Source organism: Indicator indicator, chromosome 8 (genome assembly GCF_027791375.1).
Source record: "Indicator indicator isolate 239-I01 chromosome 8, UM_Iind_1.1, whole genome shotgun sequence".
Taxonomy (NCBI): Eukaryota; Metazoa; Chordata; class Aves; order Piciformes; family Indicatoridae; genus Indicator; species Indicator indicator.
The window spans coordinates 5,762,223-6,050,580 of NC_072017.1; the positions used below are offsets into that span (position 1 = coordinate 5,762,223).

At 43.5% G+C, this 288,358-nt stretch overlaps 2 protein-coding genes across 2 annotated transcripts; both read right to left on the reverse strand.

The window, feature by feature from the left end:
- Positions 1 to 13,575: 13,575 nt before the first annotated feature.
- LIMCH1 (LIM and calponin homology domains 1) lies at positions 13,576 to 217,049 on the reverse strand. Its single transcript, XM_054382811.1, has 35 exons — positions 216,954 to 217,049; positions 142,503 to 142,573; positions 129,849 to 129,918; positions 97,280 to 97,386; positions 93,180 to 93,210; positions 89,992 to 90,102; positions 85,164 to 85,359; positions 79,731 to 79,980; positions 78,799 to 79,071; positions 72,411 to 72,701; positions 70,844 to 71,098; positions 69,203 to 69,547; positions 68,161 to 68,481; positions 67,367 to 67,600; positions 66,155 to 66,403; positions 64,952 to 64,987; positions 61,437 to 61,563; positions 58,384 to 58,538; positions 57,139 to 57,538; positions 52,216 to 52,437; positions 41,711 to 41,804; positions 38,902 to 39,074; positions 38,137 to 38,242; positions 36,180 to 36,254; positions 35,424 to 35,452; positions 33,969 to 34,052; positions 32,212 to 32,304; positions 31,124 to 31,228; positions 29,592 to 29,728; positions 28,085 to 28,206; positions 26,176 to 26,299; positions 23,779 to 23,865; positions 19,404 to 19,512; positions 18,003 to 18,105; positions 13,576 to 13,628 (listed from the first exon to the last, which is right to left on the reverse strand). Exons 1-35 carry the CDS (start codon positions 217,047 to 217,049, stop codon positions 13,603 to 13,605), a joined length of 5,307 nt encoding a protein of 1,768 aa, XP_054238786.1. The 3' UTR covers positions 13,576 to 13,602.
- A 29,368-nt stretch (positions 217,050 to 246,417) lies between these two features.
- Positions 246,418 to 251,048, reverse strand: UCHL1 (ubiquitin C-terminal hydrolase L1). The gene is made up of 9 exons (XM_054383089.1): positions 251,016 to 251,048; positions 250,875 to 250,886; positions 250,383 to 250,511; positions 249,120 to 249,270; positions 247,733 to 247,818; positions 247,609 to 247,656; positions 247,173 to 247,242; positions 246,791 to 246,849; positions 246,418 to 246,504 (listed from the first exon to the last, which is right to left on the reverse strand). The coding sequence occupies exons 1-9, from the start codon at positions 251,046 to 251,048 to the stop codon at positions 246,418 to 246,420; spliced, it is 675 nt and encodes a 224-aa protein (XP_054239064.1).
- Between the last annotated feature and the right edge of the window lie 37,310 nt (positions 251,049 to 288,358).

The following is a 288,358-nucleotide window of genomic DNA, read 5'->3' on the forward strand; positions in this document are numbered from 1 at the left end:
AGGTGCTGGGGTGCAATCAAGTATTCTTGTAAATCCATCTGTTTCCAAGTCTCTGAAGTTTGGGTGCTCAGGCATTGTGCTACTCCACAAGCTTCAAAGCTTTCTCCAAGCTGTTTTATATTGCTGCAATACACTGGAAGTAATTGATGTATGTATTCAAGCTGCAGCCCAGCACTGTCAAAAGAGATACATCTTGCCTCAAAACTGCAAGCAAATAAAAGGATATTGTAAAATTTATTTCCTTCCCATGATGAAAAGTATTATTGCAGCCTGTAGAGAAATATGTCTCCTTCCATTTGGCCTGCCAGCCATGAGGATTTAATGAAGGCTCTCAGTGCAGCATGCACACAGCTTTGCCCTGCTGGGGATGTTTCATCATCCTCATATTTGCCTGCTTCTGCAAGAGCCCCATCTGCATGCATGTTTCCATAGCCTACTGGGCAGTGATGATGTTTATCTGCAGCCCTTCTTCCTGGCTGCAAATGAGCAGCAAGCAGCTGAGAAATGCTGTATTGATCAACTGAGAAGAATTGCTGGCTAAAAAGCAGAATCCTTGGCTTTAGCCCTAATACCCTGAGAGAGAAAAATGAAATGGCTGTAGATGGGGACAGCAAGCTAAAGCAGAGAGGCAGCAGCCCCTGGCAGTGCTGGGAGGCTGGACAGAGCGGGCTTAATCCAGATGTGGCCTCTGGTGAGCTGGGGTGTGCCACGGGGACACAGCTGGATTGTATTTGTGTGCAGGGCAAGGCTATGCCCTAAGCTGGGAATCAGAGGGGAGAAGTGCTGCAACTTTTGCTTTTTGGTGCCAGCAGCACCCTGGAATATCAGGAATAGTGTGACCAGCAGGGCCAGGGAAGTGATTGTCCTTCTGTCTTCAGCACTGGTGAGGCCTCACCTTGAGTACTGGGTTCAGTTTTGGGCCCCTCACAACAAGAAGGACATTGAGGTGTGGGAGCATGTCCAGAGAAGGGCAACAGGGCTGGGGAAGGGTCTGGAGAACAGGGCTGGTGAGGAGCAGCTGAGGGAACTGGGGGTGTTTAGTCTGGAGTAGAGGAGGCTGAGGAAAAGCCTTCTTGCTCTCTATAACTACCTGAAAGGAGGTTGTAGCCAGGTGGGGGTTGGTCTCTTCTCTCCCTAGTAACATGAGACAGGATGAGAAGAAATGGCCTCAAGCTGCACCAGGGGAGGTTTAGGTTGGATATCAGAAGCAACTTCTTGACTGAAAGGATTTTCAAACACTGGAATAGGCTCCCAAGGTGGGGTGGTTGAATTCTGATGCCCTGTAGGTGTTTAAAAGCACAGAGATGGGGTGTTGAGGGATGTTGTTTGGCATCAGACTTGGTAGAGTCAAAAATGTTTGGACTCGATGATCTTCAAGGTCTTTTCCAACCAAAAATGATTCTGTGAACTAATTTTTCCATCACAGGCACACAGTTCCTGGAAGCTATCACAACTCTTCTTCACCTGATGATTTATTCACCTTCTTCATTTTACCTTGCCTGTAGCTGCAGGAGCTGGAGTTGATTACTTTTTGTGTCGAATCTTACTGAGTACACTGCAAGCCTCGAGCTCCTGGGTTAACAATGTGTGAAGGTTATTGCCACCCAGAAGCCTGTGAAGGTTATTGTCACCCCAAAGTGTGTGAAAACAGCCACAGGTGGCTCTAGGTGTAGAGGACATTTGAAATTAAAGAGGAATGTATTCATGCTGTAAGCAGATCACAAGCATTCAAGATGAAAAAAGAGATTTGAAAAAGCCAAGTACTGAGTGACAACTTTCCACCACAAACTGCTCATCTGCATCTGTCTCTTGCTCAGTTATTTTGTCTACTTAACACACAGCCCCATGTGAAAAAAACCACAGCTCTGAAGTTAATGTCCCAGCTACATCTGTTTGAACAGTATATAAAGAAATGCAGTAGCTGAAATTACCCAGTTGATGTTGGGGCTTTTTCTCCATAGAATTGTTAGGGTTGGAAGGGACCTCAAGGATCAGCCAGTTCCAACCCCCCTGGCAAGGGCAGGGACACCTCACACTAGATCAGGTTGCTCAGAGCCACATCCAGCCTGGCCTTAAACACCTCCAGGGATGAGGCTTCCACCACCTCCCTGGGCAACCTGTTCCAGTGTCTCACCACCCTCATGGGGAAGAATTTCTTCCTAATATCCAATCTGAATCTACCTATTTCTAGTTTTGCTCCATTCTCCCTAGCCCTATCACTCCCTGACACCCTAAAAAGTCCCTCCCCAGATTTCTTGTAGCCCCCTTCAGATACTGGAAGGCCACAAGAAGGTCTCCTTGGAGCCTTCCCTTCTCCAGACTGAAGAGCCCCAACTCTCAATCTGTCTTCACAGGAGTAAACCCAACTACATGGAAGACTTGAGGCTTGTGCAAGTCAAAAGCTTTCTCCTTCTTCTTCACCTCCACTGTGAGGTTTCTCAGAAGTCCATCATCTGCAAAGTTGACCTTGCACATAAAGCCACAAGCAGCATCCTTGTCCATATAAATCCCAGCTGTGACAATTTTGCTTCACTTAGGAAAAGCCTCTGTGTGTTGTTACCAGATGGGAATATGCCTGGCCTCAGTGCTGCAAAATATTGTGGTAGTTGGGCTTTGCCACCACAGTCAAAAGGAAAAAAAAAAGGCAGTTGTCATGACTTTTGTTGGAAGTGACTTCTAGTTTTGAGTACCAAACCACACATAATTGTACTGGACTCTAGCATCCAGTCAGGTGAAATATTGTTTTACACTGCTCAGAGGAAAAGAAACAAAACCAAACCCCCCAAGTTAAAATTGCTTGTTTGCTAAGCTTGAAAGGCTATAAAATTACTAACCAACAGTTCAGAGAATCACAGAGTCATAGAGTGTTAGGGGCTGGAAGACTCCCTGAGAGATCATCCAGTCCAACACCCCTGCCAGAGCAGGATCACCTGTACCAGGTCACACAGGAACTCATCCAGGCAGATCTGGAATATCTCCAGAGAGGGAGACTCCACAACCCCCCTGGGCAGCCTATTCCAGTGTTCTTCTACCTCTCTTCTCTGCCCTGGTGAGACCACAGCTGCAATCCTGTGTCCAGTTTTGGGCTCCCCAGTTCAAGAGAGACAGAGACCTGCTGGAGAGAATCCAACAGAGAGCCAGGAGGATGCTTAGGGGACTTGAGCATCTCCCCTGTGAAGAGAGACTGAGAGCCCTGGGGCTGTTTAGTGTGGAGAAGAGAAGACTGAGAGGGGATCTGATCAATGTCTATCAATAGCTGAGGGGTGGGTGTCAAGTGGAGGGGGCCAGGCTCTTTTGGGTGGTTCAGAGTGATAAGACAAGGAACAGTGGGTTCAAACTAGAACATAGAAGATTTCAGCTCAACATGAGGAGAAACTTCTTTCCAGTGAGGGTGACAGAGCCCTGGAACAGGCTGCCCAGGGGGTTGTGGAGTCTCCTTCTCTGGAGACTTTCAAACCCACCTGGATGCATTCCTGTGCAGACTACCCTAAGTGATGCTGCTCTGGCAGGGGGGTTGGACCTGATGATCTCTGGAGGTCCCTTCCAAACTCTGATACACTGTGAGACTGTGATACTGTTCTGTCACCCAGTTCTAAGAGAAAGATAAGAAGAAAGCTAGCAGCAAAGGTTTCCAAGAAATAAAGACCTCCTTTCCTCTAAAAGGATTTGGAAAATGCAGCTGCTTTTCTGCAGGGCATCTAGAGCTGAATCTGCAGCCATACCTTCCTGTGTCTTCCCACAGTGCTGTGGGCAAAAGCACTTTAGCTGCTGTGTTTAAAAGAGATAATAGCTTTTCAAGTGCTGTGTGCCCACATGTATCCGTGACAAATGCTCTGGGAGATAACAGTTTTGGCAGAGGAAAAATGGGGGGAACGAAACTTGGGACTGGCTGATTTGCTTCTGCTGCTACCCTCCAGCTTCTCTGTCATCAGGTGTTTATAAACAGATAGGTTGCAACCCAAGAGAAGTGTTGGAAAGTGGCTTTGTGAGGCTGCAAACTGATTTGAAATTCAGCTTTGGTCCATTGGAACAGACTTGTCATCCTACCAGCTAGTAGCAATTTTTCTCAGAGTTCTCCTTGCCATGTCACTTGGCTTTTTCCAAACTACTAACAAGATCAGTTCTAACTATGACAAGCTGCACCAGGGGAGGTTTAGGTTGGGTATTAGAAGAAACTTCTTGACTTGAAAGGGTTCTCAAAGATTGGAACAGGCTCCTTCAGGGAGGTGGTTGAATCCCCATCCCTGGAGGTGCTTAAAAGAGGCAGAGATGATGTGCTGAGGGCCATGGTTTAGCACTTGATATGGCAGAGTTAGATAATGGTTGGACTCGATGATCTTAAAGGGCTTTTCCAACCAAAAAGATTCCATGACTCTAAAAGGCACAAAACACACTTGGGACTACTGATGAGAGAAGTTTTCACTGGCTGCTTTATGTAAAGTGCTCTCCTTCTATCTTTATGGTTTAAACTCAGCCTAAGAGCTGTGAATACTTGGAACAAGTATTTCCACAAGCATTTCACAGCTCTAACATTGCTCTTTTCACACTTAATGTTATCTAAAGCCTACTTGGAACACAGCTGAGTAAAGAGGGTTTGCAAGACTTGTGTGGCTTCAGCTCGAGGCTCTGCACTGCTAGGCTCTGTAAGTGGAGCCTCCTGCTCTGCAGGGGATGGGCATACACCAGGAGCACTGCCTTCTGCCCAAGAACAGTTCCAGCATCAACCCATGGGACCAGGAAGGGCACCAAAAAGCTGTATCAAATATAAACCAACCCTCCAGATGGTCAGTTCATTAAACAATTAGTCCCCTGCAGAGGGGTTGGACTAGATGAGCTTCAGAGATCCCTTCCAACCCAGACCATTCTGTGATTCTGTCACTCTATGATCATGCATCTCTACACTCCTTCACAACTGTCTCAAAGGAGGTTGGAGTGAGGAGGGGCTTGATCTCTTCTCTCATGCAACAGGACAAGAGGAAATGGCCTCAAGTTGTGCCAGCATTGGTTGAGGTGGGATATTGGGAAGAATTTCTTCACAGAAAGGGCTATCAGGCATTGGAACAGGTTGCCCAGAGAGGTGGTGGAGTCAGCCACCTGTGGAGGTGTTTAAAAGATGTGTGGATGTGGTGCTTAGGGGCATGGTTTAGTGGCAGTAGTAGCACTGGTGGGATTGTGAGCTCTAGACAAGCAGTTGGACTTGATCTCAGTGTCCCTTCCAAGGTGCTTAGCTTTTGGGGAGAAAAGGTTGGACCTGCCTGAGATGTTTTCTGTCCCACAGGACTTGATGCTCCATTCTGACCCTCCACACAGGAAGCTCTCAGTTAGTCTGCAGAGATATGGATGGCCTATTGCTGTTCCCATGCTTGCCACTGGAGTAGTTTGTGGTCTGTAATCAGAGGTGATAGACAAAAGGAATTTTTAAACTCTTGTTTTCTTCTTTCTGTTTGACAAACCCTGCTGTGTCAAGGAAAGATTTGCCTTTCTGCCACCTTTGGGTTAGTTTCTAGACCCATGTGACTGGCTTCAGCATGTTTGAAGCAGCAGGCTACCTGCTTAGAGAAAACCACATCTGTGAACTATGGATGCTGCAGTAGCTAAAAGAATCTGCAGGGCAATCACATGCAGGGAAGCAGTTGGACTCTATGGATGAGCTAACAGTGACTCATCAGATTGTCTCAAATCATGTTTTGTGGATTTTTTTTCCCCCCTTAAGTGGGAATATGCTCCTCCATATGCTTTGGGGAGGAGAGCTCCAACATCTACTCTTTCAGAGCATGAGGTGCTCAGGAAGGTCTACAGAGCAGCAGCTAGAGTCTTGCAGAGGGGTAAGCATCCCCCCTTGCATCTTTAACTTGTGCAACATTTTATAACAGAGATGAACAAATCAGACATCACCCACCCCAAAGAGCAGCCCCCACCCTGTACCATGAGAAGAGTGACAGCCCATCCTTCAACTTTCTATCTCTGTTTTGGGCTCTTCTTGCTTGCAAAACTTGAGTGGTTTCCAGTGGAGCCATTTCCCCTTATCAGGAAATTCAGATGAAATTACATTCCCGCCGGAGGCTTTTAGAGGTATCCAGGAGTCCTGTTTGCCTCTGCAGAAGAAGTACTTTTCTGACATCTTTTTTTTTTAATTATTTCCCCCCCCCCCCCCCAGCCAAATGGTGGTCATCTGCTCACTTCCAGTGTCCACAACTGCTTCTACTTCTCACTGGAGATCTGTCACTAAGAACGAGCATTTTGTCATCTCATCACCAACCTTTTCTCAGGAGAGCAGAGACATGAAGGAAGAAGAGCAGGGCTGGTCCACTCTCCACAAAGTTTATTAAGTGCTTAACCAGCTTCCCATTATCAGGGAGGAGATCCATCTGAGACCATATCTTTGCTAAAGTGGGCAGCAAGAGCTGTACCTAAAGCTAATTCTCAAAACAAAGCGATAGCTGCCTGCTTTGAACTATCCCCCAGAAGAGCTGTCTGGATAAGGATCAATGCTCATGAGGTGAGCAAACTACTGCTGTTTATTACCTCTGCCCAGAAGCCTCCACAGGCACCAGTGCCTGCCTGTGCTCGCTGGTGCTCTCTGCACCGAAACAACAGCTACAGAGAAAACACAGAGCAAAACAAATGGGGCTGGTTGGATCCCAGAGCAAGGCTGCACAGGAGGAAATGGAGTCCTCATCCCACCTGGCTGTGACAGGGGAAAGGGAGGAATAGAGGCTTTGCACATGGACAGGGCATAGGGGAGGCACAGAGCTCTCCTGGGGGACCTGGCACACATCCTCCTTTGCATGGGGTATCTCCTGGCACATGGCTCCCTTTGCATGGAGCACACATCCCTCTTTGCATGGGTTACCCCTGGCACACATTCCCCTTCACATGGGTTACCCCTGGCACACATCCCCCTTTGCATGGGGTTTCCCCTGGCACACACCCCTCTTTGCATGGGTAACCCCTGGCACCCCCCCCCCCCCACCTTTGCATGGAGTTTCCCGTGGCACACATCCCCTTTTGCATGGGGTTTCCCTTGGCACATATCCTTCTTTGCATGGGTTACCCTTGGCACAAGTTCCCCTTTCCATGGGGCACACATCCCTCTTTGCATGGAGCATCCCCTGGCACACATCCCCCTTTGCCTGGGGTATGCTCTGCCCTGAAGTTTAAGCTTCAGCTCTAACAGCCCCCTCCTTTCCTGCACCACCTCCTGTTTCTTCCATATGCCCAAGACTCCCCCCACTGCTCAGGAAGCCATCGTCCCCTCCCAGGGCATGGCAAGGCCCTGTTAAGCAGAGTGGTTTCCCTCAGGGCCCTCCTGGCAACCTTTGCTACCCAAAGACCAAAGTGCTGGTGAGATGAACAGGTGGCACAATTCCTTTTTATAAGGTTTGCAGAATTATTTTGGCATTAAACCAGTGTTGGTGGCCTGCACCTTCCCCGCCCCATCTGTGCCCTTTCAGTATCATAAATGACTCTCTACAGGTCACCAGAAAACACTAAAAGTGTCATACCAGGATTTCCACCATTTTACTTGGCTCATGAGGGTCCCAAACACAAAATCTGTGCCTGTCTGGGTGCCCAGCAGCCTTGGTGCAGAGCTGCTGAAGCAGAAAGAGCTGCCTGGCTGCTCAAAATCCAGCCTCTGAGCAACCTCCCGTGGCAGTGAGCTGTTCCTGCAGACTTGTGGCACTCTTGCTGGTCTGTGGGAGCTCCAGCACACTTCTGGCACCATAGAGCAATGCTGATCCTTCCATCCAGAGACATATACACAGCAATAATGTAAGAATCACAGAATCACAGAATGTTAGGGGCTGGAAGGGACCTCAAAAGATCATCCAGTCCAACCCTCCTGTCAGAGCAAGATCACCTATACCAAATCACACCAGAACTCATCTAGGTGGGTTTTGAATATCTCCAGAGAGGGAGGCTCCACAACCCCCCTGGGCAGCCTGTTCCAGTGTTCTGTCACCCTCACAGGGAAAACATTTTTCTCCTGTTTCCATGGAACTTCCTATGCCACAACTTCCACCCATTGCCCCTTGTCCTGTCATTGAGCATCACTGAGCAGAGCCTGGCTCCATCCTCTTGGCACTCACCTTCTACATCTTTATAAACATGAATGAGGTCACCCCTTAGTCTCCTCTTCTCCAAGCTGAAGAGCCCCAGCTCCCTCAGTCTCTCCTCATAAAGAAGATGTTCCACTCCCTTATCATTTTTGTGGCTCTGTGCTGGACTCTCTCAAGCAGTTCCCTGAGGTCCTTCTTGAACTGAAGGGCCCAGAACTGGACACAATGTTCCAGGTGTGGCCTCACCAGGGCAGAGTAGAGAAGGAGGAGATCCCCTACCATTTCCATTAAGGCACTGGGATAACAATCTGCTTTCAAAAAATTCAATTGTCAGTACTTGCCCATGACTCATCTAACAGCCAAGATGTGCTTCTGGCACAAAACCAAACTTGTCATCCATTGAAAACACAGTTAAAAAGGAAAAAAAAAAAAAAAAGGGGGGGGGGGCGGGGGGTGAGGGGAGGGGGAACAGACAGTTAGCCACTTAGAATTTTACATGAGCTTTCTGCTAGTTCCTGGTGAAGCCACACACTTGCTGAGATTCAAGAATCATCATAGAATTATTAAGGTTGGAAAAGATCTCTAACATCATCAAGTTGAACTCTCAGCACGCCACCACCATGCCCACCCAACCATGTCTTGAAGTGCCATGTCTACGTGCTGTTTGATGACCTCCAAGGGTGATGCCTCCTCCACCTCCCTGGGCTGCCTGTCCCAACACCTGATGACAGTGAGATACCTTAGCTTATGCAGAACTAAGATCAAACCCAAGGATCTTTGCTACACAGAAATGGAATTAACCAAGCACATCTTCAGCTTTGCAATGCACAAACTGCTTTATTGAGTCAAAGGCTGAACCACAGTCCACCAACATCAGTGCAAGATCCTCTGAGGACTTTGGGTTTGACTCAGGGAAAGGCTCTCTCTGCTCATCTTTTGCCACGACAGCCACACATGCTCTTGTAAATACTCAGCTACAGCTGAGAGTAGCAATCCACAGAGTGTTGTCCTGTATCAGGTCTGACTTTTTTTATTTTCTCATCTCACCTACTGCATTTGGTGGAATATAGCTTGACTGAGCCTCCCCCAGGCAATGAGAAGCTGTTTCCCAATGGGATGGACAGGCTCTGCAGCCTGGTTTCACAGGCATCACATGCAACAGAAGTCAGTTACAATAATTAAAATCCACACCACCAGAGGTTACCAACGTTTTATTTATAAACATACATTGACTAGAAAAGCTGCTGCATTTTAGACAAGTTTTCCTAATTTCCAGAGGCATTTTAGAATAAATAAAATAAAGGGAAAGATTAGCATTTAACTGATATTCACCATTAGCCCCAGCTAGGAGAGCAATCCTTGTCCTCTGAAGGACATGCAAGCAGGGATGGTCCCCTTCTGGTTCACCAACCTCGAGGACAATAACACTACATAGCAAGAGTAGGGGAAAATACACCATGGAAAACAGGGGTTGTGAAATACAGATGGGTTATGACACCTGTTCAGGTTCTCTGAAGTAGGAAGAGAAGAGCTAAATAAACTCTGAAACACCTAAAACTCATTACATACATTGGTTTTTGCTTAGCAATAATAAATCTTCTTTTTTTTCCTTTTTACCATATTTTTTTACCATATTTTTTCTTTTTATCTTATTTTTTCTTTTTACCTTATTTTCCTTTTTACCATATTCTTTCTTTTTACCTTATTTTTCTTTTTACCATATTTTTTCCCTTATTTTTTCTTTTCACCATATTTTTTTCTTTTCACCATATTTGTTCTTTTTATCTTATTTTCCTTTTTACCGTATTCTTTCTTTTTACCTTATTTTTCTTTTTACCATATTTTTCCCTTATTTTTTCTTTTCACCATATTTTTTCTTTTCACCGTATTTTTTCTTTTTACCTTTTCTTTTTACCATTTTTTTCCCCTTATTTTTTCTTTTTACCTTTTCTTTTTACCATATTTTTTCTTTTCCCCTTATTTTTCCTTTTTACCTTATTTTCCTTTCTTCTTTTTACCATATTTTTCTTTTTACCTTATTTTTTCTTTGTACCTTATTTTTATTTTTACCATATTTTTATTTTTACCATATTTTTTTACCTTATTTTTCTTTTTACCTTTTCTTTTTCCCTTAGTTTTCCTTTTTACCTTATTTTTCTTTCTTCTTTTTACCTATTTTTTTTTCTTTTTACCTTATTTTTTTAACCTTATTTTTCTTTCTTTTTTCTTCCTTTTTTCCCCCCCAACCAACACATTTACATTGTTGTTCAAATGTAGCGAAGCCTTATTTTCATCTGTGCTCAAAAGTTCCTGATAAGAAATGTATCATATGTATGTTTAAACTGGGGAAAAATATTAAAAAAGGGGAAAAAATAGAAAAAGGGGAAAAAAAAAACCCAAACAAACCTTAGCTTGAATGAATTTGCCATGTAAAACTCCAGAGGAAATATAAAAATCAAACAGAAGCAGCTGGCGAGTGCAGCCTAGAAAACTGTTGACAATTATTGGGTGGTGGTGAAGAGATGTTCATGAAGGGGAGGGGGGGAACCCCATGGTTGTTTGGGAACAGCATTTTGCTTTCCATACAGCCAAGGTTGCTATAACATGCATACAGGGAACTAACTGCTAGCCACTGGGATCAATTTCTAAGCAGCTTCAGAGCCCCAGCGGTGTGTCCACGATGCGTTACCCCCACCCCACCATTCGCCCATGCATTTCAGTTCCAACCATGCTCCTAAACCCTTTGGGCACTTACCCCTAGGTGAATGAGAAGTGGGATCTAAGCTCTGCTACCTTTGATAACACTTGGGGACCAACTGGCACATCTAAACTCTATCACATGGGTGAAGCAGCGGTAGGGACACATCCCAAACAGATGCACAAGCATGCAAGGTCTTGTTTACAAATTAAGCCCAGGCATCAAATATTCATATCCTGAATGCAGCACATGGAGGCACACAGATGTACAAAGTTGGTTATAAAATCTGCTGCTGCAGTTCATAGATTCATAGAATGGTTTGAGTTGGAAGGGACCTTAAAGATCATCTAGTTCCAACCCCCCTGCCATGGGCAGCAACACCTTCCACTAGCCCAGGTTGCTCAAGGCCTCATACAGCTCCAGGGAGGGGGCAACCCCAGGCTCCCTGGGCAACCTGTTCCAGTGTCTCACTACCACCCTCACTGTCAATTCCAATGTTATACATTATTTGTGGGAAAACATGCTGATGACCACATGCAAAGACTAAGCATTCTGGTTATCAAACCCCATTTAAACAGGAAAGCATGCAGCTGGCTGATCAAAATATTGGACATCATTTTAAATTTCCAAAACATATCTCTGATGATTTTTTTTTTAATTCATGTTTTTTTGTTAAAAATATTCCTTAGGTGAAGTCCACGAAGGACATCAGCTTCTCTCTTTTTTTTTTTCTCCTTTTTTTATTTTTTTTTATTTATTGCATCCATAAGTCATCACTGACTGTGTGCAACAACTCTGCAATATTCTAAGGCACAACATTAAGGAAGGAAAGTGTCACCTTCCAGCAGACAGCCACAATGCCCTCCAATGACAACATGGTAGGTGGGGTTTCCACGTGGGTATGCAGCGCACATGCAGGCAACTCTCTAGTGTTGAAATAAATAGTTGCCAGCTAGAGAACAACTCAGAATTATTGCTTCCTGAATGACCACTTCCATTTGCCAACCCATCAAAGGACAATGGATGCACACCTAGATAAAATCCATCTCTATTCATTTGGTTTTGTCATGGGTTTAAGGCAGAATAAGTAGATTTTTTTTCCCCCTCTCTGTTTTAGAATCACAGAACTGCTTTGGTTGGAGAAGACCCTTTAAAATCACTGAGTCCAACCTTTTAGGTTGCAATGTGAACTGTGAAAATGAGAGTTTGCCACTAACTGTTGACCAAAAAGTGCTACCATATTTTCCAGTTGCAACACTTCCCCTCGTGCACCTTGCCCATGTACTGTAGATGAAGTGACACAGCTCTGAGCTCTGCCTGGATCACTTTAGTAAGAGCTATGTGCTTAATCAAAAAAGCACAATGGAAAACTAGCCCAAACACAGGCAACTTGATTTTTTTTTATTTCCTTTTTTTCCCTCCTCTGTTGCCAGTCTCCTCCCTGCTCACCTTCTGCACTTCTGGGTTTTGCTGACTTTGCCAGAGTAGCAGATGGAGGGACACAGGCTCAGAGCTCTGGAGGGCATCCAAACCACATGTATTTTATACAGTCATAGAATGGCTTGAGACATTAAAGATCATCTAGCTCCAGCCCTCCTGCCACGGGCAGGGACATTTCCCACTAGGCCGGGTTGCTCAAAGCCTCATCCAGCCTGGTCTTGAAGAATTCCAGGGATGAGGTGGCCACAGCTTCTGTGGGCAACCCATTCCAGTGTCTCACCACCCTCACAGCATAGAACTCCCTAACATCCAATTTGAATCCACCCTGCTCTAGTTTAAAACCATTGCTCCTTGGTCCTATCACCACGTTTCTCTGCATGAGATTTCAGCCAACTGTAATGTCTGCAAGTGAATGAGCAGATCTCAAACCAACTCAGACCATCCTTGGGCAAGTTACACAGCAAAGAGAAAAACTTCATCATAGCACCAAACTGCAGCTAGGAGAGAGTCAGGATTCAGCTGTGACCCCCACTCCCCCTTGGCACCTCTCCCCAACATCACCTTTGACTGAGTTTAATGACAACATGGGCTGCTGAACTTAGCCATGAAGGATTGCTCCTGATGGGAATCTTGCCATTGTCAATGGTATACAGTCTTTAGATTCAATGAAGAAATCTTTATTTGAGAGAATATTAGGCTATAGTCATGAACATTACTTGAGGTACACAAACAAACAAACAAAATAATAAATCCTATCACTAAAGGTGCAATAATTTATTTGTATAACTCTTACCCTCCACTGAAGGTGATATAAACACAAAATGCTTCAGAATTACAGGATGTATTATCAAACTAGTCTCTGTATTAAAAAAAAAAAAAACAAAACCAAAACAAAACCAAAACAGTTATAGCTTCAGTTATAACAGAGAAGTCGTGCAGTGATGCTTAGTTTGTTTCAAATGCACTGATTAGAGACTACCTTAAAATTACTTCTCAGCTGAAGTTGGCATATTCTATAAAGGTTCTGTAAACTTAAAATGCTGTAATTCCTAGAAATATTAAAACAAAACAGCTTTATTGCATGTTTCTTTTCTTATTACTTTCAAAGGAACAAGGTAGCAGGCTGGAAATCATAAGCATACCTGAAAGGTGGGTTGTTTATTTTTTTTGTAATACTTAGGCTTTGCCTTCCCAAACATGGGAAATTTCTTAAGAAAGGGGGGGGGGAAAACCCAACCTATTGCCTTTTAAAGGAGCAAGTGCAGTGTTTTTGATGAGTTTTTCCAAATGAGATGAGAGCCATGGTGTCCATGGGTTCAAGCTCTTCCAAGTGATTGTCTGGAGGCAGCCGATACATGTGAGAAGAGAGTTCCTTCTTGAAAATTATTAGGACTGAAAGTCATGTCACAATGTAGTTGGCTGTCCAGCAGCTGGGTGAAACAAAACCAGAAGAAGTCATTAGCTGACAGATTTTCACAAACATTGATAAGCTTTTCCTCATCTGATCTCTACAATTACCAAAAAAAAAAAAAAAATCACATCTGGAAATAGTTGACATTTGTGCTCTGCTTCTCCTTCCTCCTGCAGAGCTGGGGCACTAACTGCAAAGTAGGGTTCAGCTTAACTCCAGTGGAAACAATTTCCATGCCACGTGGGCTAGTGTGTTCTGCATCTGCTCTGATTTCCTTTTACTCCCAAAGTACTCCCAAAGCATCTCCCCTATGAAGAGAGACTGCAAGCCCTGGGGCTGTTTAGTCTTGAGAAGGGAAGACTGAGAGGGGATCTTATCAATGTCTATCAATAGCTGAGGGATGGGTGTCAAGTGGAGGGGGCCAGGCTCTTTTGGGTGGTTCACAGTGATAAGACAAGGAACAATGGGTTCAAGCTTGAACACAGAAGATTTCAGCTCAACATGAGGAGAAACTTCTTTCCAGGGAGGGTGACAGAGCACTGGAACAGGCTGCCCAGGGGGATTGTGGAGTCTCCTTCTCTGGAGACTTTCCAAACCCACCTGGATGCACTCCTGTGTGGACTACCCTAAGTGATCCTGCTCTGGCAGGGGGGTTGGACCTGATGATCTCTGGAGGTCCCTTCCAGCCTCTGATATACTGTGAGACTGTGATACTTGTGAACGTATTTACATTCAGGCTCTGCAGAGACCTCGTGATCTCTTGAGGTCGCTTCCAACCTCTGATATACTGTGATACTGTGATACTGTGAAAATAGTAAAGCAGAGGACTGATGAGTGATCTTTAGCTGTGCTTGGTTTGTGTTACATGGAAATGGTCCTTCTCTGGAGACTGTTAAACCCCATTGGGATGCAATCCTGTGCAACCTGATCCAGGTGAATCTACTTTAGCAGGGCAATTGGACTAGATGATCCCCAGAGGTCCCTTCCAACCCCTACAATCCTGTAGTTCTGTGATACAGAACCTTTGTTCTATCACAGAATCATAGAATTGTTTTGGCTGGAAAAGGCCTTTAAGCTCATCAAACCCAACCATCGTCTAACTCCACCAAGCCTGGTGCTCAGACATGGCCCTCAGCAGCACATCTCTGTGGCTTTTAAAGACCTCTAGGGATGGGGATTCAATCACCTCCCTGGGGAGTCTGTTCCAGTGTTTAATAACCTTTGAATTTACTTCTTGCCTTTGACTTTGACACTCACAAACCTTTAACTATTCCCTGTCTTTGACCCTGAATGCCACCTTCCCTTCCTCTTGAGGTTCTGCTGTACAGAAACAACCTACCAATAAAACCCCATCCACTTCCATTTGGAAAACAGAAACGTTTTGGTCCCTGGAGTGCTACATCATCTTGAATACTCTTCTCTTTCAAGGCTTTTGATAACAGAGTCATCTAGAGTTTCAAATAAGCTTCTGGCAGACAAAAGATTTCATCAAAATGCCCATAAGCATCTCAAAACAGTACTGAGTAATTCTGGGTTGGTCAGAGACAGTCAGTTTGGTGCACTGCTGCACAGCTTTTTGGGTGTAACCACGGGAGCAAGAAGGCACAACCTGTGCAATCAAGCAACTGATTTTCTATGTATTAAGCATCCCACTTGCTAGAACTGAAAGGCAAAACACTGACATTGCACCAGTTTCCTCTTTGTTCCAGGTGTGGACTCTGACAAATTCCAGTTCAAAATGAGCAACTGATTGTGTTTGCAGTTCTATCAAAATCAGTCCCTTTTGAACCCATCAACAAGAGTCAGTGTAGCTTAAATTCAGCCCACTTGTATCGTGAGATTTTGCATGAGGGGTGAACATGGCAGGAAGAGGCATTTGCAGGGAAAAAAAGACAAATCCTTGTCATTATTATTCTTCAGGAACCACACATTCCCTCAAAATCTGCTTCCCTCTCTCATGGACCTGGTTACCACTGTACTAGCTATGTACAAATGCAAAACCTTGCTGCACCTGACACAGCTCTGTACTGCATTTTCTAGCACCACTGCTGTAGAAATGACGAGGGAGGGGGTGACCTTTACAGCATACAGGTTGGTAAATAATGTATTTGAGCCTTCATCTATCCTTAAGGGGCCTAAATGTTTATTTAAGCAAAAAGGAATAAGAATAAAATAAAATAAAAATAAATAAAATAAAAAGAAAAGAAAAGGAAAAAGGAAAGGAAAGGAAAGGAAAGGAAAGGAAAGGAAAGGAAAGGAAAGGAAAGGAAAGGAAAGGAAAGGAAAGGAAAGGAAAGGAAAGGAAAGGAAAGGAAAGGAAAGGAAAGGAAAGGAAAGGAAAGGAAAGGAAAGGAAAGGAAAGGAAAGGAAAGGAAAGGAAGGGAAAGGAAAGGAAAGGAAAGGAGAGGAAAGGAGAGGAAAGGAGAGGAAAGGAAAGGAAAGGAAAGGAAAGGAAAGGAAAGGAAAGGAAAGGAAAGGAAAGGAAAGGAAAGGAAAGGAAAGGAAAGGAAAGGAAAGGAAAGGAAAGGAAAGGAAAGGAAAGGAAAGGAAAGGGAGAGAAAAGAGAGAAAAGAAAAAAAAATAAAGAAAAGAAAAAAGAAAAGAAAAGAAAAGGACAAGAAAAGGAAAAGAAAAGAAAAAAGAAAAGAAAAGAAAAGAAAAGAAGAGAAAAGAAAAGAAAAGAAAAGAAAAGAAAAGAAAAGAAAAGAAAAGAAAAGAAAAGAAAAGAAAAGAAAAGAAAAGAAAAGAAAAGAAAAGAAAAGAAAAGAAAAGAAAAGAAAAGGAAAAGAAAAGAAAAGAAAAGAAAAGAAAAGAGAAGAAAAGAAAAGAGAAGAAAAGAAAAGAAGAGAAAGGAAAGAGAAGGAAAGGAAAAGAGGAGAAGGAAAGGGAAAGGAAAGGGAAAGGAAAGGAAAGGAAAGGAAAGGAAAGGAAAGGAAAGGAAAGGAAAGGAAAGGAAAGGAAAGGAAAGGAAAGGAAAGGAAAGGAAAGGAAAGGAAAGGAAAGGAAAGGAAAGGAAAGGAAAGGAAAGGAAAGGAAAGGAAAGGAAAGGAAAGGAGAGAAAAGAGAAAATAAAGGAAAATAAAATAATAAATAAAATAAAATAAAATAAAATAAAATATTACTTTCATCATCTTCCTCTCTTTTTTTTTTTTTTTTGTGTGTGTAAAGATAGATGTGCAAATGTTCATTTTAAGGGTCAGGACCTCATCCAGATGAGGAAGGTTTATAGTATCATGCCTGAAGGGGAAAAGCTATTTCTAAATGTGTCAGGTTAAATAAATAGCAATAAAAAGTTGCCAGCATTTCTTATTAGAATTAAAAAAAAAAAACAACAACAACAAAAAAAAATAAATGGGCTAAGAAACAGCTATACAACAGCACCCTCTAGCTCTGCTGATGGGGAAAGCTCTCTCTCCTGAAACATCAGAGAAAAAAATATTATCTGCTCTGCTGGCAAAGGTAGGTAGGTACCTTTCCAACTGCTGGATTTCTACAGCTATTGTTCTGGAGAGAGAAGGAAAACAGGAAGTGAAAAGAGGTCTGTCCTTCCACTTCTCAGGAAGGGTTGTAGCAGTAAATAGACTAAACACCACCAGATAACATGAAGGCAACAATTACTCCTGTGGGTTTTTTTTTTCCCTGCATGTTACTGTTTTTCACAAGGTAGAAGCCAGAATGAGCACTGTCCCCAGCATGAGCACTGTCCATCTCCTATCACTGGTGACATCAGGGTGAAGCTGAAATGCTCTGGCAATTTGGTATTTGCTATATAAGGACATTCAAGTGACCTGCTCTAAGGCAGAAAAATGCATCAGTTGTTTGTTTGGGGTTTTTTTCTGACATGTAGTTGTCTGGCAAGCTCTTCAAAACTTGCAGCAAGCAACACTTTAGCAGGTCTGGGGATGCCACCACAAGGATTCATTACAAGTTACAGAATATTTTGCATGACCATTTTGTCTGCAAAGGAAGTTCTGGAGACATAAAACCCCAGGAACTCCTCCAGACAAGACCCAGGGTCTTAAACCTGGAAGTATCTACATGAAGCTACCAAGAGCTATCTACATTGTCTCCTGTGATGTGACAGATTCAAGCCTCCAGGACACACAATATGTGTAGGAGTGCACAGTGCAGGAGTTATTTATGCAGAGAAACAGCCTTTAAGTTTAATACTGCTGAGCAGAGATCTCCTGGAGAAGATTTAATGAGCTTGGAATTTTGTTTTGGCTTTTTTTTGATATAAGAGGCTGATTAAAATGGCATGGGAAGGTTTCTCTTCTCATGGCAAAGCTATGTCTGAGTGGGAAAGCCAGGAGGAGAAAGCCCAGGAGGAGACAGCAGGGCTCTAACAGTGTTGTTAGAGCTCAGAGTCCCTCAGCCAGGATTTGGTACTTACTTCTGGATCGGATATAGCAATCGTTGCAGTTCAGAAGCCCATTTCTAATCCTGACGTCTGTCCCACTTGATGCATCTCCCAGCTGTCCCTTGCAAATGCCACACTGTTGATTGGAAGACAAAGAAAGTTATGTCACAAGTCCACTCACATTTTGATTTTTCTTTCAGTAGTTCCTGGAACAGCGAGGAAAAAATTGTCCCCCTCCCAGAAGCCAGCCCATCACTGAAAGGCTTTTTTTGGGAGCCAGCAGTGTTTAGGGCTGGATTTCAGCAGCCTCCACTCAGACAGAAGTGAAGTCTAGTGATTTTAAGGGACATCTAATCTTAATGTTGCATTCTGGAGCCAGCCCATTTATGATGGACAAACCTGAGGTTTGGGCCATAGGTTTAGTTTGAGTAAATGTCTGTAAACAAAAAAGCTTCACAAACGTCTCACACCAGTTGTGACAGGGGTAATGGAAATGGACACTTTGCTGAGTTCTTTAGAGAACACTATCTTGGGTCATTTCCAGACTGAAATACTCAAGAACAGTCAACAAACATTTCTGTTGAGAGCTCTGGTGAAAGCCACGATACATCAGGCATGCACCAGCCAAAGCTTTCCAAACATGGGTCAGGTTAAATGGACTTCAGAATGGGCTAGGCTTTAAAAAATAAAACCACAAGGTAACTAAAGTTGCATTTGAAAAAGAAATAAATTAGCACAACAGGGAAATGATATGATGCTTCCCTCTGTGGGAAGCTAAGTTTGCTTGCTAAATCCCAGGCTTTACTCCTGTTAACATGTCTGATAGCAAAACATAGAATCACAGAATTGTTAGGGTTGGAAGGGACCCCCAGGGATCATCCAGTTCCAACCCCTCTGCCATGGGCAGGGACACCTCACACTACATCAGGTTGCTCACAGCCACATCCAGCCTGGTCTTAAAAGCTTCCAGGGATGAGGCTTCCACCACCTCCTGGGCAACCTGTTCCAGTGTCTCACCACTCTCATGGTGAAGAATTTCTTCCTAGCAATCAATCTGAATCTACCCATTTCTAGTTTTTCTCCATTCCCCTTAGTCCTATCACTACCTGACACCCTAAAAAGTCCCTCTCCAGTTTTCTGATAGGTCCCTTTCAGATACTGGAATGTCACAATAAGGTCACCTCAGAGCCTTCCCTTCTCCAGACTGAACAGCCCCAACTCTCTCAGTCTGTCCTCGGAGGAGAGGTGCTCCAGCCTTCTGATCATCCTTCTGCTGACCCTTCTCTGGACACCACATTAGCTGCATTACTTCAACTTCTCTACAAACACACAATACAAAGATGCAAACCCCTCTCATTTTCAACTTCACATCTACAGCCCTCTCCTTGCACTCCGCATGACTTGAGATTTTTCTTGATAAAGCCACAGACATACCCTGAAGCACTGGATATGGAAATAAAGACCGAGTGTTTCGATGATCATGGCAGCTCCTTTCCCAAGGGGAAGCCCACAGGTGGAACAAAGCTTCTTTCCACTGACAGACCTAGGAGACAAACATGGCTTTAAGAAAACAGAACAGCAGCTGATGCTAAAATGTACCCAAATGTTTACACAGCTCTGTGGAGAAGGACAGGATAGGAAGAAGGAGCATGGGTGGGGGTTTATAGAATCATAGAACTGTAGAATGGTCTGGGTTGGAAGGGACCTCTGAAGGTCATTAAGTCCAACCCCCTCTGCAGTCAGCAGGAGCATCCTCAACTAGATCAGGTTGCCCAGAGCCCTGTCAAGCCTCACCTTGAATATCTCCAGGGATGGGGCTTCTACTACCTCTCTGGGCAACCTGTTCCAGTGTTCCACCACCCTCTTAGTAAAGACCTTGCTCCTAACATCCAATCTAAGTTTCTTCTTCTCTAATTTCAAACCATTGCCCCTTGTCCTATCACTCCAGGCCTTTGTAAACAGTCTCTCTCCATCATACTTGTAGGTCCCCTTCAGGCATTAGAAGGCTGCTATTTGGTCTCCCCAAAGTCTCCTCCAGGCTGAACAACCCCAGCTCCCAGCAGAGGTGCTCCAACCCCTTGATCATTTTCATGGCCCTCCTCCAGACCCTCTCCATCAGGTCCATATCCTTCCTATAGTGAAGGCTCCAGAGCTGGATGCAGTACTCCAGGTGAGGTCTAACCAGAGCAAAGTGGCAGAATCACCTCTCTGGATCTGCTATAACAAGCAGATAAGGATGTCATTTGCCTTCTGCGCTGCAAGCTCACACTGCCTGCTCATGTCCAGCTTCTTGTCCATCAGCACCCTCAGGTCCTTTTCCACATGGCTGCTTTCTATCACCTCATCCCCCAGTCTGTATTGCTAGTGAGGATTGTTCATATAAACAAACACTGACACTTTAGCCATGTTGCTGAATCAGCCTGCACTGCCTGCCTTGCAGACAAGCAAGAAGACTCTCAGCCTGGAAATCTTTCCATTTGTTTGCAAATGAGTTTGCTCACTGCAAGGCAGGATGCTGCTCTCACACCCAGACAAGCTGGTGAAGCCTACAGCAGCAGTGTAACTGCAGTAGCACAGAGCAGACATCAGGACACTTGCTAACTAATTTTAGCCTAAGCTGCTGCAGCTACATGTCTGTTGGCATTACAACTAATTAAAGCTGAAATCAGATCTCCATCTGCAATGCCAAAATACTTCAGCTCTCTTCTTAAGTTTCAGCCCTGTCTAGACCTTTCCAGTAAAGCAGGTGTTTAATGACAGCTGGGTGAGAGATCAGGGCCCCAGGAGTAAGTGGTACTCTTTTCCATAATGGTTTTAACAGCAGTGCAGGTGCACACTTCTGTGTGTTTCAGCTCTTCCCTTCTCACCTGTCTGCCAGCCTGTCAGAACTGATGCTTGTCTAGTGAGACAAACCTCAGACCAAAAGGGATCCCTTGTCATTAGGTGTCATCCTTGATTCTTTTTCAGCCAGGGCTGAAAGCAGGAGAGAAACTTTGGGATACTTCAGGAGTTTTGAAAAAGATGATGAAATTGTACTGTGATAAGCAAGTTTACTACAGCTTGTTATACAGTTTTGGTGCAACAACATAATAAGCCACCAACTGAGGCAGATCACAGAATCATTAAGGTTGGAAAAGACCTTCAGGATCATGGAGTCCAACCTTTAACCTAACACTAAATCTGGACTGCATCATCATAAAAAAAGAAAAATTATTTGGAAAAAAACCAAACCAAACCAAACCAAAGAAATTAGAATAAATTAGAACAAATAAGGAGAAAGAGGGGGAAAGAAGAAAGAAGGGGGAAAAAGAGGAAAGAGGGGGAAAGAAAGGGAAAGAAGGGGAAAGAAAGAGAAAAAAGGGGAAAGAAGAAGAACGAGGGGGAAAGAAGGGGAAAGAAAGAGAAAAAAAGGGGAAAGAAGAAGAAAGAAAGAAAGAAAGAAAGAAAGAAAGAAAGAAAGAAAGAAAGAAAGAAAGAAAGAAAGAAAGAAAAGAAAGAAAGAAAGAAAAGAAAGAAAGAAAGAAAGAAAGAAAGAAAAGAAAGAAAGAAAGAAAGAAAGAAAGAAGAAAGAAAGAAGAAAGAAAGAAAGAAAGAAGAAAGAAAGAAAAAGAAGTGGAAAGAAGGATAAAGAAGGGGAAAGAAGAAGAATGAAGGGGAAAGAAAGAAAGAAGTGGAAAGAAGGATAAAGAAGGGGAAAGAGGGTGAAAGAAAGGGAATGAGGGGGAAAGAAGGATAAAGAAGGGGAAAGAAGAAGAATGAAGGGGAAAGAAGAAGAATGAAGGGGAAAGAGGGGGAATGAAGTAGAAGGAAGAGGAAAGAAGAAGAATGAAGGGGAAAGAAGGGGAAAGAAAGAGAAAGAAGGGGAAAGAAGGATAAAGAAGGGGAAAGAAGCATAAAGAAGGGGAAAGAGGAGGAAAGAAAGGGAATGAGGGGGAAAGAAGGATGAAGAAGGGGAAAGAAGGATGAAGAAGGGGAAAGAAGGATGAAGAAGTGGAAAGAAGGGGAAAAATGGGGGCAAGAGTGGGAAAGAGGGAAAAGACAGAAAGGGAAAAGAGGGAAAAGAAGGAAAGGGGAAGAAAGGGGAAAAAAGGGGAAAGATGAAGTAAGAAGAAAAGAAATAGCAAAAGAAAAAGCAAAAAGCGACACAAAGATTCATTGCAGCCAGACAATTCTCCTTGCTTCCATCTGAGCTGTCAATCCTGAGCCCATCATTCTTTATCCCACCACATGCACTGACAGCACAGGCGTATCACTCTTCATTCTCATAATTCTTTTTAGGATAGCTTTCCTGGTGTTCTTCTCCTCCCATACAACCTTAAGCCTTCTTCTCACATTCCTCTGTTACTCTTGAGTACAGCTTTGTTTCGGCTTCTTCTCCACTATCAGAGCTGTCAGAAGCACAATTTAAAGTTGCTGGTCCAAAGCACAAAGTGCCTTGGGAGATTTTTGAAGAGAAATTTTCTGATGTGTTAGTGGAACAACAATTTACATCCCATCCATTGTTTCCAAAAGGAGATTTATTTCAGGAAAAGATCTTCACATTATCACAGTATATCAGAGGCTGGAAGGGACCTCCAGAGATCATCAGGTCCAATCCCCCTGCCAGAGCAGCATCACTTAGGGGAGTCTGCACAGGAATGCATCCAGGTGGGTTTGGAAAGTCTCCAGAGAAGGAGACTCCACAACCCCCCTGGGCAGCCTGCTCCAGGGCTCTGTCACCCTCACTGGAAAGAAGTTTCTCCTCATGTTGAGCTGAAATCTTCTGTGTTCTGGTTTGAACCCATTGTTCCTTGTCTCATCACTGTGAACCTCCAAAAAGAGCCTGTCCCCCTCCCCTTGACACCCACCCCTCAGCTATTGATAGACATTGATCAGATCCCCTCTCAGTCTTCTCTTCTCCACACTAAGCAGCCCCAGGGCTCTCAGTCTCTCTTCACAGGGGAGATGTCCAAGTCCCCTAAGCATCCTTGTGGCTCCAATCCTTGGAAAAGGACCTCAGGTCAGAGTGTAGCTGTTCAATAATATAAAGAAGATATCACAACTATCACAACTTGCTACAACATGTAGCAAGAAACCATCTGCAATCCCACCAAAACTGCAGCTACAATCAGAATAGTTTCCTGTCAATACAAGTGGCATCAGAGGGAGGGCTTTGCTATGGAACAGGAAGAAAAATGTTATTCAAGTAGAACAAAACCTTGCTATGTTTTCTGTGCTGTGTTACTGTACCCTATTTAACAAGCCAATTGATTTTTAATACACCCCTAACTAGCAGTGATTCAATCAGGCTACAGCTGAGATTTATTTAGAATTGGCACATATCTCACTGAGAGCTGCACAGCTCATTGCCTAGAGCAATTGCAAATTGTCTCTAGGAGGCAGTTTGCCCCAATGGAAGCAAAAGGTGTTTCAGGTTTGGAAATTAAAGGAAGGGTTTCTTTGTAAATCAGCAAGTTTTGCAATGGGACAATGTCCAGAGGAGACCTTACCCCTGAGCATCCACAATGAAGTGCTCTGAACTCATGCTTGACTGGTTACTTTGACTGGGGCTTATATCATCCATTTCAACTTCATTGAGGTTTTCATGACCAAGTAGAGTCCTAGAGCTGCTTTTTGAACTGTGTTATTTAAAAACATAACAATGCTGCTGAAGCAGGCAAGGAATAGGAGAGGCAGCTTCATGTTTATTCCATGGGGGGTTATGAATTGCAGCATTCAGAAGAATTAATAGTGCATCCACACAACATGGATGGGATTTACACTCTGGCAGTTCACCAGTGACTAGAAGATGCATTTGGTCCTTATGGACCTTTTGTACCTGTTGGGTGACTGACTTGGAGCAGCAGGAGAGCAGGGAGATGATGGTCCAGATCGGAAGTTCTCGTGATAGCCTGCCCTACAATACAGCAGAGAGGATGAATTAGTACAGCTGAGGAACAATTAAACCCAGGTTTTATATGGAGAAATTCCAGCTGGTGGAATTCAGGATTCCCAGCAGTAAAGATTTTATTTAAAGGGAAAAAAGTTATAAATTTGCTGTCACTGCCATTTTGATAAAATGAAAACCAGCACCTTTTTTTTTTTTTTTTTTTTTTTTTTTTTTTTTTTTTTTGGTTCTGAGTCTTGATCTGCTCAATCAGATAACAACTCACAAGGGAATCAGAGATGTGCAGACTCCTACCCACCCATGAAGCTAACACAGGTAGGGCAGATGTAGGCTTGCTGATGGAGGGTTTGTGCCCTTACAAAGCAAAGGGAGACCACACCTGGAATACTGTGTCCAGTTTTGGGCTCCCCAGTTCAAGAGAGACAGAGACCTGCTGGAGAGAATCCAACAGAGAGCCAGGAGGATGCTTAGGGGACTTGAGGATCTCCCCTGTGAAGAGAGACTGAGAGCCCTGGGGCTGTTTAGTGTGGAGAAGAGAAGACTGAGAGGGGATCTGATCAATGTCTATCAATAGCTGAGGGGTGGGTGTCAAGTGGAGGGGGCCAGGCTCTTTTCAGTGGTGCAAACTAATAAGACAAGGAACAACAGGTTCAAACTAGAACATAAAAGATTTCAGCTCAACATGAGGAGAAACTTCTTTCCAGTGAGGGTGACAGAGCACTGGAACAGGCTGCCCAGAGGGGTTGTGGAGTCTCCTTCTCTGGAGACTTTCAAACCCACCTGGATGCATTCCTGTGCAGACTACCCTAACTGATGCTGCTCTGGCAGGGGGGTTGGACCTGATGATCTCTGGAGGTCCCTTCCAGCCTCTGATATGCTGTGAGACTGTGAAAAGAAAGCTACCAACACTGAAAAGTGGTTTATTACTATTTGCATCCATTTTACCCTGCAAGCATTTGCTGAGACCTTTTTTGCTATCACAAATCATAGGACTGATTTGTGCTCTGACTGCTTAAAGCTGTTTAGAGATTAAATCATTTTCTCAAACACACTTGAGGAGTTTGTTAATGAGGAATAGGTAATCAAACCAATTTACATTAGTTTTGACTAGATACAAGCTTCCTAGGGGTAAGAGGTTTTGCATGAGGCTGCTAGTGTATACAAACAGATGTTTCTTTCTCATTACACTTTCTGCAAGCACATCTCCTGTTTACCAGAACAACTGGTGTCATCCTTTAGCATTGCTTACTCAAAAACACAAGGCAAAACATCAGTCAAGAGAAAACCTCACCAAAATTTACAGCAGAAAGAAAATTCTAACCCCTGTGTTTTTTGTGTTAAAAGCTATAATCATTTTTAGAACTAGCAAGTAGCAAGTAGTGTGCGTTTGGAAGTGGGGGAATGAATCATAGTTGAAGTTGGAACAGACCTCCAGATATCATTGAGTCTAAACCCCCTGCCAAAGCAGGATCACCTAGGGCAGGCTGCACAGGAAGCCAGACAGGCAGGTTTTGAAAGCCTGCATAGAAGGGGACTCCACAACGTCTCTGGGCAGCCTGCTCCAGTGCTCCATTATCCTCACCATACAGAAGTGTTTCCTTATGTTGAGGTGCAACCTCCTGTGTTCTAGCTTTCCTTGTCCTATTATTGGGCACCATCAAAAAGAGCCTGGCACCTTCATCTTGACACCCACCCCTCAGATATTTATAGACATTGTTAAAATCCCCTCTCAGCCATCTTCTCTCCAGACTGAACAGCCTCAGGTCTCTCAGTCTTTCTTCATAAGAGAGATGTTCAAGTCCTGCAATCATCTTCGTAGCTCTCCATTGGACTCTCTGCATCAGATCCCTGTCTCTCTTGAACTGGGGAGTCCAAAACTGGACACTATGTTCCAGGTCTGGTCTCACCTGGAAGCTCTTTGACACCAACTTCAAAGAGGCAGACTTCACCTGACATTCCCACTTACTGGCTTATTTAGCCACTTACTAGCTCTAAATGTTTGTCTCAGGCACTTAAAACGAATAAAAACCACATAAACAGTTACACAGATAAACATTTAGAGAGCTAAGGAGAAGGAAGAGAGAGTGGCAAGCAGAGGGTGCCCTCCTTCATGAAACTAGGTACTGGGGTACCCATAATGAGAGATTAAGTGGATAAATGCAAGCAGCCTTGGTGGAAAACCCAGGGATTAAAGGTGTCTTCATGCCGCAGGAATACTATGGAACTTAACCAATAAAGAATGCTGAGCAGGAATATAAGTGAGAACAGAGTGAGTAGAACTTCTCAGTCTCTGCAATAACCTTTATTTTGTGTTCTCACCTCCTCATTTCCCCTGCAGAGCTCAGCTGCTGTCCTGCACTCTGGCTCAGAAACGGTCTTTGCCGAACGTCCTCTGTGCAATGCGGGGACTGCTTTGTCAGCAGCTGCTGATTCCAGGAGATGTCTACAACAGGAGGTGGAAAATCTCAATACTTGAGACAAAATGCTTTTGTCAATACTTATAGACCAGCATGGCTTGTGAGCACACCATAAAGGAGACAAGAGATATACTGCTACTTAAAAATAAGTTCTGAGAATCCCTCACAAAATCAGAGGTAGGCTCCACTACACCAGACTTTTATGGAACAATGTTCTCCTGCATTACCTTCACATCCATGTGAACTACCCTGCTGCTGAATCTCAGTTTCTGAAGGTGGAAAGGGTGAGGTCACTTGGGAAAATTATTAATAGAGTATTTCTGTCATAAGGAAGGAAGCACCAGACAGACTGAAACTTCTGGTGGTGCCTGGTGATCCAAACGTCTGAATGGTGAGAGTGGAAGGTGGTGTAGTCACTGCTCTTCATGAGCCTACTAATAAACAGCAATTCCCTTCCTGTTCCCTTCTGCATTTCAGATGGTTGCACAAGGCTCAGTGACAGTAACACCTGTCCAGCAAGATGCAATGACCCATGTGATGCCCAGGCAGACTGACCATGCTGACCATCATCCAGGCAGAATGCACTACTTGGATCATTCCAGATTAATTTTGTGGCTCACAGGTGGGAGAGAAGCCTTATCCTGCTATGAACCAACCAGCTGGTTTAGAAAAGAAAAGATTTACTGGGGCCTATGAAACACTTTTTATGTATTTTTGGGTATCAAGACACTAAAACTCCAGTCTTGACTACTTAAAGACTTAGGTGATGCTTTGAGGGGCAAGAAAGGAGCTATCAGAATGCTTGCAGGGGATCAAGTTGTTGAAGAGAACCTAGAAAATCCTGATTAGCAGAAGCAGTTAAAAACTGTCCAACCTATGCAGCTTGCTTAATCACTACTACAGACCCACAAGGATGGACTGCTGGTAGTATCTTCTGCTTTCTTTACATGAGCAACCTTTATCAAAGCACTAAGAATACAATTAAAATTGAGAGAGAGAAAACAAACCTACTGAATTGAATAAACAGCATTTGCATTTGGAAAAAATAATAACACTGAAACCTTTTCTATTCATAGATATTTTGGGGTTTGGAATCATCAGTTTTTATGCTAGGACTGAGAAGAAAAAATCTGAAACTCCATTTCAAAAATCTACATTTCTCTTCTGTCTTTAGCCCTACTTATTTACTTTCCACTCTTTGCCTGCATTAGAGAATCATGTTAAATTAGTGGATTTGGCTTTTTTTCTTTTTTAGGGTGACCCTGTTGATAGCTTTGGGGGAAATTCCTTCATTCAAGAAAAACACACTTATGGAAGTAAAAAAAAAAAAAATCTATTAATTTTAAATGTCATCAGACATTTCTAATGACAAAATTGAAATGGGTGTCACTTTAGGCTTGGCTTGAAAAGGTTACACACCAAGAATAGTGATATTAACTGGATTAAAATGGGCATAAAGAACCTAATTAGATATTAAACCAGAAAATAAGTGCTGAGAATGTGCTCTGTGTTTGAAGATAAATCCTATATATATGTAAGGTTATGTAAAAGATAGGAGATAACTGTGTTTAACTACTGCTGTGAACATGCAAGTCTGTAAAGGAGCTTCCTACCTGCAGATGAAATGCTCTGATGAAAACAGGATTTTAAACTTCACCTTAACACATTTATCTTTGCTAACAGAAAATAACTTCTGAGTCTGAGACATTCAGGTTTTGAAGATGCATGGGCACTGTCAACTTCCAAAATTCTTGGAGTTGGATTTCTGCAATATCTCTATCTGCATGCACATGAAGAGTCTGAAGTCTCACCCTGAGTCAATGGCAGATTCAGCCTGGCAGGTGAGAGGCGCTCCATCGTTGGCACCTGGTGCTCTTGCTCTCCTCCTTTCAAGATGCCCAGCTCTGGGTGGCCTGAGAGCACTTTATTTCCACTGCCAATAAAAATAAGCCATATTGCATGAATAAAACCAGGGGAAAATTCCATCTAGAATACAATGGCAAATCAGACTTTTGAAGAGCAGTCTGTTTTGTTTTTTTTTTTTTTTTTTTTTTGCTATTGTGTCAGCAATGAGGGTAACTGGTCATGAATTAATAAATTTGTCTTCAGATATGGCAAGTCTTGCTTGCAAGACCTCACACACTGTCACTTAGGCTAAAGCTCACTCTGGAGTTGTGGAAAATTGTCAGAGAAACAACTTTCCTTGGTGTTCTCTGTAGAGTGCTGAGCATCATCAGATGCTTCTTGTCTTTGGTAACGCTGCTGTTAGCAGGTAGGACTTGGAACACCACCTGGCAAGTTTGGGTATGGCACTTCTGAGACAGCCAGGCAAACTCAGATTCTGAGTCAGAACAGCTACTGCTCCTTTACTCCTCCACATGGCTTGTGAAACTTGTTCACAAGACACAGTGTGGTGCCATACAGAGCTGTTTAAGCTCTGACCTGGCAGACGTGGCAGCCTCTTGGCAAAGCCACAGACTGGAGAGGCAAGCCCTCTGATGTGCACAACTAGCACTGCATGTTGCCGTGTGTGGCAGTTTTAGGCTGATGCCTAGGAAGTTTTCCACAGATCTGGAGTAGAAAGTGGTAGGATGTAAATAAATTACCATTGGATGCAGAAGAAAAATAATGCTAAGGCCTAAATAACCCCACTGGTCTGACAACTAACATCAAGTTAGTTGTACAAACTAACCTTTGCTCCTTCTCAGCTCTTTGCTCTAGCAGATACTAGCTGGTTGCTTCTGCTGGCTTGCTGAGCTTGACTGCACTTCTTGTTGTGGCTAAGTACTAACAAGCTACTCTCTGCTCTTCTCTTTCTCTTTTCAGGGTGGGAGGAAGGGGACAGAGAGAGGGAAGCTATTGATAGACCCCTGGATTTGTCCAGGGGGAGTTCTTGTGTTGTTTAGAAATGGTAAATATATCTAAATGTTGTATATTTTGTACATATTCATTGCATGTCATATTTCTAGATTGTAGTTTTGCTTGTAAATATAGCTTCATTTGCTTCCACTGAGCTAGTCTGGCAAGTTTATTTTGGGGGGGTAATTTCAACCCACCCCACCATGCATGGACAAGCCTGCAGCACGTGAATCATGATCAAGATATATTACACCTATCACCAGGCCATCAAATGCTCAGGCTCCAGCATCAATCACAGGCAGATGTGACATCCCAAAAATCCACAGAATACAATGCACTGCCACAGGGCTAAGGTTCACTTTAGGACATGGTTCAGTGGTCATGGTAGTGTGTTGACTGTTGGACTTGATGATCTTAGAGTTTTTTTCCAACCCAGAAATGCTTAGGCTTGATCCATACCTCCTCTTTTCTTGCCAGAGTTCATTTTCCTTGCTTTTCAGAGATAGCATGCTGTCCTGCTCCCACAGCAGCTTTTTCTGCCTTGTAACTTCTTTTTGTTTGCCTTCCTCTGGAGAGCTGTTTGAAGCAGTTGAGTTCTGGAAGACAGAAGAGGAGGGAACAAGGTGCTTCCCTTGAATTGGGCATCAGCACATGCATTGGTAAAGCACGGGCTGCCCCCAGACATATTATTGTGTTGACACACCTCATTACCATAAAGAAGATCTCATATTATACAGTGGAATAATGTGACCTTGGTGAGGCTAAGTTTGGATCTGACAAAGACTTCAGCTGAAACAATCAATTAATTGGACTAAACTAGCATGGAGAAAAAAAAAAGCTAGGAACAGGCCAATTATGAGATGGTGTTCAGGATGACAAAATTAAACCTCCCACTATATATTTTTGGCAGAAATCCTTGAATCTAGACTCCTTTGGGAGTCTAGACAGTCTCTCAGTGGACTTGGGAGGACTTTGTGAGAGACTTCAGCTTGTTGCCTCTGCTTGGGTGCAAAGCATTACTCATGTACTGGGCATCCTCAAATGGCAACACCAGTACCACTTCCAAAATGGTAGTAGAGTGGGTCATAACTGACTGATGGAGCTTGAGTAAGCCATGGCATGACACCCTTCACTTCTGGGGGCAGGCACTACCCTGCCCATGGCCTATGCAACTCCACCCAGGAAGTTACTGCTCCACAGCCATGTGAGCCATGGCTGATGCCCCTGCACAGGGATGAGTGATAAGAAGGAGCAGAAAGTTTGAAAGCAGGACCAGATGATAGAGGACTCCTAATCCTAGAGTTGAATGGAAAAAGGCAGATGACTTCTTGGGTGTGGGTGCCTTAGGCAGGTGAAAATTACATCTGGGAATCCCACATCTACTCTACTGAGCTCACCTAGGCTGTCATTCTCTGATGTCTGGCAGTCACTTATTTAATTAGATGCTAGATGCATGGAGTTAAACATTTTGTGCTGCACAAGTGAAAAAACACAACAAAAATACACACACACAAAAAAACCCAAAACCCAAAGAGTGAACATTCCTGTGCTTTCTGGGAGGGATGCTGGGAGAGAAAAGGAGGAAGGCAGGATTCAGTTTCATCACAGATATGTTTAAAGCACTGTTTTATAGTCAGGATTTTAGGTGCAGGGAAATGACTTCAGATTTTGTTGGCTTTGAGAAGGTAACTAAAACAACCAGAAAGAGGTGACTCTTTTTTCACAGCACCAGTCAAAGGGAGGCAGCAGCATAGAGAGAAAGAATCACCTTCTGCCCTAGTCCAAAATGGGATGGTAGCAGTTTGCTTGGGAGAGTGGCTCTTCAGCTATAGCAACATACAGGCTACAGCATTCTGAGGTATCCCAGCTATGGAAGGGATTCAGGGAATATTCTTACTGCTCCCAAGCTTTGTTAGCCTGTAGTGAAGAATGAAACTTTGCACTGAAGCTGGCTTAGTCTTTGTGGCTTCACTACTCCAGGAGAAACTCACCACTGTCTTGTTTCCTTCAGTGGTAGAGGAAGAAGAGGAAAGGAGCTCAGCAGAGTTCGAAGAAACAATGAATGGAACTATAGTATCCTCAATTATCTTACGTTCCTAAAAACCACAAGATTAGGAGAGAGGAGGGGTTAAAAATGCAGAATGCCACCTACAAGTCTAAGGAGAAGCATGAAGTTTGGCTAGGTGTCCTATTTAGACAGCTAGGTAAGGATTTGTGGTACCAAGAATAATGGCAAAACCCCAATTTTTACTTCACTTCAAGGTTTTGCACTCCCTTTCCTTTAACCATTGCCATCTTTGGGATGGGATGTCCCAAACTGGAAAGAATATTCCACCACTGTTTCTCACAACACCAATCTGTTAGATTTCAGGAAAAAATAGGAGATTACACTTGGTACCAAAAAAAAGTCATATTCTGAAAGTTGAAAGAAATTTCTTGTTCAGAAGTATGGCCCTCCAACGCAGATAATAAGATATCAATTTGCATAATGCACAACTATTCAAACTGAACACATGAATGTTTTCCAGTTTCCTTCAATAATGACCCACATACAACAGCAGAAAACTACTATCTCCTATATTGCTCATATTCTACAACTGCAGGCTTTGAACATTTCTTGTGGATTTTTTTTTTTTAAAGCAGGTCCAGTTTACAAAACATCTGCATGATCAAGCCCAAGGCAGACATCAATTTCATCTGGAGTTCCACCAAGCCCAGACACCAAGTATATGTCAAAACACACAAGGCTCTGCCTCTGGAGGGAAGCCTGAGCATGCCCAGACACAACCACACACTGACTCACCCAGACTTGCACAGCAATTAGACATATTTAAATATTTAGACAGGTATCCTCAGAACCTCCACTTCCGTGGAGGTTCTGAGGATACCTGTCTAAATATTTAAATATTCTTCCTCAGTGCCTGTGGTAGTGCTTAAGAGAAACAATCCTCCTGAGAATTCAGCCTTGAGAAGGCTTTTCATTAATTAATCTGGGTCTGGGATTTCTTTAAGTTACCTAAGTGGGTGTATTGCAACACAAAAAGAGTCAATAAACAACCTCCTCCTCTGAGCCTTGTACCTCCTCATAGTATCTACGCTCCTCCTCTTCAACTTCTCTCTGGGCCTTTTCCCATTCTTCTTTCAGTTTGTCCTGCTCCTTCTGATACTTCTCCTGCAAGATGATAGGTAAATCCAGAGCAGGTACATGCCATACACATTCTCTATTAAGAGTAAATTACAATACATCACACTGAAAATGAACCTGCTAAAAGTGGTTTAAACAGAAACAGGATGAAATAGGAAGACAAACATTCAAAACGTTCATGGGTGTCATAAAAAGCTTCTTTTCCTCCTCTCCCCACCTGTTTCTAGCACTTATCTTGAACACCTTCATACCACAAGGAACTTTTAACATATCAGAAGCATTTTACTTTTAACATACTAGAAGAATTTTAATTTGAACATGCTGGAAGAATTTTAATTTGAACATACTAGAAGAATTTTAATTTGCAAGAAGTTTTTTTAGATATTTGGTCAGAAATTATATTTATGCTCTACAAGTTCAGTAATTCCTTGTTTATTATTATGCAGTATTAAGAGTTACCAAAAGCTCTCACACCTCCCAAAACACTCAGGCATGGATTCTACATTAAAAAAAAAAAAAACTTCATCAAAGTAGCAAATATACAAGAAAGCTGTGCAGAGACTGGTACTAATTTAAGGGAGATGCCAGTACAATTTAATGAATGATGAATACCTGTCTCAGTTTAAAAGATAAATGGATTTGAAGAGGGTAAGCTTATAATTAGCTAAGTAGCTTATTTTCTTCCTTGATGGAATTATTTCTTGAGAATTGTTTTCACACAGCTTTGCATTAAAAATTATCTCACGCAGATCTTTAAAACTGTTGACAGAAGTGGTTTGAACATGGGGAAGATTGGTGACTTCTATATCCCTTTCACACCAGTTCCAGCTTCTGTTCAGATTAGAAACTGCACCTGCCTAACCTAGAAGAGATGCATTTCCTCTTGAGAGAACACCCAAGTATGCCAAAAGAAATTATGATGAGAACTTCATACAATTTTAAGAGGAAAAAAACCCAACCATACTATCTAAAAAGAAACCATCTCAAGAATGCAGGAGACAAGCAAGTCATGCCTTAAAGATGAAAAAGACTCCATATCATTATTGTCTGTCCTTTGGCATTTTGCTTTCCTGTTTCTTTGGGACCAAACATAATCACAGTTTCAAAAGACACTGCTGACTGATGGTGAAATTCAGACAGAGATCTTCCAACTAGGACACAAACCCAGACCTTTTACAGCTTATTTTGCCACTAGGCAAACCCTTCCTCACAAAAATTAACAAAAACAACCCAATTCCCTTTGTGTCCAATTTAGCTTGGTGTTTTCCAAGAGGAAACTGTGAACAAAGCAGAAGTCCATGAAAATCTCTCAGGACCATCACTTTAAAGAAAAATGGCGTAGATGTCAGTGTCAGCAAAGTGTCAGTCTTGAGAAAGAGGATCCAAGTAATGAGAAGTCTTGCAGCCTGTGCCAAACACACTTTAAATATAGTTGAGGGTCTACATTTGGTTTATCTCCACACTGGAATGCAGAACTAAGTCCTCTGGGTCTTTCCATAGAGTGGGGAGGGAGACGTGCCCACACCCCACAGAAAATGTGTGTGTGCTCGTTTTATTGCTCACCTGCCACAGAGTTCATTCAAGCACCCACAGAGGATGCAGAAAACGTGATAGAAAATGCCCAACTTTTGTCCAAAGGGCCAATTCAACATCTGAACCACACAGTGGAAGACATGGATTTTCTTCCCTACCTGAAGCAAGCGTTCTTGCTCATGCTGCCACCTTTCCTGGCGCTTTCGCTCTTCTTCTGGATCCCAGGACCAAAAATTGAAACGCTTGTGTGAAGGAAAACGAAGCTATCAGACTTTGACACTACACAAGGCTACCAGAGAAAGCTGCACTTCACCTGGCCTACCCTTGGTGATGAGCTTAGAATGGGAAATTGAGAACTAGACAATGGTTCTCTCAGCAAGCAGACAGCAGTCTTAGCTTCACTGACACTTGGGATTGTCCGCAGGTATCCAAATGATAAAATAATCATTTGGTTTGCAAGGAAAGGCTTGAGAAACTTTAACTGGAGGGGAAAAACTATCTGAAAGAAAGCTCTAAGAAGCACTGAACACAGATACTTGCAGGTACTCAAATTTAAAGAAAATACCTACTTTGCTTCTCTGTAATTTTCTGCCCACCATGCAAACCAATTTGTGATTGCACAACATTTCTCATTTCACATGGCTGCCAGCACAACAGCCTGTAGCTTTGTATCCAGTTTTTATTCATAATAAAATAGAATCTCAGGCTTCATCAAGGATCCTGTTACATGAGACATGTTAAAAATCCTTACAGTCAAGGGAAATTTTAGACACCTGATGTCAGGCTCCTTTCCATTAAGAGTTGTATTTGAATCTGATAGGAAGAGGGGAGAGACTGAGGGAGCTGGGGCTCTTCAGCTTGGAGAGAAGGACCTCTCCAAGGGGTGACCTCATTCATGTTGATAAGTAAAGGGTGAGTGCCAAGAGGATAGTGCCAGGCTCTGCTCAGTGGTGCCCAATGACAGGACAAGGGGCAATGGGTGGAAATTAAGGCACAGGAAATTCCATAGGAAACATGAGGGAAATCTATTTCACTGTGAGGGTGACAGAACACTGGAACAGGGGGGTTGTGGAGTCTCCCTCTCTGGAGATATTCAAACCTGCCTGCATGTGTTCCTGTGTGCTCTGCTCTAGGTGATCCTGCTCCGGCAGAGGGGTTGGACTGGATGAGCTTTTGAGGTCCTTTCCAACCCCTAACATTCTGTGAGTCTGTGAGTCTGTGATTCTGTGATGTCTATTTCTTGTGACAAACAGAATATGAAATACTTCATGCTTAAAAGTAGCATTTGCAATGGCATTTTTTTCATTGAGTAGACAGTAGAATTGTGGTCTCCAGGAATTTTAATGTATTTAAAACAAAATGAATAATTATACATTGTTTTGAGATTGTGAAGCTTGAGTGGCTTCAGCAACTAAGTACTGTATAGCTGCCAGTTCCTCCAGGTAAGAGGAGAATGTCTTGATTTGGGTTATATTTTTTCTCTCTTATTTCCATGAGAAAAAAAAAAGTAAATCTCATTCTGATTTGGGGCTATTAAAAGAGAGTTTGCACAGAAACATTCACTTGCTAAACACATCTCTAAACCAAACAACGATGCAAATAAAGGTACTCACATTTGATTTGTCACCACTCTCAGGATCGGCTATCAAAAACGAACAAACAAGAACAAACAGGAAAAGGAAAGACCAAATTTAGCATCACAAGAAGATGGGCTGAGCCTGCAATTAAAGCTACTTTAGATCTGTATAAAAAGGCTTCATGTTAGTTTCCTATTTGCTCCCGCACCCAAACGCAAGGACTGATGGGCAAAGCAAATAACCCACGGAAACAGATCACACCCATCACCAACACAACTACTTTTTATCTGGATATAGAGGAGCACAAGACTAACTAACATTAGCTTCTACTCTACCACTAGCTAATGCCATCTACTTCTGGCCACAGACATTAAGCAGTGTTTGTACACTGTTACCTACCTTGATCTACTTTTTCCCTTTGTGATTCAGTGCAAGGAAGGAAAAAGCACAGCGCAGCTAAAAGGATGGGACTACACTACTCAAGAGCCACAGTTACCAAGAGAACCATTGCCATTTGCTATCCAAACATCTTTGAAAATTAGGCTGATCGAAAGAAAATTAAAAGGGAAAAAAAAAAAATTGCTTGGCAAGTGATTCTGTTTGGGTGCCTGAAACCAGAGCATCGCACCAGTGCGTAACCCAACAGCTCTTTGTCAACTGTGCAGCAGGAAGAGACACTTTCTACGGAAGCGAGAGGTAGAACCGGTCCCCCATGATCATCAGCTTTCACCCCCAGCCCCACGTCCGGAGACACCTGCGGCTGGAGGCAGCAGAGAGGGCCGAAGCATTTACCTGACTGCGAGAAAAACTGTGAGCGCCGCCAGTTGTTGCGAAGCCTGAGCGGAAGCGCGGCCCCGCGGGCCGGCTCTGCAGGCACCGGCACCGAGACAAAATGAGAAACACAGCGTGGTCAAAAGGTGAGGACGGACTCTCCGACTCAACTGCCTTGGCCACGAAAGTGAGCTTTCCCACCACAGTGGCTTTGGCCCATTGCTCCTAGTTTATGATGGGCCTTTCTGGATTCAGATGTGCTCAGGCAGCCCACAAGGTCAACAGCGTCTTAGCTTGGATCAGGAATAGTGTGACCAGCAGGATAGGGAAGTGATCGTGCCCCTGTGCTCGGCACTGGTGAGGTGTCATCGTGAATATTGGGTTCAGTTTTGGGCTTCTCACTTTAAGAAGGACATTGAGGTGCTGGAGCAGGTTCAGGGAAAGGCAACAAAGCTGGTGAAGAGTCTGGGCTGGTGAGGAATGGCTGAAGGAAATGGGATTGTTTAGTCTGGAAAAGAGGAGAGACCTTCTCGCTCCCTGCAGCTCCCTGAAAGAAGGTTGGAGTGAGGTAGAGGTTGGTCTCTTCTCTCTAGCATCAGGTGACAGGACAAGAAGAAATGGCCTGAAATTGTGCCAGGGGAGGTTTAGGTTGGATACTAGGAAAAAATTCTTTACAGAAAGAGTGGTCAGGCATTGGAAGAGGCTGGCCAGGGAGGTGGTGGAGTCACCATCCCTGGAGGTGTTCAAGAAACACGTGGACATGGCACTTCAAAACATGGTTTAATGGCTGTGTTAGGTCGATGGCTGGACTCTTAGAGGTCTTTTCCAACTCAAACAATCCTACGATTCTCTGGCAGCTGATGCTACAGGAGAGCTCGGGCACAGTAATGCCAGTCAAGGGCAGCCACTCCTTCAAGCCTTTGAAGCCTTTGCGTGGTGCTTGCACTCATTCCTGCTGCAGAGAGAGGCTTTAAAGGACTCTGAGATCCTTTCAGCGCCATACATGCTGTAACCGCTAGAGAGCAGCCAAGTGTTTCAGCATCCCTCAGAAAACAGGAGACCAACCATCTGCTACTCGATGTTTGGACTGATTCCTGCCTAACGTAAAACGGGTATCGCTCCTGAAGCCTCTTTGGAAAGCACCTCCCCACTTAAAACGAGTGGGACTTCTACCCCTTCTCAGACAATCCCCTTTTCCAACCACCTTCAGCAGCTCCAGTCTTGAAAACTCTGGGATAATCAGTGTACTGCCTACACAGACACTAACAACCTAATAAAATTCTCAGGGGAAAGAAAACTTCATGATTATTGTTCTCTTTCTTTCACAATACCTTCATATGTGCATCTCTAAATTCAACATAAAATCAAACTAACTACTAAACATTATCAGAAATGCAACATAAAATCAAACTACTAAACATTATCAGAAATTCAACATAAAATCAAACTACTAAACATTATCAGAACTTTGTCATGAGGGCAAAACCCCCAAAACAGTTCTGCTTTGCAAGAACTCGTGGTGGGCACAGGCTAAATACAGGGATGTGGCCAGGCATGTGTACTGTTCATCTACAAGAAGGAGCTCTACAGGAGCAGCCAAGTGCAGAATTTAGCTCCAGAAGTTTTCATTGTGAGATAAAACCAGCTGCTAAGCCATTTTCATCTGTGAGCAGCAGTATTAATAACATATAATAATAACTGACATAATACAGCTTTTATCACTAGGCCAGGTAAGCGCAAGATAGGGCTCTTCCTGCTACCCTCACCCCCTTGTCACAATTCTGCTGCTGTATTTAAGGGGAGCAGCCAAAAGGGTCCTTGCATCACAGAATCCAGACTACCAATACCACTCATACCCAACTAGAAAATAACCAGTTTAGCTCCACAAGCTTCCAGGTCATGGATGAAATGCTTCTCTATGAACACCACATGCACATAGTTACTGTCCCACTGAATTCTCCAAATGCTTTTTGCTCACCTTGTAGACCAGAATACTGCAGAGTAACTTGGCTGGGCTCAGGTAGTTTCTTTAAAAATGGCAACACTACACTCCCCTCTTGTTCCAGGGCTTTTGGTTTCATCCCCTGTTCAGACATTTGGGAGCAGAAAAAAAGATTCAAAAGTCAGCAGGTTCAGTCAAAGGTTGACATAAACCCACTCTACTTATTTTTCTGAATTGACTTTATTAAAGATGAAGCCTCTGTCTCCAGAGTTACAACACGAAGCTGTAGCACTGAAGTCCTGGAAATAACTGGCAGCTCTTTGTTGTTGACATTCAGACTGCTCTGCACACCAAAGCTGACCCTAACCCAGGACCAGCATCTCACTTAACCGACAGTGCAGTACGATCATGGCCATTTGTCACCTCTGCCACCACCTGCACTTGTTCAGCAGTTCAAGAGGACTAAGAGGGCAAACACCACTGTCTGCAGCTTCCAGATACTCTGTCCTCCCAGCACGTGGTGGGACTGGGCTTTGCAGGTCAAGTTCTCATTTCTGCTCCAGCCAGTTTAGAGGTTCAAATGCTACAAGCAGACCCTGGGGAGTTCCTTTGGAGGGGGATCTCTCTGATAACCACAGGATTTCACACAGAAACCATCTTCCCTGACAGATTGTTTTGAATGAACTCCTGAAGTGACATTGTACAGAGAAAAATACCAACTTGCACAACAAATATATTTTTCTGTGTGAGAGCTTGCTTTCTGTTTTGTTTTCTGCTCTTTCTTTTTCTTCCTGTACATACCTCTGGTGTAGCAGGGACCTCTGCTTCCTTCTGCTGCTCCCTTTCGGGTTTCTTCACATCCTTCTCACTTGAAGCTGTTTCCTCTGAAGGGACAGGACTGGGGAGAAATTCTAATCTCTTCACAACAGGGCTGGCACAAGCTGCAGTTGACTTGAATTGCTTTTGATCTGAACCTAATCCACAGAGATGAAAGAGAATGCTGCAAGGTTAAGATAGTTTTTCAAATAAAATGTAGATCTATTTCTTACAATCCAATTTCTTACTGAATATATTGGAAGTTTTGAAAAAAAAAATCTTTTTTCTCCAACAGAGGCAAAATTAATCCCTCAAAGAGGCAAAAAATGTAGGTGCTTATACTTGACTTGGGCATCATGGTCAACAAAGACAGCAAATCAGTTCTTGGGGAGAGTCACCCAAATTACTTCAGATGCTCCTCTTTAGCTGAGATGTGCTGTAGCCTACAACATGACTACTGAGGTACAGATCTCTAAGATGCTACCCAGACTGTATCACAGTTAACATGGTCTCACTGTCATTCCTGGAGGCTGTTTCAGCTTGTCTATTTCCACCAAACCACATCAGCCAAGCATCAGACAGCACGGATTGTGCTAACAGGAAGCCTTGGGCTGGAATAACCTTCTTGTCATTCAGAACTTATAAAAACCCAGCTGGTGAGACCTAATAGCAACCTTCCAGTACCTGAAGGGGGCCTACAGGAAGGATGGAGAAAGACTGTTTGCAAAGGCCTGGAGTGATAGGATGAGGGGCAATGGTTTCAAACTAGAGAAGAGCAGATTTAGATTGGGTGTTAGGAACAAGGTCCTTACTGTGAGGGTGATGGAGCACTGGAACAGGTTGCCCAGGGAGGTAGTTGAGGCTCCATCCCTTGAGATATTCAAGGTGAGTCTCAACAGGGCTCTGGGCAACCTGATCTAGTTGAGGATGTCCCTGCTTGCTGCAGAGGGGGTTGGACTAGATGACCTCTGGACCCCAACCATTCTATGATTCTATGATTCTAAATTCATGTTGGATTACAGAAGAAGGAACAAGGAGTGCAGCAGCCTACGGCTGAGGACTGTGGCAGCTAAAATACTGTCAGCTGGTAGCACCATTGGAAGCAGAGCAGTTGCCAGCATCTTAAGCAGTGCACCAGCACCCAGTCATCTCTCTAACCTCTAAAGCAAAATCTCAGCTTCAGATCCTGTCCCCTTTCCACCCACACAGCAGCAGTGGCAGCTTCTGAATGGACCCCTCTGACAGGCTAGGAGATTGAGCTAAGAAAGAAGAGCACCCCAAGCTCCATTAAGAACCTGCACACAAGCAAAGACAAAAGCTGTTCCTGCTGCCAGGCAGATGCACACTATATTGGAGCACTCTCCACACCACTAGTAGCACAGCAGCCCAGCACAGCGGTATCTGGTTTATACTGAACAGCAGAGGAGGTTGCTTGTTGTACAAGAAGGTCACAGAGTTTGTATTCCATCTACCCCTCCAAAGCAGACAGGACTAAAACCCCTGCTCCTTTACCATTTCAATTTTTGCAATGCTATCTCAGTTTTCCTTGCCAGCCAAGATTAAACTTTGCTTTCAATAATGTTTAGCAGCCGTGACAGCTGTGGAGCCAGACACAAGGTGGCTTTGTAATTTGTAGACAAATATCACTGCTGATTCTTGAAAGGAGAATTTGACTGGTTCACCACAAGACTACAGAATCTACATTACCTGCCAGGTGCAACTGAAGATTGTTAACCTCTGTGTTTTGGCATCTAGGAGCCAAAGTATTAAATCCAACTAAAGGAGGCCTTGTTAACAGCCCGTGTGCTTGCAGCACATCAAGACAAGGCTGGATATGCTTCTAATCTTGGGGAAATGGTACCCCATTGATGTTTGAGGGCAAAGCTCAATTGTTTCAGTCACATTTATCCTCAACAAATAGGAGCATTATGTTTACATACCAATTACAGCCAGAGCTCTCCCTGTAGTGCTTCAAATAGCACCCATAGCACGCTGAAATTTGGTAAACCCATTTGAAAAATGAGTGACAAAGAAAGACATAGAAAGGTAGTGGGCAGTGGACAAAATGTCTTCTCCAAGGTAATGTTTCAGAAACACCCTTTTGAAGACAATCGATTCAGTTTTTACCAGCAAATTCCTTTCCCCAGAGTGGGAACCATGCATAAAGGCTTTACAGCAGAAACTCAGGAGTTTGCACAATAGCATCCATTTTCAGGCTCCTACAAGGACTGAAGGGCCCTTTCTCATTCTCCTTCCCCATTTCATAGTGTCTTGGGGAAAACAAACAAACAAACAAACAAACAAACCCATAAAATGTTAAACAGAAGCTATTACTGACTGATAGTTTCTGCCCTGATTGCTTTCTAGTTACAGTATGCTGTGGCACCAGCTTTTCATTCACACAAAGAACAAAGCAGACAACACGCATCTTGAGCTAGGTGTGCCATTTGAACCACGCAATGACGGGACAATCCAGGTTGGAAGGGACCTCAGAAGATCATCTGGTCCCACCTTTCATGTCAAAAGGGAGTCTGGAAGAGATTGGCTAGCACCCTGTTCAGCTGCACCTTGAGAACCTCCAGCCACAGAGACTCAACCACGCTGTTGTGATGGACAAACATTCTTAGTGTGAAAAACGTCTGTCTCACGTTGAGATTTCTGACCTCTTCTGCATTTTCTAATAAACTACCTTGGTGCTGCTGCTCATGCATTTAGTGATGGGTGGGCCCAAGTCCTAGCCCTAAAACTGGGCAAGGGCAGGGGCAAGTGCAGCAGCAAACAACCAACAACCCACCTGGGGATGGGCACGCCGGGCTCGCAGGTCTCGCACTTCCAGGACTGGCATCGACCTGCTGGCTGGTGGCTGCATCTGCTGCCACCGTGGAGGCCTGCAGAGAATAATACAGTAGAAACACAGTGACTATAGTGGAAATAAAAGGATATGTTAATTCCCCAAGGCAGTACTTGCTGCTTCTTTGTAATGTGTTTGAAGCAGACTGGTTTAGAGCTCCGTAGGGAGCTGGGGAGTACATTTCAGAGCAGTATGCACCGCTTGGGTGTGGAATCGCTGGGTTCTAATCTCCTTTTCCAACCATTCACCAGCAACCATCATGCAGTTGGTTTGGAATACCTCCTCCAAGCTTTTAAAACTGGAGGCTATCTTGGATTGTGTTAGCAGGAGATAAGCATACATTTCACCCCTAGTTTCCTCTTCCAGAATAACACAAAACCCTATGCATTAGCGAATACCCAGCACATACTGGAGCTTGAAAAGTGGCAAAGTAATTAAATACTTCCTTTATTTCACGGTTGTCCAAACAATCTGTTATCTGAAGGGAAAAGCCAGAGTCAGTATTTAAGGTGATGAAATACTTGAAAGACTGTTCAGAGAGGACTGAAAAAATATGGTGAGAGCGTATCAAGCCAATAATCCAAATCCCTTTGAGGAGCCAGCTTCCTGACCCAGGACAAGGCTGCTGGAGAACTAAAACCATGCTGTCAAAACAAGGGGAGCACTTCAGCTGATCTGTTTAGCAGCTTCCACCACACATCCGCTTTCCCAATAGGCAAATCAAGGAAAACCTGCAGCAAACCAATCAGCCACAGCACAGTGCTTCTAATGCATGAAATGCTTAGAAAATGGCCCATTCAACAGAGGAAAACCCAAGCTACAGTCTACTTTTGGAAAAAAAGTAATGTGTTTCAGAAATAGTCTATTGGAGACTCGCTTTCCTGTCCTCCTCCCACTCTTCCATCTTATTAACAGCTGCAAGGGAGGAAATCTGATGAAATTTCCTCTTTCTGGAGGCAGGATTCAGACCTCCAACTCCTGCACGGATCCCATTTCCCATCCCTGCAGACCCTCATGAGCCTATGGCTCATCCATCCATGCCCCCTGAAGAGCAGAGCTGGGCTGTCACAGCTCAATCACAGGGACGTCTGCTGGCAGTGCCAAGAGGAAGCCAATGCCTGCAGACATACTTTGGCTCTACAGAGCTTTCTGTTGGCAGTGCTTGGGAATTCCTGCCCCTCTTCTCCTTCCTGGAGGGAGGCATGCTCTGGGAGGCGCATGGAATGTGTCTGTGAAGATGCCCTTGCGAGGAAATGGTAGGGACTGGTGTGGGGCCATGGTCAGGGGCAGCAAACTGGGCAAGCCCAGCAGGCAGTGAGCAATGCTGGGAACAACAAAGGAGTCTGTGGCTGCCAAGGGCTGTGCCGCCACCTCGCAGCAGGACGGGTGCCAGATCACCACCATGAGCCTCTGGAAGTGGCAGTCTCCCCTCTGGTGCCTGCTGGGGCTGGCTGCTCTCTGTCCTCTCTGCTGCCAGGTGCCTTCCACTGCACCCTCACCTCCACCCATCCAAATCCTCTGTCCCATGGGGACACACAGAATCATTTAGGTTGGAAAAGATCCTCATGACGGAGTCCAACTGTAAGCCTCAGCACTGCCAAGTCCAGCACTAAACCATGCCTACAGGTCTTTTAAATATCTCCAGGGATGGTGACTTAATCACTGCCCTGGGCAGCCTATTCCAATCCTTGATAACCCTTTTAGTGAAGGAATTTTTCATTATATCCAACCTAAACCTCCCTGGTGCAACTTGAGGTCATTTCCTCTCATCCTATCATTTGCTCCTTGGGAAGAAGGAGCAATACCCACCTTGCTACCACCTCCTTTCAGGTCTCCCCTTAGACTCCTTTTCTCCAGGCTAAACAAACCCAGCTCCTTCAGCCACTCCTTCTAAGACTTGTACTCTAGACCCTTCACCAACTTGTTGCTCTTCTTTGGACACACCTCCCTTCTGCCTAAAAGTAGTTCTCAAACTGGATGAGGCAGAGGGTGAACTATGGCAGCACAGAAAGTTTGAGAACTTCCTCTCCACCACATCCACTTGTGAGCACATCTATACCAACAGCAAACAAGGATCAGGGTTCCCCTTCTATGTGTCACAAGCTCCAAGGAGGGACCGTTGCTGGAAGTGAAGCACAGGCTAAGAAACAGGTCCCAGAGAAATGCTCCAAAGAGTGCAAGTCCTGTGTCCCAGCTTTGCTCCATGCTATTCTGTTGCTCTTTTCTCCTTTATAACCCACCTCTCCCTTTTCCAGCCCATCTTGATGCCAGCCTGTGTTTCAGTGAGAGCCTTCTCAATGAAAACTCCAACAGAACATGAAAAATAAAGAAAATACCTCCTTCAGCTTTAGGTCTGTCTCCTGACGTGACAGCAACCAGGGGAGAAGCTACTAGAACCCCTTCCTGACCTTGCTCAATGCAGAAATAAGTATTTCTTTTCTCCATGAAGACAACCAGGCAGTGTAACAGGATGCCGAGACAGGTTGTGCCAGCTTTGTCCTTGGAAGATTTCAAGACTCCCATGAACAAGCCCTTAGCAAGCCACTCTGATCTTGTGCCTGATCCTGCTTTGAGCAGAAGACTCAGCTAGAGTCCTACAACCTGAATTATTCTGTCATTCTGTAGCGTCCATTAAACTTAAAACAAAAACAAAAACAAAAAAAAAAAGAAAAAAAAAAAGGCTGTTATCAAGAGCTCAGGGTTTGTCCTAAACAAGGTAGATTTTTAACTGGAAAAGCAAGAGGAACCTACCCAACAACTATTCACTGCTCCAAAGCATAAGGCCTTCCAAAAAAATGGTTGCAAATTTCAATTATTAATGTTTATATTGTAGGTAGTGGAGGGTTTTGGGTGGTTGGTTGGATGGTTTGGGTTTGGTTGTTTTGGTTTTTTTTTTTTGCCTTTGGTAAAGCAATAGAACTTGCCTTCCACTTTCAAAAAGAAACTGTCCAAACTGGAAAATTCCCCTCCTTTGCCTTCCCCCCCCCCTCCCCCCCCAAAAAAAAAAATCAGCTTTAATTTCAACCCTGGGGGCTTTAAAGCTATACAGTAAGGATGATACAGAAAGCACTAAACAGTGTTCCATATAGCCAGGGAAATCAAGTGCTGACTGGAGCACAGCCCCACTGGCCTCTCAGAGGGTTTAAAAGCTCAGTGACTGCACAGACATGATGCACTTTTATCACCTCTAGGTCTAGAGTGACCTCAGGAACCTAAATATGGTGCTGAGTCCTGTAGCTTTCCTGCACAAGTGCAATAAACTACCTATAACCTACATCCAGGAGGTCAAATCAGGCAATGACATAGATGTTATTTATAGAAATTCTTTCAAAAGAGAGTTAAAAAGAAAAAAAAAAGAAAAAAGAGCCACTACTTGCTGCAGGGAAACTGAATTTTGCAGTTCTGTTCCTGCTCACGAGACTTGACTCTTCCTCCTCCCTCTGCTGAGCAATTAAATGTTTGTGAGATAGAGCTAAAAATAAAAACCTGATTAGTAAGTAATTTATAAAAAATAAATTAAGTCAGCTTCACTGGGGAGCTCTCTCATTCCCAGTATATCTAATCCTATTTCTAAACCCAATATCCACAGGTATATGACACAGGTAGGAAAATTCTTGTACTGACACAGCTGATAAAATGTCTTTTCTGCCACAGCCTCTCATCTTTCCTATGTAGTAAATGTCTTGTAACCAAATGGTGATGTTAGCACTGGAGATGAAAAAGCTGTGCAAGCATTGCACTGGACCCAAGAGGATCATATTTTGATGCAGACACTGAAAAACCAAACAGCTCAGTGAGGGACATTTCTGAGGCATTTCAGAGGAACTCCCATGCTTTGGAATGAAGGACCTCTTGTGCAAAGGTGTCACTCTGCAGGACCACAGAGCCACTCCACATGCTGGCTGAGCTGCAGGTGCTTATGAGGGAATTTCACACAACACCACCGTAGGCAATGAAGCCTTCAAGGGAAGTAGGAATATCCTTGCTGCATAGGTGCTGTGGTTTTCTCTGCCCGCAGGTCCAGGCTGGTGTGAAGATTATCTCATTAACTCTTGAAAACTGAAGAATACTGTCTATATGGTTGGTGTTTTTATTACCCCTACATATTAGCATCATAGAATCATAGAATGGTCCAGGCCAGAAGGGACTTCCAAAGGTTTTCCAGTCCTACCTCCCCGCAGTCAGCAGGGACATCCCCAACTAGATCAGGCTGCCCAGAGCCCTGTTGAGCTTCACCTTGAATATCTCCAGAGATGGAGCCACAACTACCTCCCTGGACAACTTGTTCCAGTGTTCCACTACCCTCATAGGAAAGAACTTGTTCCTTACATCCAATCTAAATCTCCTCTTCTCTAGCTTGAAGCCATTGTCCCTTGTCCTGTCCCTGAAGGCCTTTGTAAACAGACTCTCTGCAGCCTTCAGGTACTGGCAGGCTGCTGTTAGGTCTTCCTGGAGCCTCCTCTTCTCCAGGCTGAACACCCCCAGCTCCTTCAGCCTGTCCTTGTAGGTGCTCCAATCCTCTGATCATTTTCGTGGCCCTCCTCTGGACCCTCTCCATCAGGTCCATGTCCTTAGCTACCCAGGAATTAAAGTGAACTTCCCCATTTAGGATTTAAAAGCTTTAGTGCACGATGGAAAGTTAAATATTGGGACTGCATTTGCAGCTACGAGCACAGCAGCAACAGAGCACAACCCAGCACCTCAGTTCTGCTAACCAAGGTTATCTGTTTAACAAAGACACAAGCACAGCTGACTCTAGTGTTATCACTTATTAGGCATGGAAATAAATTAGTTCAGCTTGTGGCAGATAGAGTTTTTATCCCATAAATGAGGATATCAGTCCAAGTATTTCTTTCATGAAGACCATACAAGCCAGAAATAGCCACACTGCCCCACTGCTGGTGGGCAGAACCTTACATCCTTACAACCCCCTAAAAGTCCAAGAACTAGGAACACCTAAAGCACCGAAAGCGCAACTACTACAAGAATTCAAACTCCAAAGGAAGTTACAGCAGAACTTTATTAACCCTTCTTGTAAATGGTCAGTTAACACTACTTGTACATTAAATCATATGAAATATCATGACTGCATTTTCTATGGAAACATGACAAAACCAGTGAGAAGGCAGAGATATTTGGGAAGAAGCAGGTTAGAACTACAGTTTAAATGCTGTAAAAAAAAAAAAAAAATCCCTCAGGAATGAAATTGGTCACAGTCCCAATGGCTACATGTGGGGATTGCCTTGTGTGGGTGGAATTGTACACGGTCTCATTTGACTTTAAACTCTTCATACAAGGATTTCCTCATCAAAGCTGGCATTTGCTGTTGTTGTGAGTGGTAACACTGGCATGACCTTGGGCTGCCACAGCTAAGTGCCTTGCATGCTATGCCAGTGGAGTGCCACAGCCAGACACTGCCCTGACACGTTAAGTCATCTGCCTCATCTGGCACCTCTACAATGCTATGCTCAGGCCAGCTACAACCAAAGATGGGGGTGGATTGGTAATTGACATAGAAGCCTTCAAAGTATTGCAAGAAATAGCGTTAAGTATTCCTGCTAGGCTTTTTCCTAGAGTTATTACTGCTCAGTTGGGATGTGAAATCAGCTCCTGTCCCTCAGATGCTGAAATCTGCATGGCTATCTGGAGGCCAGGAGACATGGATGCTTGATTGCGAGCACATCCTGAGCAAAGCTCACCTCTAGCTGCTTTGAAGCTTTGCTGCTCTTCGCATCCTAAACCTTTTCCCCTTCGGGTAGTCCAGCTCTCCATGCATCCTCCCATGTGTTGGTTCAAGGCAAAGCTGGCAATATGGAACAGACCTACTTACTCTACAAGTGTTTCTTGTAACAAATCAAAGAACAAAGACTTGTCCTACCAGATATGTACAAATCAGGATTTCAGCTCTGCTCTCCTGTAGCTTGGCCAGCAACCCTCAACCACAAGAAAGCTTAGACTTTAATCTCAGTTCAACCAGTGGATTTTTGAAGATGAAGGAGAGTGTTACTTGGATATGCATATATATATAAAACTTTATTTTGTGCCAAGCATGCAGTGAGTAGAAACGGACAAGTTTAAGCTAGCTAGTGAAAAATTAGAAGAAAGCCAAAATCTCTTCCCACCATCACCACCCTGTCCTGATCTTTTTAAAGTTGCTGTCTACATTTTTTTGTTGTTGTTGTTGATCAGAGCAAAGTTATAATTAGAGCTATAACAAGCCAATAATTTCCAAAGGCTCATACAAAGATTGGTTAAAATAAAGTGATGTTACTCACTGACAAATTAATCCCCCCTACATTAAAACCTACACACATTTTGTTTTAAAACAAAACATTTACGTTGCCAACTTCTGATTCAAAGAGCTACAGGATGTAACTTCTCAGCATAACTCTTCTGTAGCATGGAAAGAAAACAGGACCCAGTGGCTGACAGTTAGCAGGGTGAGGAGATGGAGATGATTCTCAGGTTATTGCTGGCATTTCCACTGTCTGACCACTCAGTCTTTGGGCCTTTGCTCCTGTTTTTCCAGCTGCAGTGGAAAAAAAGTGTGCTTTACCTACTGCCTCTCTTAGCAGCACATTGCTCCACCAGCACCAGAGGGATATTTTCATCTTGCTTATAGGACAAATTTATCCTTCCTAGCCTTAAATCATAGGCAAAACTTGATAAGCTACTTCTTGAGTAAAGGTTAAGTCCCTTGTAAACCCCTCCCCCTCACCTAAAAATAATGAAACAAATCTAAGTACTCTACCTATACACTACAGACACAAGTATAGCATCTTGAAAATACTGTTCTTTACCACCCTTCCCACCTGCTGCAGCTTTTTGCATCTCATTTGACAGCAGATGTAGGCAGCAGATACATGTTGCCCAATCAGTCTCTGACTGCCAATCATGATTTCATTCTCACATAGACAGACTTCTCTGTCAGAAAGACAAGTGACACCGTGGTCTCACACACACAAAACGCTCCCCTGTGCTTCTCTAGCTCCCCCAAACCCTCAATCATATTGATGGTTTAAGTGGTGCAACTTGACTAAATGATTTTCCAAACTCCAGGCCAAAAGGGCTGTTGAAGTGCAGCTGCACAGCATCTTTCTGTACTGCAGACAACGCCCGAGGCCAGCAGGACAGATTTAGAGCAGGGATACAGAGCTTCAAAGGAAAGCCTGCCAGGCAGAGAGAAGACAGGACTGGTCCATTTGACAACTGAACTGAAACAGCAGGAGAGCAGCTCTAAGAGGGATGGAGGAGGAGGAGGAGGAAGCAGAATGCAAAGAACAGGAAGAGAATCAGAAGGGGAAGACAGGAGGGCCACAGGTTTTTTTTAATATATATATATATGTATATGAATATGAATAATTATATATATAATATGAAAAGGAATAATATATATATATTTCATATATATATATATATATATATATATATATATATGAAAAGGTAATATAGATACTCCAAAAAAAGAGACTCACAGCAGAAAATGAGTAAAATACAAACCCAAAATAAGTCTCAGAGCAGCTAGAAAGGAAAGCCATCCTATGAAACAGCAGCTAACAGGCAGAGAAGCTAACCCCTGTGAATCTTATTCAAAGCCTGGGATGGACATAGCTAACAAAAATTATACTAATAAAGGAAAGTATGCAAATCAAGGCACTGGAAACAAGTTTAGAAAAGGCTTTGAAAATATGTTCAATTTATCAAGGATTTCTCAAGGCAAAAGAAATGTTTTCTTCTACTCCAGACAGCTCTTCATCTCAGCTGCTTTTCTATCCCTGTTTCTGCAGTCTTCTCCTCCTCTCCTGAAAATTCAGTAGAGTTAAGCATCAGACAAACACTAGAGCCCTGGTTTCTCCTTGTGGGAGGTGGTAACAGCAGCAGCTTCAAAAGGCTTCCTTGGAAGGCCCATGCTGCTGGGGCAAAAAGTAAACCCCTTCTTCCCCTCTGGAGGGCTCTCAGTGACAGAGTTATTCATCATCCTTGCCCAGTAAGAGGCCACATTTTATGAAGAGTAGCACAAGTCCAGGAGGCTCTTTATTTGGATTCCCAACCTTCCTAGGAGGGGTTACACCTTCAGAGAGGAGTTTAGTATTTCAGAATCTGCAGATGCAGGCTGACATGGCTTAGTTGTCTAGAAACCAAAGTAAAACAGGTACAGGGAAAGGCTGAGTGAAGTGAGTCCAGCATGGCTGGCCATTTCCTGAAGATAAGGCCCCAGACTAATGATATCCCTATTGAGGAGCTGCCTACAGCAGTGCTGCTCTGTGCCCCAACACAAACAGTGAGGAAGCCAAGCATCAGCACCATGCCCCATCTCTGTAACCTGACATCTAAGCCTTTCCCATCCATGAACCACTCCTCTATGCTCAATGGCTAAATTACTGCCCATGGCTTAGCCTCAGGCATTGGGACCCAGAAAATTAAAACAAAGCAGCTGGGTAAAGAGTAACAAACATCTAGAAGGAACAGAACCTGTAATCATATCCTAGTCTGGCAATTCCCTCCCAGCCTCAGGCAAATCTCCTTCTCTTTCCCCTGCCATCATGCTCAGTGCACTGCACTTGTTTCCCCATGTGAGATCCTCCTCAAAGCAGTCTCCTCTCCTTGCTCTGCCCTTGACATGCTTGACACACACACCTTTGCTTGAAGCTGAAGCACATGGGGTAATTACAATGATTTGCACTACCTTGTCATATCATTGACAAAACCATGAAGCTAGTGATATAAAATCCTCAGTTAGAGCACAGAAAGGATCAATAGCACCATTTGGGTACACATTTGTTTACAACATTAAGTGCACCCAAGCTCACAAACCAGGAGGCATTCTGCAAGTGTCAGTCATAAGGAATATGGGAATTCAAAGTTTTCTGCCTCCTTTGCCATTATCACCACAAGGGCTGACACCAGAAGCAGAAAATCTGTGTTCAGCTAGGTACATGATGCTCAAAGCTGCAGAAAGGGAAAGATGAGAGGGCATCAAACAGGTACAAATGTACCCAAGCCTTAACAGTGGTTTCTGTTACAGAACTTCCTTCTTCCTTCCTTTATTCCTCCTACAGCTACAGTGGTCTGGAAATCCTAACAAGGGGACAGTAACCCTCTCATTTGGATTCTTTTCTGATTGCTGTTTTGCTTCTGATCTACAGCAAGCTGAGGCTCTTTATCTTCTAACCACTCCCATTATCAACTCTCCCATTGCAGAAGCAACCCCTTTCCCTTACAGTCAATTCCTTCTGACACGAGCAGCCTCTGCTCTGCCATCCATTCCTTCTGACATGAGCAGCCTCTGCTCTGCCATCCCTTCCTTCTTGCCTGCAAATCACTCACTTCTGATTCTATACCAGTTCCTTCTAAAATGATGGAACACCACAGCTCCCATGACTTGCTGTAAGCTCCATGGCTTGCTTGTCTATGGCCAGAGAGTGGCATGAAGCAGGGGAGTGAGACAAGACACAAGCCTTTTGGCATGAATCAACCATCACTCCCTGGGACAAATCCCTGTCTGCTCCATGTTATCCACCTGGCCAATGCTTGGATGAAATCTGAGATGAAAGCAAAAAATTCTCATACTTCAACTCTCACCCCATCTCCAATTCTCTTTGTTGTTCCCCAGAAAAGAACAGTGAGAACTCCCTTTCCTGCCACTTGTTTGCAACCCTTTTACATGCTTTATTTACAGGCTGGTCCTTATTTATTGTTTTATTTTTACCATTTACTTTTATTACAGTTTTGTAGCATCTAGATCCCTGCTGCGATATGCTCTAATTTTATTCCTGCCTTTTTCTCTGGGGAAGAGGGGGAGAGAAAGATGAAGAGGTAAAATTAATTTGTTTCTTTGATAAAGCAGTTAAGAAGCACATTGGCCCCTCTGAGCATTTCAATAGCTTATCCTCTTTTCTAATATTTCTGAGGCGGGGGGGGGGGGGGGGGGGGGGGGAATGAAAGCTGAATGCTCAAATCTGCCAGCACATCCACATCCTCCTCTTTGAAAACTGAAAACTGAGACTAATTATAATGGCTCAACACAGTCCAATTATGTTGCTGATCTAATCAGCTAACATCAGGAGAAGCACTGAATAAATCTGCACAATAGCTGGGACACAGAGTCGATTTCTCTCTGGCCCAGCACATTTATAGGCTGCTTATCAGCTGCATGACATCTGAAAAAAAAAAAAAAAAAGAGATGCTGGCTGCAAAAAGTTGTTGAATCTTCCTCTCCCATTTCTCTACCCATATCCCAAAGAAAGAAGCTTTTAATTTACAAAGGATTTTGGTTGGGTTTTTTTGTTGTTGTGTTTTGTTTTCTTTTTCCTCTCCTGGTCTGGGCACACCCTCGTGAGATAAAGCAAACACGTAAGTGCTCGGGTTTCATCAGTTAGCCATTAAATACGTTACGAGACAGAAAACTGGCAGAGAAAGTAAGGCTGGTTTGGTCGTGGTGGTCTTACTGTTGGCTCTTTGTGCACACTCTGAGTGGCAGGCCTCTGTAAACTGAGCTCAACACTTGTGGGGTCCTTCTTCAACTCTACTGGGGGCCTGTCCCCTCTGGCTACTCCGTCAAATTTCAGCGATCTGCTCGGCGAAGGAGTAAATATTACTGGGGTACTCTCTTTGTCCTTCTCGTCCACGCCGTTGACATTCTCTCCATTCATGCTGACTTTTCCATCTACCTGTGGAACACAGTTAAATAAACAGGCTGAGGAGGCAACTAGCATTCAAAGGAGTTGTGGCAATTAGGAACACGGTATTACAATTGTTAACACAGCCTGTGCCACCAGGGAAATGCAGAGCCAAGCACACACTTCATTCAACAGGCCAAGAGAGGAGAAAATCCTTATTTCAGGAGGGTGATAAACAAAATACAGACAGAAAGTAATATTTCTTTTTTTCTCTTCATTTCCTGGTTTCTCACATTTGTTCTCCCAGTAATAGAGATATATCCATCACACATCAATGAATTTTAAAAGAACAACAAAGATTTATGTTCAGTTTAGACCAAAACTGTTGGGTTTTGCATTGCCTCATGCAATGCATGACTACCCTGCATGCAAACTACTCTAAGTAATCCTTCTCTGGGGCTGGACCCAATGATCTCTTGAGGTCCCTTTCAACCTCTGATATACTTTGATACTGTGAAAAGGCAAGTTCTCCAAGCCTAATTACACTGATGAACTCCAGGACTAATTATCACAGCATCACAGTATATTAGAGGTTGGAAGGGACCTCAAGAGATCATCAGGTCCAACCCCCCTGCCAAAGTAGGATCACTTAGGGTAGCCTGCACAGGAATGCATCCAGGTGGGGTTTGAAAGTCTCCAGAGAAGGAGACTCCACAATGCCCTGGGCAGCCTGTCCCAGTGCTCTGTCACCCTCACTGGAAAGAAGTTTCTCCTCATGTTGAGGTGAAATCTTCTAATTATCCTGATGACCTCATCACAGTATGAGCAGACTGTGCTTTTGGAAGCACTGGCATGTGAACTTCGAGGGGTCAGGAGCAGCAGAATTCATCCACTTGTTTCCTTACTGTACATAACTGGGAAGCAAGGAACCGATGAGTAAAACTGGGCATTCCACCTTCTCCATGAGGCAACAAAAGAAAAAAAGCTGCTTTCCCAGAAAATTATTTTAGGCAGTCTCCATGAAAAGGAGAGTGCAGAAAACAGTTTAATTACTTTCATAGAATCATAGAATCAACCAGGTTGGAAGAGACCTCCAAGCTCATCCAGTCCAACCTATCACCCAGCCTTATCCAATCAACTAGACCATGGCACTAAGTACCCCATTCTCTTGAACATCTCCAGGGACAGCAACTCCACCACCTCCCTGGACAGCCCATTCCAACGGCAAATTTCTCTCTCTGTGAAGAACTTCCTCCTACTATCCAGCCTATACCTCCCCTGGCACAGCTTGAGACTGTGTCCCCTCATTCTGGTGCTGGTTGCCTGAGAGAAGAGACCAACCCCCACCTCTCTACAACCTCCCTTCAGGTAGTTGTAGACACCAATAAGGTCTGCCCTGAGCCTCCTCTTCTCCAGGCTAAACACCCCCAGCTCCCTCAGCCTCCACTCACAGGGCTGTGTTCCAGACCCCTCACCAGGTTCATTGCCCTTCTCTGGACACATTCCAGTATCTCAACATCTCTCTTGAATTGAGGGGCCCAGAACTGGGGCCCTTGTTCTCGGGCTCAGGCTAGCTTCTTGGTGGGCATAAATTTTCACTAAGGAACCATGAAGCAAGGAAAAAAATAAGCTCCAGCTTCTTCCTCTGCAGCAGCCTCTCAGGACTTTAATACTTTGCAGTTATGTTCTGAATGGAGGTGGCATGTAAAGACTTCCTTCAGTTTGGAGGGCTGTTTGTGGATCTCATGGTAGACATGAAAGGTCTTGCTACAAGGAAGCCACAAGCCATTCACTCAGTCCAGCAGGAGAGAGACCAGGAGGGGACCAACACCCCAGTGCTCCTGCCTAGCTACAGCACAGATGTGTATAGGCTTGTTAGCAGGGGTGAGTTTTAAGCAGAACTTGGAGGAGGGCTTTGCTACTCTGTGCATAGAGATCCCTCCTTGCAAAATGGTCATCAGAGGAGACAACTCAAAGGTGAAGTAGTAAATATGGACAGACTCTTCTCTGCTAATCCTTGGGCTTTGGGGGAATAGTGGGGAATAGATCAGTGATTTCTTTGAGAAGCCTTCTGGGCTATATATGGCAATTAGCAATTTAAATTTTCTCCACAGATATTGCATAAACAAAACCCACACCTAAAACCAAGCTTGGGGTAAGCCAATCCATGGGAACTTTCCCCTTATTTCACTGCTATTGAAAACTGATGCCACAAGTGTCAAAGCTGCTTTATTGAACTGAAACACAGTTTAAGAAGAAAAAGTTCTTCTTATTTCACTGTTTACTTATCTTCAGTACTCCTTGAGTAAACAGGTTGGCTACTTCAACAGTAGCAGTCCAACTTAGTACATACTATCAGTGGTAAGACGAGAGCAAACTCCTCAACTTGTATACATGCACCCAGTGGTCTGTCCTCAGAGTAGCTAAGAGGCCATCTCAGAGGCACTGAGCATACTCAGCTCTGACAGATGCGTGGGGAGGTGAAGGCAGTTAGCACCTCACACAATCAGCCTCCAGACAGAGGAGAAACAATTTGGCTCCCCAGGTGGCTTCACCCCTTCTGACTGCTTTTCAGATGAAAAGGTTCCTTCCCTGTCCTCACTGCCATCTACTCAAACACAGTACCACTCTTAAGGTTTATTTCCAAGCACAAGTGTGAGCAGACACTGAGCCCCAGGTCTTCTGGGACTGTGTGCTGGATTATCTACTAGAGAGACAGGTCATGAAAGATCTCAGAAATAAAAAAGCCAGGAAAACACTGGCAGGCCTCGCCATCCACTTCAGTGTCTCTGTTTAGACTAAGACATTTCTCTGTTTACATTAAGGAGGAAACCCAAATGTTTGAATGATCAGGACAGATGCCCTGGCTGCAGAGTTAAACAAACACACTCCTTTCCTTCTGGTCTGGAGCAAGTCAACATGTTGTCACCAGAGCTGAGAAGCATTGACAGTCTGGTGTTTCAAGAGGAAATAATGCTACAGCTACATGTGCTAGGGAATGATTTCTCCTGAGACTCTTTTCACAGGAAGCAAACAAGATGTAGAAAGACTCTAAGTGATGGTTGGTGGGGGTAAAGAGTCCATGGGCTACTTTCTCCACACAGATGTAGCTGTATGTGCATTATCATGAAGGTGATAGACACATGTATCTTGGTCTTCTGAGGAAAACGGTGGCTTGGATAAGAAAGAAAACAAATCCATGATTCACTGATACATAAAATGTAAACTTTAGGGGAACTCCAATTGAGGCATAGTAGAAATAGGAATTACTAGATCCACATTTCAAGTAGGAAACACAGTGGTGGTGGTGTTTTCACAAGAGCTAGGACAGTCTTTGAGAAATCACAGACATCACAACATGTTTTTTTTTTCCACTATCTGTACAGAACTGACTTATTTTTAAAAAGTTACTAACCTGAATATATGTGGTAGCAATACTACTGGGACATCAGCCAGTAAAGTAGCAGATAGCAAGAGCTGAGAGAAGGGGGCCCGAACTCTATAGACTGGGGGCACCCATGCCCATAGTCTTTTCATTGCTTACAACAAGGCTACAATCAGCATTGGGCAAGCTCCAGTTTTGGTATAGGCATGGAGAGAAGCAGATGACTTAGTCTGACCTGTTTTCTCTAACATTCCAGTTCTTTGCTTTCTCTATCACTGATTCAGTATCTTACTTCCATTCTCTACATCCACTCAGTTCAAAGATATGTTCTTCAAGTTTCATACTTCAGTGTCTTCCCCCACAAAACTCATAGCTAGCTCCTTATTCCAGGCAGCTCTGCTTTCATTCAAGCTCTCTTTGATTCCCATATTCTTTGAGCAGTTTTTCCAACCCAGTGCAGTCTGCCTCTCTTACCAACAATCCAGTTGCACCATTGTCCCAGTACAAATCCATTTCCCTAAACCTGCATGGACAGCCTATCTCACCTCTTTATGCACAAAGCAGTTTTTCCCACTCATTCCTGGTGAGAAGCATGTTTAGGAAACAGAGTATCTTTGACCAAGCTGCCTCTTGACTTTGAAGGTATAGAGGCCTTCCACACTTAATACATGCACACTGCAACGTTTCGAAGTCTTGTGACTTGGCTGAATGGGACAGACTTGTTTGGGTATGACACAAAAACAGAGCCCTGACACGAAAGCCAGTTCAGGTCTTGTTCCAAGTTTCCTGACCCTTTCCTTTGTTTAAAAGCATGAAAACATATCATTTCCTAACTTTTTTCTTTTCTGTCAGAAAATATGTTACTTTTTTATATGCCTCCCTTTCCCTGTCTTTCCTCAAACAAGTCTGGCCTGAGGAAAAATAACCAGCACAAATATTCCAGTCTGAACAATTCAGCTTTCTAAGAACCAAGAAGAGACCACTAGACTGGGCAGCACAGAGCACAAAGCTGAGTTTTATACCATCAGAATGCTGCAACTGCTCTTTGCTTACAGAATCAGAATCACAGAATTAACCAGGCTGGAAAAGACCTTTGAGATCATGAAGTCCAACCTATCACCCAACACCATCTAATCAACTAAACCATGGCATTAAGTGCCTCATCCAGTCTTATTTTAAACACTTCCAGGGACAGTGACTCCACCACCTCCGTGGGCAGCCCATCCCAATGGCCAATCTCTCTTTTTGTGAAGAATTTCTTCCTAACATCCAGCCTAAACCTCCCCTGGCATCTATGCATCCAGGTGATTGTTAGTCAGAGTGTCTTTGCCTCCCGGATTGACTGTGGGGAGTGCAACATGTCCTACCTTAAAGTTCTTTAGAACTTCCTGTGTGTTTTTGGGTTGTGTGTAAGGCTTGGGTGTCAGCATAGGCACAGCCTTGGGGACGCTTTTGCTGGGAGAGGTGCGGCCCGTGGAACTGCTGGGCTCTAGTTCAGCGGTGGGAATGATGGTGGCTTCGATGGTGGCAGTGAATTTTGGAGCAGGCAGCGACTGTTGCCTCAGATATCTCAGAGGATTTGGGTCTTTCAGTGGGGAATTTGGCTCCACTGAATGGCTTCTTTCCAGAATTTTTGGCATCTGCAAACGCTCGAGGACAGCTTCGCTGATAGTGAATCTTTCGATGTACTGCTGGAGGATGCTCTCAGCCTCCTCCTGGGACTTTGCGTTCTTGTATGCCTCATGCAGCTCCCGCTCTCTTCTCTCTCTGCAAAGGAGACAACACAGGAGAGACCACCGTGTTAAAATTAACACTGACAATCATTCCTGTTTCTTTTGTGTCAACAAGATTCATAGAATGGTTTGGGTTGGAAGGGACCTTAATGATCACAGAACCACAGGATGTTAGGGGTTGGAAGGGACCTACAGAGATCATCAAGTCCTTGCCAGAGCAGGACCTTAGAATCTAGCACAGGTCACACAGGAACATATCCAGATGGGTCCTGAAAGTCTCCAAAGGAGCAGACTCCACAGTCCTGCTGGGGAGCCTGTTCCAGTGCTCTGTGACCCTCCCAGTGAAGAAGTTCCTCCTCATGTTGAGGGGGAACCTCCTGTGCTGTAGTTTATATCTACTGCCCTTTGTCCTCTCATAGGGTACAACTAATGATCATCTAGTTCAAATCTCCCTGCCAGGGGCAGGGACACCTTCCACTAGCCCAGGTTGCTCAAGGTCTCATCCAACCTGGCCTGGAACACCTCCAGGAAGAGGTCATCCATGACCTCCCTGGGCAGCCTGTGCCAGTGTCTCACCACCCTCACTGTAAAGAATTTCTTTTCAGCATCCAGTCTAAATCTGCCCTCCTCAAGCTTCAATCCCAATTCTCCTTATGCTATCACAACAAGACCTTGTAAAAAGTCCCTCCACATCTTTCTTGTAGGCCTCTTTCAGGTAGTGGAAGGCTGCTACAAGGTCTGCTCGGAGCCTTCTATTCTCCAGGCTGAACAGTCCCAACTCTTGTAGCCTGTTCCCAGAGTGGATCCCTCCCCCAGGCCTGCAAGCATGGCTGCCCACAGCTGCATATCACCTCTGGAGCATGCAGCAGAACAACTTACTTCTCTTCCACGATTTCTCGGTAGGTTTTGATGCTTTTTCTGCGCTCGTTTGTGCCATCTCCAGCTAACAACCTTTCCATTTTCTTTCTCTCTGCTTCTTTTTTTATTAAGTCCTGTGAAGCGCTCCTTCGACGACTCTTCCAGCGAGCCAGGTCCTGCAAGAGAAGGCAGGCACCTGAATGAAGAATTGCAGAGAGCTAAAAAACAGCCACAGAAACCAATTAACCCAGCCAGCCACTTGCAATGCTTGTTCCAGGCTGTGAACCAGGCTCCCATCACCTGCAGGAAGCAATGTTTTTTTTTGAAGAGAAAAAGAGATTATGCCAGAAAATGAAGATGTTACCTGATTTTTTTTTTCTAGCAGCATGATCCCATAAGGATTTCATAGCTCCACTGCTGTACGTACTTTCTGGGATTGTAAAATGGTGCAGAAACACACTAGGTACTAACACCAGGAAATTCAGCCTAAATGAGTCAGGGCACTCATTGTCACCTGGGCCAGTATTAGGGACAAAGCTCAATTCCCCAGGAGGATGAAGCAGTTTGGTGATGAATTTTAATAACCAGATGTGTAGGAGGCAGGAGTTCATTGAAGGAAGGGACAATGTTTCACTACAAACTATGACTGCACAGATGGTCTGCTCTGGAGAGCTGATAGTCCCAATACTTTGCCCATGATCCATGCTTTTCTCCTTTTTTCTCTCTCTCTTTTTTTTTTTTTTCTTTCTTGTCTTTCTTTTTTTTTTTTAAACAGAAAAATCCAGTGCAGCATCCAAACTTAAATTCTTCCTCATGGGCATCCTCAAATATTCTGGACTCGGATCGGAGCAATACAGGTTAGGGACTAAAGTGGCTCACACGTGGTTAGTGTGAGACATGGCAGAGTAAGAAGCCTATGGTTTATATTCAGCTGTGCAGATATGTCCCTCTTGAAGTAGTGATCCTACTCTTATTGGAATCTGCCTGGCCAAAATTGTCCAGAAGATTCACTAGTTCTGGATCTTTACCCTTCTGGAAAAACCAGCCTGACACAAAACCAGAGAGTCACAGGAGATACCTGTTACAGGTATCTGGCATCCTGCTTGGGTTATGAATTCACAAGTCCTGGAAGGTACAGAGCCAAGATCTTTTTCACTGTAGAAGTACTACAGTAAAGAAGTTTTCTAAGCTGTAAAGTTCCTTTGCAGCCAACTAGTAAAGGAACAAAATCTTACATAAAAAATTACCTCTGCAGAACTTCTGCAAAGAAAAATAACTTCCTAGGGAACTGCAGGAGCACATTTGTCATTAACAACGTCAGGAGATTGGTACAGAGATTGTATTTCATGCATTCTAACAAATTCTGGTTTTAATAAAAACCAGAGGTTCTGTACACATACTCAATTCAAAGGCTATTTCGTTAATTACATGGTTCCTCAAATATTTTAATTGCATTTTTATTGGTAAACAGCAGAAGGTACTGAGCACATAACTTCTTTTATTAAAACCAGGAACAAACCTTGTCACTTTTAATTTGGCTTAAGACCACAAATTATTGACATTACACTCAAGGGAATGCTCATTAAAGTATTTCTTCACATGACCTACATATATCAGCCTATAATCCCCTTCTTGAAGCATAGGCCTTTCATTTTCCTCAGTTACTAATTATTCCCATTGAAGTACCAAAGCATTTCTTTATTCAGCTACTCCCACTATTGCCTATTGTTTGGAAATTAGTTTTTCATTAGCAAATTTCATAACATAAGCCCTCCTCCTCTTTTTGTAATTAAAAACCAGACTTGTTTATCTTTTCCAGGTCTGATACTCTAGAATAACAGTAACTAAAAAAAACAAAAAACAACAGCCCATGAAACTGTTAATTGTTGGCAAATTTACAGCATGGGCATATAAAAAGTATCAGACCACAAATGTGGTGTCGTTTCCATAAAGCCCTCCAAATGCCAAGGACATTCCAGTAAAGGCATTTTTAGTACCTCTTCAAAACTTTCAGTTCAGTGTAGGAGGTGCTGAGAGCCTGAAAAACTTAACACACTTTAGCTCAGAGCATTGCCCATTCAACAGCAAAGAGTTCTCAAACCCCTCCAATGCCTTTGGCCTCATTCTTATCTCTGCTGGGAAATTATGGTTTCCCACACATACAGACCTCTCAGCTTAAATCCTTCCATGTTCTACTACAAAAAGTTATTTCTTACTGTTCTTCTCTGGATGTTTCCTTGAATTTTCTACCAAAACCCAACCTGAGATGTTTTATAGTAGCTGTCCCTTTAAGAGGAAATTACTGTACTAGCTGCTTGAAGAGAAGCAGGGGTTTTGTTGGATTTTTTGTTGTTGTTTTGGTTTTGCTTTTGTTTGTTTGTTTTAAATTAAACAAACATGGCCTCAAATTCCTCATTTAAAAATCAGTCTTCAAGAATGAACAGGATTGATACCAAAAGTCTCAATACTAACTTGCACCTGCACATTATGCTCTTCTGGCCCTACTGATTTGCTGAAGATAATGCCAAATGCCAGGACAGCTTGAAAACCAAACATTGAGGAAAGAGGGTTTGGAAAGGACTTAACCCAAGCACGGTGTAGCTAGCTTGAAGGGTAATTTAATTGCTTGCACAAGATGGAAAATATTTTCATTTTCTGTATCTATGCAAATTTATTCAAGCCAAGTCCACCCTATTTATTTACTGTCTGACCTAGTCTTATATTTTGACACTTTGGGCAATTGCTAATTATAAAAGTTAGAGAAATCAGCAATTAGAAGCTGTTCTGCTTATATTTTTTTCCCTAATCATAGTTTAATTACTTGTTTGGTTTTTTTTAAACAAAATACAGAGCGCACAGGCAGAGGCACCAGAAGACTTTGTATTCTAAAATTTACATCAAGTGATGAACTTCTGTGCTTTTACCAACAACCCACTGGGAAAAAGAAATAAAGGGGGAAAAAAGCTCCTGATTGTTTTAGTGAAAGCAAACAGCTGTAGGTTTAGCAGGTTGCCCTTCTTTTGCCCAGCCTCATGGCCTCAGTGCCATCACTGCAGACAGTGTTGCACACTCACATCTTGCCATCTGGTCTCATCCTCTTTCAGCTGGTTGTGGACGTTCTGTAGTTTCTCGTGGCGAGCTTTGCTGTGAGGCTGAGTCGCAGCTTCTTCTTCACACCTCATGTCAAACATGCTCATACTCCTAAACAACGGGGAAAGAACAACAGTGTTATTTACAGGCTTCTAATCCTTCAGCTTGTTAGAGCTAAAGCCACATGAGGGTGCTACAGCAGAGTCAGACACCTGTAAGCTCCCCAAAGCAGCAGTCCCCTAGAAGGGCCAGTTAGCATCCCCAAGGCTCCCACATTCAGGCATTATACTCCTCAACTTTCTCTTGTTTTTATCAGCTGACTGCAACTTTGCCTCTCACTCAGAAGCACTCCTGACGTTATACCTCCCATCAGTAGCTCTTATTAAAGTCATTGTCTTTAGAGCAGAGTTCAGAACATTTTGCTTTCCAAAGATTTGTTTCCCAGCATGTTTTCAAGACCCCTCCAATGAACACTGCAGACAGAAGTTTCCATTCCAGTGTAAAACAAGAGAGGCTTGAGAAGTATATTATGGGCAGCACGGCTGGCTAAATGCTTTTGCTACAAAACCAAGGAGAAATACAAACCCCAGAAAATTCCAGATAGCACAAACAGCATGGTACTTCCTCCTCTCCTTTCCCTACCTTGAAGAAACTCAATGCTATCAGCACCACCTTATTAATTCAGCTAACTTAACGAGGAAAAGTTGACATTCAGGACAAAACAGTTGCTTTCTACATGTTCTATTTCTGTCCCTGACCTTTGAAGAGTTAAAGGGAAAAAAAGGTCATGGTTTGATATTATGCATCCATTCATATTACAAAAAGATCTTCACATGAAGATAACGGACTGACTACTACCTATTATTAGTAAAACATGATCTCAGTTGTGCCATTAAAAGCAAAAAAAACCCAAAACAAAACAGCAAAGCCATGCAGTTCCACACAAAGTGATTTCACAGCAGTCTTCAAATGATCATCTGGAGCTTTAGGTGAGGCAACCAGCCAACTAGCAGGAGAAGCACCCAATGAAGATAAAACTGTAGGCAATTGTGTCCACAGGAGTCAAAATGAATAGACATGGAGAGCTGTGCATATATATATTTAGCCATCATTTGTATTCAGCAAAGATGTGAATCAATCACTCTCAAGGGAAAACTGAAAGGTCTGGATAGTGGATGGAGAAGGATATGCACAGATCTCATCCTGTTAGTGAGTATTTACTCAGAAATGAAGGTCAGGATACACATCCTACTGCCTTTAAGCATGAACGGTGAGGTTAGCATATTGCTGTGCATCATCCCTTAGAGTGCTGAGGGGTGCACTACTTTGGGCTTCTCTGTGGGTAAATGTAAGGGTTGCCTTGATCAGAATTCGATTGGAGCACTTCTAAATAGTGGAACCTAAAGAGGTGGCAAGTTTTGTTCTTTTTTTAAACAGGTCTGATCAAGTGTTGGACAAAAAAGTCCTCAAGGACTTGAGCATTCAGACTATTTCATTTAGAAGTGAGAAATAAGGTTAAAAAAAATCTTTTTGTGAGAACACATTAAAATCCAAATGCAAGGCATTTATTACTCAGCTGCATTACCATTTTACAGGCATACTAAGAATAAAGAAACCCCAATAACACATAAAAAATGACAGGCTGGCTGGTTAAAGAATCAGAATCTAGTAAATGAATACTCAAAAATCTCTGCTCACTGTAATTTCTTGTCAGGCTTAAACTATAAAGCATAAGCCTAAGCTCACACTGGACTGGTATACTGCCATCTCTTGAGGAGATGAGAATGGGGCTGGTCAGCAGCAATACACCAAGTATTGCCTCTTCTGGACCTTGAGGCAGACCAGGGTTGATGACAGTATCTAGCATTCCCGAGCCAGAGAAGGGAATGTTTTCTGTCTAATAAAAGAGTTTCCACTTCTGTTGCTGGAATAAACAGCATCTAGTCTAAGACTGAATTCAAATTACAAAGTTTTCAAAGGAGACTTCAGAAACATTTTTGAAGCATTTTAAGTGCCAGTTCAATTTATTTTTCCCACTTGAGAGCCAAATTTTATTAAATTCTTCCTAAGTACATTGTCTTCAGAAGGAAAATTTTACGTTTATAAGAACTTAAAAGGCAGTTTAGGAAAACTGTTGCTCTGTAAACTGTAGTACATCTGGAAAGGATGACAACAAGGCTTGAACATTTATTGTTTTGCCTTTTAAACCAAAATCAGAATCAATGTGGAAATAAACATTCATCTTTGCTACTCTCACATTCCATAACCAAACCCACTGCAACGCCTCTTTGAAAGCATCTCTGTGTACCTTCTCTCATGTTTGCATTTAATGCAGACATGCAACAATGTGGGAAAACAAATGAAAAAGTCAATCAGGCAGGTTTTTGTAATGGCAGGAAAGTCCCCATTATTAAATGCAATACTTCTGTGTTATGATGCTCTTTTTATCTCATTTATCTTCATTTGACTTAACAGATCTCTTCTGCTCGTAAATGATCCCATTTACTCTATGGTCAGAGGGCACAGGCTTTGCTCAGCATAAATGCATTGCAGTTCCTGTAAAGGATATTCAATCCATGATTCTAGTCTTTAGCATTTGAGGTAAGGGTGGAAGTTTATCTGTAAGCCTCTGCATATACCCATCCATGCTGCTTCTATTTTGTGATTTAATCTGGGAGACAGAGAAGGTCATGTACATTTCTGTGAACACGAGGAGTTCCCTAAAGACGTTATTAGGTGGGTAGTTCCCAACTGTTTCTTTGCTTCTGAATGCCTGTGCTTTGTAAGAATAGCTAATACTTCAACAGAGCTGCCTGAATCACATTGCACACTACTCTGAACTACAGTTTACAAGCACACACATACATATAATTAAAATGCTTGAGTGCAATAAATGTCACAGCCTTACTCCTTCTGTCAAAAGCACAGCATTGAGGTGAAGAGCTTAAAAAAAAATGAAGTTTAGTAAATCACTAAATGAAACCCAACCTAGAAGGGATTCAAGCGAAAGTTTTTCAAAGACAGTAAAGGAGCAGCTGAAAATGTGTTTTACTGGTAATTAATCTGAAAATCACAACAGATTTTATTTAACTCAGGGATTTCTTTTTTAATTCCTATATAGGTCACACTTCATTTTTTTTTCTCAACACCAAGCCCAGACTCAACCCAATTCTCTTTACCTGTAGCTGATTAGAGGCAACGGAAATTCAGAAGAAAAAAAAAAAAAACAAAACCAAAAAAAGAGGAAACAATACTTTAAGCAACAGCCAGACATTAGTGTTATGCTCAGTTTTTATGAGCTTGTATATAAAAATTGTTTTTAGCTGCAATGTAAAGCCATATTGCATTCCATTTTTCAGTGGTTTTCTGAAAAATTTATTTGCTGGAACGCTGCGAAATAATAATGAGGCATCAACTGCATTTGGAATTAGTAAGAAGAGGGGAAAGCATGCAGTGTAAGTTGTTTAAAACAGAATCTTGTGAACACAAGACAACTTACTCTGCGTCATCAGACACAGCAGTTCTGGGGCCGAATCTACAAGACCAAATATAAAATTAGAGCGTTGATAAAAGACATTCAGTAGCAATTGCAACTGGAACCACACAGTCTGGGTAACTGTCACTTGAACATCCACCCTGTACATCTGACCAAAGATAGAATCATACTGTTCAGGGATCATGTAGTCAGCAAACAAGACTTACCTAATCACCTGGAGGTCAAACTACATAAGAACATCACCCAGCCCTCCCTGTCCCCAAACTAATGTCCCCATGATAACAGTCTGTTGAAATCTGCCTAAAATGGGTGTAGAAAATAGTTATTGCAAATAGGCAATACATTAACATTCACATTAAGTGCCACACATGCGATGAATGGAGACAAAGCTGAACAGTTACATTCCACAGCGGTGCTCAGAATCAGTACCACGCACAGTATCACAGTACATTAGAGGTTGGAAAGGACCTCAAGAGATCATTGAGTCCAACCCCCCTGCCAAAGCAGAATCACTTAAGGTAGTCTGCACAGGAATGCATCCAAGGTGGGGTTTGAAAGTCTCCAGAGAAGGAGACTCCACAACCTCTCTAGGCAGCCTCTTCCAGTGCTCCGTCACCCTCACTGTAAAGAAGTTTCTCCTCCATTACTGAAGCATGGAAGAGACAAATGTTAGAAGCAGAAAAGTGAGCCATGGGATCTCCTTTGTTGCTGTTGGCTTTTTTTTTCCTTTCTTTTTTTTTTTTTTCCAGAGGGGTGTGAATAACTGAAAGAAGGTAGTGGTAATACACAAGTCAGAGTCATTCACTACAGTGAGTCTTGTTTAGAGCCATGCAAACCACGTGTTCATATCAGGGATTTATCATAAAAGACAGTCAAGTACAAAACTCAACACTGCAACATTTTACAACTACCAAGAAGCAAGAAACACATCTCTGGAAAAGCAGAGTCCAATCAAACCTCTGCTGCTCATAAATCTTTTGTATGCAATTCAGCAGGCACACTGTAATCAAATATTTCCTTTCGGTTAGCTTCCATTTCAGTATTTCAAAAGGAAATGCATCACACAACCACGGTGTTTGTTTCTAGGAGGTGCATGACTGACACACAGTGTTTTTTAGTTGGAGCTGAAAACACACCAGGCAATGCACAATCTGAAGTGTGCACACAGGGGTGTACAAGCTGTGTGATTCACACCAGAGAGCTCACGTTTGCGGATGCTCATCCTTGGATGACAATGTTTCCGTTTTGTTTTCCTCAGGAACCTCCTGAAGCTTAGATGTTTGATCCAGGTGGACTTCATTAAGGCTGCCTTCACCCACTCGGGCAGTACAAACAGTCTCATCTTGTCCTGCAGGAGGGAGATTGCATTTTTCCTGCTCTTGCTGCTCTTCTTGTGGAGGTTGTATTACAGGTTTCCCAGAGCTATTAACGCACACTTGTGGACATTTTTCAGGCCTGAGTGAGCCAAAGGCAGCAGTGCAAAGATGTGTTAAGCAACATTTGAAAAATCCCACAAACTAAACAAAAAGCATCACTCCAACCCCCACAGTCCCAAACAGCTGAGAGATGTCAAGCTAGGTGCACAAAATTTCATTTGAGAGTCAAATGCTCATACTCTCATTACTCTAAATCAGAAATACAAACTGTCCTGGGCACTGCCTTAGACTCAAGTACTAAGTAGCTATTTTAACTAAGGTATTCAACTTAAGGTCATCTGAACAGCAAACCACTGCTCATTTCTATAGCAGATGACAATCTTGTTTCTCCTGGTTGAGCTGTATGCTAGTTTTCCATCGCTGTATGCACAGGCACATGCACATACTTCTCCTCATGTACTCTGAAGAGGATGATGAATTAGAACCTTTCCACTCCCACTTGCATGTAGCTCAACCAGTCAACAGTAATTATTCGAAGGCTAAAACCACCAACTACCCTCACACAGCCTCAAATATCCGAACAAAGGTGCTTAGAAAGACACTGAGCATTATTAGGACAGAACTCAGAATCCCTAGATTTCTTGTTTGGAAGTCACTGGCACCGGTTAAGCCACAGACAAGCATCTAATCTACCATATTCAGCACCTCTACGCCTAGCTGGAAATATTTGTAATGATTAGCTCAGATTTAGCCAGAAACCTCTACAAACATAATGCAGTCTTGCTATGTATATCCAATTCCACACACTGTTAGAATTTTCCTTCTGGTGGAACTGTCCTCTGATTGTTTACAGGTCTCTACCAAAAGAGCCAGAAATCCTGCATTGCCACTTTCTGAGCAGAAAGAATTGGCAGAGAATTGAGGACAAGCTTGGAAGAAACTGCTTCTGGGTCAACAGTGACTCTTCTAGATCAAGAGATCTTGACAAACAACAGCCCACAGGGCCAGCTACAAGGAAAAGAGAGAACAACAACTTTCTTACCTCATAGTTTTCTTCTCAAGTTCTCTAGCTGTGCCCTCTTTATTCTGCTGCTTTGAAAATGGCATGGGAAGGAACTGCTTAACAGTGGGCCCAGGTTGTTTTAGAAAAGCTCCAGTTCTTCTGGCCAACATGTCATCTCTTTGTGGGTCTGGAAATTTCACTTTGTTTTCTGTACCACCACTCTGCAGCTGAGAGACTTCAAGCTGCCCTTGGCTCTCTTCTCGTGTGACAGTACTGCTCAGAGAGACAAGTGACACTGTTCCATGATGATGCTCACTTGTGCAGCCTGGAGGCAAGTGGCTGCCCAAGCAATGTGGGGTACTATTACTCAAACCACAGTTGCAGGGTGATGGACAACTAAGCATCTTTAGCTATAGCACAGGGAGTGAGAGCAAGAGGAAACTACACCACACTGACGTAGGTGATTTGTTAGAAGTTGGGGATCGCATAAAAACGCATGTGAGGAATTATTTACTTGGAAGCTGGCATAAAAGTCTGGCAAAGCACCATGGATTGCAAGAGAAATCCCCCCAAAAGATGAAAGACTGTTTTCATGCTGAACAGCAATTAACAACTGGAGTACTAAAATATTATGAAAGAAAACAGGTTGTTTTATGTTCATAGGATACATTCTTGTAAGGAACTTCCTAAAACAGAACACATGCCACAAAGAATGAGCACAGCACATATTTAAAGGCTGTGTGAAGAATGGAACAATATAGCTGAGTGATCCTAGCTAACACCACACACACACCAAGCATGAAGCTCAGAGGGATCTGTTTCTGTTCTCTGACCTTTCTGCTTCCCATGGAGTCTTCAAGTGCTTCTCACGAGCTACTGCCTCCCCTTGCCGCTGCTGCAGCAGACGAGGAGCTACTGACAGAGGAGGACAATGGATGGGAACGGGGCTAGTGGTACGCCTCTGAAAAGTTCCCATCCTTCTAACCAACATATCATCTCTCTCAACATCTGGTACATGCCCATCACACTCTTCCTTGGTGCTTTCTTGCTGTTTGTCCAAACTGCACGAGGGTTTCTCAGAGACGCTGCCAAGAGGTGGGATGGGTGATGGCATTCTCCTGCAAGAGTCACCTGTACCTGACTTGGATACCTCACTAAGAAGGAGATTGAGAGGTTGGTGACACAGACAAAACATTCTCAGGTTAAATGAAAGGTGGGAAGAGGAGCCCTCCAACTCAGTTTGCAGATGTTGTACAAGCACACAAACATAAATGAATGAATTGCTTGCTAAAAGCACTCATGAAAAATTCTTGCTGCAGCCACAGGCTAAGCAACTAAAGAGAAGCCAAAGAAAGGTAAGCTCTGTTAATATGCTAACTTCCACGAGCTGGAATCTTCCTCCAGATAAATGCCAGAAACACAGAGCACCAATACACCTGGGTTTCAGCATTGCATCTTCAAGAAGAAAAGTAAATCCATTAGGTTTGAAGAAAGCTTTTTCTTTTTTTCCTGAACATCACTAAGGCTAGCAAGCTGAACAACAAATTCCTAATGTGCTGAAAGTAGGCAGAGCAAAGCTGCTAGAATTCAGGCAGCAGGAAAAGCTTGAATGACAGCTTAGCCTCTGAGATAGCAGTGATTTCACTGCCTGACAGACATTTTCAGGCAAGTTCTCAGAAGACCTTTGCACAGCATTGTTTTGCACAACCCTAAACACGTTAAGATACTGTGAGGGTGTCAGATGACTCCTGAACAAAGCCGTGCACGTAAACAGCTCTTAGGTCTATGCTGCAGTCCACCCCCATGCAGATCAGCATCTGGCAAGAACAGGTCTGATTTCCAGCTCAGCAGCACATCCTAAGCCACACCAAATACCTGGACTCATTCTGTGGCTTAGCTACTTCATCGCTGTGCTCAGCAAGCTCAAGACTGCCAACAGGGGTTGAAGGAGAGCTTTCAATACCAGAGTGAGTCTCCACACTGTCTTTCTTGATTTCCTCTTCTGCTCCACTCTTGGATGAAGCTCTACCAATAACAAGCTTGTCCCATTTCTGTTGATCAATCTCAGTTACTGGCCCAAAGTGCACAAACTTCTGCTTGGGACTACCAGCCTTTTTGTTTGCTCTGGCTTTGCGGACAGCAAAATCATCCTGGGCTGCAGCTTTCACCGGGACTTCAGCTGGTGGCACAGTGTCATTGGGACATTTGAAATCTTCTTCACTAGTCAGAAGGAGGAATAAAAGAATTCCCCCAACATAAGCAAATGAAATGCTCCTAAAGTTTTAAAGGGATTTGGTGTTAAAATTCAAGGACACACATACTAACAGCTGTGGCACACTGAGGATGTAATGACAGATAAAATCCAAAGATATCACAGACCCCTCGGGGAAAGTCTGGGAGCATATCCTTGAGGGTTCTTCCTCAGGGGAAGGAACATAGCATACGGCCTACTTCAGACTCAGTTCTTCACCCTAACAAAGCCATAGTTCCCTTGACTGCTCACACAGACCTGGGCCATATGCCATGTGGGACTTCATGGCAGCAGTACACTCACCTTGTCATGGGGGAGCTCCAGTGGCATGACAGCACTAGCAAGGGCAATTCACTTATTCTAAACCAAAGGGAATGGACATTGATTTTAATAAATCACCTCAGAAATAAGGGAGAGACTATTAATACCTTAGAGACAAGAGGATGATTTGGTTTTGATAGTTTGTATTGTAACTAAAATTACATGCAGAAACCACATCACCAGAAGAATGCCTGCACAGATGGCTACCTTCAACTGGAAAATTGCATGCATCTGAACAGGAAGATTAGGAGCTGTTATCCTTCCCTACTGGATCCACAAATCACCTGGATATGTTATAGCCCATCTCTACAGGGAAACAGAGTAACTGCTTCATACTGGCTCCTTCTGCACAGGTTTAGTTTACAGTAAGAGCACATCTGCACCATACAACGAGGCTCCTGAAACCCCTGCTGCAGTGACAAACAGTGCTGGTGTATTTACTCAGCACTGGAATACAGTGCCATGCAGATCTATTGGCTCAGGTCTCAAAAGCAGGATAACCATACAACTGCAGAGATGCTGATCCTCAGGTAATAACTCCCAAGGTATAATACCCCAAGTCCTAAAGATACCTTGGTTGCCAGCAGCGTAGTGCTACTGAGACAGGAGTGCCACTTGGATCTTTGTGCTGTTCAACTGCAAGCAGCTTCAAGACAGACTGAGACACAAGACAAGAGGGACCTTTCTTTCATGATACTAAGAGTGTCCCCTGGGGAAGAGACTGTGAAACTACTATGGTCCTGTAAATGATGGGCACATTTTTATTTTGTGATAATTAGCATGCCTGCATAGATTTTTGGACTCCTCCTGAAAACTGAAATAGGTAAGGACTGGTTGTCATCAAGGCATTCTTCAAGCTTAAAACCATGAGCACACACAGCTGATTGTGACAAACTGAACATGCTTCCCAGGGTGGCAATCCTGTTCACAGGCAGAAACCGTACCTGGGCTCCCCTGACAGTTTCAATCTTTTCCAGGTCTCCAGATCTGCTTCTGTTATAGAGGCATTCACAAAAGGCACATCCCCTCGTAGCTGAGGAAGGGTGCTTTGAGATTTCCGTCTAGCCAAGTCATCTCTCTCAGCATCAGGCCCTTTCACCTCCTGTTCCTCCTCTGACTCAGTCTTCTCAGTTTGCTGAAGTGGGTCCTCTTTGCTTGTCACTATTTCCCTTGCTGATGCCATGTGCACTCGTCTTCTTCTAATTTAATGCACATTCCAGTTCAGCAAGAAAAGATATTTCGAGGGAGCAATGATAAATCAGTGTAAATAGAAGAGGTTCAGAGCAGAAGAAGATACAACTGAATTTATAAGATTAGATTTACATTAATTTTAGGAAGTAAACATTCAATGAATCATTTGAAGTTGAAATCTCTTATCTATGCCACCCTGCCCAGGCACTGCTGAGACCACTTCTTAACATGATTTCAATCTCTAGCTCAAGCAAGAAAAATCTTTAAGTTTTTACCCTATTGAGCATTTCTGCAATAAGCTTTCTCTTAAACAGTCACAAATATCTCATTTTCATGTTATAAGCAAAGTGAATTCAAGTTTTGCTTGCAAACATACTGTGGAATTTTCTTTGATCTTGAAGAGTCATGTCAATAACATTAGAAATTAAAATTTGGTGCTGTGCTCTTCAGATGCCCTGCCAAACTAGTAATTAGAAAATGTTAATATAATCAAATTACCAGTAGTTGAAAGGCACATTTTGCATTACTGAAAAAGAGCTACTGAAAATTAAGAGCAGTTTTCTGACTGCATCAGTTATTGCAGTCAAGGTCCACAGTAATGTGTATGGTGTGGTTTTGTCTAGGATCACTTCTCTCTGCACGAGTAAAGCAAATATTCTTATTTCCTGAAGAAGATCTGTGCCTAGCAAATACTTGTGTTCAGCAACTCCTTAAAGGGCTGTATTCACTGAACTGAAGACAGAAGAGATTTTCTGGGCTGAAATCTTGTAGCTCATGCTCCATTTCCTAAAGCAATGCTCTCAATGAGACACATTAGGACTTTGTACAACACAATTCAGTGCAGCATAGCAGGCAAATAAATTAAGTGCCTTAACTTATCTGAGTCTATGTTTTATGTAGGGTATTAAAAGGACATTAGATGGGAAGGGAAAAAAAAGACATCAAAAATGTGCATTGACAATGCTCAGCAAAAGAGCCAAGATGCAAAACATATCTTCTAAGTTTATTCTCCACTGTTGTGGAGTTTATACTCCACTACTCATTCCTCACACCCACGAGTAGTCTCATGGCCTTAGATAACAAGTCTCCAGTTTTTAATGTTATTTACACTTACAGCTCCTGGAACCTGATAGTCTTAACAAAAAAAATTACAGTTGGTAATCTACATCTGGAGGTTTTTGTTCACTTTATGATAAAATATTTACATTTATTTTACCCTGTAAGTATTTTTCTGTAGCCAAGCCAGCTTTAGTTCTTTCTCCACAGCAATAAGCCATGCAAAATGAAGCATTACAACAGAAGACGACCATGAATGCACACCTTGCATGTTCCTGCTTTTCCATCTGCAATGGCTTTTTAACATCTTCCAGTTTACCTTTATCTTTATTTGTATAGGGTCCAATTAAAAAGGAATTAAAAGGAACTATGTGTTTGGGTTGATTCATCCTGGCTCTCCGAGTGGCAAAGTCATCCTTTTCTAAATCAGGAACTCTGGTAGCTGCTTCATCTTCTGATCCAGAATCCTTCCCTTGATAGTATGTCATGAAGGGATTGTCCTTGCGAAGGATGATGTCTGGGGTGCCTCTGTGGTCTTCACATGTTGGCTTTTGACTGACTCTGAGCAAAATTAAATAAAGCTCTTGATGCAGTAGGGGAGGAGAGGGCAAATGGCAGCACTCATCTTCAGGTCATAAAACAAGCACAGTTAATCAAATATGCTCCAGGCTGTTGTTAGATTGGGCAAAACCTTGCTTTAAACAAACCTTAACACACACACACAGACAGACACACACACACAAGTAACAAATACACAAGAACTGTACACAGAAAACAAGCACGTTGGATCTTTACTTAGAAGGACCAGTAAGGACCAGTTTAACATACTAGATGCTTTTAGAACTTTAAATGTTAATATGAAACTTCTTGAACACTTCAAAGAAAAATATTTGCTACAAATACCTGATCCCTGGCCAACACTGTGAACAATCCTGAAATATCAAGACATTAGGGGTTGGAAGGGACCTCTGGAGATCTGGAGGTCCAAACAAAGCAGGATCACCTAGGGCAGGCCACACAGCAATGCATCCAAGTAGGTTTGGAAAGCCTCCAGAGAAGGAGACTCTACAACCTCCCTGGGCAGCTTGTTCCAGTGCTCTGTCACCTCACAGTAAAGAAGTTCCACCTCATGTTGAGGTGGAACTTCCTGTGTTTCAGCTTATACACGTTGTTCTTTGTCCTATTACTGGACACCACCAAATTCCCTGATACCACTGCAGTTAAATTAATACCAATTTAATCAAAGCAATGTTTTACCCCAGATATTACAGTCCATTTCCAGTGTGCACCACTGAAAAGAAACCATCATCTTCATCCTGACACCCACCCCTCAGATATTTATAGACATCAATACGATCCACTCTCAACCTTCTCCTCCTGAGACTAAATATCTCAAGTTCTCTGTCTTTCTTCACACCAGAGATGTTCAAGACCTTTAATTTGGCACTTTTTCTTCTTTCTGGATCTATCTTTTTAAAAGATCTCAGTAATCACTGAGCCTGCTCCTCCTACAATTCTTTCTTCTCACACACATCCACGTTTAATTCTTTTCCTAACTAACCCTCCCTTTCCCCTAGGATAAGTCTTCTACGCCAATGCTGACATACAGTAGCTACAATGATGGCACCAGTATGACAGCATCACTGATACTGGCATGCTGGAACACACTGCCATCTGCCTTGGTCAGAAACACAACTGAGACCAGCACAGCCTTGTTGCTACTGAAGATTACGACAACGAAGACCCTTGACAGCTGGTGCTCAAAAAGATTAAGGTTATTTTAACTTGTAACAGTCAATACTCTTAAGCAAACCGAAAGACAGATGGCAAGAGCTAGGTGACTCTCCCAGCTAAAAATCACATTATATTTATTAATATTTTAGGAAGTTGGGTAGCCAGTTGCAGACTGTTTCCATCCAGTACTTTTGTAGGCTGCAAATATCTTGCATTTCCTCTTTCACACAGCACCTTGCCATGCAAAGGGAAAGACAGAGTATCACAAAGGATTAAACAGACTCACATTAAGAAAGGAAATTAAAACAGCTCAGGGGTTGCTGAGTTTCTCTACTTTAAAACACAGTACTGTTATAATTAGTTGGGCTTTGAAACATGTTAAATCTCTGGAAGGCCACTACATAAGCCACTAATTTTATGGTCCCTTTCAAAACATTGCTCCACAAAGTTGCTGGAGAAAGTTACAGGAAAGCCATAAAGCACCCCTGACAGGTCAGGCCTGGCTCAGGCTTGGAGGACAGAGGAGCAATACAAAACCACCAGCCTTTGCCTTGAGCCAGGGGACCTCCCGTTAGCAATGTGGAGAGCATGCTCTCCAATTAGCCAAAGGCAACTTTTCCCTGAGATCTCTTTGAAGGCTCAAGAATTTCATTTAAGGGCAACAGACTATGCTGCCAAAGGGAACTGCTGACTCCCTTCCTCATGAGCATCTCGATTCACAGCAGCTTCACACAGCTGGAAGAGACAGCTCTGAGGTGCTATATGCTTTGCATACATGCTCCATCAGCAAGGGTGGTCCAAGTCCTTAGCTTCCTCTTGGAATGATACTCTACAACAGTATTCCACTACTCTCTTTTTCTGTAAAAGAATACAGTTAAGAAGTTTATTAAATAAAGACTCTTGTATACACCAAAACCAACAGCCCTACAACGTCATCTTCAGGTCCAAATCTCACTGCTGAACAGGCAATCACTCACTCAATTCTAAACCACAGGTTGTCAATACACAAGCATAATTTGCTCAAATACAATTTGCTTTCTAAACCTGCAATACAGTAAGCATGAGATAACCCACTAGGGAAAGAGTCTGATTTTCCATTTATTGTTTCCCAAGACATGTTTTTTGCCCCCCTCTCCATTACAAGAATATGAACATTTTAGAGAAAATAGTCTGATTTAAAGCAAATAAACTGTGGCTAATATTTCAAGGACTGAAGGAAAATAGTTACCTAGAAATCATATACACTGGCACTTCTCTTCAGAGTCTGTATGGCTAATTTTTTTAATCAGACTTTACTACTGGTACCATTACCCTTTTCTAAAAGTCTGATGATTTGGAAATACTTTTCAGAGCTCTGGACATAAAGCATGTGTTTAAAAAGCCACAAAATACTCCATTAAATCTTGTTTACATTTACTTCTTAAATGGAAATCAATGAAATGAGTATTTAATTCAGCTGGTTAGGTTAGGAGTATTGTTTTATACTTCTAGCTTTTAGATCTAAATATCACCAAGTGATATTCAGTAAAAACTGTGGGATTTTTCAGTCTCAAGGCCAGGAAGGTGGTGGGGTCAATGTCCCTGGAGGTGTTTAAGAAAATACTGGATGAGCCACTTAGTGCCATGGTCTAGTTGATTAGTTAAGGTTGGGTGATCGGTTGGACTTGATGATCTTTGAGGTCTCTTCCAACCTGGTTGATTCTGTGAAGCTTGAGAGCATCAAATCTGGCATTTCTGAGAAGGGTTTTTTTAGGCACAAAGAAATATAGAGCTATAATATTCAAAAGAGCAACTATGAGTCATTGTAATGAAGAATTTAGAGTTCTCAGCATGTAACTAGACTTCAGCAGTCTGATTCTAGGTTAAGAATATTTTTCATTCCTTTACACTTTGTTTTTTAATGAAATTGGAGATGAGCTATGACATTTTGGGGTCCCCTGAATCAGTTTGTGACAGTCTTGAAAGTGTTTTTTTAAGGCCAGTTAATCGTAGAAATATTGAAGACTATAGATTTAAAGCCTGTAACGTGCCAGAATTCCCTGCAGATTTGCAAACTGCTGTTATACAGCCAGCCCCAGCCCTTGCCCTGGGTTTATGCTTGTACAAGAGGCACTTCCAAAGTGTCAGACTCTGGGCACTTGCACTCCCTGAAGCAGGGTCTCATACAGGCTTGAGGATCCTCATATTGCATTTCAGAACAACGAAAGGGTTCTGCATGCTTATGCACTCTTGAGATAAAAGTTCATGTCCCTTTTGCATGGAACATGCCAAAAACATTTGCTCACATTTCTCTCATACATCCTTCTCTCCATTTATTATGGCACACTTAATTCTCCTCTTTTTAAGGAGGGTCCATGAATCTGATCTTTACCTTGCAGATACAATAGTGTAAGTAAGAGACAGATGCAGATAATAAGCAAGCAAGGAGGATCACACATCAATAAAACAAAATGCTATAGAGAGACAATACACTCCTTTGGGAAGGGTGGGGGGGGGGATGCTTTTTGGCATGCATTTGTGTAGCATGTAGCTTAATGAAGTCCTTTCCTAGAACATGCTACAGCAAGGGAGGTAAGAACTTAGATTCCAAGCAAAAACTACATTTGCATACAAGTTCAGATCCTTTCTTTGCTGGACCCATAAAGGTCCCCTACTGAGTTTCAGCTTTAGGAACAATTAGATGTAGAACTCAGTCACATTGAGTGTTCCCCAGAGGTCATTATGTTGAGAGCAGAGCCTGTAAACAGCTCAAGAGGACCTGGAACACAACTGACAACCTAAGTTAAAAAAAAAGAAATAGAGAAACAAGAGGGATTGAGAACTGCTCAGTGCCTTTAGTGTAGGGCAATTTGAATTTGATGCCAAGAAGAAGAGATAAAACTGAGAGCTTCAAAACCAAGAAATAATCGAGACATCAATAAAGAGGATTAAATGCTCTGCTATATCCTTAAGTGTCACTACTAAATTCTTCCCTTCTCACCCACGATTTTTCCACTTACATACACAAATGATTTTCCTTTCAGACTTCTGACCTCAGTGCCTTTTCAGCTGTGTCTTCCTACAAGTCCCAGGAGCAGGATCCTACTTCACTATGGTAAAGCTTGGGTAACAAAGCTCTTCTCTTTGACCCTCAGCTTGGGCTGAAAACCAGCAGCTCCTCCTTCCTCCAGCTGCCAAGTTCCATGAGTTGCTTCCACTGAGAGTAAGGAAAATGGCTTTTTATTTCTCCTTCCATCTCTTTCAGCCTTGTCAGGACAACAGATTGTCCAAGAAAAGAGGAAACCCAATCTCCTGCCAAAGAACCACATATTTGATCCCATGTGCTTCTTTTGTGGAGATCAAGACAGGAGATCAAGCACAGGGTTGGATAATGGACTCTCAATGTGGTGAGTATCCTCCAAATGCAAACAGCATTCTCTGCTGTGCACTGCTCTGCTAAACACAAGCTATTACTATATTTTACCACTACCATTAATGCTACAGCCTTGGACTCAGAACAGAATGATGCTAGCAAGCTACCAGTTTATGGACTGCTGATTGACTAGCACACTAATTACAGAATCACAGAATTGTGAGGGTTGGAAGGCACCCCAAGGATCATCTACTTCCAACCCTGCTGCCGTGGGCAGGGACACCTCCCACTAGATCAGGTTGCCCAGAGCCTCATCCAGCCTGGCCTTAAAAGCTTCCAGGGATGGGGCCACCATCACCTCTTTGGGCAGCCTGTTCTAGTTCCTTCAGACTAATTGAGTCTGAAGATTAATTTATGACAGATAGCTCCTCTTCATTGGCATGTGGATTTAAGTAGTACCCCACAACCATACACAACCAATTGTTCATTACAGCTTGACAACAGTGCAGCAAACCTGAGAAGAGGATACAGGACAGTGTGCAACTGTGACTGGTTTATCTGCACAGGGCACATCTCTGTATGGCTGCAGACAAGCTTCACTGTATCTATAAACAGGTTGTATCACATAAGAGCTGTACCTTTTACTGCTGCATTTTGAAGCCTAGACTGTAGATCAGCATCTGCTAAACTACTCACTGTTAGGATTTCACTCCACAGTCCCAAATAAAATGCTTTGGACAGGAGAACACATGGACGCTTACCCTTTAGCCAAATCATTTTGATCATCTGTAAGAGTCTAGCCTTATGACACGGTGATTAAAACTCTGCCTCACAGACCATTCCCATGAGAAAAAGAGATTTTTCATGAGGATCCAGGATCAGATGATGGAAAGGCACAGGCAGTAAGCCTAGCCATCATTCAGCTCCCAAGTTAAAGAACAGGAAACAACCAAATTGAACAACAGCCAAAAATAAATAACTCAGGTAATAAGTTAATAACTGCTGATACTCCATGCCAAAGTTGGTCACATTCTGATTGCTGAACTATGCCTCCATGCTTTAACTGGTACATGTGTTAACAAGCACTGTACTTTTATAGTTCCTACCATTAAAAATAAATACAACATTTGTTAGCATAGCTAAGGATATTAACCACCTAAAAAGCACGGTTCAGTACACGAAACCATCCCATCAGCAACAAGTTTCTGAAAGTTTTGCCCAAACAAGGCATTGATAATGTACATTTATATGCTTTTTCTTTTTTTTTTTTTAATTAAATGCAAGAAAGCATTAGGTGGAAGGTGAGAAGTAGTAGGTGCAGCAGTTTCCTTGGAGTCTTTTGACATTGGACTTTAAGATGATGCAATTTCTCACGACAAACGCAGTCAGCATCATACAACTCTGCAATCCACAGCTGCCACATCACAAGACCTCCACTAGCAGTTGTGAGTGCTTAGCAAGACGGGGTTTTGTTAGAAGTGAAATCACAGCAGATCAAGGAAACCCACACTTCAGCCAATCCTAAAAAAGGTGAAGCGTGCACAACTCCCCACACTGTCGGCTGACCTGCCGTAGCGCTGAGCTGCTGACATGACCGTAATGCCAGCCTCTTCCAGTCTTCTTAACTTCCTGACCTCTTCTGCATCTTTCCCCTTGGGTGCTGGTGTTTCTTTTGCACCACATGAAGGAGACTGATCTATGGAGTTTCCTTCGTTTTGATTCAAACCTATTTGATTTTTAAGGGAGGTCGCCTCGGGAGCCATGGAGCCCACTTCCTCCTTTCCACAGAGTCCTGATGTTTCATTCTGCTCTTCTTCTATGGTTTCAGGGTGGGGTTTGCTATTGAATTACACAAGGTAGTTTAATGTATGCTGTGCCTGAAATATATACACTTAATAAGCACATTTGGATGATATCAAGATGCCAAAGGATACTCTGATGAATGATCCAGGAAGATAACTACTCTCTTTAATGGAAGCTGCTTCATGGGCCAAATCAAAACTGAAATACCAGTTGACAAAACCAGCATGCAAACAACACAGTCACAGCTATAAAACTGTACTGGTGTATAGAATACAACATAAACTCAACTGAATTTTCATAAACACAGCAAAAGTATTACTTATTTTGATCAAATACAACAAACATTACTTAAAAGTATCATTGGTCAGTAAGTGTTGTTAAAATTAAGGCAGATCACGCAGAACATTTTTGCCCAGCCTTGGGTTTGAGTCCCAACATGAGACCAACATAACATAACCACAGCTTGTCAAGCACAAGCTATACATTGCATTGTAAGGTAAACCCTGACATCAAGACAACGATTTTCCACTCATCACTTTTCCACCACCTTTGCCGATTGCTACAAAAAAATTTATCAGCATCGTCCCGGCAAGAAACTTATTCCAGCTTCATACAACTTGTGAAAAGAATGAAAATGAGGCAAGTGTTAAAGCATCAGCACTGAGAAAGGGAGAAGTTGGTCAGGCTGCTCTTACCTAAAAGGTCTGTCTCCTAGCGGTGAGGTCGCCGTGCTCCAGCTCTTGCGGTACTCTTCCCGTTCAGCTTTCTTCTTCCGAAGTGGAGCAGGTACATAGAAAGTCTGATTGCTCTTGTTTGGGAGGTACTGGTTAAAAGGCACAGCTGATTTAGGTTCACCATGTGAGGTTCGCCTCGCCAACATGTCATCTTTCTTCACATCTGGCATCTTTCTGTGTGGCAGGTCAGTTTCTGAGTCACTTCCTCTCCCTAGTGAGGAAGAAGGGGGGGGCGGGAAATTACTACTTCTTTTCGCTTTCAGCCAGTTCTTTTTTTTAAGTCATAAATCAGAGAAGACACCACACACCAAAAAAAATTACAGTTAGCATGTGAGCACTAAAAAAATGAGGCCATTTTAATCTATATTTAGATTTTAAAATCAGTCCCTGAAAGTATTAGCCATAATACCTACACAAACAATAAACATTTTTTGTTTTGTTTTGTTTTGTTTTGCATCAACCCTTATTTTCTACCCCTGAAAAACTCATCTTCAGCCACAGGTCACATCATAAAACTCAAGGTCAGGTTAAGCCAGACTTGTCAATCACATGGGATAGCCACAGAAGCTTACCTGACTAAAGCCTAGGTGACATATGGATATGTTTGACCTGATTCACACTCTCAGACCTTGACTCACACATATGCAGCACAGGCTCAAACAAAAGAGTGCTGCATTCTAAATATTTACAGAAGAGCAGAAATCTGTGGATGTTTCTACACATAAAAATGGCAGTTTGAAAAATACACACACACACACATACACAGAGCAACAGCTTTGATCAAAATTTGAGAATAAGTATCAACTGCCATAAACCAGAAGACTCAGATGGTTGCCCTCCTTTCTCATCTGTTGCCTGGTCAATCAGTGCAGCACACTGCAAAACAGAAAGACCTGATCCTCAGATGGAAAGGTGCAAGGAGAGAGGGTGGGGATCTCAGGATTTAGAAGTCAGATTAGCACAGCAAAGACTAAAGAATGCTTGCTGGGAAAGAATTAAATTAAGAGAGAAAAACTGAGTTTCAGAGAATAAGATGGGAGATAAGCAGAGCTGACTATTTTGTTCAAACAAACTAAGCTTTTTGATGTTTACAACCCATTTGAAGCACAGAACCTTGGGCAAGACTTTTCCAACTTGAAAACAAAACTCCCAAATGGTAGGACAAATACCTTAAAGACGAGTTGGAGTGAAACTACCCTAGCAGTTATTTTGGAAGCCACTTCATAGACATTCACTAGATTCCCTGCACCATCATGAGCCTTTTAAAGTAATTCACAAAGAAGCTATGTAAATAGACTTCTCCCAGCAGTGTAACATCACTGCAGACCCTTGTTTTGATGGCTGAAATGGAGCATTTTCAGCTATTTCTCCCACCAGCATTCAAATCTTCTCCCAGCTTTGGAGCACTGGATGTCTCTGGCCCTTGATCTCTTTGCAACACATACACAGGCAATAGCTGTTCTTCTTTTTGGGGTGAAGGGAAGCCACCCAGGTTGTGTCCTCTCGCTAATTCACCACACTAGTAGATGAGTAGCTAATTCACTCTGTTCCCCTAGTGAACAACTGAAAACAATGAAGTCATAAAAAATCACAAGTAGCTTGTGTATAATTCAAAGTGGGGGAAGGAAAAGAGGTCTAAATATGCTAGGAATGTTATTTGCAAAGAGCTTTTGTAGCAGACTGAGTTATTCAATGTTTGCTTGGAGAGAGATGAAGAAGAGTGAAAGGGAACAGTAAGACAAGACACAATGGAAATGAGCTAGTGAGACAAAAACCACAATGCACTTTGTGCCAGTAATCTTTTGCTGGAACAATTTTGGTTAAGTAAGAGCGTATGATAAGTAGCACCATGTTTGGTAACCTGAGTCTATGTCTAAAGAAAAATTGGAGATATGACCACAGAATCACAGTGTCTAAGGATAAATGAGGTTTGGAACGTGTCCAGAGAAGGGCCACAAGGATGATCAGAGGGCTGGAGCACCTCTCCTACGAGGACAGGCTTGAGAGAGTTGGGATTGTTCAGTTTAGAGAAGAGGGGGCTCTGAGGAGACCTTAATGTGGCCTTCCGATATCTGAAGGGGGCCTGCAAGAAAGCTGGGGAGGGACTTTGTAGGATGTCAGGGAGTGGAGGGTGGATTTTGATTAGATGTCAGGAAGAAGTTCTTCACCATGAGGGTGGTGAGACACTGGAACAGGTTGCCCAGGGAGGTGGTGGAAGCCTCATCCCTGGAAGTTTTCAATGCCAGGCTGGATGTAGCTCTGGGCAACCTCACCATGGCAGGGAGGTTGTAACTAGATGATCCTTGGGGTCCCTTCCAACCCTGACAAGTCTGTGATTCTGTGATCACTAGACTGAGCAGGGCCACAAGGAGCTAAAAGAAAACGAAAAGATCCCTTGCTGCTATTTGCTATTCTGTTTGCTCTTGGCTTTGTTCTGGTGTTTATTTTTGCATCACATGAAAACCGGTCTTGAACTGGCAGACAGAAATGCTGGAATAGATAACCACAGTAGCAGAGGGATTAGAATAGATTCCCCTCCCTCATTACTGATATGCCTACCAGCAGCCCCAAGCTGAGTACTTCAAAAGACTTATTTAATTATTCATATTTTTACTCATGAAATTATTTTCAGCTCAAAATCAGCTCAAAAAGGCACTTGAAGCCAAAGCACCAAGTGGAAGATGCAGTTGTGCCCTACTTTTATAACCTTGACTTTGTTGTTCTGCATTTCCAAGTAGAAGCAGCAGCAGTTTCCACAAGTCATACACCACAGACACACACAGGTTCTTCGTACAAGGATCCCACACAAATGATGTCCAAGCAGTGGATTTTATTCATTCTTGGGTACATCAGCAACTCTATGGGCAGGTCAGTCTGAAAATCTCCTGTTTAAAATAAATCCTTCTGCTTTACCATTGGTTTTGTTTGCTCTTTGCCATGGTACAGTGTTCACACCAGACATCAGAGCAGATCCTAAGCAGCAGGGTTAATCACAGATGGCATTTGTTAAGGTAGCATTACTGCTTCCACCTAAACCAACCATCACCTCAGGATCACTTACATCATAGAATTATAGAATGGCTTAGCTTGGAAGGGACCTTAGAGATCATCTACTCCAGCCTCCCAGTAGTTGATGCCTCCCAACTAGACTTGGTTGCTCAAGGCCTCATCCAACCTGGTCCTGAACACTTGAACAGAGAGGGCATTCACAGCCTCTATGGACAACTTATTCCGTAGTCTCACCACTCTCATACTGAAGAACTTCTACCTAAGATCAAGTCTAAATCTAATCTGTCCCTCAGCTTAAAACCATTCCTCCTTGTCCACGACAGCCTTATGGAAAGTATCTCTCCAGCCTTTTTGTAGGTTCCCTTCAGCTATTAGAAGGCAGCTATAAGGTCCCCCCAGAGTCTTCTCTTCTCCAGGCTGAAAAACCCCAGCTCCCTCAGCCTATGCTTACAGCAGAGGTGCTCCAGCCCTTGGATCATCTCCATTCATGTTTTTTTTTTACTTTCTAAGAGTGGAAAGAATCCTAGCTTTATTTCACTAGCATATTATTTGTAAAGCTCCTATCTGAATGAAGAGAGAAGTAATGAAAGCAGAACCTTTTCCTCCATCCAGCTTTGCATATGCATTATTTCTATCAAAAACTACACACAGCTGAGTGAAATATCAGCCTGCTGGGGCCACGGCAAGAGGTTTGACAGAAAAGAGGTCAGCCAAGCTACACCTCACCTGCAACTCTTGGAGGAGACAGCTGTGAAGCTATGGCAGCAGCAAGCAGGGGAAAATGGGACATAAGAAAGGGCCAGCTGGACCAATCACACGTGTGCACACAGCATCTGCACGTACCCCAGGTCTGGATGTGGTTAAAGACTAATTTTTAACAACAAGCTTTGTGTGCTTGCATCTTACTTCGTGTTTGTTATGGACTCAAGAATGTGACATGATTATATGCCTTAGCTGTGGCAAACAACCAGCCACAAACCCCTACAAAAATTTGCTTGTACAGCAGAAGTTGATAGGGAGCAGCTACAGGACATAAGTAACTGGCTACCCACCAGGGTCCAAGCAGGCAGACACTGGACCCTCTTTAAGCACCCAGGATGAAGCAACACTTCTTGTCCAGGACGTGTGGGGTGCTCCTCTTTGCCAGCACCACACTTTTGCCTCATATGGGAAGGCAGAAAAATGTTTTGCGATGTGGAGACTGCGGGGGCCTGATCCTGTTTCAAGGAATCAGCAGCTGGTTCTGGATGGTCAACTAGCAACAGCCCCAACACCACAGGCCACTCAAACCAGCCGAGCAGAGCTTAGCCCTGCTTTCCCCACAGCTCTTTCATAATTCAGCTGTGATACCAGCTCTCCCTGCCAGCTCTTCAGTTTTAAGAAGTTCTCCATCACCTCAGGAAATCTCTCATGTGTCCGGTAATGATTAGCACCAGTTTCTTTTTCACTGCCAAAAGCAGTATAAACATCTGGTTCCTACCAAAAAAGTCTTTCTGCCCTTCTATTTTTTTTTTAATAAATAACATTACTAAGGAGCAAGAGATTCATGTGTGGAACATAACTTCATCTGACAATGAAGTTTGACTCAATCATCTATTCATCAGGAAAGCAACCTTGCAGAGGGAGCCTCAACCGAGCATCCTTTTGTTCTGAGCCTGAATCCTGCTCAGGCCAGGTAACCTAAGTGCATGCTCCACACCTACCCCTAGCAAATCCTTCCTCACCCAGCACACTGTGTTTACAAGCCTCTGGAAACCTCAGGGAATCAGACACAAAAGGCAAAGATGCAGCATCCCTTCTGTGTGGCTGGAGTGGCATGTCTTCACTCAAAGGTATACAAAGATGGCCACGGCTCTGATGCTGGGAGCTATTAAATTACCTCACTTTCTAAATACCACGGGAAAAAAATATGCTGTTTGGTAAAATGTGCAGACTTCAAAACTCAGACACGTAGCAGACATTTCCAAGATATTTCTATTCTGTTTATCTGTCCAGGATTTCCTTAGCAAACGTTTTATTCACTTCAGTATTTCCCTTGTGCCTGCGCTTTCATTTCTTGCTCCAGCCTCGTTTAGAAGTTTCAACGAGCCTGCCTAACGTCCCCGTACACCATCACCCAGAAAAGCACACTTCCCATCATAAAATCACACTGCAATGATGTCACTCGTTTTCCAAGGCTACGCTATCCGAACTGAGACAGCCTTCAAGTTGCTGGCAAAGTCATCTAGACCCTCAGGGAGCACAAATCAGCATTCACAGACAAGTTCTCCCAACGGATTAGCACTATCCAGAGGCTGTGTCCAGCTCCTGAATGACAATGCTTGCTCCAGGACCGGTACTGATGTCCCAACGCTCTGCGTGTCCTGCATTGAGACTGGTACTTACCATCACTGCTCCCTCTCAGCACCACATCTGGAGACGGTGTCTGCTGCGAGCGGGAGCCAAAGGAGTCCAGGCTGTCAAAGGAATCATCTCTGCCGTGGCGAGGTGGGGAGAGGGAGTCGCTGCGTTCCGAGTCCCAGCAGTCTATGTAGCCGCTGTCGCGAATGCTGCGCTTCGGGCTCTCGATGTCCTCTGTTTCCTGCATGGGAGCACAGCAGGTACCTCTTCATCAAGAAGCCAGTGACATACTCACGAGATCCATCCCACATCAGACAACAAAGCATCTTCCCAAATACTAAACATCTCCTCCCCAAAAAAGGCTTCTCTTGTTTTCTGCCCTGGCTCCCCTTCAGAACAAAAGTGCAAGCTTGCAGTACAGACCAATTTTGTCCTGATTAAGAGGAAACCCAGCTCACTAGGTTAGTATTGAAAAACAGCTGCAACAGGCAAGTTAATAAACTGGTCAAAACTGAAAGCAACCTGAAACTTGACTTGTCGTCCATAGTCCATAGCACCGGCAAAGGAACTACAGTTTTAACATCGTGCCTGCGTCAGGTTTAAGCCTGCTGCTTTCCCTCCCTCCCCTTGCCCATCTATTGTATCTGGCTGGGACACCAGCAGACAGCATTTGTTGTTGCTGCTTCAGCTCGGCAAAATAATGAAGCAGTGTGCCCCAGCCTCCCTCTACCTTGAAGAGAAATTCCTGTTATGAAAGAGGGATGTCTTTCTGAAGCAATCAGCAATGAAAAATATGCAAAATGCTTTTCCTGATGCCTCAGAAGAATTCAGTTGTGCTCTTTACTCTTTGCCAGCTCCCGGCTCTGGGGGATATGAAAGCACTTGTAGCTGACCCACATGTTCAGAGCAGGGAGAACAATGGTTGTCTTTGACAGCCCTGTGATTATAAATTCTTTCCAGTGCAAGCAGCACATACTAAAACACTGAAACTCCAGCAGAGGAAAAGGTCAATAGAAGCCATCCTCACCCTTGCATTATAATAAATCCCTTGTTTTAGAGGGTGTCTTAACATTAATTACAATCACACAGGCTCAGAAAAAGCAAAAATAACTACATTTACTCAAAGATAAATCTGTGTTTCTTTCTCCTGACAGTAAGTAAAGTCAGAAATATGGGTGTCACGATCAGACTGACATTCTGTGACCCAAAGAGGCTGGAATGTGATTTTCTTTTTTCCTTTTTTTTTTTTTTTTTTCCCAGAAGCATTTGAATATTAATTCCTAATTAAGAATCACCCCCTGCTTACCACTAACTGTAGCACAATGGCTATGTTGAGCATAGCTCCCACTGTCCCTGACTGCTAAAGTGTCCCCCATTACCAGTGGGTACCCATCACTAATGAGAAGATCAATCAAGAGCATCATGGCACTCTCTGGCAGGCCACCTCCACCTAAAAGCAGGTTTGCTGGAGAAGTGATGGAGGCAGCCCTGCATTAACACACAAAAGCTTTCGTGCTGAAAAGGGGGAGGCTGGAAGGGAGACAGGGAGATCAGACCCAATGTCCTGCAGACTTTTCAGGAAGGAGGCTTAATTAGTGCCACTCACTGTGACTCTGCCAAAATACCACATTAAGGGCAGCGGCAAAGGTCGCCTAAGGCCAAGCTAAACTGTGGTAATGTCATTAAGTAACCCCACTGCAAACTGAAGTGAAAGCATTTTCTAAGCCCAAATAAAATACATCTAACAAAGTCAGAATTGGATGCTATGTAACCTCCTTCCCCAGTTCTGCTCAGTGGCCTAAAATACAGACAGAAACACTAGACAACAAGGATCTGCCTCTCTGAAATCTGCATGAGTTACACACATCCGACCCCAAACCTAACAGTCTTATCAAAATCCCGTTTGTGACACGATCCAAAAATCTTTTTAAAAATCCAAATTCCCCAAATCCCCAAATCCCTTCATACCAATGAGATATTCTCAATCCTCAGGCACACTTCCATTTTCCTAAATTACTGCATTTGAATGATACAGAACCGCTCAGCAGCTACAGGGACTTAGACTCGGGCAAAAAGCCCCATCCTGCATTCACTATCTCCCAGAGTTTGAGAAGAGTCCAATGGTGAACTAATGAGTTCTGCAGACCCTGCTTTCACAGGCCTGTTGATGTTAATTTTTGCATGCTGCTCACCAGGAATTAGGAGACAGGCCCCAGGATGGGACCCTAGACTTCTGTAAACATGTTCTTTACAGCCTTCCCCTGCTTGGCAAAGATACTCTCCCAGCCCAGTCCTGCCTCACAGACGGGTACTTGTCCTGCCTTCAACAAACGTCATCTCCCAAGTGTTATCAGTGGGAAAGTGGTTATCTGCAGGACTGATAACACTGTAACATGACACACACCAGCACATTAAGCCTTTTATGTTACTACATTAAAAGCACAGTATGTCACTGAGTATTGGTAAAAGTATGAGTGCCAAATACAAGACATGTTTCTCCAGGAAGTTCCACCCCCTGAACATAATCAAAAAGCCATGGAAGTTCTGTCAGTGGGAAATTTCAGCCTTAAAAGTAAAGAAGAATGCGTACCCAAATAGTTAATGAAATTAAAAACAGAGTAGCAAGAATAAAATTAGAAATGAATAGCCCTTTCAGAATGAGAACTAGAAAAAGATGAGTCCGAGACAACTCACATTTGAGCTGTCTTTTGAATTGCTTATTAAAAAAGGAGGGCAGAGAGGATTTATAACAGAAAAACTAAACCAGGCTGAATTTATGGTTGATTTAATTATTAAATTCTGTGGAAAAAATTGCCTGTAGAGAATGTGATAAAGTGTCTTTTCATCACTTGAACTCAGCTATAAAGAACATCAGAGTGTTGCACAGCATGATTAACATGTTCTATTTTACAACCAAATCCTCTTCAAATGCAGTAACAGACAAACCCACAATTGCCAGTGGGAAGTACTGCAGGGGTACAGAAGCAGGGAGGTGACCTTAAAATAAGTAGCTAGTGGCCCTCATAGCAGCATCACCTAAACTTTTGCAGGCCAGCAAAGTGCTGTCTTTTTACATGAAAAGCTCTCAGCTTTTATGAGATCTCTACTCTGCTCCCAGCTCCAACATCTGCAACAAATCAAGTCCCAGCCTTTAGCTTTTGTCCTTGACCTGCGGCCCTCTGCACAGCCCAGCCAGGAACTTCACAATCATCAGCTCTCTGGAGAACACCACCTTTTGGCCCCAGCCTACTTCATCCCACAAAAGGGCTCAAGATAAGACCTCCAAAATGCTCTGATAATTAATTTGATGGGTAAGGAAAAATAAAAGCCTCGTGCTGTGAGATTAAACATTGAAAAATAAACCATGATAACCATGCAGCACTAGCAGTATAAATAACCTGCACTGCAGCAGTTTTTCCTCTGTTAGTTCCCTTGACCATCTTTGTTTCCTTTCAGACTCTTTGGAGTGGGGACTGCAGCTTCTCCCATCTTCACATGATCACAGGATGTTAGAGGTTGGAAGGGACCTCTGGAGATCATCAAGTCCAACCCCCCTGCCAGAGCAGGACCATGGAATCTAGCACAAGTCACAAAAGAACACATCCAGATGGGTCTTGAAAGTCTCCAGACAAGGAGACTCCACAACCCCTCTGGGGAGCCTGTTCCAGTGCTCTGTGTTAAAAACTCAAGTATTAGCTTTATTTCTTTACTGCTTAGGCTCAATCACATCACTCATGAGTGGCAAGGTCCTGAGCGATTGGTACAGGTCATTTCCAATGAAGACCAACATAAACCTCTACAGAGAAGCAGGACATTCTCTTTTCCTCTCCATTTCCACCTCCTTGTTCTCTTGGTCAGACTAGGAAGCAGGAACTACTCTCAGTAAATCAAGTACTACTTCTTCTCCAGCAGCAATCCAGCGCTGGCCCTCTGAGATCCCAGAACGAAGAGCTGCAGTTGTTGCAGATGCAGTAGCACAGAGGTCAAAGAGTCTCCCATGGTTGCCAAATCCTGCTGCCTGTGGTGACTTGGCCACTACATGAGATGGAGAGGGAGCAGCAGGCACGAAGCTCTCTGTGGGCTAAGAACACATCTGCATGGCCTTTCATGGGCAGTATCTCCAACACATACAATGCTAGCACAGGCTGCTGCCACCTTCTTACATGTCTGCTCCTGCCCCTTCCACCTCCAGTAAATGCAGGCTTGGATATCAACACTAACCCTTCCTGGGGTTAAGGGCATGCTGGAGTGCTCAATCCAAAATCCCCAAACCACCCTACAGCAACCACAACTCTTCCTTCCCCACAAGAGCTCAGCTCATTATAAACCACCAAATATGATTTCTGTCAGAATGTTGAGCTTGGCAAAACACAGATTCATCATAACTATGCTCTTGGTGAAACATAATCTCCTCCTCCTATCCTTCAGCTTTTTTAGATACTTTGGTCTGATGTTTTATGTTGCAACACAAAAACAAAAGAGCTGCCCATGAGACTGGATGTTTTAAAGAAGAAAAATCTCTGCTCCTGCAAGTCCTGCCATCTTCCTTTTGAGCCTCAACTCTTCTAGCCATAACTGTATTTCATGAATGAAAATCTTTCAAACCAAAACATATGGAAACGAAGATGCCAGAGCCATAGGACAATTCTAAAGCCCTCTTTGACATGACATACTGCATCAAAAAGCTGGATGCCAAAGAAAGTTGTGTTCATGGCTTGGTAGAGTCAGAAACATCTTTCTGAAGGAGGCAGGGGTTTATTAAGTAATTTGTACTCCAGCCCCCCACTTTTCTCATGTTTAGCTACAAACAGGTTATTTATGGGAGCAATAATTCGAATGAAATTTCCATTCCCAAGACAGAACAAAAAGATACCTTTCTCATTTGTGCCAGCAAACCTTCAAACTCCTTCAGGTTCAGGGTTGATCCACTATATGATGTGCAGCTGTTTGCTGCTTTTCCTAGCCAATAAATGGTGACTAATACCTGCAGAAGTTAATAACAATTAATTGAAGCTATCTACACAGTCACTTAGCTCAATTTACATCCCTTCAGCATCTCTCATTTATTCAAAACTGCACAGCAGCACAAGATTTTGTTATAAATCAGACTTGAAAGGGAAGTGTCTGTCAGTGGTTAAACATAAATACATCATGTAACTATGAAAATTTAAACAGTCCTAGAGAACATGCAACTTAACACATTATACTCCTGGCATATTCATAGAAACATGAAAGAGTTCATGTCTACCTGGAAAATAAACAGCAAAAGTGAACAGGAAAACCAGGCAAGATGTTTTAAACTGTCTAGAAAACACACTCAGAAATAAATGTTGTAAAACCAATAGGAAAACAACCCTCTAAATTTAGAGTACTAATACTAGTGGTCTTTAATTAAAACAGTTAAGACAATGGAATAAATAAAATCTCTGGAATGTGTGTTTGCCTATTTAAAGGACAGCAAATGTAGTCCCATTTTTAATCATCTTAATGTAATTAACCAGATGACACAGGAATATTTACTTCCAGGCTTCTGCTAGCCTAAGAAATGCTTAGCCCAAGATTAATCAAAAGCCACAAGCATCTGTTTTTTTTCTATCAGACTGAAGTGGAAAGAGTCAGTGGTTTCATTCAAGTTCTGACTTGATGTCTCTCCAGAACTCAGAAGTCACTTCAAAAGTAGCATGGAAGAAAAAAAAAAAAAGCCAAGAGTTGCTCTTGCAAATGTTTATATACCCCCTCAGTCCTTTAGGTAGCAAAGAAGTCTGATCTGTTGCATGTGTTTGGAAAAGGAGAAATGATGATGCTCAGGATGGTCAAATCCAGCACCTCCACAACCAGGTATTTATATCATGCAGGGAAACCAAACAGTCCTCTGCACCCATTTATGCCTCCTCTTAAAGCTATGTCTTTAATGGTACCTATGTGGCAGCAATTTGGACTGAAAACTGATCATGAAAGGCAATTTTTGGACTGGAAACTGATCACAAAAGGCAATTTTTGGACTGGAAACTGATCATGAAAGGCAGTTCAGCTCAGTTAAAAATACCCAAACCATCACCTCAGAACTCAGGGCTTTTTCTCATTTAATGCTCATTATTCTGGCATATTCCGTGACACTGCAAAGTATTTAACAAATGCAGAACGAAGAGGAAATATTTTGATGTGGAAAAGATGTACCACCAATAAGAACTAACAGTTGCCACTGTCTCAAAAAAAGAAGTTAAATAAATGGATATATGGTATTTTGCATATTTTATATTTGGATGGGACAGGGCCATATTATCACTACTATATAGTGAACTAAAGAAAGCAAGAGTAGGAGAAATCCCAAGAGGGTGTTGGGGACAGACATGTCAGACTCTTCTTCCCTAAAACTTACACCCACGTTCCTTCAGTGCCTCCTCCTCATATTCTAGACTCCCAGTTAGCCTTTTGCAATCAGCTTGCTGTAACATCCCCATTTATCATTAAGTGTGCTGAACAAAATCACTCACAACACTCCAGCTGAGGCCTTGCCAGAAAAGGATACAGCATGTACATACAGATCCTCTGTTTAAAATCAACTGCATATATTTTGTAGCTATAAATATAGTTGATATTTCCCTTTTAGTTTATAGATAACATACATGCCATCAAATAACTGAATAATGTGTTTCATCAAGTTCAGCAACTTCCCCCCTTGTTTTTAAAATTGCATCTAAATTGATACTGCCATGCAAGGGAAAGGAGGTGGTTTACCAATACTTATTTTTGCTTTGTCTTGAAATAACCTTTATCTGAGCTGTTTTTCCTTCAGTCAGCACCACTCAACAATTTTGTGTAAAAAAATTCTTACAGTACATGTTCTCAACTTAAGTGAAAACACTTGCAATTTGCAACCAGGAAACCGTCTAATTCATTTTGCCATTCAATTCTCTGACGAAGGTTGTTGTATTTTTATTTCTGCTAGCATCTGGTCACTTTCTCTCTTTTTCTTTTGTTTATCCACCTTCTTTTGTTTGGTTAGTTGGTTTTGTTTTGTTTTTCCCCAAATAATGTCACATTTGCAAGCAATTCTGACTGGCTGCCAGCTGAGGTTGCAGGATGCTGCACCTGGAAAGCGTGTATTGCCTACAAGCACACTGCAGAGGATACTTCTGAAAACATATTTAAAATAAGTTTATTATTAAAAATAACACATCTGTAAACAGGTAGTTAACCAGTGCCCACAAAAGTGCTAAAACACCCAAGCTGAGCTCCTCCCTTCCAACTTTGTGTGCTGGATGCAGAAGATGCTACTCTGATGATGGGAAAGACAAGATGAAATAATTGGGGGGGGGGGGGGAATGGGGTAGTGGTTTTTATTGTTTTTTTACCTGCAGTCATGATTACTGCTTACAAAGTTATTAGGGTAAGGTCCTGGCATTTCCTAGCAGTTTATAGGGATGTTAGCCAGACATAAATCTGAACTTATAGCTGTTTACAGCTGACTAAGGACAGAGAGCTTGCTAGGCTTTAGAAGAACAAGCAGCTCTGAGACCAGCAAAGTTCAGCTGTTTACTTTTCCACTTAACAGTTAAAGGATCCATTGCCATTAGTTTATATTAGCAAGAAGTTGAAGTTGATTTGAATTAGTCTTTCTGGGGCAACATTTATTTGGAAGAACAACAAGAAAGCTGATAGTAAAGCTTTACATCCGGATCTAATGATCCTTTTGCTTCATGTTAAATGCTTTGTGCAAATGTGCTTTATGTCTATATATTCATTAAAGGCTACAGAGCATAGCTCATGGGAGAGTCAGCCTGCTCCTAGTCAAAACCACCATGGACAGCACAGAGACCACATTATCTGCCCTTTATCCAAGAAGAGGCAAACATTCCCTGTTTTATTTCTGTTTTAAGGTTGCTTTGCAATAGCAGCTCTACCTAAATTTTCAGCAGAATCTGGTTAGGTTTGTACTCAGAACTTTGCATCACTACTCATCTGTACTCAGTCTGTACTGACATAATTCTTGCTCAGGTCAAATACAGGATTAACCAGACAGGGAAAAAAAAAAAAAGGTACTCCAAGTGACATACTTACATTTTTCAGCTTCCTACTATAGTCAGTGTTCCTGGGTGCACACATACAGACAAAAAAAAAAAAAAAAAAAAAAGAAGGGAAAAAAAAATAATCAGAAAGCAGCCACACTTTCCAAGAGCATGTATGCATCAGATCACATTTTCCCTAACAAAAGCCTGCAGAATGCTTCTGCTGGCTGGAAACACATGAAAGCTAAGAAGATGTAGTTCACACATTCATTTATTCATGACATGGGAGTATTTTGTCACCATTACTTCAATCATTAAATTAGAATTCTAGAAGTACAAAAAGAAAATGTGTTTATAATGGTCCCACAGCAAAGTAGAATGGTGCCAAAAATATTTCCTTTAAACAGAGTTGCTGATCTCTTAAAAAAAAAGACCAAAGTCCTCTCACTGCTAAAATGTGTTCTGCAGGAAGCCAACAGCCAGATTCTTCTCTGTGATAAATCATGCAACTCATATAGATTCTGGAAGCAACTGAACATGCATGCACAGGAGACTAACCAAATCATCACCAAACATTAGAGAAATGGAGTAGGTGCTTCTGGGGAAACAAGCATCACAAAGAACCAAATATATGGGGGAAGCAATAAAGATCTTGAAACTTGCAACAGAACCTGCTGGGGAAAATATTTAGTTTTTGAATGTATACTCAAGCAGTCGTTGGCATTCTTCTCAATTTCATTTCTCACCAACGTTCAAAGGATGGAAGCTTTATGTTAGAAAGAACAAAGGACAAAGTTTGCACAAACTGAAACAGTATTTCAAAATTCAGCAAACAAGCCATTAAAAAAAAACAACCACAAAAGGAATGGAGAAAATGTGTATCACACTTAGGTGCTGAAAAATATGTAAGGCTACTTCAGATTCAGTAAAGATTTTCTCCTGATTTAGAATGGAATTGCCTTCTACTATGACAGTAATGTTGGAGTGGATTTAAAGGTTACCTGACAAAAATGGAATATATTTAAATCTGTGAGAACAACAAAACCCTAAATATAGGCAATGCTCAAAAAAAGACTTTTTGATACCATCTTTTTGGAGTCAAAATTTTATTTGCCAATGCCCACATACTAAGAAAAATAAAACAGTCCTTTTTTTTTCCTTAATAAAATAGCAGTAGAAAAGAATCTTGTTTAACAAGTCAGAAAGAAATTCTTTACAGCATTAGCTCATAACTTTTATAAGCTGAAGGAGCCAAGAAGAAAAGACCTAATGCATATCTCAATGAACATGTATATGAAAAAAATGGTTAAAAATACAATTTTCTTAGTCATGTGTGAATTTCATTTCCATCCTTTGCCACAGAACAAGTGCCATTTTTGCCATGTTTTAAAAAAAATAAATCAGAAGTCTTTAAAAAGGGGCTAAGAAAAACATCACCTTTGTGCTTTGGGAACTAGCTAGCAGAAGACAGTCTTGAACATATTTCTCTACAACAGTCATGGGCTTGGCTTGTATACTCAACTCAGTCACTCAGTATGAACTTGGACAGTGCTAGGAAATCATTTGGCTCATTTCCACAGCTACTTTCTCTGAAGAGTTGATGGGGAGAAAAAAAAATCCATGCCAATGAGACAGTGCATGTCTACCTAGCAGCATATTTGGTGGAGGGTCAAGTCAGCTCTGTCGAGTCTATTGCTCCTGGTTTAACTTGCTCATGTGCTGGACAGCTCTCCTTGGAGCTCCATGCTAGTCCCAGCCTCTCAACCTGCCTCCTCCAAGGTACTCCATCATCCTCAATCCCAAAAGATCAAGCTTCTTATGGAAAAGACCCTTTCTCTCAGGTTTCACATGGAGATGAGGGTTTTATAAGGAGATGAGGGCTTGTTTTGTGACTCTCTCCAGCCGCTCATTGTCATGATGACAGGACAATGTCACAGGACATCGTGAAGAATCTTCTTCCATTGCAATATTCATAGAATCATAGAATTGTTAGGGTTGGAAGGGACCTCGAGGATCATCTAGTTCCAATCCCTAAGTGTCAAGTATTTCTTCTAAATATTACTAGATTTAGAAGAAATACTTGACATAATTCTCTCTTGCTGGCATGTACAGGTGAGGAGAACCACGTATTAGAGGCAGAAACTTAGAAAGGAGCTGAGAGTGGGACGTTATCACTTAAAACAAGGGAAGCAGCCAAGTCAACTTTCAGAACCTTTGAATTTTCCCAGACAGTGCTTGAACACCATGAAAACATGCCCAGCTTCCACTGCCAGAGGGAAAAAAAAATAAAATGCTGCTGAAATGTAGTAAATTGCTTCCATATACTTCTCTAAAATGGCCATGTCTGACCAGGATTTCATTAGTGATGTGTTTGGCCAAATGAAACAAAGCCATTAAATCAACTCAGCAGTGTTTGCTTGTCTGTAGAGCAGTAACTTTTTTATGTCAGGCAGGATAGTCACAAAAATGTCATGAAAAATTCTAAATAACACCAATTACACATTTTGTTGATTCTATCAAAGTGTGAGGTGCTCTTGCTTTTGGGGTTTGGAGAGCCTGAATGCTGCTAAAATAAACAAGAGAAAAATACAGTTTGACTGCTTCTGTTCCTCTAGTCCATGATGACAAAGTCTGCCCTGAAAAGGGACAAGAGTTCCAACTTAAGACCTCGGTTTATGACTATATGGACTTTAATTCAAGCTTGTTCTGTGTGACTTTAGGCAAATCAGTAATTTTTATAGTGGCAGTTTACACAACGGTATTTCTGTTCTACATTTTAAACCACTTTGTGGGGTGAAATAGCGAAAATAAAAGCATTGGAGTCTAAGCACTGTTGCAGTGAGGGATGTGGACACACCATGACTAAAAAGCTGTTGATTAAAGGATTAAATATATATACAGATATAGATAGATAGATAGATAGATAGATAGATAGATAGACTGATAGATAGATAGATAGATAAAAGAAAGAGAGAAAGAAAGAGAGAAAGAAAGAAAGAAAGAAAGAAAGAAAGAAAGAAAGAAAGAAAGAAAGAAAGAAAGAGAAAGAAAGAAAGAGAAAGAAAGAAAGAAAGAAAAGAAAGAAAAAGAAAGAGAAAGAAAGAAAGAGAAAGAAAGAAAGAAAGAAAGAAAGAAAGAAAGAAAGAAAGAAAGAAAGAAAGAAAGAAAGAAAGAAAGAAAGAAAAGAAAGAAAGAAAGAAAGAAAAAGAAAGAAAGAAAGAAAGAAAGAAAGAAAGAAAGAAAGAAAGAAAGAAAGAAAGAAAGAAAGAAAAGAAAGAAAGAAAGAAAGAAAGAAAGAAAGAAAGAAAGAAAAGAAAGAAAGAAAGAAAGAAAAAGAAAGAAAGAAAGAAAGAAAGAAAGAAAGAAAGAAAGAAAGAAAGAAAGAAAGAAAGAAAGAAAGAAAGAAAGAAAGAAAGAAAGAAAGAAAGAAAGAAAGAAAGAAAGAAAGAAAGAAAGAAAGAAAGAAAGAAAGAAAGAAAGAAAGAAAGAAAGAAAGATAAAATCACCTTCTAAACCCCATGGTTTTCCCATGAGGAAGGAGAACCTCTTAATATGCACATGGTAAATTGTGTGGTAGGTATGTGGCTTCAGTGAAGTAGCTAAACTCTGGCATTTCCAGCCCACACAGTTCACAGTGACATCTTCAACCCAAATATGTCCTAATCTATAGCTGTTATTAAAAAATAAACACCCTGTGATCATGTCTGCACCTTGCAGAGTCTGACAGGCCTATGAACGTCCTATAATGCACCTTCACAACAGTTTAATCTGAAATAACAGAGACATGATATTATTTTCCTTTTCCCCAGCCCACATATTTTATTAGTTGGACAGACAAAAAAGAATGCCATCAATTTAGACTCAGGAAAACCCCTAAGTCCCACAGAATCTCATTGCTTAACTAAAACAGTATTTTAAAAGAGCTGTGGTTTCTCTCTCTGGGAAAAATAACAGCCCTTACAGAAAGCCTGTTGAAGGGAACCATGTAGTCTTGCCACTGCTAAAGGTTTCCCAAAGCTCATCTTCCAATTTGCTTCATACAAATGACAGTTCTACAGCCTTTTTTTTTCCCCCTCATCCTTAAATATTTACTATTGCATCACATGCATCTGAGGTAGTCATATGCTAATCACAAACTTCTGTTGTACTTACTTGATGGTTACTCTGTTGGATGTGTCTTGCAGATCACCAGGATCAAAAAGCTGAGATTCTTTAAGTCCCAACTCTTTACAGCCTCTTAAGAATAAGATGATATTATCCTGAAAAGAGACAAAAAAACCCAGAAACAACTCAGAAAATCCTTTAGCTCTTTCTCATTGGAAAAAAACAACCAAACCAACTACTATAACAACCCTGGAAATGTTCAAAACCAGGCTGGATGGGACCTTGAACAATCTGGTCTATCAGGTGTCCCTGCCCACAGCAGAGGGGTTGGACCCAGATCTTTAAGGCCCCCTCCAACTCAAACTATTCTAAGATTCTATAATCTGCCCCTAACTCAGTAACAGCTCATGAACAGTTGTATCATTTGCTAAATGAAGAACCAAAGACATTTCCAGTCACATAACTTAAGAAGTCTGTTTATATTTTGTTTGAAAACCAGAAAAATAGGATTAAAAAAAAACTAAAGATACATAATTGCAGCAAGCTTGTTGACTTTTCTTTCCAAACCCAGATGCTGGCAACTCCTTTAACTGAAAAAACCCTGCTAAATTCCCCACCTCCTGCTGTAGGCTGCCAACACAACTTCAGCATGTTATGAGGCAGAAAAGAGAAGGCTGGATTTCTGCAGGGAGCAGGAAGGGTAGATATCAAGCAGTGCACTACCAAACAAGCAGTTTGTTCAGAAAACATATTGATACAAACAAGCCAGTCACTCCTAGTTAACACAACAAGGTCTCTTGCCTCTCCCATCTTAATCAGTCAGAAGCCACTGGGAAAAGAGGTAGGTGCCTTCATAGGAGGTGGTGGAAGCCTCATCCCTGGAGGTTTTTAAGGTCTGTGTGGATGTGGCTCTGAGCAACCTGATCTAATGTGAAGTGTCCCTGCCTGTGGCAGGAGGGTTGGAACTAGGTGATCTTTGGGGTCCCTTCCAACCCTGACAATTCTGTGATGTGCGCCTTTTATAGGACCTCGTATAGGACCAGAGAATCTTTCTTGGGTAGATAAAACTTGAAAGTCGGTAGAGAACAAATTTTTTAGGTACAGACATTGCTAGATCAGCGAACTGCAATGGTAGATGTGAGGACAAGCAAAGACACGATGTAGAGCTTGATATACTCTCAAGCCTCAAAGCTCCCACTGGAAGTAAGCTGCCATATGAAGAGTTTTGAGAGGAGTGGAGTCCCAGCGTGTTGCAGAGACCTCCATTTTGGTCAAAACTGGGAAGAAGAGAAGCCTGGGCAGCATTCAACTCTTTGCCCACCCTGAGAGCAAGGGCTCTCCCCACATCTGCTCCCAGGCTTTTGTTTGGGTGGCACAGCCCTGTCTCAGTGAGAGCAGCCCTGTGTATTCTGTCGGGGCGCAGCAATCAGCATGCTAATCGCTGCGGCTCCCTGCATGCCAACACTCTCGCACACAAAGCTCGCTGTCACCAGCCACACTGCAACCAAACAAAACAAAAAAAGACTTGGAAATTTAGAGGAGTCCAAATCTCTCTTTCTTCCTTGGTTCAATCTTAACAGCTTTGGAGGGGAGCCAGGGGGAAAGGAACAGTAGTGGAGGGAGCAGAGGGCCCATAACCCCGAGAGACAGCATCATTCATGATATGAAAAGATGCTTGTAAAATTCCCCATCTGGCCTACTGTTTGCATTATCATTTCTGCAACTGCAAGATGAATAACTCTTGTGTTTAGCCTTTGATGAAGGACAGCTCTGGTCACTTCCAAATGGTGAGTGGAGCGATATGTAAATCTAATAAAAATGCAAAAGCATAAAAAAAAAAAAAAGGTTCCTAACAATATTTCCTAACAAAAATACACAAGGCACAGAGGACACAGTAACCTAATAGGTTTAGAAAACAATCAAAGGAAGGGGAACTCCAGGGATAACTAGGTCCTGCATCTGGGTCGAGGCAATCCCAAGCACAAATATAGGCTGGGCAGGGACTGGCTGGAGAACAGCCCTGAGGAGAGGGACTTGGGGGTGCTGGTGGATGAGAAGCTCAACATGAGCTGTCAATGTGCACTTGCAGCCCAGAAAGCCAACCAGAGCCTGGGCTGCATCAGGAGAAGTGTGGCCAGCAGGGCGAGGGAGGTGATTCTCCCCCTCTGCTCAGCTCTGCTGAGACCCCACCTGGAGTACTGTGTCCAGTTCTGGAGCCTCTATTACAAGAGGGATCTGGACATGCTGGAAGGTGTCCAGAGAAGGGCCACCAGGATGAGCAGAGGGCTGGAGCTCCTCTCCTATGAGGACAGACTGAAAGAGCTGAGGCTGTTCAGTCTGGAGAAGAGAAGGCTCTGAGGTGACCTTCTTGTGGCCTTCCAGTATCTGAAGGGGGCTACAAGAAAGCTGGGGAGGGACTTTTTGGGATATCAGGGAGTGACAGGACTAGGGGGAATGGAATAAAGCTGGAAGTGGGGAGATTCAGACTGGACGTGAGGAAGAAGTTCTTCCCCATGAGAGTGGTGAGAGCCTGGAATGGGTTGTCCAGGGAGGTGGTTGAGGCCCCATCCCTGGAGGTGTTTGCAGCCAGGCTGGATGAGGCTCTGGCCAGTCTGATGTAGTGTGAGGTGTCCCTGCCCATGGCAGGGGGGTTGGAACTGGATGATCCTTGTGGTCCGTTCCAACTCTGACTGATTCTATGATTCTATGATCTTTCTGCCAAAATTTCACATCCAAGTTATGATAAGCAGTCACAAAAATACCAGCTATTTGGCAACCAGGGATGTTAGAAACTTGTTTCTTCTGTTGATGAACTTCCCAAAATAAGCAGTGTCACAACCCTCTGCCTGTTTTTCTACATACTTTTACTTTGATGGTCACCATAAAAAGAACATTTGCAACAGTCACTAATGCCATCACCCAAACAATTCCTCATGAAGCTGGCATCTTGTTTGGGTGCAAAAAACTAGATGCAATCTGTGAGCAATGACAGAATTTTTTTGCTTTTGTTAACAGTCTCATGGTTTTCATGTCCCAACAGTCCTGAAAGTGGCAATTTGTTTAAAAGGATTAAAAAAACCCAAGCCAACAAAGACACTGAATTCAAGTGACAGATAATTCAGGGAAACCTGCCAGGGCTGCCTATCCTTCAGTCAAAAATGTATCTCATACTACTACAAAAGTAAGTTTCTTCTAGTTTGCTCCAGAACAGTTGAAATTCTTATTTGTTAGTTTTATTGAGACACTGAACAAGAACACTCCTAAGCTAGTAAAAGGAGAAAGGAGTCTTATCATTTAGATCCAGCTCCCAAGCAAAGCTTTCTCTCAGTATTATTACACCTTGCATTGGCCATGTCCTGTTTCTTCAGTTTTCTGAACATTTTGCTTACTTTTTTTTGAGAGAAATAATAGTTCCATATCTGTAAACTGTAAGCATGCTTTCATTTTTCTTGTAGGCACGCATTCTGAAGCGCCACTCTTTGTTGCTGTTGAAGAAACTAAAAAAGAGAGGTTCACAACCACCAACATACACACTCAAAAAAATCCTTGCTTTAAATAAGTGCTTGTAAAAAAACACACCCAGTGTGGATATCCAGCTCCTTACAACTTGGCAGCGTTAAATAGGTCATGCAAATGGGTCACCCTGCAATGGCAAGGATCGCAGTGTGGGCCAGCTGCTGTGCCTCAGCTAACAGGGCAGTTTCTTTTACCATGGTCTCAGAAGACAGACAGCCAGAACTGAGTCCCTCTGGCAGCCCCTACAAGGCATTAAGACACAACTTCCCCAACACATTACGTGGAGATGATTATTGCCTTTCTCTGAGTGGGGGCTTGCTGCAGGTGCAGCTGGACTAGGCAGAGACTGGGTCACTTGGTCAGCACATCATTTCCTACAGCCTCTTTCCTGCTGGCCTTTGAACAAACTTAGAGGTTACAATCTGCATTTCCTTTGCTGATTTCATCCCTTTGTTGATCTATAATATTTTGTATCTATAGATGTAGATATTTATAGATACCAGGAGTTGGAAGGGACCCATATGGATCAATAAGTATAGAACTAAATATCTATAGGTATCTGTAAATCTCAAATCTATAGATATCTATATTTCACCTATGCATGAACTCTAACAGGTTGGTTATAGAAGACAAATGCTTCAGTGTGGTGACAGACAGGACACAAGCAGAGGATACAGCCCAACCCTTTTCTGCTGGCCTAAGCAAAGTCCTGACAGTTACTGTAAGCACTCTAACCAATGCCTTTGACTTAAAAGTATTAGAAATGTAAAAATTATTAATATAAATAGTTTACTGTAGCAAACTGAAGAAACAAAGAATTAAAAGAAAAACATTAAAAACTGGGAAAAGCCAATGAACCAGCAAGGAAGGGCAGGAAGGGGCAGGGATGACTCACATAGGATTACAGTTAGGGGTTAGAAGGGACCTCTTCGAGTCCACCCCCCCGGCCAGAGCAGGATCATAGCATCTAGCAGGAGTACATCCAGATGGGTCTTGAAAGTCTCCAGAGAAGGAGACTCTACAACCTCTCTGGGGAGCCTGTTCCAGTGCTCTGTGACCCTCCCAGTGAAGAATCTTCTCCTCATGTTGAGGTGGAACCTCCTGTGCTGTAGTTTATATCCACTGACTCCCTAAGAACTGCGTCAGAAGGATGTATGGGAAGGAAGGGAAAGAGGTGCTCTCACAGCTGCGTTCCAACACTGTCACCTTTTCATCCTTCTTGGTGTGTAAACTGACGGGCTCACCTCTACAAAATCACTTTGCCAGGACAATTGCCTGCAGGTAATGCAAAGAGCAGAGGCAGGGGGATTACACCTCCATGAAGGGGGAGGTCACTTGTCATTTGGGTGTTTGGTTTTTGTTGGTTTTTTTTTTAATTCTGTTTTTTAAAAGACTCATAGCCTGTGGTTTATAAATACGTGTTCACTGTATAGCATTAATTTTCCTCAGGGAAAGTGAAGCACAAAATCCTGAACGCTGTAAAAAAAAAAAAAAAAAAACAACCACAAAAGCTGGCAGCTGTGCAGGACAGACACCCTGGAAAGCCACTGCAAATTCACACAGTAGCACTGCCAACACAACGAGATAGTTCAAGCTAGCGAGAATCAAATATTCACAGCAGGCAAATTCTCCTCATAGGATCTGCTGATCAGATGCAACGGCAAACAGCTTGAATTTGGCCCACTTCCATTCCTTTCATCTGCCACAATACTGCACAAAATATTCTCACTGTATCCACGTCGCAAATGGGACCTGCGGCTTACGGCTGGGGAACCGGCGCTTGTCAGATGTGCCACTGCATGGCCTGGGTGAGATACAGAGATAAACTTGGGGCAAACAAAAGCAAGCCAAGCTGTATGCCTGCTCACAGCACTGCATAAAATGCCAAGGGTATGCCACTTCTGTGAGCTGGAGATATTATTAGCTGTTGGTAGCACTGCGCTGCTTTGCAGGACAGCTGCAGACAAACAGATGGCCTTTGCCAGTTCTGGCATGCTGAAATTTTCCCTGCTCCAGAAGAAATGGGAAGATTTCAAAAATAAAATAAAATAAAATGAAACACAGTAAAATAAAATTAAAATACATTTGTTAAAAAGGAAAAGCAAAAAAGAAAAAAAGGAAAAAAAAGAGAAAAAGAAAAGGAAAGAAAAGGAAAGGAAAGAAAAGAAAAGGAAAGAAAAGAAAAGAAAAGAAAAGGAAAGGAAAGGAAAGGAAAGGAAAAGGAAAAGGAAAGGAAAGGAAAGGAAAGAGAAAAGGAAAGGAAAGGAAAGGAAAGGAAAGGAAAAGGAAAGGAAAGGAAAGGAAAGGAAAGGAAAGGAAAGGAAAGGAAAGGAAAGGAAAGGAAAGGAAAGGAAAGGAAAGGAAAGGAAAGGAAAGGAAAGAAAAGAAAAGAAAAGAAAAGAAAAGAAAAGAAAAGAAAAGAAAAGAAAAGAAAAGAAAAGAAAAGGAAGAAAAGAAATTAAGAAAATAAAAGAAAATTTAAAATAAAATAATAAAATAAAATAAAAATTAAATTAAATTAAAAATAAGAAAATTATAAAATAAAATAAAAATATATTTCCAAACTGCTTTTCTAAGCAATTTCCAATACCAACTCTTAAAAGCCCTTTTGCTCACTCCCCAAAATGTCTTCCTAATTCCCTCAGTTTTCCATTTCAAATAAAATAATTAGTAGGGATAACTTATTTCTGGCAAAGCAATGGATCTTGACTGATTCACAAGCAGATGGAAAGGAAACATTGAAAAACCCAGTTCAAGCCCACTAGGAAAGAAGTTGTATGAGAGAAGTTGGAAACTTTGGACACATTTTTACACACACACACATATATGTTTTACTCTTTAGGCTTGGCTGTATATATTTTACTCTTTAGGCTTTCCTGTGTGTGTTTTAATACATATGGTTTAGTAGATATATGTTTTAATGCATATGCTTCACTATATATATTTTGTTACTGTTTATACAGTATGCTATACTGTATAGACAGTAATTTACTGTCTATAATTTACACAAAACATTTTTTTTCCCGTGGCAGATTCCAAACGAGTAGATTTGGAAAGAACTCAGCTGTAGTCATGGCACATTTAGAAACTTAGGATGCTAAATCTCCAGAACACAAAGGATGACAGCACAGCAGAACTGAAGGCAAGATCCACCAGAATGGTGAAGACAAGGCTGCATGCACACCAAAAAGATCCTGGTAATAGCCTCAGGCTCCACGGGAATAAACAGGAGAGTGACCCCGGGAGCCTAGAGGGAAAGCAGGACTTACCAGCCCATTAGCCTGACCCGATCCTGGCCTCCCAAAGTGCAATAACCCTGCGGAGCAGCAGGACTGACAGCCGGCTGGGAGCTGCACAGCTGCGGCTGGTGGGGGCTGAACACCACCCCCCAGCCCCCAAACTCCACCTCCCGCCACCCTCAGGGCAGCAGCATGGCCCCGACACCCTAAAACCATGTGAGGTGCTGGCTGGCACACTGCAGCAGCTCCCCTCCTGGCACCTCCCCCCTCCCTGGCACCTGCAGAGGCAGTGAGCAGCAAGAGAGGAAAATTATCAGCGTGGGGGGGAGCTCTGTGAGCCCCAAGGGCAAGAAATAGGTCCAGAGAATAAATAGGGAGGTGATCAGATGAAACCAGCAGGAGTAAGACACCCTGGCAGGAGATGAAACTGTACCACTGTGAAGGTGGGGCTGCAGGAAGAGCAGGGAGAAGGGCCGGGCTTGCCAGGAGCACCAGCAAGCCAGGCAGCCTGGCAAGCAGTGTCTTTAAGAGCTCAGCAGAGAAGATTGTCTTTGCAAAGAAAGCCAAGCCTTTTCCTGCTTCTTTTAGGGCAATCAACATGGAAGCAATGTGCCTCCTCGGAAAACAACTTCAACACCTTAAAAATTCAGTGAAGAAAAGGGGTCTGTTGGGAGCATAGTGCAGCTACACAAAACATGGGAAGAAACAGCCTCAAGTTGCACCAAGGGAGGTTGAGGTTGGATATCAGAAGAAATTTCACCACTCAAAGGCTTCTCAAACACTGGAACAGACTCCCAGGAAGGTGGCTAAATCTCCATCCCTGGAGGTGTTTAAAAGCCACAGAGATACAGTGCTGAGAAGACTTGGCTTAGCACCAGTCTTGGTAGAGTTAGATAATGCTTGGACTCGACGATCTTAAAGGTCTTTTCTAACCAAAACAATTCTATGGTTCTATGATACCAGAAACTCCAAAGATGGCTCTAAGCAATCTAAGACTGCCAGGTCTGAAGATCAAGATGGAAATGCCAAATTCTTAGCAAGGCACTTAGATCCTGCTGCTTCCAACCAGGCTTGCTAGATTGGAAAACTGCCAGTACCTAGAGGAAGAAGATAGTGCACAACTCTGATACCACTACTTTGGTAGTATAAAACTTACTCTCCTCTGATAGTGCAAAGGGAAAATTGGGCAAAGGAAATAACATTTCATTTATTTTTTCAGCATTCAGCAAAATCTTTTGCTAATAGAGTCATAGAACAGCTTGGATCGAGAGGGATCATCTCATTTCATCCCCCTCTGCCTTGGGCAAGGATACCTCCTACTAGACCAGGTTGTTCAAGACCTCATCCAGCCTGGTTTTGAACACTTCCAGCCTTGGAGCTACCACAGCTTCTCTGGGCAACCAGTTCAGCGCCTTACCACCCTCAAGGGGAAGAATTTTTTCCTGATGTCTAATACAAATCAAGCTTCTTCCAGTTTGAAGCCATTACACCTTGTCCTGTCACTGCATGCCTTTGTTCAAAGTCCTTCTCCAGGTCCCCTTCAAATACTGGAAGGCAGCTAGAAGGTCTCCACAGAGCCTTCTCTTTCCCAGGCTGAACCCCAACTCTCTCAGCCTGTCTTCATCAGAGAGGTGCTGCAGCCCTCGGATCATATTTGTGGCCCCCTTTGGATCCAAAATTTGAGACAGTTCTCTTTATTCCAGATTTAAGCAATGATTCAATATCCTTCTTGTACTCCAGGTGACATTTCACCAGAGCAGGAGAATCCCCTCCCTATGCTTCTTTTGATGCGTTTTTGAGAAAATCTGAAATACAGCAGCAATGCTGAATCTTAAGAAACTGTCTGATGTTCTCCAGAATCTGCCCTTCACCATCAGATTATTTATTTTCAAAGAACAAATTTCATCCACATTTGTAAGCTTCTTATGGGATGCAGTGTATTACTATCATTTGTATGATGCCTGTAACTAAAATCTCCAACCAGGAATGTCCATACTGTGTATAATGAAAGGCAAATGCAAAGAGTTCAGAATATAAAATGGTACTGCAGGTCCTGGGCAGGTAGTGAAAATTTCATGCTGGGTACAGAACGGATGATTTATCTTATTTCTACAAATTTTAAACGTGACCTTAAAATCCCTGTAGCGTGGTATGATGTAAAAGGAGGGCAGAGACATTGTGAGCAGGAAAGGAGAAGGATGACAGGGGAAGTGAGAAGAAACTAATGGGAGGGGACCACATAAAAGAACATGAGCAATAGCAGCCTCCCACTCAACAGGCAAAAGCAAACCACGGAGGGTTGGGAGGGGTACACACAGTATGAGCACAAGGCTGAGCCTATGACTTCACTAGATAAGTAGGTCCTGATTATTTCTCCTTGCTACATCAGCTCATTATCCCTGAAGGCAGCAATAAGACACTTAAACAAATGGGAGCTCAGCTGACATCTTTGACTTTGGGGGACAGAGCAATCAGATGATGTGCATTCCATCAGATCTGCCAAAGCCAAGATACACCCTGAGTGAGATGGCTTTGTTTACAGCAATGAAGATGGAACATAGGCAGGCAAGGAAAAGAGCCCAAAGCATTTCCAGGCTATTCATGATCTCTAATGCTGATGAAATCACAGCCAGATGTCAGATTTCAGAGGAGCTGCCTATTTAATGCCACATTCTCTCCTAACAACCATGCTATGGTCAAGGAAGAGGACATTTCCCTTCCATCCCCTCTCTGCAACACCAGATGATTGCACTTGGCTTCCAAGCATTTGGGCCTCAGTTTCATGAGTTCTTCTGTTACCTACTTTTCACATTTTTGATGAATAAAGCTCACCATGAAGGAGGTTTAAAAACAAGCTGATGTACAGTGAAGTGCAACCAAGCACTCCCAGAAACTGCTGGGAGTGCACCTTGCAAATCCAGAGTCAGATGGGTAAAAAACGTGAGGCTAGGTGAAACACCACCCAAAGAAGCAAAGCCTGCTTCCTTCTGCTGTGGTGGAAAAGGCTGTTGTTTACCTCCCTCTGCCTTGTTAGTTGGGCTATGAAGTGGGTCAACACAAAATTTAGTGCAGAGTGTGTTGGGGAAAGAGCTATTTAAAAGGTGAGAAAGTTCTCACGTTCTCAGTGCAACTGGAGCTCGGTGTTGGGTGTGGCTATCCCTTCTTACCCATCCTTCTGGCAATAGTTGTGCTTTGTACCTGAAGGAGGGGGAAAAAAAAGGTCATGAAGACAAATTTGATCTTTACTTGCACGAACATTATGTGTGCTGGGATTATGACTAACCTAAACACAGGTTTCAAGGAACCCTAGAACCATGTTTAGTGCCACAACATTTCCCTCAAGACATCCTGTTGAGGAAACTGGATGCTCTCCATCCTCAGCACATCCCTGTGGCTGCTGCCCCCACAACTGAGCTCTCCAGCAAGACATAAAAATAGGCACAACGTTCACCACTAAGGAGAGCATGCTGTTTTCTACATTTGGTTTATTTGTGTGCAATTATCAGGACATAGTAAAGTGTTAAGGAAAGCACACGGTCTGATCATGGCTTTAGGAGATCTCAAAAGCTGCCCTCTCAAACAAACTGTTTCAAGTAAACAAAAAATACAAATACATGAACTTCAAATCTAGAGTTACAAAATCATAATAACTTCTACTTCAGACACTGAAAACAAAAAAGAGTCTCTAAGTCACTGGGGTTCAAACAACAGGACCACCAAAGAAACTAACTTCAGCATTAAAAATGGGAGAGTCCAGTTTTCACTAGATGTACTGTTAGAGCTTATCACAGAATGACAGGGGTTGGAAGTGACCCCTGGAGAGCAAGTCCAACCCCTCTGCCAAAGCAGATTCACCTAGGGCAGGCCACACAGGAACGTATCCAAGTGGGTTTTGAAAGTCTCCAGAGAAGGAGACTCCACAACCTCTCTGGGCAGCCTGTTTCAGTCCTCCAGCACCCTTACAGTAAAAAAGGTTTTCCTCATGCTGAGTTCCTGTGTTCCAATTTGTATCCACTGTCCCTCATCCTATCACAGAGCACTACTGAAAAGAGACTGGCCCCTTCTTAACACCCACCCTGCAGATAGTCATAGACATCAATAAGAGCTCCTCTCAGCCCTCTTTTCTCCAGACTGAACAGCCCCAGGTCTCTCCTCAGACAGATGCTCCAGTCCCTTCATCACCCTTGTAGCATCCATTGGGCTCTCCAGTAGTTCCCTATCCCTCTTCAACAGGAGAGCCAGAACTGGACACAGCACTTCAGATATACTCTCACCAGGGCAGAGTAGCAGGGGGAGGAGAACCTCCCTTGACCTGCTGGCCACACTCTTCCTAATGCACTCCAGGAGATAATTTCTTTTTTTGCCAGAAGGGCACATTGCTGTCCCATGGATAACTTATTGTCCCCCAGGACTCCAAGATCCTTCTCCATGGAGCTGCTTTCCAGCAAGTCAACCCCTAATCTGTACTGGTGCATGGGGCTGTTCCTCCCCCGGACTCTATACTTATTCTTGTTGAACCTTATTAGACTCCCCTTTGCTCAGCTCTCTCATCTGTCCAGATCCCACTGAAACTGAGGGAGTGTCAGCCACTCCTCCCAGCTTTGAACTAGCCATGAACAAAGCTTATCCCAAATATGAAGCACAACAGAACGCAGGACACCCATATCTCCTTGCATTGCCACAGGAAGAAAGTTTCCATGAGTGCAGAGGGAGCTTGCAGCTCCAAACACCAAAAAAATATTTGTGTTTTAAAAAAACCCAACCAAACAACCTCCAACACCACCAAAAATAACAACAAACCCAACAAATTAATAGATTAAGACAGTGGAATTACTTCCTGAGTGACATACCCAGAAAGCACACCCCGGGGGTAATTCAAAGGAACTCTGCAAATAGCTTAAGCTCCAACACAAACAAAGCCTTTTATAAATTGAGTACAGCCATCAACTACAACCAAACACTGCAGCACGAACCTTTGCCTTTCCTGACTGCCGTGGAGGGAACTGTGTGTTAAGCCATGGACCCACAGATGCTTCTTAAAAGCTATTTATGAGTTGCTGCTAAGATACTGTAAGACAGTGGCAATGAAGATTACCTATGCAAAGCAAATCTATGTGCTGAGATTTCCTCAATGTCTTCCTGAATTAACAAGTCTACTAAAAGCTGCTAACCTTTTCCACATGCCCTACCTTCCTTTCTCTGCCTACAGATTCCAAGCTTCACGGGATCCCTTTGATCACATCTGATATCTCAGGGCACTGTTACCCAGCGCCTGCTTTCTATATTTTGACTTGGCTGTTGTGAAAATAATCTCCTTTTCCAGGAAGAGCAATGTTGACTATTCCAGGGAGCCAGCTGCAGGGAACCATCAGACGCGACTTGCCACAGGACCTTTGGGGTGGAGTGAAGCTAGTAGAGGAGGGAAAACCACAAAAATTTGTGCATCTCCACCTAAAGGTCATTAATTACCTGACCAGTATAACCATTATGAACCAATATAGGTAAGTTGAAGCCTGAACATTCAGAGATGACTATTTGAGAATCTGACCATTGCAGGCTGTTTCTAGTTTTCCTCTCTAACTACATCCAAAGCAGATGTCAAAGACAAGAAAAAAAAAAAACATAACTGGAAATAAGCAATAGTGAGATTTACACCTGGTGCTTTTCTGATACACCATGACCTAATTAATCATAGATGTGAAGCTGTATTGGAGTTACAGCCTCAATCCCTATTTTGCCCTGCTCATTTATCAGATGTCTTCCTACTCAGCCACTTGACTTCATTCAGTGCGTGCAATCCAGGAAAAACAAGGGTTTTATGAAAATATGCGCATGATAAATCTTATTTGGAAAGTTTTGCTCCATGCAGCTGTATTGAACAACCTGAGCACAAAACTTTGACCAGCCAAGGCCAGGAAACAGCTGAAAAGTTGTATAATGCACTTGTAAGGTTTCAAACTGTACAGGTACAAAAGAAACTGGTACCTAAAGCTGAAATCAGTTTGAAATGAAACTTTTAGAAATGACTCATAAAATGGTTTGGGTTGGAAGGGACCACAAAGATCACCTAGTTGCAACCCTTCTGCCATGGGTGGGGACACCTTCCACTAGACCAGGTTGCTCAAATCCCCATCCAACCTGGCCTTGAATATTTCCAGGGAGGGGGCGTCCATGATGTCCCTGGGCAACCTGTTCCAGTGTCTCACCACCCTCAGTGTAAAAAATATGATTATAATACCCAGTCTCAATCTCTCCTCTTCCATATCAAAGCCCTTGCCCCTCGTCCTATCACTACAAGCCCTTGTGAAAATTATGAGCACTGCCTGGCAGAGTCATTACACTTCTAATGGCAGCAGCTGCTATTAATATGTCTTCACTTTCTTGCCTCTTTCTTTTATGTACTGTGTTTTGGCTGGTATGTTAAGAAAAGCTACCTTGCATTTTAAGCCAACAAACAGTAACAGTTGGTCAATACTCAAGACTTTTCTCATCAAAGACGGCAACCTGCTATGCAAAGAGCAGGATACTACACAGCCAGAGCTGTTGGAGGGCCTCTGCATCCCAGTGTCCAAGTACAACTGCTGTAGGTGGGCCTCAAAAGATGCAAGAAAGCTGCCTGTGGAGGCCAGGGCCCTGGCAGTAGCTGCTAAAGTCAGACCAAATCTCTACTCCCCAAGGCAAACAGCAAAACAGTGAAACCGCCAAGGAGGACTCATTCCTGCTCAGTTCATGACCTCTGCAAAAAAAAAAAAAAAAAAAAAAAGGCAACAAATTCCACTTCTCCTTTCAAATTAAACATCTACTCTTTATTGCCAGGGAATATGTTTTAATAATCTGTGGTGTTCAAGGTTTGATAAACATCAGAAATCTCTTTACTGCTGTTACATGATACCTGACATACATTTTCCCCCCACTCATAGCTTTGCCTTTTCATGTCAACATTATATAAACCACACTGAACTTCTTCAAGGTACAGGTTAGGGTTTCCTTGCAAATACATCTAAAAGAAGCAGTTCAAGTCCAAAAAACCTTGTGTTTCTGTTTTGTTTTGTTTTGTTTTGTTTTTAATTAGCTTTTTGTACTTAATGACTTTCCAGCACATTCCAGTTGAAAAACCTACATAACTGCTTTTACTTCCAGTAATAAAATTAAAAAAAAAAAAAAAAGGCAGAAAGCTTGCACATTTAGAAGTCTAGAATGATTTCAGTAAGAAAAATGAAGGGGGAGAAAAATCAACAATCTTCAATTTGTTGCAAGTGTATTTTACTTATGGCACCCAAAATATCTGGCCAAAAAGATGCTAAGTGAATCAGTGCCTGTTCTTAACTTTGACTAATGGAGCTGTCTCAATGACTAAACACCACAACACTCAATCTATGTACCTGTTGTTTCTTTTCCAGGTTTGAAAACATACATTTGCTGTCTTGGTTGTGTGGTTATAACCATCAGTCATCTTGAATCAGCCAGAAATGCGTCTTAGTGGCTCAAGAAGGCCAATGGTATCCTGAGGGGAGTGGTCAGTAGGTCGAGAGAGGTTCTCCTCTCCCTCTGCTCCACTCTGGTGAGGCTGCATCTAGAATGTTGTGTCCAGTTCTGGGCCCCTCAGTTCAAGAAGGACCTCATGGAACTTCTTGAAAAAGTCCAGCGCAGAGCCACAAAGATGATGAAGGAACATTTCCATTATGAGGACAGGCTGAGGGAGCTGAGGCTCTTGAGCTTGGAGGAGAGGAGCCTGAGAGGTGACCTCATTCAGGTTTATAAACATGTGAAGGGTGAGTGTCAGGAGGACAGAGCCAGGCTCTGCTCAGAGATGCCCAATGATAGGACAAGGGGCAATGGGTGCAAGTTGGAGCAGAGGAGGTTCCATATAAACATAAGGAAAAACGTTTTCACTGTGAGGGTGACAAAACCATGGAAAAGGCTTCCCATAGAGGTTGTGGAGTCTCCTTCACTGGAGATATTCAAAACTCAACCTGGATGCATTCCTGTGTGACCTATTCTAGGTGATCCTGCTCTGGCAGAGGGGTTGGACTCAATGATCTTTTGAGGTCCTTTCCAACCCCTAATGTTCTGTGATTCTGTGTAAATATCTCCAGTTCATTCAAGGTATAATAATAGTTTAGCAGTTATTGATTTTCCATCCCTTCTCAAGCATCAGGAAAGCATACCCCAAATATAATTCAAGAACTGGGATAATTTATTCATGAAGCTATGGTAGCTGCAAGCTTACATATGAGTATCCAGAATAGCCAACTTAAACTGTTGGTGAAGTCTATAGAGGTTGTGCAAATATGCCTTTGAAGGACCATTTGAAAAGCACAACCCATTGATTATGTCTGGATGCCATAATTGTTTACAGTTGTGAAGGCTGAGCTCTCAGGAGGAAAAAGAAAAGTAATGTAATAATATATAATAGAGTATATTTAAGAAGCAGAAATTCCTGAAGTTTATGGGCATAAAATCAACAACTAAAACAAGAAGGAAATAAAGGAACTCTTCTTTCATACAGGGTATTTCCACTGCAAGGCTTTCTTGCAGCTCTTCCACAGTGTCTTGGTTCTGGTTCCTCTGAGCAGCAGAGTACAAAGGGTCTCTCCTCCTTCAGGACATAAAGTCCTGTTCTTCCATTTGCTGTCAACACACTAGAGGTGTGTTTGAGGCACACTTCTGCTATATCCTCTCTCCCCTGGGAATGCACAAAGCAGCAAGGGTAGGAAGATGAAAACATGCATCACACCAAGTCTTAGGAACCAGAACTAAGGAGTGGAGATGGCAGAAACAGTTCATCACATTTGTTGGCAGAGGGGAAATAAAGGAGCAACAAATCACTTATCAGTGACCCTAATTATTCCTAAAATCTCAGTTTATACTCCACCTTCTGTCCTAACCAGACCTGAGATCCTTTGTAAAGGAAAACAGCCAAACTGTGCTGATAATTCAGCTTACCTAGGTATAAGCAGTGGCTCCTGCTCAGAAGAGTCACAAGTAAGGCTAGCAGAGACGTTCATGCACCCTCAAGCAACAAGCTTCCAGCTCCTCACCTGCTGCTTCTGAAAACTTTGTCACTTTAAAAACACATTATATAGACTGGTGTAAAACTTAGATGATGAGAATGTATAAAGGAAAAGGGTAAATTTAAAGCAAATATGATTTTTTTTCTCTCTCCTCAACAGAGTTCAGTTTGTTGATCGGCAAGAGGTGTCTCTAGACAGCAGAACCAGTGGAGTCCAGCAAGATTATTAAACCAGGCTTCACAGGCCATGAAAGCAGCTGTACTAGGTCCAGAGCCAAAAAGAGGCTGCCAGCAACTTAGCTGATTTAAAGCACTGCAGAGCCCAGTCCCCAGCCAGCTCACACATCTCCAAACCACTCCTGCAGACACAGATTCCTGGAGAATGCAAATGTTACACATGGCTACCCAAAATCAGCTCAAGGCCAGCAGGACTTACTGGCTTTGGCAAACACCTCTTGATTGCCCTAGCAACTGGGGAATATTCTTCAGACCCAGCACTGCCTTGCTTGAATGCATGAACCCAGCTGAGGCTCAGCACTATGCTGAAACTTGTCAGCTCTTTTATCTGGAAGCCCTGCTAAGAGCTACCCTGGGGTTTACAAGGTCAACAGATGTCCAAAAACAAGGGCTACAGAGCTGTGCAACCACCTTAGGTGATGTGAGAACACTGCCCAGACTGCAGCACAGGGAACCCAACCACTCAGCAGGTACCAGAGCTTGGGCATGTGTGCTCTTTGTACCTGTGCATGTACGTGCCAGCCAGCCTGGAGCTGCAAAGGGGCTTCAGCAAGCCTCATGGACTATGATGGCAGAGAATCTGGAAAGTCAGCTAGCACATGAGCAGCACCCACTTTCTGGGGCTTTTTGGCTACCTGGAAATCCCTACCTGTGCTACAATGCACTGCTAAACTGATTTCATGCCTTTGGACCATTTGTCTCTGAATGGGAAAGGTGCTGGCATGGAGCAGCTCTCCTGCAAGAATCATCCTGTGGCTGTGCCGATCCAGGATGATAGATGTTGCTGCCAAACCCCAGCAGGCTGTTCAGTGAGTTGCCCACACCCACAACACAGAGGTTATCCAGGATTTTTCCATTCTCTGGCCTATCCTAAACTCCACCTTCCATTATCCTGAACAGAGCAGTTGACTGTTTTTCCTCTTATTTACTTCCTACCCGCTTCCTAACCTCAGTCTGGCACTTTTATTGCTGCAGCTATTATTCTAAAGTTATAAAAGGACAAGACTATTTGTACAGTCATAAAAAAGAGAGTAAATCATACTGGAAGCTGTGATGGAGAACACTGACCACGGTCTTTGAAGGCCTTGGTCTGAAATTTGCTTACATCATGGTTTGCATGCAGGCTTGAATGCTGGACTTAAGTGTGTGGCTCATCAAATCTCAGCCAAACAAAACAGAACAAGCAAGGTGAACTGCTCTTGGGAAGATGTAAACTAGCTGCAGGAATTTTTCATGCAAGTATGAGAACACCAAGACCCCATCATAAGAAAAGACATGGAACTGCTGGAGAAGGTCCAGGCAAGGGTCACAAAGATGATCAGAGGGATGAAGAACATCCCCTGTGGGGACAGGCTGAGAGAGTAGAGGCTCTTCAGCCTGCAAAAGGCTCTAGGGAGACCTTATAGTGGCCTTACAGTACCTGAAGGGGGTCTACAATAAAGCCAAGAAGTGACTTGACAAGAGCTTGTAGTGATAGGACACGGAGTAATGGATTGAAGCTTGAGGAGGGCAGGTTTAGACTGGAGATTAAAAAGAAATTATTTCCAGTGAGGGTGGTGAGACACTGGAACAGGTTTCCCAGGGAGACTGTGGATGCCCCCTCCCTGGAGGTGTTCAAGGCCAGGTTGGACAAGGCCTTGAGCAACCTGGGCTATGTGGAAGTGTTCCTGCCCATGGCATGGTGCGTGGAACTAGATGATCTTTAAGAACCCTTTCAACCCAAATCATTCTATGAATCAGTTCTTTAAAAAAAAATCTGGAATCCAAAGAGTTTCAGTTCTCTAAGATCATATTTTAGAAAGTAAATTATTATCAGGATTGGGTGGCTCAATAGATTGGGTAACAGTATTTTAAAAAAGCAAGTGATTAATCTCTGATCAACCACAGAGTGAGGACTAAAGAGCACTTAAGGTCTCAAACACCCCTGGGAACTCACCAGCAGTCTAATACTGCAGGTTCTGACTCTAGGCAGATTTTGGGTTTGTGCTTTCTCACACATAGTCCTCATGCTTATGAGTAGCCTCCTCTCAATTTCACTAGAACTGCTCCCCAGCATTCTGCATTACAGTTATGTCCATGAAGACCCAAAGGCAGTTAGATCCCAAGTGTGCTGACAAATACTTTTCAGAATCATAGAATCATTTCAGCTGGAAAAGACTGAATCCAATCATTAGCTAACTTGACCAAATCTGGCACAAAACCACAACTCTTATTTCTGTTTCCTTTCTAACTGCATCTGTGTGTTACGACATAATCATGAACTTCTGAAGGCTGAGTTTTCAGATACCATGCACCTAGCATAAAAGGGATGAGGAGACTCATACCATTAATACTTACTTTGCAGGGAAACAGATTTTGACCACTGCTGACTGCATCAGTCAACAATCTGAGGCACTCAGAAACTGAGGCCAGGCATATCTGAAGATCAAGCTCCTAAATTCCCTTCAAACTCATCACAATATGGGTTTGACTTTCCCTCTTTTGGTTGTTTTAAGACAGACTGAAAGAAGAAGTAATAGCTGATGTCATATTGCTGATGATAAAGTATCACCTGCTCCAATATAATTCTGCTAATACCTTGCTTACTTGAATTTTTGTTTGATTGCAACACTTCTCTGAGAGGATATAATCATCTTGCTTCTTCCTTGTCTACAGTTCTAGTTCACTGCCATATCAGATTCCACCCAGTCACTATTCAGCGCTGTAAAAATAAAACACAGGCATGCACACTGAGAAGGAAAATCAAACTAGACTGGCTCTGTTCCTCTAGCAAACCCCAAAACAAAACTCAGTCTCCTATGACAAACTTCATGTCATGGTTCCTTTTTACATAAGTTTGTTACTAAACACTGACTTTAGTGATGTATTTTAAGTGTTCTTTGGTGCACATTTATTTACTCATCTCTCTTTGCCTCTCTATAGGCTTTTATAAAATCTCTGACAGGGCTCCCTCAGGACCATTCTGTTTGATTTACCAGTTTCATAGAATCATAGGGTTGGAAGGGACCTCAAGGATCATCTGGTTTCAAACTCCCTGCCATGGGCAGAGACACCTCACACTAGAGCAGGTTGCTCAGAACCATGTCCAGCCTTGCCTTAAAAATCTCCAGGGATGAGGTTTCCACCATCTCCCTGGGCAACCTGTTCCAGTGTCTCACCACCCTAACATCTTCCTAACATATAATCTGAATCCACCCATTTCTAGTTTATTTCCACTCCCCCTAGTCCTATCACTACTTAACACCCTAAAAAGTCCCTCCCCAGCTTTCCTGTAGGCCCCTTTCAGATACTAGAAGGCCACAATAAGTTCTCCTTGGAGCCTTCTCTTCTCCAGACTGAATAGTCCCAACTCTCTCAGCCTGTCCTCACAGGAGAGGAGCTCCAGCCTTCTTCATGGCCCTTCTCTGGACATGTTCCAGTTTGCAACTGGTTTTACTTAAGACTGATACACTTCCAACATTTGTTCATAATCAGTTCTATGAGGCTAGATTTAGACTGGACATTAAAAAGAAATTCTTTACAGTAAGGGTGGTGAGACACTGGTTGCCCAGGGAGGTCATGGATGCTCCCTCCCTGGAAGTGTTCAAGGCCAGGTTGGATAAGGCCTTGAACAAGCTGGTCTAGTGTGGAAGGTGTCTTTGCCCATGGAAGGGGGGTTGGAACTAGATGATCTTTAAGGTCCCTTCCAACCCAAATCATCCTATAAACATATGAAAAATCAGAACATGCATTATTTCTAATACATAGCACCAAAGCCTGCAGTAGTAATTCTTTTCTTTTTAAAAATTTGCTTGTGTTCCCATTGAAAACAAACAGCACAGCAAAACAGCCTGGCTGTGTCTGATGCACTCTCAGGACATTTCACATCACACTTTTCATGCAGTTGTTATGGTTTAAGAAGGAACTACTATCTGAATTATTTAGAGGTGACAGGAGGAACTTAAAGAAAACATCCGAGAATTGTACTAAAATAAAAGGGGTTTCTACTTCAGGGTATGTCATGTAAAAGCTGCACACATTATTTTTTCTAGATCAGAAGTTAAGACATTTTATTAGCTTGTGCTACTGACCTGTGCAGGCAGTTTTCTGGCACCATTTCCCCAACCTGTTTACAGTATCACCTCAGTTATCCAGAACTTCTTGTTATCCCCACAAGGGTCAAATTCCTGACATGTATTAATTACACTGAAAATTGCCCTGGATTACTTGAAACCTCAAATAACTGAACCTATTCATCATCCTCCCTTTTAAATAACAGAGGACACACTGTACAGTGGTGCTAATTCTTTGGGGCTGATCCCTGTAACTCCAGAAATTAATACACAGACGTCCCACTTCTTATCTACCAGGTCTGTCAGCTTTGGTCTGAAAACCAGGCTCGGGATGCAGGGAGTGTTTATAGCATGGTCCTACTCACTGCTGTAGGCTGCAGAGCAGGAGGAAATAGGAAGGACAGGAAGGTTAAAACCAAAAAACCACTGACCAGCATTCCTAATCCACGCACTGTTGGCCAAGGAGACAGAGCTGCTTCATAGTTCAGTCCTTCCTAATCAGCAAAATTACCTTGGAACCCCTTCTGTAGCCAGCCAAAGACTAGCTGCTCCCTGCACAGTAAGCTTTTACAATTGTAGCTACTGGGCTCCATCTCCACATACCTGCCACCGAGCAATCAGGCCTGAAGCTTCTTCCTGAGGGTGCTCACTAAGCAGCTCCGCAGGAACCTCTATGACTGCCTTATTGGGGCTTGAAGGCAGAGGTGAGGATGTAAAGACCTACTGTCAACTCATATGGTTAGCATTAGCTCTGAGGGGTTGCTAGGCAGGACTGGTAAAGTTGGGATTGGTCTTGGAAAATGAAGCAAGCCTCCTTCTAACCAAACTAGAAATGGTATTGAAAGGACAATAGTGACGAGGCAGCTTTCGTCAAGTGAAGGTATTGGAAAGATCCAGGAATGCTTGGTAACACCCATGGGATTTGCTAGCTGTGCAGCCAAGCACCCAACTAACCCAACAGTTATAAAAGGCAAGAAGCAGGAACACCAGCAGCCCAGGCTATCAGCTGAAGTTTGTTGCCCCAGAACAGGTGCAAGGATGAGACTCACATCAGGCACTGAGTCCAACGTGCCTCGCAACACACCAATATGACTGTGCGACACAGTGTGTCAAGAACATCTCTCTTGCTGTTGCAGTAAAAATAGAGCAAATATCAACACTACCCCTGAGAAGGAAGGGGAAGGGGGGAAAAGCATGATGTTTACCATCTGCCTTAGGAGGAAACACAAGCTTGATTCCAAACTCTGCGTGAGAACTAGTACAATTCACAAGAGAAAAGCTGAAGTGATGAAGGAGCGTACAGAATGGGCTGGAACAAAAAAAAGCTGTGTTGAACTCAGCACATACTTGGATGCATGCACACATTTAGCAAGGTCAGTCCTCTCTCTTGAAAGGTCTGAAAAGAGGAGTCCTTTTCACACGTTTCACAGTAATCAATCAGTGCACACTATTGCCCCAAACAGAAACAGACATTTGCCACCTAAGTAACAGTGCTTCCTGCATGAAGATGAGGAGCCAGAAGCAAACAAAGAAGTGGCAATAGAAAGAACTTTCACAGAAGGACACCACTTCAAGTAGCTGGGGATTGTCTCTGTACTGCAATATTAATTTTCTAGACCATTAGTTATACTGCTTGTCCAGAAATGAATGTGTGATTCTCCTGCTAAGCTGTGGGACAGATTTCCACATAGTACCACAAGGCTATTCAGCTTTCAAAAGGTTAATACTTAATGGCTTTGATGTCCCCCAGTCAGATAGCTCAGCCTAGCACAGTATTGTTGCACAAGCAATTAACTGAGCTCCTTCCTCTGCAGCATTAATTTTAACAGGTTTACAATAGTATCATTAGACCTTTGGACATGTAGGAGGAAGCACATTACAATTGGAAAATACTGTGCCAAGCAGGAAGCGAGTGGCTCTAATCCAGGAGCACTGAGGAATGCAGAAGACAAGGAGACATGAGTGTCAGATACTTCAGCCTCTGTGAACTCTTGACCACAGCACCAGACTGCAGAATTTTTACTGGGCTCTTCAACCAAAGAAATCACTGTGCATGGATCGTTAAGGCGCTGTTTTTCCCCTAGTCTGGCTTTTTGCTTGTTTGCTTTAAGCCAGGGAAACAACTGCAATGTGATCTTCGGAGTGAGACACGTTCTATCATCTGCATTCAGCACGTAGGCTCCTGCTAGCGACAGGCACATCATCTGACAGAAATCCACTTACAGTGCCCAGAGAGGTTTGCAGCATAGAAACACTACCAACAGTTGCTAGCAGACGTAAACTGCAACAGACTTCACCAAGTTGGTTCACAGCCAGGAGGGGGATTAGAGGCAGCATTCTTCTGCCACCATCTTCAGCCTAAGAGTCAGGGTGATGATAGACCTGTTGCTAGCTCATGCTTATTCCCTTTTCACAGGAGAAGAAGGTAATAGGAAGCTTGAGCAGCCCTGGCTCGTTTTGAGATAGCAGATCTGTTGATATAACCACTTCTTTCTACTCAGCTTCTGGGGACTGGACAAGTTGAGAACTACTGGGAAGGCACTCTCCTCCTTCAGCACCTGTGCTACTATTGTCCAGTTATCAACATTCTCCAGATCATATCACGTGGATTTTACAGGCAGCAGCACCTGCTGCAAGAAGGCAGGGTAGCAGCAAACACTGAAAATGTTCTTACTATGGTTACAGAATCATAGGATCGTTCAGGTTAGAAGAGACCTTCAAGACCATCAAGCCCAACCATTAACCCTCCTCTACCAAGTCCACCACAACCTCATTTACACTGAATTTAGCTCTCACTCTTTCAAATACTGGCATCGAGCTGTTCCCTGCAGCAGAGGATACATGTCACTGAAAGAGACAGTTGAGGATCACAGACAGTATTTATAGCACAGACCTACAGACTCCAACCTGTGAGAGACTTTCCAGAATTAGGGAGTGAGAGTACTACTAAGTATAGTTTTCAACACAGGCAACCTTTAACCCGGGATTCTGGGATGAGACATTCTTGAGTTTGCACTTAAGGATTGTGACTAACTTCAGGATTGCACCTAGGTTTAAATTCCCTAGCTGCAGTTTTGGAACTGCTTTAAACTGATTGAATGGCACCTGCTTCCCCAATTTGTTGAGCCTCTTCATTCCCTTCTGCCCACACCCCTACTCTTGCAGTTAGTTACATGCTGCAAAATGAAGGAGAAGGGTGGTTTTCAGCCAGATCAGTTGCCTGCTCCAGCTCTAGCATTGTAGAAGGTGTAGAAAAGTAAAATTCAGAGCACCCGAAAGCAACCAGAGCCTCAGGTCTTGTTTTTCTTGTTAAAGACATAAGATGACAGCCTCAATCCATGAATAGTCACAGCTCTGCTTATTTTATGTGGGCTGGCCTAAAGTATTGTCAAACTAATTGATTTTACAGCAGAAGTCTTTACCCAAAGACTGGAAGGGCCTGAATACAACTCCAGCAGTGCCACATTCATCACAGGGCACAGGCAACGCATTTGCAGACTCAGGGCACCCAACTATTCCACTGGAAACTCTTGAAGATAGTAAACCTCCAGACCACATGGCATCTGCCCAACTATTAAGAAGTCATAAACTTCAAGAGAAGAGTTTAAGTCATTCTAATCAGGAGGCCTTTAGTTTCTAAGACAACAGGCACTGGACTCTTCCCTTCATTTAGTACAGCCCTAAGCTACATAGTGAATGGGATTTTGTTTGTTAGAGTAAATTTTTTTCTGATATTTATAGATGCTTAGAGAGTGCTCTTCAAAAGCTTGCCGTTTCTGAAATAGTCAGTATCAGTAAACCAACATCATGCAAGTCATGGTTGAACTTGCAGAAGGACACTAGGAACTGAAAGCAAATCTAAGAGTTAATCCAGTGGGCAACCTGCATTTTTCACGGGTATAAAATGAGCTCCCCCTGGAAGCCAGCTGCCCTCCCCAGCCTGATGAAAGACTCTGTCATTTATAGTAAAGGTTAATGCCATGATAAGGGCAAGTTCACATTTCAGCTGCCTAGCAGGAGGACTTCAGCAGCAGCAAAGCTTTTCATTTTGCTATTTTCAAATGTTATCCCTGGAATTCTTCACTTTATTAACCTCCTATGCAAAAAAAAAAAAAAAAAAAAAAAAAGAGGGTAAACAATCATTACATCAAGCTTTTACCTAGGTAGCTTTATAAATAACATCTTTATGAAGTTACTTGACAGCTCCAAAACAGGCAGACTCTTTGCTTTTAATCAAGCACGTTTTTTTCTAGAGTGGTACTTGGCTGAGCTGCGTAAAACAACAAACAAAAATGCAGTTCCAAATAGAGACCCTCTGCAGTGGTCACCCACTTTTGGTTTTAGCACAGAAAAGGTTCCCTTTACCTTTGAATTTGCATATAACCATTTAAAATTAGTCTGTATGAACACAGCTAATTCTACAGCTATTGATTTGACCACAGTTGAAGACTCAAGTTGGGAGAGCAGTCTTAAAACAGGCTGTGAATGACACAGGAATGCTTGTGATATTTTTGTAAGTGTTATTTATTATTTGTATTAACATACTGTCCAGGAGTCCTGGCCACGGAGCAGGACTCATGGGGTGAGGTGTTAGACAAAAACAGACTAGCAGATGATCCTTGCCACAAAGAGCTTACACATATTATTAGCATTTGGACAAACCAAGTCGTGACATTCTCAGCAGCAGAGCTCAGCAGGCTCAGGGTACAGCTTAAGCTGACTGTTGAAACTGCTTCACCTTTGAATCCTAACAAGTCTAGCTTGGGAACATGGCAAAGTCTGTATCTGTCCACAGCAGCTACAGTTCACAGCTGTCCTTCACATGTGTCTTACAAATTGGACTCAATCTTAAAGGTCTTTTCCAACCAAAACGATTCTATGATCCTATGATCTTGGCTGGTGCCATTCGGACCCAACAAGGAAACTGTTCAGGGTGGTCTGGGTGCTAAATGAGGGCCTTCAGCTTATAGCAAGGAACAAATTCCTGCACATTGGCAGAAAGGGACAATATCCTTAGCATGACGAGCAGAGGTCGCAGCCAACAAACAGTTTAGATTATTGAGTGCACCAGAAACACTGCAGCCAAGGAAGCATCCAGAGAAAAGAATTTTAAGGCCAGCAGTGAGGTTGGTCTGCAGAAGCTCTGGCCAAGTGCTGGCTGGGACCTGGGAGGGATCAATAACAGCCAGTTCAGAAGCAAACAAGGTGTCACTCACTTCAAGTTTCACCTCCAGCCATCACAAATGCAGCACTCCAGCTCGTAGCAGAGGACAGAAGGGACCACTCCTGGATGTTAAGGACAGCTCATGAGCCAGAGTGGGATGATGAACATGAAGACTACCAGGAGCTGGCTGAACTCACTTCTCTGAGAGTGTGCTTCATAGCTAAACGCAGCTCAGATTATCAAAACCAAATAAACATGGGGGGATCATGTTTTGGTTTGGTTTCTATAGTTCATCTCTTCTATTAATTTCCTATTATTTGATCCTCTCTTATAGCCATGCATCATTCAAGTTCCAACTTGGAAGCCCGGACAACACAGGCTGAATCCAAGAGCAGTGGAATATGTCTCCAGAACATATGCTACTGTCAGATTGATGATTAGTTTCTAGCATCAGAAGTATGAGAGTTTTGGAGCCAAACCCAACACCAGAGCAAGCACATCCATTTCAACCAATAAATTACTAAATCAGATGCCAGTACTGTGGTTTGCATTTCACTAGCTGTTTCTCTAAATGGGAGAAGTGCAAGGCTTTCTGGACAGCATTTGCATGGTTAATTAGAAGCAATAAAGCCTTCAGTCTAGCTGAAAAAAAAAATCAAGCTGAATTTCAATGCAAAGTTTCAGATTTTATTGGTTTGGATCTCTCTCTTTTTTTTTTTTCCCCCACCACTGCTGCTTCTTTATGCTTCTTGCCAAATTTGAACTGATGGCTGTTTTTCTCTGCTGTGATGAATTAACTCCAGCACCACTGCAGATTGTTCCACACACTCTGTTTACAAACAGCTTGGTTAAGAAACACCTGTTAGTTGTATTTTTCATGAAACTCAGAAACACAAGTACAGGAAATAGCTAAACTCCTTCAACAGGAATTTCATAAGGTAGCTCTGTCTGGCTCAGCTGAGACCAAAACAAAAAGGCAGGAAAATATAAATGAAAAATTACTTTGGAGGTGGAGTCTACAAAGCTTGGAGAGGAAAAGAAAACAAACACCACATGCACCCAAAACCACAATGATACAAACTTGTTTTGTTTTTTTTTCAGGATGTTGAGTGTCCCTGCCCACTGCAGGGGGGTTGGACAAGATGACCTTTGAGGATCCCTTCCAACCCAATGCAACCTGCAACTCTGCTGTTGTTCTAGTGAAGGGATTCAATATAGACCTCAGTATATGATGAGCCAAAGCACACAGCGTTGCTCTGAATCACTGGCCAGACCCTCATTATTGTTTCAGTGAAACACTCAGAGATCAGAACTGAAGGCAGACAGAAGAGGAGAAGCCAATTACTGCTTAGCAAAGAAGATCCACAGAAACCAAGGCAGGACAGTTTGCACAGCATTTCACTGTGATGTTGACATTTTGCTTTCCATCAACATTCACAAAAATGCTCTCATGATGCGAGTGCCAAGAAGCTGCTGTTCTTCAGACACTAAGGAAATTTTGCTTCTGTTTACTTCACATGTATCACAACTTACACAGCAAGACTTTTTCATGGACACCATTGTGCTGTCAAATTTATTTGTCAGCAGATACTAAGTACAAAAGATAAGAAGTACAAATAATAAGTACAAAAGATAGTAAGTACAGATAATAAATACAATAATAAGATATAATAAGATAATAAATACAAAATAAAGAAAGAGAAATTATCATGTACTATCAATCTAGAGATCACAACAGGAGCAGGCTCTTTCCAGAAAATACCACAAAGAATTACAGGGAGAGTGAGAAATTAAAGGGAAGAATGAGAAGGTATTTTTTTAAGAAAAAAAATAACAAAACAATAAAACTGAAGTATAAGTGGAAAGATTAAAATAATGCACAGCAGTTAAAGCTCTGTGCAGCTCTCTATCTTTAAAAATAATTCTATGAGACACAACACTGTATCTGGGTCCTGTAATTTTATTTTCAGGTTCATATCTACATGAAACAAACAAAGTTTTCATTTGCTGAACTTACTTAGAAGCAGAGATTCCTGAAAGCTAATAACATGCTGACATTTCTTTGGGACATTGTATGACATATTGGAATTGATGCAACAGCACAGCATTAGAGCAAATTACCAGCACCAGCAGACAGGTACCTATTCTTAATAAGGTTCATTCCAAGTTCCCAGAGAATGCTTTGCCAAGACAAACTTCCTAACAAAATAATCACAGCAAAACACCCCACCTTGTTTTCAAAGGAACCAGCTGGTTTTAAACAGCAGTTTACAGTTCTGTTCAGCAACCCTGCAACCAGGTGACTTTTGCAGAGCTCTTTTCCCCACTGCTAAATCATACAAATGTCACAAAGTTGAGGATGGCACACGAGCTGGAAACTGGATGCCACAGTAAACAGATTTTTATTCAGTGCTGCTGAAACACGAGCCAAGATCCAACCTAAAGTTCAGCCCTCCAACTCTGCCATGACTACTTCCTACTATTATATGTGAGATTCTTTCACACAGCCTCTGAAGTAAGTGTCTGAGCTCCTGGGGGGATTGTTCAAGGAACTGAAGTAATGCTATGAACTCTCCTAAGCCCTGTCAAACAAAAGATAAGGCAAAAACATTTTCTTTTCTCACAGAGTGACATTATTCAGGGACAGGAAGAAAAATCTAGAAGTTGGGGTTGTTTTTTTAAGGGAAAAAGACAGTCAACATGCAGTAGTTAGCATTAAAGAACAAGGCTTAGCCGTAGTTAGCATTAAAGAGCAAGGCTTATCAGCAATGATGATGGATTTTTTTTTCTTTCTCCACATTTAAACAGATAATAAAGCATAGTTGTACAAAACTAACTAGTAGAAGCCTTAAAAAGTAGTTATGCCCACTGTGAATGTCATAAAAATGAAAGAAACCAACAGTAACTGACTGGGGGGGAAAAAAAAAAAAAGATGTAGTTTTGTAAAACTCACACATTAATTACATTCATGGTACTCTAATAATCCATCTTTGTAAGACTTCTGCAGTTTCAGATGGTCTTTTAATTAACTCAGCCAAAACAGTTTTCCAGTTTTGTACAATTAAATACATGAAATGATGCTTTTGGAAAGCTGACAGTCTTCCAAAAAAAAAAAAGAAATGTTCAGTATCAGTTTCTGACAGGAGAAAATTTCTTCTGGCAGCACAGCTCTTTCAGCAAAGCCTCTTACTCCTACCTAGGCTTAATATGGTTTGGGGGTCGTTTTGCCAGTTTGCTTTTTGGTGGCAGCATTACCTCTCTGGATTAATGAATACTGAGGAGGAATGAGAAAGCATTTCATCATATTTAATGCTCAGAACTCCCAGGTCTGAAGAGCAAACCGTTGGCCCTACGTTGGATTTCATTAAAGCAATGTATCATTTCTGCCCTGATAACAGAAGCAGTCGGCACTTCTGGAGATCAAAGCAAACTACAAGCAAGTCTGCCAAGCTGAACATATGTAATGCTGCATACAACCTACATCCTGACTAAGACTTGCAGCTAGACAAAGGTCATCTTTGTGTATTGATATGGCCTGTGCATAGCATTCACAGAATCACTGAATGTCAGGGGCTGGAAGGGACCTCAAAAGATCATCCAGTCCAACCCCCCTGCCAGAGCAGGATCACCTATACCAGATCACACCAGAACACATCCAGGTGGGTCTTGAGTATCTCCAGAGAGGGACATTCTACAGCTCCCTTGGGCAGCCTATTCCAGTGTTCCATCACCCTCACAGTGAAATAATTTTTCCTCCTGTTTCCTTGGAACTTCCTATGCCACGACTTCCACCCATTGCCCCTTGTCCTGTTATTGGGCATCACCGAGCAGAGCCTGGCTCCATCCTCTTGGCACTCACCCTTTATGTATTTATAAACATTAATTAGGTCACCCCTTAGTCTCCTCTTCCCTAAGCTAAACAGCCCCAGATCCTTCAGTCTCTCTTCATAAGGAAGAAGTTCCACTTCCTTCACCATTTTTGTGGTTCTGCGCTGGACTCTTTCAAGCAGCTCTCTGTCCTTCTTGAAGTGAGGGGCCCAGAACTGGACACAATATTCCAGATGTGGCCTCACCAGGGCAGAGAAGAGAGGGAGGAGAACCTCTCTCAACCTACTGACCACACTCCTTCTAACACAACCCAGGATACCATTGGCCTTCTTGGCCACAAGAGCACATTGCTGGCTCATGGTCAACCTTCCATCCACACTGCATTGCAGTGTGCAGATCCTCCAGTCCTTACTTTAACACTATAATCAATAAACTTTGCTTACATGACTGGTTTTCTGGTACATAAAAGGTCTGCAAGTAAGCCATTGCCTCTCAAACCACGTAAGGAAGTCACTGGTAAGAATTTCAGAGTAAATGCAGATTCATCTAGCTCTAAACACTAGGAAAAGTTTGAAGAATTCAGTCTGTCAGCACTAGACCAGTTATATATACACAATACTTCACACAGTGTAATCAGAAGTCACTCAAACATGAAATATAGAAAGTTTTTAACACCTGATAATAATTCCAGTATGTTTCCAATATAGGCTGAAAGTTTGCTGTCACTTTCCTTCGGTAAAGCACCCTTTTTGATTTGTCCTTATAACAAAAAAAAAAAAGGAGAAAAGTAGTCTTGTCTACAGGATTATACTCAAATAGACAGTTTGTAGAGCTACATAATATTCCCTTCCCTGAAAACCCTAGCCATCAGGAATGGAAAACTAGGCTCCAGTCATGTTGGATGTGCTAACAAGTTTCTGGGCTAGCTGTGCTGGATCAGGCTAGGATAGAAAAGAGATCTCATCAGTGGGTGTCAAGTGGAGGGGGCCAGGCTCTTTTCAGTGGTACACAGTAATAAGACAAGAAACAACAGGTTCAAGCTTGAACACAGAAGATTTTACCTCAACACGAGGAGAAACTTCTTTACAGTGAGGGTGACAGAGCACTGGAAGAGGCTGCCCAGGGGGGTTGTGGAGTCTCCTTCTCTGGAGACTTTCCAAACCCACCTGGATGCATTCCTGTGCAGACTCCCCTAAGTGATGCTGCTCTGGCAGGGGGGTTGGACTCTGTTGATCTCTTGAGGTCCCTTCCAACCTCTAATGTACTGTAATAATATATGTCTTTGTGTCTCTGGAATTTAAAGATGAAACCAAAGGCACTTAGAGTACTTCATAATTCCTCACAAGTTTTAGCTCCAACTATGTAAAAAAAAGGCAGCCTACCTATTGTGTCCACTAGTGAACTAAACACTACAGAATCATAATGGTGGAAAAGACCTTTAAGATCATCAAGTCCAACCATAACCCTACTACCATGACTACTAAATTATAGAATCATTAAGGCTGGAAAAACAGCTATTGTGAGGAAATTAATAGATTGTATTAGAACAGTTGAGTTAAACTTTTAAGGCAGAAGCAGTATCACAGAGTCCCAAAGCAGATCTCTTACACAAAGCAGAAAGGGTAGTGAAGTTTTCACAGTGTTTCTAAGTGTAGGGGAGGAAATCACACTCACTGGGGTGAAATAACTGGCAAGAAATAAGTATATACTATGCTAAACAAACCCAAAATAAGATAATAAAGAAAAAATAGCAATAAATAAAGGAATGCCCCTCTTATGTAGTCAATTAACAAGCAGATACAACTGCTTCTGGACTATAGTGTCAGTATCTTTTTTCAAATACAGATGAGGTAGAGGTAAATGAAAAACACTCCTGATGTCTGCACTTGAAAATAATAAACCATCAATATGTATAACAGACTAGAATACTTGATCTTTGAAATTCACATGCAGTCCTTACAACAGCCACTTACTCATCCCTTTAAGCAAAAATGGTAGCAGAAGTAAGCAGATATGGAACTAGACACCTTCAAAAACAAGGGGATGGCTTGGTGGGTTTGGAGCAATTTACTCACAGAAGAGTAGTTAAAAAGACACATTGGTAACGTTCAAGAAGCCAGAAGCACCAGTGAACTTTTTTAACAGCCTAATTACTTATTTTGAAAAATATTCAGAAAAGTAATTACTAAAGGTAAGTAGAGGACACAGGTACAGAGGTAATCATTAATAGCCTGAAAAGTGCTGTTTGGGCAATGCCTTGAAGATCCACACCTTGCAAGAAAGATTTACCTGAAGGAATGAGAAAAGTACACACACATAATGACTTCTATGTCCTCTCTACTACAACCACCTTACCTTTGGGATTTTACATATGAATAAGAAAAAAATCCAACGTAATTCAGTATCATCCTCTTAAAACAGTCATAACAAAAATTGAGTCTTTCCTGAAAGGGAGCCAAGGAAAAGAAAACTGCACTACTGGTATCTTTTGCAGCTGTTTGTATCAATATTCCTTTCAAACAGGACTGTGAAGTAATAGAATTAGATGGGATTTAGAGGCAAAAGAAAGGCACAGAAGGAAATTTTAGAGAAAGGGTGATGGGAATCACAAATTAAGTTCTCCAGCTGAGCAGTACTCATGCAGAAATATGCCTGTCAATCTACAGGTTGAAGGCTCTTACAGTCTCAAAGATTATAGAACCAATTTTACAATGACTGTAACACAGCTTCTAATGCACTAAAGCTTTTAAATGCAGATTCTATAAAGTCCCATTAACCTCAGCTGCCAACAAGTAATATATACTGAATCTTACACAACTACACTACAATGTCAGTAGTGCTAGAACAAGAAGAGAACTAGGTATATATCAGTCTGAATCAAGAATGGCCACCTTCCCCATGCTCAGGGACTCCTTTATTCCCAGCTATATCTCAAGGTAAAATCAATACAACTGTATTTTTATGTGGCTAATTCTTTTAGACCCAACACCCATTCATACCCCAACCTTCTTTCCCAACAGCAGTCACAGGACTGTGCCACCCTTTGAGGTGTCCTGCTGAGCACCCACAGGCTGTCAGCACCTCCTCCGTGGTCTTCCTTGCTTATGGCCAACTTTTACTCTGCCCTTAAAGTCAACATGAAACAGTTCCCTAGACAGTCCCACAGTGAATGTTATCTGCAGACTGTGGTATGTGGGGGAAAGAAAACGAGACAAAATACACAATTACAGTTTGCTTTCTTTCCAAAGAACTATCTTTTTGTGGTGACTGCTTCCAGCTCATAGATTCCAGTCTTTCTAAAGCTAGCACCACAACTGGAAGATGACATATAACCAAGAAGATATTCTTCCTCTAAAAATATACTCTGCCTCTTGAATACTGCCCACTTCAGGAAAAAAAAAATGACTGGAAGGTCCTAAGGTGACCACAGAGAGTTCAGATTTCAGAGGAACTGTATTTAGGAAGCCAGAAGAGTTCATATTACAAAACTAATTGCCATCTGAATCACACAGTCATCAAAGGTGCAAAAAGCAGCACTGACAGCTTTTTCTCCATTTGGTATACTCACCAAACCTGCAATGGGGGTTGGCAGTCTGTTGATCTTTTTTACCAGTCCTGGCTTTATTGCATTCAGCAACCTGTTAGGAGAAAGGAATGTTTATGAGTGGCAAGTCACAGCATCCAAACGATCAAATGCTTGTCCCCAGCACACAAGGATTTCAGTGTGGCTGGAAATGAAGAGCCTTCCCTTTCTGAAAACACATGTGTGCACCCAAAGTTCCATTACTAAAATGAAGAAAGACTAGGAGGAAAAAGTATCTGCTGTACTCAATAGGTTTTATATCCTAAAATGATCTGAATCATATCAGTAAGCTTTGTCACATCCATCTGCCTCCATTGCCTACAGACAGATCATACGTGGAAGGGTCTGACAGCAGAAACCAAGAAGGTATCCACCTATCACCATAGCTTGGGGAGAGCAGTGCAGCAGTTTCTGCACTGCAGGGAAGTGGCAAAAGACATCCACTTTATGGGTGGCCTGTCTATTTTTCTGCATCTGTACTTGAAATTAAACACCATCCTTGCATATGTTGTGGAGAATGGAGGTCCCCATAAAACAAACATGAGAACACAAATAAAAAGAGAGTCCAAAAAAACTCACTTCATCATCAAAACATCATTAAGCCAATGATACCACCACTGAACATCATTCAAAGATTACCAAACCCCCCAAATAATGTTCCCCACCACCCATGAACACATTAAGAAGTGTTGACATGGCTCATTGTTAGAATATTCCAAAAAAATGACCAAGCCTTTAAAAGTGGGCAATTATAATTATAAAATCCTCTTGCAACAAGCACATTCTTTACCACCCTTCTGCCAAGAGAAAACCCTTATGCCTTTTATCCAAAGGAAAACCCAAGTAATCCCATCCATGGGGAAGAAAACCAGTCAGGTCAAGACACTCACTTCAAAGTCAAGATCTCTGAAGAGAAACAAAAGATGTCTATGTTAATTTAAAACTCTCTAAAAATAAGAATAGCCACTATGGAAGAGAGGAAGCTCATTTTGTGCTGACATTGTCTCCATTCAAGAATTGACTCTTCTGGCAGCCTGCTGTGGTTAGCAAAATTATTCATATTTAACATTTGAGAGGTCTGGCTAAGAAGTTGATCCTAACTGAAAGAATATTCCTTTCAACTGAAAACTAACAGTCTGATTATTTCTAACTGCCTGCTTCTGACCTACAATCTCATGGGGTGTGCCACCTCCAATTTGGTATTTTAACTGCTTGGCCCTTTCTGTGGTACTTAGCAAGCTCATTAAAGAATCCATTCCTCCAGGGGTAGATACCTGGCTCTGTTAGCATTGAAACGACTGCTATTCCTCACCTCTTTTTTTTCAGTATATAGGTTGGGTCTCTGCAATCACTTGGAGAAAACAGAGCAGTAGAGGTGGAAGATGCTGTTCTAAATAGCTAAAGGACATGATTTAGCTCCAGACTTGGTACTGTTAGGTAACTGTGGAATTCTACAATCTCAAAGATCTTTTCCAACCTAAACAATTCTATGATTCTCTCTGATCATGGTTAATAAAGCTTCTGTCTGACCTGTCCTAAACCATCCTTGTATATGGAGGTCTCACATCTCCAACACCACCATAATCAGGAGTGGCAACAAACCCAGTATGAATGACATTTTAGAGAGCTGAGGGCATTTTCTTGCAGTTAAAAACTCACTAACCCAAGTTCATATAGATTGCTGTACTATTCCTGTCTTGCTTAAGGTAAGATCCAACAGCATTATCTTCTAAAATCAAATAAGGAAAAAATATACAACATGAAAAATGCACAAAATGAAAAACCACACAAATATGCAAAACTACACAAATATACAAAAATACACAAACAATTCACTTTTTTTCCCCTAGAGGCACAAAATGGCAAGAAAAGAATGGCACATATGCCTTCCTAGAACCATCATTTTATTTCACAGATAGAAACCAAATACACTTTTCCCCCCCAAAAAGCACTAAACTATTTTTCAGCCTTGCACAGTGCAACCTTATGTAACTAATATTTTCCATTTAGGTGCTGCAACAGCCAATTTAATTTTTAATTGTTTTTATATATATATATATATATATGTATATATATATAGGGTCATCAAAGCACTTCCACGTACTGTAGCTCTGTTGTGATTTTAACCATGAACCTCTCTACTCTGTCTCAAAAAAGAAGGATAAATTGACTAAAGCATCCTATTTTCTTTATTACTTAAATGTGAACACATCAGGCACCATAACCAATATTGCAGGTGCAGATCAAAAGCCATAGACAACAACAGAAAGCAAAATAAAAGGTCTCAATGGCAAACCACAAATGCCAAAAGCCCATTCTAAATAAATCTTCCAGATGGCTTGTACAGGTTTCCAGGTGAAATATGGGAGAAGGGTAAAATGAGAGGAAGGAAAAGAGCAGGGAATAAACAACATTTAAGATCACTTTATGGAGTCTGAGAGGGAGGAAATGGGATGGTACAAGATGGAAAAGCCTGAGGAAGAAAGGTCTCCATTATGAAGATGTTTACCTCCTGTTGGAAACGTCTCTAAACAGTCTGGCACCGAAGTCCCCAGGACTTGCTCCTGGCAGAACGTGCCAAAGGGAGATTTCTTCCAGAGCAGACTGGCTGCTTCTGAATTATTGTTTCATCTAAAGCAACAGTCCAGCTGCCAAAAGAATAGAGTGGCTTAAGCTTGCCCTGCCACCAAGCCACTGAAAAGCTGTACTGTTTACGCAGGGTGTCTCAATGGTTGCCTTCATTCAGTTACTATCTGTCCCCGTCTCTCAAAAAAGCCACACCTCTTCCACCAGAGGTGTCCTGGTTTGAGCTAGAACTGAACTAATTCTGTTCAGTGATGTTACTTTTCAGCTTGCCCTCTTCTCAGTAACTGCACTTGCTGATGATTGCTAATGGCAATTTTTCACAGACAGTGTCTGCTTCTGGAAGTGATAATGCTTGGTGTTTGGAGTTACTATTAAGGATTGGTATGCAGAAAGGCTCTGGCTTATTCTTGCTCCTGTAGAAACCAAGGTCACTTCTAAATCTTGTGTACTACATTGGGGTGACGTAAGCAAAGGTCACACCTGCAATGAGGAGCAGACAGGACAAGTCACCCTAAATTGACCAACAATTCATATTCAATATGCCATATTCAATACAAAGCTGAGGAATCACAAAGGTAAAGTATGCCAGGTTAAGGTCAGTATGTAATGGGGTCTCTCACCCTCTCCATTCTTCTGCCTTCAATACTAATCTGTGCATTTCCAAATCCACTTCCATAATCCAGCTCTTGAATTCAGTTCCCATCTAACACTGAGTCCACTCTGGGACTTCCCCAGTACTCCCAGCATCAATGGTAATGGTAACATAATTGCCATCAGGGAGGTTGGGTTTTAAACTAGCTTGGGCTTTAAACTAGAGCAGGGTAGATTTAGATTAGACATAAGGAAGAAGTTCTTTACTACAGGGCTGGTGAGACACTCAAACAGGTTGCCCAGAGAAAAGGATTCAGACAGACATAGTGGCCATTGAGAAGAAAAAAGAAAGAGCATGAGAAGAAAAAGGAAAGAGCAGAAATAGAAAGACTGTCATACTTATGTTGAGGCTTTCTACCTATATGACCAGTGTCAGTTACTCTGCCACGACCAGAAAGAAGACACAATAATGAAGCCACAAGGAACTTTACAAGAGTAAAAGGAGCAAAGATGTGGCAAAAAGAAATAGAATATTCTGAAAATCATTTAAACAAATTATGATGAAGGCAAGAAAATCCCAACAATCCCATCAAACACTCAGAAAAAAACCCAAGCCTCCTCAGGCTCCATCCACAAACCCCAGGTCTCTGCATACACATGACCTATTCTCCAGACCCTTCAGGCTCTCAGTTGGGATTCCTGCCCAGCACCCTATTTATGCACTTGTGCTACGTCAGGACAACCCTCTGTTCTTCACTTCTCAAGGTCCCCCTGTCACTTTCAGTCCAACATCCACACTCCCATCCTCCCTTGGACTTGGACTACTCAGTAGTTAGCTGTTAAACGAAACACAGGCAGACACTGCATAGAAGCTAAAACCTTAGAACCACCTTACCTTATGGAAGCAACAGGGCACGATGAAAGTGGAAAGCTGCTTCAGCCCCTCTCTTATAGAGAGACACTAAGTCATTTCCTTCCCCTGATAAAACCCAGCTCTGATAGGTATGGCAAGAATCAATCACTCTCTTCAGTGGTGTCCCCAAGGCTTGGCATTCCAGGAGATAAGGTATCTCCACAGCATGGCAGACAAGCTGAAATCCCTACTAGCCACTGTGTGACTAACCTATTAGACCTTACTGGAGTTGTTTATCACCAGTGAAGAATTTGAGAAACTTCTGCCAGGAAGAGAAGGCGTTTCAGGCAATGGCTGATAAAAAAATCTAATGGAAAACACCAAGACAACTACCCATTAGATTCTTGCAAGAAAGTGCCAGTTAAGAAAATATTCAGAGGATGGCTGCCAAAATCCAGCCTTTAAAAAGACCTTGTTTCTGAGAGGAAATAGAAGAGAAGCACTTTCAGAGAATGAGCTTCAGGAACTGAAGGGAAAAAGAAAGGTTGAAGTGATGTGTGTTCACAGATCAACCCAGGCTGGAGGGATAGATCTCCAACAGAGTTCTTTGCTCAAATAACAGATCATATTCCTAGAAAGAAAAGCTGACTAATGACCTGATCTTACAGTAAAAGGGCAGCTCACATTGGAGAATTGAGGAAATTCTATCCCCAGTGAACTTTCACAGAGACATTTCTCTTTTATTAAATGAAATTTTACAGATTCACATTCTAACAAGCTGCCTTTCAGCACTTCATAATTATTAGCCCAGGCACCTTCAGTATCCACATAATTTAAACCTATGCTCTGGTGGCAGCTCCAAAATGGCCCCAAATAGTTGGAAAAGAAAAATCCACTATTAAATATGGAAAAAAAAATCACACTGAAACAGCAGACAAAAACAAAAATATTTTGCTGCAAAGGAAGCAGTGAAGAAGTTTCAAAACACAGAGATGTTCTTGAGGTCACAAAAATATATTTGGAAAAACATTCCTGAGTGGTTGCTAATGATGCTCCTAACATGGTTTGTTGAGGATCTGATCAACAAGGTGCTTTCCTTAACAAGCAGGACATAACTGACTCACAGTCCAGTCTGACAAGTAAAAGGTGAATAAAGAAAAAAATCAGGCCTGGAACACTGGAACAGGCTGCCCAGGGCGGGTTGTGGAGTCTCCCTCTCTGGAGATACTCAAAACCCACCTGGATGCGTTCCTGTGTGATCTGGTATGGAAAGCCAACCAGAGCCTGGGCTGCATCAGGAGAAATGTGGCCAGCAGGGCGAGGGAGGTGATTCTCCCCTTCTACTCTGATCTGGTGAGACCCCACCTGCAGTACTGCATCCAGTTCTGGAGCCCCTATTACAAGAAGGATCTGGACATGCTGGAACATGTCCAGAGAAAGGCCACGAGGATGATCAGAGGGCTGGAGCTCCTCTCCTGTGAGGACAGAGTGAGACTGTTGGGGCTGTTCAGTCTGGAGAAGAGAAGGCTCTGAGGTGACCTTCTTGTGGCCTTCCAGTATCTGAAGGGGGCCTACAGGAAAAGCTGAGGAGGGACTCTTAAGGTGTCAGGAGTGATAGGACTAGGGGAAACAGAGCAAAAATAGAAATGGGTAGATTCAGATTGGATTTTAGGAAGAAATCTTCCCCATGAGGGTGGTGAGACACTGGAACAGGTTGCCCAGGGAGGTGGTGGAAGCCTCATCCCTGGAGGTTTTTAAGGCCAGGCTGCATGTGGCTGTGAGCAACCTGATCTAGTGTGAGGTGTCCCTGCCCATGGCAGAGGATTTGGAACTGGATGATCCTTGAGGTCCCTTCCAACCCTAACAATTCTATGATTCCATTATCCTGCTCTGGCAGGGGTTTGGACTGGATGACCTTATGAGGTCCCTTCCAACCCCTAACATTCTGTGATACTCAGGATCAAGAAAGGAAGTATGCCCAGCACAGGACAGCATGCGCCTTGCTCTGCCAAAGACTGAAAACATGGACAAGATAGAGGTCTTGCAAGACAGCTCAAGAAAGGCAAAAAAAGGAAGATTGTGTATAAATAACTTCCCAAGTTATTTATACAGAAACCATCTACCACCACAAGACATGAAGGGTGTCCCACGGACCTACAGATTTACAATTCACACACAAGTTTTACACGGAGTAGCGATGGCCACGGATAATTGCCCAAAGTACATATCCAATATAATTTCTTAAACATACACTCTTGGAAAGCTGAAACCTCTCACAGGATTACCTTGCTTTGCACTTAAGCAACACTCCATTTGAATGGGTCAGTGTTCCACAGTTTCTTGCCCTGTCAATTACCAAGCTCCACTGGAAAAAAAAAAAAACCTTAACCCTCTATTTAGCTGCTGAGATGCATATTTTTTTTTAACAGAAATACAAAAGACAGGCCATTCTGGCTGCAATCAAACATTGCCCTCAATGCCTAATCTCCTCTTCTCCTGCACACAGCTGAGCATTATGGTTTGCATTACCTTTGACCCCTCACCTAAACCGTACTAATAAATAGCTCTTCATTATAACACAGCAATAAAACTTACAAGATTAAATACTGGATTCATATAAAACTCTTTCAAATGTCCTCACATGAACCTAAATCTTAATGCTTAATGAGCCTTGGGGCCTGTGTCTCTAAGCTGGAGAGGTGCCAAATCCATGATGCTGATAATATTTTGGCTTTACAACGCAGTGCCTGAAAACCGCAGCACACCAATCCCTTCTCACCTCAAGGCATGGGTCACATTCAAAACTTCAAGTATGCCTGTGAAACTCAAATACCTTCTTAGTTTCCAGGAATGGGAAATACAAGCAAAACTCTAATTAAGCATAAGGGTTGGGCATCCACCAACTTATCCAGCGAGGCACCTGGCAAGCCAAGAGTCTCTGCACTGTACACTACACAGCCAGCTGCTGAACTGATGCCAGGCCTGTGCCACTGACAGACAAGCAAAATAACAGATCTGCAAAATCCTACAATCTACAAGGATGACTTGAGGTTTTGTTTCCCCCTACCAGGTCTCCATATACACATTTTACATAAGGGACATTAACTTGCAAGAACAACTTGGTTTCTAAGCAGCTAAACAACTGAAACACCATATATGCAGTGAAGGTTCTTCTCCACATCTAATAGCAGCACTGACTCAGAAGACAAAGTTTTACTATTCCATAGCATTACACTTGCAATGATCTGGCACACATCCGGCCATTACTGAAAACAGCATTCATGCCAGCCCAAAGCTTGGTCAGATGCACCAGAAGCATGATGCAAGCCCAGAGAAACTCTGCTTTCTAAAAAGCAGCTCATTCATCACCACTGACATGCAGAACACAAGTTAAGGAGATTTCTTATTAATAGAAGAAAATCATTCTCAGAGTAAATGATAAATATTCCATGAAGTAATTCTTGATAACAATCATTTCCAGCTCACTCAGATTTATAGCCACACTTCACTTTTTCTTTAAATACTATCAAGCTAATCTGTGCATGACTAAGTTCTCTTTTTTTTAATGTATTTCCTGATGTAGGACAACATCTAGGAAAGGCAGCTCCCTTCACAGCTGCTCCTCTTAGGAATACAAACTCCTTTCAATAAAAGCACAAGGAAGTTTTTCAGGTTTACTTTTAAATACTAAAAGTTTAAAATAATAAAATAATTCAAAAGTTTAAAATTTTAAGGTTTAATTTTAAATAATAAAACTTTTCACTTAATTCACTGAACACACCAAATATCACCCAGGTCAATTAAAAGTAATAAAATACCTTCAAATCTGCTATTTGAAGACATAACTAAAAAGGAGTCAAAAAAAGTCCTGGTTTCAAACAATAAGGATAATTTCTGCATATCTTGCTAGGCCACCTAACACCATGTCCTATTACACAAAATAAGTGTCTCTAAGAAACAAAGAGAAGTTTGTGAAAATGCTCTTAAGTTGGTATCCAAAACTGGATATGAAAGTTGAGATCCATCTTTAACCACATACAGTTATCCCTCTTTCACTTTTATGTTTATGCCATGGCTTCTCAAGGTATGCTTGAGGAAAAAAACCCAGAAATTTATTATGCCTACATTTACTGCTAAAAAACTGATTTGCATACACACATAAACCAGACATAGCTAAACTGTTCCACATACAGAACCTAGGGCAATACACACAATTATGATGCTCGTGGGACTCCAATGCAAAGCCAAATCATTTCTGCCAAGTCATCTAAGTTTGAATTCAGTTTCAGTTCATTGTTTAAGGCCCTTTGCCCAGGATCCACGTCCCAACTCTATGGTTTGGTCCTATTCCTGACATTAGAATCTCATTACCACCCATACAAACTGTCAGGGAGGCTACACTCTTAGTACTGTTTGATTGCAGTGAAAGCTTGAGAGAAAATATGAGCCCAGCTGCATGCCAGAATGGTATACTGGATATATATCACCCTTGCAGAGTCACAGAACAGCAAGTAAATAACTTGGATTTTCCAAGTCTCACATCCCCACAAACACTTCTCTAACTGCTGAATGCCCAGTGTGAAAGTTGGAATCCTGCAGTAGCAGGGCTAGGCAAGATGTGGACAGCAAGGAAAATCATAGAATGGCTTAGGTTGGAATGGACCTTAGAGATCATCTATTCCAACCTCCCTGCAGGGATGCCTCACAACTAAACTTGGTTGGTCAAAGCTTCATCCAGCCTGGAACATCCCCAGGAAAGGAACTGTTCGCCTTAAAAACACTTGCAAGAATATTAGAGCAGTAACAACTGGACAAGGCTGCAGGAAGGTGTATGCATTTTTGTCTTCATATAGCAATTTTAAAACTTCTTAGTATCAATTATTGCAGAGTCAGAAATAAAGCAACTTCAACCTCCTTTTCTGCTGTTTCAGAAAAGCAACAGGACTAAGCGAATCAGTGGGGCAAGCAGATGGAGACAGCATGTACTTTTTTTTTTTTTTGCCATCAACCTTCATACAGATGCCTGAATTTGTAGAACAGGAGCACTTAAACACTGCAACAACCAGATCTAATTTGTTGTTGATTAATCCCCTAGCTTCTTATATCTGGGTCAAACCTAAACATTAATAGCTAGCTAAGAAAAACCAAAGAAAAACCAAGAAAAAACAAAACCAAACCTGAACATGTGCTGGAGTGGAAATTTGGGATTTCTAGCAATATTTCCTGCTATTGGTGCTGTGTTCCTGCCTTAAACAGCTTTTCATCATGCTTCCAGAAGGGCACATTTGCCCACCCATGCAGAAGCAGAGCCAGGAAACTTCTCAGACTTGCATATGAGAATTTGATCCACCAAGCAAGAACAGAGCAAGAATTGCTTCCACCTAGCTATGATGTCCCTTGCTGAAATCACCATCTGCACTGATGTCAGCCAGCTATGCTAAAAAGCCATGAACTCATTCCAGACAAACAGAAGTCACAGTCACAGGCTTCCCAGCACAGCTGGGTGAACAATTAAATCCAGCACTATCAGGGCAACTGCACAAGTGGGCTTTGAAATATCCAGAAAGAAGGAAGGGCTTGTGTTACCCTCATCTGTCAGCTTGCTGCTTGATGGCTTCCTGCATCGTTCAAATATGCTCCTCAGCTCCCACGCTGACTGCCTCAAGCTGTAAGTGTCACGATCAGGCCAGATGAAGACGCCTAAACACTACCAGAGAGGCAGGTACAAGGCTTGTGGGTGCCTGTGCCCAGCACACATGCAGGGCTGCTCTGCTAATCAGGCTGGTGGTCCACAGCATGCCCGTGCCGAGCGTTCAAGCTCTTGGCGTCACACAGTTGTGTTCGTTTTCATTGATTAAAATATGTGGATAGTTGCTCAACATGAATGAGTCATTTATAACCAGTGTGGTGATGTCTGCCTGAGTTTGCAGGCTGTGCTGGCCACAAACATCAGCATCAACTGGAGAGAGGCCTGGCATTACTGTGCCAAAGGCTCCAACAGTCCTGCTCTACAGAGACAAAAGATGGCCCCTACACTGTTTTGCACATAGCCAGTCTGACTGTTTGGGGAATGGACTCTTGCATGCTGGCTACCCTCCTTCCCTTCTGCAAAATGCCTGCAAAGTCACAATGTAGGTTGAGACATCTTTGGGACATTCAAGGCACGCTGGCTGCATCCTCCCTCTTGACATCAGTTTTCAGTCGTCTAGCTGCTGGGATCCCTCAGAATCTGAGTTTGCTTTCCATGCTCATCACAAGATACACAACAGGAAAGGAAAACACTGGAGCTGCCAAGTCAAAGTAAGCACCACTCCACACACACACACACATGGACATCACCCACTCAAGTGTATGGCTACAAGCTGCCAGTAAATGACACCAGCAGTAAGTACTGTGGAGATAAAAGCAAGTTTAGCTTTTCCCTAAAATTTCAACAAATCAGATAAACCAAAGGCAATTAATTCTTCCATCTTCAGAAACTTAAGACTGCTGTAATTTCTTTCTTGTCCTCTGAAGTTTATCAGAGACTTTGAGTTCAGGTTTTCATCTACTTGTTTTCATCTACTTGTTTCAGTAAAGATGAAAGCACAGCAAATTGGAAGGAGATTAAGAGAAAGCTTGAATACCACTAGATTTTTTTCATGAAGTACCCAGGTAGGTTGCTGATAAACCAGCAAATTCCTCTCTAGAAAGATGATATAGCCTGTGTCAGCTTTACTAGAACTTCTTCATTGAGCAACAGGTAAAAAATTAATTATGAGTGCTTCACTTGTCAAAGCCTGTACTTTTTGAAGATGCACTAAGAAATCTGTGTTAGATCCCAAATTTCTTTTGAGTTCTTTATTTTGAGTGGACTTGGAACCAGTGAGGAGCACACTTCTATTGCTAGCCTCATAATTTGTTCATCATCAGAAAAGCCAAACTTGAAGGTCAGATTGGTAGCTCTCTAGTTATAGCCAAATAGAGTTTTACCCACCAGCCCCAGATGCCAGGAGCAGGATGCAACACAACCATCACAGCCTGTCAGGCTTAAGGTTGAGGAGACAGATCCCTTCACACTGATTTGTACTGATCCACAGGTGGTAAATGAGGCCAAGCAGTTTGCCCAACATCACAGAACACTTTAGCAGTATAACCAAGTGTTATACTTGAGCTCACAACTGGAGCTCACAACCTGGAGCTCACAACCTCCTAAGAAATACATATTTATTCATTTAATTAGCAAAGCACTAGTTGGCTAAGCTTTCCATCTTGAAGGTTTACAGCATTTAAATCAGACTGCCTCTGCTTACTTCCAGATAAGATTACAATCTAATCTTGAAATACACATCCCTTACTTTTCATGCAACACAGCACTTCCCTTGAGCACAGAGAGAAGAGAGATCTTGTGCAAGAGGCAACCTTTAAATACAAAGAGGTAAGCTACATGCTCCTTCCGAGTTACACAACTTTTGATCAACAATAACAACTACTTCCCTCCTCCCAAAGCCACTCCTCAGCAAAGACATGCAACTACAATCAAACTAGATCAAATCATTTCCTTTATTTATTTTTTTCCCTTTAACAGTTAAAGTTCAAGCTGTCTGATTAATGACACCAGTGAGATACACAACAGTACTCACACAAGTAAGTTTCAAAGCTATTGTCAGCTACCCAGAGTTGAGTTACAGGATATTAGCTCAACTCTACCACTGAAAACAGTGGTAGAGTTTTAAGTTCCAGTACCTTTCATAGTATAAAACTTAATAAACAGCAGCAGTGGTCCATCTAAACATCTCAAAAGATCTCATAAATTTCAATAAGCAGTTAGTTCTGCACTAGCTTTGTCCTCCTGGTGTGCAAAGACAGCTTTTACTGACTTCAGTGACAACTCTGCAGACCCAGGGGAAAGAAATCTCTCTGTACAGGTGATTCAGATCAGTGAATTTTCCCAAACTCCTGACAACCTGCAAGGGATTTTCAAATTGCTACAAGCACTAGGGTACATTCCCAGATTGCTCTTAAAAGTCACCAGATTTGACAATTAAGCCCACAACACGCTTTTGGAATACTCTGCCTAAAAAATAGCCATTAAAACCAGAGAGAGAAACATGCAAAAGTTAACTTGCATCTCTTGTCCAAAAATTACAAAACACATCATTCAAATACACCTTTAGGTAAAATTTAGAGGATGCCTAACCTTTCCAGAAACTATAAAAGCAGCTGAGTATTGATGGTATTCAGATGGCTAACTCCTGACAGTGTTCAGGCCTGGAGTCAGTCCAAAACACCTCACTGTAGCAGAGAGGTCCACAGGCAGGTGTGGAACACCACTTGCCAATCTGTGGTTAACATCTTTAAATAAAAGGAAACCGAAAAAGCAAACAATTTTTACTTTACATAACTCAACTAAAGAGCTGGGGTGGAGTGAGGGAAGCACTTTGCAAAACCTGTTTGCTGGAAGCCACATTTCAATCCTCCCCATAACAATAGGTTTGGCAATGAAATGATGCCGCAGTGAAACACCAGCTCAAAACTCACCAAAGGAAACAGGCAATTGGTCATACGAAAGTTCATTTCAGCTTTAGTCGAGGCTGTATTTGAGGCTCAAAGCTAGAAGTGTTACTTACTCACACAGAAGAATGCCGTTTTCTAATCCAGAACGAAAATCTTTCTCACCAAAACTTCTCCCGGTCACTTGCTGCAAGAGTAGGGGAAAACAAAAAGAAGGACGTCTGTTAGAAGGTGTGCTTCACAACAGCAACTCACAACAGTCAGTTAAACATCTGCTGCATAGGAAACATCTGAGCATTACAGGCCTGGCCAAAGGACTACGTTGTGTTCATCAGCCAGTTTCCTCCTTCCCGTTTCAATGAGCTATTTTACACATAGGACAAAGTATTTGCTCTGGCCAGTCCAATTATAGATCATAACAGAGATGTTTTCTAGGAGCAAACCAAAACCAACCCAAAGCCTACACTGTAATCTTCAAAATAACTTTTGAATTTTGAATTTTGAATTTTGAAACTATTGCATTAAGAAAAATTTTTACTGCTTTGTTTTTGCATCATATTAAAAAAAACTTGTACTGGGTTTGAACTTAAGCCTTCAACTTATCACCTGTACAGAATAAGCAAAGGCAACTTGTGAGGAGAAAGTTCTTCACAGAAAGAGTAACTGGCCAGTGGAATGGGCTGCCCAGGGAGGTGGTGGAGTCACCAGCCCTGGAGGTGTTCAAAAAAAGATTGGATGTGGCAGTTGGAGCCATGGTTTAGCTGTCAGGAGGTGTTAGGTATTAGGTAACAGGTTGGATTTGATGATCTCTGATGTCTTTTCCAACCTGTTTGATTCTGTGATTCTCTGTAACTGAAGTGCTCACATGAGTTGTAGCCCTTTAAAGATACAACACAATGCTCCTGAGTTGTATTAAAGATATTTTACATCATGAAGGCAACTCTGAGTGTGAATAGAAACTCAACAGGTTTAGTCACCTACTCACAGTCCTATCAGGCGTGCTTGGACCAGGAGGTACATTCAGCATTACAAGCTCTCAAGCCAGTCTGTGCTGCTTAGAGTTGGATCATCTAGGAACCATCTAGGACTCCCAATCTTGTCTGAGCATGCCAAATGCTATAAGCATGACTGAACCCAAATTTATGACTCACTACCATGTTGACAATGGCTTGCCATTCATCCTCAAATCATTTTCATCAGATGATGTGTTCAGTTAAAAGAATAATTTTTTTTCTTGCTACCAACAAATACATTTAAAAAGGAAAAAAAAAGCTGCTATGTTTAGAGAGTGCTGAACAGAAACAAGACAAAGTTAAAAAAGCCTGCCTAGTTTTTAATTGTCCTCCAGGAGGTCTTCTCCTCATCCAGCCAAAACATTTACCGGATGCTTATAGAGTTCTCATGGCTTGCATCCAATCTTTCAGCAAGACCTTGCTCTGGGCGTTGCTTCCACCACAGAGAATAGTGACTTGGTGACACATCTCTCCTTACGTCCCAGTTTTCTCCTTGCTGTTCCATTCAGATACAAGACCCTTCCCTCCCAGTTTCCTGTCATAAAGGCAGCAATTTATAAAAAGTGACAAGTTTGGCACTTTCCCACGGGATTAGCAAAGGCACCAGCTTCACAAATGCTGGTTGTAGCTACGCTCAGTTGTAGAGAACAACACTTCTGAGTTGAAGTGCAAATGCAAAACCTAAAAACCTAATCTTCCACTTAAATATAACCCTTTTTTTTTTCTTTTCTTTTCTTTCAAAGTGAAGGAACTTCTTCCAGCAAACTGGTATGACCCCTTGTGCTCTCCACAGTGTCATAAAGGCATCAGTTGACAATTATATTTCATGTAAATGCATAAAGTAGAAAAAGGCACTGTGTTGCCCTCATACCTCAGAAGAAATCAGAAGCAATTTACCAGTAGGAAATGAACTCTAATCGTTTCAGCTATCTCTAATCATAGTAAATCATCTCTAATCTTGATCTGCTGGCACAGAGGGAAATCATGACAACCAAACCGTTAGCATTTGGGGTGAACCACAGATGTGGGATGGACCACATGGAAACTGACTTTTGTTTCATCCATAGAATAAGGCACAGTACAGAAAGGAGCAGGAAGAGCTATTTTGTTAACAGCCTGATTGATAGGGATTTTTTCATCTATGCTGAGAAATAAAAAAATATAGCCATCTTATTTCACTCCTCAACATTAAATGTTCCAGCTTTGGAAATTAATCCTTTTATTTGTTTATTGAACATCCTTATTCACCAGGAGCAGTACTGAAACTGTTAAAGAAACTCAGGTAAGTATCTACCTGCCAAAAGTTGTCACCTGAGTATTGCTGTCATTACTGCTGATGTAAGAAGGCTTCATACATCATTTCTGGCCACAGGAATAAAGTCACGAAATGCAAGTGCACAGCTGGAACAACAATTCACCCAGTGAGAGGTACAACAGAAACTGACAGCAGGTGAGGAAAGACAGGAAGGTGCAGGAACAGTGCATGTCTTGTTTGGAAAGGAACTGGAAGTAAATGAGGCATGGAAAGGTTTATGCCTATCCTAGATAACCCAGCAGCAGAGGGGAAACATTAATCAGCCAGAAATCTCCTGATTTAGCCAATTAAAATAAGAACAGTTCAACAGAGATAGGCTAGAAACTAAAAATACGCAGGAAGATGACATTATAAATGACAAAGATAAACCCAAAAGGGGACTGAGAGGAGCAAGAAGTTGGATCCACCTTTTCCAGAGGAAATTAGAGCTCAGTTTCTTGGCATGTGCACACACATACCCATGTATGAGCACACAAACATACACATACACCTCCCTCTCTGAAGAGGCCACTTGGGGCCATATCCTCCAGAATAACTGCAGCAGGCCCACAGGCCAGCCTTCTACACATTGATGAGAGAACCTCTGCTCAGCATGCTAAGAGCATGGGAGATTTAAAGTGACTTCAAGCAAAAGGATTGGCACTCTCAATTGCAAAGAGATGGCATTTAACAAGTCCAAGTGCCAGGTGCTGCACTTTGGCCACAACAACCTCATGCAGTGCTAACAGGCTGGGGACAGAGTGGCTGGAGAGCAGCCAGGCAGAAAGGGACCTGGAGGTACTGGTTGAGAGTAAGCTGAACATGAGCCAGCAGTGTGCCCAGGTGGCCAAGAGAGCCAATGGCATCCTGGCCTGCATCAGGAATAGTGTGGCCAGCAGGAGCAGGGAAGTCATTCTGCCCTGTACACAGCACTGGTTAGACCACACCTTGAGTGCTGTGTCCAGTTCTGGGCCCCTCAGTTTAAGAAGAATATTGAGATACTTGGACATGTTCAGAGAAGGGCAACGAGGCTGGGGAGAGGCCTTGAGCACAAGCCCTATGAGGAGAGGCTGAGGGAGCTGGGACTGTTTAGCCTGGAGAAGAAGAGGCTCAGGGGAGACCTCATTGCTGTTTACAACTACCTGAAGGGAGGTTGTAGCCAGGAGGGGGTTGGTCTCTTCTCCCAGGCAACCAGCACCAGAACAAGAGGACACAGTCTCAAGCTGTGTCAGGGGAGGTTTAGGCTGGAGGTGAGGAGAAAGTTCTTCACAGAGAGAGTGGTTGGCCATTGGAATGTGCTGCCCAGGGAGGTGGTGGAGTCACCATCCCTGGAGGTGTTCAAGAGGGGATTGGACGTGGCACTTGGTGCCATGGTTTAGATAGGCATGAGGTGTAGGGTGACAGGTTGGACTCGATGATCCTTAGGGTCTCTTCCAGCCTTCTTGATTCTATGATTCTATGATCTCTGGAAAAAGGCCCCAAGTTTGTCTGCTGGATGAAACTCTGAAAACATTACAGAATCACCATGGTTAGAAAAGACCTCTGTGATTACCAAGTCCAACTATTAAACACTGACATACAAGGAATACAGGGTAGAGTTTGCAGTGCTTCTACTGAGCTATACTGGACTAAAAAAAAATGTACCTCTGCAGCCAGGAACAGATCATTGGAAAATAGGGGAATGAATCTTCACCCCATCAGCTCTCATACTGCCAAGAACTGGTGTTCAGAACTGAACCTGCACCAGACAAAGTCATGGACAAACGCAAGGTAGTCTGTATCCTGAACTGCTTACTCCGGGAAAGGGGAAAAAAAGGCAACCACAAAAAACAATGAAAAAGTTAACTGAGAGAACACTGAAACATTGTCACAGAATCATAGAATTGTTAGAGTTGGAAGGGACCTCAAGGATCATCTAGTTCAAATTTCCCTGCCACAGGTAGGGATACCTCACACTAGATCAGGTTGCTCACAGCCACATCCAGCCTGGCCTTAAAAACCTCCAGGGATGAGGCTTCCACCCCTCCCTGGGAAACCTGTTCCAGTGTCTCACCACCCTCATGAGGAAGAATTTCTTTCTCACATCCAGTCTGAATCTATCCAGTTCTAGTTTTGTTCCATTCCCCCCAGTCCTATCACTCCCTGACACCCTAAAAAGTCCCTCCCCAGCTTTCTTGTAGCCCCCTTCAGATACTGGAAGGCCACAAGAAGGTCACCTCAGAGCCTTCTCTTCTCCAGACTGCACATCCCCAACTCTTTCGGTCTCTCCTCATAGGAGAGGAGCTCCAGCCCTCTGATCACCCTCGTGGCCCTTCTCCAGACACATTCCAGCACATACAATCCTTCTTGTATCAGGGGCTCCAGAACTGGATGCAGTACTCCAGGTGGGGTCTCACCAGAGCAGAGTAGAGGGGGAGAATCACCTCCCTCGACCTGCTGGCCACACTTCTCTTGATGCAGTCCAGGATGTGATTGGCTTTCCAGGCTGCAAGTGCATACTGGTGGCTCACATTGAGCTTCTCATCCACCAGCACCCCCAAGTCATTTTCTTCAGCTTTGTTTGCAAGACCACCACATCTTACAACCTTTCAAGACAACTCCATTTGCTACCTAGCATAGCCCCATTTCACCAGCACAGATCAACACACTTAGTACAGGAGGAAGCAGGATACATGGAAGAATTCCCTGTTCACTTTAGCAGTGCCAGCACACTATAATTCTCTGCAGTGCAGGGGTACCTAAGTTAGACTGAAGCACCTTCAAGGCAAAACACAAGCTGTATCCTGCTCATGATTACTACCAAAGCCTGCCTTAAGTGAATTCTATAAAGCTGAGAGGAAAAGAGCTGCCTTTCTGTATCATACTGCAAATGAAAAATAGAGAACAGAAGCAAAACAATATAATTTATTGTTGTGCTTCATTTATGTGAAGAGTTGTTTTCTTAATTCATCATCTGGATGATATTTCCCTCTGGGTAAAAAGCTGTGAGCATCTTCAACCAGGGCAATGATTTGACTGCTGGACGCATTTCGCTGTTTCACTGCCACTTAACAGCCCAGAAAACGAACCTAAAATGAATCATAAAAGTTTTGTTTGATTTATTTTTTTTTTCCAAAAGGAATATTAGGAGGCTAAACCACAGCACACTTGACTCTATCACAAGCTCATGGCAACGAGTTTAATATGTATTTACACACAGTAACACTTCTTACATACAGTATTGTTGCTGATTAACTCCTTTGTTCTTCGCAGTTACGCATGCCACTAAATTTATGTCATCACGGATGGCTGTCATCCAGCCACTAACCAGTGCCATATTACACAACTCTTATTTTCACTGAGCTTCAGCTCACATTGTTTCCCTTGCCATTTTCTATTGCTGCTGGTGCTTCCTGAGACCCAGCTTGCAAAACCTCTGGTGTCAAAACAGCTTAAGGGCACGACAAAGAAAAGGCCATGAATCAGTGAGCAGATGTTGGCCTCAGGTGAAATGTATCCTGGCCAACAAGATATAAGTACTTGAACAAACACTGGGTCATCAGGGACACCACTTTGGAAGTTGTTAGCTTCATTTTGTATGTGCACATCAGCTTGTAAAGCAGTGAACAAAAATATAGACACAGCAGGGAGAGGTCTTTGTTATTTGTTAAGCATTTTGGAGAGTTTGTGAAGCATTGGAATGGGCTGCCCAGGGAGGTGGGTGGGGTCAGCGTCCCTGGAGGTGTTGAGGAAAAGACTGGATGAGGCACTTAGTGCTGTGGTCTAGTTGATTAGATAGGGTTGGGTGATGGGGCAGGCTTGATGATCTTGGAGGTCTCTTCTGACCTAGTTGATTCTGTGAAAGAAAGATCTTCAAAAATGTACCAGTTCTTTGTACATGGGTACACTGCACTTCCATTTTGTACCACCACTACCTTCCTCTGCATCATTTTTTAGTTAAAAAAAAAAAGGGGGGAAAAAAAAAAGCCCACTCTGCTACCTCACTAGCAAACATACTGCTTTTACTTCAGGGAGATGTAAAAGTCTGGTTTAAACCAATAATCCCAGGTGTGCAAATAGAAGGCATAGGGTCATATGAGCAGCAGGGAACACAAACCAGCAAAAGAAGCATGACAGCATTTAGAGCCTTAGGATTTGACACCTTTAGAACAAGGAATTCCCACTTCTCCATTTCTGACATATCATTTGAGCTAGGAACATCAGCAAGGAAGTTACATTTCTTTTACATGCAGCGCAGACAAGAGATTTCTGAACTGAACACTGACAAATCTCATAGAATCGTAGAATGGCTTAGGCTGGAAGGGACCTTAGAGATCACCTACTCCAACCTCCTTGCCATGGGCAGGGACACCTCTCAACTACACTCAAGGCCTCATCGAATCTGGCCTTGAATACCCCCAGGGAGAAGAGTATTTCAGCCAGCTTTACATTTGCAAACCAGAACTGTACTACACTGCCATGGCAGAGCAATGGCAAAGAGAGGCCCTCACTGGCTCCCTGTTCTGCTGTGTATTGTTCCTAAGATGCTTTGGTCTGTCTGCAGAAGTGGACACATCATCTAGGAACAAACTTGCTCTCTCTTGCTCCCCAGTAGAGGGATTTAAATTGCTTAACTCACAGCAATATAAGACCTAAACAGCTTTATTACAAATATTAGGAAGATAGAAGAAATAATATAGACAAACCTGAGAACTGCAGAAACGGAGCTTTCCAAAAGCAACAATCCCTCATCTAGGCATACCTACCTTCCAGGAGAGATGGATGATGACAAGCACTTTGCACAAAGCTTTCCAAGGCATTGCAGTGTTGAGGTGATTTACTAGTGAAATCAATAAAAGGGCAAATAACTTAGAATCACAGAATCATAGAATCAGTCAGGGCTGGAAGGGGCCACAAGGATCATCCAGTTCCTACCCCCCTGCCATGGGCAGGGACACCTCACACTACATCAGGCTGGCCAGAGCCTCATCCAGCCTGGCTGCAAACACCTCCAGGGATGAGGCCTCAACCACCTCCCTGGACAACCCATTCCAGGCTCTCACCACTCTCATGGGGAAAAACTTCTTCCTCATGCCCAGTCTGAATCTCCCCACTTCCAGCTTTGTTCCAATCTCCCTGGTCCTATCACTACCTGATATCCTAAAAAGTCCCTCCCCAGCTTTCTTGGAGCCCCCTTTCTTGGAGGCCACAAGAGGGTCAGCTTGGAGCCTTCTCTTCTCCAGATTGAACAGTCACAAATCTCTCAGTCTCTCCTCATAGGAGTGGAGCTCCAGCCCTCTGATTATCCTGGTGGCCCTTCTCTGGACACATTCCAGCACCTCCAGATCCCTCTTGTAACAGAGGCTCCAGAACTGGATGCAGTACTCCAGGTGGGGTCTCACCAGAGCAGAGTAGAAAGGGGGAATCACCTCCCTTGACCTGCTGGCCACACTTCTCTTGATGCAGCCCAGGCTCTGGTTGGCTTTCTGGGCTGCAAGTGCACATTGACAGCTCATGTTGAGTTTCTCATCCCCCAGCACCCCCAAGTCCCTCTCCTCAGGGCTGCTCTCCAGCCAGTCACTGCCCAGCCTATATTTGTGCTTGGGATTGCCTCGACCCAGATGCAGGACCCTGCACTTGGTCTTGTTGAACCTCCTGAGATTGGCTTGTGCCCACCTCTCCAGCCTGTCCAGGTCCCTCTGGATGGATCCCTTCCCTCCAGCCTCTCTGCTGCACCACACAGCTTGGTGTCATCATCAGACTTGCTGAGGGTGCACTCAATGCCTCTGTCCATGGCACAGACAAAGATGTTGAACAAGCCTGGTCCCAGGACTGAGCCCTGAGGGACTCCGCTTGTCACTGGCCTCCACTGGGACATGAACTTAGGTATCTTTAGTGCAGATTTCGATTCTCAAGGACAAAAGCAGCATGAGCTCAGAATGACTAATGTGGCCAGCAATGAACCACCTGAAATTTTCTGCTAAATCTGAAAATTTAAAGAATGTATGGGAGGAAAGGGGGAGATTCCACACTTGGGTAGCAAGATAAATCTCCAAAGATAGCACTTAGCATTATTTATTTTTAGATCTTCCACTTTCTAAGTGGTCACTAAGTTTAACTGCAATTTGCAAACTTAACTAGCTGTGCTGAAATCCCCTTTGTTCTTTTCCTCTGGTTATTCACCCATACTGTTCTTCAAAGAGCCAGGATTGTTCTCTTTTTCACACTTCATAGGGACTCAAATTTTAATAGAAACAATAGAATAAATTAGAAGGCAGCATATTATCCTCTACTTCCTTTAAATTGCCCTCTGTCAGGTGGGTTAGCTGACAGGTTGGTGTCAATGCACAGCAGTACAGCATATAGAATCATACACAACCCCTTTGCTGGACCCAGCTGTAAGTTCTCACTAAAGGAATGATTTCTTTACTACAGGATGCTAGCCAATGCCTAAAATACCACAACAATTGACTTGATTTTATTTTTTCTGATCCTTTGCATAGTTCAGTGAGGACATGATCCTATGAATGGACATATGCACTTAATGTGCAGAGTACTAGAAGAGGTCCTGTTAGTAATTCATTTAGAGAGGTTGCCCAGAGAGGTTGTGGAGTCTCCTTCTCTACAGACTTTCAAGACCTGTCTGGATGTGTTCCTGTGTGACCTGCCCTAGGTGATCCTGCTTTGGCAGGGGGGTTGGACTTGATTTTCAGAGGTCCTTTCCACCCCCTGACATCCTATGATTTTATGATCTAGGAAACATGACAAAAGAAATACAAAAAGAAGAGAAAAAAAGAAATGCACCACTAGACAGAAACCTCCACCCCAGGCCTTCACCATCCCCATTCTTCCTATTAAACAAGAATTTATGAAGATGAAGACAACAGAGCTCCACTTAGACTCAAGACAAACCACAAGGCAACTCTGAGCTCTTACAGAGCACTAGTACTCCATTGACTCAGGCCTTAAGTTTAGCAAGTCTTTGTCAACACCACCCCCCCCAATGTTTTCATATAGAACAGAGTCATAGAATTTTGAGTTGGAAAAGACCTTTAAGGTCACTGAGTCCAAGAGAAGCCTCTAAGCAGCTGCACTACAATTCTACCTGCTGAAAGGCCAAGACATGATGGGAGAAGACAACTGCAAGCAAATGAGGCTTATTATGGCTGATAAAACACAGACATCACTATATTCCTCCTTTCCCCATTAACATACCAACAGCAGCAGCAGCGATTACCTGCCTAAGGCTTTAGAGCTAAGGCTGGGAAGGTTTTTGTCCTTACTAATCCTGTCCGTCACCAGAGCTTTCCACACCAAAATTCTGCACTACTAACAGTAGTATTATACACACAGGGTTGCCATACGTTGTTTGGATTTATGATCTTGCAGGGCTGCATTCATTTCTGCCAGGACATCTGGTAGTATAATCCCACTTGGCTGGCAAGCTGCTAAGCAGCATTAAAATTTCATGATAGAGTACAACCAGCCTCCTTTTTTTCATCTCCTGTCCCTGATGCTGTTTATACACATTCCCAGGTGTGTTGCTAAACATTGCAGCCCTCCCTTTGGGGTGGGGTGGGGCAGAAAACCTTTCATTGGAGGTTGAATATTTTGTGGTAAAAAGGAGCAAAGAGGAGTAGGAGAACTTAAAAGCCTTTTCCATCAGACTTTTCTTGGCTGCAGCATAAGCCCTGAAAGCTTCACCTAGCAGCAGGTCATCTGTTACATCAGCTTTGTATTTGACAGTCAGAAAATTGGTATTGCATTGTTATTTTACAAGGAACTAGATTCTTATCTCTCTACTTCAAGCAGTTATTGTCAAAATTAGATACCAGATGACAGACATGACAAGAATAACCCAAGATATCTGGTTTTAATCACTGGTTCTGTTCAGTCTTCTTTTTTATAGCTAAAACCAAACCAAACCAAAAGGTTTCTATGATAAAAACTTACATCCTGTACTGTGGAACTCATCATCTGTTTGTTAGTTTTATTGTGAATTAACAAGGAGAGGCGTTGTAGACTCCTGCCACAGATCTATCAGTCAAGCATTCATCCTTCTTCGTGACTGGGAGAAGGAAGAATGAAGGATCACTTCAGGAAAACAACTCATTTGATGGAAGCTACATCTTACCACAATGATATGTTCCTTAGCTCTGTAGTGTTTCCTGCGAGAACAAGATCCCATGCAGACAGTCAGAGGAGCAGAGATCGGGATGAACACACGTGACATGAGCTCAACAAGTACAACAAACCAGGAAAGAAAAATATAGAATGGCCCTCCTCAAACCCAAGCCCTCATTTAGAATCATGGAATCAAAGAATCGGTCAGGGTTGGAAGGGACCTCAAGGTCCAACCCCCCTGCCATGGGCAGGGACACCTCACACTACATCAGGCTGGCCAGAGCCTCATCCAGCCTGGCTGCAAACACCTCCAGGGATGAGGCTTCCACCACCTCCCTGGACAACCCATTCCAGGCTCTCACCACTCTCATGGGGAAGAACTTCTTCCTCACATCCAGCCTGAATCTCCCCACTTTCAGCTTTATTCCATTCCCCCTAGTCCTGTCACTCCCTGACACCCTAAAAAGTCCCTCCCCAGCTTTCTTGTAGCCCCCTTCAGATACTGGAAGGCCACAAGAAGGTCACTTCAGAGCCTTCCCTTCTCCAGACTTAACTGCCCCAACTCTTTCAGTCTGTCCTCATAGGAGAGGAGCTCCAGCCCTCTGATCATCCTGGTGGCCCTTCTCTGGACATGTTCCAGCACCTCCAGATCCTTCTTGTAATAGAGGCTCCAGAACTGGGCACAGTACTCCAGGTGGGGTCCCACCAGAGCTGAGCAGAGGGGGAGAATCACCTCCCTCGCCCTGCTGGCCACACTTCTCTTGATGCAGCCCAGGATCTGGTTGGCTTTCTAGTCCTGGCCACCTGGAAAGCCTAACTCCTGTATACCATGAAGATGATCAGAGAGCTGGAGCACACACCTTGTGGAACAGGCTGAGAGAGTTGGGGCAGTTCAGCCTGGAGAAGAGAGGGCTCCAGGAGGACTTTAGAGTGGCCTTCCAGTACCTGAAGGGGGCCTACAAGAAAGTCAGGAAGGGACTTGTTATAAGGGCTTGTAGTAATAGGAGAAGAGGGAGGGGACTGAAGCTTTAGGAGAGCAGATTTAGACTGGATATTAGAAAGCAATTCTTTAAAGTAAAGGTGGTGAGACACTGGCACAGGTTCCCCTGGGAAATCATGGATGTCCTCTCCCTGAAGATGTTCAAGGCCAGGCTGGAGGAGGCCTTGAGAAACCTGTTTTAGGGGAAGGTGTCCCTGCCCATGGCAGTAGTGTTGGAACAAGATCATCTCTAAGGTCCCTTCCAACCCAAATCATTCTCTGAATCTGGAGAAAGCTCCTTGTGGCCACCCCTTCTAGTACTGCACAGCCAAACTCCATTCAGGGTGAACCACTACTGGATGGTAGTTCCTGCACCTTAGAAGGGAAGAGGAGCAGATGACTTGTAATTACTAGCTATCATGAACAACTTTTCCCAAAGTCTTATTTTCTTACTCAACCAGGTTAAGCAAGCAGACTGCTCAGTGAAAAATGAAAGACTGATTAAACTTGCTAGGAATTTTCCAGCCTCTTTGGTGTGATTCCTTGGGGCTTGCCACAGACAGACAAGCACTGTCCCTCTTTAGCTGCTTGCAGGGAAAAAAAGTGTGTACAGGGAGCTACTCTCAAAAGCAGCAACTATTGATTTAGCCCTCACCTTTGCCTTAATGTGATCCTTCTAGAAGCTGGAATCAGTGCTGATGGAGGGAGAGAGCTCAAACTCCAGCCACTGAACTCTGCATAGCTGTCAGACCAACACATGTCAGCCTCACATTTTATCACCAAACCAAAGATTTTTTAGCAAAGGCCAGAAGAAATTTTTTCCTTTGCTTCAGGTTGATTGCACTAGCAACTATCCAGCAAAACAGGAAACTGGCTTTTTGCTCATCTCCAAAAAAAGCAAAGAATTAGAATGGATATTGTTTTATCCCGTAACTACTTCTAGGTGCAGAATCTCATGGTCTTGTAAAACTGCTCCTTCAAAATGTATGCCACATTGGCATCATCTACACTTTGAAACTGAAGCATCTGCTAATAAAACACTTTTTCTCTCTCTCCTGATTCAGGACAGTGTGAACTTTCTAATGCTGAAGTGTTTAAAGCTGTCAACTAACTGCAGAGGCAGAATAAAAGACAGGCAGCAGACCCCTCATTGAGTCCAGCATCTCATCTCACTCTCCAAGCAATGAAGATATCAACAGCTCGGTAGGAGCTGATGGGATTGCTGCAGTATCTAGATTAGCTAATCCCCACTTCACACTGCCCTCACCTATTTTACACCATCACTGCATTTTGGGGTTACAAGACCACCGTGCCACTCCTTCTTGGATGAGCAAGCTTTTGACACCAGCACTTTTTTTTTGCCAGGAACGTTCATCTTGGCAGACAGCTTTAAAACTGCACACATTTAAAGCTGGACAGTGACAGGAATGCCAACACAGATGAAGCTCCACCTTAGAGAGGCTCAGCACTAGAAGCACTTCAGCCTGTCATTAACCACTGTCAGCAGACACACTACCAAAGCTCAGCACTATTACCAAGCTTTTGGAATGAAAAATGCCTGCTAGGAGACACCAGCTTCCTTTTTTGAAGAAATTAGGTGTTCACTTGAGCAAACCACTACTGAATTTAACCAGCCATTTCAAGATGACACTTAGAGTCTTTAGGTCTCAGTGGAGCCTCTGAAACACCAATGATGAGCATGACTAGGTACCAGTGTACCTTGAAGCTTTTATATTTAATGTCATTAAGTCATACCAAGACAAGTCCATATGTAAACTGCCCCATTTACAGTCTGTACCATTTAAATATATTTATATAAAAGCATAGCTCAGCAAGGGCATTTTAAGACCTGGTTTGCCAGATAATAAGCCTGGAAGCCCAGAGCAAGCAAAGCAGGAAACTGTCTATGGGGAATAAGTTGCTTCATACAGACACTTGTCAATGTAACACTGTAAAATTTTGCCTCTTTAAGTAAAAAGGAAAGAGGGTAAACCCCAAAACTTCTGAAAGGAAAATATCTGAGCTCCTTGCATGTTCCCTCTGAACTCTGCATTGTCACTTGGCATGTTCTCCAGCAGGAAGAGAGATGTGTGCTACAGTTTTGCAGTCACTTGCAAACAAGCCACAAATCTATCAGCATCTAAACTGGAAAAAATGTGCATTTCAAAAATCACAGCAAAAAGAAAAATGATCCATTTTCCTGCAGAAGGCAGGCTAACTTTCATATGTTTTCAAGGCCTTCATGAATAACTCTTTGGAAGTTGATCTGTTTTGTTCCTGCCTCTATAGAGACAAAGTTAAGGAAAAGTATTCACACTCTGAATGCTTTTCCAGTAAAGCCAGTTTTTAAATACTATTTGGCCACCATGCAAGGGTGGAGCTATATTAATGGTGCTGTCAGGGAGCAGCAAGGGCCACCTGCTCCCTCAGGGCAGGCAAGCTAGGAGACAAGGCTGGCCCCAGCGCAGGCTGTGTCCTCGCTGATAGTGCAGTTGCAGAGGGCATGGACTGACAGGTAAAGTTAGGTATTGGTAACCAGGTCCATCTGTAGTTATCAGAGATGGCAAAGCAATGAACTGGGTCTGGGGTCTGTCCAGGAAGTCCAGTAAGGAGCAAAAGCAGACAGAGCCAAATCAAGACTGGAAATAAGGCTACAACATCAGCCCAAAGTTCATCCAGGGGTCAGGACCACAGACAAGGAATGGACACAACCTACAACATATGTGCAAGGGGCCCACCCAGGAGACAAGGTACTTATAGGCTCCCCAGGGAAGTGGTTGAACCCCCATCCCTGGAAATGTTTAAGAGGCACAGATGTAGTGCTGGTTTAGCACCAGACTTGGCAGCGTTAGATCATGATTGGACTTGATGATCTTAAAGGTCTCTTCCAACCAAAATGATTCCATGATTCTACAGCATAATGCTGTGTGCCAACAGCACCAGCTCCAGCAGCACCAGCAACCTGACCAATGAGCAAGAACCAAGGCAACCCAAAGGCTCACCATGCAAATGCCATCTCTGCTGACAGATACTCCAGACACCAACAGAAATGGAAATACCCCTGCAATGCACGACAATTACCTGTTCTCAATGACACTGATTCACTTTGCCCATCTTATGGCAATGGAAAAAAAAAATCCTTTCTTCTCCCCTCACATCTTGGCATGAGAACTGGAGAGGGTAACACATCCACAATGAGAATGCTGCCATAAGGGAAGAAACAAAGAGGAAGGAATGGAGAAGCAGAACAGCTCTTTCTATCCAAATTATATTACAAGCAGATTGAAAGCTTATGGCAGCCTCTACTGGAGTAAACTGGTTTACTGTTCTTCACTCTGCTCCATGCCTCTGTGCTCCCTGTGTCCCAAACCCAAGGAGAGGCAATAGCTCTGCAGAAGGAAACAGTGGCTGCCATTAATGCTCCAGACAAGGGAAACATTAAAGAATAGCTAGAACCAGCTGATGGTTTAGAGCAAGCAGACATGACAGAGTGGTAGATTTGACTGCATTTAAGTAGAAAAGAAAGAACTTCTGGAAGATTTCAAATCACAGTCTACTCTTGGAATGGCTCTTCTAAGAGTGGTCATCAGCTTAAAAACAAACAAATAAACACAAACATGCAAAAATAAAAGCAAATAAAGGACAACAAAACCCAAAAAAAAAAAAAAAAAAAAAAAAACAAACCAACCAAAAAAACCCCCACATCCCAACCAACCCACAAACCTAAGAATCTCCCACTCTTTCTCCCTCACACACACACTTTCTGTACTTTTACTTCTCTTTCCTCCCAACCTCCCAAAATCACATTTTTCCCCAACCAAAGAATGTTTAGACCTATCTCTCAGCAGATTGCTCCCATAAGAGTTACTGATCCTGCAGCACATGATGCAGTGCTAGACCTGAAAGCCGTTTTTCATTCACCTGATTTAGCTGGAATAGGACAGTTACATATAGGTCCTGATGGAGATTTCTGCTAAATGGAATTCATAAATCAGTATTGTTATCCCCCGCAATGACAAACACACCACTTACAAGCCCAGAGCATCAAATCAAGACCTATTTACAAGATTGCCCCCAAGACAGAAAAGGGCAATGTTACACAGGGTAAGTTGTTGCTATTTTCTCCCCTGCTGCTGCAGATACAGGGAGTCTTTGTTTGGAGGACATAGAGAACAGAGGGAGAAAGGGAGGAGGATTGATGATGCTTACAATAACAACAAACACTGCTCTTTTCTGTTGCTAGAGCACCTGCTGCCTCCATCAGTTCAGGCTCATCCATTATGCAGCACACCAGCAGTGACAGCTCCAAAAGCACCACTTCTGAAGCCATGACAGACCTGACCAAAGAGCAAGGCACAGAACCACCTCTCATTATCAAATCATGAGCTGCATCAACACTCACTTCTCTTACCTATTTATTGCTGGGTGAAACTAATACTAGGAACAATTAGATCAAGCACCTGATTCAAATACATTCAGAGGAATAAAAGAAATTTCATTTCAACAAGATTTGTCAGTTGTAGTAAATAAATTCCTGAAGATGAGAAGAAAACTCGACAGCTATTTTAATTGCTGTTACTTTTATTTTTACTGTTAGTGGAAACCATGTAAGGTCTGAAATGGATCGAAAGGAATGCAATTATTTCACTGTAATGCTTTAATAATGGGATAGGAGCCTATTAAGAACATGCTGAACATTTCCAATCTAAACAGTAAGAACTGCAAGTTTCAAAACATTTGCTACATTTCTACAATTCCAAGAAATCTTTAGAGTTGGCCTCTTCCCTGGCAGAATCAGACTGGTCCCATGAACATTTTCATGCTACAAGTCCAGGAGTATCTCACTCAATAGGGCAACTCAAATGCTACATTAAATATGAAGCACTGGCAGGACTCAACACCAACAATTTCATAGATTTCATGGAATGGCTCAAGTTGGAAGGGACCTTAGAGATCAGCTATTCCAATATCCTTGTCATTGGCAGGGATACCTCTCAACTAGACTCAGCTGCTCAAGGTCTCATCCAACCTGGCCTTGAAAAATCCCCAGGGAGGAGGCATCTACAACCTCCCTGGGTAACCTATTCCAGAGTCTCACCACCCTTGTACTGAAGAACTTCTTTCTAAGATCCAGTCTAAACCTACTCTCCCTCAGCTCAAAACCATTCCCCCTTGTCCTATTGCTAGACACCCTCATGAAAAGTCTCTCTGCAGCCTTCCTGTAGGATTCCTTCAGGTATTGGAAAGCAGCAATAAGGTCCCCCCAGAGTCTTCCCTTCTCTAGGTTGAACAACTCCAGCTCCCTCACAGCAGAGGTGCTCCAGCCTTTGTATCAGCTATGTGGTCCTCCTCTGGATTTGCCCCAACAGCTCTGTGTCCTTCTTACGATGGGGACACCAGAACTGGATGCATATCATCAGCACTGGATTACAAAACAATTTTCAGCTGCCAAAATGAGAGGAAAAAAATTGACTGAAATTCTTTATCAGCACATCGGTTTTCCACACTGATGTACAGTGAGTAACCTTCCTCAAATCTGAAATAAGACAAGATCTCCAGAGATCTTGAAACTAGAAGGGAGTTCTTTACACTGAGATTAGTGAAATACTGGAACAGGTTGTCCAGAGAGGTGGTTGAGGCCCCATCTGTGGAGACATTCAAGGTCCAAATTGATGGGGCTCTGAACAACCTGATGTAGTTAAAGATGTCCCTGCCTACTGCATGGGAGCTGGACAAGATGACCCTCAAGGGTTCCCTTCAACTCAGTGCATTCTGTGATTCTAGTCATTATTCCATGACTATATAATAAGAGTTTAATTTACTTTCCTAAAAATGATATTTTCAAATTTCATGTGTTATTCAAACAGTAGATGAAACTAAAGGCAAATAAAAATCAACTTTCTCTGTTCCTATGAAACTACAGATAGAATTGCTATGTGGCACTCCTCAGTAATGCTGTACTTAAAACTGTGGAAGAACAGCAGCATTCTACAAACAGGAAAATGAACCAGAACTGTCAGAACAGGAATATCTGCCTACTCCACAAGCAAATTTACAGAGTGCAAGGAGAAAGAAAATCACAAACAAAAAAATCCAGCAGCACAACACCATCCACCCCCAGCCCTCCCCACGCACACATACACAGAATATCTGAATTTAAATATATTGTCTTTGGGTTGGGTTTTTGTTGTTGTTGTTGTTGTATCAGCCAATGTGTTTCAGACAATACCACACAACATCCTTTTGAGAATACACTCACTTACAGGAAATTGTATTTCTCTTCCCCTCCATTTTTTTCCCTTTTGATGTGAAAAGGTATCTGCATGACAGCAGGAGCTTTGCTGCTGAGTTCACACGCTCACATTACTTCAAGTGCACCAAAGCCATATTAAAACCTAAGATGATAACCCCTGTGATATTTTAAAAGGGAAAGCTCAGGAAGAACCCAAAGCTTCTTTCTCGCTGGCTCAAATTAAAACTGTCTTTTGAAATCAGCTGACTTTAATAAGTGCAAATTCTAAACTGCTCACGCTAAATATTGCCCAGCTTAGGCTGGAGGCAGCAGTCACCTACGGGCAGCCACCAGAACAGCTGTCTGATAACAACCTGTCATCTGGAATTAAGAGCCATTGATTAAGACTTCCCACCAGAGGTGAAAAAGAAAAACACACCAAAAAAAGCAACTGACACAGGTTTGTTTGCTACAAAGGCATCAGGTGATGGTTTCTGGTTCTGAACACGCTTCCTAATTATTCCCTCCATGGCTAGGGGCAGACTGCTCGGCAGAAGATGAGAAGATTTCACACGGGGCAGGAGAGGCTGCTGGAAAAATCAATGTTATTCTGTCAAGACTGACTACATCTGCAACCATCACCTGATTTGGCTATGCCAGTTAATCTGTCTTAAAGCTACTTTTTCTTCTGGTATCAATCCTACCGTTGCTGGGTTTGCCCATAGTGAGAGGTGCCAGGTATCTCAGTACGAGCTGACCTGTTTTAGCCAAAACAAGAATGCCAACACACTTTCCAACCATCTGTTTTTACCATACACTTGCAAAGGGTGGCCAAATAGTTTAAGCCCAGCACTTTTGTGGTGTTTTGCATAGTCTGCATTCTGAGTCTATGTTTTAAGAACTGCTAGAGATTGTCTCCCAATTAGCTTGCAGTGATATTTGCTTACACTCATCACTCTCTGCCTTTCAGAGCACCAGTAATTTTTATCCCTCAGCAATAAAAAGAGATATTTTTACCACAAATCTCACAACACCAGCCAGGTACAAATATTTAGTAGGACAAACACTTATGTGGGAAAAAACTAATTTAATCAAGGGGATGTTAAAAGAGAAAAGTAAATCTTCCTGCTGCCTTGACACATGGTAAATGGTGGAGGTTAAGGGGGCAAGAAGAAGAGAAGGGCAAGCAAAGCTAGATGCCTTGATTGCATAGCATTGCATCCCAGGAATTTGATGCATATTACCTTTCGATGAAGCCTGTGCATGAGTTTTCTCTGCTTGCTCAGTCTGACTTGGTTAAAAATAAGAGAAGACACATGAGGATAGAAATGCAGTTGCAGACAGACAGTACTTTATCCATTAAGGAGTCCTTTCGATGCAGGCTAACTCCTACAGAAAAAAGCACAGCTGCTCTCTCCAAAAATTACAAACCCCAAGTTTGTCCAATCTCTACAAACACAAGAGGCCTCTCAAGGCTCATATTAGTTATTTCACTTTTATCCTGATGAACTGGCACTGTAATGCAAAGGCATTTGAATTAGTACGAAACGATCAACTACATCTCAGGAGTTAATTGTATCTTCTGTCTGTCTGAAGAATCATTATACAATGCAAGGAAATTGGATGTCAATTTCAAAAAAACCCCAAAGATTCAACATCAGGGAAAAAAAAAAAACTACTCTTTTTCTGTATTTTGCATCCAAACCACAAGCCAGCAAGCACTAGAATTTTCTCCAAGACTAATAAAAGTTAAGTTGCTTTGTGGTCTTCGGTTACTGGGTTAAAACCAAATACACATTGTTTTAAAACTGGTTTTATGTAGCAGGGTTTAGAATTTAAACCAGACAGCAAATGCAAATGAACATTTAGACAATTGAATCTGGGTTTTCATTGCTGTTTAGCAACCCTTCACCTAGGTCTGGACTGCTTCTTTGAGCTGCTCTACAAAACCACATCCTCTCCATGTTTCAGCTGTGCCATTCTCTCCTCACTCCCCGCTGGCTTAATGCCTGAAAACAGGACTGATTTTGGCCATTTGTTAGAGGAACTGAAGCAGGATTCTGTAGAGACAAGCTGCAGATTAAATGAACTCATGTATTTTACATTTTAGGGGCATTCTTTCTGGCTTCAGGAATGGTCCCATGTAAAGCCAAAGTTAAAAAGGGACACCAAACAGGAAAATTCAATATGCTGTCCCTTGCTGCATCACCAGACTATGATGTCTTTGGCAGACTTTGCAAGCAAGGTCTACATCCAGATGCTCCAATCTGCCATTTGATTCTTCTGTAACAATTTCAAGATAACCCTTGCAAAGCTGAGCAGAGGTGCTTACTTAGATGAAAGGCAGGGTTTCTTCAAAGACTTGTCCAGGGAAAGCCAGTGACCCTCATGATCACACAGCATCCATAACTCCGGTGATTTAGTCTTACGAAATAAATCACATGTGGATAATGACAAAAAAACCCCAAACCCCAACAAACAGAAACATCCAAGCTGATGCATTCAGATGAGCTGTCCCAATACTGCATGGAGGAGAAGAAAGTGCAAATGCAAAGCCTATTTCAGTCTATTCCTAATGCCAGATCATGAGTCCTTTATCTTCACTGACATTGCCGTGACCCTTTTCAAAGCCCTGTGGTTTCCTATAGCCACCCATGTACCCCCATCCTCTCATTTTTGATGATCTCACTCTGGCTGTTCTAGTCACAGTAGCACATTTCCTTTAGTTTATCTAGTGCCCCTATGTAAAGAGCAAAATAAGTATTTTCACTCAGGAGAGGAAACTCATGTCTAGTTAAATATCCCTTGAGCTTCCAGATTGGTTTCTCATTCATTTTCACTTAGGCATGTGGTATTTGATCCCAAGGTAATAAAAACCATCCCAACTTCTATTAAGACTGGTGAAAACTAAGCCATTCAGTTCTCAACAGGGAACTAACTGTGTCTTGAGCAGTTCAGCTATTTGCAGACCATCCCTGTACAAGAATTAAGGAAGGTGCTACCGTCTGCAGCGAGTAACTCCCACGCAGGGCAGGAAGGTTGAGATCTGCTGCTCGTTTCAAGTGCCCTAAAATAAACAAACCCTTTTGTTCCTTCACCTTGTAGTAACAGAAGAGTGAGCAGATGGGGAAAACAAACCAAAGGTTTTCCTGATTATATCCATTTTATTATAAACAGCTGGTTTTGTCCAAGTCATTCCTAGATCTTACGCAACTTTCTTGATGGCCTTCTGCACAAAACCGATTTTTCATCTCCCTACAATCTGTCATTTTTATCTATTTCTACATAAAAGGCTTTTCAGTTTTCACATTGTTGATTTGCACTCATTCCACAGCTAAACACAACCAACCATTTAACAGACAAGATGATCTCTCCAGCTAACACATTTTACAGGTTTTACAACCTCCCAGGGACCAGCACTTAACATCTCTCACAATCAAAACAAAATCTGCAGTCCTCGGAAGATATTTTGTAAACAAAACAAGCTGTGTGCTGACTGCGTTATTAAAATAATAAATGCCACTAAAATAATTTTCCCATACTTTAAAAGTCAGAGTGATTCCCAAATTCTCAGGAATACAGCACAACCTGAATCTCTGCGTGAAGTCACCTTCATGCTGCTAGATCCATCAGTGCCTTTCAGGGACTCTGAAGTGGTACCTTTCTGAATAAACAACAAAACAGTTTGACATAGTTGCAGAACAAGATGCTAATGAGGCTGTTTGTAATTAGCTCAGGGAAAAAAAAAAAGAAGAAAAGAAAAAGAAAAGAAAAGAAACATCAGCAACAAACCTGCCAGCTCTCAGGCTGACTGCAACCCCAGAGAGTAGGAGGGAGCTGAGAAATATTGGCAGAGCCTCCCAGTGTAAAGACTGAGGGTGTGAGAAAGGAGAGGAAGTGGAAAGTGAAAGGGTGAGGGTTGCCTAGCCTCTTCCAAGATTTTTGTCTGCAAAGTATCAATATGTTAGTGAAACCATTTGGTTATGCTGCTAACAAACTGTTTGCAGCTTGTGTCCGTGCCTGTGATGTGTGTGTGTGACTAAACGGGTCCTGATGCATGATGGCAGGCAGCTGACTCTTCACTCTCATCAGTATCAGTGGTTGCCACATCTAATTAATTACTGGTTAATTAACACCATCACAAATGTCTGATTTTTTTAATAAAAATACGATTTTTAGATTCATTAAATTTTTAAAAATGAAGTAGCAAACTTAAAAATGAAGTATCAAACAAACCAACCAACTAGACAAGAGATCTGAAGAATATAACTGGTTTTGAATCTGACCACAACCTGTACTGAAGACTTTTGAAGGAAGTTGCAAAATAAAAAACAAATTCAAATATTTTCAAATGCTTGGAAACATTTCAGCTGCTTTTCTTTTGAGTAGTTCACATATAACTCTTGTGGGTTAGCTAGAAATATTTTTAATCTTCATTTCCTTCAATGAACAGATGCCAAAGCTCCAACTCAAAACTCTGAAGAGTTTAATTTATTTTTGAAAGGGAGCTAATAGGTCTTAAATATCAAACTCTTCTTCAGGAAAAAGCCCAGAAACAAAACCCAGCCAAAGGTCAGGCTCATTAAACCCGTTTAAACACAAAATTCACATTAAAACAACGTTTCCTGCAATTGAAGTATTTTCTACATTTCCCACTAGGTTCAAAACTCAGTCCTTTTGCTATTGGGACAGAGGGCAACAATGAACTTTCTTCTAAATCAAAAAAGTTTAGAAACATTCATCTGTGCAACTTCTGAACCACCCAGAGCCACACCAAAGATATGTGTGCCTTGGAGAGGTTGTTCCTCCTCCCATGCCCTAGTTACTCAGATGACCAAACAGAGCTATCTGATCCAGAAGTCAGAAACCAGGGAATTCCCTGTTACACTCTAAGCCAAAACCAGATGCCTGCACCTGCATTCCAGCAGCTTCCTCAGCACTGCTGGACCAGCCCAGCACCACCCTGTGCACTGCTGGAGATCTCCTGGGGCCCCTGTCACGCCACCTCCCATCAGATGCTGGGGTAAAAAAAACCAAACCAAACCAAAACAGTAACAAGAACACACAAACAAAAAACACCACCCCAAAACCCAAAGCAAAACAAAACCAACAAAATGAAACAAATAAAGAAACCCAAACAAACAAGCCCACCACAACAAGAATAAAAACCCAAACAAACCAAATTTCCCAGTCACTCCCAGGCTGACAGTGAGGGTCATCAATGAATCCTAAAGAAATCTGGAACTCAGCCAGAGAAGAGGGACAAACATTACTGCCCAAACAAGTTCTCCTGGAGTTACACCACCTATGACACAGTTATCTGAGTGCAGTTTGCAGCTCAGCCGGGAGCTGCTCTCTTTAGACAAAAACCTCAACGTATCAATTGCATTATGCAAACCCAGCCACTTGGCCAGAATCTTCAATCTCTCCTTGCATAGAGCCTTTTTTTTTTTCTTTCTTTTTTTCTTTTAATGTTATCTTTGAGGTTAGCTATTTAATCAGTATATAGTTTTACAAAGCAATGCACCTCTCACCAGCTTTTTAAATCTAATTATGTTTCTGGACCAGTCTCTCACATAATACAGTTACTCTGCACAAACTAGGCCACCCAGTTTGCAGGTATAAGCACTTACATAGTAGAGAGACACACTCCTCAATCAAAAAGCCCTGTTCACAACTCTCAGATTAAGTAGGACACAGAGAAGGGAATGCAAGAGCCTTGGACTAACAGTTCTGTCAAAAACAGATGCTGAACCTTCTCAAACACACTCTTCATTATAAGTAAGTAATTTCTGCAAAGCATTTATCTCAAAGTTCCCTACAACTACAGAAACCAATAGAAAGCTTTCTCCATCAAGAGCTAAATCTTTCCCTGTATAAGATTGCAATGATCATTTTGTTGTAAGAAAATCACTGTGATTCAAATTGAACTACTCTCAATCCCTGAGGCACCCTCTAGTCATGCAGCTACAAAGCAAGGCGTGTAAAGAGCACAAAGCACATTTCATGTCCCAGTTTGCATTTGCCATCTCAGTTACTCTCTCTGGAGATGAGATTTTCTCCACTTCTCAAAAAGACACAGAATCACTGAATGTTAGGGGCTGGAAGGGACCTCGAAAGATCATCCAGTCCAACCCCTCTGCAGAGCAGGATCACCTAAGAGCAGATCACACAGGAACGCATCCAGGCGGGTTCTGAGTATCTCCAGAGAGGGAGACTCCACAACCCCCCTGGGAAGCCTGTTCCAGTGTTCTGTCACCAACAGCCAGCTTCATGTTCTCACACTTTTCTTTTCTCACCTTCTGCAATAACACTTTTCAGTCCCTCACAAAGCTCTCTAGAATTCAGTTCAGCAGACACTTAGGCCAAGTCAAAGTTGACTACAGCATCCTAGTGCACCTGAATACAGAGCATATTCTGTTAACCTGTTACACAAAATGCAGTAAGCAGTCAGCACACCACCTTTTGAACTAAATGCCTTCCCCAAGGAGCAAGAGCATAAATATAAGCATTCCCTTCTCCACTGTAATAGGAATATTACTGCATCTTGCATTATTCCCAGGTGGCCACTAACTTCACATAGAGGCTCTGATGGAAAAATAGACCTGCTGTTCACAAAGATGTTTAGAGGCTACATCATCTCTCTCAAAGTTGATTCAAATACTTCAGACTCAAGGCATTTTAAGTTTTGTTTCAATCAAATTCAATAAAATCCCAGTTATTTTGACATCAACCATTACTAAGAAAACCCCTTGAGAGCAGCAGTTATTCTTCCCTTAGTAAACCCAAAAGGAAAGCACTTTTATTTCTTTATTTTTAAACTGATTTTTAGTTCTGCAAATTTTTCTTTAATTCTTCTCGAAGCTCTAGGATTCTATGATTCTAAGACAGAAGGATGACCCTGAGACAGCAATGTGCCCTTGTGGCCAAGAAGGCCAATGGCATCCTGTGATGTATTAGAAGGGGAGTGGTGAGTACTAGGTGGAAAGGGCTTCTCCTTACCCTCTGTTCTACCTTGGTGAGGCCACATCTGGAATATTGTGGGCCCCTCAGTTCAAGAAGGACCTCACAGAACTGCTTGAAAGAGTCCAGTGCAGAGCCACAAAGATGATTAAGGGAGCAGACAATCTCCCTTTATGAGGAAAGGCTGAGGGAGATGGGGCTCTGTAGCTTGGAGGAGACCAAGGGGTGACCTCATTCACGTTCAGAAATAAGTGAAGGACAGTGTCAGCAGGATGGGGCCAGGCTCTGCTCCAGTGATAGGACAAAGGGCAATGGGTGCAAGCTGGAGCAGAGGAGGTTCCATGTAAACATGAGGAAAAGCTTTTTCACTGTAAAGGTGACAGAGCCCTGGACCAGGCTGCCCAGAAATGTTGTGGAATCTCCTTCACTGGAGACTTTCAAAACTCACCTGGGTGCATTCCTGTGTGACCTACTCTAGGTGATCCTGCTCTGGCAGGGGGGTTGGACTGCATGATTTTTCAAGGTCCCTTCCGACCCCTAACATTCTGTGATTCTGTGAAAGTGTTTTATTTAGAAGGCAACATTGCAAAATGTACTCTAACTGTACTCCTGTACCTGCTTTTCACACTAGAGAGGAACACTAAAAGGATTAGGGGATTTTACCAGGAGGCTGAGATGTTTACTGAGGAATCATCACCACCAGTATAAACTGACTATGCTGGGGGGATGTTTTCATCCTCCTGAGCTTCCTTTATTAGTGAAATTAATCATCCCTAGTAATAAGTTACTAGGGAATGTAAGCTGTCTTGTCAACATGGCAAAAGATAGGATCTTGAGCTTAAAAATCTGTGATCCTCCACACCAAGCAGTTAGTCATTATTGAAAGGGCATCCAACCCTTCCCTTCACCACACAGACTGGGGGTGGAGAGGAATGTGTTGCTCTTTTCTTCTGCATTAGAGGCTGTTCTGCTGGAGGAATGCTAAAGAAACCTTAGCAAGAGCTCAGTCACATCCTTCTCTCGGGCAGAGTCAATTTTCTACCCTTGCCTCAGCTTGCAAAAATCAACACTAACACATCTCAAGTAAGGATGCCACCCAAAATGTAAGTGTCTGAAATGATGGAATTGATTCTGAGTCTGTCAGCTTCAACTTGTGTACATGTTTATGCTAGATGTTTGTTGATGCATATAAAGAACAAGCTGTGTTTCTTACATAAAGAGTTGTCATTTGGCATGTAGCACCAACTGCTTTCCTCAGTTTTCTCCAGTTAGCAGAGTCCTTTCCCATCCAGTTAAAAGCAAAAGCTGTGTTTAGTTATGGACCGTTCTAGCACAGCAAACAGAAGTCTTTTGTCATCAGTGAGCAGATTCTGCAGAGAATGAATACAGCACAACCACTTTGCATTATGTGTGAAATTCCAGATCTTTAACCCCTTAAGAAGCAAGTCTTCCACACAGCTTCCCTGCAAGTAGCTTCAGACAGGTCTTTTTTACCCACTCTAAGAGCAAATTTGCTCATCACCTATGGAAGCAGCCTACCTACTAAAGAATCAAAAGGGAAGAAAGCTCTCTGTTGCCTACCACACATATGAGCATCATGCATTTAACAGACAAAAGCACAGCTGCCAGGCAATAAATACTGGGGGTTTATAATTTACACTGGTTAGCAGTAAACACAGAGATAACTTCACCCCTCAACAGTTCTAAAGCCAGTTCACTGGCTGTTGAAAAGCCTTGCTGTATGAAGAGTCAGGAAACGCAAGGGTTGTGATGCTGTCATCCACAAGCAACATAAACTGAAAAGCAACCCCCCTTGAAATAAATAGTCTCACAAGAAAAGAAGATTATCTTCTGAATTGGGATGCTACATAATCACTTTTTAACATATCCATAACATATCTAGTGTGAAGTGTCCCTGCCTGTGGCAGAGGGGTTGGAACTGGATGATCCTTGTGGTCCCTTCCAACCCTGACTGATTGTATGATTCTATAAAGTCTTCACCAGCAGTCTGTTTTCAGTCACATTTCAGAGATGGCCTATTTCTGGGTTTCCATTACAACCTGTGTTAATCATGCTCCAGGGAGCCTGGGGCTAAGACACCACCTCTTCCTACATTGCATGGCAATAACCTATACACACATTCAGCATCTTTGGTTTGCACTCAGGTTTTTTTCCATTCTTTATCAAAAGATTCCTAACGCAGGGCTAGCTTTCAAAACTACCACCTCACCCAGAGAAATTATTTCCACTCAACTCATTCAACCTCCTGTTGTTGTGACTGCTGAGCTATATGATAGTGTTGAAGATTGAGGTGCAACCTGTGTTAATCATGCTCCAGGGAGCCTGGGGCTAAGACACCACCTCTTCCTACATTGCATGGTAATAACCTATACACACATTCAGCATCTTTGGTTTGCACTCAGGTTTTTTTCCATTCTTTATCAAAAGATTCCTAAGGCAGGGCTAGCTTTCAAAACTACCACCTCACCCAGAGAAATTATTTCCACTCAACTCATTCAACCTCCTGTTGTTGTGACTGCTGAGCTATATGATAGTGTTGAAGAATGAGGTGCATCTGGAATCCAGAGAGTTATTTTAAGTCAAAGGACGACACTGGCACAGGAATAAGCAGTTCAAGATACAATTGTGACTGATACCTGATGAAAATTAGGAGTGTTTCCAGAATCATAGAATTATAGAATCATAGAATGGTCTGGGTTGGAAGGGAACTCAAAGGTCATCTAGCCCAAATCCCTCTGCAGTAATGAGGAACATCCTCAACTAGATCAGGTTGCCCAGAGCTTTGTCAAACCTCACCTCAAATATCTCCATGGATGAGGCCTCAACCACCTCCTTGGGCAACCTGAAAGAACATCCAGTCTGAGTCTCCTCTTCTCTAGTTTGAAGCCATTGCCCCTCATCCTATCACTCCAGGCCTTTCTAAACAGTCTCTCTCCATCCTTCTCATAGGCCTCCTTAGGTACTGGAAGACCCCAGAGCCTTCTCTTCTCCAGGCTGAACATCCCCAGCTCCCTCAGCCTGTCTTTGCAGTAAAGAACTTCCAACCCCCTGATCGTTTTCATGGCCCTCCTCTGGACCTGCTCCATCAGGTCCATGTCCTTCCTGTACTGAGGGCTCCCAACCTGGATGCAGTACTCCAGGTGAGGTCTCACCAGAGCAGAGCAAAGTGTCAGAATCACCTCTCTTGATCTGGGGGCCATGCTCCTTTTGATGCAGCTCAGGATGCCATTGGTCTTCTGGGCTGCAAGCTCACACTGCCTGCTCATGTCCAGCTTCTCATCCATCAGCACTCCCAAATGCTTTCCCACAGGGCTGCTTTCTATCTCCTCATCCCCCGGTCTGTATTCATAGTGAGGATTGCTCCAGCCCAGGGACAATGGATGCAAGCTGTAGCAGAGAAGGTTCCACATGAACATAAGGAAAAACTTTTTCTCTGTGAGGGTGACAGAGCCCTGAGGCAAGCCGCCCCAAGAAGTTGTGGAGCCTTCATCTCTGGAGACATTCAAAACCTGCCTGGACATGTTTCTGTGTGACCTAGTCTAGGTGATCCTGCCCTGATAGAGGTGTTGGTCTAGATGATCTTTTGAGGTCTCTTCCAACCCCTAATATTCTGTTGTTCTGTGGAAGACAATGTTCAAATACAGTCTAGATTGCCACATCTTAATCTAAATTATATAGAACAGGTTGCTCAGAAACACAGCTTCACCATTTGGAACAAAATGAAGTGGCAATAGAAAGATCAGCTGAGCAAGTACATACCTCCAATGCACTTCATGTTCCATTTTGTAACAAAAACTAGTGTGTGGATCATGTATCCATATGAAACCATTTTTATACTTCATAGCATCAGATTACAGTAGACACCACATTTCCTCTGCTTTTAAATGCTTTGGTCCTTTTTCACAGGAGAGAGATGAAGAGTGTGGAGCATCACAGCATCTGGACAATCTTTACATGAAGATGATTAGACAGACCAAAAGCTCCTGACCAAAAAGACCAATGTAGTTGGATGACCCAAAGTCTGTGTTGCAAATCTCCACAATCCATCTCATACAAAGACTCTTGGCTTCATCTCTCAGAAGCTGGAGTTGACAGACTGAAAGCCCTGCTCTGGTGTTTGAAGACTGCCAAGAAAATCTTGAGTCTCTCACTAGTTCAACCTCACGCACTAGTCACCATCCAACACGTGCTGCAGCTGGATAAGCAGAGCTTTGCAATGAACACAAAGACTTCCTTTGATTTGTAATGAAAACCAGCATTGCCCATCACAGCTCACCTGCCATGGAACCAATAATAGTTTTAAATGTCAGGCATCAAAGGGCTATAAGCACGGAATCCAACCTAAGCTTTGGCATTTATGCCTTTTAAGACACATATTGAACACAGGAACACTTCCTGCTTCACATGCAAGACTTCTCATACCTGTGTTGCAGACCTGACTAAAGCACCATCTAAAAATATTAATTCTAAATGGAGAATGTTGGTTGTTTTGTTGTTTTTGTTTTTTTCCATGAGGAAACAATAACTTTCTGTAAAAGGAAAGCATTTTCTTCTTTTCTGGGGTACTATTAAATACCTAACTGACAATTATGGGTACCTGAAATCTTCAGGCAGCACCCTCTCAGTTCCTTCTAAAAGTTGTTTGTAGACAGAAGCCAGAGAACCATGTTCTGGTCTCTGTGGTCCTTCTTATCACTCCCTTCTTCCCTCACAAAAGAGGACCAAGATGTGCAAAGCAGATGTAAAACTGTACAAAGCCCAGCTAATGACAGCGATGCTCAGAGCACAAAGCCAATGACCTAAGCAAGTTAAGATGCAATTCCCTCTGCCTTTCTGTACAACACAGCAGAAGATACCAGACAAACCAAAACCCAACCCCCAAGCCAACCAAATCACACCACACAACCATACTGAGCTCAGCAAAAGGCACTAGGTCCTGTCACTGTAGGAGCTAACACACAATGTAAGTACACTGCAAAGACAAAGGGTTATAGGCACTTGCATGATGCTCTGTAGAGCAGAAAGCAAAATCCAGAGCACTAGCATGGCTCACATAGATGACTGCCAACAGTAGTACCAACTGGATGACTGCCAACAGCAGTACCAAAAGAAGAACAGGCATGAGATCTCAGAAGAAACAGTGTAAGTGTACTTGTGTGTGGCTAGGCAGATCATGATGGATCAGCCTGAAAGCCCTAAAAACTTCCTGACAGGAGGCTACACACAGCTAGAATGTTCTCAGGGAAATACCTACAGTAAGATAAGAAGAATGAAGGGATCAGCCTTGATCACAATATGGATCTCCAGAGGAACACCAAATGGCCACCAGCTGAACTTTGCAATTACTTATCACTGATCCCTGGGTCCAGACTGTTTTCTGCCTGACAGAACCTGACAGTCAACTGCTTTCCAACTTGAACACTATAGGAGACAATGGCAAAATTGAAGACAAGGGACATCCATTGCACTCCTTGCAGCCCCTGAGACAGATATATCACCACAGAAGGCAGTCAAGTTGGTTTGTCATTAATTTGCCCTGAAAAAATTCAGGCTGACTACTCTGAATCACCTTCTTGCTCTCCATATACCTGCCAACAGCTTCCAAGAAAAATTATTTCTGCCATAATCTGGCAGAAATGGACTAAGGCTAGGCCAGAAATGGACTAATCTGGCCGAAGTGGACTAAGGCCAGGCTGAGCCTCCTGGGCTCCTATTGGCCCTTGGTGAAGACAATCTTGATGTTTGCCCAGTTCCAGCCACGATGGAACTCTCCCAATCACAACTACCTTTCAGTGACAAAAAGCAGCACTGCACTGACAGCAGCCATTTTTCTCAGAACGTTGGATGCACCCCATCACATTCCCTGGACCTGGGAGTTTTATTTAAGAAGTACCTTGCATGATCTTCTCCCATCATGGGTAGTATTTCTCTCACTGTCACTAGGCACAGGGAACTGTGACTCCAGGTGTAAGAGAAGACCTTATCTGAAGTAAAGAAGGCAATGAACACCTCAAGTGTTTTCCATGTTCTTGATCTCTACATCCTCTGCTCTATTCAGCAGAAGATCCACATCTTCTTTAGTCTTCCTTTCACTGACAATGTACTGTGGAAAACCCTTCTGTTGCTATTTATATCCCCAGTACATTTCAACTCCAGATTAAATTTGGCCTTCCCAATTTGTGCCCTGCAAGCCAAGGTAAAGTTTCTGGATTCCTCCCAGACAGTCTCCTCCTTCTGGTCTTCACTTTCCATGTAGTCTGTATGCATTCTGAACTCACTGACATCTGCCTGACTTCCTCCACATCAGAGCAGAAAAGAACAAGAAAACAGAGCTGGGATTGTCTTTGGAGACCAGCCAGCTCCCTTGGGTCCCTCTTCTTCAGATCAGCCTCCCATAGGATCCCTCCTACCAGTTCCTTGAGCAAGCTGAAGTCTACTATCCCAAAGTGTAAGGTCACCACCTTAGGTTTCCTTATCACCTTTCTCTTCAGTGCCAATTTTCAGTGTCACCATTTCACAGCTGATGCTGCCAAAGCTGTCACCAACCCCAAATCCACTCTTCTTTATTCATGAAGGTCTGACAGAACTGCTCTGCTAGTCAGATTGCCCAGCACCTGTAGCACAAGACTCAGAAACAACTCCCACAGGGGTGTGGGCAATGAAGAGGTTCATCATACAAGGAACTGTATGATTGCATTTGTTTTACATAAGATTTGGTGAGCTAGCTAACAGTCCAAAAGCAGAGCCAAAACCCAGGACCCTGGCTTTGCTCTTCTCTCATGATGCACAGAAGGACTGCTTGTTTGGAACACAGAGGATCCAGCACAGGGCTTTTCCCAGGCACAACTTCAGGCATGACCTCCAGAGAGGTCCAGCATACCTCCAGTGACCGTCTGACTTCTTCGGAGGCTGGATCAGGAACATGCACTGGTATCAGTCTAGCTTTTCAGTACTCTTAAGAAAATGGCAAAAGAAGAAATGAAAGAGGCAGTCATGGAATTTGACAACATAGTCTTTGTTTATCGCCTTGAGGATCTTGATCTCCGGCATACATGGAATTTTCAGAAGGATTTAACTGTCACAAAGGGAAACAGAGTCCAGATGTCCACTACTCAAATAACAGAGTCAGTGCACAGTTGTTGGGGGAGCCAGAGTCAAAGTCTGTTATGTTTATGTTCCAGTTGAGTATTAAGATATGATTGTCTGATGGGAAAGCTGAATGAATGTCTGGATTCTGACAACAGAAGGAAGGTCTCTGAAAAACTGGAGACTGCTAATAAACTGCACTAGGTTCAGACTAATGTTCAAGTACTTTTTTTTTTTTTTTTTTCTTTGGTAAGGTCAAGCATGGATCAAGGAAGGGTAAAATATGGAGGGAATCTTCCATGAGAGTATTTTTATCAGCAATTCCTTTCTCAGGCTTTTCAAGTGGTGGTTTTAAAACTGCCTAGCTGGCTATCTCCTCTGCTTGGACACTTATTTTGCTATGGGTCACACAGCCATGGCTCAAAAAGACTACAGAGCTGCCTCCCAATACCTGAAAGGATCCTGCAGGAAGGCTGACTTTTCATCAGGGTGTCTAGAGAAAGGACAAGGGGGAATGGTTTGAAGCTGAGGGAGAGGAGGGATGGGCTGGATCCTATGAAGAGGTTGGAATAGAAGATCTCTAACGTCCCTTCCAACTTAAGCCATTCTATGATTCTCCAGAAGACTGCAGCATTTGAAGCCACAGATTTGCCTCCATTTTGGCACTAGTGGAGAACACCTTCCAGCTTCTTCAAGCTCCTGCTCCCTGCAGCACTATGTTGTTCATAACTAGGAGCAGACTCTCAGAAGACATGCACACTACATCCTTTCCCAAAGTGGCTTCATGTCTGCTCTTCTGCCAGTCTACAGTAAAGACTGCTCAGGCGAAGAGAGGCATTTGTTAATACTATTTTTCAATCAAGATCAGACTTGATGTGGCCCTGGGCAGCCTGATCTAGTTGGAAGTGTCCATGCTCACTGCAGGGGTTTGGACAAGAAGACTTTTGAGGGTACCTTCCCACCTGATGCAATCTGTGAGTACCTTTCTCAGCTAAATGCTAGCAACCCTAGTCATACTTCAGAGCTTACTCTTCAAGCAGGAGGGCTGTATGAGGGTCAAAGATGAGAAATGAGACTTCATACCATACTCAGTATGAGACACAGTATGAAAACACTGAATCCTCCATCGTGAAGTAGACTCAACACAAACACACACCTCTCCAAGAAGGCTTCTAGAGGGCTTGTGGTGTCTCCTGTTCTGGAGACTTTCAGAGCCCACCTGGATGCATTCCTGTGTGACCTGGCCTGTGTGATCCTGCTTTGGCAGAGGGGTTGGACTTGATCTCTGGAGGTCCCTTCCAACCCCTAATATTCTGTGACTCTGTGAACTATGCACAGGGACAGTCTCTAGTAGTAAGCAACACATCACTGTTTCCCAAGCTACCTTCCTGCCATTAAATGCCACTCCACCCTTAAGGTTCAACTGGCAGTTCAAAGCAGATTGCACAGATAACAGTGAAAAACACTGAGAATTTCAAGAATGCATAATCTTTACTGACACCTGGAAAAAATAGTTGTTAGAGCTAAGACCTACAAATCCTTGCCAAAGAGGCTTAAAAATAAATAAGGAAGTTTATAGTCATCTGATGTGCATTTGCAGAATTGCTGTGGGAATAACATGACTGTCCCTGCTTTCCATCCTCACAATGCATATTATGGAGTTGGGTCAAACCCACAGAATTGGTGCAGTTTGGGTGCAGCCCAGGAAAAGTGTATCAGGGTAAAAAACAACCCTGGAAGAACAAAATGAAGGGTTGGCAAGTTCCTCATCAGCAAGACGCCCACCAATTCAGCTAGATTCCAGCAGAGCCCTGCAGCAACATTCTTACTGTGCAGAGCAGGCAATTTGTTTTACTGTAGACACTTTATATACCCCTCAGGATGTGATAGCAGTTCTAGATGTCCTTGTTCTTTGTTCTGTGAAACAAATAACACTTCAAGGACAGAGTATGTTTGCAACTCATACCCCTCCTTTCAGTATTGTACACATGGACAGTTGACCATTAAGGTCATGGATTAGAAGAGATAAAGCTCTGTACGTCTATGGAGGTTCATCCAGATTCAGGAGGCCACAATGCTGTTGATGTTACACCCCTCACTTCTCCTCAATAGCACAAGGAGGGATGGAAAGACATGGCCTCACTCTACCCTAGCACCATTTCTTCATCCCTCAGCTCACACAACCACCAAACATAAAGGTGGTGCAACCACAGGGAGAGTTTTTCCAACAGGTCCACAGCTGCTATTACTAATTACTGATAAATAACATTTAATGGTATTTCATTTTGCAGTTGATGTGTTATCCACTCACCTCCCTCTGCATTCACTCTGTAGCATTAAACCAGCTGTACCTTTGGAGCAAAGCAAGCAATCACAACCCAGAGAAAGAAAACCATCTCTCTTTCAGCTACACATGATTGAAAACTCTTTGCTGCTGCTTAAGCTCACTAGAGCTTGAGGAAAAAGAAAAAAAAGGAAACAGCAATGCTGCAGCTTCCTCTCCTAGGTGGAAGGTTTGCTTCTTACATCTGAATGGAACTTTTTGAGAGCATCTTTTCAATTTAGCTACAACTGTAACATTTTCCTGGCTTATGTTGGCTTTCTGATGTCATTACATAGCCAGCTGCCTGCTTCTTTTCATTTAGTTAAATATCAACCAAAAAGGAAAACTCTTGAGTTTGCTACATTACCAAAACACACACACGTGGCACAAGAGAAGGCTTCGTGTGCAGGCATTAAGACTGAAAGAAAATTAAAATTCATAGTTAAGAAATGTATATAATACCAGTCAGAAATGACCAATCTAAACCAGTTTCAGAAGAAAACAACATTAATAATTTCCTAGTCACTAAGCCTTCAGTTTAAGGAACAAAAATAAAACAGTGAGCCTCAAACACAGCACTTTAGGATCATCTGAGCTCTACTCATTAAGTTATGTACAATATCTAAGAGAAAATGTTAAAAATGTTTTGATGGCAATGCAAGCCACATACATCTCATGGCCACAATGGCAGAAACAAACATCTGCCCAACTTCAAACAGTCTCCAAAATCAAATCAATGGAAAATAGAACACAGTCATTTGGGTTTAGGAGGACAAGACTAAAATATCCACTTCATAGTACAGCACAGCTCCCTCTTTTTACTCCCTCTGAAAATATAAGGTGACTCAAAAAAAAAAAAAAAAAAAAAAACCCAAACCAACAAATCAAGAATGCAATCAATGAGATCTTTGCTCCTGTGCCCTCTGTGCTCCCACTATGCCTAAGGCACAAATCTTTCCCAGCAGCATTCAGGCAACCTGATGGATCCCAAAAAAAAAAAAAAAAGCTAACCAACTCTTCACAAAGTTTTTTCCAGGAATGCCAGTGGTACTTGTCTTTTCTAAATGAGCTCTCCCTACACAACAAAAACTCTTGTCTGGCCCACAGCTCCAGAGGGCACCTGCTCTTTTTGCTCCATCCAGCAACCCAAGCTGCACCCAGATGAGAAGAGGGCTGGTCCCTGCTTTTCTTCCACTTCGCTGCAGGTAAAGCACACCAAAGGACCAGCAAGTGTGCACTGAACTTAACATTCAAGAGAAAGGTTCTAATAAACTTCCAAGATCCACAGTGCCCCAATGTCATAGGTTAAGGGAAATCAAGAGTTAATTGCTATAACCACAAAGAAAAGTCCTCCAGAGGCTAGAGAGTCCCAGTTCATCCCAGGATATTTCTATTCTGTCTTCCTGTACTCCTCTATTTAAGGCAGGTGTACAGCCAAAACCTCTCTCTTCTCTCCATCTCAGTGTGGTGGGTTGAAAACTAACCCCCAACATGAAATTGCCAGACCAGCTCAGTTGAAAGCAAATGAAGCTGTATTTACAAGCACAACTACAATCTAGAAATACGGAATGCAATGCAGATATACAAAATATACAATATTTACACACACATACATATATACAGACACAATTTATAAACAACACAAGAACACCCCTGGGCAAAACCAGCGGGTTCTAACAGCTTCTCCCTCCCTGCTCCCTTCCCTCCTGTACAAGGTAAAGGAGAGAGAAGAGCAGAGAGTTGCTGTCAGTACTTAACCACAACAGAGAACACGGCCAAGGTCAGCAGGAGCATCAGTTAGCATCTGCCAGAGAGAAGGAGTCGAAAAGAGTTAGTGTACAAAACTAACTTTCTGTTGGTTTTCAGACCAGTGGCAACAGAAGCCACATACATCTTGTAGCCACAATGGCAACTGAATATGAGCAAGCAGTGTGCCCAGGTGGCCAAGAAAGCCAATGGCATCCTGGCTGGGATTAGCAATGCTGGGTCCAGCAGGAGTAGGGAGGAGATTATCCCCTGGTACTCAGCTCTGCTGAGACCACACTTCAAATATTATGTCCGGTTTTGGGTACCTCAATACAAGAGAGATGTGGAGGTGCTGGAGCCAGTGAAGGAGAGGGCAAGGAAGCTAGGGAAGGGACTGGAGAACAAATCTGATGAAGAGTGACTGAAGGAGCTGGGGATGGTTAGTTTGGAAAAGAGGAGGCTGAGGGGAGACCTCATTGCTCTCTACAACTACCTGAAAGGATGATGTATAAAGGCTGATGCTGGTCTCTTCTCACAGGTAATTAGTGACAGAACAAGAGGGAATGGCCTCAAGATATGACTGGATAGGTTTAGACTGGACATTGAATGTGTCCAGAGAAGGGCAACAAAGCTGGGGAGGGGTCTGGAGCACAGCCCTGTGAGGAGAGGCTGAGGGAGCTGGGGGTGTTCAGCCTGGAGAAGAGGAGGCTCAGGGGTGACCTCATTGCCATCTACAACTACCTGAAGGGAGGCTGTAGCCAGGTGGGGGTTGGTCACTTCTCTCAGGCAACCAGTGACAGAATAAGAGGACACAGGCTCAAGCTGTGCCACGGAGGTTTAGGCTGGATGTTAGGAAGAAATCCTTCCCAGAAAGAGAGATTGGCCATTGGAATGGGCTGCCCCCCCAGGGAGGTAGTGGAGTCACCATCCCTGGAAGTGTTTAAAATAAGACTGGATAAGGCATTTAGTGCCATGTTTTAGTTGATTAGATGGTGTTAGGTGATAGGTTGGACTTGATGATCTTGAAGGTCTTTTCCAACCTGGTTAATTCTGTGATTCTGTGTGATTCTGCTGAGGTTGGCCAGGGAGGTGGTTGAGGCTCCTTCCCTGGAGGTATTCAAGGTGAGGCTGGATGGGGCCCTGGGCAACCTGATCTAGTTGGGGAGGTCAGCCTGGATGACCTTTGCAGGCCCTTTCTGGCCTGGACTATTCTATGATTCTATGATACATTCTATGAAAATATCTTTTCAGTCCTTTTGCCCTGGGCAGCTGGTGGCTCAAACCTAGGACACCCAAAAATGAGATGACCTCCTGAATCCGAAACGAGTACACAGCACACCTGCTGTGTCAACCTTGAAACTTCATTGAAGGACAAGAAACCATTGTCTTTCAAAAAACCATCTGAGACCAAAGCATAGCATTCAACTGTGCACAAGGTTTTACCCTAGCACAAGGCAAAAACTTTTGAACAAATTTCAGGAGGAAATAGGTTTTCATCAGTTCTGTTGTAATCTTTACAAAATTAAATGTTTCAGTTTGGGCAAGACTTCCTAACACCCACATTACAGCCTCAGTTCATGCTAACTCGAAGCTCAGAGACCTGAAGACATGCTACACACCAAGACATGTGCAAACAGAGACTTTCATAAAGTTTTTCATTGTTTATACAGTTGGTAACCATTTACTGCTAAAAGCAATATGCTGTAAAGGGGTTTTTTGTTGGGTTTCTTTTTTTTGTTTCTGGGGTTTTTTTTTCTTCTTCTCTTTATGAGTTGATACCATATGTTTTCACAGACAAAAGGGAAAAAAAAAAAAAAACCCAACTCTTTAAAAGCCAAAGCAGCCAGATTCATTTTGGAAAGAAGCTTGCAAAATCCCAATGAACCACATCTGCAGAGTAACTGCAGCGATGATATAAAATGATTCCCACTAGTTCCTGTGTACTAATGTAAAAGTTTATCCTTTTGTTTTAACACAGCACTGTCTCTGAAAAAACAAGCTCTTCCTGCCTTGGCTACCACCTTAATTAGGTTAGCCCCCACCCTATGAATATTGGTTAAACTTTCCCACTTTATACATCAATTTTGTGTCCTCGTCCCATGAGATTCTCTACTGACACCTCTACAAAATTTAGTAACTCAGATGTGGCTGGGGCAGCCAAACAAAGCAATAACCTGTAACTCTTGCAGTAAATTTCACTGGCTTGGAAAGTTAAATATCTTGGACTAAAGCAGGTCCTGCAGTGACTTCAAGGAGTTGCACAAAAATCTTGACTCCATCTCCCAGCTCCAAGCAGTTAAGCTGTCTCATTTCGAAGCAATTCCACAAGTTGGCTTTAGCTGCAAGCATTCTGTATTTTAAGAAGTGCTGGGGTTTTTTTTTTGTTAACACAAGCCACACATTCAGCAAGTGAATTCTGACAGCAAGTCACAGGCTTCACTTGACCACAGACTAACATGGAAGTTGTGGCAGCAAAGTACAGTCTACCCCTACAAAAGGATGGCTTCAGTGTCTTCACAATGAAACCCCTTGGGAAAGCCAAGAAGCCTGTCTTGGCTCTCACTTCATCTGTTCATGGTAGAGGGGGTAAAACTCCATCTGTGCATAAAAAGTTCCCCAGTTCAGCAGTACAGGCTGCATGCTGTTAAATTAGTGCATTCATTAGTAGGTTGGTTTGGAAATGTGCCTGTGAGCTGTGTGGGGAGGAGGAAGGAGCTTTCAGTTTCAAAAAAGGAGATAAAAAAAATGCCAGGCTGGTCTATCCTAGCATAGGCTCATAGAATGGTTTGGGTTGGAAGAGACATCCAAAGGTTATCTAGTCCAACCTGCACTGCACAGGGACATCCTCCACTAAATCAGGTTGCTCAGAGCCTTGTCCTAAAGTATTTCCATGGATGGAGCCTCAACTACCTCCCTGGGCAACCTGTTCTAGTGTTCCACCACCCTCATGGTAAAGAACTGGTTCCTAACATCTGCTCTAAACCTACTCTTCTCTAATTTCAAACCATTGCCCCTCATCCTATCACTCCAGGCCTTTGTAACAGTCCCTCTCCAGCCTTCCCATAGGTTCCCTTCTGGAAGGCCACTATTAGGTCTTCCCGGAGCCTTCTCTTCTCCAGGCTGAACATCCCCAGCCTGTCCTCATAGGAGAGATGTTCCAGCTCCCTGATCATTTTCATGGCCCTCCTCTGGACCCAATCTGTGAGGTCCATGTCCTTCCTGTGTTGAGTGCTCCTCCAGAGCTGGAGACAATACTCCAGATGAGGTCTTACCAGAGCAAAGTGTCAGAGTCACCTCTCTTGATCCGGTCACGCTTTTTCAGCAACAACTCTCTTCAAACTTCCCAAACCTTTCCATAGAACAGATTACTTCAGAGTAAGTAGTACTGCAATGACAACTTGATCATCTGCAGCATATCTGCTGCATGAAGAGGCTGCATTGTATTTCTTCAGCATATTGTTGACTTGGTTTGCCTCACCCTGGCACCTGTGTGTAGCCCAAGTGCAGACAGCTCTCCCTGCACTCAGTTATGCTTACATCAAAGAAGGAAGCCAAATGTCCCAGCTTCAAAAGAAACAGAAGAAAGCCCCTTTCTCAGCATCCCCAAAGATACCTCCTCCTAACTGCCTTTCCCATTGCATTTCAGCTCCCATCACAAACTTACTTTTTACACCTGTAAAAAGTGTGATCATCTGGCCTGAGAAGTCTTTGTCCCACTTTGGTCATTTTAAAGGGTAATTGCTACTTACTCTGTAGCACAGTCATTTAAAATAATGACTGAACTGGGGTTTTGCCATCCCTGCATCCTCTGACCATGTTCTGACACTTGGCAAGGAATTCCTACCAACCAGCTCTGTCACTTAACTTTAAGTTACAGGAGCTCAATTTATGAGGCTTTATCAGCTGAGGGAGCTGGGATTGTTTAGCCTGAAAAGGAGAAGGCTGAGGGGAGACCTTATGGCTCTCTACCTCTGAAATGAGGTTGTAGTGATGTGGGTGTTGGTCTCCCCCCCTAGTATCAACAAATAGAACAAGAGGGAATGGCCTGAAATTGTGCCAGGGGAGCTTTGGGTTGGATATTAGGGAAAATGTCCTTACTGAAAGAGTGGTCAGGCATTGGAACAGGCTGCTAAGGGTAGCAGTTGAACCCCCATGCCTAGAGATGTTAAAAAAATTGTCTAGACAGGGCCCTTTCAGGACATGGTTTAGTGGCCATGGCAGTGTTGGGTTGATGGCTGGTCTGGATGATCTTAGAGGTCTTTCCAACCTTAATGATTCTATCACTCTATACAAGTCGACCCCCTGAAAATTCCTTCCCTTTCTTGATGCCCCATGTAGCTTAAGGCATCTATCATTACTCAACTTTCATTCTTCTCTCCCCAATTTTAAGACCTGACCACTATTGATAGCCACATTTCTTCATGCATAAATACACTCAAGTTTTATGCTGTGTGTATTTCAGCCTCTGCCTTTCCCATGGCTTCAAAATTCCTACCTACATGTCTTCCATGTGTGGATTCAAGTTTCAAGAACATGAGACTCATCAACAAAATACAACTCAAGCCTGAATCTGCAAGCACTCAAGTGCAGCAGCAGTTTTCTGAGCAGAGATGCAAGTCCTCTGAGTGCAGTAGAACTACTCGGGTGTGTAAAGTTACTTAGGCACTTAAGCACTTAAGGATCTGTCCTTCATTTCAAGCAAGCTTTCTGCCAAAATGGCAAGGAGCTCACAACAATCAGCAGTTATTGGGAGATTTCCTCTTCTTGTTCTAAACAGCTGTTCTGGGGAAAACTTGGCCATATCTCAATGTCCAGACAGGCTCCAAAACCACAGGTGCAGGCTCCGAGCCAGGGATGCACATGTAAGTCTTCCTAAAACTCAATGGGATTCAGGTTTTCTCCTTTCCCTAACTACAAAACCACCACAGAAGGCACAGTGATCAACGGAACATGCTGGAACGTGTCCAGAGAAGGGCCACCAGGATGATCAGAGGGCTGGAGCACCTCTCTTATGAGGACAGATTGAGAAAGTTGGGGCTGTTCAGTCTGGAGAAGAGAAGGCTCTGAGGTGACCTTCTGGTGGCCTTCCAGCATCTGAAGGGGGCTACAAGAAAGCTGGGGAGGGACTTTTTAGGCTATCAGGTAGTGACAGGACTAGGGGGAATGGAATAAAGCTGGAAGTGGAGAGATACAGACTGGACATGAGGAAGAAGTTCTTCCCCATGAGAGTGGTGAGAGCCTGGAATGGGTTGTCCAGGGAGGTGGTTGAGGCCCCATCCCTGGAGGTGTTTGCAGCCAGGCTGGATGAGGCTCTGGCCAGCCTGCTGTAGTGTGAGGTGTCCCTGCCCATGGCAGGGGGGTCAGAACTGGATGATCCTTGTGGTCCCTTCCAACCCTGACTGATTCTATGATTCTGTGATAACGAAGCTTCAGCAATGGACATGGCTGAGGTGTGAGCAGCAAACACAACAATGCTAATGAGATTCAAGATTGAGACAGTTTAGCAAGACCTTTTGCTCTGTTCCCACTACTGACTAGCCCTGTTGTATGAAGCTCAGAGTGGTTTTGGTTTAGTACTGCAGGGCAGTAGAGAGACAAGAGAAACCAGACTGTGCAGTGTGTGGGCAGGGTTCTCAGGGGGCAGAGGGCTACCTTGCTGTATCACTGGGAAAAAAAAAAATTGTTCAAAGCATGATTATAGTATTACACATGCTGTAATCAGCAAAACACTGCCTGTAACAACCCCAAGAGTAATTCCTACTGAAGTTTTTGTTCTTTGCAAGCTTCACCAGTTAGCACTAGACATGAAGCAGACACTGCCCCGAATAACATTAAGGGAATTCAGAAGACCTACTCAGTTTTCTCACATAAAAACACCCAAACAAGTATATTCTCACCTACAGTCATAGCAATTCCTGTATCATTTTCCAGCACACCTGTCTTCTCTCTTCTCCAACAAAATGTTTGCTGCAAGGCAACCTTTCAACAAGCCAGACTTTTATTCCTGCCATTTACCACCGAGAGCAAGTCTGGATGGAGTTCTTTAAGTCTTTCTTAATTTGCTTGTATTCATTTAACAAAATAAAAACAACAAACCACATTCATTTATTCATATTGCACTCCTGATCTACCAGGAGACTTGAAGCCATGTATTTAGCTACCTATCTGAATCTTGTGCACTAGTATCTTCTCCAGAAATCACCACAAATGTATGCGTTTAGGAAGTGGGAAAGGTGAACCAATTTTTAGACACTAAAGTTTATTAAATAACTGGCTTTGTGGCTAAATCATTCATTTAACAGGCCTCAAGACTGAATTTGCATTGGAGGGTGATCTGTATAGGCTTGTGTATTGCTAAAGCCTCTCACCCATGTCCATTGCACCAAACATCACCCATTATGTTTTATTAGAGAGTCTACTTTATTCAATGTGACTAAAGTCTAAGCAAACTTAAATAACAAAGTCTTACCTTGGGAAAAAAAAAAGCATTAAAAATCAAAAGTAAATTGTAAAAAACTGTTTATTCAAAACTTGACACAGACTTAGGTGGCAGGAGGAAAAAACTCCAACTGATCAGAAAAATGCATTAAAATTATTCTCAAGCTCTTATTCCAACAGCCACAGATTGTTTGCTCCTACAAAGCAACCATTTTAAACTTCCAGGTAGCACAAAATAGCACAAAACTCCAGGACTACATCAAGGCTATCTTCATGGTAAGAGAAGCTATTCCTAGAATTTTACAGCTTCTAAAGGTACAGGTGCGTGAACTTCTAAAGTGGTCTCTGATGCTGAAATACTCACCTTAAATTCCTCACCTGTTCTTTAGCTGTTAGAGGACTTCAGTAACATCTACAGAGAGAACTTTGGTAAGGACCAACAGAAACTCAAGTAAAACCTACAACAGCTTTCCATGCTCTTAATTGCAGTTTGTCTCCCTTAGGCTGCAAGTTGAACTGCATAACAAAACTCAGATTAAAAGTCAAGAGAAACCAAACCCTAAACTCTCTAGAGCTAATGGGTTAAAACAAAAGCTCAGGGTTCAGAGACTGCTACAGCAGCAGTAAATGCAATTTACTGATACATCTATCCCTTGATACCCCCTAGTCAGCAGTACTGGACAGCAGCTCTGCAATGAATTTTGCCAGATTTGTCATATGTAAATGCAATGGCTTTCTCCTGCCAGCTTGTGGGTGGGAGTTGGAGAGGGCACCCTACATGGTGTAACTAATTAATTAAAAAGATGTCCAAATAGCCAAACCCTTCATCATGGTCATCACCCACAACAAAGTCCCAAGTCAACTTTCAGTCAGTATTTTCTTGGCTTCCAGTTTCCTTCCTCTACTCATGGATGGTGATGAAAAGTACAAGCTGCACAGGGTGGGAGTAGCATGGATATCATGCTACTTAAACTTGGGAAGGGATCTGAGATGGGAGTGCAGGGGGAAAACCACCTGCTCTCTAAAGGATAGAAGATCCTCAGGGAGGTGTGGGTGTGTGTAACAAAGCCTTGACTATAAAACTGGCATGGACTTGAGAGCACAGGAAGAACTGCAGAAGCAAGTTAGAAAGCACATGCCTTAAAAGTAAAGCAAGAAGCTTAGTTTTCCTCTCCTTGCTCAAGAGGAGAGCATAATTTGCTATCCTGACACCACCAGCAATTATTTTGTCCATAGCAAAAGAATTACATTAGGGATGAACCTGATGGAAATAAACAATAGAAAAAATGATGTCATTTTAAAGCCCTGCTGCTAGGGAAGCTGGGTTTAGTTCCATACAGAACTCTATCACCACTCCTCTCTTTCAGAGCATTAATTCCAGCCACTTCTCTCCTGAAGTTCTCCATGTCAGAAACAAAACAAAGCCACACACCAAAACTTACACACTGGTCTCATTTGATACCACAAGGAAATGCTATGGAAAGGCAATGGTAACAGGAGGGGGGGAAACAGCATCTGTCAGAGTTTTGGAGGAGAAGAACTACGCAAAATCCACAGCCAGCCTTGCTCTAAACTTTCCCTTTTTTTTAATTCACAAAACTAAAGAAGTTTGTTCATACTGGCATTCCCAAGGGTCAGTCTGCTACACCTCTTATTTAAATACAAGCAATAGTGGAGAAGGAGAGCGCAGAGTGGAAAGTGGACATACCATATGCACACATCCACAAGTGGCAGCACTCCCAAACCTGCCATATAGATTTATTGCATCATCTGTGGCTCAGTCAAAATTCATTAGCTCCATGTGCCTGGAAGCAAGTAAGGGAGAGGGTGACTGTGTGCATTCACACATCTGCTTCCAATCCTCACACTGAGGAAATCCTGCACAGTAGACACATGAAATGTCTTTACAACCTGCACTGAAGTGTGAAAGACAGAATTTAAGAGAGGTACAAACTTTCCTCCCCAAAGAAGGGCTGAGCTGCAAAAATGAGTCACTACATACCAAGATTGTTTCGCACTCCCACTGAAGTGTCAGTAAAAGTTTGGTTTAGGGACTGAAACCAGGAAGTTAGTATGAAATATACAAGAGACAGGCGGTCTTTGGAGGAATTACTGACTGGTATTATACCAGCTTCTGAAACTATTTAAAGTAAGCTCAGTTCTGTTAACACCTAGAAAAAGTTCCAAAGTGCTCTCTGCATTCTCCATTCACTGTGTCACGTAATGGGCTGATTCAGGTTCAAGTGCTAGGTACTCTAAGAGAGTTTCCTCCTCCTGCAGTTCACCTGGCAGCACTCTGTGCTCTACACTAAGCTCCAGAGGCACTAAGTCATGATTCAAGGAATTCTTAAACCAGACAAGGCCAAGACAGTGCCTATAAATGTCATCTTTAACACCAGACTGAAAAAGAAAACTATTTTGGTAACAACCAACCTGCAAGTTGGAGATTATCTTTTACTTCATCCCCACCCTGGTGGTGAGAGCCACCCTATCTGCAATACTTACAGAAGAGCTGGGGTAGATGAACTGAAAGACACAGCCAGTTTCATTTATTTATGAACTCTATAAAAATGAGGACTATCAGGCTCTGCATGATGGAATCACACAGTGAGTAGAGGGTCAGAGAGCTCTTTTAGCTCTGTGCATGCTTAGCAGACCTCTGCATCTCAGTCCAAGTTCTGGTTCTGAAGTAACAGCCATGGGGGTGCAAGGAGGGTTTGAACAATGCACACAGTCTCACAGCATATCAGAGGTTGGAAGGGACCTCAAGAGATCATCAGGTCCAACCCCCCTGCCAGAGCAGCATCACTTAGGGGAGTCTGCACAGGAATGCATCCAAACAGGTGGGTTTGGAAAGTCTCCAGAGAAGGAGACTCCACAATCCCCCTGGGCAGCCTGTTCCAGGGCTCTGTCACACCAGTGGTATTTGAAAATACTTGGTGGGCGCGTGGGGGGGAAATTAAAGACAAATAATGGGATTCTACAAACCCAGCACCCCTAATCTATGGACATCTATGCTCTGGCAGGGAGGTTGGACCTGATGATCTCTTGAGGTCCCTTCCCACCTCTGATACACTGTGAGACTGTGATACTATGATTTCTGTTTGAAGTTGCTACTCAATGCTACAAACAGGGAACAGAAGCAAAGTTACTGTACTAAGGGTGAATCAGAGTGATTTTATAGCAAAGAAAAAGAAGTGGGCAATTTTAACCTACCACTTGAAAAGTTCTCACAAAACACTGAAATCAGCTCTGCACAGAAACCATTTCACTCAACTAGTCTAGATGGGATTTCTTGTTCAGGTCCTTTACCACAGCATCATTTAACACAACCCAAAAGCTACCTCTCCATGCTTGGCAATCATGGCCCGTACTGAACTCACACCTTTATCAGCACTGCCATTTTTCCTGTCCACTGTAATTTCCTGTTCCCTAAAAGCCTTGGGACCCTTCCTGCCCATGTGTGCTGTGACCTGCAGAGCTGAGCCAAACTAATACAGCAGTGTAAATTTGATGATGGCATTTCATAGCAGCCACTATGAACTAAAGTGCCCAAGCAGATGAGACCTCCAATTTTCTGTTCCAGAGGATTTAAACCATTTTGTTACATCTGGCCAGAAACACTGGCAAAATACTGATGAGATATGACTTATGGAAAGTCAAAGCTCAGCATCACTCCAGCTGAGAAGAATTATTTTAATATACACTCAGAGAGCAAACATAAATCTATTGTTTGTTGCTTGGCTGCCCTTCCCCTAGTAAGAGATGGCAGAGTACACTGAAAGAGACTGTTGATGGTAGGACCAGATTCAAACAGGAAGAGCAGCTAAGCATTTAAAATATTTACTGTAAAGGTGGTGAGACACTGGAACAGGTTGTCCAGGGAGGTCAAGGAAGTCCTCTCCCTGGAGGTGTTCAAGGCCAGGCTGCAGGGAGGCTTGAGCAACCTGGTCTAGTGGAGGGTGTCCCAGCCCCTGGCAGGGGGGTTGGAACTAGACAACCTTTAAGGACACTTCCAACCCATCCTCTGATTCTATCAATATATAAATAAAATGCAGAAGGATTTACAGGAACCATCTGCAGAACATCCATCCCCAAACCACCATATCTTCTCTCCACGCTTCACAGAGTGCATGTCTCTGAAGAATGGCTGCTTTCCACTGAGTTCCTAAGGTCTCCTTCCTTTGGAGATTAGTGAGCCATCTTTGCTCCAGGTCAAACCTTCCTTTGAGTCAGGACACATCTACTTTTTAAGTGGAACCACCCTCTACATGCTGCTGGCTTACTGCTACATGTAACACAGACTAGAAACCCCAGCCCTGGATGTTTTTAAGGGCAGGCTGGATGCAGCTCTGGGAAACCTGGTCTTGTGGAAAGTGTCCCTGCCTGTGACAGTGGGGTTGGAACTAGATGATCGTTGAGGTCCCTTCCAACCCCAACAGTTGTGTGATTGTGTGAAGTCACCCTGACCAGCATGCAGCAACCAGCAATGCCAGGGACTCAGCACTGCCTGTGGGTGCCATGCAGGATGATCTCACCACTGCCAATGCTGCAACACTGATCTGTACAGCAGGAGTCCACACCAACAGCAAGGTTGCCAGGTAGCATTTATTTAACAAATCCAGCAACCATCAGCTTAAAAATAATTTTAAAAAAATTTAAAAATTAAAAATTAAAGAAAAAGAATCAGCAGCAACAAGGCCATCTCAAAGACCATCCTACCTACATTAATAAAGTAAATACATTAACATAGTTTGAAAGAAAAAAAAAATGATGGTATCAGTTGTTTGCTGGGAATACCCCTTTACTCATAAGCACTGTAAAGCTGAGTGGGAAAATTGTACTTCTGGAATCAGTCTAAAGTTAACTTCTAAATCATTCAGTGGTAATTCTTGTGTGACAGCTGATGCCTGTATTTCCTGTGGCCCTAAGCAAGAAGCACTCTGCCAATACATTGCTAATACTGACCAGCCAGGAAAAAAAGAGGGAAAAATACACAAACCCACGATGACAAAAAACCCAGGCAGACCCCTTACTAAAATGAATTCTTTGGGACAGGAAATCTGAACAGGAGCTTTCACTGCCCCCTTAAGTAACAAGGGTTAGAAAGCAGAAGGCTCACAACATCGGCCATGGAGGGAGAAATTGCATAGCAATGAAAGCTTCCAACATCCCATAAGAAAGCAAGCCAGCATAGTGCAGGAAGGTTTAAGTAACTGCAGTTAAATGGTGGATTTTCACATCAGACTCAACACACATGTCCACTTAGAGTGAAACTTTATTCCAAAAACCTGATTTGTAACCAAACTTTCTGCAATTTTGAAGGACTTGGGTTGGTTGGTTTTGGTTTGGTTTTGTTTTTTGTTGTTGGTTGGGTTTGGGGTTTTGGTTGGGTTGGGGTTTTTTTGGGTTGTTTTTGTGTGTGTGTTTATGTTTGGTTGTTGGGGGTTTTTGTTGTTGTTTGGTTTTGTTTTGTTGCATTCTGCTCTGAATATTTTCCATTTGCATTATCTCAGTCTTTCAGTACAGCATGTGGATGATTTTGTTGTTCTTAAGAGCTGGCAGTGTTTTAAACCACTAGGCAGCTCCATAGGAGTGAGGGGGTTGAGAAAAAGAGAAAAACATTGGGGGAAGGCAGTGGAGTGTGGCATTCCATACATCAAAAAGTATCAAATATATCACTGTACAGACATTTGTTCCCAGCTCTACTGCATGCCACAAGCTACAAGCAACATGAGAGCAGAACCTAAATTTGTCCCAAAGGAAGAAGCCATTTGGACTTGTTGCAAAAGCATAAGGATAGAGCAGAGAACAAAACAACAGCCAGAAGCTCCAGACCTGAACTATTTTGAAGACCTCCCTGGCAAAAGACAAACAATGCCCTTTGCTACCAGATTAATTCCACAAGTTAATTGAGACAGCTCAGCCCAGCAGCTGTAAGCAATGTCACAACAAGAGCACGTCGCTGGACTTGGCACAAGGCAAGACTGCCTCAGCAGTCCTCCCCAGGGCAGTTTAATGCAAGCAATAGATAATCAAAAGAAATCTGAGGTGCTTTTATTTTACCCATAGAAGCTCAGAGACAAGCAAAGCAGTAAGTTTAGGCAGAATCCTAAAAGGAGCCACAACCTATCCCTCTTTTTCCCCATTCTGTGATGAAAAGGAACCACACACACACATAAACTCCAAGTAAGAACACCCAGAAACGCTGGGAATTTCATAACTGCCCCTTAAAGGAGGGAAAAGAAAGGGAAGAAAAAAAAAAAAAGAAATAAAAAGCCACATACAAACACAACTTGAAAAAGCCACACACACAGAGGCACAGCTTCTAGAAAGGCATTAAAGAAAATGGGAAAAAGCCCACCCAAACCCAAGAATTCCAAATAGCCTGCAGAGCATCTACTGAGCCCATTACAGGAGCTCACTTTGTTGCAGTATTTGATTACCTGGACATGTACCACCTCTAAATGACTGATGTACAGAAGGAAAAGGTGGAGCTATCTTTAGCTTCTCTGAAAGAACTCATTTGTGGAGACAAATGTGACCCTGCTTTCCTTAAAATCTGTATATATCAATCATCCTGCAGTCCTTTTCTTTCTGGGTTTGTTTTCATCCCTAGCCAGCTAATTTTTTCTCGTCTTTGAACTAGACAAAAAACCACCAGAGCCCACTTCTTGTCCCAGGAGCAGCCAGGAAGTCCTACAGAGCAGAGCTGAGCACCACAGCTGTGGTCTGAGGTTAACCTCAGGCACTGGGAGGTTGGGGGTGAAGCATTGTCTGACAGCATGTCTAAGACCAGCCACCCTGCTTTTAACCAGAGAGCCACCACAGCACAGCCTTCCCCTCACAGCCTTGAGAACAGCAAGGACATGCCATTTTTTTTTTTTGGCTTCACATAAATGCAGTAACACTTAAGAAAAAAATACAAATTCATCCCCCCTTTGAGCCCAGTGCCCCGAAGAAAGCTAGAGGCTTGGCCATTAATCAAGAGCAACACATTCCCTCCTTGATGGCAGTGACAACAACCTGCTCATTAATAGATAGGACAAGGGGCAATGGTTTTAAACTAGAGCAGGGTAGATTTAGACTGGACAATAGGAAGAGGTTCTTTATTATGAAGGTGGTGAGACACTGGAACAGGCTGCCCAGAGAAGCTGTGGATGCCTCATCCCTGGAAGTGTTCAAGACCAGCCTGGGCGAGGCTTTGAGCAACCTGGTCTCATAAGTATCCCTGTACAATGCTGGGCTTTAGAACTAGATGATCTTTGAGGTCCCCTTCCAACTCAAGCCATTCTATAATTCTGGTATATCACCTGCAATGAAATCAGACTTGAAATCTACACTCTGGCTTATTTTCATTTATTACATTTCCAGTTGACAATTTTTCCCTGATAAAGCCCTGCCTAAAAGCTGTTGCAGGGCCTCCACAGCACCTGAGTGGGTCAGCCCATCACTAAGAGGTATCTAGGCTGGACTGAAAAGGTACCTAAGACAGAGAGCAATCTTCACAGCACTCTTTCTGTACTCAGCTCTGGTTAGGCCACACCTTGAGTCCTGTGTCCAGTTCTGGGCTCCTCAATTTTAGAAGGATATTGAGACACTTGAACGTGTCCAGAGAAGGGCAATGAGGCTGGGGAGAGGTCTTGAGCACAAGCCCTATGAGGAGAGGCTGAGGGAGCTGGGACTGTTTAGCCTGGAGAAGAGGAGGCTCAGGGGAGACCTCATTGCTGTCTACAACCACCTGAAGGGAGGCTGTAGCCAGGAGGGGGTTGGTCTCTTCTCCCAGGCAACCAGTGACAGAATAAGAGGACACAATCTCAAGCTGCACCAGGGGAAGTTTAGGCTGGAGATGAGGACAAAGTTCTTCCCAGAAAGAGAGATTTGCCATTGGAATATGCTGCCCAGGGAGGTGGTGGAGTCACCATCCCTGGAGATGCTCAAAAAAAGGATTGGATGTGGCACATGAAGCCATGGTTTAGTTAGTCCTGAGGTGCTGGGTGATAGGTTGGACTTGATGATCTCTGAGGTCTTTTCCAACCTTGTTGATTCTATGACTCTATGATTTCTGCTGGCTGGAGGAGTAGGGATTCTAAGAGGGAGGGAGGCATAGATGGAACAAAAACCAGTTGAAGACTGACAATGAGAATCCTACTTCAGTCTCTCTATGTCATCCTGCTTTGACTCATAAATGCTTGTGAGCATTTGTAAAAGGAACTTCAACTGAATGTGTCATAACATTATGCTGAAACTCCTTTTCCCCTGAAATAAAGATGGTGATGCCTCTCATGCTGGCAATCACAAAAATCTCCACAGAACTAAATTTTACAGAGTAAAGCCAAGCTTCAGCACCATCTTGCCCAGGCAAAAATTAGTATTTCAAGCAAATAGATGACACAAAGTTCAGATATTGAGTCCATGTGAGCCAATAATCTACTTTTTGACAAAACTAAGACAAATTCTAGCTTTAGAATTTTCATTCACCACTGGAAGAAAAAACATCCAGCTCTTTCAGAGGTGGTTAAGATGTGACTAAGTCTTGAATCAACAGTCTTCAATTTGTCTGGAATTTGTTTATTCAAATTTGTGGCTAGGAGTTACTTTGCAAATATGCTCTTCATTTGTATTTGCCTGTTTACTTCCTCTCCAAGTCATATTTGTACTCAGGAATCAGGCCCTCACTAACATGTAATGGGTGAACTGAATGGCCCTGCAACAGAAGACATCAATGAAGCACAGGCTCTTACTCAAAATGTGTGATGTTGCTCTAATACCACACTAAAAGCCACAACAGGACTTAAAAGGGTTCTAACACTTTCAGGCAAATGCTGTGAGACAGAGAAATAAGACCAAAACCAAAAAAAGCTACTAATGAGCCTACACAAAACATCCTTCTTTGGCAAGGGGGTTAGACTCAGTGATCTTTGGAGGTCTCTTCCAACCTCTAATGTTCTGTGATTCTGTGATATCCTACTGCCCATAAACTCTCCTATTACAGGGTAATTAGATAAAGACTGACAAATTGTGCCTGTTGTGTTGTAGGGCTTTCTTCAAGAGCAGCCAAGAAAGCACAGAGGAGTTAGCCAGCTGCCTTCTTCCATCCTCTACAGACCAGAAAGTCTTCATTTCAAGAGATAGGAAATGGATGGCACTCATGCATATGAAGGAACAGCAAAAAGGAACTCATGGCACCCATGCATATGAAGGAAGAGGCTCCACATATGACCACCACAGTCTTGCCAGCAGGATACAACCAACTTCTTTACTGTATTTGGGTTTTTTTCTAGAGCCTGCATGGGATGTGTGGTTTGAGTTAGTGCAACAGGCACATTCCAGCCTCAAGAATCCTTTCAGGTAGCTTCATCCCCTCCACTTACTTCAAAGTCAGCTACTTTGGGAAAGATTGTACTTTCAGTTTTTCAGAAACCACCTGGACCTACAGGATTCAACATCACAAGGGATTTTTTTTTTTTCCTTTTTGGTGCCTGGTTATCAAGTGTCTGCCATACAACTTTCTGCATTTTCTTTGCCATCAACAGAAACCTGCACAAAGCTACCTTGTGCTAAAATCTCAAGTTTCTCCTCTTTTCCACAAGAGACACTAGCTGCAAACATTTTCCCAGGGTTCCAGCCAAAACTTTTATTCTGCTTACCTCTGTCCCCACTTGGGAGCCTATCCTCTACCTCTAACCACTGTCATAGTGCAACTATTGTTCCCAGAGACGATTTCATGCCAGGACACCAAAAAAAAAACCAAAAAAAACTTGTATGATGTAGACCCTGTGCTTCAAAGCCAGACAGGTAAGGTTTCCTTTCTGATTAGCTCTTATCTGACAAAAAATAACAGAAGTATTATAATGGCATCCTAAAACTTAACTTAAATATATAGTTTTGATTCCCTGAAGCTTTTATTGGCAATAGACCATCTCATCTTACAGCCACAGAACAAAACAGGTATTAACCCCAAGCTTCTATCATAACATTTAAAGGGTCACCACTGACTCTGGAAAGAACCAATTTTATTTAATTTTTCAAACCTCAAGGGTCTCCAAGGTACCAGGGACTCTGCAATGAGTCAGAAATTTCTTTCTACCTGGATGTGATATTATCACTGCTTTCCCCAGAGCCTTCCAAGAATTAGCTACAGGAAAATGTGACATCACTTGAAGCCCATGGTTGGTGTGGCTGTGTGCACAAGATGTGCATCTTCTCTCCAGGCCTCCCAGTACCACCAAGAATCACCACCTAGTAGGAACTGAGCTGACCAAGCGTTTGCCACAAAAATACTCAGCGTATTTTACAACTGAAGGGTTGCATGTTCAGGATCACAGGCTCACAGGCTCACAGGCTCACAGGATATTAGGGGTTGGAAGGGACTTCCAAAGACCATCAAGTCCAACCCCCCTGCCAGAGCAGGACCATAGAATCCAGCACAGGTCAAACAGGAATGCATCCAGATGGGTCTCGAAAGTCTCCAGAGAAGGAGACTCCACAACCTCTCTGGGCAGCCTGTTCCAGTGCTCTGTGAGCCTCACAGTGAAGAAGTTCCTCCTCATGTTGAGGAAGAGTTTATATCCTGGAGTTTATATCCATTACCCCTTGTCCTATCACAGGGTGCAACTGAGCAGAGCCTGTCCCCTGCCCTTTGATCTCCAGCCCTCAGATATTGATAAACATTTATTAAATCTCCTCTCAGTCTTCTCCAGACTAAGCAGCCCCAGGTCCCTCAGCCTCTCCTCATTTGGCAGTGCTGCAGTCCATCAATCATCCTGGTAGCTCTCCATTGGACTCTCTCCAGCAGATCCCTGTCCCTCTTGAACTGGGGAGCCCAAAACTGGATGCAATATTCCATGTTGAGACAGTGCTGTCCCTACAACTGCACTGAACATTCTGGGTTGTGCTAAGACTCATACATGCCCAAAGAAGGCCTATGGGGACAGAACAGCCAACTGTACTTGTTTAGATTATCCCAGGGTTTGTACAACATTCCTTGAAGATTCTTTTCTTTTGTCAAATGGCCACTACCTGTGAACACTCAGCACACTAAGTTCAAAACATGCTGTATTGTGGGTCACACCAGACATACCACTTGGACCCTAATTCATCCTGCTTGCATAACACTAAACTGATTGGATTACCAAAGTGAAGTAAAACTTATTATGGTTCCCAGGCAAATTTGTTACAGATCTTTTACTACACAGGAATTTCCTTTATTAAGAGAAATTCTTTAATTTCTTCTTCCCTCATTACAAAAAAAAATAAAAAAATGACAAGCATCAGTTTTTTCTTAACGAACCTAACAGCCTTAGGCAGTTTCCAGAGCTTGCAGTTTGGTCAAAAGAGGAAAGTAAAATCTGTAGATCTTTGAAACTAAAAAAAAAAAAAATCTTGATCCCTACTTCAAACCTGCCACAAGATTTTAGAGTTCCAATTGCACAGAATACAAAGAGAGCATAGAGAGTAATAAATGAATTTCAGTTGGACTTTTCATTCTAATTACAGAAGTTAGTGAAGATGTTAACGAGATAAAGCAGATTGAGGATAGCACAGTGAGAGCAAGCAGATCCACTACCAAGACAAACTGACACAGCAAGCTTCCACAGCCTTTAGTCCAGACAAATTTTGATCTATTAACCTTCACAAGCTGAATTTCAGCCACAGAATTCAGACAACCTGAATAGCAAGGAACAGGAGATTTCACACAACAGGACAGATGCTAAAGACTAGACCACCCAGCCCTCCCTTCTACCACAAGCTAAGTAGGGACTCCTAATGCATCATGACTCTGTATCAACAAGAAGTGATCACAGGCATGAAAAATGTTGTATTCCAATTGAAACAGGTACAGTGAAACCAGCAAATTTATGCTGGACAAGGTCTTTGACCGGCATTATCCAGAGAGGTGAAGACGGAAGGTCTGCAATGTTAACCAGAAGAGTACTAATAATTAACAGAAGATTATTATCTATTAGCAAGACAAATAAGTCACTAAGACTGTATCCTGGTAGGATAAAAAAACGTTTCCTGGTAAAGGGTATTTCAGCCCTGCTTCTTCCCTGTTAGAGCAAGCAAGGGTGGCACAGGGTCCCAAATCCTGTGATTTAACAGCACTCACACCGCTCTCACTTAGGCTGTTGCTAGTTTTAATGCACAAAGTCCAGCAAGGAATGAGAGCAATGGAAGTGAGAAGGCAGGAGGAAAAAAAAGAAACAAAACCAGTAAAGAACAAAGAACTAGTATTAAAACAAGGGGAAAAAAATCATTAGGTCACTCATATCACAGGAGACAGATTGAAAGCCTTAGAGAGAAACAGTTCAGGCAAGGACAATGATATTTCCTTGCCGGCATGATCCGTATGTAGGCAGCAGAAGCAGGGAAGCATTGCAGGGAATTGAAGAGATGATCTTCTATTTCAGTCAGCCACAAGGCTGGCTCTGAGATCTGAATGCTGCTGTACTCAGCTGTGTGCTAGTCAAGTAATTTCTACCAGACTTTTGATAGCTGATCACTGGTCACACGTTGCTCATTTGCTATGAGTGCCTGGCACCCCCAGAGCTGTGCCTCTACAACACTACAGAATGCTAAGCACAGGGCAAAGAAGACAAAGCTTTAAGAGTCTCAAATTAGCATACAGTCTTGAATCTATTTCCTCCATACCACAGTCCTGATGGCATGAAATAAGATTCATGTTTGCAAAGAACTTTTTTGTTTGGTTGGTTGGTTTTTTTTTTTTTCCTTTGCAAAGATAATTTAGTGATGAGCACCACAAAAGTCTGAGAAAGTAACTCTGTCCTGGGGGGTTGGTTTGAATAGCACATAACAAACATGGCACAGGGCTGCATGTTGAGCAGTAAGGAGAAAGTGAAACACTGAATAAGCTGTTCATTAAGAGCTGTGCTATTCATTCAGTGCACTAAAGAGATACTCAGAAGAAAACACAGCAGCGACCACGTATTTAATATGCATGCCCATGAAGGAGAATGGAGCTAGCAGAGACACCACCATTGTATGATTTTAGCAGGCCTGACCTTGCAAATTTCATCACGTTCCCCAAGAGTGAAGACAGAAACATGTGTAATTATTCTGATGGTTTTCTTTTCCCCCTTGCATTTAGCAGCGTTCAGCAAGATTACGTTCCAAGATGCTGGGCACTGTAGGAGTAAAGTAAAAACCTAGCTATTTCCCCAGGGAGAACACAGCACATCTCTCGGTAGTCTAACATTTTTTACAGTTTGTACAGGCAATTCAGCCTAACAAATGCTTCAAGCACAGCCCAGGAGGTGGAGTGCTAAAAGAGTGAATGGTCAGACAAAGTATATGCTCAAATGAAAATTAGTAAGAACAAACAAACAAAAAAACCCAGAAATCCAGCAAAGGAAGATTTCTTTCACTGTCCTGAGGTCAAATAGCTTGGCTGGGCTTTAGTGGAGGCTAAAACTCCAGCATCAGCCCAGAGATATCCTATGAATACAGGACATCATCATTTGCATTAGCAAGCATTTGTCTTCTCACAAGCACTGCTGCTCATGAGGGCATGAAGCTGCATTTTCTGGTACTCTATACATGAAAGTTCTATTGGTGTGAAAAGTCAGGTTGTCTTAAATGACTACACCAACCCTTGCTCAGCTCTCTGCCAACTGATCTCTATGGTATCAGAAGCCATCATCATAGATTAAAAGAAATCTATGTACTCAAAAACCCCCACCACAAATAACTTCTTTTCCCATTTGGGTTATGGAATTCACTTCTGCTACCCTAACTTAAAGCCACAACAAAAGAGAGCAAACTGACTAAGGCCAACTCACTCTTAGCATGCTAAATTTCAAAGGCAAAATTATAAGTCTCCTGTAAAAAAAAAAAATAAAATTGAAGTGTACAATCTTATGGTAACAACAACCACAACAATCCAAGAGTCACTATCTAAACTTACCCTGAAATCAGAATGCTAGAGGACAAAACTAGCAAACATCTGGACTCAATAAGGAAATGAGATGCCATCCAGTGATGGAAATACACAAAATGCAGTCCTTCAGGACACACACAACATTTCCCAATCAGGGACTAACGAAAGAGGTCATCTGGAGCTATAGTTTTGACTCAAGCCTGGACCACTTTCAAAGGCTGTTAAACTCCAAGCAATATTTGCAACAGAAATATTACATCAGAATCTCTATAGGCTGCTTTATAAAAATGAACATGGAAGCAAACTGGTTGACTTTGGGCACCAGTGGGCCTCTAGGTTTGTAGGGTAGGGCTGGCAGTTTTTATTTTCATTGCACAAAACCAAGGGCCCAGAAAGCCATGTTCCACTCCCATTTCCACCAGGCTTAGCTGGACCACCTGTTTGGTCTGCAGCATGGCTCTAAACCTGTCTTTGGGATAGCCAAGTACCAGAGAGTATAAACAAAAGGCATGGGACTTAAATTTTTTGGTCTTTGAGAGGAATTCAAACACATAAATTGAGTCTACCATTTACAAAAAACTAAAAAATGAATCTATTTCTCAGTACTTGCCAACTAAATTTTTCTGCTGATGACCTTTAAGTTAGCAACTCGGTTTTTATAGTCTTCAGTTTCAAGAAGACAAACACTTTGATTACAGACATGGGAACCCTTTTTTTGTTGTTATGTAGGATTTAACATGTCCTGTCCTTCCAGGGCCAGAGTTCTGTCATGTCAGATCATACTCACACACCTGCTGTTTCAAATATAAAACGGGATGGAATTAGTGGTGCCTTAAAACTAAGTCAGTTAAGTCTAAAAATAAAACACACCTCAGCTGACATAGTATCAGAAATTTATCTCTTGTTGAAAGGTGAAAGTTCTTTTGTCCTTTTATTCATGGCTTCGTTCTTTTTGATAATGAAAACCACCCTTGCTTTCCTCCTTTCACACCCATGGTTAGCCCTGCTCACCAGAAGCACCTCAAATCCATTCAGTGCACTCCAGCAGCAGGATAAATCAGAACAAGCTGATGAGCCTAGGGAAAGGGAATTGGCATGATAAAAGTTAAGGCTCTGCCACAATTCTTTCTAGAATTATAGACACAATGTGTGAATAGGTGTCACTGGAGCTGAAGTCAGATGCAGAGCAGGAGAGACCAATACACATGCTTAACATTCTCTTCATCATGCAAGAGATCCAAGGCTGGTGAGAAACGGACTAGAAAAGAAACAGATGTTACAGGGTGCATGCTCTCTGAGTTCTTCTTACCTGCTTATCAGCACCTGCATCAGGAAACTAAGCTCCTCCATCCAGTCTGGACCACTGCCAGGACAAACTAAGCTACAGATCCAAAATAGAACTGATTCTTGATTTTAATTACAGGAAGAACACATTAGCTTCAAACTGGTGCTCCCAAACTCTAAGATACAAATTACTTCCAGGTGAATGCCAAGCAGCAGAGAAGCAAGCTACAAATTCAAGCACCAAGTGTCCCCAGAACACAAAGTACTCTCCTCTAGCTTCAGCTGTGCTGGCAAGAACTGCATGAGAGGGGAGGACATCAGGTTGGAGTGACACCATCTGTACCATCAGCACTGGCAGAAGGCACTAGCAGCAGTGCCATCATCGCTACCATTGCAAGAACTTTCTTGCCAGGACCATGCTACCCATGTGACCCAATTTGGAAGCTACAATAATCATCTTCAGGGAGTGAGCGTTACAAACACATGCTGAGAATGACCTTCTTGTTGCTTACGAACTTCACTAAGTGTTCAAGGAACAGTTGTGCAGAGAGCCTCGAGCACACACATGGTGTCTGCAATGCCACCAGAACCAAGCCGAACAAAGTCTGGGTTTGGCAGGAAAATACTGTGGGGCAGAGGGAAAGGCAGAAAAATGAGAGGATCTGTGATAAGTCTGTACTCTTTGCCCACAAGGCAATTAAGCTGGAACTCCAAATATGAAGGATGAAGGGCAAATTGAAAATGTTAAGGGCTGCAGAATTACTGGGTTAATGGGTCTGCCAAATGACAGCACCCTCCCTGCAAAGGGTTCTGGCTGCAGAAAGCCCTTAATCCCAGTGAATAACTAACTGGGAATAATGTCAGCAAAACAGCTGTCAGGATGAAATGCTGTTCAAGTGGACTAGAGGAACAACTGCCCAGAGCTGGAAAGCAGCATGTTCAGCCTGACCTCAAAGCAAAGAGCAGGAGCTCACAATGGTTTAACTAAAACCTGCCACACCGCTTTGTACCTTTAAAATGGGAGATATGAAGGAGGAGGACAGAAGCAGCAAAGAAGCAACAGTTCTCTTCAGAAACACAGCAGCCTAACTCTGGAATGAATTGAAGCCTTGGGTCCAAATCACTTCCAAAGAGAAGATTTGGCAAATCAGTAATGTGTCTGTACTCCCTGCTTTTCACTTTCAGCTGACTAAATGCAAGCAACAGAAGAGCTGTTGAAGAAACAACTCTACAGGAAGAACATACCAGAGAATCTCTATCAAGCTCTGCTAAGCAGCTTACTCTACTCAGAATTGCTATCATGTATTTCCAGTAGAAAGAGCTGCATCTTCCCTGCCACACGATCAGGCCAGAAGCCCTCACTCCAGTCAGGACTTCCTAGAGGGGAAAAAAAAAGATTTTACAGTGGATTAGAAATGCCTGATCTAGCTTATATTCTCTGAAGTGCCTGTTACAGGATGCCTTCTCTTTGAAGCTCTTTATCCAGACTCTGATCCTCATCTCTTCCCCTCTCTAAGCTTTTTTTTTCCCCCTCTCTGCAAGTTTAGAAGAAACCTTGAAGCTCTATGGATCTGGATTCAAAAATACACAGAGGATGGATGACCAACTACAGAAAAATTATTCAAGTGAGCTCACAGTAACCATTTTTAACCAGATATTTAAAACACTTAGGGCACAGAGGATGCAGACAGCTGGCAGCATCCATGTGACAGATGCACCAAGTGAGTGCCTTTTGCCACCTACACTGCTTTGCATTAACAGATGGATTACTGGGCAGTCGTTTACAGACAACAAAATCCCCCAGCCTTGCCCACACAAAGAGCCCTCAAGTCAAGAGTCAGATTTTAAGTCAGATGAGCTCTTGATAAGTGAGAAAGAGACATTTCTGCTTTAGTAGCAAGAACGGAGTTGTAATTCTCTCACTTGTATCAGTCCAAGTAATTTGTCACTGCACTGCATATAGTTGCCACACCACAGAAATTCCCAAATGTGCTCTTTCCCTCCAACAGCCTCATTAGACTTCTGGCAGGAAGAAACCATAGTGCTGAGGAGCAGACCAAGTGCATAGGCCAACACATTCAGCCTCAAGCTCACTTACAAGACACTTTCATGGCAATCCATAAATTGGTTGTAGAGATGTTGTCAGACAGCAGCTCCTTTCATCTCATGCCACTGTCCTAAGGAAATCTGCTCTGCTACACTTCTGGACAACAAAGTGCACCAGTGTACACATTTGGAGTGATCTTCTCTGCTTGACAGAAGCTTTCTACATTGTAGAAGAGCCATTTTTTTTCCTAACTAGCTCTTTGTTGAAGAAATTAAAGCTTTTTCTTTTTAACATGGAATACTGTGTGGACTCTGCTTCACCAACCCCTTAAACCTTGCATGCTGTTGCAGTTCTAAGTCTAAAGCACTCTCCCTCCCCCACCAAACAAAAACAGCTCCTATTTCGCTTTACTCTCTATACTTTTTCATGTATGAGACATCTTTTCTCTGTCAAAAAAAACCCCAAAACCCTGCTCCAAACCTGGTTGATGTTGCACTCACTGGTATACATTCACTGCCTCTAGCTAGCACTGGCAGCCCCTTCTCCACCAGCACCTTTTCCCTGTGTACTGGTGCCCACTTGAAAGCACAGGAGCTGTCCCTTTGATGCTTCAGCTTGGAGCCCCCCATCCTGTACAAAAGCTCCCACCATTGCTACTTCTCAAAGTCAGCTCTGTCTAGTCAGGGGCCCTGTAGCCCAAGCACACAGTGACAGGATGTCCCTTTCCAGACAGGGAAATCCCCCCCAAAACACTCTTCCTTCTCTTGGGAGATACCAAGAGACAGGAAAAAGGCAGAAAACAAAAAGCTGTCAACACAGCTTGAGATTGCACCACTTCCAAGAAGTCTCCTCTGGCTTTGATCTATTGATTTCAAGAGCCTTAATGTGGGAAGCTGAAATGCATGTTCCCTCCTCAGATTTATAAAATGACAAAGAAAATCCAGTATAGCACTGGAGAATTAAGTGCTGCATTGAAAAACTAACAAATGTTGAGGGGGGCAGAAAACTCACAAGTATGAGATCTGCCTATGACCAGAATATGCACTCAAGAGTCTTGGTTGCAAATCCAATATTCAAAAGTAAGGAATTAAAGCTGTTACTCAGCAGTGCTACATAAGAGACACTAGCAAACTACAATGAATGGAAATGGATGGATGAAAGCAGCAGCAGCAGACAAGGTTTCTATTAAATCTTGCTGGAATGTCACCTCAGAGCTACCCCTGTGAATTTTTATTAAAGTTATCCCACAGTTATGTACAACAGCTTTCCTGACTTTCTCCCCTGAAGCTACTAACAAGAAGTAAAATGAGGGAAAGGAATGAAGTAGCAAAGCATTCACTACTGAGATGCATTTGGAAATGAAAATTGGCATTTTAATTTTTGTTTTTATCTAGGATACCCTGAGAAGCCTCTACCACCAACTGTAGTGCATCCTTCACACATGAAGATGGAACAAATCCAGTTTGATGTTTGTCTTTGAAGAGCACCAATCATCAAGGGAATGTCTGGAAATCTGAGGACTGCTTCCTGGGAAGAGATAATCATTGAAAGACAGGTGAGGTGAAATGACTTTGCAGCTTTACCAGCTTTATTTTTAACACCTCACTGCATGTTCATCTCCTCACAGGGAAGATCTAACTCCTCAGCTGTGCTATGCCAATCTAAGAGGCTTTGGATGCCACAAACTGCAACACAGCAGCCACCTACACTGGAACCACCACGCAACAGCTTTCACAAACGGTGATGTGCCTGGGCCATCCCCAGAGGACAACATAACACTGCCTTCAGAACAGACCTCCAGCAGGCAGAAGAACCCAACTTGACAGAAATCACCCATTAACTAAGCACCCTCAGCAGAGAAGCAACATGGGCAGAGCAGCACTGATCAGAGGGAAGGAGAAAATAAAGCTCCAGCGAGTCTGAAGATCTGCATGTTCGTAATTAAAACTTGTAGAGGGTACTTTTGCTTCTCTTTAGAAGAGGCAAGCTGTTTCCAATAAAGGATCACTTGAATCACTTGAACTCTGTTGATTTATGAATTATTTCATCTTATTCCAAAACTGAAGGCCCCCTTGTCGAAACAAAAATTGGGTTTGGGAGGGATAGGATGTTAGGCTCAGCTTTTATGTAATTTCTTTCAACTCAGGCAAGAGTCACCTTTATGACTCACTGAGTCCAACACCTCCTTTTTCTTGCCAGCATAGGGTTGTTTTTGTTGGTTTTGTTTTTTTTTTCTTCTGGAAAACAGTTTATTTTCCTGGCAATCTTTCATTTACCCAAACACTGGCAGAAGAGAGGCACTGCACATGCATGCTCCCACATCACGACTTTCCTTTTTCCAAACCACAACTGTAAAAGAAAGCCAACAAAAATAAACAGAAAAAAACAAAACACTGCTGCCATTTTTCTTCTGTTGGAATTCCATATTTACAGTTATGTTTCTAGACTGAAAGATTTCCAGAGTTGGTTTTTTTTGTTGTTGTTGTTGTTGTAACAGTACATGGGAGTGAGCCCACTGGAAAGAATCACAACAATCTGCATGGAAACCAAGCCAAGAGATTCAGTGCTGAACACCATGGCACACTGGGCACCCCTGCCCACACTGGTCTGGTAGAAGTGGTCACTTCTGCCTTTCCACAATCATGCAATGGCTAAGGTTGGAAGGGACCTCAGAGATCATCTATTCCAACCTGACTGCCATGGGCAGAAACACCTCTCAACTAGACTCATCTGCTCAAGGCCTCATTCAGCCTGGCTTTGAACACCCCCAGGGAGGAGATATCCATAACATCCATGGCCAGACTATTCCAGAGTCTCACTACCCTCATACTGAGGAGCTTCTTCCTAAGATCCAGTCTAAACATACTGTTCCTCAGCTTAAAACCATTCCCTCTTGTCCTATTGCTAGACACCCTTATGGAAAGTCCCTCTGTAGCCTTCCTGTAGGATCCCTTTAGATATTGGAAGGCAGCTCTAAGGTCCCCCCAGAGTCTTCTCCAGGCTGAACAACCCCAGCTCCCTCAGCCTATCCTCATAGCAGAGGTGTTCCAGCCCTTGGATCATCTTTGTGGCTCTCCTCTGGACTTGCTCCAACAGCTCTGTGTCCTTCTTGTGATGGGGACACCAGAACTGGATGCAGCATTGGAGGTGGGGTCTCACAAGAGCAGAGGAAAAGGGCAGAATCCCCTCCCTTGACCTTCTGGCCATGTTCCTGTTGATGCAGCCCAGGATACAATTTGCCTTCTGGGCTGCATGGGGGCACTGCCTCCCTTTCCCCAGTCCCAGGCAGAAAATGCTCACTGCTCCAGAGCAGACTTCAGCTAGCACACCATGGCTCCTTTCTAAAAATAGGGAAAAGTAATAATAATTGGAAAACAGGAGAAATTGTTAGCAAAAGGCAAGTAGCTAATGATACCCAAACCAAGGAATTAATAACAAACAAACGAAAAAAAGAACCACAAAAAAAAAAGGTGGATGGGGAGGGGAAGATTTGGGAGAGATTTGTGCTTTTCCTCAGACATTGAAGCTTCCTTTTCCCTGTAGAAAAATCCCTTAAGAAATTTTCCAGATTAACAGAGTAGACATTTGGATGAAGAACTTTCAGAGCTTGTTTGGGGGGAGTTGGTATAAAACATGAACTACAAATACTCAATAAATAAAAAAACTATGAATACTCAAGAAATAAAATAACTACTAATACTCAAGAAATAAAAGAACTAGTAATATTCAAGAAATGAAAGAACTACTAATACTCAAGAAATAAAAGAACTACTAATATTCAAGAAATAAAAGAACTACTAATATTCAAGAAATAAAAGAACTACTAATACTCAAGAAATAAAAGAACTACTAATACTCAAGAAATAAAAGAACTACTAATACTCAAGAAATGAAAGAACTACTAATACTCAAGAAATAAAAGAACTACTAATATTCAAGAAATAAAAGAACTACTAATACTCAAGAAATAAAAGAACCACTAATATTCAAGAAATAAAAGAACTACTAATACTCAAGAAATAAAAGAACCACTAATACTCAAGAAATAAAAGAACTACTAATACTCAAGAAATAAAAGAACCACTAATACTCAAGAAATAAAAGAACCACTAATATTCAAGAAATAAAAGAACTACTAATACTCAAGAAATAAAAGAACCACTAATATTCAAGAAATAAAAGAACTACTAATACTCAAGAAATAAACTCATTCAGTTCCAGGATTTCATACAGTATTTATAGGCAATTGAAGCCTACAGTGATAGGTTTGGATTTGGGGGCTTACATTTGTTTTAAGATATTGTAGCAATGCCTCTGAATTCCAGAGCCACAATCTTCTGCTGGGATACAACAGCATAAGGTAACCCCTGTGCCTTTCAGAGCAAACACTGCTTGCAATGCACCACAGAGATTTCTCACCTCTCCTCTGTAGCCACACAACCATTCTGCTCCCACTTGAAATCAGTCTTTTATGGGCAAAAGAAATGACTTGACTTCTCATGTCACAGCAAAGGGTACTAGTCTGTGGCTAGCTCTTGAGGTCCAAACTCATCTGAGCTTCTTTGCCTTCTGGTTTTAGAGGAAAGGTCATTTGGAGCTTCTTTGTTTCTGCCACACTGGGAAGTCCCAATACTGGACAATACACTTTTCTTCATTTGCAGTTCACAACTTCTCCTTCCAAGAATCCCATCCTCTGTATAGGCCTTCACATAATGCAGTGCTCTCAGGAATTATCAATGCTGTGTGTTAAAGCCCTCGACCTGCACTTTTGCTGACCACATCAGATCTAAAATAAATGTTGGGAACTCTTGTCTATCCACTTTTTTTCCAATCTCAGCTCCTCACTGTTGGTAAGAAAAACCTGAATCACAGCAATGTACAATCTGAGGAACAGAAGGCAGGTAACAGCCTGATTTATCTTCAAAATGACAATGTTAATCCAGCCAGAGACTTGATTGCTGATTGCAGTACTATAGTGGGATCTACCAGTGCCTACAGGAAAAGGAACAATAGGAAATACAGTTACAGTCTCAGGATGAGAACTCTTGGTTTTCTGCACTATGTAGAGTATCTGCAGCCAGTTTCCCTATAGCATGTAGATATCCAGAGGACTGGGATGCTTCTGAAGCTCACAGAAAGCTCAGAAAGAGGTAGAGAGATGCAGGAGGCTGGAACAACACAAGGGAAAGACATCACAGACTTTGTCCCTTTGTGCTACTCCTGAAACTCACTGTGGAATCACATAGTGCAAAAATCTGTCTTCCAGTAGAAACCAAGGTGATGGAAAAAACTGAAGGAGAGATTAATGAAGATTAATTTCCCCTCTTACCTTGCTCATTCAGCCACACAAAGCAGAATTAAAGAATTGCTTCCCCTGCTTCCATCACGCTGCTCCTTAGCCTGTGAAGTGCTCTGTGAATCACTGACAATGATGCCAAAGCCAAGAAGCCACAGCAGTATTATTTTTCAGAATCGTAGCTTGTCAAAGTTGATTTCACAATCAAGCTGTCTTTGATACTAGGCATGAGACCTCAAAACAGCAGAAGCCAGCAATATTGGGTTTCAAATGAGCAAATTAAGCAGATTTTCTCCTTTCCTTACCAAGAAGTCACAGGACTATTTTAAAGTCTATTTTAACATCAGATACAAGATCTATTATTAACTCTATTGTTAAGCTAGCCAGTCTGCTTAAGGCAAGGATTACTAGCAACAAACTTCATATAATACAGATAGAGATGAGCTAGAGACAGAGATGAGCTAGAGACAGAGATGAGCTAGAGATAGAGATGAGAGAGATAGAGATAGAGATGAGAGAGGTAGAGATGAGAGAGATAGAGAATAGAGACAGAGATAGAGATGATAGAGATAGAGATGAGAGATAGAGATAGAGATGAGAGAGAGATGAGATTGAGATAGAGATAGAGATAGAGATGATAGAGATAGAGAATAGAGACAGAGATAGAGATGATAGAGATAGAGATGAGAGATAGAGATAGAGATGAGAGAGAGATGATAGAGACAGAGATGATGGAGATAGAGATGATGAAGATAGAGATGATGGAGATAGAGAATAGAGACAGATATAGAGATGATAGAGAGAGATAGAGAGAGACAGAGATAGAGATGAAAGAGAGAGAGATGAGAGAGATAGAGATGAGAGAGATAGAGATGAGAGAGATAGAGATGATGGAGAGAGAGATGAGAGAGATAGAGATGAGAGAGATAGAGATGATGGAGATAGAGAATAGAGACAGAGATAGAGATGATAGAGATAGAGATGATAGAGATGATAGAGATAGAGAATAGAGACAGAAATGATAGAGATAGAGATGATAGAGATGATAGAGATAGAGAATAGAGACAGAGATAGAGATGATAGAGATAGAGATGATAGAGATGATAGAGAATAGAGACAGATAGAGATGATAGAGATAGTGATGATAGAGAGAGAATAGAGACAGAGATAGAGATGATAGAGATAGGGATAGAGATAGAGATAGAGATATATATACACACATATATACAATAAAGATCCTTAGTTAACAGTAGCAAGTTACACTAGAACTGAGCAGAATGATTATAAAAGTAGAAGATTCTTATAACCAACTAATATCACAAACAAACAAATCCTGAAAGATTTAGTATCCAAATTCTCAAGAATTAAACCTGCCTGCACATCATCTCTTCAAGACCTGAAAAGCACAGGAAATAATTTCCATTCCTTATTGGTTAATTAGAGCAGTGCACAATGAATTAAATAACACACACAAAAAAAAAAAATCACAGAAAAATAATCTCATCAAGCCAAGGAAATTAATTGTATTTGTGGTCTTCTGAAATAAAATGAGTTTATCAAAAAGTTGGATTGGAAGCCAGACATTTCACACTGCCTTGAGGGGTTTCTACAAAGGAAACTCAGTAGCACACCTGAAAATGCCTGCCACAACCCATAGGAGTTCTGCTTTTCTACAGAGAAGGATCTTGTTCATGTAAAGAGGCTCTTAAGCACTGCAATAATACAAGCTACAAATAGTGTAGCAAAATACAGAATTAAGTGATGTTTACTTGCTCATTATCAAGAACTCATAGATGCACCAAAGAATTCAGGTTAGTAGGGACCTTGGAGAGCCTTTAGCTCCAGACAAGGGCAGCTCTCAGGTCTGATCAGGCTGTTTTCAACTTTGTTCAGCCAGACATGAAACCTTCCAGGGATGGTCATAGCCCAGCCTCACTGGGCAGCCTGCATCAGTGCTCAACTGGCCACAGGGTGAAGAAACTTTTCCTTATACTGTTCATAATCTTCCCTATTTTAGCTTACAACAGGCATCTCACTCTCCTGTCACATACCCCTGAAGTGCCTGGTCCTGTCTTCTCAAAAATCTGCCCACAGCTACTGGGGAGCTGCTGCCATGTCCCCATAAAGCCACCTCTCCTGAAAGAAGCCCAGCTCCATCACCCTCTCTTTCAGGTTAAGTCTTCCAGCCCACATCTGCCTGTGGGCTCTCTGCTCAGTTCCCTCCAGCCTACCAATGCCCTTCCTGCACTCTGGGCCTCAAACTGAATGTAGGATTTCAAGTTTGGCTTAGCAAGTGCCAAGCAGAAGAAAAAAAAAAGAAAAGAGAAAAAATAAAAAAAAAGAAAAAAGGGAAAAAAAAAAAAAAAACAACCACACTTCCATCAATCCACCAGCTCCAGAATACCCACCAAGAGCTAATCTCTTCTGCTGCCAGGACACAGGCAGTGCCAAGCTGCTTGTCCCACAAGTCCTCCCAGCTTCTATCCAGAAGAACTGCTGCCCCAGCAGTCACTCCCCACCCTGTCCCAGGTACAGGGAGTACATGTTTATAAAATAAAGGCAGTAATAGGCAGAGGTTTTTATTTTCATTTTTAAGCTGGGGTGGGTTACAGTTCTTCACATTCTCACAAGGCTGTCTCAAGGATAGATGCCTGTAGCCCTTTCACAATTAACATAGCTGGGAGAAGTTCCAGCCATTAATTTTGATGTTATTAGTGTCACAGCAGCTGTTGTAGTCATTGTGATGATCTAAGGGACTGAGGGGGGCAAGGAAAGACAGTACTTTCTTCTTTAAATGATGCATTGGAAGGAGAAGGAGGGAAAGCTTAGATCTTTAGGATCTGCATGCCAAAACATTCAAAGCTTCCCCCTATGCAGCTGCCCTTTAAAGTTACACTTTCACCCCTACTATTCTTGCTTTTTCTGTAACATTGTTCCAAAATTGTCCTTGTGGGGATGATGGCAGAGACCCAATGCACAGAGGTATTCATCCATGAAGGGAAACCTTCTAGACTGGTAGATTTTTCCAAACAAAAGATAATGTAATTTTTGTAATCCATCATGGACCAACACTTCCCAGATAAGACAATACATTTTAGAAGTTAGAAAACAATGCTGCTGTATTGGCCTGTTATTATCATAGAATCATAGAATTGTTAGGGTTGGAAGGGACCTCAAGGATCATCCAGTTCCAATCCTCCTGCCATGAGCAGGGACACCTCACACTACATCAGGTTGCTCACAGCCACATCCAGCCTGGCCTTAAACACCTCCAGGGATGAGGCTTCCACCACCTCCTTGGGCAACCTGTTCCAGTGTCTCACCACCCTCATGGTAAAAAACTTCTTCCTAACATCCAACCTGAATCTCCCCATTTCTAGTTTTGTTCCATTCTCCTCAGTCCTATCACTACCTGACACCCTAAAAAGTCCCTCCCCAGCTTTCTTGTAGGCCCCCTTCAGATACCAGAAGCCCACAAGAAGGTCTCCTCAGAGCCTTCTCTTCTCCAGACTGAGTAGTCCCAACTCTCTCAGTCTCTCCTCATAGCGGAGGAGCTCCAGCCCTCTGCTCATCCTCATGGCCCTTCTCTGGACACATTCCAGCATGTCCAGGTCTTTCTTGTAATAGGGGCTCCAGAACTGGGCTCAGTATTCATCCTCTATACTTGGAAAAGACTTCATCTTCCTTTTTAGAGGACCAATACCTGCCTTAAAAAAAACAAATGTAACAGCACAAGTGCAATGAGGTTACATAGCTGCATTAACTGAGCTTCACCACCAGTTGCATACTAGCATTCCACACTCCAGTGAAAGGGTAGATCCTTTACCTATTTCAAAATTTTAGTACTTAAAGGAGAAATTAATGCAGTTTCGAGACAACCAACAGCTCAGTCCTGCATTTCCTAACATTATCCCTTTATCAATAGTATTGTTGTTCTGATTATTCTCACCCCCGTGCCAAGTGCTACTTGTAACATGGCTTAAACTGATCTCATGACAAGGGAATTGGGTCCATGTGCACAGGACCAGGGGCCAGCTGCCAGGCAACTGGGAGAGGAAAAAAAAATTCTAGAAGTTGGTAGTTTGACAGGGTCAGAGAGTTTGGGTGGGTCCTGCCACCCCCTTTAAATCAATGTAATTTTCATTCCACTGAGTGACTAACTTAGCCAGAACGAAGAGCATCCCATCTGCCCTACCTGCAGTCCCTAAAAGCTGCCCAAGAGGAGCAGTGAAGAACTCCTCTCCAAGTCCAATCACTGTAACCACAGTAAAGTTACTCTATATTCACATTCAGCTAGGACCAGAAGCCAGCCACACACCCTTCATGGTTACCTTGGGAAGAATTCACCTGGTTTAATTTTAGCTTGTTCAGAAATCAGGCAACTTGTTCTAATTCATCTGCATGGGTTTCTTCTAGTCTGAGAACACACTTTTGCTCACTTTAATAAATTAATTCCCAATACATGATGTAAAACACACAGGTAAGACACTCTTCCAGCAGAAGAAAAAGAAAGAAAGGTTAAACACAGAGAAAAGTTAACTGTAGGCACTGCTTGGAGGTTCATTCAACAACATTCCTATGATAACTGATTACTAAAACCAAATAATCTTCAAGCTTAGTGCATCATCCTACACTTAAATGGTTGTATTCAAATACTCTCATAGGATGGATGGACTATGATTCTATGATTCTGTGCTTCTGATTCTCTGACTGACTTCTCTGGGAACCACCTGCTGGAGAAAGTGTTTGCTGAATTTGATCCACTGCTATACAAGTAACAGCAAGACTGCAGAGACAGCCAAAGGTCCCAGCCTGGCTAGAGGCACCACCATTCTAGGAACTGTATCAATATTCAGAGGAACCATCCAAGGATCTTAAAAATAAGCTTCACAGCGAAGGAATAGGAACATTTGAAAATAGAAACACTGCTGAGGGACACAGGTTACTCAAACACTCAGTGAATCTGTCAGCTTACCCAATACCTTTTATCATAAGGTCTTCATCTCTGATGTTCCTCACATGTCATACTACACTTTGAAGGTCATATAAACAAAATTTGTGTACTCCTCAAGTTCCAGGCCCCTTCAACAGGTATCCCAATCAAGTAGAAAACATTATGTCAACCTCCATCTCCTTATGCTTTCGCAGTGGGAGCTATAAGCCTCAGCTGTCTCACACTTCATCCACAGCAAAGACATCCTCCAGAAACCTTGTTCCCAGATTCCTGGTGCAAGACATGAAGTTTATTTGTCCAACTTATTTCCCTGGTTTTATGTCTCCTGTACTCCTTCACAGAGACAGTGGTACAGTAGTTGCATGCCTGTTCTGCTGTATGATGTGACACTCAAAAGCAGGAAGGAATTTACTACTGGCCTCACTTCTTCTCCCAGAAATGGCACCACTGTTACCAACCTAAAATGGAAATCTAACACAGATAAGCATTTTGCCAGAAGGAAGAAAAGAAAACAAAATACAAACACTCAAAAAACAAACAAGCAAACAAACAAAAAAAAACCCAAATAAACAAAAAAAAATCCCAACCTCTGGCTGGCAAATTTCTCCATAACAAAAGAATTCTCAAGGGGGGAAAAAAAATGCATACATATATATATAGATATGGATTAGATATAGATATAGACATAGATATACAGATATAGATATAGATGAGATATAGATGATATAGATATAGATAGATATAGATCATATAGATATATAGAGAGATAGAGATGATATAGATATAGATGATATAGAGCTATAGATATAGATGATATATAGAGATAGATATATAGATAGAGATATAGAGAGATAGAGATATAGATGATATAGAGATATATATAGAGAGAGATAGAGATATAGATGATATAGACATAGGTATAGATATAGATGATATAGAGAGATATAGATATAGATAGATATAGATATATAGATATAGATATATAGATATAGATATAGATGATATAGATATAGAGATAGAGATAGAGATAGAGATAGAGATAGAGATAGAGATAGAGATAGAGATAGAGATAGAGATAGAGATAGAGATAGAGATAGAGATAGAGATAGAGATAGAGATGAGAAAAGTATCAGACTTATTAGAAGTTGATGGCTTTTAGCCTACACAAATCTAGAGGGAAAGTCAAGCGCTGAGCATAGGGGACAGAAAAACAAGACTTTTTTGTTACCATGCAACTATAAAGGAAGTGTTCTTATCAGCTGGCAAAATTTCCAAGAAATATAAGTCTATGGAAAAGCCATCCCTAATTGCACCAAGTCTCAACAATGAGCAGAGAGCATATTAATGAGGCAAAGTGAGGAGGTGTGATGAGAAGATAACAATACCCTCAGGAGTTCCACTGGTATTAAATGGGACTTTATTACTGTGTTACTCTTGTGAATCTTTGCCACCAGAATAACTGTTTATACAGATGTTCTTTCAGCCATCAGTTATTCTACTTTAAACACACACACAGGGAACCTTGACATTTCAAAATTACAGGCCATTAGCTTAAATTAGGTTTGTTATTTTGCTGTGGCAACCCACTAGGCTTTAGAAGGCTCATCTCTTCTTTCAGTGAAACTGAGATGCATTAATTGAAAGGAGATACCACACCTTTAATAATGCACATTGATGTGGCTCTCACAGGGTTTTTCATTTGATGCCTTTATTTTAATTCCTCTGAGCACCACTAATATGGTTCATTTTATCCTTAAGAAGGAATTCTTCACTTAAGTAGCACATGCCAAGCTAAGCTAAAATAATAGCCCTGGTTCACTGCTACACAGAGGGATGCATGGTCGATGTTTATGCAAAATTAAGCAAGGCTGAACTCCGTTTTCCTACCCCAAGTGACTCACCATCAAAGCTAAAAGTTCAGAGACTTCCAAAATCCCACCTTCTGCAGCACACAGATGACAGCAAATCTATTCACTACTTGAAATATTTGTACAAAACACAAACTGTTAAACACATAAGGAGCTTTGGCAGTAAGAGTCAGGGCTCTGGCCCTTTTCCCTGCTCAGGAGAACACCTCAGTGCCACCGGCTCAGAGCTCCAGGGAGAGACATGAGGTTTATTATGAGGATCCGCCCAAACTTTAGTGTGACTTAGACTCCCCTATCCTGCAGCATTCAAATTCAAGTAATGCTGGCAGAGAAACAAAAAAGATTTCTGACACCCAGAAGACCTGGTGAAAGGTCACAGGTCCAATGTGTAAAGACAAGACCACTAGGACCTTTGGACTGGAGGAAGGAAAGTACCTCAATCTTAGCAGATCTAGACATTGATCGCATTATGTCTTCCCTCACCCATCTCTAAGAAGGGGACAGCCTCCCTTTACATTCCCACCAGAAGAGAAATGCACTGCAGACCACAGGGTGGATTCCTGTCAGCACTACACAATGGTGACAGTGCTCCACAAGGATTTAAACCAGATGAGAATCCAACAAGCAAGTCACACAACTCAAGCATTAGGAATAAAAATGCAAGGCAAGCCCAGAGTTTTCAGTCTGACCATTTCTGATTTGATTTCCTTGGACGGCACTATTTTACAGCCTAAGACAGGTTTTAAGCTGTCTCTCACTGCTAACATCCATACTAGTCTGTCTTCTCCATACTAGGGAGGTCCACCAACCCTGTTTACAACCACAATGGTTTATTTTATTTCTGATTGAGGAAGATGCCATTTTAAATAGTCAGAAGCAAGCTGGAAGACACCACACTGGATATTTGCTCACATCTCTAGGCCAAAGAATAAATAGGTGAGAGACAATTTCAGAACCAGCTGAAGCAGATGGGTCTAGCAGCCAGGCACAGCATGACCCCCATTTCTGCTTTTCACCCAAATCAATAGGTTTTGGCAAACTGAATGTTGATATCTCTAACATTACTTAATTTTTAATTTTATTTCTTTTGCTTTTCATCATTTTGGATTGATATGTCAAGGTCTGCATAATTCAATCCTAAATAATCCAGATTTAAAACAGTGAATGCTGACTAGATTTTTGGAAGAGTTAAAACCCTCACGCTCCAGAGCTCAAACCAAACTGGGGTTAAAAGGCAATACAATGTGCAGGCAAACTGAGCCACATTTGCTTCACTGGCAAGCTTCTTCCTCCCTTCTCTTAGTAGGAGCATCAACTCTGGGCATTGCTGGAAAGGCAGATGCTTCGCTCTCACACCACAGCCATGGCAGTGCTCCAGGCTCCTGACACAGTCCCTCAAGCAGGACGACAGCAGCAGTAGAGATAGCACATTGCAGCTTTGTCAGTCACACATTGAGCAGATGAAAAGAAGTGGAGGAAGCACAAGAAGTTATGGACAGCTTCCTTTATACGAATGGACCGCGTGGGCCTGCATGGAAGACATAAGGAGCTAAGAGCCCTTCTGCTCTGCTCACCAGGCCCTGGGTCACAAAAGAAATGGCTCAAGACCTCCCATCATGGTCAGCTGCAGATTAAAATTGCCCAAGAAGGAAGTTTCCACCTGACTCACAAGTTTCTGCTCTTCAGGAAGACTTAATAGTCCATGAACTATTATCATGCCTGGAGTGATTGCTGGCAGCTTCGTTACCTACAGAGAATTGCTTCACCACCACCACCGAGTTCTTGGCTGAGTCTGCAGTCAGCAAAACTCATGGTCATCAGGTATTTTATGTAGCATGGGTATGGTGGAGTCATGTGCCTTACTCTTGGTCCTCTCTTATAAAGAAGGCTATACAGAAATCACCATTCACCTTCCCAAGACAACCAGTGTGGAGATGCACTTCCGTTTTTCCTTTTCCAGCCTGCATGCCCACCTTTCCCTGGCACAAAACCCCTTCTTTTCACATTCCTCTTTGTTCCTCTGCCTCTGGTCCTACACCAGCCAGCTTACCGTGTCAGTGCCAGTTCCCTGAAGCCTGACAAAGCATTACCTTTCTGGCTGATACTGGGTGAACCACTACCACTTAGAAATTCCCAGGGCTTCAGGGAATCTTAACGGCCACAATTCTCACAACAATTTGCTGGAAAACAGAATGCACTGAGGCTTACTACAAAGCTGCAGATTAAAGTCAAGGCCTGCAGCTGATGGGAGCTGTTACCCTGGTGTCTGGGTTTATACCACCTTCACAAGTGTTCTGTATGGGCGACCAGACGAAGAGCTATTTAAAGTGTCTCTATTGTTACATGCCAAAATATTTAACTATTAAATTTCACCGGCCACCTGCCTGTCTTTGCGATGCACGGTAGGAGGAAGCAGCAAACCTGATCTCTTTCTGCCCTGCCTGAAGAGCCTGAGTCAATGTCTCTCCTTGGCTGGGCTGAGTGATGGCAGAGGGGGTAGAAGGGTACTTCCCCGGAGGACAAGGTGCCCCATGCCTCCCACAGCAGCATTGACAGCGCCCCCCTAGCCCCGGGGGTGCTTTCCGCGCACTGCGAGGCGTAACTTGAGCGGCCGCGGACACAGTCCGCAGGGAGAGGAGCTGGAAGGGCGCAGGGACAGCGATCTCCCCGGCCGCCCCCGGGACGCGGCTCCGCGCACCTGCACGGCTCCTGTTTACAGCCGCCCCGTTCATCCCAGCGCCGGGGGCGGGGAAGGGAAATGCGATTAAGCGATTAAGTTTGGAAGAGATGCGCAGGGAGGAAGAAGAAGGGGGGGTACAGGGGCCCACCCAAAGCCGCGCAGTCTGCGCCGCGGCTCGGCCGGCCCTGGCTGCTTTGCCCGCAGCGACTAAAAGCGGGGAAGGGCCGGGATGGAGCTCGGCGGGGAATAAAACGCGTACGGTCACCGCGATGGGAGGGGGAAGGACACAGGGTCGTCCCGCTGGGTGCGCGCCCACAGCCCTGCCAGCCCGCAATCTTACCTCGATCCACTTCTGAGCCTCGGTGAAGGCCAGCTCAGGCTGGGGGGGGTCGGGAGGAGGCTGAACCTCTCCCAGATCCAGCCCGGGACTGGCCATCTGTAGGGCCCCGGCTGGCCGCGGCTGCGGGTGGGGAGCAGCCAGGCACCGAGCCGCCGAGCCCGAGGTGAGCCGCGGCTGCAGCGAGCGGGAGGGGGACACACGCCGGAGGCCGTTGCCTGCCTCTCGCTGCTTCTCCCGGGGCGAGGGCCGGGGGTGGCGGCGGCGCTCTGGAGCCCGGCTCGCTGCAGCTCGCCTGCGGTAACCTCACCCCCGCCGGTATCCCGTCCGTCCGCCCGCGCTGCCGGCTCGGTCCTCCCTCGCCTGCCGCCCCGCCCGCCCCGCCGGCGGAGGGGAGCTGCGCTGCTCTGAGCTGCCAGCTAAAAATAAAACAGACGGGCGAAGCCGCTTTGCCTTCAGCCCATGCAAATGCCCGCGCCGCCGCCTCCCTGCCGCCAGCATCGCATCGCAGGCGGCGCTGCGACCGTGGCGGGGTGGGCGGCGGGGCCGGGCACCTCTTGGAAGGGGGGGGGGGGGGACAACGGTGGCGGGGCACCTTCGGCTTTGGGCTGCAGCCGCCGACACTGGCAAATGCCTCTGATCATAGAATCCTTAAGGTTGGAAAAGACCTCTAAGATCATCAAGTCCAACCATCAACCCAATACTGCCACAACCACTAAGCAATGTCCCCAACTGCCATGTCTATGTGTTCTTTGAACATCGCCAAGGATGGTGACTGCTCCACTGCCCTGGATAACCTGTTACAATGCCTGACCTGTCTTTCAGTAAAGAAATTTTTCCTAATAGCCAATGTAAGCCTTCCACGGTACAATTTCAGGTCATTTCCTCTTGTCCTGTTGCTAGTTACTTGGGAGAAGAGACAAATCCCCACCTGGCTTCAACCTCAGATAGCTGTAGACAGCAAGAAGGTCTCCCCTTAGCCTCCTTTTCTCCAGACTAGAATCATACAATGGCCTGAGTTGGAAAGGACCTCCAAAAGTCATCTAGTCCAACCCCCTCTGCAGTAAGCAGGGGCATCCTCAACTAGATCAGGTTGCCCAGAGCCCTGTTGACCATCACCTTGAATATCTCCAGAGATGGGGCCCAGCCACCTCCCTAGGCAACCTGTTCCAGTGTTCTTCTACCCTCATGGTAAAGAACTTGTTCCTAGCATCCGATCTAAATCTTCTCTTCTCTAGTTTGGAGCCATTGCCCCTCGTCTTGTCACTCCAGGCTTTGTACACAGTCTCTCTCCATCCTTCTTGCAGGCCCTCTTCAGGTACTGGAAGGTCATTACTAGGACTCCCCAGAACCTTCCCTTCTGACAACAACCCCAGCTCCCTCAGCCTGTCTTCACAGCAGAGGTGTTTCCTGATCATTTTCGTGGCCGTCCTCTGGAACTGCTCCATCAGGTCCATGCCCTTCCTATATTGAGGGCTCCAGACCTGGAGGTGAGGTCTCACCAGAGCATCCCCAGTTCCCTCAGCTACTCTTTGTAAGACCTGTTCTTCAGATCCTTTGCCAGCTTGGTTGCCCTTCTTCTCTTGACCCACTGCAGCACCTCAATATCATTCTTGCAGTGAGGTCCTCAAAACTGACGTCTCTGCAAACATCTGCTCCTGAGGCTGAGGGGGGAGAGCAGCCTTGCAAAAAGCTGTGAGGGTCAGCACAGTGCCTGACAATGATTTTCTTCTTTCAAAAGCAAAGAAGACATCAATGTGTGCTTAACAAATACTGGGTGAACACTTTTTCCCCCCTCTTTATGCAGAGGAAGAAACTAACTAGATGGCCTTTAAGGGTTCCTTCCTACCCAAAACATTCTGTGATCCTGTGAAGAGAACAAACTTGGTTCTGCACAGACTTGTGTGCCTGACTTCTGTGGTGTGAGTACTTCTACCTCAAACAAGTGCTCTTTAGCCTAAGGTTAAGCATAGGAGTTTCTAGAAACAAGGAAGAAACAATTTTCAAAAGGCCTTTTAAAAGCCGAATCCTAAAAATTTCCACTCATAAGTGTTGGAAAGATGCTTCCATAAAGATAAATAAATAACTTTGGCTCATAGAAAGGTATCTGTGTGCTGAGGACACAGGTACATGAACATCAACCCCTCCTAATAATGTTTTTTTTTTTGAGAGGGGTCTTAACTGGCTATGTTTTCATCTTGTGATAGTGGTCAACAAATCTTGACAAGAAGCATACTGCAGGATCTACTTTTCAATATTCCCTTGTTTTAGGCCTGGATATGCCTTGATTCCAAAGCTGTGATCTTGAATCTTGTTTATTATTATAAATCAGTTAAAAAAAAGAAAAGGCAAACTCTCCCAATATAAATATACTACAAAAATAGCTATATTTAACTCTATTTCCATTCTAGGATTTTGTCTTTATTGTTCTCTACCTTTTGTTTTGATCTTTGTTTATTGTTTCCATTTTGCTGGAGTAACAAAGGGCCCAAAAACAGGAGGTAGGGAGGGTTTGTAGGGATTTTTCTGAGACAAAAAGTGGATGAATGGTGATCTAATCTCAGGCATTTAAAGAGAAGTGAGAAGTGTATTTTGAAATGCTTATGCTAACATAAGCTGTTTTCTGACTCTTGTAATATTTAAATAACAACGATGTGTATCAGACTTCAATTAGATTTATTCTCCCAGGGCAGTGGAAGACTAACAATTTAAAATAATTATCCTGCCTCTTCTTCTTTTTTTTTTTTTTTATTACTAAGCAATATGATTGTGCTGTCTGGTGATCTCAACATCACCTCTCAGAGAGCTAGAAGAGCTGCAATGGGCTGGGGTAAGCATCACACAAAGAGAGCATCCATCCATTCAAGGCAGAGACCACCACCGCCAAAGCATGGTAGCAAACAGAGTTTGCTCATGCTGGAAGGTGTCCAGAAAAGGGCCACAAGGATGATCAGAGGGCTGGAGCTCCTCTGCTATGAGGACAGACTGAAAGAGTTGGGGCTGTTCAGTCTGGAGAAGAGAAGGCTCCAAGGTGACCTTCTTGTGGCCTTCCAGTATCTGAAGGGGGCTACAAGAAAGCTGGGGAGGGACTTTTTAGGGTGTCAAGTAATGATAGGACTAGGGGGAATGGAATAAAGCTGGAAGTGGGGAGATGCAGACTGGACGTGAGGAAGAAGTTCTTCCCCATGAGAGTGGTGAATGGAATGGGTTGCCCAGGGAGGTGGTTGAGGCCCCATCCCTGGAGGTGTTTGCAGCCAGGCTGGATGAGGCTCTGGGCAGCCTGCTGTAGTGTGAGGTGTCCCTGCCCATGGCAGGGGGTTGGAACTGGACGATCCTTGTGGTCGCTTCCAACCCTAACTGATTCTATGATTCTATAAAATCCATTTGGCAGCCAGGGTTCAATACTGGGGCCAGTTCTCTTTGATATCTTTATCAGTGATCTGGACATGGGTGTTGTTGCACACTCAGTAAGTTTGGGGATGACACTAAGATGGGAGGGAGAGTTGATCTGCTTGAGAGTTGGAAGGCACTACGGAGGCACCTGGACAGGCTTGTTCAATGGACAATTGTACGAGATTCTGCAAGGTCTGGGTCCTGAACTTGGGTCACAACAACTCCACACAATTCTACAGGCTTGGGGTAGAGCAGCTGGAAAGCTGCCCAGCAGAGAGAGACCTGGGGATGCTGCTTGACAGCTGAATGAACATGAGCCAGCAGTGTGCCCGGGTGGCCCAGGCAGCCAACAGCATCCTGGCCTGGATCAGGAATAGTGTGGCCAGCAGGACAAGGGAAGTGATTGTCCTTCTGTACTCAGCACTGGTGAGACCACATACTGGGTTCAGTTTTGGGGCCCTCACTACAGGAAAGACATTGAAGTGCTGGAGTGAGTCCAAGGATGGGCAACAAAGCTGGTGAAGGGTCTGGAGCAGAGCATCTGAGGGAACTGGGGTTGTGTAGTCTGGAGAAGAGCAGGACTGGGGAAGACCTTCACTCTCTCTACAGCTACCTGAAAGGAGGTTGTAGGGAGGTGGGTGTTGATGTCCTTCTAGTAACAAGTGACAGGACAAGAGGAAATGGCCTCAAGTTGCACCAGGGGAGGTTTAGGTTGGATATTAGACGAAAATTCTTCACTGAAAAGATTCTTAAACACTAGAATAGGCTCCCCAGGGAGGCAGTTGAATCCCCATCCCTGAAAGTGTTTAAAAGATGCCTAAATGTGGCAGTAAGGGCCATGGTTTAGCACCAGACTTGGTAGAGTTAGATAATGGTTGGACTCAATGATCTTAAAGGTCTTTTCCAACCAAAAGGATTCTATGACTCTATACCTTGTCTTAAACTGAGAGGTGGACATTCATTTCTCATTTATACTGTCAGTTTTCATGGGTCACTAAAGACCATGTGCTCTTACACTCCTATTCATACTTTAGGTCCAAGTATACACAGCTTTTCAAACTGATTAAATCCACACATGTGGTTATAGAACTAGTGCAGTCTTTAAAGAGCCCTGTTGCATATTTAGGAGTGTAAAAGGCACCCAGAATGGCAGCAGGAATCTGGCCACTTCTTTCCTAATCCTAATCCTGGACCTGTTTTACATTTGGTCAAGTACAAGGCAGCATCCCTACCTCCCTGTTCCCAAGGAAACACACTTTTAGCATCAGCCCAGCTTGCCTTTTTTTTATCTTTTTTTTTTTTTTATTTTAAACCACCATCTGCCTGTGGAGTTGCAGGGATTGCTCTAAGCCCCTTGAATACCAGTCATAGGTTTTACAGTGGTTTTCCTTTCCCTATTACAGCTGCCCTGACAACTGGTACAGCAGATAAAATATGAAAAAGAGCACCTTAGAAACTCCAGCAAGGTTTTCCTGAGGTCACTCTGCTGCTCCTGACAGGAAACATAGCAATGGAATTTGTAACCGCAACAAAATAGGAGAACTTTTCTTCCAGCTCTTTGCAAAACTCTCTTGTTTTAAAACAAGTGCTTCACTTTAGCTTCTCTGCTTTGTTTTCTATCCAGTAAAACTCAAGCTAACATCTCATCAGTCCTTATCATCTGCAGCAAACTTCCATCTCTGCTTATCAGACTGAGGAAAACCTATGGAGGTGCAGTTACCAGTGTCAAGCTGCATATCTTTGTCCAGGTGCGGTCACCCTCCCCAGAACCAGGCTGAGCTTGTGCTTAAGTAATTGTGGGGAAATGTGTAAAATGGCAATCACATGAAAAGCTTAGAAGCAGAGAAAGAGGCTGCTCTGGATATCAGGGATCTCTCTGCTGCTCTGCACAGAAGTTAAAATAGAGGCTTTCAGGAAGATAGAGTTTCAGGCAGAGAAGGGGTTCAGCTTCTGTTAACTGGTTTGGACTTCTACCCAGTTTACTTTTCTCCACTGACAAGAATTGTCCGGTTCATTTTTATCTTAAACATAACACCTACAATCTTTAAGCCTCTGCAACAGCAAAAGCAGAGGTTTAGTAAGTCCTGGCTGGTGTTGTGGCAAGCCTGATCTTACCCCATGGCAGCACTGAACAGCTTGCATTCTGTGTCCTGGACACCTGTTGCTGCTATAATGTGTCTCCCTGAAGGACCAAGCCTGGTGTTCAAGACTAAGTTCTGAGCAGAACTACTCCTAGGTGGCATCTTTGTGCTCCTGCTCCTTTTTTTCCGTTTTATTAGACTGACAATAGACCCTTTACTTCAAAACATGCCTGATACAATGTGCTTCCAGCAACAGGAGCACCCTCAAATCAGAAAAAATTACCACCACCCCCCCCCCAAAAAAAAAAAAAATTGCACCATGAACTAATGGGTTCCTTCATTTCTAGTCTATTTTACCTGGCTTGTTCATCTTGTCTTTGTGATCTTCTGTAAATGTGCCTTAAACCAGCAAGGCCCCATGGCTGGTTAAGAAGGGACATTACCCTGCTGGCACCAGAGCTTTTCTGCCTCCTTATCGCCTTCACAATCTGTCAGCCCTGCTGATACTCTCTGAGCAGAGCTTCTTTTCCCCCCTAGAATGTAATGATCATTGTTGCACTGTCCTGGGCCAAATTTTGGAGAAACCTGAGCTGAGCCATAAGCAGGGACTGCTCTGGTTAAATATCTCCTGTGTTGTTTGCTCAAGGACTTTTATGCATTTTTCTTCGGTTTACTTGGTCCTTTTATTCCCTTTGAGAAACCACTGAATGTCACACAGAGGACTTGAAGCCATATGGTATTTATTGGAGAAATTCTGCTTGGAATTCCTTTATTCCCTGGAGTATAGCACAGGGGTAGGCACATCCAGCACAGCTCTCTATAACCCCCAGATTACTTCAGAGCTGCCCAGAGCTGCAGCCTCTGAACCATCATGGGACTCACCGTTGCAGAGAGCAATGTGGCTGCCTGCTGATGGTGCAGGAGTTGGACAGCTCTGGCATGAAGTATCTTGGTACTGACACCTCTCAACAGGTATTAACCTTGCTGGAGAGGACTTGGAGACTTTTTTACTATGGAAGGCAGGTTGTGCAATTTCACAGCTTGTCATGTGTGAAAGGGTGAAATGAGAGGTGAGCTGAGTGAGTAGATGAGAAGAGTCTTTACAGCAGCATCTCTCAAGGCAGAGGAAGGTGGTGGAAGAGATCTTTACCAGAAGTTTAGCAGTTTCTTCTATGATAAAACTAGATTCAACTCTCCATGTCCTGCAGCCTTTCTTTGAGAGCAGGCTGGTAAAGATCTCCACTCAGAAGCAAGAGACAGAAAAACCCTGATTTTGAAAACTGACCCAAAGGAGGATTCTTCCCATTTGTTACAGTTTGAAGGGAGAACTTTAGCCCAGTCCCTGACTGCAAAGACTGAAACTAAAATAAATTACCATTGGATGCAAAAGAAAAATTATAAGGTCTATAAAATTCATTGGATTGCTAATGGGATATAGAACAGAGGCATAAAAAGTTCTTTCTTTTCTTCTACTGTCACTTTCTGCTTGCAACTTCTCTTTCTCTCTTCTCGTGCCCTTGCCAGGATATCTCTGCTTTGACTACTGTGTGAGGTAATGGGAAGGAGGGAGGGATTCGAGGGAGGAGGTGAACAGGTCCCCTGGAGCCATCCAGAGGGGTCTGAGGAGTTTCTGTGTTGTTCATAAATTGTGAATATATATATATATATGTCTGTAGTACATCTATTGTATATTTTGGACATATTCATTGCATTTCATATTTCTAGATTGTAGTTTGCTTGTAAATAGAGCTTCATTTGCTTCCATCCCAAACTGACCTGGTCTGGCAATTTTATTTTGGGGGGTAGTTCTCCAAATTAGTTGGGGGGTGATTTCGACCCACCACACCATTCAAGAGGGGGTTTAATTTCTTTTTTTTTTTTTTTAAACTTACAAGGTAAGAGAAAAGTAACACCAGAGCTTTAGTTATTTTCAATTCTCATGAGAAATCAGTGACTCTGTGACTGTGAGAGCATGTTGATTTTTTTTTTCAACCACTCAAACACATGTTGTGGCTTCACATTTTATTTAATCAGGGCATCTGCTGTGGTACATTTTCAGTGTTCAGCATTTGGCTGACAGCACCTGTTTGTTTATCCCAGCCATGCTGTCTTCTCTCACAGTCACTTTCTCTCTGCTACCACTCACTCAGCAACATATTGTCAGGTTTGGCATCAATGTTCTGTGTCATTCTGAGAATTACAAGACTGAGTGGATCATCCAAATTTGCTCTTTCCTAGGAGAAAAGCAGCATCATCCCTTCTTGACCTGTCCTGGGAGAGTGTGAAGCCCTTTTGTGAAGCAGTTTTTCTCTGTTTTGGAATTTTATATTGATTTTTGCCAGCTGGTATGTCCAGTTGTCACTGAGCTGAGCACCATTTGGCATTTTCCTATTTGACTGTCTTTGCATTTAATTACATTTTTAGATTTCAAAGGCTCTTGACTAAGCAGGATCTGATCTACTACTAGGCATGTTGCTATTTAACTAGTTATAAGCCTACTGAATCAGAGTGTAGGCAATGCAAAAGGAGACATCAATGTACATAAATGCCCACAAATATTCACAGAATCACAGAACTAACCAGGTTAGAAAAGATCATCAATGGTTGTCCAGGGAGGTGGTTGAGGCCCCATCCCTGGAGGTGTTTGCAGCCAGGCTGGATGAGGCTCTGGCCAGCCTGATGTAGTGTGAGGTGTCCCTGCCCATGGCAGGGGGGTTGGAACTGGATGATCCTTGTGGTCCCTTCCAACCCTGACTGATTCTATGATTCTATGATCTAGTCCAACCTATAGTCCAACCTATAGTCCAACCAACTATATATTCAGCCTCATTTTACAAAGCATAATTTGAGGGGGGTCTTCACCATCCTCTCTGTTCCTTGTGTAACAAAACCCTGATCTCTGTGTTTCTGAGTGCTGCTATGCTTTTAGGCGTAGGTTTTCCCCCTGCCCAGCCCTCCTTTCTGGCTTTGACACTTGGTTCTGCCTCTCTTGAAGATCTCCAGATCCCAAGCTGATAGCTCTGATGACTACACAGAGCCTGGCTTAGCTTCTCCTTTCATCCACAGCCACGGTCAGCTCTCCCACTCACCCAAACAACCACTTCCTTCCTTCTATATATTGTTCTCATTAAGACCTGCCTTTCCTCTATTGTAGGAAATTCCTATATCCAGCCTCCTCTTTAACAAGCTGCTTTCCCCCCACCCTCCCCACCCCCCATCTTTTTCCTCTGCTTTACTTTGTCCCAGCCTGCCATAATTAGGATGCTTTCCATCCCATTCTCTGTCTCTTCAGTCTTGGGCACTTCTCCCTTCCCTTTGTTGGTACATAGTAGATGGAAGGACAACACAACAAATATAAACCATGGAAACCACCAGGAAAGAAAAGCAGAAAGAAGGGCAATGAAAGGAGAAATATCACAAGCAAATGACAGAAGGTTAAAAAGACATAAATTGGGTTGACTGAAGAGCAGTTACATAAAAAAGGAATGGAAGAGTGGTGAAATGGAAGTGAAGCAAACTGAAATAGATACCAAGGTAAAGGAAAGCAAAAACCTGAGCACAAACCCAGTGAGCTTGTCAGACCAGGGAGAATCCTTTCATTCTGTGTGCTTTCTAGGTCCTCCCATAAAATACAAACAGTATTACAAAAGGAAAATGACCACACACACAAAGCAGCAGTGGAAAGAGGCCTCTGAAGGACAGCATGGCTCTCCCTCCCCACGCTCTGCTCCCAGAGCTGCATAGTTCTGCTCTCTCGACAGATCAAGTCAGGAAAAGGATGTAGCAGGACATAAGCCTTTCACCAGCTGTTATCAAGGATCTTTTTAACCCATTGAAACATAAGCACATTGGTAGGGAGCATGGTGCTGGTAGGTTTGTGTACCTGCCCATGGGACACCCAGTTTTGTTACTGCAAAAAAAAACAAACAGCCTTTGCTTCTCTGCTGAGCGGGAAAGGGCACAGATGTGCAAACCAATACTTCCCTTCCAGTTTTCTTCTGAGCCTGACTGCTTTTTGGCTACTTTCTTACATCCTATTGCATTCAAGACTGGAAGAGGAGTGTTCTTCTAATCACAGTCTGATCTCTAGCAGGAATCTGCACTTCCAGTATGTATCTGCAACAATTTTCCAGCTGATTTTGCACTCTGTTTGTTTAAAAGCAGTGCCTTCCCCTGCTGCCACCCACCCAGCACACATCTTACCCCATATCACCATCCTGAGTAATTTTTTGAGCACGCAGAGTTACTCACATTTTTCTCAGTGAGGAGTGTGGTAGAGGGGTTATAGTACCCTCAGGATGATGTTCCTCAACACAGTGATGGATGCACTGGAACAGGCTCCCCAGGGGGGTTGTGGAGTCTCCTTCTCTGGAGACTTTCCAAACCCACCTGATGCATTCCTATGTGGACTACCCTCAGTGATCCTGCTCTGGCAGGGGGGTTGGACCTGATGACGTCTTGAGGTCCCTTCCAACCTCTGATATACAGATACTGTGATACCTCTTTCACAGTGCCATCACCTTGGAAGAGGATCTTTTAGGTCAGCTCAGAGAGGCCATGCCAGCTGCAAGTTCAGGAAGTGCAGCTGAATCTCTCTAGGCTTGGAACATGAAAAGAGAAGTATCTCGAGCAGGTTGCTCATCAGTATGCAGTCCTTTGTAGCAATCCACAGCTTCAAATGAGAGCTACAGAGTTGTGGCATTTAGGGGAAGAGAGAGGGGCTGTCAAGTAGAAGACAGAATGCAATGAACGCACTTAAGAAACTTTTGCCGGTCTGGGAGAAAAATCAGAAAATGTGTGCAGAAAGAAAAGTGATTTGGAAACCAGGTTCTAGCTTCCAAGCTGAATTCCTGGGTTTTGATATTCATTTTCTTGGGTTCTGACATTCATTTTCACGGGTTCTGACATTCATTTTCACAGCTTCTGATATGCCTTTTCACTACAGATTCTGTGTGGTGGTGGCACAACCATGAAGTTCACCAAACCACTTTGCTTTTTTCAACCATACCAAAGGAATAGCAAAAAAAAAAAAAAAAAAAAAAAAAATAAAAAACCCACCAAAACCCAACCCTCTTACTGGTGTTAGAGCAGCTATTTGCTATGTAGCTGCTTGTGAAAGCTTGAGAAATCAGAGGAAGGCCACATCACATTCAGCCTTCAATTTTAACAGTCACTTGCATCATCCAGAAAGAACTGGTGAACAATTATCTTCCCTTTTCTTTTCTTAGTAACTGTCCCTGTAGAGCAGATCAAAAAGGAAAACACATATCTGGAATTAATGCTGGGCTCTATCCAAGTTAATTTGGGGTAATAGCTGGTTCACAGTGAATTAATTTACTCAACATAATATTTGTTTACTCAACATAAGGAAATAGGCAGCCAAAAGCAGAAAATGGAAAGGAAAAAGAGAAGCAGGGGCAGAAGAGAAGAAGAAAAATGTGATTTCATGCAGCAGGAAAACAACATCTCTTGTTTGGTAACATTAGCATTTACTTCCATGACACAGGAATATTACAGGTTGGGGTTTTTTTCTCCTCTGTGTTGAATTTCTGAAGGCCAGTTTTTGGCAGAGGATTGTGTTCAACAGTGAGGTGTAGAGAGGTTCTAGGGAGGTTCTTCTTCCTCTCTACTCTGCCCTGGTGAGACCACACCTGGAAAACTGTGTCCAGTTTTGCACTCCCCAGTTCAAGAGAGACAGAGACCTGCTGGAGAGAATCCAACAGAGAGCCAGGAGGATGCTTAGGGGACTTGAGCATCTCCCCTGTGAAGAGAGACTGAGAGCCCTGGGGCTGTTTAGTGTGGAGAAGAGAAGCCTGAGAGGGGATCTGATCAATGTCTATTAAATATCTGAGGGGTGGGTGTCAAATGGAGGGGGCCAGGCTCTTTTGGGTGGTGCACAGTGATAAGACAAGGAACAACAGGTTCAAGTTTGAACATAGAAGATTTTACCTCAACATGAGGAGAAACTTCTTTACAGTGAGGCTGACAGAAGAGCTCTGGAAGAGACTGCCCAGGGAGGTTGTGGAGTCTCCTTCTCTGGAGACTTTCCAAACCCACCTTGGATGCATTCCTGTGCAGACTACCTTAAGTGATCCTGCTTTGGCAGGGGGGTTGGACTGGATGATTTCTGGAGGTACCTTCCAACCTCTAAAGTACTGTGATTCTGTGATCTCAGGGACTAGTAAGGTAATTAATCATTTGGCGTACTTCAGCATCAAGCTTTTCAAAGGGACAGGTGGCCTCCAGTTAACTTTAGACAGTTTGTAGAATGAGGTTTGTCTGAAAATGAGTATTTTAATCACATTTCAGTTGTGTCTGTACACTACTTGCAGGCTTTCCGATCGAGCTTCGTTGCAAATCCTTCTCTTTATAGACCACTTTGCAACCAGAATCTAGAAAAGATTGATGTGCAGGAAAGGATGACCAGTCTCTAGAGCACCTTGTGAGATTGGTCAGCATCTTATATGCCTGAGTGAAACTGGAAAATCATGAGCTCATCAAAAGTAAAGACACTCAGACCTTGCTGGCAGTCGAGACCTGTGGGATGTTCATTCCAGTGAGTGAGTAAAATAATGGAAATGGTTCTACCGCGTGGAAGATTTTCCAGTAGTGCCAGTGCAGAGTGACTGGGCTGTCAGCTGTGGGAGCTCCTGGAACATGAAGTTCTCTGTGCTTTGAGGTAGCTGATGTGATTATAGCACTCAAGTGGTCATGATCTAAACTTAGAGGAGAGTGGCTCTTCAGGAAGGAAAATGGAGGCTGGTGTGTGAACAGCATGACATCTAGAGAAACGATGGTTCTTCAAGGCACATGGTGTGGCAATCTGTGGGCATGTCACTTCATCACCAGCTTGCTACAGAATTCTCTTCTGCTTTCTAAAGCAGTTAATCTCCTCAGCTGCTGAAATACAGTGGAAGAGCTGAGTGTGAAGCGCTGAAAGTGGCAGAAGGTGGGCACAGCATAGGAGAACCCACCTGGAAACCCTTGTGGTGCACATGCTGGAGATGCTGTGCTGTGGAGAAGTGTAAAGGCTGTACATCTGCTCCATTAAACCTTCCAGTTCTTAGGGTAGCTTTGCTGGAAAGACTGCAAGAGTCTTGTTTGCTGAGGGCTTGAAAGTGCTGGGGGCTGCAGGAGCAATGCAGGGGCAGGAGTAAGATGGCAAGAAACTTCACTGCCCTTGGGCAGGTGAGAAGGAGCTGTGAGGGAAGGAGTGTCTGCTTTTCAATACATAGGATATGGACCTTTGTTGGGTGTGTTGCCATTTCTGCTGCATACCCCTTGTGAACTTGGCAGGAGCACATTGACTTTCTGAATGCATATTTTCCAAAGCTGAGGACTGTGAAACCCAGAGAGGAGAGAGAGGTGAGGTTTCTGCAGCTCATCCCAGGGAGGAGGCCACAGAGTGAGGAGAGACCATCCCAGCTTTCAGATCCACTTCTTATCTCCCCCTTAAACTTCTGGCCCATGATGCCTGAATTTAAATGACTTTATAGGACTATTCTGCACTTGAAAGGTTGTGATATTAGAAGAGCCATCCTCTGACTGATTTCTTCTTAGGGAAACAGAATTATGGAGGGAGACCTTTCTGCCACCAGATAGTCTCTATTATTAAACAGTGAGTGGCTGCAAAACTTAGGACTGACTCTCCAAACCTGTTTAAGTTCTTGAGTGATCATAACACAGTTAACACATCCTTTACAGAAAACATGCACCAAAAAAATAAGGAAATGAATGCTTAAACACCTAATAAATCTTACACTCCCCACAGAATTAATACATTGTGCTTATCAGGTATAAACCAATGCCTAGTTCTTCATAATTATAATAATAAATCTGGCTCAGTTATTGTATACATTCTACTAGCTGTATGTTTACTTTTGAATAATACAGCTGTGAACTTCCAAAAGATAAAGGGATTCATTATTTTGTTCATAGATATTTACACACAGTCTAGTTCTGTGGGATAATAGCAGGAGTACTGCAGTTAGTAGTAATGTGTCAGAAAGGAGGGTAAATAAAGACAACTTACCTTAAAATTACATAGGCAACTAAAGTTGCACCTGAGATTGGAAGAAGAGTGTTGATATTGCTTTTAAAGCTTTCATTATTGTTTGATTGATTCATTGATTGAGATAGATAGATAGAAAGGTAGATAGATAGATAGATAGATAGATAGATAGATAGATAGATAGATAGATAGATAGATAGATAGATAGATGGATGGATGGATGGATGGATGGATGGATGGATGGATGGATGGATGGATGGATGGATGGATGTTTAGGTTATTGAAGAAAGGATGTAGAATTTGGAGGGTGGCATGATTGAATTATAAAATCATAGAATGGCTTAAGTTGGAAAGAACCTCAGAGATCATCTACTCCAACCTCCCTGCCATGGGCAGGGATGCCTCTCAACTAGACTTGGTCATCCAAGGCCTCATCCAACCTGACCTTGAACAATTCCAGGGAGGGGCCATCCACAACCTCCCTGTGCAGCCCATTCCAGAGTCTCACTACCCTTGTACTAGATCTGGTCTAAGCCTACTGTCCCTCAGGTTAAAACCATTCCCCCTTGTCCCATGACTAAACATCCTTATGAGAAGTCCCTCTCCTGCCTTCCTGTAAGTTCCCTTCAGGTATGGGAAGGCAGCTCTAAGGAAACAGTTGTGTGATGTAGACATACATAGAATCACAGAATCACAGAAACATTGAGGTTGGAAAAGACTCTCAGGATCACCAAGTCCAGCCGATAACCCTGCTCTACAAGGTTCACCCCTAAACCATAGCCCCAAGCATCACATCCAAATGACCTCTAAGCACATCCAGGATTGGTGACTCAACCACCTCCCTGGGCAGCACATTCCAATGCCTGACCACTCTTTCTTTTTGCTTCAGTTTAAAAAGGAGTGGTGTGATTTTCTCCATGTGTTGGATGGGTAGGATCCAGGACACATTTGTGATCTGGGACTTGTTACTTGGCTTTCAGGGATACGGTGGCTGCTGGGGCTGTGGTGGTTCTCCAGCTCCAGTACTTACAAAGCCCACTTGGCTGCAACATGAGCTCTAGGTCCTGAGGAGAAGCCAGGCTGTCCCAGTGGGTTTCATGAAGGGTTATGCCTCTGGATCAAGGTATTTTGTTGATACTCCTGTAAATTTCATGAACTAACAAGTCTTTTTATGGAGGATGCTTTCATTCAGTGATATTTTTAGAAATGCTCTGTGGTATCAGAATTTAGTGAACTGATGGATTTGCCCTGCTGTTACTGAGAATCACAGAATGTTTCAGGTTGGAAGGAACCTTTAAAGGTCATCTTGTCCAAGCCCCCTCCCCCCCACCACCCTGTAGTGAGCAGGGACATCTTCAACTAGTTGAACTCAGAAAGAATATTTGCTAAACAGCACTAGGGACGCTGACAGTGCCATTTTTACATGGCATTGTTAAGATAGAAGGGTCCTTATCATGAAGAAGTTATGTGCAAAGAGAAAGATAGCAGAGGAAGCCATGTATGACTTGTCATGTGTAAACAGTTGGGTTTAGTTAGCTCCTGCTCGTAATGATAATCATTTGCACATTAACTGCTTCAAATGTCTTACAATGCATTTGGATTTATGTTCCATCTGGGAAAAAAAAAAAAAAAAGAAAAGAAAAAGTCAGAAGTTGTATTTCAGCCAGGCCCATCTGGTTTGCTATGGATGCTTAGAGTTTGTATGGATGCAAAAGGAAGTGAAGAAATTCACTGAAGAAAAATCTGTCACTGTCTTACATCCCTCCAGTTCCTTCTAAGTTAGCACAGCAGGTAATGGCACAACCACTACTTGGTTAGTCTCCTCCTGTTCTGCCCCAAAGTCATGCTGTTTGCCACTCACAGAGGCTGGATACTGAACTAGGGTGCTTTGAGATCAGATCTCATCCATTGCTAACATGCTCTTGAGACCAGAAAACACACTTGTGATTTGAGGTGCACCTCACTGTTAGCAATGCTTTGGAGGTGTTTTGGTTTTTATACCTTCAATGTGCTTTATTGAGCTGGCATAATGCTGATAGCAACAGAAAAAAATACAGGCAGGCAAGCAAAGCATTTGGTAAGTTACAGTGCCATCTATAGAAGGAAAACAGCACCAGCCTGCAAACAGGTCTCTGTTTTCAGAAACCTTATTTTGTACCTCTTAAGAACTGGGTTTTAACCATAGCTTGGAACTAAATGTTAAGTCCAACAGAAAACTCACACCATGCCACCAAATCTTTAAGCACTATTGAAATCTTCAGAAAACTTGTTTGACTTTCCTCTCTAGATCCCTCAGAATGTATTTTGCTGCCAGTGTTGCTCCAGATTTTGTGTTTGGTTTTTCTAGTGGGTCTCTATCTCCTGGTACCAGAGCGCTGTTTGGTGGTCTCAGTTAAGGGCCAGGGGACTCTGGAACTTGTCCTTCCCCTGGCAAGGAGGTAGGCTGGTAAAGATATCTCTTAGATGAGGCTTCACACAGGACAGAATGGAGAAAAGTCTTACAATTCCTGGTGTGCACATCCAGCCTCTGACTGGGAGGTCAGGGGTCTGCCTCCAGCTGCAGCTGGTACTTCTGTACTTTAGGAGCTGTGATGTCCAGCAGACTGTTGCAGTGAGTTGTACAGTTCTCTGAATTATGGTTTGTGTGAAGGAACCAGATCCACATTAAACCAGGGAGAGATGTTGACTTCATGAGAAGTTAGAAACCGACGTGGAAGAGTCAGATTCAAGGCCCTATTCCAGTGACTGTTTTGTTGTGGACCACTGCAGAAAGAAAGAGACCCGTTCACCATGGAGTGCCAAATAGCTTAGCAGTTAAACTTGGTTAAAGACAGAGGGCTTCAGCACATGCTTTGGCAGCAGAGCAGGAGAAAAAGCTTAGCCAGAGAAGTGACATAACCTGGGTGGGGTGTCTGTCATGTCTCTTCTTTTTCTCTCATTCAAAGGGCACCTAACATTGGGAGAGTATTCACAGGGAGAATATTAAGCAGAGGGAAACACCTCCCTCTTGCCATCACAATGGGTGCAACTCCTTTTGGAGTAAACCTGTGCCTAGACTCAGTATTTCCCACCAGCTGGTTTAAGCAATGCCTCACTTCTGGGGCTCTTTGGTTTCTGTGCTACTCACCTATCAGCCCCTCACTCCTCCCATTGGTTTTGTAGGGAATCATGCTGCTTAACTGAAGGCTGAGGTTTCCCTGAGTTACAGAATGAGTGGGTGTAGGGCTTTGGTCCACGGAGTTTGCTTGAGAAAGCTGGGGGCAGAGCAGGGCATTCAACATGGGGCTCTAGTCACTTGGGCTGACCACCCAGCCCTCCTGCTTTTTTTCTGTCAGCACTCTGGCTTATCACTAGGCATCCTGATTGCTGTGGGCAGTAATGGCTTTGGTTTGGGAACTCTCCCCCTGCCTTTCATAAGTCTGTAGATTTGGGTTAGGTGAGTAAAAGAAGACACAGGATCTAACGCAGCACCACGTACCATCGCTGGGCGTTTTGCCACCAACTTCAGCTGGCTTAGGAGCTGGTTTTATGACCCTGAAGAAACTGGATGAACTGTTCTCTAGATAAATGAAAGGAATGATTAACTCCGGTTACTTTCACACTATCTTCTTGCCTGAACTTGCTTTGTTCAGGCGCTGATTCTGGAGGACATAAGATCGAAAAAACAAAACAAGACAAAATAAAACAAAACAAAATAAAACAAAACAAGCAAAAAACCAAAAACCAGCTTCATTGTGCAGCTGAATTTCTTGTGCCTACCTACAGCAATTTTCGACACTGGCAAAAACCTACTTGCAAAACAACTCTGGGAGTATGAAAACAAAAGGAATAAGAGAAAAAAATCACAGACATTTTTAAAAAGAAAGAGTTGGAAGTCTCTCACTACTGGAAACTACTTTGTATGTTTATTTCATATTCATGGAAAAATCACAGAATCAAAGAATGCTTTGAGTTGGAAGAGACCTTAAAGATCATCTAGTTCCAACCCCCCTGCTGTGGGCAGGGACAACTCTCACTGACCAGGTAGCTCAAAGCCTCATCCAACCTGGTCTGAAACACTCCCAGGGATGAGGTGTCCACAATTCCTCTGGGCAATACAATGTAATGTTTTCAAAAGCCTTACAAATGGGTGTAGGAAACATATTTTGAAAGAGCAGGGAGAATTAAAATTTGTCTTCCAGCTTGTGATCTTAGATCCAGAGGGGTAACAAAATCATTGTTAAATCACAGGAGCCTGACTAGCTGAGATGAGAGTCTGGATGCTGCCATTCCAGAAATACAGACCTGTAGTTCTTTCATCACAGACACCTTCCTTTGCCTGTCATCTAAGGGAATACTTCCTTTTGCAAATGCTCTCCAGCCTGTAGAACATAGCATAAAGTGAGATATTCCACAGGAATAAGGGCGTGACAATGAGAGCCATCAGGCCTTGTTGAGATGAGAGCTCCACAGAGTCTCTTAGGCAGAAGTATTCTTTGCAGGATGCAGGGAAGCTGTCACCCCTTATGGTGGGAACAGAGAGGATATCTTAGGACAAAGATTATTCTGGAAAACAATCCCCACATCCCTGCATGCCAGTTAAACTCCAGCACAGCCCATGCTGTGTGGCTGCTGTGAAGGAATGCAGCTGTGGGTTGCTTCTGTCCATCTGTTGTGTCTCATCTTGAAGGCTTCCCAGACTAGCACACTTGGAGATGTACTCAGACAAGCACATCTGGGTCATGAGACATCAGTGAAACTCATTACAAAGTACAAAATCTGCATGTTAGAATGGTCTGTATGACCAGACTTCTCCAGACCATGAGCACTTTTCAGATTAGCTACAGGTTTGAATGAACCATGAAGTAAGAGGCCTGTCCTGGACAGGTGGGCATCTGAATACCATTGGCATGCACTGGCTGTCATTCAGGAAGCCTTTTCAGTAGTCTGTTCCAATATTTTCTGGTGTCCTTTCCTTTGTCAACATCAAAAAGGTCAGCTGCAATTCCCTACAAGGAATGGCATGAGTTTCAGAGCACTTTCCTGCATTAGAGGTGATTTCTTTCTTTTCACAGCTCACAAAGCACATGCATGTTAGATTCTGCAGAGGTTTCCTCCAGCTTATATATGCTGGCCAGATTTGTCCACTCTGTACCCTTTTGTTTTGTTATGGGTTTCACCCTTCAGGCTTTATTTGCAAATAAAATAGACACCAGCGTCTATTTTGCCCCAGATAAGGGTGAATATAAACAAATAAACAAGCAAGCAAGTGTTGAAAGCCCTTTCTAGTCCCTGCATCTGTGTTTCCCTCCTGAAACAGAAGGCGTTCTGAAAGCTTCACTGAAAGCTTGCTTTGAAAATGAGCATTTTTGCAGACTGCTGACTGTGCTGCTACCTTTGCTAAAGAGATGCAGACACACAATGGTTTGCTTCCGTATTATGTAGGTCACAGGCCAGAACTCTCCTGGGTGAGAACATTTTCAATTAAGCTGAATCTGTTGGTGCAGAGTGAAGCTATTTTCCTTTTTAAAGCTGGTCCTAAATGGGAATGCTGAGTGTCATGCCTGGTTTAACTGTTTTTGGTTCCCTGTAGAGTTGGGGGGTGAAGTCCTCGCCCTGAGGGGTTGGTCACTCACTCTGCCCTAGCCAAGCATTAACTCAGCTGTTGAAGTTCCCTAATTTATGGTCCCCACCCCACAGATTCACCACTATTTATTTTATTAAGTGACTTTGGTAGTGTTGTAGGGGGATACCTGGAGAAGTTGTGTGCAATCATCCATAAAGAAGAGTAGCTCAACTAAATATAGTCAAGACCAGTCTCTTTGCACCAAGTTTAGGTGATAAGAGCCTAATCCTAGAAATCTTAGAACTGCAAAACCTAGAATTTAAAGCCTAGCCTATTCCAGGAGTCAGTGTATGACAAACTTCCCCTAAATTCAGAGCAGTAAGAGATCTTCCTCTTGTTCCTAATCCTTTTCCTCTCACGTGTGGGTATGCTTGTGAGCAGTAGCTCCATCTCAGACATATGAAGGAAGTACCACAAAGGGTGTTTTGACTTTGTTGGGATTTTATGATTGCTTATTTAATCAGTTTGAACTGATTTGATATACTCTGATGATCTATTTTGTATGTTGCGTATTTGCAGAATATGGATAAGGTGTTCAATCTGTTATGTACAAAAGAGAAAATAACAGACCTGGGTCATTGAATCACACAATGTTAGGGGTTGGAAGGGATTTCTGGAGATGACATCAAGTCCAACCCCCCTGCCAAAGCAGGATCTTCTAGGGCAGGTCACACAAGAATGCATCCAGGTGGGTCTTGAAAGTCTCCAGAGGAGGAGACTCTACAACCTCTCTGGGCAGCCTCTTCCAGTGCTCCATTGTCACCACAGTAAAGGTTTTTTCCTCATGTTGAGGTGGAACTTCCTGTGTTCCAGTTTGTGTTTGTTGTCCTTCATCTTATCACAGGACATCATTGAAAAGAGCCTGGTCCCTTCCCCCTATTGATAGGACTAGGGGGAATGGAACAAAGCTGGAAGTGGGGAGATTCAGACTGGACATGAGGAAGAAGTTCTTCCCCATGAGAGTGGTGAGAGCCTGGAATGGGTTGTCCAGGGAGGTGGTTGAGGCTCCATCCCTGGAGGTGTTTAAGGCCAGGCTGGATGAGGCTCTGGCCAGCCTGATGTAGTGTGAGGTGTCCCTGCCCATGGCAGGGGGCTTGGAACTGGCTGATCCTTGTGGTCCCTTCCAACCCTGACTGATTCTATGATTCTTCTTGACACACACCCTTCAGATATATATAAACATTAATAAGATCTCCTCAGTCTTCCTTTTTTCCAGGCTAAACAGCCCCAGGTATCTCAGCCTTTCCTTACAAGACAAATGTTCTAGCCCCTTAATCATCTTTGTAGCCTTCTGTTGGACACTCTCAGTATATCCCTGTCCCTCTTGAACTGGGAAGTCCAGACCTGGACACAGTACTCTAGATGTGGTAGAAGTGGGGAGGAGAACCTCCTTGACCTGCTGGGTCTAGTCAGTGATTTGTTCAGGACAGTGCAAGAAAACCTGAAGATAAATTGTGTGACCAGTTCTGTCTGTCATTGCTGCTAGACCTGCTCCTTTCTCTGAGGAGAGCCTTCTCTTCACCTGTGGGTTAAGTTATTACATGGATACATCAAGAAGTACACCTTGGCCTGGCTGCTGAAATACTGGAAGGAAAAACACTGAGATGTTTCCACAGACATGAAGAATAATGTGGGACTGGATAAACCATATCCAAGTTGTTATTGTTTTATTTAAGAAGCTTTACAGAGCTTATTCCTTAAGAAGCTTTCCAGCAGCATTCTTATGAGAAAACAAAACACCCTTGAACAGAGGGAAGTTGCTCTGTTGGTGGTCACTGCTAGTGAAAAATCCCCAAACGTCCTGTCTGAGAATGAAGGCAGAGTCAGCCCACACAGGTCTGCGAGCTTCGAACACACAAACGTTATCTATTACCCTGCAGCGTGCAAATATGCTAAAAATGCATCCTTTATTTATACAAACTCACATTACTGCCCTGCTACAAAATATTTGGGGAAGCAGTTGAACTTGTGAACGCTCACACTTCAGACAAGAGTTCCGTGGCTGAGATTCGCATTTGCTGCCTGCTCGTATTTTATAAACATTGGACTTTGTCAGGGGAAAGACTTCGTGTAGCCTAACTGCAATTTCCTGCAGCAAATGGGGACTGATGAGTGAGGATATGAAATGCTGGAAAAGTGTGGTCATTCTCAGGAAAGCTGTCCTGCTTGCTGTAGTAGAGTTGGTGTAATTTCACAAGAAGGATTGGCAGTTTGCTAATTCCCCGTCCAATCCAGACTGAAAAATCCCAAGTGAGGGGCTTCTGCTTGAAAGCAAATGGATTTTTGCCCTCCTGATGTGATGGGATCGGGCTCTGAATCTAAGCAGATGTGGAAATACCATCAAGTCTCTGACTAAGTAAATCACATCAGCCTATGCATAACTTGAACCATGTGCTCGAGCCTAACTGAAGGCTTGATTTCAGCTGAAATCATGGACCTCTGCTGTGAGCATAGGCTGAGGGAGATGGGGTTGTTCAGCCTGGAGAAGAGAAGACTCTGGGGGGACCTTAGAACTGCCTTCCAATACCTGAAGGGATCCTACAGGAAAGCTGGAAAGGGATTTTTCTTAAGGGTGTCTAGCAATAGGATAAGGGAGAATGGTTTGAAGCTGAGGGAGAGTAGGTTTGGACTGGATCTTAGGAAGTTCTTCACTATGGTGAGACTCTGGAATGGGCTGTCCAGAGAGGTTGCTCAAATCCAGATTGGATGAAGCCTTGAGCAACCAAATCTAGATGAGAGGTGTGCCTGCACATGGCAGGGAAGTTGTAGTAGATTATCTCTAAGGTCCCTTCCAATCTAAACCATTCTGGGGAGACCTTATAGCTACCTTTCAGTATCTTGGATGGGGACCTACAGGAAGACTGAAGAGGGGCTGTTTAGAATAGCCTGTAGTGATAACATGAGGGGCAATGGTTTGAAAATGCAGCAGGGCAGACTTAGGTTGGACATCAGGAGGAAGTTCTGCACAATGAGAATGGTAAAATACTGGAACAGGTTTCCCAGGAATGCGGTTGAGGTCCCATCCCTAGAGACATTCAAGATCAGACTTGATGTGGCCCTGGGCAGCCTGATCTGTTTGGAGGTGTCCCTGCTGACTGCAGAAGGGTTGGCCAAGATGACCTTTGAGGATCCCTTCCAACCCAATGCACTCTGTGAACCTGTAAAGCTGATTTCTTCCAATGTTTTTTTTTTTTCAGTCTGTCAATGTGTGGTCCTCAGCTCGCAACACAGCAAGAGTATTGCTTGGAGGAACACAGGCAGCAAGTTACAGGTTCTCCTGGGCTCCTCTCCTATTACAAGCTTCAGGAGTGGCAACCATGAGCTAAACACATGCCCACTGCAGCTAAGCAAAGCATTCAAGTCCCTCATCTGCCTGATGTGTGTCCCCGCAGCAGCTGCAGCATACGGGGCTGTAGAAATGAAGCAACTTTTGTAGATGCTGTGCAAGATCCCTGGCTGCTTAACCAGCAGATTCTCATTTCCCTGGAACCCTGCACTTTCCCAAAGAGCAACAACTTGCCTAAACCCCCATAGTGTGATCCATGAATGTGCATCAGACAGAGTCAAACCAAATAGAGGATCTTGCCACCTTTTATAAATGGTTTGCATGGTTTTTTTACAGGAAAATTTGTTGTCACTGCTGCCTGTGCCCATCATTTCTCAGAACACAGCAGGGGTTACTTAATTATCCTGTCAGAAGGCATGAAAAATGAAAAAAACAGGTTCCAGGCTGTGTCTCATATTTAAGGAAGATCACTTCCACCTCTCTCTATAGCACTGGGCTGCATCAGAATCCTCTAATGGCTGCTTTCTGAACTAGGGAAAAATTAACCACCCTGTATCTAACCCCTTCCCTCACTTTGTTCAGTAAGAATCGATCCTGTGTGACTTACTTCAGGTGATCCTGCCCTGGCAGGGAAGTTGGACTAGATGATCTTTCAAGGCCCCTTCCAACCCCTCAAGTTCTGTGATTCTGTGATCCTGACAAATATGTTCTTTATGGATATATAGTCATGAGGTGTAGGGTGACAGGTTGGACTCAATGATCCTTGAGGTCTCTTCCAACCTTCTTGATTCTATGAGTCTATGATATGACTTGACTTTCAGGTCTATTGTTCAGTGACAGGAGAAAGAATGGTTGGTAAAGTTAGAGAATGTATCAAGGTAGAAAAATAATGATATTGTTTTCTGAATTACTTTGTTCCTTCATCTATATTTCTTCAAACTACTCCACAAAACCACCAGGAACGTGGCCACAGCTTTGCCATCTGATTCTTCTGTACATCAGAAAGCCTGAATACTGCAACCACTCCTATTTTTTTCTGTAACTATCTCCAATTCAGATTTATTCATGCTCCCCAGCTTCCCTGTGCTGCTAAACATTTTTGTGGGGAGGGAAAAAGGAGGGAGAAATTAGTATTTCTGGAATGGCAATGCAATGTAGGTCTACTGGAAAAATATCTTCAGGCATTAGAAGGGGTCTCAGGGGACTCTGTGTCAATACAGACCCTTTTTTGCAGACAGACATGAGTTCACCTGACTGTTGTCCAACTCAGTCAAGTGGAGGTTAGCCTAATACTGAGCTTTACTTAATAAGCCATGCTAAAAGGCAGGACCTATTAACTCAGGCCCAAAGCCAAAGCAGAGTAAATACAAAACTCTGCCTGCAAAAATCCCATACCCACATGTAGTTATAAAGGCAATTTTAATTCTAGCTCTGCCACCAGTTTCAGGCATCACCTCAGGCAAACCACTGAATCTGTGTCTCAGTTCCTTGCTTGGAAAGTGAGGACAGTAAGACTCCATTGCTCCCACTCTCCATACATTAAGAGTGGAAGCTGTTCTGGCGAGCTGTTAACATGCACATGTATCAAGACTTGAAAAGAAAATGCAGTTCAGTCTGGCTATGCTGCTGTAAGTAATAATACCTCTTAGGATGGTACTGAACGTTCTTAGGCAAGGGAATCGACTGTCTCTATTTTATGGCACTCTGCTTGAAATGCTAAAGCCACTGAAACACCTTTGCCTGGTCTTGTTCCTGCAATGTCATGCAGATCTTGCTCCTTCCATCTTGCTGCAGGCCTTGCAGTATCAGCTAACCACATCTGAAACTCATCTAAGCAAAAAATAAATCAGACATTTTCAAATCAGTCCTATGCAGCTTGTTACTTGTGCATTGGGCTTCATCTACAGATCCACAGATTGCATTGGGTTGGAAAGGACCCTAAAGGTCATCATGGCCAACCTTCCTGCAGTCAGCAGGGACACCTCCAACCGGATCAGGCTACCCAGGGCCACATCATGTCTGATCTTGAATGTCTCCAGGGATGGGGCCTCAACCGCATCCCTGGGAAACCTGTTCCAGTATTTTACCATTCTCATTGTGCAGAACTTCCTCCTGATGCCCAACCTAAATCTGCCCTGCTCCAGTTTCAAACCATTGCCTCTCATCCTATCACTACAAGCCCTTCTAAACAGTCCTTCCCCAGCCTTCCTGTAGGTCCCATACAGATACTGAAATGTAGCTATAAGGTCTTTTCTTCTCCAGGCTGAAGAGCCCAAATTCTTTCAGTCTGTCTTCACAGGAGAGGTGCTCCAGCCCTCTGATCATCAGAACTGCATTTCTGACGCACAGAAATTCTTTCAGGAGTTGGGAGACTTTATTAAGTTGTCTTATGTTACTCATGGTACTGCTGGAAGGACGAGTCAGAAATGTGCAGGAATGTTCTCCTTTTCCCATTTCCGCTCTCATTCTCTGCTCTTTTTCCTGTACCGTGTTCCCAGTAGGGTTCCCTGTCACCCTTTGGGGTGTTACACATACCCTCAGGAAGGACTGACCATCCTTCTCTTTCTGATTTGCTGACCATGGAAGAGCCTCCTGAGATCTTCCCCTGGCTTTTGCATTCCCCAGCTCTTTGTGAAGAGACAACCCACCCACCTGTGACAAAGCCTTCTCCTAGACACATCAGCTGCTGTTCCTGGTGCCATTATTGTCCTTCCACCCCAGCCACAGCAGAAGAGCAGCAGCCAGCAGCACCAGCCTCCAGCTCTTCCTGCAGGGAAGTTCACCCACACAAAGCAAAGAGATGAGACTCAGGATTAGCTGCTCATCAAGGAACACAGCACTCAGTTCCCAAGGCTGGAGTAACACTGATCTTTGGTCCCATTTTTCATACCATAATGGGTAACCTGGGGCAGTTCAACAGAAGTTGGTTGTTAAATCCTGATTCCTCACAAACTTTCAAGAATGGAGATGCTTCCAATTCTCTGATGCCTTGTTCCAGTACTGTACTACCTTCCCAGTATTCCTCTAGTCTCTGAATGTCCCAAACTGAACCTTCCAAGCTTCAATTTGTGGTTACTGCCCTTTGATATATATCATCTCCTACTACCAAGAAAAATATTTGCTTTGTTGTCTTTGTTGTCTTTGCAACTGCCCTTGAAGGAGTTGTAGGCTACAATTAGACCCTCCCTTAGTCTCCTCTGTGCCAGACTATACACACCCTTCTCTACCATCTTCTCCTTGTAGGCCACATGCTCTGTGCTGCTGGTTGCCTCAGTAGCCTTTTGCTGGAGCCTCTTCAGGTTCCTCCACAACCTTCATGGAGTAGGGTGGGAGTCATAACTGAATATGGACATGCTAGTCCAGGTGCAGCCTCATCAATGCCAAGTAGAGATGGATAATTTCCTTCCATCTGCTGGCCCTGCTCCTCCCAGAATAACTCCCAGCACAGTGTATGCAGTTGGCCTTACTCACAAGGAGAGCTTATAGGTTTGTAGTCAGTCTGGCACCTGCTGTAACCCCCCAGGGTCTGTCAAGCAACTCAGAGAGCAACTCATCACCTCCCAGCCTCTGCAGACGTGGTGGCTCCAGCCAGGTGCCAAGCCACCTTGCTGTGTTGAGCTCAGTGAGGTTTCTTCTAGCCCCATCCTCTCCTCTACTGACATCTCTTGGGTGTGGAGCATTTAGAATATCAGCCACTCCCTGCAACTTAATATCACCCTCTGCGAGAATTTTAAAATGACAAAATGCAAGTGATGTTTGAATTGCTTTGCTCAGAAAGGAATTTTAATGTTGTTACTCAGCTTCTGGCTGCATTTCCCCCCAGTTCTTGTTTGCTCCCCTTTGGTTCAGCCTCATTGAGCTGAGCCCTGTCATCAGCCTCTTCTTGGCTGTCAGCAGCACCAGGAGAGGGATCCTGTGACTATGAGGTTTATTGCCAGTCTCTTGTTCTCTCCCAGCACTCAGGCTGGTGGGACTGGGCCCTAGAACTCCTTTGCATCAAAGGCAGAGGACATTAGTATGCCTAGCTCCCCTTTTCAGGTAACTATTGCTCCATCATAAATATCTATAGTTTGACAAACTGGTGTGTGCAACAAAAGCTTGCTGCTGCTGGAGTTATTCCCACTCCTTATTTCCCCCATGCTGAATAGGAAATAGCAGTGCAAATGTTGTGCAGTGGCAAACAGGACACAGAGGTGGTGTGGTGCTGTATCAGCTGCAAATACACTATGGACCTAAACCAAAGGCTATTGAAATGTGCAAGAGGCTTTGGACCTTACATTATGCCCAAGTTAACTTTTGACTGAGGCTTGGCTGCTGAAAGTTTCCCAATGCTGCCATCTACAGAAACAGGTCAACTACAGCTCTCAACACAGCAGAGAGAAGAACTGGTAAAGAAATGGTGAGATGGTGAACAGTCAGCCCTGGACAGATCATAGATAAGTCCTACAAAGACAGGCTGAGGGAGCTGGGGTTGTTCACCCTGGAGAAGAGAAGGCTCTGGGGAGACACAATAGCAGCCTTCCAGTACCTGAAGGGGACCTACAGGAAGGATGGAGAGAGACTGTTTGCAAAGACCTGGAGTGATAGGACAAGGGGCAATGTTTTCAAACCAGAGAAGAGCAGATTTAGATTGGACGTTAGGAAGAAGCTCTTTACCATGAGGGTGGTGGAACACTGGAACAGGTTGCTCAGGGAAGGGGTTGAGGCTCCATCCCTGGAGATATTCAAGGTGAGCTTGACAGGGCTCTGGGCAACCTGATCTAGTTGGGATTGCCCCTGCTGACTGCAGAGGGGGTTGGACTAGAAGAGCAGAGGTGGCAACAGCCAGTCCCAGGTTTCTTTCAGAGCAGATGTAAAAACAAAACAAAACAAAACAAAAACAGGCTCCATGAACTCCTGTTCTTCTCAGTAACTGACACAATGAGGATTCAGGGGTAACTTCAGGAAAAACACAGAGGGGTTTAGGTGAGAACTGGAGAGGGTCAAAAGAGCTAATTTAATTAAGAAGGATGCACAGGAAATCAAGGAAAGGTAACAGTTGCTTATGGAACTGTACCTGGCAGCAGAAGGCAAAATTCAAAGGTGGTCTGTTAGTGGATTTGTAACCCAAAAAAAAAAAAAAGGTTTTTGAAACACTAAAATTTCAACAGCACTAAAGATTTATATTGCTAAATTAGGGGGGAAAATAAAAAGAAACAAGCCCAGAAACATTTGACTGCTGCAATCAGTATTAAAAAATACAACAGGGTCTCAGAAGCACTTTCAGGTAGCTTCAGCTTTAACTAATCAGTTACAGCAGGTACCCTTGCCAAGGGCATTAGAGGAAGGAACAGGGTCCCCTGCACAATTAAAGGATGCTCCCTCAGGCATGGCACACAGGTGACTCTGCTCTCACTTGTGCTGCCTTCTCCCACCAGATCTGATTTTTACTGCTCTTCCCATCCTCCTGTGCTCATGCCACATGTGCTCCCTCTCTTGCAGGCTTTGTTGCTAAGCAGCCTGAGCTGCAGGCATGGCTCCGAGCCTGCGCTGGAGCAGGAGGCTGCAGTGGAGATGCCCCAGGAGGTCTCTCTCCACCCTCTGACAACATTCACTAACAGGCAGAGCAAGATGCTGTTGCGTCAGATGTAGCTTTCACCACCCTGCTCCCAGAAAGCAAGAGACTGATGCTGTGAACTGAAGTACTCTGAGCTTTAGCTAATATTCAGAATTTGAATTAAAGATGTGTTACAACCCCCTGCTAGGTTCAGCCATCAGGTAATTGAGCAGCAACAAAGCTCAGTACCAAACACCTTCAGACCAGGCATGGCTTTAATTAGAGCTTGTATTTTGAATTACTCTTCACAAAAAGCCTGGAAGCCAGCAACAGTTTGCAGCACACAGCCACCACCTAAGAACTGAAGTTACCTAGCACCACACAACATGGCTGGCAGGCAGAGTGAGACACAGACCAGGAAAGGCAGGCACAAATCTAAGGCTGTTTAATTCCTTCTCACAGCTACCTCTGAGGTGGCAGCAAGGAGCTGCAGGTAAACAGAAGCTAGACTCAGGCAAGAAGATTTTCCACAGGTCACAGCTGAGGCTAGGGAATATGTAATGTATCAAATATCTTTCTTCCCATTGAATCTCAAAATGGATCCTGCTACTAAAAAAGCAAGTAGTTTAAGTATCTCCCCTTTTACATGATTTCAGAAGGGACTTGCAGGGGCCTCTTTCAAGACCTTTCTAATAATCACAAATTATCAAGGCACACTGGCTAGCCAAAGACTGCATTCCCCCTTAGCCAGCATATTTGTTTTAGCTAGAGGTAGGAAAAAAACCTGCTCTAATCCCATCTCCTGTAAGGAGACACACCACCAACCAGGTCAGGTGGGAATCCTGTTGCTCAGAGTAAGAACACAAATAGCCTCTGCTAAAGAGCAGAGAACTAAGTTGACATGTGAGTGTTTATCACACCTTAGCCCTCTACCCAAGTATGTGCAGGGTGGCAAATTGCAGCCTACAGTTTCAGACTGGGCATTAGGAAAAGCTTTACTAGAAGGGCAGTGCAGCACTGGACCAAGGTGTGCAGACAGTGGTGTAGCCCTCCCTCCTTGGAGGCCTTCAGGACACTACAGAGTCCTGCTAACTTGAGGCTGACATGGTTAACTTAATGTGCAGAGAGCTTTGAGGTGAGGGTCCTTTGAAAACAGGCTCTAGAGGATTTCACAAACTCCTTTTGGAGAAAGGTACAGTGATCACTTGAGACCATTTAAGTCTTCCAGCAGAAGTTTTTATTCTCATTCAGGACAAGGAAATATCAACCAACAGCTCAATCAACATGACACAGATTAAAGAAGCTCTGTTAAGTATTTCCTACATAACATGTGAAAAAAAGTCTAAAGACCTCTGATGTGTCCAAATTGTTCACATTAAAACTTGAGCTCATCATTTAGCACAAGCTCAGCTGATGTTGCTCCTGTGTACAGCAAAAGGTGGAAACAATTTAAGTTACCAGAACAGCTGTGTTTAACAAAGTACTGAAGCACTGGAGTTTAAACTGCATTTACTGGTGTGCTATTAGACTGCTTTCCTTGCATCAATTCAGAGTCTCAGGCAGACTTGCAAAAAGCCACAGCAGAAAAACGAACTTCTCCTTTCTCACGTTCTGTAAATTGCCTGCAGATCTTAGCAGAATCCTTGAAAGAAAAAAAAGCCAAACACTTTAGACTATCAGAACACACTTGCTGTACAGACCATGTCTTTGCAACTCCTCTCTGGGTCCTACCAACAATGTGACAATGTCTGGTAGCACCAGCTGGTAAATACACTGAACAGGTATCTAGCTCTGTGGCCATCTTGTTACCATGGTGTAAGCACCAACTTGACCAGCAGGTAGAACAACTACCACGCACTGACTGCATGCCTCTCACTCTTCTCTAAGCCCTGGTTTTGGGGAAACCAGCAGCAATGGAGAAGTCTTACCTTCAATAGCAAGTCATCAGAGCTTGTGCCATGGTTTACTGGAAAAGGCATACGCCCATCTGTGGAAGAAAGTCCCATCACTCAGTGTGGGCCCAACAAACAACTACACACATGAAGACACTTGGGAGGTCAGAGGCTAAGTATTGTCCATGCATAGCTTGAGTGAGAAGGACTTCAGCCTTCAAGAGATGACATGCTTTACAAGAAGGCCTAGGCCTTCAGTGCAACCTACCTTCAGTTAAAATTTTCCAGTGAAGGTACACATTAGGTATTGGCTTCGGGAGCCTCAGCAAGCAGGTTAACCAGCACCAAGTATCTAACCTAAGCCCTCAGTGCTGCTGTGCATAGGCCCAGTCCAACTGCAGAGTTCTCAGGACCTTACCCAATTCATACAGGTGTCCATCCACATTGACAAACAGGATGAAGTGGAAGTTCACACTGTTGTCATCAACCTTAGGAGAGACCATTACATAGATCTATTAGATTTAAAAAAAACTACTGGAAATTCTACTTGTGACTATAGGACAGATGTCAACAAAGCCACAAAGGACTGAAAACTTAAGTTTAGCTGAAGAGGTCTCCTCAAGACCTCTACAAGCTCAGCCACCAGAAATCCTGAGGTACAATCACATTTTCAGACTGGATCTAAACCCATATTTTCATTCCATCTTTGAGGAATGAACCCTGCACAAGCATTCACCCATAAGTCATTCATTTCTCTTCCCTCACAAGCTGTAGCAGCCATCTGCCAGACAAGACTGCATTGCTCTACAACTTCCATTAACCTCTTCTCCCATGACGTCACACATGTGTCTTACCCGACACTGGCCTTCCTGTGCAACCGAATTGTGGACATCCTGTATAGCCTGAAAGAGAAAGCAGATGCAGATTACTACAGCCTCAAGTGCCAACAGCTGTTAGTAGTTTGTGTAGATCACATACCTTGTTATTTGCAAAATGCTTAGCTCTCTCTTCAGGAGACAGGTCAGCTGTTTCATCCAGGAATTTCTTCAGGGCAGACCCCTCATCTGCACAAGACGATCAAAGATTTTATTCAGTACAGATGAAGCATTAGTCACAGTTCAGATGCAGCCCTACAGTAGCCAATGCCTGCTGCACTAACTAGGTTCCAGGCTGAATGCAGTGACTCCAACTCAAACAAATTTATTGCCAACTACCAGTTGAAGTTAGCTGTTTATCCAGAAGCTATTAACAATCTACACAAACAGCCAGAGTTCAAGCGCTTCAGGGTACTCTGGATGCTTGGCTTGGAACTCACATTCAAATGAGGTTTGCTTTTCTGATTCCCCCCTTGCAGATTTGCCAAGTCCTGTTTTGAAGAAATTCAATAGTGTCCTTACAGCTGCCACCTTCAGTATCAGCTAACAGAAGAGGGGCAGATGAAATCCAGTTGTCTCACTGCTTTAACATGAACTCACTTGCTCACCACAGGCTTCCTTTGGTTTTCCAGAACATAAATTAGTAGTGCAAAGCTGGGTTGAGTTCTAGTCTCTATGATGTGCTGCACTCACTTCCCTCATTGAGTGTGCTGCTTCAGCGAATCCTTTCGAAACCAAATCTGCTCTCATTTAGCCTTCTTTGTGTTTTCCTTTAGATGGTGTAGGGATTCCTCCTTCTACAAAGGGTTCAAGTTATCTTGAAACAATGAAACTAAGTTATATTTTGCAGATCTCCAGTCCTTGAATAACAAAGTATTTCCCATGCTCAGTAAAACCTTTTAACAAAAACTTGAAGCCTATTTCATAGGAGTTTTTAGCCACTGGTTCCCTCAGCCAGTTTTATATCCTTTCCTATAGGAAAAGAACCATCAAAACTACTGCCTCTGCAGGCAAAGTCTGCTTACAGGCACTTACCATCCTGTTCTTTTTCTGAACAAAAAGAAAACATATTTGAGGATGATTTACAGGCTACCTTGAGCAAGTCTGTTTATAGTAGATACAAGTGGCATGAAGAATTTTATCTCTTCAGTTCACATCAACATCAGTGTCCATAGCTACTTCTGGACATACTTCTTAATTAGACTTTGGCCCCTCCTACTATGTGCCCTTTTCCTCGTGCATTGCTCAGCAAGATACCTGTGCAGCTGCCAGACAAGAATCAAAATACATTCTGTTCTGTGATTGAGGCAGTAGGTGAGACCCCATGGCCTTCTCCAAGAGCTGAAAGGCCCACTTACCAACTGAAGCAGTACATCATGCCTTAACTTGGCTTGCATGAAAACCCCTGGTGTCTCCAATAGCCCATACCCACTCAATCTTCCTGCCATAAAAAAATTGACATTCAGGCACTTCAGAACATTCATACTCACCAAGCTTCAGCTTGTCTTTATTATTAGCAACAGCATGTATCAGACCAATAGTCCCACAGGAGTTACTGACTGTCTGCTTCAGGAAGTACACCTTGGAACTGATTTCTTGGTTCTTTATTTTCTCAGTCTGTTGTTTCCTGAAGTTCTCATGCTGTAAACATATTAACTGTTTTAAGCATTTCATCACAGTGATATTGTGCAAACTATTAGACAAAAGAGTGGTGCAGGAGAATCCACAGCAAGACTGGACAAAGATTTACCCATAAAGTCATCCTTCTGGCACAGGCCCAATAAAGCATCGATATATCTATACTGGATGCAGGCCAAGTCTTAATGCACTACCTGCATGACTCAGTTATATCCAAAGGCATCACTCTCAGCCTCTCCATCTGTTCTATACACTGGAAATAGCTTGGGGTGGGAAATCATATAATGGAGAGCCTCTTTTGTATTCTCTCTCAATTGTTTCGGTCCATTTAATGACACTACTCAGCATGTCTCTACAATAGGTTTCCTTTGTACCTTTAGGTTACTCCATAAACCCCTCCTCATCAGAACAATGTACAGACAAGTGCAAACCCACCCCTATTGAAAGGCTATAATCCTTCCTTTAAAGAACCTGTTAAATAGACTGTTTCAAAGTCTATCTCCTCATCTACTTCCTCAGCATCAACGGGACTAAATGCATTGAGCATTTAGGCCTCTCCAGACAATGATTCAGCATGGCAACAGAACTGCTGCTCTGCACACTCCAGACTGCTGATGTGTTGTCTTCAGCCTAATATAAAGCAAAGTGCAAGAGGAGTATTGGAATTGTTGCCTTGTTTTGTTGCCGCATTCATTTTAGTTTAGACTATTTGGAGGCTAAGGCCAACCAAGCAGCATATGCTACCCACAGGCCACCCTACCCCCAGTGCAAGCCAAGCCCTCTCCCAACCAACTGATGCTTGGAGAGATGCCACAGGCACACTCCTGGCAGCAGCCAGCCCTGCCTGCTGCCAGCCAGCGAGTAGAGGCGTTGCTGCTGACAACAGCCTGCTGTTTTTCACTTCAGGGGCACTTGGGCCAGCCACAGCCTACTTTAGGCAACGGCAGAACCCCACACGGGGCGAGCTATCACACACAACACCGGGGCTGCTATAGCATCACTGTCTCTGCCCAGCCCCTCTCCAGCTGTTGCCTCCAAGGCTGCAGCCCAGTGGGGGCCAGCACCCACAAGGGACACAACAGCCGCCCCCTGCGCGCACCCATCCCTACACCTACCTGCTCAGTCAGGGGGAAGAGCAGGAGCAGTGCGCAGGCCGGGGTAGGGACAGCGCTGAGCGCATCCTCCTCGAAGCCCAGCACATCGACGAAGCGCCAGCCGGGTCCTACGCCCAGGCGGGACAGCACCTGTACGGGGCACAGTGAGCGGGTGGCGGGGCCGCCCTAACCCCCTGCCCGTACCTCGTTCCCTCGCCGCCCCTGACGGCAGGGCCCGGCCGCGCTCCCCACCGCGCCCCAGTGACACAGCACAATGCACAGTACCGCGGCGCCATCTCCCGGCCGCCACCGCCGTCGCCACCCGCCCGAGGGGACGCCCCGGGGGACTGCGCGGCCTCTACGGCGCTCCGCAGGTGCGGCCGCGCCCCGCGCACTGGTACCGCTCCGCTCCTCTCCGCTCCGCTGCAGCCGGCGCTGGCCCCGAAGGACCGGGATGCTGCGAGGGATGGAGCGAGAACGGGCGGCGCCCACCCACCCGCGGCGGTGACTCACTTTATTCAGCATCTGGAAAACAAAGCGGGGGAAGAGGGGTGAGTGTGCCGGGGAGAGACGGTGCCCCACCACCCGGCCCCAGCCCACTGCACCTGCGCCAGCCCGCGGCCCCCCGCCCCATCTCCACGGCCCCTCACGCACCTCGGGGTTGATCTCCATAGGCTGCCAGGCCATGGCTGCAGGATGGTGAGGAGCCGGGAAGAAGGCAGGCTATACCCCAAACACGACGATGTCCCTCACAAGCGGCACCAGGTACACGACCCCCACTGCCGTCGACGCTGCAGCGCGGAGCCGCCCACCCCGCTTTTATATAGGGGCGGGCTGGCCCACTCCGCGCCGCGACAGGGGGAGAAGGAGGAGCAGGGCACGACCAAAGCGCGGGGGGCGCAGCGGTGCCAGCCCCGCGCCGGCGGGCAGTTGGTTGGATGGTTACCCGGCGGAGCGAAAGGCCCGCGGAGGCGGGAGGGTGGTCGGTGCTAGGGAGCCGCGGTCTTGTGGGAGAGCTCAGCTGGGGCTGTAAGTGGGCCGGGGGCACTGTCTGGCTCCCGAGTCCCCCTTCTTCCAGGGAAGCGGGACGCGACTGGCGGCAGGAGACCCCCAGCCAACCTTACGTCGATGTGGAGAAAGTGCTAGAAGTGGCGGGGCCGAGGTGGTGGCTGCGGCGTCCTGCCCTGCTTTGCCCAGTCCTCCCGTGCTTTACCTGCCCTGGCCATGCCCTGCTCTGCTGGGCACCCGTTGCCAGCGGGGCAAGTGACAGACATCACCGAAGGCAATACGTTCACGTTTCTCCAGTGCCATCAGCCCTGCCCCTGAGCTGTGTTTATCCTGAAAGCCTGTGTCTGCGTTTATGTGCCTGAGCGCTCCCGGAGCGCTGGAGGCTGCTGCATGTGCACTGCAGAAAGCAGACGATAGGTCTGATGACCCACCACAAGTGCTAGGTGCTTGTGTTTGAAATCTTGGGATGGTTTTAAAAGCATCACCAAAGTCACCTGTCTGCTGATGGCATCTCTGCAGTCTGAACTGATTCCTGAACCGGCCCAATGAAGCTGGTTATAAAATACTGGGCTTTTTATTTTTTATTCATGACCTGACAGTTTCTCCATTCAATATTTTTGGAATATCTAGACTAGAACATCTCCAAACAAGGAAACAAAACCAACCTACTTGAAATAGTAGAAATCGTGTGGATTCCAAACAGCCTTTCAGATTTTACTGGTAAACAACCAGTTTAGTGTCCTGAAGTACCCTGTGATCCTGTGATTCCATTCATCACAGTGAAGGGATGACCAGTATGCACTGCTCAGAGATTTTGGGGAGGAAGGGGGAAAGGTAAATGACAATATAATTTACTTCTGTTATATTTTATCTGTAAATAGTCACTGATCTTTACAAGCAAACTAGAAATGGCCCAAAGTATTTATCCCATAGATAGTATCTTTGGCTGTCTTTCCTTTGTGACCAACTCTTTGTGCACTGTCAGATGCAAACACAGCAAAGCAACCTGAATGGACTGGATGATGCTAATGGTCCCTGATAGACACATAGGAGAGGCTCCATGCAGCTCCTCTAAGATGGCAGAGTACAGATCTTTCAGCCTACAGAAGAGAAGGCAAAAAATGGCAAGAAAAATCCTACTTTTGATTTGCTCAGTGGTAAATGGGCGTTAGGAAAAAAAAAATCACAGAAGAGTGGTCAGGCATTAGAATGGGCTGCCTAGGGAGGTGATTGAGTCACCAGCCCTGGATGTGTTTAAAGGTGTTTTGGATGTGGTGCTTGGGGATATGGTTTAGGGGTGAACCTTGTGGAGTAGGGTTATCGGCTGGACTTGGTGATCCTGAGAGTCTTTTCCAACCTAAATGTTTCTGTGATTCTGTGATAACTTCAGCCTGTCTCACAGCAGTGACAGTGCTCAGATCCCTAGTCTACAGAGTCATCCCTGGGCTGGCTGCTGTGTCTGGACTGTCACAGGAGACTGCAAACAGCAGTTTCAGTCTCTGCCTGTCATGAGCAGCACACAGGGGCCAGAGCAGGAGTTATCAATTTTAAGAGAGACTCTGCCCTATCTATCAATACATGAATTTTAAATAAATACTAAGTATAACAACACAAAACTGCTAAAAGTCTGCCTCTGGAAAGTCATGTAAAAAGGGAGTGTTGTGTCATAGCCAGTCCCCATCTACCTCCTTGCAAAGAGGAAGTCTCCTCTTGTCTTTCTTCAATGCAGGTAGATGTACCCAGCACATTTAACCCAATACATTCCCATTATTGCAATAAAATCAACTCACATGGAAAAGTGACTGGAAGTATTTGTGAACTTTGTGCACCAGCCAGATGTAGTAATACTACTTGTGGTGGTCAGCACTGTCTGTGAATAAAGCTTTTGCTCAAGATAGCTGATCTAGAAAGGGTGTACAGAAGAATCTGCTATGTGTATGAGCTTTTGGCACATTTCTTTCTCTTAAATATAGGACTTAGCAGTAGTATTTTCTTTTTCCCCATGTTTCAGTTGAAGATTTACATAAGGAAGAACTAGACCTAAAATGAAGGGCTGTTTCTGAGTTCAGGAGATCTCCTAACAGCAGTACCTATGACAAGCAGGGTGCTGAAGGAAACAAAGCTGGCTTTAGACAATACAGGGCTCCTGAAATGAAAGCTGAGTTTGAAAATTATTTCTTAGAAAATAATTTTCCTATTCTCCTGACAAAATCTAAGCCCTGAGGCAGTCCAAGTCCCCATCTTCATCTGTGCTATCTGCACCTGCCTAGTAAACACCTCAGGCCTGTGCCTTTCTTCATTTTCTTACAGAATGATTCAGTTCCTAAAAGAAGGATCCCAAACCTATTCTTGGAAATCTCCTTAATTCCCTACTCTCTACCTCCAAAACAAATAATCAGTGTCTATAGCTGGCTGGTGGTGCCCAGGGCAATGGGATGCAGGTGCATGGTGGTGCAGGCACTGGAGCCAAAGGAACCCAGTGCTGCCTGTCACCATTCTTCTGGTAACTGCTTGTTTGCACTTACTCTACAGTGAGCTGAAGGTATTGGAGATTATTGTGACTACTTACTGTAAATAAGTCTGCTGATGTGGTAAATCTTTCCTGAGGGCAGTTATGACAGCTCAGTTATACCACAGCAGTGTGCCTGAGAGAGCTTGACTTACACTGAAGTACAGCATCCTTGAAAGGTTTCAAGGACTACTTTTGCCTAAGGCCACTCAAGACAAGTCCTAGTGTGACTAAGGTAGTAGCCATCCACCTATGGTAGAGAATTTAGGATGCCTCCATAGCCAGCAGCAGGAAGACATTTGAGAGCATCAGTCAGTGGACCAAACAGAGATGTTAGCCTTGGGCTGAGGCAAATTGTGCTCTAGAAACATCAGTTTCTCTTCCTTGGCTATAAAGGGAGTCTGTGAGACCCAGTTCAGTTACAGAGGTCTGCAGTGGGGAGACCAGCTTTTAGATGGATAAATTCAAATTTAACTGCCTGGGGACAAGAGAAGAATGCATATTTTTACCTTGCAGCTCACCATAACTAATGTTACAATCATGGATGCTTGAGTACACATTATGGCATGTAGCAAGGTCAGCCTTTATTTCTGGTTTGGAAATTCCCAGTAGTCAGCAGGGCAGCCACCAGCCTGCTGAAGTGAGCTACAGTCCACAAGGGCCACACAGGGCTAACTTTATGGAAGCAGGACAGGGTTTTAGCCTGGTAGATGTGTGGCTGTGAGGCCAGATATTTTCCCATCATTTAGCAACTAGAATGCATTAGGTAGCTGGACAGCTTAGTAAAACATTGTCTTCATTTCCCACCACTAATGTTTTCCATGTCAGTGTATCTACTCACATCTCTGTCTGCAGTATTGCAAGGGACAGATGCAAGGGAATTGCCCCCAACTATTTGCATATGGGTTCCACCAAGTCAAGGTATTGTATTCTCTCTGTGACTGCTATGCCACTCTCCCTGCTATCCAGCTATACCACCTAATCCAGACAGCTTTTCCAAAATAAAAAAAAAATGGAGTTAGGTGAAGCAAGTTGCCTTTATCTCAGATTAGATGCTGGAGAAAGTCTTACATGCTGTAAGTTTGCCAAAGTAGGCAGCCAAGCTTCATTCAGCTGTTTGTTCACCATCCTCCCCCAGCAGGATGGGGGAGAAAATCTGAAGGGCAAGAGTGAGAAAACCTGTGGGTTGAGATAAATACAGTTTAATAAGCAAAGGGAGGGGAAGTAAGAAACAAAAATACCAACAAGTGATGCAAAAAACAATCATTCACCATTAGCCAACAGAGGCCCAGGCAGTCCCCCAGCTACAGTCCCCTGGGAAACTGACCCCCCCCCAGCATTTATTGCTGAGCACAATACCATATAGTTGGGGATATCTCTTGGGTCACTTGGGGGGCAACTGTCCTGGCTGTAGCTCTCCCCACTTCTTGTGCACCTCCAGCCTACTGCTGCAGGGTCAGCGTGAGAACAGAAATGGCCTTGATGCTGTGCAGGCACTGCTCAGTGATAGCTAAAACCTCCCTGTGTTACCAGGACTGTTCTGGTCACAGATCCACAACACAGCACCACACCAGAAGTTAACTCCATCCCAGCCAGAACCAACGCACTGTGTCACGAGGTACCAAACATGACAAACATATGTGAGGCCACTGTGGGGACAGCGGGCGTCAGGGATCTGTGTAAGGCAGTAACATCCTCCTTCTCTTCTGGGAAATTGTCTGGAGCACAGCAGTAATTCCTGCATGTGAGTGCCCCAGCCTTTCATGGGAAGATCAGAAGGCCCCAAAGGGCAAGCACAAATGATTGCTTTTATTGAGAGCCTGGGTCCACGAAAGCCTTCAGCAGGAAGAGAGGCTGTGTGCTGCCTTCTGACTCACAGCCAGGTCAGTTTAAATACTTCTGTGAGGAGCCTCGGTGACTGCAGCCCAGTGCTGTGAAGCAACAAAAGAACAGCCACTGCTCAGCATCTGTTCTCCAGGTCCATGGGCCAAGAGCTCTGAGCTGGAATGCCTCAAATGTCAAACAGAAGTCAGGCTGAGAAGTGAAAAAAAATCAAAGCAGCTCAGAGCTGAGTTGGGAATGGGACAAAACCCTTAAATCTTTCTTTGCTTAAAGTAAAAGTTGGAAAAGTTATGTTCTCCTGACACCTTTTCGTTCCTCTGTCTTTATTTTCTTATGTCTTGGGATCAGTGCTTTTATCTAGGGAGGTAAAATATACATCTCAAGTAGGAAGACCTCATTTTGTGAATTCTAATTTTGGTGTAGCACTTGGGTGATCTGTGATGAAGACTTACGTCCGTGCTTACATTTTCATCCAGTCAAAGCTTTCCTCAGATTAACAAGTACAAAATAAACCAAGATGAGCCATGAGAATGAAACTACTGCTAGTGAGAGAGGTCAGTAGCAGCCCTTGACCCTTGCAGTGCATTCTCTTGTATAACAGTGCCTCTTTCCAAGTGCTGTGTTGTGCCAGGCCAGCCTGGGGAGACCCTGGTCTGCTTTTCCCCTGCAGTCTTCAGCTGCTTCAGTCATAATTTGTATCAGCAAACCTATCCTCACACTTGCTTTTGAATACTTGCCAACCGTATATAGCACTCAGAAAGCAATTACAGCCTCTCCTCTGAGACTGCTGGAAGGGTTTACCTTAGGTAGGCTGAGTTTATTGTGAAACTCAATAAAAGGCTGCTCCAAATCATCTCCTGGCCACTCTGCACTCTGAAGCTGGACGATAGTAGGGGGAAAAAAGAAGAGCTAAGGACTACTGTCAGTCAGTTGAAAGGGTATCACTAGTGACTCACTAGTATTTTTAAGGTGGCAGATGCCATTCCTCAGGTGTATGGGGTGCTGAGGGAAAGGCATAGGCCACCTCCCAAATACATCAGTGGCCTCCATCCTCAAGAATGAAACCTTTTCAGGGAAAGGGCAGAATATATGCCTCAGGGAGCTGCTGAGGCACCTAACTAAGTCTGTTAAGCTTTGGTGTTTCTCAGGGGAATGTGAGATGCAAATGAAGAAACTGGCTTACCTGCTGTTGGATGAAGAAGTGAGAGGCAAGGCTCTGCCAGAAGGGAATAGCAAGAGCTTTTGTGTCTGTTGCAAAGAAAAGGAGCTCTTCCTGCTTGCCTGATAACAAAGGCGCCTGTGGACAGGGACTGCCATGTGAAGGGAGCTCACTGTCAAATGTTGTCACTCCTCCAGTTCAGCAGCACAAGCCACAACCTGTGTTCTGGAGGTCAGTTTGTCTTCCTTGGTGGGGAGGCAAGAGGGGATGGATAGTAATCAGCATTAATGGGAAGGCAAAAGGTATTCCTTCATCCTGTCTTTTTTATGCAAATGGAGACTTTTAGCAGAATTTAAAGTAGGTGACACTTGAAATCAGTGAACAACAAAGCCACATTGTGGGGAAAAAAAAAAATCACACACACACACACAAAAATACAAAGTGAAAAAGAAGCTGTTTAGCTAACTCAGTCACATAACCCTGAGAGATGTTTGCTTTGTTCCAGATATCTGACCTGGTCCTGTATTCTTAACTGTATTTTCTAATAGAATGTTAGCATCTGATTTTTACATGCATGTTCACCCCTACCCATATAAATTCTGAAATAAAGGTGTGCTCAGCTCAGCATGTTCCCCAAAAACCACTTCCATAACAACCCCAAATCTCTTAGGCACTACAGGCAACCGTGAACTCCTGTACATCAACAGAGACATACCACACTATTCACACCAACTTGTGCTAAAGGATTTGCTTCCTTCTTTACATGTGCACACTTAAGAGAAGTGTGGGGATTTTGTTTTTAATTAGAGAAGCTCCCTGAAATGCTGGAGCACTGGACCAGGATGCCCAGAGAGGTTGTGAAGTCTTCCCTGGAGATACTAAAAACCTACATAGGTGCGATCATGGGCAACCTGCTGTGGGTGAACCTGCTTCGGCAGGGGGGTTGGACTTGATCATCCCCAGAGGTTCTTTCCAAGCCCTACCATTCTGTGATTCTGTGTATGATTGGTGTGCAGCTCTGGCAAGCTGATGACTCAGAAATGACTCAGAACAGCACAGCTCAGACTCTCTCAGTGTGACTGTGGTAGATATAAAGCCTCATAGACCTAGATCTGAGCTGCTCTTGTTTCTCCACTCTGCAACAGCGCTTGGAAGCCTTAAACAGATCCCTTAGTCATGCTAGTGGAATTCACTGTGTGCTTTTTAGCCACCAAGACCTCCAAAGTCTTGCTTGTACCAATTCTTGTGTTAATGACAAATTAACAGTAGCCGTTCCCTTGTACTTACAAGACAAGGCTTTGATTTCAAATTGTGTGAGAATGAGAGACCTAACCCCACATTAACAACCACTTTCCAGAAGGACATCTGGCAGAACATAACCTTTTGGTTAAGTTTTACTCCACTTTCCAGAAGTACATCTGGCAGAACACACAGAACATAACCCTTTGGTTAAGTTTTCCTTCCGTCACAAAGAGTTCTGCATGTGGTGACCACACAGTGCCTGGCTAATGCAGAGCAGTTGTGTTGTACATGCTGCTCTTACCAGCTGCAGGGTGCAGCAGTGCAGGGGCCCAACTGCTCTGACACTGCTCTGGATGTCACTGGTGGAAGGTTCTAAGACTTGTCTCAACTGGAAGCATTTAACAGAGAAACTCAGTGAAACAAGCCCAGTTGGGAAACACAGAATCATGGAATCATTCTGGTTGGAACAAAACCTTTAAGGTCATCAAGTCCAACCATTATCTAACTCTACCAAGTCTGGTGCTAAACCATGTCTCTCTCAGCACCACATCTCTGCCTCTTTGAAACACCTCCAGGATGGGGATTCAACTACCTCCCTGAAGAGCCTATTCCAGTGTTTGAGAACCCTTTCAGTGAAAAAGCTTCTTCTAATATCACTCCTTCCAGATTTGCCTTTGCCCTGAGCCACTCTCAGAGCCTAACTCTCCAGTGCCTGCTGTGTGTGTCTTCAGGGGCTGGTCTCAGAGCATAGTATGGCTTAGGCTGGAAGGGACCTTAGAGATCATCTACTCTAACCTCCCTGCCATGGGCAGGGATGCCTCTCAACTAGCCTTTGTTGCTCAAAGCCTCATCCAACCTGGCCCTGAACACCCCCAGGAAGGAGGCATCCACAACCTCCCTGGACAACCTATTCCAGAGTCCCACCACCCTTGTACTGAACAACTTCCTAAGATCCAGCCTAAACCTGCTGTCCATCAGCTTAAAGCCATTCCCCCTTGTCCTATTGCTAGACACCCTTACAATAAGTCCCTCTCCAGCCTTCCTGTAGGATCCCTTCAGGTACTGAAAAGCAGCTGTAAGGCCCCACCAGTCTTCTCCAGGATGAACAACCCCAGCTCCCTCAGCCTATCCTTGTAGCAGAGGTGTCCAGCCCTTGGATTGTCTTTGTGGCCCTCCTCTGGACTCGCTTCAACAGCTCTGTGTCCTTCCTATGATGGGGACACCAGAACTGGACACAGTATTTGAGTTGGGGTCTCACAAGAGCAGAGGAAAAGGGCAGAATCACCTCTCTCGCCCTGCTGGCCGCACTCCTCTTGATGCAGCCTAGGATAGGCATCAGCAGCAGGGAGAAAAACGGAGGCTTTTCTTCTTCTCTGCCCTAGGATTTTTCCCATGTTATAGAATGAGGAATTTCCAAGCCCCTACCTTCAGATAAGTGTTTAGGCAGTGTTTGTCAGTGATGGAGAAACTGTTTCTCTGAGGATCAGTTGAACAAGCAGTGTTTTGAAGAGTTCACGCCAAGCACACGTGGCTATGAACACCACCATTGTTTGGCCCTTGAGCCTTATTGTTACAGCAGAGGTGTTTAGCCTCTGACTGTGCACACTGAAACAAACCCCTGTGTCAGTGGAGAAAAATATTTAGATGGTGAGGGGGAGCTATACTATGGATCAGAAGAACAATTGGACTGCATCACATTCTGTAGCTGTAAATATAAACACAAAACAGGCTGCTCTTTCCAGTGTATGTTTATACACATAGGGGAAAATTCCCATTGAGTGCATCTGCAGCCTGGGCTTTTCTAGCTGTGTTTAGGGCATTAGACACTGGACTTTTGTCTCTCTTGTTTCAGAGACAAAGCACTGGCCTTCTGCTGTTAGTAAATCTACTGTTTGCAACTTTATCTTAGCTTTCCACACCTCTTCATTAATGTGTATTAGGGGATGTGAATGTACATAACACTTACATAGCAAATGAGTGGGTTGGCCATTCTGGCCCAAGATGTGGGTTTCCTGACTGCCTCCCAGGGAACTGTACTGCTTCATCATCCTTGGTTGCTCATCAGGAACCAGAACCAGCAGTGCAGCACTTCCAGGGAATCACAGAATCACAGAAGGTTAGGGGTTGGACCTTGAAAGATCATCTAGTCTAATCCCCCTGCCAGAGCAGGATCACCTAGGGCAGGTCACACAGGAAGACGGTCAGGTGGGTTTTGAATGTCTCCACAGGAGACTCCACAACCTCTCTGGGCAGGCCTCTTCCATTGTTTTGTCACCCTCATAGTGAAAATGTTTTTCATGTGGAACCTCCTATACTCCAGCTTGCACCCACTGTCCCTTGTCCTATCGCTGGACATCACTGAGCAGAGCACTGGCTCCATCCTTCTGGCACTTACCCTTCACAGATTTATAAACATTGATGAAGTCACCCCTCAGTCTCTTCCTGAAGCTAAAGAGACCCCACTCCCTCAGCCTTTCCTCAGAAGGGAGATGTTCCACTCCTTTCATCATCTTTGTGGCTCTACACTGGACTCTGTCAAGCAGCTCCCTGAGGTCCTTCTTGAACTGAGGGGCCCAGAACTGGACACTGTATTCCAGATGCAGCCTCACCATGGCAGAGCAGAGGGTGAGGAGAACCTCTCTCTACCTACTACACACCATTTCTAATATACCCCAGGATACCATTGGTCTTCTTGGGCATAAGAGCACATTGCTGGCTCATGGTCATCCTTCTATCCACCAGGACCCCAAGGTCCCTCTCTACACTGCTCCAAGGTGTGAGAGTGCCAGGACTGAAACACAGTCAGCAGAAGGATGTTGGCCTAAAACTCCCAAGCTGTGCTTTATTTTGTGCTGTTTGAACAACTGTCCTCTCAGAATATTTGTAGCCTCACAGACAAGCATTGCAAAAAACTGCTGTATTCCTGTTTCTCAGCTGTAAAAAAATGTTTGGCATCGTCCACTTGAGTGCCCTTCAGAAAGCAGGGCCACGCTTCCTGTCTGAAGCAGCCAAGGCAAGAAAATCCACACATGAGCTTTGCAGCTATGAGCTGTTCTGATTATTTAACTACCCATAACTGCAGGCCTTGCTCTTCGGTAGCTTTTCAGTAGTTCTGTCCACCAGAACCACCTGAATAGTAAAGAGAGTTTGCTGAGAAGTCAGCTCTAATAGCACCCCACTGCCTTCCAGCAGAATGCCTGAGCAGCTCCTGCAGCATTTAGAAACTGCATTGCTAGCAGCTTTTCCTTACAAACAGCAGCTCTCCCTTGCCTGCCTCCTCCAGCTAGAAGGAGGTCCAACAAGGGCTGTTTTCCTGCAGTGACCAGTTGGTATGTTCTCCTATTTCAAATACTGTGCTTGCCTCCCCCAGAACTTGCCTGCAATGATAAAAAATAAAACAAAATAATGGAGATACCCCTGTGTGGATGAGTGGCTGGATGAGTGGGTAGACTGGGTAAGTGCACCATGTAGTCAAGGAGCTGATATGCCTGGGGGACAGGCCAGGCCACCTGTCGTACACCCCATCCAAGGGAAATCTCAATACACTGCTGTATAACAGGCATGGAAAGGAGACACCATAAAATCACATCTAGTCAGATGTCTGCAAAGAGCATTTGTAACTTACTGTACAACTGTTCCTGGTTGCAAGGCTTTGCATTTATAGAATCACAGAATTGTTAGGGTTGGAAGGGACCTCAAGGATCATCCAGTTCCAACCCCCTTGCCATGGGCAGGGACACCTCACACTACATCAGGTTGCCCAGAGCCACATCCAGCCTGGCCTTAAAAACCTCAAGGGATGGGGCCTCAACCACCTCCCTGGACAACCTGTTCCAGTGTCACCCTCATGGTGAAGAATTTCTTCCTAAGATCCAATCTGAATCTACCCATTTCTATTTTCGCTCCATTCCCCCTAGTCCTATCATTACCTGACACCCTAAAAAGCCCCTCCCCAGCTTTTTTGTAGGCCCCCTTAAAATACTGAAAGGCCACAAAAAGGTCTCCTCAGAGTCTTCTCTTCAAAATTATCATTCTGCCTTGCTTGGCATACTAAGAAAGAAACAAATTGCTGGCCTGAAATTTGCTCCAGATTGCAGTTACTTCATACAGCCTTCATTAAAGTAGCAGTAACGTGCCCCAGATAGCTAATGCAGTGGATGGGAGAGGGCCACTTGAGCATAGCAAGAGGCCTTGATTTAGTTCCTGGTTTAATTAAACTACTGGAGCAATCTTGTCTACTACAGATGTCTTGCAGTCTTTGCTTCTCCATAAATATCACAGGGAAGATTCTCCATGGCAGAATTAGTCTTTCATTATATGCTTGCCCAGGGAGCACTGGGCAATGAGACAGGAACTCAATGGGAGCAATACATGTTGCTGCACAGATCCTGGGAAGCAATGCATCAGGGGGACTGAGCTCCCTGTAATGAAAAATTACATGCTGCAAGTCTAATTCTTAAATCCCCTGCCTGCCTGTGCAATGTGCATGGTGGGTTTTGTGCTTTCTGGAAAATGACTTGATTTAGTATTTTAAAATGGAAACTTAATGTCACAGTGAGCTGTGTAAGTATGTTAGGGGAACAGTTCCAAACAAGATTACCATTCTGCTAAAACGAAATGTTTCTAAAACGAAATGTTTCTAATTAAATCCCTATGCTAAGCTTGGGTTTAGGATTAGTATATCCAGCAAGAGTTATTTGATGGTGTAGGTTCCTCTGAAATAGGGAAGTAAAGCTGTGCCACTAGATGGTAGCCTTGCTTATTTCATACTCACCTCCTTCCTACTTTGCAGTGATGGTCTCGAGAGATGGGATCTTTGAGTATTTGATACCCCCCACATAGCCTAAGGCTTGAGTAAAAAGCTGGTATATAGAAGAAAGCAGAGAGAGGAACTATGAACTCCTGAGAGCATTCAGGGGTACAGTCAGACCTGAAGCAGAGTCTGCAGGGCTGTGTTGCACTGGTCAAGTGCAGAGGGTTACCTACAGACATTCATTTTTCAATGTAAAGTTGGATGGACTTTGACAAAAACAAATTTGTAGTCATAGTTCAAACAGATATAGCAAGATGATGATGAAATGATTTTGGTATGAGCTGACAATATAGAAAAGCTGCCTCTTTTTTTCTCCCCCCTTTACAGACACTGTTGATGAGATTCCAGATTCATAGATTGCATTGGGTTGGAAGGAACTGTCAAAGGTCATCTTGGCCAACCCCCCTGCAGTCAGCAGGGACAGCTCCAACTAGATCAGGCTGCCAGGGCCACATCAAGTCTGATCCTGAATATCTCCAGGGACAGGGTCTCACCACATCCCTAGGCAACCTGTTCCAGTATTTTACCACTCTCATTGTAAAGATAATCATCTTATGCACAGAGGCTCTGCATCAACTCCTGCAGGCCACAACTGCAGGAACTATTTCACTATAGTTGGAAAGTTAACACATCAGATAGCTCTGAACCAAGTGATCTATATTTGATGAGCCTGGCTGAGCCTATGCAAGCAGTACATCCACCTGGAAATGTTCCTGAGAAGTCTGAAGTGTATTGAGCTGCTGTCCATTTAGGACAGATATGAAATTCCTTATTTAGTTTCCCCAACACTTCATTTTGATGACTGCTTTCCACACTGCAATGCAAAGTGCATTATATAGATTGGGTAACTAAATGTTAATCATCCTTTTAACTGCAGTGAAAACCACAATGCAGTGCTTTTATACTTCTCATCAAAGGAACGAGAATTTATGAGTACCTAGCCTGCCCATTTCTGCCAGGGAAATATATTAACAGGCTATTCACTAATAATCTTGGGTAACCTAATACTTGTCTTGCATCTTTCCAAGAGATGAAGTGCAAATTCCAGGGAGAGTTCTGCTTCAGGATGCTGTCAAAGCCTAAAAGCTTTCCCTCCTGCTGGAGGATGTGCTTTGTTGAGGAGGGAAACACCCTCATCTGCAAACCCTGGGATGTGATGAATTGCCTTTGGGTGTCTCAGGAGATCTTTGGTCAGTCCTTCTGGAACAGATCATGATAACATGTTTCTATTACAGATCATTAGAACTATCTGGAGGCTTCTTTTGGAGATTCATCATAGGTCTACATCTAAAAATATTAATTACATTGTGAGTTTCAGCCTATAAAAGTGTTGCTTTTTTAAACAAATTAGAGGATTAAATCATGTCCAGTTTTAAGACAAATGCAAAAATGTGGATACCACTACAAACAATGGCAATACATTTACGAATAAAGTGTTAAATTATAATTTCCAGGCTCATAGATTCATAGATTGGTTTTGGTTGGAAGGGATCTTAAAGATCATATAGTTCCAACCCTCCCCTGCCATGGGCAGGCACACTTTCCACTAGACCAGATGGCACAAGGCCTCATCCAACCTGGCCTTGAACGCCTCCTGGGAAGGGGAATCCACAACCTCCCTGGGCAATCTGTCTCAGAAGGCTCTAGGAATGGTCCTGGTTTGCCTCAGGTGCTTTGCTCTGAATCATTACATCTTTGCCTAATTTTTGCTTCTTTTTGTTCATCATTGCAGTGCTTGTAATTGCAATTTAATAGGGTGTTTTTTTCAGGCTGGTGGATGTCAATATGTACTTCTAAAACTATAAATATATCCAATTTAAGATTCTACCTTCCTATTCATCTTAGTGATCCCCTTAGTTGTGCTCAGTTCATGAACGTTCTGCTGTTATCAGGAGCATAGTTGTAAAGCCAGGGAACAAAATACTGAAGATGGTTCTGGAATGCATAGAAAAAATAATCTCTTCCAGATAAATAGATGTGCTCTTATAAATGCTGTGATAAATTTTAAGGTAGATTTGGACACTTCCAATAGGACTGCTAAATGTGTTATCATTTATGAGAAAATTAGACTCTCCATGTTATTATTTTAATATCCTTTTTGATCTCTTTGCATGGCTTTGATCACTCCAATATGACACTGTATTTTTATTCTCATTGTTTTGCATCTGCTGTTCCAGGGGCTTCCTAAGATTGTTACAAGGTGTGGGAGTAAAGAGTCTGTTCCATGCCTTCCACCAAGCTACCATCCTATGTTGATTTTTTTTTTGTTGTTGTTGCTTTAGCAATGAGCATTTTCATGACAGAACAAAATCCCCCAGATTTGGAAGGATTTTCTGAAGGATTTTCCAATGAGTGTGTTCCTTTATGCCTGTCCAGGATATTGCTGTGATTCCCTACTCATCCATCCCAAGATGTGCCTAGGGATTTATTCTCAGCCTTACCCCATAGTACTGCAAGCAGGTTAGAGCAGTGATGTTTACAGTAACATCAGTGTTTCGGTTTCTGCACTTAAGGACACACTGTTTCTTTCCATTCATGATGGTTAACTTTTGAGACTCAGGACAACAGAGCTGCCTGGAATGCTACCCTGGTGTCAAGCACCCTCCATTACTCCATGATTACAGGAGTTTCATCAATCACAGAATCCTTTTGGTTGGAAAAGACCTTTAAGATCAGCAAGTCCAACCATTATCTAACTCTACCAAGCCTGGTGGTAAACCATGCCCCTCAGCACCACATCTTCATGTTTTTCAACACCTCAACAGGGATCCAGCCATCTCCCTGGGGAGTCTGTTCCAGCGTCTGAGAACCTTTGCAGTCAAGAAGTTTCTTCTAATATCCAACCTAAGCTTCCCCTGGTGCAACTTGAGGCTGTTTTCTCTCTTCCTCTCACTTGCTACTAGGGAGAAGAGACCATCACCCATCTGCCTCCAACCTCCTTTCATGTAGTTGTAGAGAGCAATGAAGACTCCCCTTAGCCTCATTTTCTTAGCATCCAGTTCCCTCAGGTGCTCCTTACCAGCCCTGTTCTCCAGACCCTTCACCAGCTTTGTTGCCCTTCTCTGGACATGCATCAGCCTCTCAATGTCCTTCTTGTAGTGAGGGCTCCAAAACTGAACCCAGTACTCAAGTGGTGGCCTCATGAGTCCTGGGTAGAGAAGGAAAAGGGAAGCTTGCACATGTTCATGAGCCATATGGGTGTTTAAGCACAGCCCCATGTTGCTCCTGGAGTCCATACCCAGAATGAAATAGAACCTGTTCTTCTAGATGGGCTTCCAAAGCTGCTTGGCTGTCTACCTCTTCAGCTTTCACTGCTGGAGCTGTTTCGGCAGTGTAATTGCTACTGCCTCACCTTGGTCAGGGCATTATTACATTTGCCAAGCACAAGCCTGACTCTTCTATTTTCCCTTAAAGAGGACCAAACCCCCCCAACCAAAAAAAAAAAAAAAAACAAACAAACCAACAAAAAACCACCACCACCAAACCCAACTCCAAACACAAGCTTTGTTGATGTTTTTCAGAGATACACCTGCCCCCCCCCCACAAACCCTACCCCTTGGTGGAAGAACATCAGCTCTGAAGGCTACCTCCTTGATGCTGACTAACAGCCGCCAGCGCCGCAGCGCAGAGGGGACACCTTCTGCAGTCCGGGGGTCAGCCGGGGCGGCAGCGGGGCCTGGAGCCTCCCCTCGCACCCCAGCCCGCCGGCGGGCACACAACATGGCGGCGCAGCCCCCGCCTCGCCTCGCTCCGCCCGCCCGGCCCCCTGCGGGCCGCGGCTCTGGGCGGCGGCCGGGGCGGAGGGAGAGGAGGAGGGGCGGCGGCGGCCGGCGGCCGGAATCGTTTCCTGGGTAAACGCAGCGGGCTGGGAAGCGTTTCCGGAAGGCTGGCCGCATCCCGCAGCGGTTCTACGGGCGCCTCCGGGGCGGGCAGGTGCGTCCCGCGGCGGGCCGGGAGAGAGGGAGGGGTAGGGCAGCGCAGCGTGTCCCGCGGCAGGGCCCCCGGGGTGCCGCCGCCCGCGGTGCCGTCGCTCTGTCCGGCTCGCTGCCGGTGCGAGAGGGCAGGAGGCCGGAGGAGGGTCCCGCTGCCCTTGCCCGGGGCGGCTCCGGCGCATCCCGGCTGCGGGCGGGCGTGCGGGGGCCGGCCTGCGGGGGCCGGCCTGCGGCTGCCGGGTGCTGCCGCTCCCGCTGCTGTTCCCCGTCGTGCATGAGTGCTGCGGTGCCGGGGCCGCTGCTGCAGGGAGCTGGCCAGAGCCGCGGAGCCAGCGTGGGCTTTCCTCCCGCAGGCGGCGGGCAGGAGCGGCGGCGGGGCTGGTTCTGATGTGCGTAAGGTAAAAAAACAGGGAAAGTGGCAAAAGGGCCTGTAGAAGTGACTGCTGTTTTTTTTTTTTTTTAAATTCGATGATTGCTAAGAGTGGGATTTGCGTGCTCAGCGCCGATTAAATCGTACCTGCGAATTGCATGCGGGGTTGCGAATGGGTGTGTGCAGAGATACAGAACTGGGAACACAACGTGCATCCCGTTTGAGCCCACTTGGAGTTCTCAGGGTTTGCTTGGGTCCCATGACAGCAGCAGAGCTACTTCTTGGTACAACTAGAGAAAGAATGAGTTCTTACAGATAAAATAAAACGGGAATTGAAATGGTTCGTATTTGTACTTCATTGCTTTGCCTGCTGGTTTGTGATGTGCTGAATTTTTAGCTGGGCTAGAGAGGCTAAGCATCATTCTGTGCTTTAAACGCAAAACAACTAAAACCGAGGAAAAAGCCAACCCAGCACTAGTGATGGCCAGGTAGGCTTTGTGCATCGTGGACGCTGTTGGTAGCCGTGCAGGTTATCTGTGTTAAGTTGTGCAGGAAAACAGCGTCTGCAGCAAGTTTCAGTGCTTCAGCTAAGATCTGCTGTATTGCCCCGGCAGCAGAGGTGCAGCTTGCTGCTGAGCTGCTGCAGGCTTGCTGTGTCGACACTTTGGCTCATCAGTGGGTTTCTCCACTTGGTTCTAGATCTGACATGTCGTCATCCTGCCGTCCCTAGTGCTTTCTTAAAGCCTAAGTTCTTTGTCTTGTGTTTTAAACTCTTTTCTGCCTGCGTAATTGCGTTTGCTTAAAATAAGTGTGCAGATGTCCTAGCACTTAAAGGGAGAGACATCCTCTTATGGTGACCTTGGGACAAAATCTTGCCTGCTTAACTTCCTTGCCTGGAACAGCCGTTCTTGAGTGTGGGTATTTTTATCCTTCCTTTACACTGATGAGTGTTCAACGGAATGCTTTTTGGCTTGTATTTTGGGGTTTTTTTGCCACTTAAGGGAAATCGAGGTTTGGAGAGGACTTCTCAGGAGGAAGATTGGTTTTATCATGTGTTATGAAAAATACATGACTTGGTTGTAACAAGGAGGAAGATTTTTGGCTCTGAAGCAGCACAAGTGAATGTGCCCTGCCTGGCAAAATAGACATCTAAGCACTAGATTACAATTGTGCAGGAGAGAGGGGATGCATGACTTAGAAACCTGGATCCTTTCTTTTGTTTTTCAGTTCTGCAGTGAGGCAGGGAACCAGTGACAGAACTGGTCATGTTTGGTGAGGCATTGGGTTGACTGCTGTGCCCTTAGTCACGAGGGATGATGACTCCTTAGGAAATTCCTTAGGATCCAAGGGCTGCAGGGTTTGAGCTGAAGAGATTGATGACTTCAGGAGCTAGTTAAGGGAGGAATTTGAGTACTTAAGGCTGCTGAATGCAAGGATTCTTTAGCAGAGGCTGAGAAAAACTGAGATGAATCCTGATGGTTGGTGGATAATCATTTGAAGACACCTCTGTCAGATGGCAGCTCTATGCACTTTGAAAGCTCTGACTTAGGCTGTGCAGTCACACTTGAACAAATCACCCACACTGAAAACGAGCCGTAGTATATGTACATCTCTTGCTAGTGGAAGACAAAATCTTGCCTTTGTTTCCTGCTGTGAGCAAGGACCTCACTGCTGGAAGAGCAGAGCAGATGTGCTGGGTGCATTAGCTCATCACCACCAAGCTGCTGCTGTCCTGCCACAGAGTGTGTAAAAGCGATGATGGAATGTGGTAAGCCAGAACACTGGCAGGAGGGGTGGCAGGTGGGTTAAGAACTCCTGGGGTGTGCCAGGCATGGGCCCACTCACCTGTGCTGTGGCAGGCACAGGCACTGAGAGTGTCTAGGGAGCAGCAATGCCAATTTTTCTGGAGGAAAGCCTGGCTTGTTTAGCCTAGCAAATGAGGCCTGAGAGAGGATATGATTGCAATCTGCAAATACAGCAGGGATATAAACACTGGAAAGGGAGAAGAACTATTTAAGCTAAAGAACAATGTTGGCACAAGAACAAACGGATATAAACCAGCATGAATAAACTAAACTTCAGCTGGAATTTAGACAGATTCCTCCCTCAGCAGTGTGAGGTTCTAGAACAACCTTCAGATGGGAGAAGTGGGAGCAAGCCCCCTAACTGGCTCTAGAGAATGGATTGAGGAAGTTTTTTTTGTGTGCTTGGCTGTGGCAGTAGGAGTTGATTCTTGGTGACTCAGGAAAAGCCTTTTTGTATGTCTGAGTTCACTGAGTGTAGATTTTCTCTGCTGGTGTTTCTGATTTTAAAAACCTGGCATCTAAAACAGCATAAAAATGAAACGCTTGCTTTACAATTTGTATCTCCACTTAGAAAGGATTGCAGTGTGCTTCGTGGCCACTTTCTGAAATGTTCTGCAAGTTAAGTTTTTGGAGGTTTTTGTTCCCTCCAAAATGTTAAGTGTTGGCTTACAGCTGCATCTAATTGTGTGGAACTTCCTTTAGCTTTAAGTCAAAGCTGCAAAAGGAGACGATATGTTATTGTGTGTGAGCTGTTTGAGCTTATTGTCCTTCAGCTTAAAAAATGACTGCAGAAAACCTTGACGTTCCTTTTTCTTCTGTTGAAGTAATTTGGGAATCCTCTCAGAAAAAGGAGGTTATTGGACTGTAGGGCAGACCAAGATGGTGTGAACTGAGACCAGTGCTGCAAGCCGTGCTGTGACTCGAGAACTGGAACAAACAAAGTTTAAAGCAAAAACCAAGGGTTTGCCTCTCTAGCCTGGTATACTATGCAGGACTCCAGCAAGCACCATGGTGGCTGGTTTCATCTCCTAGCAGCACCTCAAAGATACCTCTGAGGGCTTCTAAATTGTTTTCTCACTCTGTGACAGAAAGTAGTCTCTTGCCATCCACAGGGATGAGGAGGTCCTGCAGGCTGACATACTTTAGGCTAATCAATCACTGCTGAAATCAAATGTGAGAAAATTAACTGAGAAGAGATGAAAATGGATACACTGGCTGTGACTTGCATCGTTTTTGCAGGGAAAAGGAGTCTGTGGAGCATCTGATGCATGAAGCTGCAGTTCCTCTTCTGGCTCCTCTAAAGGCTCTTCCTGAGCTTATGGGTGGATTTTTGATTTATAGCTTTCCTATCTGCCACCCTACAAAAGAACAGGATCTTCTTGCCAGCCTCCTTCCACCCCTGCCTGAGCTGGCCACAGCTCCATGGGCTGATGGGTTCCAGACTTGATAGGCAGGATCTCAGTACCTCTGTGCCTGTCTCTCTTTCCATGTCTCATTATGAGTCTGGGCAAAAGACTAATCGCTGCTATCCCCAGAGCTTTAAGGAGCAGAGGATGTTGTTAGGATCTTCTGTGTGGTATCCTGCTTTAGTTTCCTATTTTTTTAACCCTTCAGCCTGCTCCCTTAGTGGTTCTATCTTCTGCAAATGTCTTTTTTTCTTTTTTTTTTTTCTCCTCCTCTTTTTTTTCTCAGAAGCAGATGCCCAAGGCAAAATAAGAACAGGGTGACCTTATTCAAAACCTCCCCTGTAGATGCTTTCTAAGCCTCTGTCTGTTCTCAGCTTGGGTTTGTCAGAGCTGGTTGCAACCTTTCCCTGTTTCAAAACATTTGTTGGCTTTCAGTTCCAAATGATTCTCTGGTCTGTTTGCAGCCTCCAGGGACCTCACTGCAGCCTGCAGGGCCTTTGGCCAATAGTACTGCATGTCTGTGTGTCTCTTTCTGGTCGATTCTTTCAGCTTGTTCTCAGTTGGCTCATCATTTCGTGGCTCTTAGCTTTTGGGTGATCCTGTCTTACGCCACTCATGATTTTGTAGGCTTCTGTCTTCCCTCATCAAGTTGACTTTTGACCTGCCAGAAGAGTTGTCTACTTGGATGTTCTTCTTGTGGAAGTTGTTCCTGATGGTGAGCTTCCTTTTCCAGGAGTCTGTCTTGGCTCCTTACGTTCTTTTAGAGTGGGAAGATCAGGACTATATATAGTTCTCAACATGTAGGTGAGCTTTGGGGCTATACAGTGGCATAACTGTGTTTTGCTTTGTAATGTTTGATTTGGTTTTTTGGACTGCTGGTGACTTCAGTCCATGAATTGCAATGTCAGGATGTTCCTGAGCAGGATGCTCAGTTTGGAATCCCTCAGTTACCTACAGCCATGGTTTTATAGTTCCCATGTGCATCTTCTTGCAAGTCTGGTATTTATTTGCATTAGCTTTCCTCCACAGCGTTATTGACTCAAACTCTCAGGATTGTCTGGAATTCCTCACGTCCTGGCCTTGCTACCACAATACCTTGTTTTATCATCAGCAAACTTCCTTTACTTACTGCTCATTCCCCTTTACTTGTCTCACATGAACGTGTCAAGCAGCCACAAACTGAGCATAGATCTATGCCAGGCTTCATCAATGACTTCTCTTTGCTCTAAGAAGAGACTGTTTGCTTTTATCCTTACCCTCTTTCTACTTTTCAGCCATCTCTCTTTCTCTACAGAGGAGGTTTCCTCTTGCCTCTGTTTAGTTTCCTCAAGAAAGCCCTTGTTTTTGGTAAGACACTTGGTTGTGAGGTCCTTTTGGAAATTCAGGTAGGTCAGAATGAATGAGTGTGCTTGGTCCATGTTTGGCACCTTTGAAGAACTCATAAAGGTTTGTTAGGCAGGGTTTCTCTTTGTACAAACCCTACTACAAACCCTCTTCTCCAGCAGACTATTTATCCAGGTGATGAAATTCTCTCCTTTTATCATTAGCATCAGTTAATTATTAGCCCCATGGAGGTGTTAGATGTTGGTGCTTGTGACTTCCCTGGATCCCTACTGAGATTGTTGAATGTTTTGCCACTTTCCTTTCATCTTATTCAAAGGATGTTTCAAGTGGGATGGTTGTAAAACTCCAGTAGAAGAAATGTTGATGAGTGCCTTGGGATTCTGGGATCTTGTCTGAGAGGTCCTGGTTGTGTAAGCCTATTGCAGACCCAGGTGGGTTTTTTGTGCTTTAAAAAGATCAGACTCTGGTTAGCTTAAGATCTGAGGTGAACCTCTTAAGTTCTGTCTCCATTTTCTTTTTTTAACTAAAATGTGCTGAGCTTCCGTCTCCCCTGAAAATGTGGCATTTGTTTGGGTAAGCCTTTAGATAGTGATTTTTCTTTTCTTTTTTTATAATTTCTTTTACTGCTGAGAAAACTTTGCATCTGTGTATAGGACTGATTAGTGCCTTTTAAGGCAGTCTGCATAACAATTAGGCTGATTAACTAGATGCAGATTTCTGCCTTTATCAGTAGTCTGCGCTGCATCTGATACCAAACGCTGATCTCAGATGAATGAAGTCAGATGCGGTTTACTCTGGGATATTCATGAATGCAAACTACTAACTGGAGTAGCAGTGCCTTAAGAGCAATAATATGTGACAGAGGAAGGGTTGGTACAAACTGAAATACATCCACTTCTTATTTCTGATCTCAACAGCAGATAGCCAGTGCCTGTCATTCTGGTTTGTTTCGCTTCATGAGTAGTGCTCCTGCTGTAAAGTACTTTAACTCCTGGCAGACTTACATTTGACAGTTTAATCTTTTGGACTTCACAATTTACAAACCTCTGCTAAAATCTCAACGGTGTTCTCCTGTAGCTATGCCAAAATAGTTATATTCCACTGACTTAGTCATCCAGTTCTTATTGTTTGGCTGGCCTTTTTTTTTCCTTTTTTTTTTTTTTTGTAGGAGTCTAACAAAAATCTTCCTCTCATTCCTTTGTCTTCCTTGCTGGATTATATTGCACCCCAGGTAATACATCCCGACAGACAAGCATCAGCCCTGCCTTCCCTTGGGAAAACCCTCCTGGAAGCACTAGACATCCTTTTTATGAGATGCTTTTAAGCAGTTTTGGTGTGGTGTGTTTAGTTCTTTTGTTGAGGGTTGGGTGTTGTTTTTTGTTTTAGTTTTTTTCTTTAGTGCAAGTGCAGTTTATTTTTCAAAGGCACCAAAATGAGCATTTTAAAACTTAAAAGCACTTTAAAACATTTTAAAATGAGCAGATTTCAAGTGTAGAATATGTGTTTAAAAATACCTCTTGGGTTTGATGTCAGTGCTGAGATGTGTTTCATATAAGGCTCTGTTAGTCTGATTTGTTGTTTTTTTTTTTTTTTGCTTGTGTCTGTTCACTGGTTATGAAGGGAGGTTTCATGCTATAATTATTGTGTATAAAGGGACAGATTCCAAAGGGAAGGAAGCTGGCAGGTGCTAAATGTTCCCTACCTTTATGAATTACTTGTTTGAACAGAAGAAGCTACCACAAACTTTACATATTTTATTGTTGTCTGTTGTAGAAACATGTCATTCCTGTGCAGCATTCTCAAGGTACAAAGCCCTCCAAACAGGTATTAGATGATAGTAATTTGGTGTGACTAATACTGACACAAATTAGTTAAGCCTTTATCAGAAACCTTGGAAGAATAATTTCTCAGATGGGAAATACTGCAGGGGAGAGACTGTTTACAAAGGCCTGTGATGACAGGGTGAGGAGCAATGGCTTCAAGCTAGAGCAGAGCAGATTTAGATTGGAGGTTAGGAAGAAGTTCCCCACTCTGAGGGTGGTGGAACACTGGAACAGGTTGCCCAGGAAAGTGGTTGAAGCTCCTTCCCTGGAGATACTCAAGGTGAGGTCCTGGGCAACCTGATCTAATTGGGGATGTCCCTGCTGACTGTGGGGAGGTCAGATTAGATGACTTTTGAAGGTTCCTTCTGGCCTGGACCATTTGAGGAGAAAGTTCTTCACAGAGAGAGTGGTTGGCCATTGGAATGGGCTGCCCAGGGAGGTGGTGGAGTCACCATCCCTGGAGGTGTTCAAGAGGGGATTGGACGTGGCACTTGGTGCCATGGTTTAGATAGTCATGAGGTTTAGGGTGACAGGTTGGACTCGATGATCCTTGAGGTCTCTTCCAGCCTTCTTGATTCTATGATTCTGTGATTCTATGGTTCTGCAGCACTAGCCTGCCCTCAGCCTGCCTGCAATCTCCTTTCTTTTCTTGCTGTGTTTCTTCCCTTTCCTCTGCTATCCCACAGAGGTATCTGTACACTGGTTGCCACCCATAATGGTCCCATGTTGCTTCAGACGAGTTGTGAAGGAGCGTGCAATGATCTGGGAGAGGAGCATTCACTCCAGGTGTGGAGGAAGCAGGGCACAATGCATCACCAGTCTGCTCCTTGCCATCGCAGGGGCTGGGGCAGCAGGGCTCTGGGTAACTGTAGGCTTTGAAGCCTGTTAAAATGTTGCTAGCTTAAAACCCCATCTTGATAATGTGTCATTTCACAAGAGAGCAGTGTGTGTGGGGTGTGTGCTTGTGGAAAATGCCAATACCCCACCCAGATTTTCTGTTAATGCAGGCTAACAAAACAGCATTGTGCTCTCCATTACTTACTGTTGAATTCTTATTATGGGGTGAGATTTTTAGAAGATACAGAAATGTTAAAAAAAAAAAAATGTCTTTTTCCTTTAAGGAATTAAGTTTTACTCTGATATTATCTTTTCCCAACAGTATAGATGCAAAAGCAATCTTAAAAACACAACAGAAATGGAATAGTTACTGATAGGAAAAGAGAAAGGGAAAGGGTATAAAGATAATTTCATTGACTCTGAGAGATAGTGAGAATTGGCTGCTTGGGAAATAAATGATATTTTTAGTGTCCTGTGGGAGCCTGCTTGTCTCCTTTTTTTTTTTTTTTTTTTTTCCCCTTCTGTTTCTTTCTGTTCTTTTCCTACCACACTTCAGGAAAACAGCAAAAATACAGGCTGGGCAAGGAGTAGCTTGAGAGCAGTTTTCAGAAGGACTGGGGGGGTATCAGTTGATGATAAACTCAACATGAGCTGGCAGTGTGAGCTTGCAGAAGGCAGCTGTGTGCTGGCCTGCATCAAAAGAAGTGTGACCAGCAGGACAAGGGAGATGATTCTGCCCCACTGCTCTGGTGAGACCCCACCGGGAGCACTGCGTCCAGTTCTGGTGCCTGCAGCATAAGAGGGACATGAAGCTGCTGGAGCGGGTCCAGAGGAGGGCTGTGAAGATGATCAGAGGGCTGGAGAACCTTCCCTATGGGGACAGGTTGAGAGTTGGGACTGTGTTCAACCTGGAGAAAAGAAGGTCCCAGTAAGACCTTATAGAGGCCTTCCAGTACGTGAAAGGAGCCTAGAAGAAAGCTGGGAGGGGACTTTTTACAAAAGTCTGTAGTGATAGGGTGAGGGAGAATGGATTGAAGCTTGAGGAGAGCAGATTTAGACTGGAGATTAGGAAGAAATTCTTTACAGTGAGGGTGATGAGATACTGGAACAGGCTGTCCAAGAAGGTTGTGGATGCCCCCTCCCTGGAGGTGTTCAAGGCCAGGTTGGATGAAGCTTGAGTAAGTTGGTCTAGTGGGAGGTGTCCCTGCCCATGGCAGGGGGGGTTGGAACTAGATGACCTTCAAGGTCCTTTCCAATCTAAACCATTCTATGTATCTATGAACATGAGAACCATCAGTAAAAGGAGTGGTTTAACTAACACATCTCTATATGAAAAACTGCACATATTCAGGCAAATCAGATACTTAATTTTGAGGTTTGTTTGCTTAAAGTTATCAAACCTAGGAGAAATTTTGACAGTACCTTTGTATTTGAAAAGAGAAGTGTTAAAAATGATACCTTTCTATTTGGGAAGTGTTAAAAAACAGGGGAAAAGTGCTTTTAGTTATTTCATGTTTGCCTCCCAAAATGTTTAAGATTGAACTTGTTAGATAAGTTTGTAGACTGATGTCTACCTGAGGGTATGGAAATCACTTGGTGACAAAGCAGCATCTCCCCTCAGCCTCCTTTCCTCCAAGCTAAAATACCCCAGTTCCCTTGGCTGCTCCTCACAAGATCTGTTCTCCAGACCCTGCAGAAGTATGACAGCATTTCACTGGTAGCAGTGGCTCTGGTGACAGTGGGATCCCCAGAGGTGCAACAGCCAAGAGCAGCCTTGGTCCTTGCCTTGCAGTAACCCAGAGGCTTTATAAGCAGAGCTCCCTTCCCAGTCTCAAAAAGGCACAGGAGTCGGGGACTGGCTGCCTGCCATCCTGCAGTGCAGCGCTTTGGGCCACTGCTGCTAAACCAGCAGGTAGGAGTGCTGGCTGAGTGGAAAACATTTTGTGGGATTTATCCAAAATAAATAGCTAATTTTACATGGGCAAGGCTGGAATTCTTCAGCTGCACCTTTTTCCTCGGCAGGAGGAGAAACTCTCCTTCCTCACGATGCTTACCGAGTTTTTGTGCATGTGCAAGGTAAAAAGATGATTTTACTAAGTTTAAAGCTGGGGTCCTCCTTCCTCGATTTTTCATGGATAGATCTACACCACTTTGAATATCCCTTTGAAGATAGATGACTCAAACTTCTCTGAACCTTCTGCAGAAGGTTCACGTCTAGGCATTTGGCTGGCTTCTCTGCTTCTGCTCTGTGCTTCTGCACAATCCTTGAAGTGTAAATATAGAGCTGGAAAAAATAAACACTTGATCTGGTTGACAGTATTCCAGCTTGCACTAGGACTTAAAGGAAGAAATATGAGCTTCTGCTAGACATCAGAAGTTGGGAGTTTGTAACTTCTGAAATTTTGGCCCAATAAATCTGATTAGCCCCAGAAGGCTGTTGAGGTTCATCTCTGTTAAGTCCTGAGGATGTTTTCAAGCTGTGGATTATTTCAGGAAGGCGTGTGCCAAGGTTTAAAATAAGCCTGCTAACCCACACAGCGTGCCTGCCGGCGGTAAAACCAGGAGTGGACGGCACGGAGCTGGCTCAGGAGACACCGAGTGACTGGTCCAACTTCCAACCAAGCTGGTGTGGAGCTTGGGCTCCTGCTGCCCCTACTGCCTTTGCTGCTGACAATTCATGGAATGCTGATGCATAAGTTAGTATCATTGGCTCTCCCACAACCGTTGGATACTGGTTACACGCTGATGTCCAAGTTCTTGCAGGGTGTTCTTGCTTGGCGCGTGGTATTTGCACGTCTGAGTCTTCCCTGCTGCTGTGTGTGAATCATAGAATCACCTGGGTTGGAAGGGACCTCTAAAGGTCATCTAGCCCAGCCCCCCTGCAGTGAGCAGGGGTGAAGGGGTGGTGTTATCTTCAGCCAGAAAAGAAGAAGCGGCCAGACAGCCCAGCAAGGAAGCCGAGAGCTCAGACTCCGACTGCCCCACTTTGTTTTGAGTAGTGGTTCTTAAACATTTCTATCTATCCCATGGAAGTGTTTAGAACAATCATTATTTTGCTTTCTTACACCCAATGGTGACCTCTTTACAATCTTTCACTTTCTCTGCTTGAACTTTGCAAAGAAAAATTAAAAAAACAGTTTTAAACCACCACAGACATCCTTAACTATGTCAGGTCACCCTGAGCCCTGTTGAGCCTCACCTTGAATATCTTCAGGGATGGGGTCTCAACCACTTTTCTGGGCAGTCTGTTCCATTGCTCAATCACCCTCATTGTAAAGCACTTGTTCCTAACATCCAATCTAAATCTACTCTTCTCCAATTTCAAAATGCTTGAGAACTTCCTCAAGCAGCCAGCATTCAAGTTGGGAACTAAGATTGCAAGCACATGTTTTTGGCACATCTTGCTGTTATGCCTCCTTGCAGAAGGTGAGCTGGAATGGAGGTGTTGAAATTCTAGATCCTTTGTGGTAGAGTATTAAGCTGAATTTGCTTGGATTTGGAAAACTGTGAGAGGAGATGCTCTGGTGAGAGTGATGCATATCCCCTGTGATGCCAAAATGAAGGTGCTGATGCTCCTAAAGGCTGGCTCAGGAACAGCACTTGCCAGGGGGTTCAGATGAAGGCAGGAGCTGGCACATCAGTAGATGAAGAGGAATTTTAATTATACAGAGGAGATAGATGATGAAATGGGCTGCAAAATGCAGCAGTTACAGAATAAATCACTGAATTAGGCACTACATTTGAAATAGAACTTTTCAGTGGAGGAGTGGAGAGGCATACTCAGTACCAAGTACAATATAAACACACTTAAAAATGCTTTCTAGTTTTCCTTTGTTCCTCTCTTTGCCTGTTTTAAGGACAGGCCTGGGTTCATCCTGAAACAGTCTAAAAGTGCCTGAATTTGAGAGTGAATGTGATTTGTTTCACAGAAACTGAAGTTTGGGTCTAGAATTCTCACACACAGGCTATGTTCTTTTGCTTTTTGGCCATTCCTAATTCAGTAGTGTCTGCAACTTTTACTTCCCATTCAGAAGTGTAAGGTAACTGAAATGTTGTCAGAGTGCAACCTTGAGAGACCCTCTGAAAAGCTTGTCAGGTGGCCACAGCTGGTTGAAAATGGATGATTAAAAACTTGTGCTCTCCTGAGGGCTGTCACTTGACTGTGACAGGCTCATAGTGTTTCTGCCTCTCAAATGCTGTGGATGAAAGAACTTTTTCTTCCAAGCTTGGCTCTTCTGGAAGTTAATGCAGTCTGAGGTGGAAAGCATCTCCACACCACATGGGAAACAGTAGTAGAATTATTAGTGCTTCTGGAAGGGATGTTTTTGTAGTTGTTAACCATAACTGGAGCACTACAGTATCTTCAACTCAATAAAATGCTTAAACTTAGAGCAAACTGGTTCCTTTAAAGGACCTTCAACTGCAGAGAACCTCTCAATTTTGCAAGGTGGGAGTCATGCAGCTAGAGCAGATTTGGTTTTACTGAGTGGCTGCTGAAGACTGGCAGAGGCAAAGCACTGCAGTGAAACAGGTATGGGTTTGAGCATCTCTGATGGGGGGCAGTTTTTTTTTTTTTTTTTTAATTAAGAAAATGGGAACTCTGTTGGGAAGTCTAATTCTAGTGCTGGTACCTTAAGGGGTGCCAGAGATGGCTTCAGAAATCGAACTGTTGCTGTGGAAAAGCAGCTCATTGTAAGAATTGAGATAAGGAAACTTGCTTGCTTTCTTCTGAACAGGAGTAGTCTTTAGGAGACTTTTACCTTCTCATTTCACAGATTCAGATTGTATCTGGTTGAAGGGACCCTCAAGGTCATCTTGGCCAATCCCCCTGCAGTCAGCACAGACACCTCCAACTAGATCAGGTTGCCCAGGGCCACATCAAGTCTGGTCCTTAATATCTCCAGGGATGGGACCTCAACAGATCACTGTACAACCTATTCCAGTATTTTCCTGTTTTGATTGTGAAGAACTTCCTCCTAATGTCCAACCTAAATCCCCCCTGCTTCAGTTTCCAACCGTTGCCCCTTGTCCTATCACTACAGTCTTACCACAGACAGTCCTTCCCCAGCCTTCCTGTAGGTTTTCTTCAGATACTGAAATACAGCTCTAAGGTCTCTCCAGAGCCTTCTCCTCTCCAGGCTGAACAGCCCCAATTCTTTCAGCCTGTCTTCATGGGAGAGGTGCTCCAGCCCTCTGATCATCTTTGTGGCCCTCCTCTGGACCCACTCCATCAGCTCCATGTCTCTCTTATGTTGGGGCCTCCAGAGCTGGACACTGTTGCTCTTTTATAGCATAAGAATTTCTGTTTAAAACAACCTTTTTCTTAAAACCAAAGATAAATACTAAAGTATTTATAACATTAGCATTGGGTTGGCAGCTTTTAATTAGCTGTTTTTAATATGAAGTCAAGAAATAGCATACCAACAGCAATTTTTAGATCTCCTGGTTTTCCTGTTGTCACATGGATTTCTCCACATTAATCTGAATTCTGATAATTGCTGCCCTGGCCCACTTACTCATTTTTATTCTGTCCTTTCCACACTGAGTCAGGCAAATACAAACATTTCATGTACATTAGAAATGAGGAGTTCTATCTTGAGAAATGAATTGCAGGCCACTGTGGAAGGAGAGAAGGGAGAACAGCAAGTCTTGTCTTCTTCTTGCATCCTAAGTGGAATTGTTTTTGTAGAGGCTGTGTTTGGGCCCTGCTGCTGTGATGGGGTTTACACTCTTCAAGCTGTTCCTGAAGAAAGCTTCATCACTTAATGGTTTGATTGCTCAGAAGTGTGAGCTACAATAATAAATGCTTGTGGGGACCAAACAAGTTGCAGAACTGGAGAAGTGCAGAAATGGGCTTAGGAGCAGGCCAGCTGAGGTCAGAGCTTCCCAGATGTCTACCTGATGTTCACAGTAACCTTGTCTCTTAAGGTGTCTCAGCTATCATGAGGCAGCTGGTGTGTGATGTTAGACCTGCTCCTTGGCAGGCACGATGAAGTCGTGCCCTCCTCTCTGGGGAGGTGGTATCCACCCTTAGGTGACACCAAGACTGGCTTTATGTCTGAGGAAACTGCACAAGAGGTTCAAAAGATAGGCAGTGTCCTCTCAGAATGCTGGTTGTGAGATGTCAGTTTCTTTAACTGTATGAATTTGGTGTTAATTGCAGACTTTGAATGCCAGTTGCAGGTGGGTGATAATCCTGTTGCCAGAGGAGGGCTTTTGTTGCCACCATACACACGAGTGACACCTTTTGGATTTCACTCTGGTGTGGTAGTGATTGGCACATTGTGAGGGCAGCAAGAGGTGTTTCAGTGGCACTTGCCCTAGCTGTGTTTCAGCTGGGATGCCTGGCCTTTGAGGCATGGAAATGTGCATCTGGTTTGCTTCCAGGGATTTCTGGTGCCCCTCCTGAATCAAAAGAATTGTCATCCCAAAATGCCTTAGAAAGAAAGGTGAGGAACTGGTTGTCTCCAGTTATTGATTCCTTCCTCCCTTAAAGAAGAGTGGGTTTTGACTAATGAAGCATAGTTAACCATTCTTATTTTCTGAGTAGCAAGTAATAGTCACTAGTCAGTCCTTTTGGCTTTTTTTGTAAGACACAAATAGGAGCTGGGAGAGATGATGGTATAGGAGACTATCAGGTAGCTTTTATTAGCAAAGATGTTTGCCTGCATTTAGGTCTTTTGTCTTTAGAGGAAACAAATCTGACTTTTAGCCTGCATCCTGGTTTTGTGTAAATCTGTAATTGCTCTTCTGTTCTGTAAGCTGTGGCCAGCTACCAGGTTTGGAATCATATAATTATTACTACTGTTACTATTATATTATTATTATGATGGTGATGATGATGATGTTGAAGAAACACTATTGGTGTCCCTGTAATTAGTCCATGGCTAATTGCCAGCATTGGTGGGTGCAGGTGTTGGTTCTATTGCTCTGTTAGGCATTGCACAAAAAAAGAGAAATTAATGGGTATATATTAAGGAAAGCTTGGGTTTTCTTCTGGTTGGTTTTGGTGTTGGGAGGGAAAATACAAACTTTGATTTGCTGTTTCTCAGCAGACTGCTACTTGGAGTAAGTGAACCAGAAGCTGTAGGAAAAGCTTTTATTTTATTGGGTGTGTAAACGTTTATTCTCCACTTGCACATCAGGCCTGTTTGTACTAAAAGACAACTTCATGAATTTTGGGTCTGATTTGGTTTGTGGTGTTTTTTTTTTTTTTTTTTTTTTTAATAACCCAGGTTTTGAACTTCTACCCTGAGCAGTAAAATATTGTGTTTTCACTCCCTGCATGTTTCTTGGGTTTGGTTCTAATAGAATATGAACATGTGCCAAAGTCATTTTCCTAAATGGTAACAGCCCTGGTGTGTTTGAAGCTCTGTGTTGTGTGTTTACAGAAGAAACAGTCAGTCTTTTGATATGTAAAGTTTTAAAACAGAGACTAAAGGAAAGAGTAATTAAAACCATGGGTGGAAAATAGGACAAAATGCAGCAAAAGGTTATCCATAGGTGAACTGTGCCAGAGTAAATCACACCCCCCCCCTCCCCACCTTTTTTTTTTTTCTTTCACCTGAAAATGTGAGTTAGGAGAAATGTATTGATTTGATCTGATCTTTATGAAATATTTATTACGCCATGAAGTGGCAAACTCTAAATTAGAGGAGTGAGACATTAAAATTACAAAGCTGCTAAAGGTCTGGCTAAAATGGAAATAAGGACAAAGGAGACCTCTAAGCTGGGGAAGAGTAGTGATGGGATATTGCCACAAAAGCTTTGGCAACCAGAAGTTGGGAATGTGCAAAAGACACATTAATCTTACCAGTATTAAATGAGATGTTGTAGACATAGAGATGGTATCAAGCCGTTATATACTGTGCTGCAGAAGACTTGTCAGGAAGGAATGAATGATTTTCATAATGGGAAGTGAGAAAGATAATTTTAAACACAACCTGGTGCAAGAAAGCTCCTCATTCTGAGCATGCACATTGGCTTTGTCCCAGGTAGTGCCCAGGATTTTGTGGGGATGTGCTGTGGGATTTCTTGTCTCTTGTTTTTCTCAGGTCTTTCTCAGTTTGCCTTTTTTGTCACAGCTCTTCTTATTTCTGAAAGTTGAACAGTGTTCTTGTGCTCATGGCTCTGCAAAAGGTAAATGACACAAGTCTTTGCTCATTGTCTTTGGAAGTGGCACTAAAGATGACTGGGCTAGTTTACTCAGCCTGGGAAAGGGGAGAAGTGCTCCATAGTTCCTGGAATTTGGACTGCTTGTGGGTATTCACTTTCCCAGACTGTGGGTGCAGCTTCCTTTTTGGCCTCTCAGATCTTACCAGGAGGTGGATTCAAAAAACATCAGCAAAGTTTTGACTTTTTTGTTTGCTTGCTGCGAAGTCTTTGGCAAGGACTTTACAGCATACATAATCATAAGAACAGTATGATAAACACAGAAGGTTGCATAATACCTGTCTGTTTAATGCTGTTGTTATCTGAATTGAGTTCATAGCCAGGTTGTGTGTAACCTGAAGCTCCCCAGGTTTAGGGCTTAGTTTGTGTTTTGTACTTGGCTACTTAAAAATACCAAACACCATCTCCCCTCTCTTTTTTTTTTAAGTGACAGTGTAGCCCTGAAGAGATTGTGTCTTTGGACATAGTGCTTGGGAAGGGTCAGTGCTCCTAGGAGCAGTGTTGGGAGTTTCCTGCTTCCAGCCTTCCCCAGTTTGTGGTGGGTAAGTTAGGAGCTGCCTGTTCCACCTCCATCCCATAAGGACGGAGCAATGATCCACGTAGTCTGTGTTCTTGTTCCTTGCAGATCTACATAGCAAATGAAGGTCACTGTAAAGTAGACAGGGATGGTATGAGAGCAAGGATGAGGGATGGCTTCTCAGAATACTCTGCTGTATTTAAAATCTGCATGGCAGCAATTTGAGGTTTTATATAGAGCCTTTGGTCAACCTTGTATTCAAGTGGTAAGCTCAGCCCTGTGTTAGAGTCAAAGATTGTTCCCTAAAGGAAGGTGTTTGCCACACTTGATGATGTGTGGTGTGCTGCTTCTGAGCATCACTTTGGAATTGGTGAGTGAGAGAAGACTGACAGGAGGAATGCTAATTTTGGGTCACCCATGATCAGAACTTACATATGACGTTGTATATGCCTAATTCTGTAGAGGGTGTTGTTTCCAACATCCTCAAAGACCTTTGGATCTGAATGGCTTGGGATGCTGCCACTAAGACCTGCTATTCTGGGAAAACATTTTTACCTGCCAGAAAAATATTTTGTTTGTTTTGCTTAGTGATGTCTGATTGATCCTTTTTACTTTTGTATTCTAAGCAGTGCTTTAATGCCTGCAGAACTTTGTTTTTGACCCACTGATGCTAATGGGATAAATGGGCTGAAGTGCTTCCCTCTGATATAAGTGGGGCCTGAATCATGTTTGAAAAGCTTAGCACTTTGTTCATATAAATTTATGCCTTCTCCCTCTCCAAATACTACAATGTCTTGACATTGGCACATTTGGATCCTGAAAAGCACCATCCAGAGACAGCTTTGCTTTTGCTTGAAGCATCTGGCTCTCAACTGGTTTGGCTTTAGGCTGACAGTGTCTAAGCACCAGCCAAGTTGGAGCACTCTTTTGATGCTCTTTCCTGGCAGTGTGACCTTTATAGTTTCAGGATATTGTTTTTCAGATGTGCATTTTTAGTCCTAATGGTTCAGCTGGTGCTTCTTTAAAATTGATATATATCCAAGAACCAAGAGAAAACTACTTATGAGGGGAAACTGGAGACTGAATTAGACTGGTGAAATATTGAGGTCAAGATAACAGTTGATAACATTTGCTCTTGACAAGCCGTGCATCTTTATAACAAGAATTACAGAAGCTGCAGAACACGAGGGAAAATTACCCAAAGCTACAGATTTATTGTCTTTTCCCTTTTTTTCCCCTTCCCCAAACAGGCTGCAGTATATTGTAAAAGAGGATGGCCGTCTTTGGACTGATGTGTTATTGGCTGTGCTGGGTTTGATGCAGAGCAGCATCATGCCTGGCTTTGTGTTGAAGGCAGGAGCACAGTAGTGTAAGACAGTGCTAACAAGTTTTGTACATCATGAAAGGGGATAGAAGCAGGGAAGATGTGTCACAGAGCAGAGGAGGAGTAAGCACATGTGCTGGTTGGCCTCATTTGATTCTGACTTGGTGTGCTGGGCTATAAACATTTCTCCTCTATCTCACCTTTTGTGTTTTGCAGCCTGTCAAGGGAAACATAAACTTGCAGTGTTATTTGAGGTTTTTCTGTGCAGAGAGGTGGCTTTTAACTGCCCTTAGGAGAGAAAGCCTCCCTCCCCTGTGGGTAATCTGTAGTATCATTGCTCATGTTCTCCTGTGACCACATCTATGGAGAAAGAGGAATAAAACCTTTGTGACTATTCAACTTTGTTCTCCAAGTTCAAGTGGCTGGGAAATGTCAGTGTGGATGATGAGCTCTGGTGGTTTGGGGTTTTTGTTTGGTTGTTGGTGGGGTTTTTTGGTGTTTGGTTTGGTTTGTGTTTTGTTGTTGTTTGTTTGTTTGTGGGTGGGGTCTTTCTGTTTGTTTTTGTCAATAAAGTAATTAAAGGTTGCTTTGAAATTCCGTTTGACTTTTTCTCTTTCAACTTCCTGGCCAATATCAAGCTGCTCAACTTCAGTGTTTTTTGTGTTGTTTGGGGAAAGCATTATATTTAGAAAAACACTTTGTTATGGAACCTGTTTAACATGGAAAAATAGTTATTTAATGACCAAGGAAAGGGTCTGTGTTGCTAAGGCAACTATGCTGCAAGACATGGAAACCAAGGAGTGTGTTAGGGATTTGTGCTGCCAAGAGACCTGCCTTCGATTCCCTATGTGACCACATTGTGCTTAATCAGCCTTGGCAGTGCTGGGGAATTTTAGATGTGCTCTAGTGTCTAGTTTGTGTAAAGATTCATACATATATGTTTGGTAACTCTGCTAATGTGTTTTGGGGGGAAAAGAGAGAGTGGTGGCTTGAGTAAGGCTGTGCAGTTGATTGTAGAATAGGCATGGATCTGTCTTTTCTTCCTGTCTTTCATCATAGATTTGATGCGTGGGTGTCCTTAAGCCTTTCGCTTTCCATAGCCTCTGGGGAGATTTCTCTGCCTTGGTTGTTAGCACTGGTGTCAGGAGTGCCAGCTGCATGCCAATTTTTGGTCCTGTAGATATAACTAGCATAGCAGATACTTCTGCAGGGATCCTGTGACACCCAGGAATTGGCATGAGGGAAATTAATCTGGCTGGTTGTTGTTTACTTGCAGCTCAGCTCTTCTTTTAATATAGAATCATAGAGTTGTTTGGGTTGGAAAAGACCTCTAAGCTCATTGAGTCCAACCATCAAGCTAAGGCCATCATGGTCATTAAACTGTGTCCCAAAGTGCCATATCCACACATTTCTTGAACAGCTCCAGGGATGGTGACTCCACCACCTTCCTGGGCAGTCTGTTCTAATGCCTGACCACTCTTTCAGTAAAGAAATTTATCTTAGTATTCAACCTAGATCTCCCCTGGCACAATTTCAGGTCATTTACTTTCCTATCACTTGATACAAGGGAGAAGAGACCCCCCCCCCCCACCTCACTCCAACCTCCTTTCAGGTAGTTGTAGAGAGCAATGAGGTCTCCCCTCAGCCAAGAAAAGACTTCATAAATGACCTCAAGGCAGTGCCAGGCTGTTTCTCCTTCAAAGACCAGCCAAGAGATTGTTTAAAAACGTAAAACCAAGAAGAATTAGCAGCCTGGCAACCCAGGCTGACACAAGTTTTATCCTTTGCCTTGTCAGGGTACCCACATTTTACAACAGACATTGTGCTCCTGGCAGGATTTGCCAGCCTATCCAGTCACATTGGGCTCCTGACTCCCATTGCTGGGGTGTTTTGGTATTTTTCCAGAGTGTTTTTAGCTGCCTTCAACATGTTTTATCCATCTGGCCTTATCATGGCATGGAAACCAGAAAGAGTTGCATAGGAAGTTAACTATCCAGATCCAGATTGATACTGCTTGTGTATTTCATCATCCTTTTCTCCCAGCAGGGATCAATTTGTCCAAGGAAGAAGGGGAAGCCCACCAGCTTGTTGGCAGTGGGAGAGATAGCCACGTGGTGAAGTGTTCCCTCTGGTGCTGAGTGGGAGCTCTTCATGTTGAGATGAGGGGACTTGCTTGAAAATTTAACTTTCTGGGTGTTCTTAAGGAAAAAGAGACCATTTCTTTTCTAAACTTACCTAATATCCTGAAATATGTGCAGTTAGAAAGCTGTGATATGTCAGTACATTTAGATGAAAACCACCAAATGTTCAAGGCTAAGGATTATTTTTCATGGGTTTCCTGTTCTGCTCTTTAAAAGTGTTCGTATTGAGATATGTTCCAAGCTCTTTCTTTTCCTTGATGTTAAATTTTTTTCTTTCTTTCTTTCTTCAATTTTCTTTCTTTTTTTTTTTTTCTTTTGTCTGTTTTTTTTATACTATGGCTTGTTTTGTGCCTCAAAAACTGTGCTTAGTTTTAAATGAGCTTCCAGTAAGACAGGTCAAAGCAAAATGCTAAAAAATTTCTTTCAGTCTTTAAATGTTTGGGGATTTGCTCTAGGCATGGCTATCCTATCTGCAAGGATACACAAAAGGTGCTACTGTTAGCTCTTCAAGAGCAGGTTGTTGACTACAAAAGAACAGTGACTTGAAAACCTTCAAAGACCCTGTTCAGGCTAAATGTAATATTTAATTTTAGTTTCATGCTCTTCTTCAGGAGCTTCAAGGTCACATTGTTGAGCTCAGGTGGTAAGAATAAGAAGGACATTGGACTGCTGGAGCAGGTCCAGAGAAGGGCCTCGAAGATGATCAGAGGGCTGAAGCACCTTCCCTATAGGGACGAGCAGTGAGAATTGGGCTGTTTGGCCTGGAGAAGAGAAGGCTTTGGGGAGACCTTGTAGCAGGCTTCCAGTACCTGAAGGGGGTCTACAAGAAAGCTGGGAAGCGACTTTTTACAAGGGCTTGTAGTGATAGGATGAGAGGGAATTCATTGGAGCTTGAGGAGGGCAAATCTAGACTGAATGTTAGAAAGAAATTCATTCAAGTGAGGGTGGCAAGACATTGGAACAGGTTTTCCATGGAGATCGTGGATGCCCCCCAGGCTAGATGAGGCCTTTGGCAACCTGGACTAGTGCAAGGTGTCCCTGCACATGGCAGGGGTGTTGGGACTAGATGATCTTCAAGACCCTTCAACCCAAACCATTTTGTGAACTTGTGAATCTACGACTTTGTTAAGAAGTCGAAGGATAACATGCTCCTCACTGGAGCCAGTCACACTGTACTCTCTCTTACCAATATAAACACAATGTGTGGCATCCTTGGTTGCCAAAGCTGGTGGTGGAGGAGAACTCTGTTCTGCTTTGGTGTTTCTACACCAAGAAGTGGTTTTAAAGGTTAAAAGAGCAATCTGGGAAAAATGTCCCTTATGTGACATCAGTGCCATGCAGTGTTGCAGCAGCTGCAGTTTCTCTCTCTGACATGAAGATGGTAATAGCCTTCTTCACTCAAGTGGCAGTTGCATAAATTAGTACTTCAGAAATTCATACCAACTGTTAAGATAAAGATACACCATGGTTAATGTGAATTATTGCTGAAGGAAAAATGATGAGATAAGAAATGGAGTATCAGACACTGTTTAAACTAACCAGCTGTGGTTTCTATGATAAAGACATGTAAATCCCTTCACATGAAAGAAACCGCAGTAGGAGTGCTTTTAAATATTTTAGCCTATTTTGAATACTTTTTTCTTTTTTTTTTTTTTAATACTTTCAATTCTGAGAGGAAGTTTTCTTCTCTCTCCCTGCCACTCTGTGAAATCCTTTGAGGGAGAGGGGAGGGAGTCCTTGGAAAATGCTTCTG

Coding starts and splice junctions, on each gene's coding strand:
- LIMCH1 (XM_054382811.1), bottom strand. CDS start 217,049: ATGGCCAGTCCCGGGCTGGATCTGGGAGAGGTTCAGCCTCCTCCCGAC. Junction 69,548..70,843: donor AAACTGTCAGGGGAGCCCAG/GTACGGTTTCTG, acceptor CCTTCTGACTAG/TGAAGAAGATTTCAAATGTC. Junction 61,564..64,951: donor GCTGTGTCTGATGACGCAGA/GTAAGTTGTCTT, acceptor CCCGTTGTTTAG/GAGTATGAGCATGTTTGACA.
- UCHL1 (XM_054383089.1), bottom strand. CDS start 251,048: ATGGCCTGGCAGCCTATGGAGATCAACCCCGAG. Junction 247,819..249,119: donor TAAAGACAAGCTGAAGCTTG/GTGAGTATGAAT, acceptor CGTCTTGTGCAG/ATGAGGGGTCTGCCCTGAAG. Junction 246,505..246,790: donor CTGATGACTTGCTATTGAAG/GTAAGACTTCTC, acceptor TTTTCTTTCAAG/GATTCTGCTAAGATCTGCAG.